This window comes from Rhinolophus ferrumequinum, chromosome 2 (assembly GCF_004115265.2).
Source record: "Rhinolophus ferrumequinum isolate MPI-CBG mRhiFer1 chromosome 2, mRhiFer1_v1.p, whole genome shotgun sequence".
Lineage (NCBI taxonomy): Eukaryota > Metazoa > Chordata > Mammalia > Chiroptera > Rhinolophidae > Rhinolophus > Rhinolophus ferrumequinum.
In genome coordinates, this window is record NC_046285.1 from 8,889,280 (window position 1) to 9,177,637 (window position 288,358).

Sequence of the window (288,358 nt, forward strand, 5' to 3'; positions counted from 1 at the left end):
AATACCTGCTAGATGGTAGGCAGTCAAGAAAATATAGTGAAATCAATATAAAGTCAGTAACTCAATTTGTGATCAGTATAATCAGGATCATTTCTTCAAATCTTTAAAATTGGTCTAAAATGGGGCAGCCGGTTGGGTCAGTGGTTGGAGCGCAGTGCTCATAACACCAAGGTCGCCACATGGGCCAGTGAGTTGCACCCTCCACAACTAGACTGAAAACAACAACTTGACTTGGAGCTGATGGGTCCTGGAAAAACATATTGTTCCCCAATTAAAAAAAAATAATTTGTCTAGGGCTGGCCAGGCGGTTCAGGCAGTTGGAGCTCCGTGCTCCTAACTCCGAAGGCTGCCTGTTCGATTCCCACTTGGGCCAATGGGCTCTCAACCACAAGGTTGCCGGTTTGACTCCCACAAGGGATGGTGGGCTGCGCCCCCTGCAACTAGCAATGGCAACTGGACCTAGAGCTGAGCTGCACTCTCCACAACTAAGACTGAAAGGACAACAACTTGACTTGGAAAAAAGTCCTGGAAGTACACACTGTTCCCCAATAAAGTCCTTTACCCCTTCCCCAATAAAATCTTTAAAAAAAAAAAAAAAAAGAGAATATTTACAGCGGTATGTTGTGCAGGTTGGTGTAAGCAGTTCCATAAAAAAAATAATAATAATTGGTCTAAAATGTTTATTTCTCATTTTGAACTCATGCAGGCCAATTTGAAATATGGGAAGATTAGTTTTGCTCTCTATACCCCCATTAACAAATTTGAGAGATATTTTTATGTGATGTGAGTAGAGCAACTGGAAAATAGTCAGGGGGGAATGTGGGCTTATGAGTAGATCACAAAACCTCGTTGTTCAACGTTAGTTGATAATGGATTAGCTAGAGGTAATTCTGATGCTCCTAAAAGATGTGCTCTGAGATTTCCAGGAATTACACAGACCTTGAGACAGAAAGCAGGAACCAGAGAGGAGAAAAATTACTTCAATAGAAAAACTGGCCTCTTATCATCAGCACTGCGCACGCCCAAATCTCTCCCATACCAGATAAAACCCTCCCTCCACATCTTCCCCTGCAGGGACTACCCTTCTCCTCCCCAACCCTCTCCTCCCAGTCATTTCTCAGCCCCCCGCAGTCTGCCTTCTAGGCCCGCCACTCCACTGAAACATCACTTGTTAAAGTCACCGACAGCTCCCTCATGGCTAAACCCAACAGACACCTTTGCATCCTTTTCTTACTTGGCCTTAGAGCAGATGTGGTTGGTATCTTTCTCTTGGAAATGCCGTCTTGACTAAACTTCCATAACTCAATAGTCTCGTGGTTTCCTCCTGTGTATATTCAATTGGAATACATAGTCTTGGATTTTACAAAGGCACACAAAACACAACACTCCCTGACTGAACTCACAATCTTTCTCTGCACTTTTCATCTGACGTCCTCCTTTAAAATGAATGCCTCCCACATACATGGGTGTCAAAGCTCAAGAATCTAGCACCATCTTTGAATTTCCCTCCCCCCCAGCCCACCTCCAACCAGTCATTCTGTGCTGGTTAGTACACTGCCTGAGTAGCATTCAAATATTTCTACTTTTCTGCATGCTTTCTAAAGCTGCCCAAGTCCAAGTAACCAACTAAATAACTGGATGATCTTAAAGACCTCACGCCTCTGAGCCTCAATTTCCTGGTTTGTCACATGAGACAGTTGGAATGAACACCAAGTTTCTTCTTCCCTATATTCTGTGATTATAAGAATTTAAACCCAAGCAGGGGCTCAGGGCAGAACCAATCCTATTGCTTTGGGCGATCATCTCACTGTCCCCATTGAGTCGCACACTGGGGTGACCGAGGTTGTGCTTCATGTCCTCCCATAGCACTGCTCCTAAGGACAATCTCAGGGTCTTCAGACAACTTATAATCAGGCCCTTTCTCTTCAATAGGACCTGATGCCACATTTCAGCTGTGGGAAATATTTTATAATGAGATTCTAACGTTGGTAACAGATGTATGTACCTTGTTTAAGTTCTCTGAAGATTCCTATTCTTAAAAATGGCCAAGGCAGATAAAACAGTCCCATATAAAGAATTAGTCCGTCTTTGTTGAATATCATTTAAGTACACACATACAAAAACCTGAATAACAGCAAAAGGTTGATACAGAATGAGGGACGGGGCAGTGATGAAATAATCTGGTTGATTTTCTGCAGAAGAAAATAAAAGCCTTATCAAAGAAGAGTAAAGGATTTAGATCAGGGTATTACATGAAAGAAAAAGCAAACAAACAAAAATATATGTAGGCAAAAAAAAGTTAAGAAACACAATAGGTTAGATTCCACTAACGAGTTCAATAGGCAGCCATCGTAATGGGAGAGAAGGTAGACTGTAAGTGAGAAACGGGGCCACTCAAAGAGGCAAGAGCCAAAAACATAAGGGGACCCTTCCTGCCCTGCAGATTCTTTGATTCTGAAGTGTGTTCATCCAGCTGAGTAAAGACCTGGTGAGGATATCACATATCCTCTAAAAGGGGCATCCATCAACTGGAGAAAGATGTGCTGTCTCTGTCCAAAGCTCATTAGCAGATTGAGAGTGTGACACTGCGTTACTCTGATTAAGGATTACTTTCTAATTTCAGGGGCAGAACTCTCCTCAGAATGAGTAGGACTTCACACAGAAACACAGACTCACATGGCACGGCTAAGACACAAATAGCTTTTACGGCTGCTTTCCATCTTCCCAACTAACAGCGGGAAAGAAAGGGGAGGGTCTCTAGCAAAGAGGGGAGTTAAGGGTTAGAGTTCTCTAGCTCCCCAAGCCCAGTACCTTTCCCGCTAATAGGGGAGAAGTGTGATGCCATCTCACTGGCAGAGGAAACCTTGGAAAACTGGATCCTCCCAGTCTCTTTAGGGAAAACACAGTACTTCCAACCTCCCACTCCAGCAGGACAACAGCAATATCTTAGACTAGATGAGGAACCCGCTACCTCAGACCCTCCCAGGGAGACAGCATTTGGGCTCCTACCATTTATTGGGATAACTGGGTTCAGGACCTTTGGAAAATGCCTAGACATTCCAGGGCTGGGTTTCTCAGGGAAAAGTCACCTGTCAGTCCCTTTAAAATATGTAACGAAAAGCAATCTGCACTTTTATATTTTGAATGTATTGTTGGGGCTTCATTTCAAACTGCAATATTGTAAAATTGCTTGAGGTAGCTTTAAATCCAAGGGAGTTGCTTTCAAACTTTTTTGACAGAGACTCACAAAAATATACATAAAATAATTTTTATCATCAAACAGTATACACACACATGCACAAAACTAATATAAAAGTTTTATGTAATATTACGGACCCTTATGATATGCAATACACTCTAATATTATCTATTGCATTTTGTTTCACTGTTTTATAAGTGTTTGTTGCAATCACCACAATTATTTCATAATTCACTAATGGCGCAGAATCTGCAATTTGAGAAACACTCTCTTAAAATTATAAGTTCCAGATAATCTACTCTGTAGTCTGGTGTCCAAATTTTAAAAAGGACTCTTACAATGCATTATCAGAAAGCAGTACTTGCTAAAGGAACCTCAATCCCCCAGCGAGCGTTGATTCTAAGACAGATGCAGGGAAAATACAAGATGGTCCTCACATGTGTTGCATGAGAAAGAAAGAAAATGTTAAAAAAAAAAAATGATGGAGACATGTCAAAAGGACCCAGCAGCCTATTTAAAGTGACTCCCACTGTCTAAACCTGTGACAATATGAACATCAAAATAAATATTGATTACAGACTACAATTAACGAAGTAAAATAGAAAACCATGTGCTCATCTGAATATAAATGAGTGAATGAATGAAAAAATATATACATATAGTCTTAAAGTACCACTATACAAAATAGTAATAACAAAGGAAAAAGAGAACTTTACAGTATAAAGCTCTGGCAGACAACACCTTAATCAAATGCTTAAATTGAGTAATGAGGTTAATGAAAATCATGCAGGATGAAATAAACAGCGTGCCTCACTTGTGTGCTAATCCTACCAAAGATAGATGACCTAAAACTAAGCATGAGTTTGTCAAACAAATCCAAATTTAAAGACATACCACAAAATAGCTAGTTTATACTACTTAACACTTAGGAAAATCAAGAATCAACTGAGGAACTGGTCCAGACTAAAAGACACTTTTTGCTACACAACCTTTTTTTTTAAAGAATTTTATTAAATCACAAGTTGCACACAAGCTGTCTATTTGTTTTCTTCACTGCGCAGCCAGGCTTTGGGATTGCTGACTGAAGGCCAACTGGGCTGCTCTTTCCACAATAGCTTTGCAGTTCTGAGCAATCTCAGCCCAGTGAGATTTGTTGCATATCAGCAGCATTTCAAGCTCCTTGACACTGTGTACCAGGAACTTCCAAAAGCCACTGGGCAGCATGTGCTTTGTTTTCTTGTTACTCCCATAACCAATGTTGGGCATCAAGATCTGGCCCTTGAATCTTCTGCGCACCCTGTTGTCAATGCCTCTGGGTTTCTGCCAGTTACGCTTAATTTTGAAATATCGGTCTGACTGGTACCGGATAAACTTCTTGGTCCACTTTTTGATGATCTTGGGCTTCCCGAGTGGTCTGAGCGCAGCCATGATATTGAGTAGGAGATGAATGCCACCTCCGCAGGCCGCGCAGAGGAAGAGCGACACAACTTTTCAATGATTTTTTTTCACCATGTGCATTTACTTCCTATTCAAAAAATGTATTCATTGAATGTTTTCCATAAGTAAATACCTGCTTTTAAAAATGTGGACTGTCTGACCCACAAGACTGTGATTCATTTTTTGGAACATACTCTAGAGAAGCACTTGAAAGTATGCACAGGGAGGCACGTAGAAAGATGGTCACGGCAGCATCATCTGTAATAATGAAAAGTAGGACCCAGACGTGCAGCAATCTGAGCGCGCTGACTATCCATTTAAAGAAATGCCACACAGCGGTTAAAAGGGATCAGAGGCGTCTATATGTGCTGCTATAGGTGGGTTGACAGGATATCTGTGGAATACAAGAAACATGCTGCAGACAATGCGCACAACATGATACTGTTTTATGTATAATCAATAAATGAACTATACATATTCCAGGTCAATGCGCAGCACAGAATGTATCCCGAACAGGTATTGTGATCATAGTGTTTACCTTCTAGGAAGGCATGATTGGTGGGAGTCTTTATTTTTATATTTCTTTTGCAATTGTCTTAATTTTTCAATTACAGTTGACATAGAGTATTATATTACCTTCAGGTGTATAACATAGTGATTAGACATTTATATACCTTGGGAAGTGATCACCCTGATAAGTCTAGTACCCATCTGACACCATTCATAGTTATTACCATATTATTGACTATATTCGCTACGCTGTACCTTACATCCCCACGACTAGTTTCATAATGGACAATTTGTACTTCTTAATCCCTTTCCCCTTTTTCCCCCACCCCATCCCCAAACCTCTCCCATCTGGCAACAAGTAATTTGTTCTCTGTATCTGAGTTTGTTTCTGTTTTGTTTGTTCATTTATTTGGTTTAGATTTCACATCTATGTGAAATCATGTGGTATTTGTCTTTCACTGTCTGACTTATTTCACTTAGCAGAATACCCTCTAGGTCCATCCATGTTGTTGCAAATGGAAAGATTTCATTCTATTTTAGGGGTGAGTAATATTCCATTATATATCTGTACCACTTCTTCCTTATCCATTCATCTAGCAATGGACACTTGGGTTGCTTTTATATCTTAGCTATTATAAATAATTGATTGATCCACTGCTTTTACTAATTGTTTGCCTTTGTCAGTGAGATGTTTTTCTTTCCTATATTTTCTTATTCCTGTTTTTGATCTTTTCTTTTTAAAGAAGTTCCTTTAAGATTTCTTGTGCTAGAGGTTTGGTGGTAATATACTCCTTTAGCTTTTTCTTGTCCAGGAAACTCTTTTTCCTTCGATTGTAAATAATGACAGCCCTGCTGAGTAATATTGGTTATAGATCTTTGTCTTTCATCACTTTGAATATTTCTTGCTGTTCTCCTCTGGCCTGCAAAGTGTCTGTTAAAAAATCAGCTGACAGTCTTATGAGAACTCCCTTGTATGTGACTAACTTCTCTCTTCCTATTTTTAAGCTTCTGTCTTTTCCTTTAAGTTTTGGCATTTTAATTATGATATATCTTGTTGTGGGACTCTTTGGATTCAGTTTGTTTGGGACTCTCTGTGCTACCTGGACCTATATATCTGTTTCCTTTATCAGGTTAGAGAAATTTTCAGTCATTATTTCTTCAAATAGGTTTTTAATCCCTTCTCTCATCTCTTTCTGGGGACCCTATGATATGAATGTTGATTTGCTTGATGTTGTCCAAAATTTCCCTTAAACTGTCTTCAATTTTTAAAATATTTTTTCTTTTTGCTGTTCTGATTGGATGTATTCTGCTACTTTCTCTGCCAGATTGCTGATTTGATTCCCTGCTTCCTCTAATCTATTGTTGATTGCCTCTAATCTATTCTTCAGTTGTTGTTTTCTTCAGTTGGTTCTTATTTATGTTTTCTATCCTTTGTCATGTTTTCTATATCCTTGTTGAGTTTCGCATTGAGTTCTTATATTTTGCTCCCAAGGTTCTTGAACATGCTTATAACCAGTGTTTTGAACTCTGCATTTGGTAGATTGCTTGTCTCCATTTCATTTAGTTCTTTTTCTGAGATTTTGTCTTGTTATTTCATTTGGGACATGTTTCTTTGTCTCCTCATTTGGGTTCACTCCCTGTATTTGTTTCTATGTATTAGGTAGATCTGCTACATCTCGACATAGTGACCTTATGTAGAAGGTGTCCTTTGGGGCCATGGCATAGTCTCTCTGGTTGCCTGAACTGGGTGCTCAAGGCATGTCCCTTGTGTGGGTTGTGTATGCCCTCCTATTCTAGTTGGGCCTTGATTGCTGCTGACACATCAGTGGTTGGGGTTGACCCTCAGGCTGACTGGCTATGAGGGCTGCCCACGATTACAGCACACGAGCTGTTGTGTGGGGCTCACCCCACAGAGAGGAAGTAGCTTTAACAGGATTCTGGAGCCAGCCAAGTCCACCCTTCCTTTGTGTTGGTTGTGGAGCTGGGTTGGTGGGGCTCTGCTCAGTTTCAAACTGGCCACTGGGTGTGTTGGGTCTCGAGCCTCTTGGAAGAGGCTCTGATTTAAACCAAATTTACCTGCTGCTTGTGCAGGGCATGGGTCTGTTTGGTAGGAGCTACCATGTTTCCCTGAAAATAAGACAGAGTCTTATATTAAGGTTTGCTCCAAAAGATGCATTAGGGCTTATGTTCAAGGGATGTCATCCTGAAAAATCATGCCAGAGCTCATTTTCTGGTTAGGTCTTATTTTCGGGGAAACAAGATATAACGTGATCTGTGGTTCTTTGTATCTTATGCTGAAGTTGTGGGCTAGGCTGTGATCTGAAGCTGGTTCCCACCTGTGTTGGGTTTGGGATCTGTTGGTGGGCACTGTGTTGTGAGCTGAAGTCAGCCACCACTTGTGCTGGGCTTACGACTCCTTAATGGGAACTATGTTGTATACCAAGACTGGCCACCGCTGTCACGTTTGGGGCTATCTGATGTGAATTACAACATAAGTTGAGATGAGTTGCAGCTTGTGCTGGTCTTAGGGCCACTTGGCAGGAGCCTGTCACTGGTATGTGGGGTTTGTCATCTTTTGAGAGAGTGTGTAGTACATGCCAAGGGCAGCCATCACTTGTGTGAAATTGGTGGAGCTTTGAGAGAGTCTGAAGTGCAAACCTAAGATAGCCACCACTTGCTTGGGGTTTGCAGTCCTTTGTGTGTGTATGCAGCACATGCCAAAGTAGGCTGCTCCTGTGGAAGAACCCCTGGAAGAGGCTCAGGCTGGGCAGGCAAGTTGCATGGGGTGGTGTCTCAGGAATTACCAGGGTGGGGCAAAATATTTTACCCAGTTTAATAGAAGCACAGATTTGGAACCAGCAGGGTTGGGGGAAAGGAGCTCAACAAAAGAACAAAGGTAACTGCTGGAGATAGCTGCCCTGACCATAGCCCCTCTAGCCCTTGCCCTGAAGTTAGTCAGTTTAGTTCCTCCCCATATGTCCCTGGTGCTTTTTGAGCTGCTGCCCCTGCACTGGAGCTTAGAGCGAGTGAGTTTGTGAGCAAGTGAGTTTGTGGGAAAGCCCTTTAAGATCAGTGCCTTGGTCTCTAGCAGCCCTTTGTCTCTCTGGGACACAATCCCTGCTAGTTTTCACAGCTAGATGTTATGGGGACTCCTATTCCTGGCACTGGTGCTCCAGGCTAAGGAGCCCAGTGTGGGGTTGGGACCCCTTGCTCCTCAGGGGGGATTGCCACAGATGAAATATCCCTCCAATTTCTTAATTGCCATACCGTGGGTGTGGGACATACATAGTTTTCATCTTTGCCGGTCCTTCCAGTCTCAACATGGTTTCTTCTTTAGATCCTTAGTTGTAGGAATTCTGTTATAGTTAGTCTTCAGGTGGTTCTCAGTTGTTGTTCTGTAATTTAACCATAATTTTGATGTGATCACAGGAAGAGGCAATCTCGGCGTTAACCTACTTCATCATCTTGACCAGAAATCTATGTTGTTGCATTTTTCTGGGTGTTCTTACTTGGCATTTTTTCTATCTTCTTTTGATAACATCATCCCAATTTCAACATCCAATGTTGTATGATCTGATGGGACAGTTATTTAAGGCACTCTGATCAAGAGATGAGCATGTGTCACAAGGTAAGCTAGTGGGAGGAGGTGATCTCAGAGTTAAGCTACTCCACCATAGTGTCTGGAAGTCCAGGTTGTTCAATTCTTTCTGAGTGACCTTACTCAGCATTTGTTCTATCTTTTTTAATAACATCATCCCAATTTCAACATCCAATGGTATATGATCTGATGGGACAGTTATTTAAGGCACTTTTATCAAGAGATGAACATGTGTCACAAGGTAAGCCAGTGGAAGTCTCTGTCCCTGGAATTTGAACTGTGAGCAGAGTGATAAAAATGGAGTGGTACTGCTGGGATGAGAATGTTGATTCTGTGGGAAAATTAGAGCTACTGGTTATTGGTCTTTCAAAGACTATACTTTAAGCATCCTTTTAATGCTGTGAGTATTGTCATATCCTTCAAATAAATTACCTTTTTTTTTTAACCTAAATTTGCCAGAGTTGGCTTCTGTGGCTCACAACCTAGGAACCCTCGTTCTTTATGTCTCAGTTTATGTCAGCTTTTCAGAGAGGTTTCTCGGAAAATCTTGTACAATATACGTCCTTCCTTAAATCCTCAAATGCTTTTTCTGCATATACAAAGGGTGCCAAAAAAATGTATACACATTTGAAGAAAGAAAAAAATCTATATTAAAATTGTAATATTCAATATATACCAATAACAAAAGATGAATACAAGTCACGATTGACTTTTGTAATTATAAGAGGTGCTCAAAGTGGTTACCATCAGTGTCATTTTAATACAGTTTTTTCCTTTCTTAAAATGTGTATCCAAAAAATGTGTGTTTTTTGTACCCTCTGCATTGAGATAATCTAATAGCTTTTCACTTTTAATGCATTAATGTGGTGAATCATATTAATACACTTCATAATATTATCTTACATTTAAGGAATAAACACTGGTCATTTTTTTAAAGCTTTGCCAGTTTTAGTTTATCAGTGTTTTATTTGGGATTTTTGCATATTCATTCAAAATGAGATTGGCCTATAATTTTTCTTACTTGTACTATCTCTTCAGTTTTGGTATCAAGAGTATACTACTTTCATGGAATTAGTTGAATAGCTTTCCCTTTTGATTCTATAAAATGGTTTTTAAAAATTTTATTATCTAATTATAATTATTTTGTTTTAGAATTTGAAGATGTTTTCATTGACTTCTAGTCTCTTTTGTTGTTATTGAGGAGTTTGTCTCTATTCCTTTATAGTATAGTATTTTATTTTTCTTTCCGCTTTCGTAAGTACTTTTGTTTTTCTTTGATCATCTTTAAATTTCACTATAATGTACCTAAATGTGAATTTATTTTGTGTTTCTTTAGGTTGTATTCCCTGCTTTGAAATTGCTGTGTCATAGAAAATCTTTTTTTTCCAGATAATGCCAATTTGTTTCCTAACATGACTGTATAGATCCATGCTCTAGAGTTATGAATTTTTTTTAAATTATTTTATTTATTTATTTATTTATTTTATTGGGGAAGGGGAACAGGAATTTATTGGGGAATAGTGTGTACTTCCAGGACTTTTTTCCAAGTCAAGTTGTTGTCCTTTCAGTCTTAGTTGTGCAGGGCGCAGCTCAGCTCCAGGTCCAGTTGCCGTTGCTAGTTGCAGGGGGCACAGCCCATCATCCCTTGCAGGAGTTGAACCAGCAACCTTGTGGTTGAGAAGACGTGCTGCAACTGACTGAGCCATCTGGGAGCTCAGTGGAAGCTCAGCTCAAGGTGCCGTGTTCAATCTTAGTTGCAGGGGTGCTGCCCATTATCCCTTGCGGGAGTCGAGGAATCGAACTGGCAACCTTGAGGGTGAGAGCCCACTGGACCAGGTGGGAATCGAACCGGCAGCCTTCAGAATTAGGAGCACGGAGCTCCAACCGCCTGAGCCACCGGGCTGGCCCCTAGAGTTATGAATTTTTGCATGCATATTTGGTAATACCTTAGTTAGAAAGTAGACTGCATCTCAGTGCCCCAAATAAGAAAGGAAAGGTTGAAAATGTGTGTCAGTTAGCTGTTCTGAAGTTTCTCAATTCCTCGAGAATAAATAAATCTTTTTTGAAAAATCCTTTTGATTGATACCTGACTTTTTGTGTTTTGAAACTTTCACGTACTATCTTACAAAATACGTAAACTTATTCATTAGCTTAGAACTTGGTAAAGAAACGGGAGTTTTTTTTCCTAATCTTTGGCCAAAAATTCCCTAAAACAGTTTTTAAAAGTTCTGTTTGGTAACTTTTTCAAATGTTCGTACTCCACGCATGTGTTGATGTAAGAAATGTCAAAACCTGTAGAGAATTTTATGAGTTTATTTGAGCTAAACTGAAGGCAACTGCTGGGAACCAAGATCTCAAAGGCTTTTGAGAATAATACTTTTGCAGTTTCTTTTATACATTTGAAATTAAGAAGGGAAGTAAGGAAGATCAGATGAAGGTGGGAGAAATCAAGGGGGGGATGGGATTACAGAATAGTTACAAGATTATGTGCCCTTCAAGGGGTATTATTACTGGAATTTCAAAGGTATGCTAACCTAGATGCACAAGAATAATAGACAGGTCTGGCTTAAAATCCTGTCACCAAAGAAGCTGTGTGCCTGGCTCATCATGACCAGTCCAGTTAGGAATTTATGACCAGATCACTCTAGGAAGTTACCTTTCATAGAATCCTTTTATCATCCACGTATATGGGTTCCTGTGGATCCTTTATAGATTCTTTTCCTTCTTTTATCACAGGAATAATTTTATTTTCTTCTTTTCAAAATAAAAATAGCTTTTTCTCTGATTCTAAAATTACCTTTTTTGCAAAATAAATTCTACATATAATAATGCCTAGAGACAAAAGTTTGATGTCTTTGGTTGAGCTCAGTGCTTAAAGAGATTGCCTACATTCTTTTCATATTCTAGGGAGAACTACGTCTAGACCATTTTAGACAATTAGCTAATTGGGTATCTTGTTTTTTTAGTTGTTATTGCTGTCTTAAAATATTTTGGAGGTAGGAAATTCTACCATGTTATATTCTGTTTGTTTGTACTTTTAGGAGGATTAAAAAAAACCCTGTCAAATGCAAAGTCCTAAATGCTCATTTTCTTTTGTTTTTATAAAGATATAATTAGTGGCTATTAGTAGCATGTGCCATGGTTAACCCCTATGTTCTTGAAAATCGTAATTATCTCCCAACCTTACCATCTAACCTACTTTGAAAACTTTAGTACGTTTTTCCAATCTATTTTCTTCCCATCTGCCTTCATTCAACACAGTGGGGAGAATAAATGCTTCTGCAGGGTGTAGCACAGTTAGTCTGCCTCTAATACCAATTGTGACCTGAAGATCAGAATAGTTGGATTAAAATGTTCTGTACTCAAGGTGCTTTTATTTACAGAATAAACAAAGTTCTTTGTTCTTTTTTTAACCTGTAATATGTGAACATTATTATTATTTTTTACTTTTTTCAATGTCATGTAAGAAATCTCTGAATATAAAACCAATTTGAGAATTTGATGAAGTGCTTATAAATATTGTAACTATGTTTACACTAATTCCACTAGCTTTCATAGTTAATATTCCCAATTCTGACTTTTATTTTTGACTATCTTAAAAACACGACTATGTAATAAGTATTGAATGTCTAAACAACTGGTGAAATTTAAAAATATATAGAATATATAATCATAGAAGAAAATACTTTTGATGGCCTTTATTTGTTATTTTATTGTAATTTGATTTTTAAATTTTTTGTATTTAAATTTTGAGTAGGTAATATTCACAAGATGCAAAATTCAAAGGCACAAAGGATACACAATACAGACAGAGTCTTTCTCCCATGCCTATGTTCCAGCCACTCAGGTCTCCTCAGAGCAATCGCGGTTACAAGTTACATCCAACGGTATTCTGTAGGGGTTCTATGTTACAGTCCTCTCTCGCCCTCCTTTGTTTGAAAGCTGAGGTTGAAGGATAGAAACTTGTAAAGGCCTTTTAAAGTCGTCTTATTTTGAAGCAGAAGCAGGACCAGAATCTAGGTCTCCTGGCATTCTAATTCAGGACTATGCATTCTTTGCACTAAACCCATTGCCTCTTAAAGTGGCTAGCCGGGTGGATGGTTCAATCCGGGCAATTTAAATTTCGAAGTAGCTTGGTTAGACGTTGGAACACCTGGGGCAGGGAAGGTTTATCAGAAGGGCAGTAGGGGAATAGATTTTTTGGTTCATCCAAAGGAGGCAAAGTTTTTAAAGGCTGTCCTAGGGCTTAATCACATGGGTTAGCTTTTGCTGAGTCTCTGGATGGCCAATGTCAGGCACAGAGTGCTGACGTCAGCACGGCTCCCAGCCAGGAGTGGGAGGACTCGCGTTCAGCCCTCTGGCTGCTCGCACCTCTAACAACACGACCCGGACTCTAAGGCGTTGACCTCGGTCCCATTCATCCCGAACTCAGCCTGGATACCTTGCAGAGGCAGTGAGGCGTCGTCCGTCCTCGCCTCTTCAGCGGGTCGGCTGAGTGTGGTGCAGGGAGATACGCGCTGGCACCAGAGTCAGGCCCGCCCAGGGGCAACCCGCTAGCTGGGTCTGGGGCTGCTATGGCTCAACAGCCAGAGCGGACCAGACCGGGGGGTCCTGGTCACTAGGTCTGGTCTCCTCCTGACTCCACGGCCTCCACTCTTGGGGGCACACAGCCCTCACAGCCAATACCCTTGGCCAACCTGTTCTTCCCCCGCCAGAAGCAGATCCTTCAGCTGCGCTCCAGAAGTCTGCCCCACCCTGCCCTTCCCTCCAGGGAAGATCGGTCACGCGGCCAAGAACGCGACTCTGCAAACTGGGCATTCCTCCGAGCCCAGCGCTAGCAGGCAGAGAGACCTGGCGTGAGAGTGGGAAGGAACCTTAACAAGCAGCTCTGTAGCCCAATGGCTTTCTTCAGCCTTCGGGTGCGGGCCAATGAGGCGCGCGGGGCGGGACTTCCGCCTCATTTCGGTGTTGTCCCCGCTCCGACTCCGGGTTGTGGGGGTAGGTGCGGATCTTCAGTCATGGAGTCGGGGTAGGGACTCCTCCCGCAGCGACGCAGCCGGCGACCCTGTTTATGTTGCGGGGTCAGGCTTCCAGGTAAGAACCTCTCGGACTCTCAGCGGCCGGGCGGCGGATTGTCTTCGCGGGGCCTGGCCGGGAGAACACACCCCCTCGCCGGCCCTGGAGCTCCGAGGCGGCCCCGCCGCTTAAGGTCTTTTTGCTACCCGTCCCCAGGCTGCGCGCGGAGGAAATCTGGCTTTTCTCAGAAGGTTAAAAAAATAAATAAATAAATAGAAATCCCTGCTCTGGGAAGGCCGCGTTCACCTATATTCCCATCCCGTGACTTTGTACGTAGCTAAAGTTGGTTTATCCGTTTGGCTTCTCACATTCCCCTGCTGAGGTGGCAGGAACCTGGGAAGATGTTTAGAAGATCGTCTCTTGGTCGAGTACTTGCCGCAAGTTCCGGGGCGAAATTGCTTGGCTGTAGTTGCGGAGACTTCTCAATCTTTGAGAAAAAGAGGGCTGTCACCTCCTTTCTTTCTAGTCTTCGCCCCCTCCTTCTACTCCCTCCCCGCCTCACTGGAAACTCAGCTGGAAGGTGGGACGGGACTCGGCTGGGACAGATTGCACATCCCTGCCCTCTTCGAGTCAGCAGCTCGGTCAGAACGCTTATTGAGTTGACCCGCACTGATGAAAGAACTCGACCGGAGAGGAAGTGGGCAGACACTGAAGCCCAGCGATTCCAGAAGTCACACAACTTTGGTGGTAGCCATTGAGTGCTCTCTGCCAGCTTTTGGTGAATTCCTCTGTTTTGTCCTGATTTGGCAATAGTTAATTCCCGAAACTATTGTTTCATTCTCAGTTTCAGCACCGTAGGCAGCCCCTCAAGTCCTCAGTTGTTGCCCCAAACCTGCCCGACTTTGAGTGATGCTGCGGGAACAGTGAAAACTAATGCGTTTCTTTCAACAATGATCTGTTGTTCTCCAAGGAGAACATCTGCAGTTTTTGATAACAATGTAAACAAGATGGGTGTGTGCCAAAGAGTTCTAGTAGAGAAACATGGATTCAAGATTTAAGGAAGGTCTTTGAAGGGTTTAATCTATTTAAGGACAATTTTTAAAGGATCGAGGAGATTAGCTCCACTTTAGAGTAACAAAACTGGACGGGGCTAGCAATAAAAAAGAACTTTAAAACAGGAGGTAAGTGTAGTGCAGTGCTCTAGTGCAGGGACATGGGAACGTATTAATGTATTACAGAATCAATTTAGTGGATTGACATTAACATTAGAATGAAAGAAAAGTACATCCTATGGGGTAAGAGTAAATATTTCATGAGGCTTTTGTTTCAGTTTTATAAAACAATGTGTGTGTGAAGAGGCAGGTGTAAATGTACACCATGTTATTGTGGATTATGGCACAGCACTGGATCCCAAATTTGGGAGTCTGGCTGGGTGCAGCCTTCAGTTCTGCCACTTACTAATTCGGTGGTATTATCTGTAAATAAGGGAAGAATTGTAGGAATTAATTGAAATGAAATGTTTGTTACGTAGTTGAGCTTCAAAATTTTTTTAAATGATTGGATAGCAGCCCAGTTATTTCTGTGTCAGGAAAGACAACTGTTTTATTAATATATTTTTCACCTCTGCCTTTATTTGAAAACCAGCCAGCTTGATGTCTCCATGTGTTATAGTAAATCATATGGACAGAATCTTGGTTTGTGAGATTTAATACCTGAAGGGTTTGGAGTCAATTTTTATCTATCCTTGTTTAAAGCTCATTTCTCTCAAGCATTTTGGAGGGGCCTAAACTGTTACTAGCATCCAGCGCCCTTCCTTTGGTATTCTTCTGTATTCCAAAATAACAGATTTATCAGAAGTTTTTTAGGCACGAATTTTAGCGAAGTAAGGGCAGGACTAAGGGTCTGATAGGTTTATGTCTTTGAGTTCAATTGGATAGGAACACATTTTATGTTTTATACTTCTTGCCATAGATATGTACGAAATGAAATGGGTTGGTCAAATATCGTGGTATGCTTCATGTTGGTATGACCTAAAAACGGTTGGTGTTTTAATAAAAAGTATGATTTTGGACATTTTAAAATCTGGGAATTAATAACGGTTAGCAGAAGGCAAAATGGGTTTGACTCAAAATAGTGTTTTGCACCATTTGACGTATTAGTACTACCATATGGCATTGCATATGGTAGTTTCACATGACAGAAAAGGGAAGAAAGTTGGTAAGCAGTGTTAGTTTTCTCAAAAGATGAAACAAAATTAATAGGCAAGTGAATTTCTTTTAATAAAGCATGATGGTTAATCATTGTTTAAAAATTCGTATATTCTGCAAATATTTATTTAGCATATAAAATACAGTATTAAGCTTTTGCAAAGCTTTTGCATTACACAAAAGTTGATTAGGGAACAATGAGAACATATAATTGGTATTATCAGAGTTTACATATCATAGCATATCAATAGCACCAACAGTAATAATAGCTACCATTGATGGTTTACTGTGGCCCAAATACAATTCTAAGCACTTTGTATTATCTCATGTAATTCTCACTTTATCAGTGTGGTAGATAGTAGTACCATTATCCCCTTTTCATAGCTGGGGGATGAAAGAAAGCATCACAAATACTATATAACTTGCTGAGTTCACACAGATTGTTAAGGGAGTAACTGGAATTTACAACTAGGCATTCTGACTATAAAGCCTTCTGTCATGTGTCATGTTTTATTAAAAAAGACAGAATGCTATGGCATTATTTTGAATTCTTTACTTGCAGGTTTGGATGACTTTGCATAAGCTCCTTTGGCCCCCAGTTTCCTCAAGTCCTTCCTCAGAAATAGAATATTAAGTCATTATGTTTTTGTGGGCATTAGGATAATTTATAAAGCTCTAGACAGATTATGAATCTGTCTGTTCAATAAATATATGCCTCAGCTGTTTTGCTTTTGTGGGGATGTGGACATTCGAAGTATTGTTAGCAGTTGGAGGAGGATGGGAGAATAAAGCTAGTTCCGCATAAGAACACTACCCCACAAAGGTACAGAGGTAGGAAAGCAGGACATTTGCCAAGGTTGTATGTTTAAGGAACAGGCTGGTAAGGATATGTGGATACAGATTATGGAGATCCTTAAATGCCAGATAAGGACTTTGTACATGATTCTTAGTTGAAAAGAACCCCTCTTTGTGGACATTAAACTGGAACAGAAGTCCAGTGAAGGAGTGGAAGCTGGGAGGTAGGAATACCATTGGAGTGTAATTACAGTAGTTCAGGCAAGAAAGATGATGGCAGGATTGTTATTATCCAGATTTGTTATTTTTGTCGTCCCCTTTGTTACCCTCAATTGATTAACAGCAAAATCTTTAAAATCGGAGAGGCTTTGTGCTTGGTATGGGGCCACAACAAAGAGGGAACCTAGAGAGATTGTGTTCTACTTACAGCTAAGACTGTGGGAGAAGAACCTCAAAGGATAAGAGGAAATGGTATTGGGGAGAGGGAGAATAGAGAGTCTGTGAATGAATTCCTGTGCCACCCATTCTCTGGCTTCAGTTTCCTCATTCTGTAAAATTATAATGGTAATACCAATTCAGATCTGTTGTACGAAAGAAAGAAAAACATTTGGAGACTCTTTACACTTGAAAAACGACTCAGGTCTAAGTAGCAGAAGGGCCTGTAGGTTTCCTCTCTTGGCAGATTTTCTAGGGTTTGGTGCATTTGGGTGGGGTCTGGTATTAAACCATATAATTTATCCATCTCTGAACTATGTTTTAGTTCTTTGTAATGCAAGGCAAGAGTAACTGGCCAAATCAAATGAAAAATTGAACATTAGGCCACAAGCAGTAGGACAAAGAAAGGTTTATATGTTGTCACACCATTGTTGGAAATATTACTTGGATCCTACTACTTATGGGTTTTTCTATAGCATGCATTCACTCAATAAATATTTATTAAGTATCCTCTATGTCAGGAACTGTTCTAGGTACTCAAGAGTACATCAGTGAAGTAGAGACAAAAATCCTTGACTTCATAGAGCTTGTCTTCTAGTGGGAGAAATAAGATATATTTTAATAATGGCAAGTAATCAGATTTCTTGTACTATGTTTTTATAAAATCACAATATTAAATGGATGCTAGGGGTAAGAGTACTATGCCAGATTGCACCTAATTTTGTAGAGCACTTTGAAGGAAGGGACTATGCCATTCTTACTCGTGTGTCTCCCCATTTCCTTTTCTTTTCAATGGAATGCCTTTCATGTAGTTAATACTCAGCAAATATAGGTACTCATTAAAAGTTTATGATGGGGAGAAGGAGGTTGTGTTAAGGGGGAGGCCAGATCTAAAAGAAATCAGTTTAATGTAGCAAGTGTTAAGGACCCATGTACTCACTAGATTGAAGGTAGGGAAAAAGAAAAGGGTGCTGTGACTTGCATTGCCTGGCTTGCCTGTGAGGTTGAAATGGAAATAAGGTTGTATTGTAGCTGAAAGCATCAACATTGAGGGAATCTGGGTGTTACCTACATGCCCACTAATTAGCTGGGTGACTTTGCATAATTACCTTGACCTCTCAGTTCACTTCCTCATTTGTAAAAAGAGGTAGTTGGAATTTTACAGTTTAAAAAAATCTGCTTTTAAGATTCTTTACAAAATGTCTGTTGCAGTAGTAATGTTTCACTTTACTAATATAGATAAAATAGATCTGATCATGAGCTTCCATTGAATAATAATCAGAGTAAATTTATACTCTTAGTTAATGAACTAGATGTTTAAAAAAGCTGCTTACAAAATTAATGTTATCTACTAAGAAGACTGCATTGTAATTTTAGAAAAATAAAGCGAAGTATAGCCTAATATGTAGTTTTCTCTATTGTTGTTATTAGGAAAAATAAACGATAGTATTTTACACTCTAAAATGGATCTTGATAGTTATTCATACTTTCATACTTTAATTTTACAACAGCCTTTGATTGTTGTGCTAGGTACTGAGTGTTTATATTGTGGTGGCACAGAGAAGGCACATAATGAGAGTCTGGGAGAAGAAAATGTTCACATGGTTAGAGAAGGCATGGCAAGAGGTAAAGCTGTGGTCATAGGCAGAGCCAGTGTATGAAGAACTTGCTGTGCTAAGTCACAATTTAGTTCTGAACTTTATTCTGAAAGTCATTTAATCTGTTAAGGAATTTTATGCAGGGAGTAACATGTTAAGGCATTTTTATATTTACTTTAACTCATATATTCCTCTTTTATCTAGTTCCAAACATTTTTATCACTCCAAAAGAACACCCTGTACCTATTTAAGCGGTTCTCCCCATTACCTGCTGCCTCCAGCCCCTGGCAACCACCAGTTTGCTTTTGTTTCATACGGATTTCCTGGGCATCTCATATTTATTCTGGAAATCTCATATAAATGGAGTCAAACAACTTGTGACCCTTTGTATCTGCTTTTTTCACTTAGCATTCTGTTTTTGAGGTTCTTCCATCTGTTGCAAGCTATATTGTTATATGTGTCAGTACTTTCCTTTTTACGGTTGTCATTTTATTGTATAGTATTCACCACACTTTATCCTCTCGTCTGTTGGTAGACATTTGAGTTTTTTCCACTCTTTGGTTAGTGTGAATATTGTTGCTGTGATTCAGGTACAAGAATTTGTTTGCGTGCCTGATTTTCATTTGTTTTGGATATTTACAAGGAGTATAATTGCTGGATCATATGGTAATCCTATGTTCAGCTGTTTGAGGACTCGCCAGACTATTTTCCACAGTGATCGAACCATTTTACGTTCCCACTGGCATTGTACGAGGGTTCCAGCTTCTCTGCATCGTTGTCACCAACACTGTTCTGTTTTTTTAATAAATTAATATTATTGCCATCATTATGGGTATAAAGTGGTATCTCACTGTGGTTTTGTTTTGGCATTCACTAATGGTGTTGAGCATCTTTTCATGTGCTTGTTGGTCATTTGTACTCGTATATCTTCTTTGGAGAAATGTCTATTCCAGTTCTTTGCACATTTTTAAATTGGCTTGTTTGCCTTTTGGGGTTGTGTTTTTATATATTCTGGATTCTAGACCCATTTCAGATATATGATTTGCAAATATTTTCTCCCATTCTGTGGGTTGTCTTTTCATTTTCTTAATAATGCCTTTCGATGCATAAAAGTTTTAAATTTTGATGAAGCCCAGTTTATTTTTGTTGCTCATGCTTGTGGTGTCACATGTCTAAGAATCCATTGTTGAATCCAAAGTCATGAAGATTTACCGCTATGTTTTCTTCTAACCCCTTATCTGATGTCATTGGTGAATACCTTCTCCCATTTAGTAGGTTTGTTTTGTTGATGGGTTCTTTTGCTGTGCAAAACTTCTTAATTTGATGTAGTCCCATTTGATTATTTTTTTCTTTTGTTGCCCCTTGCCCAAGGAGACATATCCAAAAAGATATTGCTAAGACTGATGTCAAAGAATTTACTGCTAATATGTTCTTGTAGGACTCTTATGGTTTCAGGCCTTACATTTAAGCCTTTAATCCATTTTTAGTTTATTTTTTATATGGTGTAAGAAACTGGTCCAATTTCATTTTTTTGCTTGTGTCTGTTTAGTTTTGCCAACATCACTTATTGAAGAGACTGTCTTTGTCCGATTGTATATCCTTGTTTTCTTTGTTATGGGTTAATTGACCACATAAGTGAGGATTTATTTTTAGCTTCTCTATTGTATTCCATTGTTATATACATCTGTTTTTATGCCATTATGATAACTGTTTTGATTATTGTAGCTTTGTAGTAAAATTTTAAATCTGGGAGTGTGATACCTCCCACTTTGTTCTTTCTCAAGGTTTGTTTTTTTTTTTTTTAACTATTTGGGGTCTTTTGTGGTTCCATGTAAATTTTAGGGTAAGTTGTTCGAGTTCTGAGAATAATGTCCTTGTTATTTTATTAGGAATTGCATTGAATCTGTATATTGCATTAGGTAGTAAAGACATTTTAACAGTATTACTCCTTTCAGTCCAGATGGTTTATTTTTCCATTTATTTGTATCCTCTTCAATTTCTTTTTTTAGTGTTGTATAAGTTTTCAGAGTACAGGTCTTTCACCACTTGGTTAAATTTTTCCTAGGTATTTTATACTTTTTGATGGAATTGTTCTCTTAATTTCTCCTTTTGATTATCCATTATTCATGTAAAGAAACACAAGAGATTTCTTTATATTGATTTTTGTGTCCTGCAACTTTACTGAATCGGTTTGTTAGGTATAAGAGTTTTGGTGGAGTCTTTAGGGTTTTCTATGCATAGAATCATGTCTACAAATAATGAAAGTTTTACTTCTTCCTTTTTGATTTGGATCTCTTTTATTTCTCTTTCTTGTCTGATCGCTGTGGCGAGGACTTACAATACTATGTTGAACTGAAGTGGTGATAGTGGGCAACCTTGTCTTGTTCCTGATCTTGAAGGAAAACCTTTCAGCTTTTCAGCATTGAGTATTACATCTGCTGTGGATTTGTCACTTACAGTTTTTATTATGCTGCGGTATGTTTCTTCTATACCCACGTTGTTGAGAGTATCATAAAAGAAGGTTGACTTTTGTCAAATGCTTTTTCTGCATCTATTGAGATGATTCTATGGTTTTTATCCTTTATTTTGTTAATGTGATATATCATGTTGATTTTATGGATGTTTGAATTATCCTTGCAATCCTGGGATAAATCTCACTTGGTCATGGTGTGTAATTCTTTTAATGTATTATTGAGTCCAGTTTGTTAATGTTTTGTTGAGATTTTTTGCATGTATGTTCATAAAGGATATTGGCCTGTAATTTTATTTATTTATTTATTTTGGTAATGTTTTTGGTTTTGGTATTAGGGTAATGATGACTTAATGAAATGAGTTTGGAAGCATTCCTTCATTTTGAAATAGTTTAAGGAGGATAGGTATTAATTTTTCTTTAGATGTTTGGTAGAATTCACCTATGAAGCCATGTGGTCCTGGACTGTTATTTGTTGGGAATTTTTGATTACTGCTTTTATTTTATTGGTCATAATTGGTATATTTAGATTTTCAGTTTTTCTTGGTTCAGTCTTGGAAGGTTATATGCTTCTAGAAGTTTATCCATTTATTCTAGATGGTCAAATTTTTGGCATATAATTGTAGTATTAATGATTCTTTATATTTGTGTGGTGTTGGTTGTAACTTCTATTTCATTTATGATTTTATTTGGGATCCTTTTTCTTGATGAGTTTGCTAAAGGGTTTTCAATTTTGTTTATTTTCAAAGAACCAGCTCTTAGTTTTCATTGATCTTTTCTATTGTTTTTTAAAATTTCTATTTAGTTTATTTCTGCTCTGATTTTAATTATTTCCTTGTTTTTGTTTGTTGTTGTTTTTTTGTTGTCCTTATTTTTCTAATTCAGTTAGGAGTAGAGTTAGATTGTTTATTTGGGATTTTTCTTGTTTCTTGAGGCAGGCCCATGTAGCTATAAACTTTCCTCTTCGAACTGCTTTTGCTGCATCCTATACGTTTTGAAATTGTGTTTTCATTTTTATTTGTCTGAAGGTAGTTTTTGATTTTCTGTTTGATTTCATCTTTGATCTATTGGTTGTTTTGTAACATGTTGTTTAGTCTACACACACACACACACACACACACACACACACACATATTATCCCACCCCTCCCCCCACTCCCAGAAAACCCCCCGTTTTCTTCCTGCAGTTGATTTCTAGTTTCATGCCATTGTGGTCAGGAAAGATTCTTGATATAGTTTCAGTCTTCTTGAATTTATTGAGGCTCATTTTGTGGCCTATTCTGTAATCTATTCTAGAGAATGTTCCGTGTGTACTTCAAAAAAATGTGTGTTCTGCAGTTTTTGGATGAAATATTCTATAAATATTTATTAAGTAAATCTCATCTAATGTGCCATTTATGGTCATTATTTCCTTATTAATTTTCTGTCTGGATGATCTGTCCACTGGTGTGAGTGGGATATTAAAACCTGTTCTATCAAATGTATGGTGATGGAAAGAGAACTGACGCTGGGTGGTGAACACACAATGTGATATATAGATGATGTATTACAGAATTGTACACCTGAAAGCTATGTAGCTTTACTAACAATTGTCACCCCAGTGAACTTTAATTAAAAAAAAAACACTATTCTATTGTATTATTGAGGATTTCTTCTTTTATGCTGATTAATATTTGCTTTATATATTTACGTGCTCCTATGTTGGGTGCATTGATATTTATGATTGTTATATCCTCTTCTTGGATTGACCCTTTTCTAATTATGTAATGTCCTTCACTTTTTTTTTTTTGCCACTTTTTTTTAAATGTTTGTTTTGTGTGAGTATTGCTGCCCTAGCTTTCTTTTTGTTTCTGTTTGCATGGAATATCTTTTCCCATCCCTTCACTTTCGGCACATATGTGTTTTTCGATTTGAAGTGGGTCTCTTGTAAGTAGCATATAGATGGGCCATGTTTTTAATCCAGTCAGTCACCCTATGTCTTTTTATTGGAGCATTTAATCCATTTACATTTAAAGTAATTATTGGTAAGTGTATATTTGGCGCCGTTTTATTAATTTCTTTTTGGTTGTTTTTATAGTTCTCCTCAGTTCTTTTCTTCTTCTCTTGTTCTCTTTCCTTGTGGTTTGCTGGTTTTCTTTAGTGTTTTGTTTGGGTTCCTTTCTCTTTATTCTTTGTACATCTCTTGTAGGTTTTTGGGTTGTGGTTACCATGTGGTTTATGTATATCATTCTGTAATTACAGTAGTTTATTTTAAGCCGATAGGTATTTAAGTTAGAATATATTCTAAAAGGATTACATTTTTACTCCCCCCTCCACATTTTATATTTTTGATGCCTTATTTTACCTCTTTTAGTCTTCTGTATCTCCTAATTACTTATTGTACTTTGAGTTGAGTTTGGTACTTTTTCCTTTTAACTTTTGTTATATCTTTTAAAATGTCTGATTCGTTGTATTTATTTTTCTTTCTCATATTTTCTTATTTCTGGTTATGGCCTTTACTTTTCTGCTTAAAGAAGATCCTTTAACATTTCTTATAAAGCTGGTTTAATGGTAATAGTTTTTGCTTGTTTGGGAAACTCTTTATCCTTCAATTTTGAATAATAACCTTGCTGAGTAAATTGTTCTAAGTTGTAGGTTTCTTTCCTTCAGCACTTTACAGATGTCCTGCCACTCCCTCTGGCCAGTAAAGTTGTGGCTGAAAAATCAGCTTATAGCCTTATGGGGCATCCTTTGTATAGAATTGTTTGTTTTCCTCTTCTTTCAAGATTGTTTGTTGTTTTAATGGTAGCAGCATGGTTTATTAAGCTGTGTGTTAGTACAAGCATTGGAGCTTGCCCCTCGTGCTCTAGTTGTATAAAGCCTGGATGTTCTGCCAGTTCTTTTTGAGCAATGACACAGGAAATTGAGAGTTAAGTAGATGTGGTACACAAGCTCCTCATTTATCATCTTCATGTGGCAGCTGCCACTGCCAGACATGGGGCCTTCTTCTGGGACTTGACTACGAATTTCACTCTCGACTTTGGCTACCATGTTCTCATTGTGGGTCAGCAAGGAAGGGAACTTGCCGGCCTTATTCAGGCCTGGGCCCAGAATGCGTGGGATCTGCTTGATCGGAGACTCTGAAGCCAAAAAGGCATCACACTTCTTGGCCAGCTTCTTGACCGGCTCCTCATTCTTGTTGAGTTTTTTTCAGGGCCTCAATGTCCATGTGGGGAATATCTACGGCCTTAGCCTCATTAAAGTGCTGCTGGTCCCCAGAACATAGACAGAGAACTGGGGGTGGAGAGTGAATTTAAGCCTGATGGTGCCCAAGAAGCATCTGTCCTTCATAGTTCTTCAAGCTGATCTGCAGCTCCATTGTCTCCAAAAACTGGCACTTTGCACTGGTTTTCATGCAGGACTTCCCGCACCGCCTTGTAGAAGGTATCACGGGAGACTTTGCTGCTCGTGGGGCCTTGTGCCGCAAAAACCAGAAAAGAATCAAGATTGTTCTTTAACTTTTGCCATTTGAATTACAAATGGTGTGGGTCTTGTTGGGTTCGTCTTGTTTGGATGCTTCATGGACCTGGATGTCTGTTTTCTGTCCCAGGTTAGAAATGTTTTCAGTCATTATTTTTTTAAATAAAGTTTCTGTTCCTTTCACTCTTTCTTCTCCTTCAGGGATCTCTATAATGTGAATATTTGTATGCTTGATGTTATCCCAGAAATCCCTTAATCTATCCTCATGTTTTTGAAATTCTTTTTTCTGTTCTGATTGGTTGATTTTTACTAGTCTGCGAAAATCTGTCTTCCAAACTAGTCTTCTTCTGTATTAGCTAATCTGATGAGCTCTAATGTATTTTTTATTGCAGTTATTGTATTCAGCTCTGCTTGGTTCTTTATTATACTTTCTAACTTGAAATTGTCCCTAAGTTTCTCTATTCCACTCTCAAGTTTGGTGAGCATTCTTATGACTATTTCTTTGAATTCTTTATATTTCTGCTTTCTTAGGGTTTTTCCTGGGGATTTTTCTTGTTCCTTCATTTGAAAGATATTCTATGTTTTCCTTTTTTTTGACTTTCCATGTTTACTTACATGAGTTAGACAAAATAGCTCTCTCTCCCAGTCCTGAAAACAATGGCCTTGTGTAGAAGTGGCCTTGGTGTGGGCTGTGTGTGCTGGGTGCGTTTGGCAGGGAGTTGGAGCTGAAGGTGCCTCTGCTGCCTAGGGTTGGAGTGGCCCGGGCGGGAGGCCAGGTGCATGGATAGAGCTCTGTTGATCCTGTTGCTCCGTTTGTTTAGGGCCATAACTGGCTGGGCGATATCACCAGGACTGTTCTGCCGGGCCCTTGCAGGTGGGCCAGAGCACCTGGGTAAAGTTCCCGCCTGCCCTATGGGGGTGGAGGGGGCCATAGGTCATGGCTCTCACTGGCACCTGTATGCCCAACAATCCCTGCTGTTCTTGGAGAGCTCCCACGCTCCCCTCCCCACCTTCTTTATACCGTCTCTCTTGTTTGTTTTATAGAGAGCGATCTTGTGTAGACGTGACCTGTGTGGGTTGTGTTGTATGTGCTGGGTAGTTCTGACAGGTTGGGTGAAGCTGGGCAGTGGCGTATGTCCCTGGGGCACTGGCTTGTTCGGCTGGAGTGCCTGTGGGCACGGAGGCCGGGGTGTGGTGACGCCCTGTTGCTTCTTCTTGCTCTTTTTGTTTGCAGTGGCGGGGAATGCCCTGTGGTGACCTTGCCCTGTGGAAGTGGAGCGGGATGTAAACAGTGGTATTCACTGGCATCCTCAGTCTGGAGAGTTCCCGCAGCTCACTGAGAACGCCCCAGTTTCCCAGCCTTCTTTGTTATCTTCTCTCGGGTGTCGAGAAGCAGTTCATTCGTACTTCAGTTGTCCCAGAGGAGTAATTGCTCTCTCTATGTGCATATTTCAGTGTGCTCACGGTGGCAGCGAGCTCAACAGCCTCCTGCTGCCACCGTCTAGGACATCTGTGATTCAATTTATTCCTGGGTATTTTGTTTTGGATACCTAAACATAAATATAATCGGTTTTTAAATTTCATTTTTGGATTGTTCATTGCTGATGTATAGAAACAACTGGTTTTTGTGTATAGCATTAATTGCTTTTAACAGTCATTTATTTAGGTAAATAAGAAAGTGGAACACTAAAGAATCTTGATCTCGATGATGTGTGATTATTCTGGATGTGAATAATATGGGGTGTCCTTTTAGCATGGTGTTAAATGATTATTTAATTATACTTATGCTATTGTATTCCAGGTAACATATTACATGTACTTTGCTATTAATATAGAAGATAGAACATTTTATTTTCTTTAAGCTTAGAGAAAAGTATGAATATAATAATTCACTTTAAAAGTTATTATTATTATTATTGACTTAATTCTGATGTTACAGTGAAAGCCTTAGAGATAAACCATATTTATCCCCAATCTGGTTTAGAGATCCATGAATGATAAAAATAAGATTGGAATGGAAGATGATTTGAATATATAAATTATGATTAATATACTTTAGTTTACTTTTCTTAGTTTTCCCTGAAAGAAGTTTTTAAATTTAGCCTTAAAATTTTATTATGAATAGACATGTGAACAATTTCAACCAGTAATTAAAGAAATGCAAATTTATACAATAACTGGATACCCTAGAAAGGCTGGCATTTCATGACACAGACCGGTATTTGAATCCTGGATCCACTATTTAAGAGGTGTCATTGGTTAAGTTACTTAAAAAATAAGAGCAGATATTTATAAAGTGCTTGATATAAGGACTTGATATAGGCACTACTATATGTTATTGATGTAACTGTCAGTTTCCTATGTTTGTGGAAAAATAGTAGAACCTACCTCAGTTAATAGTGTTGTGAGGATTAAAGGAAGTAATGCATGTTCAGTACTTTGCCAGAGTGTAGTAAGCATTCAAGGAACATTAGCTGTTTTTATCATTTGTGACTTCACCTAACACCAACAATGATGAGAAAAGGATAATGAGTGCAATGAAATGCACATTTATATGGAAATACAAAGAGGAGCATTTTTTCTAGACAGCATTTTGGCAATGTGTATAAAGTTTAAAAATGTTTCTTTGGCATTGTGATTCCACATCTAGGAATCAATCCTAAGAAAATAATGAGAGATGTGGAAAGAGATTTATATTTATCATAGAATTATTTGTTATTTATTACAGAATTTGTAGTTGGGTTCAATTTCATATTGAACAGTAGGGGAATAGACGAAGACATGATTTAGCCATATAATGTAACGTTAAGCAGCTGTTAACATAATGCTTATGAAGAGTTTTAATAACAAGGAAAATGATACAACTTTAAATAAAAGCATGCAAATCATAATACAGTGTGGTACAAATGATATAAAATATGCATGGGAAGAAGACTCACTCGTGGTTGGATCAGAGAATGAGAAGCACTGTGAGTGAGATGAGTGATACAGAAAATGAGATCAGACTGCAAGAACTTCTGACAGCTGATTAAGAAGTATATTACAAGGCTGTTGCCTTCGTGCCTTGTATGTTAGGTGAGGGGGGCCCATTATAGGCCAGCGGGGTGGCAGTGCGGGAGGAGAGCTGCCAGTGAGGCTGGGAGAGCAAGGTTATATCAGAACCTGTGAGAACAAACTGTAACACATGAGGACACATACTCATGTTACCTGTAAATGTTAACATTATGGGTAACCAATATTTCATCTATACCTTCCAATGAGCATTATTTTTAGTATTAGAAGAAAAGCCAGAAACGTTTTTAGATATCAACGTAATGAATAATGTATGAAGATTAGAGGCTAATTACAGTGGCATTAACTTAAGTCAGTAAATGATGGAGCCAGGATTAGACCTTTGATCTCTTATATTACGGTTCTCATTATAGTCTTTGCCATTACACTGTAAAAGCTAAATTCAGTTTGTCAGGTTCTGAGGGAAATCACAGTGATTTTTATAGCTGGTAAATTTTCAGTTATCTCCACTAGTAATGTTTAGACAAGCCTCAACTAATTTATTTTGAATTTTGGAAGACATTCTATTATTAAAATAAAATAATATTTTTTATTTTGATGGAATCACAAAGTACCAGAAAAGTTGTAAGATCAGTATAGAGACCTTCCCCCCACGCCCACCTTAATCATTTGATAGTAAGTTGACCTGATGCTCTATATTCACCAAATACTTGAGTGTAAGATTCCTACAAACAAGGATATTTTCCTTGGAGAAATGGCTCATTTCAGGGCTGGGTCAGGAAAAAGTACAGGATGGAACTGGAAAATCTTGTGCCGGAAAACAATAAGTGTTCCAGAATGATGGGAACATGTCAAAACCACACAGGGGCCTTTTGAATGGGCCTCCTCTGGCCAAACTGGGAAGAATTGGGCATCCAAATAATAACTACTATATTATAAAACATTGAGTAAAACAGCAATCCATACTGTATAAATGAATGAATTGAAATTTTGGTGAGAAATGGGATACTTACTGTAGTAGATAGAATAATGACCCCTGTTTCCCCGAAAAGATGTCCATATCCTAATACCTGGAACCTGTGAATATGTTACCTTATATTGCAAAAGGAACTTTGCAAGTGGTTAAGGACTTTTGGGTGAGATGATTATTCTGGATTGTCTGGTAGGCCCAGTGTAACCACTAGTGTCCTTAACAGTAGAGGAAGAGGCAGAAGAGGAGTTTGGAATAATGTGATGTGAAAAAGAATCCACCCGCCATCGCTGGCTTTGAAGATGGAGAAAGGGGTCATGAACCAAAGAATGTGGGCAGCCTCTAGAAGCTAATATACATAACAATCAATTATTGTACAATTTAAAACATTTTTATTTTAAAACACACGTGGATAATAGCCAAGACTAGAATAAGAAATTAGTGTGACTTAAAAATAAATGATACTTCAAAGAGACAATGGATGCCTTTTTCAGATATTGGATCTTGATAACACAGTAATGGCCATATATTCACTTACCTCTTTTCCCTGTTGTTAAGTGAGAAAAGCACTGCCTTATTTAAATACTGTTAAAAAAAAATAACTGTCAGTTATCAATTTGTTTTCTTTCTGCTCCAAGTTCACCCTTCAATACCTGTTCTGCATAATGTACTGGACTCTTAAGGATTTTTCCTTTACCAAGAGGCATGTTACGCTTTATCAGGTATTAGAGGGGGAAAGTTCTAGAGGGAACTTACAAGAAGAAGGAGTTTTTTCCTTCTTAGTTCCCATGAGCTGTTTTCCTTTTCCTTGCTCCTGCTGCGTGGTCTGTCAACAGTACACGTGGGAGGGGATATCTGGTGGTGCTCTGCCTCAGCCGTGGACCTAGAATACAAGGGGCTTCAGTGATCTTGTAGCCCCAGTGCAGACTGGTGACCACCTTGCCATAGGCCTTCTGAAGTAGATGCTGCCCACCTTAGCCTCATGCCTGCAGTGTCTGGATTACGTCTGCGTGCCTGCCGGCCCGCCTTGGCTTGCCTACACCCCGGGGAATGGTTCCCTGCAGTTCTCTTGACATGGATACTGTGAATTGTAGGCATTGTACCTGCAGCAGTGTCCTGACTGCCCACCAGCCTCCCCTTGCCTGTACTCCAGAGGATCGTTTCCTACTTGGCTGGTAAAATTGCACCAGCTCTGATTTTGGACAACCCAGTGAGATTCTCTGTTATCTAGTGTGCTGCACCCATACCTCCGCCGATGAGAAACCCTAGCCTTCCAGGGGACCCTTCTTCCAGGTTTATCCCTTTTGGATATTTTCCCTCAGCTTATTTTTTTTTTTTATCATAGTTTATTTTTCTTTAAAAAATTAAAAACAGCTTTATTGACTTATAATTGACATATAATAAAGTACATATTTAAAGTGTATGTTTGAAAAGCTTTGAGATATTTAGATATTTGAGTTATAACTGTGAAACCATCACCATAATGAAGTTAATGGACATAACCATCACTCTCAGAGTTTCCTCATGCCCTTTTGGGATCCCTCTTTCCTGCCCCTCACTGTCCTGTTATGTCTTTATAGTTACTACCGTGTTTCCCTGAAAATAAGACCTAGCCGGATAGTCAGCTCTAATGTGTCTTTTGGAGCAAACATTAATATAAGACCCGGTCTTATGTAAGACCCGGTTATACATAAGACCGGGTCTTATGTTATATTATTACATTACATTACATTATATTAGACCTGGTCTTATATTATAATAAAATAAGACCAGGTCTTATATTAATTTTTGCTCCAAAAGGTGCATTAGAGCTGATTGTCTGGCTAGGTCTTATGTTCAGGGAAACATGGTATCCTATCATAATTTAATAATTATTTATGTCAAACACTCTCTGTTTAATTTACTGTGTAGAGTCTCTCTGTTGATTGAACTCCTACTGGTACTGATTTGGTGCCTAGAGGGGTTCTAGGTGTTTGAGGTGTTGGTATTAGTTAGGTCATGCCTTTGGCCTGAGCACAGTGCTGACTGATCTCCTAGCCAGTGGACAAGGAATGCTGGTAATCCATGGCATCACAGTTCCCCAAGCTGTCATCTGTGATTGGTTGTGATGTATAGTCATGTGCTGCATAAAGATGTTTTGGTCAGTGACAGACCACATATATGACAGTAGTTCTGTAAGATTATAATGGAGCTGAAAAATTTCTGTCGCCTAGTGATGTTGTAGTATGTCGCGTTACTCATGCATTTGGGGTGATGCTTGTGTCAACAGCTCTACTATGGTGTCAGTAGTATAGCACATAAAACTGTGTACAGAATGTTTGATAATTATGACTACCAATTGATATTAATAATTAATAATTGATAATGATTATGTTACTGGTTTATGTATTTATTATACTATATTTTTTATTGTTTTAGAGTGTACTCTTTCTACTTTTAAAAACAAGTTTGCTATAAAACAGTATGTTATGTTATGCTGGTAGCAGCCTCAGACATCTCCTGTTTACCCCATCTCTTGGTTGCAGCATTTTATCTTGTGCTTGATTTAATCTCATAGTGTCTCTTAAGCATATAAAATCCACTGCTAATGTTGCGAGTAAGAAGCCACGTTGAGTGATTGACCTGGAAATGAATAGAAGTGATTAAGGACTACAAAAGTGGAAAATCAGTGATGGTTCTTGCTCTCCACTCGGGTCCCTTAAAAAGTAAGAAACCATGGACCCCAACACCAAAAGGTTGTCATAAATAGAGAGTAATGTTCATGATGCATTATCTGCTTCAAGCAAATCACCAGGGATATATTTCTAAAAAAGAGTGACACCTCCTCAAGAAAAGCTTCAGGCAGGTCCTTCAGGAGGCATTCTAGAAGAAGACATTGTTAGCAAAGCAGATGGCAACTCCATGCATGTTATTGCCCCTGAAGACCTTCCAGTGGGACAGGATGTGGAGGTGGGAGACAGTGATATTAATGATCCTGACCCTGTACGTGTGTGTGTGTGTGTGTGTGTGTGTGTGTGTGTGTGTGTATGTGTGTCTTAGTTTTTAACAAAAATGTTTAAAACGTTAAAAAGGATTTTAAAATAGAAAAAAGCTTATAGAATAAGATATAAAGAAAGGATATTTTTGTACGATTGTGTAATGTGTTTGTGTCTTAAGCTAAGTGTTATTATGGAAGAGTTGAGGTTAGAAACATGGCTGCATGAGGGGTTTCCCCTTGAAGTCACCACAAGTTGAACAGCTATAATTCAGAAGACTCCCTGCACAACACACAAACATGTCTGAGAGATCTGCACATCGAAACATCTGAAGGTGGGCGAATCAGGGCAAATCGGAGGAGGGAAGGGAAAAGAGCAGAGACAACTGCTGTGGACGCAGCCTGGAGCTCACTGTGGATCCCAGGAAAGGGGAGGATTGAGGCTGCAGGTGCACTTTCTGTGGCCCGGAGCATTCCTGTTTGAGTGATCAGCGTATAATATGGCTGAACTCAGCGATTGGGGCAGAGACTGAATACAGAAGTGCCACAGCTGTGGTCTAACAGCCCTCACTGCCAGGCAGAAAACAAGGCCACACAGCCTGACTGCTTCCCTCCTAGAACTTGCCTCCTTGCACTCTCCCAGGACAGCTAACAGCAGGCCCCAGAAAAAACTGTAGCAGTGTATGGCGGGTTAAAGAGCAGAGTATTTACAGCACTGGGAACTGGAGAGAGAGTTCCTGAGTGGCAGACACACACTGTGGCTAATCCCAGGACAAGGGACGAGATATAGGGGCGAAGCAACTATGGTCAGATAGTCACCATTACTGAGAGCAGAACAAAGCCATAAACACACCTGCAGACTCTCCCAGCCCACCCCGCCCCGACCCTTCACAGCTGATCCCAGCAGGGGCACGAGAGACAGCTCAGGCAGCAAAGCACTGTGTCTGGCTGTAGGGGCAGCACAGGTATTTCAGGGGCTCAGAACCTCATTACCCACCAAATTCTCCTACCAGGGTGGTGCCTTGAGAGCAAGGCAGTCTGGTCACAGAGAAAATGCCTACCTCCCCAGGGAATCTTCCACTGCGAGAAGCTGGAATAGCGCAAGAGGAAATAAAATGCTCCAGCGTTACCTACTGGAAAACAAAAGAAAGACCTCTTCGTATAAACCTGCTGCAGAACTCATTCCCATAAATGCCTAGGAGGAGAAATAATCTGTCAGTTGCACTGAACCACCAAGTTGATAAGGCAGCTCAGAGAATGAAAAAAATCTCCAGAAAATAAGCCTAAAGAAATGGGAATACATGATTTAAATGACAGAGAATTCAAGATTGCAGTTGTGAAAAAAAACTTAATGAGTTGCAAAGAAAATCAAATAGGCAGTTTAATGAACTCAGAAATAAAATTAATGAACAAAATGAACATCAAAGAGATTGACATTTTAAAAAAGAACCAAATAGAAATCTGGAGCTGAAGAACTCAATAAAAGAGATGAAGAATGAAATAGCGAGCTTAGGAAATAGAGATGACAAGTTGGAAGAAAGAATTAGTGATATTGAAAATAGAAATCTGGAAATAATTCAGATGGAAGAAGAGAGATTTGAGAGTTAAAAGAAATATAAGAACTCTACAAGAATTACTGTGTTTTCCCGAAAATAAGACCTAGCTGGACAATAAGCTCTAATGCATGTTTTAGACCTAGCGGGACAATCAGCTCTAATGCATGTTTTGGAGCAAAAATTAATATAAGACCCGGTATATCTTATCATATCATATCATATCATATCCTATATCCTATATCATCATATCATATTATATCACATCATATATCATATAATATATATCATTATATAACACCCGGTCTTATATTAAAATAAGACTGAGTCTTATATTAATTTTTGCTCCGAAAGATGCATTAGAACTGATTATCCAGCTAGGTCTTATTTTTGGGGAAACACGGTATGTGATTCCATCAGAAGGAGCAATGCAAGAATAATGAGTGTACCAGAAGAAGAGAGGTAGAAAGGAGGAGAGAGCCTATTCAAACAAATATAGTCGAAGAGAAAGTCCCACACCTATGGAAAGAACTGGATCCTCAAATCCAAGAAGCAAACAGAACATCTAATTATCTCAATGAAGAAAAGCCTTCTCCAAGGCACGTTATACTGAAACTGTCAAAAATTAATGACAAAGAATTTTCAAGGCAGCTAGGGAAAAGAAGACAGTAACCTATAAAGGAAAGCCCATTAGATTATTATCAGAGTTTTCAGCAGAAACCCTACAAGCTATGGGGAGTGGAATCAAATATTCAAACTTTTGAAAGAGAGAAACTACCAGCGAAGAACAATATATCCAGCAAAGTTATCCTTTAGCTATGAAGGAGTAATAAAGACCTTTCCAGACACAGAAGCTGAGGGACTTTCGAACCACAAGGCCTGCATTACAGGCAATACTGTGAAGGGGGTTATTCTACCTAAAACAAAAAGAAGGATGCAAAACTATGAGTAAGATGACTAACAGACAAACAAGCAGGAAATGGCAAACCCTACTCAGAATAGGGTACTATACACCTAAATATAATATAAAGGTTAAAGTATATAAAGGCATAAAAAAGAAAAAGAAGAGGACAGTTTGCTACTGTAACTCAGAAATGAATTCACAACATAAGTAGGGATAATTTGTGACAACAAAAGCATTAAAGAAGAGGGGCTAAATGCCTGAATTTGCAAAAGAGAATGGAGATAATATGCATGCTGAAAAAAAGGACTACTGTATATATGAAACTGTCTTTTACATACACTTAATGGCAACCGCTCTAAAAAAGAACTGAGACTCATAACATAAAAAAAGAGGAAACAGAGGAAAAAATTCTACTATGCCACCAAACTAAAATAACAGACAGAAACAAAGGCAAAGAAACAATGGAGACACTGAGCTACCAGAAAACAAAAGGTAAAATTGCTATAGGAAATCCTTACATATCAGTCACCCTAAATGTAAATGGACTGAACTCACCAATAAAAAGGCACAGAGTAATAGATTGGATCAAAAAACTAAACCTAACCATATGCTGACTTCAATAGACACATCTCAGTTACAAGGACAAATATAGACTCAAAATGAAAGGATGGAAAGCGATACTCCAAGCAAATGAAATCCAGAAAAAAAAACAGGTATAGCCATACTTATATCTGACGAAATAGACTTCAAAATAAAAAAGGTAACGAGACAAAGGTGGACATTTCATAAGATAAAATGGAAAATACGTCAAGAAGACATAACACTTACCAATATATGAGCTCCCAGTCAGGGAGCACCAAAATATATAAAGCAACTACTAACAGAACTAAAGAGAGAAATTGACAAAAACACAATTATGGTAGAGGACCTAAATACACCATTGACAGCTATGGATAGATCATCCAAGCAGAAAATCAATAAGGAACGAGCAGCCTTAAGTGACGTCTTAGACCAAGTGGACATAATCTACATTTACAGAGCCTTTCATCCCTGAACATCAGACTACATTCTTTTCTAGTGCACATGGAACAGTCTCAAGGATAGACCATAGGTTGGGACACAAAACTAACCTCAAAAAATTTAAAAAGATTAAAATCACATGAAGCATATTCTCCGACGAAGGCTTTGAAATTGGAGATGAACTACAAAAACAAAGTGGGAAAAGCCACACATATGTAGAGATTAAACAGCTTGCTACTAAAGAATGACTGGGTCAAAGATGAAATAAAAGGAGGAATCAAAAGCTACATAGAAATGAATGAAAATGAAAACACAACTTATAAAAATTTTTGGGATACAGCCAAAGCCGGAAGTTTATATCATTACAGGCCTATCTCAAGAAACAAAAAAAATCCCAAATAAATAACCTAGCATTACATCTTAAAGAACTAGAAAAAGAACAAATGAAGCCCAAAGTCAGCAGAAGGTAGGAAATAAAAATTAGAGCAGAATTAAATGAAATAGAGAACAGAAAGACAATAGAAAGAATTAATACAACAAAGAGCTGGTTCTTGGTAAAGATTAATAGAATTGACAATAGACTCACTAAAGAGAAAAGAGAAAAGACTAAAATAAACAAAATCAGAAATGAAAGAAGTTATGACGGATATCACAGAAATACAAAGGATCATACAAGTATACTATGAAAGACTTTATGCCACCAAATTTAATAACCTAGAAGAATGGACAAGTTCTTAGAAATACACAACCTTCCTAGACTAAGTCACAATGAACTGGAAAACCTAAATAGACTGATGAACAGCAAGGAAATTGAATCAATCATCAGAAACCTCTCAAAAAGCAAAAGTCTAGGACCACATGGCTTTACTAGTGAATTCTACCATTCAAAGATGATTTAATACCTGTCTTTCTCAAACTCTTCCAAAAAGTTAAAGAAGAGACAATACTTCCTCACTCATTTTATGAGGCCAACATTACCCTGATACCAACAGACCAGTATCTCTGGTGAATATAGATGCAAAAATCCTAAACAAAATACTAACAAAATGAATACAACAATACTTTAAAAAGATTATACATCACAACCAAGTGGTGTTCATTCCAGGAGCACGAGGATGGTTCAACATATGTAAATTGATCAGTGTCATACACCACATAAAATAAAGGATAAAAATCATGATCATATCAGTAGATGCAGAAAGAGCATTTGACAAGACACAATGTTCTCTTATGATTATATAGCTTAATAAAATGAGTGTAGAAGGAAAGTACTTAATAAAGGCCATATATGATAAAACCTCAGCTAATATCAAACTTAATGGTGAAAAACTGAAAGCTTTTCCTCTAAGATCAGGAACAAGACAAAGATGCCCACTCTCACCACTGTTATTCAAAATAATATTGGAAGTCCTTGACAGAGCAATCAGGCAAGAGAAAGAAATAAAAGGTACCCAAATTGAGAATGAAGAAGTCAAATTGTCACTTTCTGTAGATGACATGATTCTTTATAAGGAAAACCCTAAAGATCCCACCAAAAAACTATTAGAAACAATAAACAAGTACAGTAAAGTTGCAGGATGCAAAATCAGTGTACAAAAATCCATTATGTCCTATATACTAACAAAGAAATTTCAGAAAAGGAAATGAAAACAATTCCTTTTGAAATTGCAACTCAAAGAATAAAATACCTAGGCGTAAAGTTAACAAAGGATGTGAAGGATCTATACACTGAAAACTGATTGTCTGACGGCTTTATTATTAGAAATTGCAGAAGACACAAAGAAATGGAAAGATATTCCATGTTCATGGATTGAAAGAATCAACATAGTTAAAATGGCCATATTATCCAAAGCAATATACAGTTTTAATATAATCCCCATCAAAATCTCAATGGCATTTATTAAGGAAATAGAACAAAAAATTATCAGATTTGTATGGAATCAGAAAAGACCCTGAATAGCCCAAGCAATCTTAAGAAAAAAGAACAAGGTCAGAGATATCACACTTCCTGACTTCAAATTATGCTACACAGCAATAACAATCAAAACAGCGTCATATTGGCAGAAAAACACACACAGACTGATGGAACAGAATTGAGAACCCAGGAATAAATTCATATATATATGGGCAAATAATTTTTGACAAAGGAGCCAACAGCATTCAATGGAGAAAAGAAAGCATCTTCAATAAATGGTGCTGGGACAATTGGAAACCCACATGCAAAAGAAAGAAACTAGACTACTGTCATCATACACCAAAATTTACTCAAAATGGATCAAAAGTCTAAATATAAGACCTAAAACAATAAACGGCATAGAAGAATGCATACGTACTAAACTTATGGACCTTGGGTTCAAAGAGGATTTTCTGAATTTGACTTCAAAGGCAAGCGAAGTAAAAGGAAAAGTAAATGAATGGGACTATAGCAAACTAAAAAGCTTCTGCGCAGCAAAAGAAACCATCAGGAAAAGAAAGAGGCACCCAACTGAATGGGAGAAATGTGCAAACAACACTTCCGATAAGGGGCTAATATCCAAAATACATAAAGAACTCATACAACTCAACAACAATAAAAGAAACAATCCAATTAAAAATGGGCAGAGGACCTGAACAGACGTACAAATGGCCAACAGATGTAAGAAAAGACGATCAGCTTCACTAGGTGTTAGGGAAATGCAAATCAAAACCTCAATGAGATACCACCTCACACCAGTTAGAATGGCTGTTATCAACAAGACAAGTAATAAACAAGTGTTGGAGAAGTGGAGAAAAAGAAACCCTTTTACACTGTTGATGGGAATGTAAACTGGTACAGCAACTATGGAAAACTGACCGACTCACCCAGAACGACTTCCAGTCCTGCAAGCTCCTTTTATGGTAAGTGTCCTATACAGCTGTGCCATTTTTATCTCTTATACTGTACCTTTTCTATATTTAGATATGTTTAGATGTACAAATACATACCATTATGTTACAGTTGCCTACAGCGTTCAGTACAGTTTTGTGCTGCACAGGTTTGTAGTGTATGTGTGGTAGGCTATACCATGTAGCCCAAGTGTGTGGTGGGCTATGCATACCGTGTTTCCCCGAAGATAAGACCTAGCTGGACAGTCAGCTCTAATGCGTCTTTTGGAGCAAAAATTAATATAAGATCTGGTCTTATTTTACTATATATAAGACCGGGTCTAATATAATAATAATGTAATGTAATATAATATAATTTCACGTCTTATATGAATTTTTGCTCCAAAAGACGCATTAAGAGCTAATTGTCCAGGTAGATCTTATTTTCAGGGAAACATGGTACCATTTAGGTTTGTGTAAATATACTCTGTGATGTTCTCACAGCAATGAAATCACCTACCATCACATTTTTCAGAACATGTCTCTTTCATTAAGTGGTGCATGACTGTTGCCAACTGATGCACATGCCTTAGAGCCCAAATGGCTGCTACATTTGACGTTTATAGCAATAATCACTAAGGACTAGATTGTGAGAAGGAATCTTTTGAGTGTAATTCAGTGCTTTAAGAGAGAAAATGACAGCTTGGATTTGTTAACTTTCAACTCAAGATCTGCCCTTTTTTCACTCTTTTGATTGCATATTTCACTTCAGAATCAATCATTACTTCTCAAAATTGTGAATATACTTGTGAATTGTAAAACCTTGTTGCTTGCTCATTAAAAATTTTTTTTGGTATAAAAGCAGTGCACACTTAGAAAACTTGAACAAGCAAAACAGATTTCTGTTAAAATTTCTGTGTATTTTCTTTTAGGCTTTTTTTGGTATATGTTACATAAAATGAAATAGACTTTAGAAAGTTTTAATTTTTTATAGTGAAACATGCAGATAATTGAAAAATAAAAACCACATGGAGCTCACCTAGAGTTTACGTGTATTAAAAAATTGTTTTAGTTCATAGTATTTATGCATGTTTTTAATGTATACGTAAAATATTTTTAACATTAAGGTCTTAAATTTTTTTTAAACCATAGTTAAGAGGTGGGCACATTTCAGAAGCTCTGTGGTAATATTAAAAGAGGCCACATGTACCTTCATTCTAGAAACATTAAGTACCTAATATGTGCCAGACACTATTTAGGTACTTTGTAATATACCCATAATATAAAGATTCCTTTCTTGGAGGAGTTTATATTCTTGCAGCAGAGATGGACACTAACTGATAAACATAACATTTATGCAAATTATAGCATGATAGACAGTAATGACTATTATGATAAATAAAAAATGTAGAGGAGTTTAAGAGGCGTGAAGCATGGTGGGTATGCAGGCAGGTCACAGACATTTGTCAAGGGAGAATGTGGTGTATAGAAAAGAAGGCCAGGAACAGAGCTCTGGGGTAATATTTTAAAGAAATGATTTTTATAACCATTTGATCTGGTGCCCCATAACCCTCGACTGTTAACATAATAGGCCACATAGTACCAAACAGTGTGTGTGGGTCATTGGGCATGCTCAGCTTTTTGTTCAGAATCATGCATAAATTAAAGAAGGAGGAGACTGGTGTGGGGATAATGGGTAAGGGGATTGGTTCACTTATTCAGCCAGTTAGTCGCTCGTATACTTCACATCGGAAAGGAGTCTCTAAAATAGGGAAACTGGAATGATAATGAAGCTGCATTGTTTTTGTGTAGTCGACAAGGTTGTTTTGAGGGTTATATGGAAAAACATTCATGTCATATGCTTAACAGTGCCAGGCACAAAATTAAGTTCTGTGCTGATTTGTCTGTAGTGAGGATGGTGACATTTGTGTGACGCATCATAAAAAAACAGAATATTCTGGTTCAGGAGATTGATACTGTGAAGTACACTGGGCATGACATTTTTGATAACTTAGAAAACCAGAATTTCCTGCATGTTTCCCTAAATGGTGCTTACAATTCTGATATCCATGAAAGCAATTTTATTGTCATTTGTGTTTTTCTTGTTTGCTGAGTAGCATATTGCTGGGATTGGCGACAGCAGTGGTATTTGAGAGAATTATGAAGTGTATTTTTGCTACCATTCCTATTTTTCTCCCTTTTTTTCTTTTTCTAGTTGGACTCTGTGTACCGCCCACTTTTAACTTAAGAAGTTCACGAATAATGCCTTGGTATGCTATATGCCAATCTATGGTTAAGAACAGTACTTTCCAAATAGAGCTTGATCATAAGGATTCACTCAGTGATTTTTTTTTGAAAAAGCAAAATTATAGATTTTCTGTCTGAATCTCCAGTGGCGGGGCCTGGGAATGGTTATTTTTATCACAAGCCCCCAGGTGATATGTACTGTACTGGGCTAAAGCATATTTTCCAAACCTGGTTGGTGATGAGAATCCCTTGAAGTACCTGTTAATCATATGCATAGTACAGATTACCAGATCCCATCTCTTGTCCATTGACTAAGAAGTTGTAACTCGGGTTGAATCTGAGTCTGGTTTTTAATAGTTCCTTATTTGTTGACTCTCTTATTGTGTGTTTGTGATCTTGGTAGGCTTCTGCTTGCTAGCTTTCATATTTCCATGTAGTCAGAAAAACAAAACAAAACTTGTTTTGAATGGCAGGCTGCTTTATTCCTATTTTTTTCTTTAAAAAAATGGTTAGATAGCATAGATACAGGAGAGTGCATAAAGCATTTGTGTATGGTTTAAAGAGTAATTATAATGCAAACTCCCATTTCACCACAGTCCAGGTGTAGATGCAGAATATTGCTGGCATCGCAGAGGCACCTTTTGCCTGATCACACTCCTTTATTACCCTTCAGGTATCTACTATCTTGATTTTTATGATAACTTCCTCATTTTTCTTTACGTTTTCACCTCTTAAAGGTGAATCTCTATGTAATATCTGTTTTGACTTTTAAAGAACTTTGTATGAGAGGAATATGATGTTTGTGACTTCTTTTGCTCAGGGTTATTCTTGTGATATTCATCTGTGTTGTTCAAGTAGCTGTTATTCATTTTCATTGTTGTAGAGAATTACATTATATTCACGTACCACAATTTTATGTATAATGCTCAATAATGTTCAGTATCAAAAAAGGACAACTCATTGCCTATGTCTGTATAAGGATAAGGGAAGTGTATTTTAAGGAAGAACAGGACATGAGTTCTGTCACTTAACAGTATAAATATCCTTGATTCTATTATGGTTGATATCTTTTGGGAAATAGCCAAATACTGTTTCTGTTGGGGGAAAAAGTCAAATTGAGTACACACAAAACATTGGGAACAGTTTGTATGAGGCCATGAGGTTGGAAAGAATTGATATTTTGGAGAAACCTGTTTGCTAACCTTTCAAAATTAAAAATTTGTTCATTTTGTTTCGTTTTTGGAAGAAACAAATTGTGAAGCAATTGTCTTAGAATCTGAAAAACAATTGGCTTTGTTTGATGATAATAGTTAAAAATCTTAGATGAAGCCTACATTTAGTCTGGATGGCTTCATGTTAGAGAAATTAGCTGGGTAACCTTCAGTTTCCTTGCAAAGAACTATGGGGCATCTTATTATTGCTTTAAAAGTTAAGCCTTGTTTTTTCTGATGTAACACTTCTGTTCATGACAAACTTTCAACCACTTCTTTAAAAGCTTTAAAAAAATGTGCTTTATGGGAATTTAGTATATGTTAGTAGTTTTCCAGTTGTTAGAACTTTTGGAAGTCATGATGCTTTTTAAAAAAGGAACACTATAACGTTACTGATATATTTATTTGTATGAATTGAGAACACTATTTTGGAGGAAACGTTATAGTACCATATATATGTAATGTACATACGTGACCATGAGCACATTTGTAAGAGCAACCTATTTAATACAATGTGATTTAGCTATTATAAATTTTACACTAAAATAGTTAACTAGCTATTTACTTGTTTTTTTCTGTTAGTGATAGCTATAGTATATAGTCTTTTGATGTATATTGTAGTATACATTTATGGAGAAAAACAAATTGAAATTACTATCCATTTAACATTTATGCAAATTAGGAGAGATTACCATTATGTTAGCAGTGGAATATTTTGGACCAGTTTTTGAAACGCCAGTGATGCGCAGGAATATAGCTTGAGAACCAATGGAAGCTTATTCAGAGGCTTTCTAATGGAGATGATTAGCTGTTTCATGAGTTATTATATGGCACAGTACTAGTTAATTAGATGTGAATCATCTTCAGAATTAATAGTTATTTGTTAAGGAATTTCCTGAAAGTAATGTTGGTCTTAAACACTAAATGCATCCCATTTGTAAAATGAAGCTTTAGAATGTAATTTTGTATAGATGAGTTATATGGTATTCTCACAGATTTAAATGTGAGGTTAGAATAGGATTTACTGTGATGTTTGGGGAAGTTTTTAAATTTTGCCGTTACCGAATCATCATCAGATGAGTAACTGGCATCTGTGCTCTTAAGCCATACAGATAATCACATGTGTTGGCCAGCGTGCTCAAGTTCTCCAAAATGAGGCCGAGAAAAAAATCAATGAAATCAAGAGTTGCTTTTTTTTTTGAAAATATCAAAATTAATAAACCGTTAGCTAGATTTACTAAGAAAAAAGAAGACTCAACTAAAATTAGACATGAAAGGAGAAACATTACCGCTGATTTTACAGAAATAGAAAGGATCATGAATGCTATGAGCAATTGTAGAGCAAAAATTTGGATAACCTAGATGAAATGGCTAAATTCTAAGGAACACACATCTTACCAAAACTGAATCATGAATAAATAGAAAATATGAGTAGACTTACGACTAGTAAGGAGATTGAATCAATATCCTAAGAAAGAAAAACCTAGGACCAGATGGCTTCATTGTTGAAGTTTACCAAACACTTAAAGAACAATTAACACCAATCCTTCTTAAACCCTTCCAAAAAGTTGAAGAGGAGGGAACACTTCCAAGCTCATTCTACAAGGCAAGTGTTACCCTGATACCAAAACCAGAGAAAGACACTACAAGAAAACTACAGACCAATGCAGGCATACCTCATTTTATTGTATTTCGCTTTATTGCACTTAGCAGATACTGTGTTTTCATCAACATCAACGCAAGATGCTCCATCAGCAAAAATATTACAACTTGCTGAAGTCTCAGATGGTGATTAGTATGTTTTAGCAATGAATTATTTTTAAATTAAGGTATTTACTTATTTTTTAGATATATGCTATTGCACACTTAACAGACTACAGTATAAAGTAAACATAGCTTTTATATTCACTGGGAAACCAAAACAATTCATGTGACTTGTTTTATTGTAATATTCACTTTATACGGTGGTCTGGAACCAAAACTGCAACCTCTTTGAGGTATGCCTGTATTTCTTATTAATGTTGATGCAAAAATTCTCAACAAGTACTAGCAAACCAAATTCAACAGCACTGTAACCCTGTAACCAAGACAGACTGATTCTTAGAATGCAAGGGTGGTTCAACATATAAAAATAATCAGTGAATATACCACATTAACAGCATGAAAGGAAGAAACACATGACTATCTCTGTGCAGGCAAAAGCATTAGAAAGAATTCAGTACCCTTTCATGATTAAAAAAACACGCTACAAATGAAAAGTAAAAAGAAATTATATCATAGTAAAGGCCATATATGAAAAAAACCACAGTTAACATCATAATCAGTGATGAAAGACTGAAAGCTTTTCCTTTAAGGTCAGGAAGACAAGGATGCCTTATCTTGTCTTCACCACTGCTGTTCATTACAGTACTGGAAGTCCTGGCCAGAACAATTAAGCAAGAATTAAAAAATAAATGGCATCCAAATTGGAAAGGAAGAGATAAAATTATCTCTCTTTACAGACAACATGGTCTTATACGTATAAAACCATAAAGATTCTACTAAAAAAAACTATTAGAACTAATAAATGAATTTAGTAAAGTTCTAGGATACATAATCAGCATGCAAAAATCAGTTGCATTCTAAATGCTAACAGTTACCAATCCCAAAAAGGAAGTTAATAATTTTATTTATAGTAGCATCAAAAAGAATAAAATATTTAGGAGTAAATGTACCAAGGGTGGCAAAAACTCGTACCCTGAAAACAAAGTGTTGCTAAAAGAAATTAGACACAAATAAATGGATAGATGTCGCGTCCAGCACAAGAGCAGTGGGAAAGGCGGCACAAGGCTAAGAAAGACAATAGATGAGAGTAGAGTGCAGGTGGGGCCAAGGGACCTGCAGCTTCAAGGACTGAGCATCGAATCGGGCCAATGTATGCCTTTTATTAGTTAGATGTGGAAGTAAAAGAAGTAAAGCTTGTCAATCTCAAGATCTGTGAGTCCCATACATTACAATAGGAAACTGATTTAAGCCAATCACCCTTGCCTGCAGGATAAGCACCCAGGATAAGTCCCAAGATAAGTACTTCCCCAAGGGACAAAACCTTTATGCATATGAATAGATGGACAGCACATCATTGAGTCACTTCCCCTGCAGGTTTGTGGGAAGGAATGCAGCCACAGAGGCAGAGGCTCTCCTTAGCCGGAGGAAGGTGGGGGGCTGTGCCCACTTCTGTCGACCCCACGAGTTCCCCGGATGGTCCCCATGTGGCTGTGTCTGGCTTGGGTTATCTCCCCCTCTACCCCCACGTGGGGAATCTTACCCATCATTGACTAGCCAGCCATCTTTTTGGGGCCAAACGGGCAAACATAAGGTGTAAGCACAAAGGTGAAGCAAAGTCCCTGAAAGGATCTGTCTTACAGACTCTCCTTTCTTTAGGGGCAGATATGAGGAGACAGATAGTCTGCTGCGTGGCAACAGATAGACATCCCATGTTCATGGATTGATAAACTTAATATTGTGAAGATAACAGTATTATCTAAATCAATCTGTAGATTCAGTGTAATCCCTGTCAAACTCCCAATGACACTTTTTCCTGAAATAGAATAATCCATCTTAAAATTCATATGAAATCTCAAGGGACTGCAGCTAGCCAAAACAATATTGACAAAGGAGAACAAAGTTGGAGGTCTCATATTTCCTGATTTCAAAACCTACTACAAAGCTACAGTAATCAAAACAGTATGGTACTGGCATGGAGACAGACATATAGACCAGTTGCATAGAATGGAGAACCCATAAATAAATTCTCACATATAGTCAAATGATTTTTCACAAGTGTGCCAAGAACATTTAATGGGGAAAGGACAGGTATTGCAACAAAGTTTTGTGAAAAGTGGGTATCCACAAACAAAAGAATGAAATTGGACTCTTGTTATATACCATAAATAAAAATTAATTCAAAATGGATGAAAGAGCTAAACATAGGGCAATATATGAAACTCTTAGATGAAAACATAGGGAAAAACCTTCACGACATTGGATTTGGCAATAAGATGTTAGATATTAAAAGTCAGGCAACAAATGAAAAAAGTCGATGATTTGGACCTCATTAAAATTAAAAACTTGTGCATCAAAAGACATTACACAAAGTGAAAAGACAATCCATAGAATAGAAGAAAATGTTTTTCAATCATATATCTGATAAGGGAAAAATATACAGGATATATATAGAACTTTTATGTCTCAACAACAACCCAATTAAAAATGGGATGAGGACTTGAATAATCGTTCCTCCAATGAAGATATACAAATGCCTAATAAGCATATGAAAAGACACTCAGTCAGCATCACTAATCAGTAGGAAAATTCGAATCAAAGCCACAATGAGATACCACTTTATTCCCATTAGGATGACTGTTATCAAACAAACAATAATAAGTGTTGGTGAGGATGTGGAAGAAATGGAACCTTTGTGCATTGCTGATGGGAATGTAAAATGGTGGAGTTGTTGTGGAAATCAGACTGGCAATTCCTTAAAAAATAGAATTACCATATGATTCAACAATTCCACTTCTTGTTATATACCAAAGAAGTGAAAGCAGGGAATCAGATATTTGTATACCTATGTTCATAGCATTATTCACAATAGCCAACAGTTGCAAGCAACTAAAGTGTCCATCAGTGAATGAATGGATAAACAAAATGTGGTGTATACATGTAATGGAATATTATTCAGCCTTAAAAAAGAAGGAATTCTGATATATGCTACAACATGGATAAACGTGGAAGACATTGTGCTAAGTGAAATAAGCCAGAAATAAATGGACAAAAAGTGCTTCCAGTTACATGAGGTACCTAGAGTAGTCAGATTTATAGAGACAGTAGAGTGGTGATTGCCTGGGGCTAGGAGGAGAGGGGAATGGGGAATTAGCGTTTCAATTTGGGGAGACCAAAAAGTTCTGGAGATGGATGGTGGTGATGGTTGCACAATAATGTGAATGCACTTCATGTCACTGAAATTTATACTTAAAAATAATTAAAATGTGAAATTTTATATATTCTATACCACAATAAGAAAAGGAGGCCTTCCAAAAAGATCACTGAAAATTTAAAATGGTTTTTTTGCACTGCATTATAAAAAGCTTTTATACAAAGATCAAAAATATAGAAAAGCAGAATAGTATAATGAACCTCAATATAATCTTCACCAAGATTTAACATTTATTAGTCTTTGGTTTAATTTTTTTTGTTTGTTTTTGGCTGGAGTATTTTAAAGTAAATTACAGCTATCATGACATCTCATTGCTAAACACTGACTAGGCATCGCCAAAAGTAAGGACTTTCTCATCTGAGCACAAAACTGTGATCATGTTACCGAGCGAGGGCTTGCTGCCAACGCGCGTGGAAGGCAATACTATGGCACCGCCATTGGAGAAAAGAAAGCAAGCTTTTATTGTGAAGTTGACTGGCAAGGAGATAGGAGGCAAGGCTCAAATCTGTCTCCTCAATCCATAGTTTGGGGCGGAATTTAAGTGGTTAGAGAAGAACAGGCTGGTATGCGGAAGCGCTGGCGGGGCAGGTTCCAGCTGGAGCGCTTCAGCACTGGGTCATGTGGGACCTTTGCTTTTAAACGGATTCTGATGATAGATTTCCTGTCAAGTCTCAGCTCTTCATTCTGTGTGTGGGTGTGTGTGGGGGGACGTTGGGGGTGAAACTTTGGTTCCAGGGGTTATTGGAGGTCAAAGTTCTCTCCTGCACATGCTCCGGTTGCATAACTAATGGTTTTGTTCTGTTGTCCCTGAAAAACAACTCAGTGCCTTGTTAGGAACAGGATAAAGCCAGTTTGGGCTGGTTCTGTGGTTACAATCATACCTAAGAAAATTAACAATTATTTTAAAAATGTGTCTAACATCTAGAGTATATTCACATTGTCCCTCTTGTTCCTAAATTGTATTTTTGTTGGTTTGTTTGAACCTTGTGTTTTGAATTTGGATTTAATGTTTATCTCTTTAATGTATAACAGTCTCATGTTCTTCTCCCATTCCATCTCCCTACAGTTTTTCTTTATTCCATTTAATTTTATAGATATTGGTGCAGTGCCCTCAAATAACACCTTGTCTTATGGCTTATTTTTTTCTATTCCATGTATTTCGTATAAACTTGAAGTTAAAGCTAAAGGCTTATTAGAATCAAGTTAAACAATTTTGGCAAGAATACATCTTAAGTGATACAGATTGAACAGAAAGTAGAATGAGAATTTCCCAGCTGGGAAACCCTTTAGATAGAGTCAAGAAGCTAATTTCAGATAAAATGTCTGTTAATAATTGGTAGAATTCTGTCAAATAGTAGACAGAATTGGATGTATCAGAGATGGTGGTGATGGAAACATCTCTAGAAACCCACTTGGTACTTCTCAAGGATTTCTTGCATATTCTCTACTGTATACTTCCCTTGAAGCAGTGTAACCTTCTTATACCATTTTAGGCATACTCAGAATGAAGATAGGCTCATGTTCTGTCTTTGGTGAGAGAGAGACAGAGAGAGAGACAGAGACAGAGAGAGAGAAAAGAGAGAGAGGAAGGGAGAGAACAGGAAAAGAGGTGGATATTTGTAATTAGCAATACATTATTAGAAGATTTTTCTGTGTGTTCTCTTTTTCCAAACATAGTTCTAAAGAAATGTCAAGATGAGTGTGTTCTATTTGGGGGTTATTAGAGTTACAAAAAACAATTCATTGTATTCTATTATAGAGGCTGCAACATTTCAATACATTCAAGGATGAGAGGCTGACGAGAATTGTAATGGGGAAGAAAGGTCCAACAGCCACTCCGCGTGACCATGGTTAGAGGTTCTGGGTGACCTTCATAGTCTCAGTAACTGATTGGTCACAGTCTTGCACCAGGTTCACTGACTCTGTAGGACGATGGAGACTCGGAGCACAGCATAGCGACAACATAAGCTGTATCTTCACTGAGAACCTTCCATTCATCCAGGTGCAGCGTTTATACTGAGCGGGGAGTATACTGGGTTGTAACAGACAAGATCTGGTGTGTGGGTTGTGTTAGGTCAGCTCAGGAAAGTCTCCTATACGAAAGGACCCACTTCTTGTAACAGTCCAGCAGTAGCTTCCAGCTTGCCTCAAGGGTCATGCTCGGGGGAACAGAGATTGTTTTTGTTTTTGCTATAAGCTTTTATAGTTAACTTACAGTCTTTCCAGTTTTAATGCGGTTCACCAATTAGGAAGTCCTTTTTATAATAAGTAATGTTGCCTAGTAACGTAGTTGACAGTCTGTATTTATTTTTACCCACTAGTCTAAGTGCTAGGAGAAAGTATCAAGGACTTAAGCTTGTTAACCTTTCTCTCCAGAAGACTCCTTGAAGAAGAGAAGATTAACAACAATAACAACAACAAAACCTTTTGTGCTTTTTTGGAGAATGTGTTTACATCCATGGGCCTCTTTCACAGAAACTGCATATATTTATACAGACATAAGATTTTGCATATAATTTCATAGGATTCTTAGTTTTCCCCTCAGTTTCCCTTTGAAGGTAGAAGAGAGTGTCTTTTGTTTCTAGATAACACATGAATGAAGCTGTAGACTGGGCTGAAGTGGGGTGCATTCTTGGAAGTAATGAGTGGATCGAAGCAAGGGTACCTGTTAGATTACAGGGAAATAAAACTGTTTAGGTTGGATAGACTTGAAATGTGAAAATTTTCAACCTTTTTGCCTCTTCTCCAGCATTTACTTCTGTTGACTAACTGCTGTTCTTTCCCCTACATTCATCTCAAAGTTCTTTTCTTTCTTGACTTTTGTGAAATCAATGTCTTTTCTCTGCCTCCCCTTAAATTTAGATATTACTCAGTTTTCTCTAGCCCTCTTCTCTTTTTAATTTTTATTTTTATACTAAGATCACTTTAGTTACCACTTATTTATTGATGATTCTTAAATCTCTCTATGCCTTGGGTACAATTCCTGAGTTTTATTTATCACTGCTATTTTTAGTTCAGCTTTAGAGTGTAGACTTTGGAGGTGGACTGCCTGGGTTCGAATGCCTGAGTCGAATCCTCGCGTTAACTGTTATTCATTGTTTGACCTTGGGCCAGTTATTAATACTTAACAGTGCCTGTTTTCCCCAGCTGTGAAATGACACCTGCCTGATAGGGAGTTGTTAGGATTAAATGAGTTTAACTCAATACCATGTTTAGAACAATGCCTGGCATTTAGTAAGTTATCAGTTGTGGTTATTATTATTATTATTATTCTTAGAGTTATTTGCCCTTTAAACTCTCTCTCCCTTCCTAATCCCCAAAGTTCGCTGGCAGTTCCAGAACATTACAGGGAAGTGATAGTTCTTACTTAGATTAAGTTTGTCAAGCAGGTCAGTGGTCAGCATACTGAATATTTATTTTTCCTAGCAAACGTTAGTAGCAACTATGCCTTATTTTGTAAGGATTGTATGTTTTTATGGTATTTTTGGCCAGATATTGTCTAAATGGACCACCCCCACATTCAGTGATTCACTAGGATGATTTATGGGACTCAGAATATGGTTGTGCTCATGAATATGGATTTACTACAGTGAAAAGCTACAAAGCAAAATCAGCAAGGAGAAAAAGGCGCATGGGGTAAAGTACAGAGGAAACCAGGTGTAAACTTCTAAGCATCCTTTCCCAGTGGAGTCACACAGGATGTGCTTAATTCCTCAGCGGTGAGTTAGGACAGACTTGAGAAACGTCTACCAGGGAAGCTTATTAGAGATTCCGTGCTTGCGGTTTACACTGGGGTTGTTCATGTAGCCACCTCTGTCTAGAGTGTCCCCAAATTTCAGACCCTCAGAAAGAAAGTCCACGTTCAACATAAACTGCATTGTTTGCAGCGTTTAGGCACAATGAGCTGTTCTTATCAGGGATTGGTGGGGAGCCCTTCAGAAATCTAAGTTCCCGGATGCCAGTGAAAGGGCCAACCCTGGAGGGACACCTGTCTAAGGATAGCAGCCTTAGGCCTGTTCTGTTAGCTCTTTTCTGCAGAGGTATATTGTAAAATGTATTTTACCTAAGAAACCACTATCAACAAACATGCATTTTTTCAAACAGGTTTATTGAGATACAATTCACACACCATAAAATTTTGCATTTAAAGTGAACAGTGCAGTGATTTTTAGTAGGCTTGTAGACTTGTGCAGCCACCACCACAGTCTGATTTTAGAATATTTTCATCACCCAGGAACAAACCCCACGTTCATGAGCAGTCATCCCCCCTCCCTTAATTCTTACCCCCAGCCCCAGGCAACCACTCATCTACTTCCTGTCTCTGTGGAACAAATCGATTTATTCAACATGTTTTCACCTTTATTTCATCTCTGATATTAATGGGTTTGTAAGATGGTAGTTCAGTAACTGTTCAGAGGTATTTCTCTTTCGGTGCGTGTCAGAGAGTCCGAGTTTGAGTCAATGTAGTCTCCACACCTAGAGCTCACCAACAGTAATCACCGGCACAACTGGTGTTATATGAGTCAGTGGCATTTAATGAGATAATTCTCTATAAAGGCCCTTGTCTTTGCAAACTTCGGTCTCACCTTTTAAAAAGTATGTTCTATAGTTAGTTGAGGCTTACCAATGAGAACTTTGATACTTACCTGGTTAACATTTAGTCCTTTCATGGTATCTTTTTGCTGTAAGATAGGGACTCATGCAGAGAATTGGATGAGCCTGGGAGTAGCTGCACTATTGCTATTGGGATGTAGATAGGGAAAGAGGGATACATTGTCAGCAGGGAAAGGCAAAAGAATACTTTTATAGTAAGTGGCCATTATTATTCTTTTACATTCTCTAATATGGGTACAATATGCAAGAATAAATAAGTACATTTACATGCAAATTTCTAAATTATATTTGAAGAATTATAAAAGTTCTTTAAAGTTAAAAAATTTTTAAAGCAAAGATGTTGTGAGTCTTTAAATCATTATTTTGATTGAAATCTAGTTTCTCCCGTAACTGAATTAGTAGACAAGCGATACTGTAAACAGAGAACTGTGGGAGGATGTTTGTGGTTAAAACACAGAACTTGGTGTGTTACATAGATATTGACTAACCTTGGGTGTTTACCCAAATGTCTAAGTCTCTGTAAGTTCTTATGCTTTTGAAATAGTTTCATTTTAGTGTTATCACATGTTTATAGCTATTTTGGGGCATCAGGAACTAATGTATCAAATGACTTGCTATCAGGGACAAAGCACCACAGCTGACTTACCCACCTGCCTGCCTCCCAGGTGACCCGCGCCATGCTGCTCTCCATAGGGATGCTTATGCTGTCGGCAACACAGGTCTACACCATCCTCACCGTCCAGCTCTTCGCCTTCCTAAACCTGCTGCCCGTAGAAGCGGACATTTTAGCAGTAAGTACAGTAAAATGTATTCCTATCTAAAAAGATCCTTAAAGAAAACCTTTAAGAAGTTCCAAGTGATGGGCTCTTTCTTATAAGATGTTTCCCTACAAACACAGGCGCACACACATAGTTGTTACTTGAAAGTGAGGGAACCTTACTCATCTTTTTATTGCTTAATATCGGAGATTACATCTAATGTACAGTAAGTGCCTGATAAATGTTGTTGCTTTTGAGCGTGTGTGTGCACACTCGCGAGTGCTCATGCACACACTTAGATCTGCATGCTGTGCATTTTTGTAGAATCTTACTGATTTCCTTGCTAATTAGTGTATCTATAATGATTTTGATAATGATATTTTAAAAATACACAAGATGTCCATAGAAACTTTCAGCCTAAGATTAACGTGAATGGTCAGAAGAGAAGCACAATGGTCTTATCTTTGATGGTGGCTAGAAAAGATTTTAGAGAAGGTTACTCTTCAGAACCTTAGGTGTCTGTCCTTTCTGGGCTACTGTCTTACTGTCCTCTAAACTGGGAAGTGTGTGTGTTTCCTAGTTCTCATTTCTGTGAAACTAGAAAGAGAATTAACTGTGTGTGGTGTGTATGTTCCTGTATGTACCTGTGTATATCCGTCCTCCAGGTACTAGGCTAAGGATTTCTTGTTTTTATTGTCTGGGTACAAGTGATTTGCTTAATGACAGGTGAGAAATAGAAGGGCCAGAATTGTTGCTGACCAAAGCTTGATGTGGTCTTCCGCTGTGTTTCTGCATTCTGTGGCACTTGTGGAAGGGTCTAGAACATGAGAGAACCAGGCTGATTTTTATACCATAGCTTTTGAAGGCATAGCAGCTCTAATCCCTGAGATTTCTCACCCTCTGTCACACTCTTTAGTAGGGAACGGGTTGATTAGATTCTTTTCTATAGCCCTCTGAATCTTTCTGAGTTGGAATGAAGTAGAACTAAGAGTCTGTTGCTATTCAAATCTCTCCTCTAAATTGGTCCTTAAAGTCCTTGGGATATTCTTGAGATGACTTTTAAAACCAGGTAGAAGATTTATGGACTGATGAAGGAGTGAAGCTGTTGTCTGCCATTTCTCCTTTGATTTCTGCCATTTTCTCCCTCCCTCTCTCCTTCCCTCTTTCCTCTGTCGTTTCTAACATCTGCGTACCTTGTCTTTCCTTATTTACCTGAAGGGGATTGTTTTCCTGTGGTCCAGCTATGCGATGCATTAAATGCCTGTAAGTGGACTGCTCTGGGAACTTAGCCGCTGGAAGTGCCTCAGTTTCTTCATTTATAAGCTGGAGTGTGGTAGTGATAATTAAATGGGGTAAACTGCTTGGAACCGTTTCTGACACATAGTCAATGTTTTGTTATCTTTTTATCTTCATTATAATTATCATTCTCCTCATCCTGCAGTCAGTCCCTCGAGCACTATAAGACACTGCCCAAGGTGTATTCTTTTAAGAGACAAAACACAGTACTAGATAGAGAAGAAAAATCAGTCCTTGCCATCAGTGTTCCCTGTGCTTCGGGCAGGTGAGTGTGGGATGCATGTTGATGTTACCTAGTGAAGGAACCATCATTAGGGAGCTGCTCGTTCTGGTCTCTGTGCTGACGCTATGACAGAGGCTGACAGGAATGCAGAGGTAGGGGAGGGGCCGAGTTGTGAAGGCCTGTAACTGGTCAGAAGGGGAACTGCATGCTGGAGAACTGGATGTGGTAACACTGTCATTCAAAGGAAGTGAGTCAAGAGGCAGAAAATCGTAGCTCTTCCTTTTCAGTAAATACGGGCATCCCCGAAATCTGAGTTTGCAGTAATACAGATTTAAAAGTTGCTGTAAGATTGATTCTAGTTCCATTTTGGGCAGGTATTAGGGTGCTGCCTTTGAAAAGATAAAGTCAGTTTTAGTCCTGCTATTTGTTTGCCAGATGATTTTATTTTTGGCAGTTGAATTCTCCCATTTGACTGTTACTTTCCTGGCAACAGTATTTGTCCAACCAGTTGGTGAGTTCTAAGAGACCGTTCTAAGAGTTCTAAGAGGAGATGCTACTGTGGTGTGTTTCCCCGAAAGTAAGACCGGTCTTATATTAAGTTTTGCTCCAAAAGATGCATTAGGGCTTCTGTTCAGGGGATGTCACCCTGAAAAATCTGCTAGCGCTTATTTTCTGGTTAGGTCTTATTTTCGGGGCAACACGGTAGGTGTTGCTAACTAGTCAGTAAGCTCCTAAGATCCTGAGGAAGGCAGGGCTGTGTAACTAAATGTTATGTGTCTGGCGCCTAGTGAGAGTTACACAATAGGAATTCAGCACATGTTTGAACTGATTAATATAATAGCTTTTCATTGGAGACTTAGTTCCTTCATGTTTTAATAGCATTCGTTCCTTGGTACTTTAGATTATTGTTTCTGTTACAGTTCATTCTCTTTTCATCTCCTATCTCATCATTTCTCTTTTCCTTTGACCCAAAAGGAAGTGTGACATTATTAATTTCGTAGGTTTATATCTAGAAACCTGGGGCTTTAGAATTGTCGGGGGCATTACACTTTAGAAATAAGCAGCTCAGTGTTGCATATTCTGAGGCCCATAAGCTACACACTTAGCTGTGATCTGTGCCATGACGTTATTGAGAAGCAGTATCCATCTTTATCTTCCGTCTTGTAGTCTCAGAGTCAGACAATACAGTTTTCGTTTCCTCCCAGTCTTCCTGTCGATGCTGTTTTGGGGATTTGTCGGAGAGAAGTCTTTGTCCGGTAGGTGGTTGTGAGGGTCGGTGGGCAGAGTGGGAGTGAAGCACCCAGTGCGTGTGAATGGATTGGATTGTGTAGCATGGTAGTTACGAGCTCTAGCAATGGAGTTTGACTCTGAGTTGCATTCGTAGCTGCATGACCTTGGGCAAATGACATAACATTTCTTAAGTCTCACTTTACTTCCTCTGAGAATGAGACTATATGAGAGACAGTATAGGGTCATGGGGTTAGAGCCGGCGCTGGGCCCAGACTGCCTGGGGGAGAGTCCTGCTGCCCTCAGACACTAGAGCAAGTTATTTTCAACACCTGTGGTCCCTCTAAACTCAAATGAGGATGATGATAATAGTGGCTGACTTGATAGGATTGCTGTAAGAATGAAATAAGAGAATACCTGCCAGGTATTTGGCGTGGTGTCTTAAATACCCAATAATTGTTACTTTTTAAGTTAAATTAAACCTTCTGTTAAGGCTCCCGTAAAAGAGGAGAATTGGTTAAGGAAAAGACTTTTTTTCGAAATAAGTGCCTTAAAGCTGTTAATACGTGGTAATCACTGAGGATGGGATTCCAGAGAGGAGTGACTTTATTTTCTACTTCAAAAATTTTAACAGTGAGCATGCTTCAGTTTCATGAGTAGTAGCCCCCCTCCCCCCCATACTAAAAAAGTAAAGCACCTCTGTGCTAAAGATGTTTCCATTTCTCTTGTTCATGATGGGAACATTTTTTGTTTTAAACATTGTGGTTGTAAGAGGCAGTGTGAGACAATCCTTATTTTGCAAAGACAAAGCAATTTCAGAGTGGGTCTCACTCAATAGTAAAACTGATTCCAAGTCCTAGGGTTACGAATACTGTACTTCAAGCTAGATATTTTATTTCTGAAATCCTAGCCAAAAAAGTGTGAAACTCCTCAGTAATAGGAAATGATATAAGAATAATTTAGTACAGTTGTACATTTTCCATTTCCAGATTTTAAAAGTACCTTTTAAAAAAGAGTACTGCTTGCACACATTTGTGTTTTTCTTTGGTTTGTCTATATTGATCTAGATCAATTTACTTTATAGTAGTTTCTTTGGCCGTGGAGATGTTAAATGACTTTCTCAAGTTCAACACAAAGCTGATCATAATTGCATTAAATCAATTGAAGAAAAGTGTTTTAATTAAGAGATTAAATGATACATGTGATAATGGATATATAAAAGCACTTGTAATCATGGAGTGCTCTGCAAATCTGAGTTAGTGTTATAGTAGGAAATGACCCAGAAGCAGTGCTGGCCTCCAAGTATACTACCAGGCTGATTATTCCAGAGGTAACAGAATGCATAGGTTCACTGACTAAATTCAGATGGTTGAGTCACACAGTTTATTGCATTAATTACAAACATACAGTGAGAAACAGATGAAAGACCGATATGTTAAGATGCTTGGGACAGGGTGCGAGTGGAATGCAAGAACCATGCTACTACCCAGATCCTGGGTTACTGTTGTTAGTTTGTTACTGTTACCAGTTTGTCCCGTCTCTCTATGCTGCTCAGCTTTCCCTGTTGACAGTATGGTTACCAGGACGTGAGTTGAGGGTGAGCAAAGGGACTTGACAGATGGAAGATGTTTGGAGCCCACCTTTGTCTACTGTATTGGAAAGGTGTGAGGTATTTACATCTGAACACAGCTGTAACTTTCTGTTCTGCATGGCTGTTTATCTGAATGTCTTTGGCAGATGACACATGAGGCTCGAGTGGGGATCACCAAGAAGGGTTGGATTTAGAATGACATAGCCATCAGTCTGGATGTGAGACCTATTCTGTGCTCTGTGAATATTTAAGATTTGCTTGATCCTTCCATCCTTTGCTATTTATACAATGATAACTCCTGGCTTTGTTCCATCCTTTTTATTTATGTTAAAACAAATGTGTTCTATTTTTTGCCTACAGTTTATGGCAACTATCTTAACTTCTAACACATCATACCAATTTTGCCTATTTCAAAAGTTATTTGTTTACTATCTTTGCTTAGTTTCATCTATATTTGTTTCTCTTATTTTCTATATAGCAGATTGAACATTCTTAAACAATACATCAAGACCAATTCACAATTATTATTATCTTCTGAAAGCACAGAGAATGCTTGTTTTGTTCTGTTCAGGCAGAGGACTGATAAATATTGTAGCATAAGAAGGGGAAAGTTGTTAAAATAATTCAAATGCCTTCAGCTCTCTATATGTATGTGTTTCATTTAATTTAGTCCTGTCATTGTTCAGCCCTAGATAAAAATGTTCAGATTATTTAAAAAATGACAATGCTTTAAAAGTATGATTTGATGCTCTTTCTTGCTCTGGGGAAGAAGGCATTTTTCATAGCTAGAGCCAGAAATCCTGTAAATCTCGTCTATTAAATCAGACCCTTATGATACAGAGAAAATAAAAGGGAATTCTTCCTGGGAAATAATCTGTCTAGAAAATTCCTTGCTAGGGACTTAATAGTGGGAAAAACTCAGAAAATGGTAGGTGGTTTAGTGTTACAGAATTATTGCTGCTGTTTAACGATTATTGTATGACATCAGAATCCAATGTAAGTAGTTCTATATGTAGTGAATTGTATATTCCTTGCTATTTTAGTGGATGTGCATTTGCAAAATTGATTTCATTTCATTGTGATAGTAATTTCATTTCAGCTGTGATAGTAAATTAGAATTGTGGAAATGACAACTCAAATAATTTAATAAACTTTGTTTTTAATGGTATATGTAAATTGTTTGTAACTTGATTGTTTTTTAATTTTGTATTTAGTATAATTTTGAAAATGCGTCTCAGACATTTGATGATCTTCCAGCAAGATTTGGTTATAGACTTCCAGCTGAAGGTTTAAAGGTAAGAAAATAGTAATATATGATAAAGGCACAAGGTGTTTAGTATTAAGGTAATTTTATTGCTCTTTGTTTAAAAAATGAAAATATTTCTTACCATTTCTTATCATAAAACCCATACATATTCATTTGTAAAGGGCTCAGACTATTCAAAAGGTATGAAGAAGAAAGAAAATCACCTATGATTGTATTATTCTGAACTAGCGTCTGTTAACATTTCGGTATATATAATATTTCGGACCTGTTTTCTAGGCTGTGTGTCATGTGTGTTTATAGATATGTGTGCATATACATATTTATGTAAATTTTTACATATGTAATGAATCTATATTTAACATCGATGGAAACATACCACTTGGTTACCTACCTTTTTCACTTAATTGTATATCTAGAAAATCTTTTCATACTAATAGAGAAGGAGGTACATTTTTATTTGCAATGGCTGCATGATTTTGCAATATCATAAAATAGTATGGATTTTTGAACATTGGTTTGTTTAATTTTTCATGGCGGATATTTAAGTTGTCCAGTTCTTCATCCTGGTGTATCTGTCTATTTGCGTAAGATACATTCCCAAGTATAGAATTGCTTTGTTTATGGACCGCATGTTTAAAATGTGGTGTATTACATTAAATGATTTATGGTTGATGAATCAACCTTGCATTTCTGGGATAAGTCCCACTTGATAAGGTATGTAATCCTTTTTATATGTTGCTGGATTCAATTTGCTAGTATTTGTTTTGAAGATTTTTACTTCTATATTCATAAAGGGTACTGGTCTGTAGTTTTCTTGCATGGTCTTTGTCTAGTTTTGATATTGTGGTAATGCTGGCCTCATAGAATGAATTGGGAAGTGTTCCCTCTTCTTCTATTTCTTGGTAAGATTTTGTAGAACATGTGTGTTAAATGTTTCCTGAAATATACCAGTGAAGCGTTGGGGCCTGGCCATTCTTTGTGATAGTTTGTTGATTATTAATCCAATCTCTTTAGTTGTTATAAGTCTATTTAGATTTTCTGTTTCTTCTGGCATCAGTTTCAGTACTTTCTTTTTCTAGAAATTTGTCCATTTCATCCTGATTACCCAGTTTGTTGGCAAACATTTTTTCATAGTACTCCCTTATAATTATTTTTATTTCTGTAAGGATGCTAGTCATCACGTCCGCCCTTCTTGCATTGCTGATTTTATTTATTTAAGTCTTCTTTTTTGCTTGGTCAATCCAGCTAAAGATTTGTCAATTTTGTTTTTTGTTTCAAAGAACCATCTTTGGTTTTGTTGATTTTCTTCATTTTTCAGTTTTATTAATTTCTACTCTAGTCTTTGTTATTTTCTTCCTTCTACTTGCTTTAGATTTAGTTTGCTCTTCTTTTTCAAGTGTTTTAAAGTGGAAGGTTAGGTTGTTGAATTGACTTTTTTCTTCTTTTTTAATGTAGGTATTTATAAGTATACATTTCTCTCTAAGGATTGCTTTAGCTGCACTCCATTAGTTTTAGCATGTGTTTCTGTTTTTATTCATTTTAAAAGTATTTTGTAATTTCCCTTGTGAGTTCTTTGATTCATTGGTTATTTAAGAATGTGTTGTTTAATTGCCACATATTTGTGAATTTCCCAAAATCTTTGTTATTGGTTTCTAAGTTTACTCCATTGTGGTCATAGAACATACTTTGAATAATTCAATACTTTTAAAGTTACTGAGTATTGTTTTATGGTCTCATGTATGGCCTATTGTGGAGAATGTTCCATGTAGACTTGAGAACAATACATACTCTGCTGTTGGTGAGTGGTTCTATAGATGTCTGTTAGGTCTAGTTGGCTTATAGTGTTCAGATCTTCTTTTGTTGATCTTCTGACAAGTTCTATCCATTATTGAGGGTAAAGTACTGAGGTCTCCAACTATTATTGTTGAATTGTCTGTTTTCACTTTCAATTCTGTCAGTTTTTTACTTCATGTAATATGGAACTCTGTTGTTTGGTACATAATTGTTCATAATAGTTATATCTTTCTGATGAAGTGACCCTTTTGTCATTACAAAATGTTCCTATTTTTCTTTTTGTTTTAAAATCTAGTATGTTTGATATTAGTCTGGCCACTCCAGCTTTCTTACGGTGGCTGTTCTCATATCTTTTCATCCTTCTACTTTCATACTATTTGTGTTTCTATCTATTAATATATATGTTTCCTGTAGACAGTGTAGAGTTAGATCTTCATTTTTAAAATCCATTTTGATAATCTCTGCGTTTTGATTGAATTGTTTAATCCATTCACATTAACATTATTATTGACATTGTTGGATTTACATTTGCCATTTTACTTTATGTTTCATGTCTATTTTGTTCCTCTTTTACTGCTTTCTTTTGCATTAAGAGAATATTTTCTAGTGTATCATTTTAATTCCTTATTGGTTTTCTTCCACTAGATTTTTTTGCATTCTTAGTGGTTGCAAGGGCTTTCCATATGTATCTTTAATTGTCAGAATCTACTTCAGATGTTTCTAGTTCAATTCCAGTAAATATAGAAAAAAATATAGAAACATTATTCCTATATAGCTATATTTTTCTTCCTCCTTTATATTGTTTTTATATATATTACATCTATATATGTTATAAACCCAATGACACATTGTTTTAATTATTACTTTATATAATTTTGTATTTATTAATGAATCTGAGAAGAAAGGATAATAATTATATATTTATAATGTTGTTATATTAATCTTTGTGTTTATCATTTCTGGTTCTCTTCATTTGTTCCTATGAATTTGAGTTACCAACTGCTGCATTTCCTTACTTTAATACAGATCTTTGATCCATGCTAATTGGAAGCTTGACTTTCCGGCAGCAACTGGAAAGGTCAAGACATTATATATATATCGTCCAGCTCCTATCAGGGAGAAACTGGGAATTGGGTGTTTTGGTTACTCCCTCTGTGCTGAGCCAGAGGGAACAGCCACTGGAAGTGCTCATGTTCCCAAGTAGAATCATTTCTTTGTTTAGGTGGTTTGGGAGCCAGTTTTGCTTACACCCTCTGTGTTGAGCCCTGGGGGGTAATAGCTGGGGTGAGTGCTCCCACACCCGTTACAAACTGCTTCTTTGTTTAAGATGGTCCCGTGGGACTCGTGAATGCTGAGCCCCATTGGCTATCAGAACGAGGTATTCGTCCTGTCCTTCGTAGGACAGCCATAACACATTCGGGGTGCTAGACGTATGGACACACTCCTTTAATGGCTAAATTGGAAGCTTGATTTTATTGTATAGCAAGCAGAGAGAGAATTGAAGTACCCACCAGCTCTTTGGCTTCCAGGTGTAATCAAAGTCAGCACCGAGATACGTGCTGATTTAGAAGTTCGATCCTCAGACAGTAGCTTGTTTGTCAAGTCTAAAGTCAAAACCCCTTCCAGGAAAAGACTGGGAGATGGGTGTTCTGCCTGTTCTCTTTGTACTGAATCCTAGGTGATAGCTGTGGGGGGCGCTCTCGTGCCTGATAAGAACCGGTTCTTTGTCTGCTGTGGTCCTGTGGGACTCATGACGCAAGCCCTGTTGGCTTTCAGAGCTAGGTGATTTGGGGGGCTAGCCCTTGGGTAGGAGCCTTAAAAGTTGGAGTGCGAGATGTGTGGCTCCAACCCTTTGCTTCTCAGGGAGAAAAGCTGGGAGTTAGGGGTTGCCTCTTGATTGTATGGAGTTGAACTGGGGTAGAATTTGTGGCCTTTCCTACCTTTTACGTTGTCAGTATTTTCTCAGTTGCTCTATGTGTAGAAATCACTCAACGAGTTTCTGGATTTCTCTCAGAGCGAATTGCTGCACCTGTAGCTGTATATTCTCTGTGTTCATGAGAAGAGGGAACTTCAGGGGCCTATTTATCAATATCTTGGTCTGAAGTCCATATTCATATTGTTGTGTGACCGTCCACTATCCATCTGCAGAACTTTTCGATTTTTTCAAGCGGAAACTTTGTACTAAACAATAAGTCCCTACTTAACCTTTCTTCCTGCCCATTGGCAACCACCATTCTACTTTCTGTCACTATGCCTGTGATTACTTTAAGTATCTCATGTAAGTGGAGTCATAGTCCTTTTGTGTTTGGCTTGTTTCAGTTCACATATCTTCAGGGTTCATCCATGTTGTAACATACATCAAATTTCTTTGCTTTTAAGGCTGATATTCCATGGTATGTATACACCGCATTTTGTTTATCCACTCATTGTGGATGGGTACTTCAGTTGCTTCCACCTTTTGGCTATTGTGGATAATGCTGCTATGAATAATGTGTACAAATATCTCTTCAAGTTCTTGCTTTTACTTTTGAGTATTTCACCAGAAGTATAATTACTAGACCATGTGATAATTCTATATTTAATTTTTTGAGGCATCATTGTACTGATTTTCCACAATGGCTACTCCATTTTAAGTTCCCCCCTGCAATGCACAGAGTTCCAGTTACTCCACATTCTTGCTCACTCATTATTTTCTGTTTGTTTGACCGTAATCATCCTAATGGCTATGAGGTGATATCTCGTTGTGGTGTTGATTTGCATTTCCCTAGTGATTAGTGATGCTGAGCATCGTTTCATGTGCATATTGGCCATTGTTTCTCTTTTTTGGAGAAATGATTATCCAAGTCCTGTGTGCATTTTTAAATCAGGTTGCTTGTTTTGTGGTTGTTGAGTTGTAGGAGCTCTTTGTATATTCCAGATAACAATTTATTACCAGAGGTATGATTGAAAAATATTTTCCCCCTCTCCATGGATTGCCTTTAGTGATCTTTTGTACTTTGATGCACAGAAGTTTTCAATTTTGATGAAATACAACTTCCCTATTTTTCTTCTGTTGCCTTTGCTTTTAATGTCATATCCAAGAAATCATTGTCATATCCAATGTCATGAAGCTCCCACCTATGTTTTGGTCTAAGTTTTATATATTAGCTCTTTTGTTTAGGTCTTTGATCCATTTTGAGGTAATTTTTTTTTAATGCACTGTAAGATAAGGATCAACTTCATTCTTTTATGAGTGGGTATCCCGTTTTCCCAGTACCATTTATTGAAAGGACTGTCCTTCCCTGTTGAATGGTCTCGGAATCCTTGTCAAAATCATTTGACTATATGTTTCAGTGTTTCTTTCTGAGCTCTGTTCCACTGGTATTTATGTATCTGTCTTTATGCCAGCACTGTTTTGATTACTGTACCTTTTTAGTAATTTTTGAAATTAGGATGTATGAGACTTCTGAGTTTGTTCTTTATTAATTATTGTTTTGACTATTTGGGGTCTTTTGAGAGTCCATGTAAGTTTTAAGATGGATTTTTGTATTTCTTCAAAACACTTTGTTAGCCTTTTGATAGAGATTGCATTGAATCTGTAGATTGCTTTGGGCAGTACTGACATCTTAGTAATATTAAGTCTGTCAATCCATGAACATGGGATGGCTATCCATTTATTTGTGTGCAAAAAAATAATTTTACTTCTGCCTTTGTAATTTAGATGCCTTTTATTTGTTCTTCTTACCTACTTGCTCTGGCTAGGATTTCCAGTACTATGATGAATAAAAGTAGCAGTTGTCTTGTTCCTTATCGTGGAAGAAAAGCTTTCAGTCTTTCATTACAGAGTATGATAGTAGATGTGGGTTTTTTTATATATGGTCTTTATTATGGTGAGTTAGTTTCTTTCTGGGTTTTCTGTTTTTGTTTTTGTGGGTTTTTTTGTTGGGAGTTTTTATCATTAAATAGTGTTGAATTTTGTCAAATTCTTTCTCTATATGAATCGAGATGATTATGTATTTTTTCCCACTATACTCTGTTAATGTGGTGTATTACATTGATTAACTTTCATCTATTGAACCATTCTTGCATTCCAGGAATAAGTCCCATTTGGTTGTGGTGTATAATTTGCTTTTGAAGGTTTGCTAGTAGGTTTTTTTTTGGGGGAGGGGGAGGTTTAATATTTATAAGGGATATCAGTATGTAGTTTTCCTCTCTTGTGGTGTCTTGTGGTATTAGGGTAATGCTGCCATCACACAATGTTTCAGGAAGTGTTTCTTTCTCTTCAATTCTTTGGAAGAGTTTGGGAAAGATTAGTGTTAATTCTTCTTTAAATGTTTGGTAGACTTCACCAGTAAACCTGTCTAGTTCTAGGTTTTTCTTGAGAGGTTTTTGATTATTGATTCAATCTCCTTACTAGTTATAGGTCGTCAATTTTTTTTTATTTCTTCATGACTCAGTCTTGGGAGTTTGTGTGTTTCCAGTTATTTTTCCATTTCACCTAGGTTATCTAGTTTTTACTCTGTTAGTGTTTATAGTACACTCTTGTAAATCTTTTTTATTTCTGTAAAATAGGTAGTAATGTTACCTCTTTGTGATTTTAGTGATCTGAGTTCTCTTATTCAACCAAGCTAATGGTTTGTCAATTTTGTTGCTCTTTTTGAAGAATCCACTCTAGTTTTCGTTCATTTTCTCTATTTTTTTTTCTAATTGCTATTTTACTTATCTCTGCTCTAATAATTATTACTTTGAGTTTAGTTTGTTGTTCTTATCCTTGTTCCTTAAAGTGTAAATGTTGTTGATTTGCAGTAGTTCTTCTTTTCCAATGTGAGTATTCACAGATGTGAATTTCTTTCTTGCCCCTGCTTTTGCTGTGTCCTCGGTTTTGGTATGTGGTCTTCACTTACATTTGTCTCAAGACATTTCCCAATTTCCCTTTCTGTTTCTTCATTGCTTTTTAAAGGTCCTTCCTTAGGTTTGAACTTTTCCTCACTCTGTGTCAAATAAAGTCAGTTCTTTAGGAAGCGCTTTGGAGGTCTTTGTTCTTATGCATTGCCTCTCCCAGAGGACAGACTTTCTGAGCCATTTCTCTGGAATTGTCTTCATCGAAAATGTATCAGCCTCACTCATTTTCTTTCTAATCTAGGAAACTGCCTGTGCACTTCCTGTTTTCTGTGTTTGTTTTTTCATTATTAATATTTGTCTACTGGATGATTGCCCTAGTGTAAAAATATGTTTTCATTTTTCTGTGACACCTGCTTTGTGTGCAGTGTGCTGATTGGGGGTGGTCACCGGCGGTGTTCTTTTGCCTCTCCCAGCAGGACTCCTCTGCCCTGCAAGTGAGCTCGGGTCAGGGTGATCTGGGCCCCAGTGTCTGTGGCCTTGGGTACTTTGCCGCATTCATTAGCCTTTGCAGTTTGGAACTGGAGAGGATGGGGAGGGGTGGGGACCTTCCTCCTGCTGAGCTGCCGTGTTTCCCTGAAAATAAGACCTAGTCGGACCATCAGCTCTAATGTGTCTTTTGGAGCAAAAATTAATGTAAGACCCAGTATTATACTATACTCAGTCTAATATTGTATTATATTATATTATAATATTACATTATATTATATTAATTATTATATTATACCTGGTCTTATATTAAAATAAGACCGGGTCTTACATTAATTTTTGCTTCAGAAGACGCATTAGAGCTGATGGTCCGGCTAGGTCTTATCTTCAGGGAAACACGGTACCATGTTCCTTACCTGGGAGCTGAGGAGAGAAGGAACCCTGTCGTCTTTGCCGCTACAGTCCAGAGTGGAGCTTCCATCTTACTGAGCTAATGGGGTCGGGGCATGGGTTGTGGCTCGTGTTACAAACTTTTGATTTTCTTACCTCAGTTCTCCTTTAGCGTAAATTTCTCATCAACCTAATGACTGTCATTCTTGGTTTAACCTAGCAGTCGTTTCAAATGAATAGATTCTCCTAGTCCTTTGAAATAATCTCTTTGATGATAAGGATATTCTTCCCTATCCTCTTTCATAGAGGTCCTGTTTCAATATTAAGAGGATTTCTAACTTGAGACTTCTTTATATGATTTAGCTTATAAAATTTGAGTGATTACCAACTATATCAAATCCTGGGGAAGTAGTGCATTCAAAATGATGACAATATTCTGGGAGTATTTCTTTCAGTCCTGTATGAACAATTTTACCAATATGAGTAGATACAAGAGCTGTATTCAGTATTTATAAGTTGAAAATGTGATAAATGTAAAACCAGGAAGGGTAATATTACAGTGGAGGTGCCTACGAGCAGCAGGTACTTTATCTTACTCATTTCTGTTGTAGTGCAGCATCTGGCGTAGGATGTACATTTCTTGAAGGCAGAATATTTATCTCTGGCAGTACCTGGCTTGTAGGGATTCAGTAAATATTCAGTGAGTGAGTATATCAGTAAAATAAAAAATTAAAACTGCAGTTAATGCTTCAGGTTGACTTGTTGGGAATAAATTATGAAGTAGGAAATGACCAAAATGTCCTTAAATATATGGAAGTTTGCCGTCTCATGTGTTCTTTAGTAGGCATAAAAAGCCATGTTTAAGAACCTGGTAACCGGACCTTTGCTAATTTTAGGGTGACATCCCATCTATTTTCTGCTTAGCCTCCAACTTCAGGACTTATTTTGCTGGCTGATAATAGGAAGTAGATTGGAGATATACCAAGCCCTTTGTGCTAAGCTTCACACATTGATGACTAGCTCATCTTGTTTTATATGTCTCATTTAGGAGTATTTTTTATATTAAGTACCTCATATAGAACAGAGATGCAAAACTGTCAACATTTACTTGGCATCAAGGGGAGCATAAGTTGAACCACAACTGCCTATGATTATTTATAACTTCTTCAATCAGTGCACATTTTTGGCTTCACCACAATTTCCTAACCTTTCCTCTCCCAAATCGAACATATTTTACTTGGAACGCTTGGCATATGTAATGATACAGTAGTAGATGCTAAGAATTTGCTTTGTAATTATTAAATCTGAAAATGAATCCTTGTATTAAACAAGGAATCTTTTCTTAAATAATTGTATTGCTATCCGTTAGTTAGAATAAAAGTATTGACATCAGGTAAAAGTTTTACTGCTTGGTTCTGTGTATATAGAACTATCTTTGGTTTGATGCTACCAGTTCCCTTCTTGACACCGTGTAATTCCCTCTTTAAGCAGTTTGAGCTTTTTTCTTTTCCAAGTGTATTTGTTTAGTGCAAATATCATCATCATAATAATGGAAATACAGTATTAAAGAATAATCTTTAGTTTCATTAATCTCACTGAAATTATTTTCTTTTCATGTTTATATTAAATTTTGAAAGACTGTTTTGGAAAAAAGAAGCATCATTTGAGACAGCTCTGGGTTTGACTCACTGTACCATTCTTTAGCAGCTGAGTGTTCTTACCCTGTTTCCCCGAAAATAAGACCTCGCTGGACAATCAGCTCTAAAGAGTCTTTTGGAGCAAAAATTAATATAAGAACCTGTATTGTATTGTATAGTATCACATCGTATTGTATCACGTCATGCCACGTCACGTCACATCACATCACATCACACCTGGTCTTATATTATAGTAAAGTAAGACCGGGTCTTACATTAATTTTTGCTCCAAAAGACGCATTAGAGCTGATTGTCTGGCTAGGTCTTATTTTCGGGAAACACGGTAGGTACGTTATCTTCTTGGAAGCTGAAGTTTCTACTCTAGAACAGGGATGATAATGCCTTTGTGATCCTCAGTTGCGAGTATAACAATCTGTGTATCCTAGACTTCAGTTTAGTCATGAGACGTAACTTCAACAACAGCGAATAACTTGAAACACCAGTTGTCTGTAAACCACATTGCAGACTTTTACACAATCATTAGGTGTGTCTCCTTGTCTATAATAATACATATCCAAGGATTAGCATGAGGATAGTGGCTATTATTTATTGTTTCCTTCTTTCATTTTGAGTTTAATTTGCTCTTGTTTTTTTCTAGTTTCTTTAGATGAATGTTGAGATCATTGATATGAAACCTTTCCTCCTTTCTAATATAGGTATATAGTGCTATAAATTTCTCTCTAGGTACTGTTTGAGCTGTGTCCCAAAAATTTTGGTAACTTGTGTTTCTATTTTCATGTGCTTCAAGTGTTTTGGGCGAATTTGGCCCACTCTGAGTGGTAGTCTTCTTAGTTCTCTATTTGGTGCTGTCTGTTAGAAAGTTTTTCCGCTCTGACCGATGGGAACACGAACTGTTCCAGCCCTGTGTGAGCTCCAGAGGTTGTTCTCTTGACAACCTTTCTGATGGTTCCTTCTGAGTTTTGGTAGCTCCCCCACACACATGCAGATTACTGCTCAGCCAGGGTCTTGAGTGGACACCTCTACACATGTCTGGAGCCCTCTCTCTTTGCAGCCCCTTCCTCCTCTGTGTTGTGCCCCACAGAACTTAGCTGCTTTGGCCTCTCCAAACTCTGAACTCTTCAACTCATTGAGACCACCAGACTCTGTTGGGTTCCCCTGCCCTTTTCTGAGGCTGGGAATCTCTCCAGGGAGTGAACTGAGGTATTTGTAAGTGCTTGTCTTATTTGCTTCCCTCTTCTCAACAATCACTGTCCTGCACTATTCTCCATTGTTTGAAAGCTGATATTTCATATCTTTTGTTTGGTTTTCTAGTTATTTAAAGCAAGAGATTAAATTTAGCCCCTATTACTTCATCATGGCCGGGAAGTAGTTCAGCTTAGCATCCAGTAGATAATTGATAAATGCTAATTATCAAATTCTTTTTAAAACAAATCACTCAAAAATTATCATTGAGGAAATTATTAAGATGGGTGGTGTTAGAGCTATACATCAGCATTGTATAAATCTTTAGGCTTTTTTCTTTCCTTTTTTGTTTTTAATCTCAGTGTAATGAATAAACAAGTATAATAGTCTGGGACTTTTTTTATTAAAGCTTTGACAGTTTTAGAATATTAATATTATCCAAATTTTATTTCTAATGCTTTTTGAACTTTTTAGAAATAAGTTCTTGTTTTAAAAATTATATAGTTGGTCTAAACAGTATTATTGATGACTTAGTGATCACTTTTAAGTATTTTAATGTTTTCAGTTTTTAATGGGCTTATGTACTTTCATGACATCTTTTAGTCAGATTTTTATTAAAGTCTAAAATCTAACTCATTGATAAAATATAAAACCAAAAAAGTTTTTGGGGAGAATTCTAACAGAGTATACAAGGTGAGATGTAACTTTCAGGTGAAAGATAACTCAGTTACTACTCTGAATAATGCTACAAATGTAATATTTAATTTATGAGGTTTTTTGAAAACCTTTTCTTTTAATCCAGTTAAGGGCTTAATTTGTAATTAGACTAACCCTCACATTTCCATCTTATTCAGTGCTTTCCTCAGTGATATGTAGAAAGACATGGAAGGTATGGCCATCAGATTTGCAGATGGCGTTAAGCTTGGAATGGTTAATATACTAATGTTTTGCCTTTGAGTCCTAAAAGATAGGTACTGAAAAGCATAGAAATATAGCTTAGTAACATGTCAAAAAGTTGTTGAAACAACTGTGATGTGTTTGTCAGAAACCTAGTGTGGTTTTACAGTGCATCGGTAGAAGTATAATGTCTAGAACAGGTTAAAGAGTGATAGTTCCTATCCGTTATATTGGTCAGGTCATTTATGTTCACTTTTTGGTACCCGGCTGAAATACAGTCAAGTTTAAGAACCAAGTCAAACACCACTTCTTCTATTACTGCCTCCCATAGTTAGAATGATTTGCTCTGTTCTATGCAGTTATACTACATGTTGTTTATACCTTGTTTTATCTTATTGGATCTGTTAGTTCTTTTCAGATTAATTGCTTGAGTAGGGACTTAGTCTTATCATCCTCGTGTTTAAACAGAGCCCTCATGAAATGAGACAAATGTATTCAGAACATAGTGTTAAAGGTACTGAATATGATATGAATAATAGTTAAAGTATATTTTACTGCATAAGAGGAGAGTAATCTATAACTATTTGTGAAAAAGTATATGTTCTCTGTATGTGAAAGTTACTGGTAGATTTTGGAAGAATGATCTAATAAAGAATTAGAGAGAAGGGCAGTGGATATTTTTAACATTCTAAGAAGTTGATATAAATAAATTCATCTGTCTCACATTAGGAAAACATTAGTTGATAAAGTCTGATTGATCAGTATAACTCCTTGTGGACTATGTTGGAGTGTAAAAACGGGGGGAACGGTTGACATTGTCATCATTTTGAAGTATTTGAATCAATGTTGGAATCGGCCTTAATTGTTTCTTAGTCTAATATTTTTGTGTGTTCGTTGTCGTAAATGTTCATGCCTCTTCTTGTTGCCATTGGTTCTTCACTGGTCCGTCTTTGGAGACAGTGTCGCACTGTAGTTGAGAACACAGGCTGTGGAGTCCGACTCCCTGGGATTGCACGCCTGCTGTGTGAGCCCACTGAGACTCAGATTCCTCATCTTTAAAACAGGGATGATAAGAATAATAGTTATCTCATAGGGTCATTGCAAACGTCTTTGCAATGAATGAGGACATTTAAAGGGCAAGTGCGTGGCCCTGTGCTGAGTGCTGTGGCTCAGCATGTGGTGACTGCTTGCTGTCACTGCAGTTGCTAATTACTGATTCATAGCTTCAGGTATTCACTAACAAAACAACTTACCACATCTTCCCCCGGCTTCCTGCCTTTACTTTTATACTCTTACATTGGGAAAGATGGCCGCCTTGTTTTCAGCATTTTCATTGACATTATCATTGCAAATACTCTGCTTTATTTTGCTCATTATATAGTTTGCCATCCAGTGCAAGCTGAAGGGAAGGAAAGTCTGAGGCTCTTTTTAGCCTGAAATAATCATTTAAGCAAAACCACTTTATTGAATTATATATCTCTTTATGACTTTATTAACCAGTATGATTTATCAACAAGAATAATTTTTCCTAACATATACCCTGAAATATTGCAACACTGAATACCTTCTGAAGCATTAAAACAAAACTGTGTTTAGTAAGATTTTTATGTTTAGATTATTTGAATATTCTACTTAAAAAGTGGTAACCCAAACCACTTTAGAAAACTGGCGGTATTTACTAAAGCTTTATACCCTATGATGCAGCTTGATATCCTATGGTTCTACTTCAGTGTACGTACTTAACAGACTTATTATACATGTGTTCCTTCTTGTACTAGAATATTTATAGCAGCACTACTTGTAATAGCCCCTTCTTAGAAATTACCCAAATGCTCATCAACTGTAGAATGAATTTTGGCATATTCATATAATGCAATACTGCATGGAAATGAAAATGAAAGATCTACCAAGTATATCTCAACAGTAGGGTTGCTCCACAGTAGGGTTGAATGTGAGATACAGTACTGAGAAGAAGTCTGAAGGAGCATGTGCTATACTGTATGGTTCTGTTTATGTCAAGTGTGAGATTAGGCAGAAAGTCATCGAAGCTGTTGGAGGTTCCGATAGTGACACTGGGGGTGGGATTGGGGAGTAGTGACAGGCAGGGAGGGAGAAGGGGACTTCCGGAGTGCAGTTAATGCTCTGTTTCCTGATACAGGTGTGTTCAGTTTGTGAAAACTCATCAGGCTGAAGAATTATATTTTGTGTACTTTCTTTATGAATAGTCATCAAAGCTTTTTAAAAATCAACATTTATATACTGTAAACTTACTGTATTATATATTTGATGATAATTGAGGTGCTAGTCTGCATGCACTCTTTTTGTTCAGCATCCTTGTTTAACCATCAGAGAATCACAACAAAGAGAAGCTAGGGGGCATCCGGTTTCTTAGTCTACTGGGCACTGGTAGTTTTCCTGGGCTTCCTCCGTCCTGGCCCCAAGTGCCCCGGTCAGAAGATAGAGACGAGGATTCTTGAGTGCAGAGAGAGCATCCTTTCGATACGAAGATTAGCCCTGCAGAGTGATGCGCGGGGACCTGGCTTTAAGGCAGCACCTATTTAAGGGACCAGAGAGTTCTGCAAAACAAATGCGCAAAGCCCATTATGCTACCTCACAGACTGTGCATAAAACAAAGTAAATGTGCACTTACTCACATCTGAGTAATGTGACTCACATCTGAGGGAAGAAGACGAATTAGTAAGCTATTTGAGCCAGGTATTCTTTTTTTTTTAGCATAGTCCACAGGAAAGATTATATTTAATAATGTAAGACCTATTTTTTAAAAGGCTACAGTCAATTTCCATTATGCAAAAAGATTTGGTTTTTGGGCTTTTAGCTTAATGTGTATTTGATTTTTATAAATTTTAAGTTTAAAAATAATACACGCTTGTCATAACACATTCAACAATACAGAAATGATTAAAAAGCAAAACCTTTTTAAAGTTCTACTTGTAGACCCTTTTTTCTGTCTGTACATACCACAAATATATTGATTCTAAGATGCATTTTATTACCCCATGTTTTAATGTCTCTGAAATTGGGATTTGTCTTTCAATTGCTGTCCACCAGGTGGCAGGCATGGTGGAGCTGTCACCACCAGGAAATGGGAAACTTGTCCCTGGCTCTTCATGTTGTCTGCACTTCAGTTGAGTTACATGCCTTGTTAGTACTAGGTTGAATTTAATTGCTGTTATAAGTGTATTGAAAAGAGCTGTACTTTGTGATTTGGCATTAAAACAAAATACGTGTGTGCAGAAAGGTGCAGAAAAGGCAGCAGTGTGTAAATTTAACATGAGTGAAGTAAATATTCATTGTTGGAATGATAATCACAGTTCTGTTTCCCTGCAAAGTAAAAACCAAATGCTTTGTGGAATCAAGAAGGGGAACTATTTTAAGAGTAAATGAAGGAATGCTGCATTTTATTCCTGATACATATGCACAAGCATTCCCTGTCACAAGCTAAGCAATGCAACTTCAGCAGGAGAAATTGCCATATCCTGTGGAATAGGTGGTCGGTGTAACCAGTAGACCATATAGACTGTTGTTAAGGTACTGTGTCATAGCTTTAATTTCTCCTTTATTCTTATAAACGAATTTAATGAATTTGATCATCTTTTTTTGTGTTTATTCAGTGTTTTACATCTGTTGAGATAGTCGTTTGATTTGTATTTTAATCTATTAATATAGCACTTTATATCAATACATTTTCTGATGTCAAAACATCCTGCATTTCTGGGAAAGCAACTTGCTGTTTTCTTCTCAAATTAATAATTATCTTGTGGATGCCGTTTCAATTTAGTGCATATAGGTTTACCTCCTCCTTTTCAATGATTGCATTATTTTTCTATTGTGTAAATATACTATCCTCTTTTAAATGGCTGCCTTATTGGTGTGTATGGTTTCAAGTTTTTGCTATTAAAAACAATATATCAGGGGACATCTTTTACATATACCTTTATTTATTCAGGCTAGTGTTTCTATAGAATAAATTCCTAGAAATTCTGTGCATTTTCAGTTTGATAACATAACAGAAATTTAAAAATTAATTTTAAAAAAGTATTTGCTTGGTTTAGAAATGTCAATCGTTGCTGGAAAATATACCAGACTGCCAATAGTGGTTGTTTTTGGGGTGATGGGCTTATGTGTGATTTTTTTTTTCCTCCCAAAACTTGAATAGTAAAAACAGAACTTACTTTGAAAAACTACATGCTTATGAAACCAAATACTACCTTAGAAGTTCCGGGATGGTGAGCGGTTGGAGGGTAGGAACTGTTGAGTTGCCAGATAATTCACCTAGCATAAAGCAAAGCACATGAAACAGGTTCAATAGATGTTTATACAATAACTGATTTTGGGGTTTTACTAGAGGAAAAAACTGATTGCCAATTCTTTTTCAGGGTTTCTTGATTAACTCAAAACCAGAGAATGCCTGTGAACCGATAGTGCCCCCACCACTAAAAGACAATTCATCTGGGACTTTCATCGTGTTAATTAGAAGACTTGATTGTAATTTTGATATAAAGGTAATGTTTGCTTTTTAAATTTTTTGTTACTGTTTAAGTTAGTAACTTAAATACTCCCTTGTTTCAGAAAGGATTTAAGAAAGTTTACACAATTCATTCAGATTAAAAAAGGAAAGGACTGAAGTCAAAAAGAAACTAGGAGATGGTGAAAACAAAAAAAATAGAGGAGCAGGTTTACTTCAGTCTTAATCATGTGCTATAAAATGTTTTCTCAGCTTTTTGCAGCCAGTACAAAGGGGAAGATACCTTCAGTTTCATGACCGACAGTTTTAGTGAGATTGACAACAAGCAAATTGATTAGGTTGTAAACAATTGCTAGTCGTTCTAAGAATTTCCAGGTGGCTGTTGGGCATCTTTGAACTGTGGTTTGAATGGTGGCATCTTGCTTGATCTGATCTGGGAATGGAAATGTTAACCTTTAGTTTTATGCCTTCACCCTCCCAGCTTCTGCGCTACACCTATGTCTGTATCTCCCTTGATATTGGGATTTCTCTATTGTAATATGCTGAGCCTGTCACCTGTATAAATCTTGTCTCCCTGGCGTGCCTTAAGCTGGCATTTCAGACAGTAAAACGCAGTTTGGCCATAGGATCTCACTATAATCAGTGCTATTCTAAAGGTGGGTTTTTTTGATACTTTCAATACTGTCTTTACAAATCTGTTTTTGGATTGGCTGTGGCAGAAGAGAGCCACATTGTGGCCTGTATAAAATAAGCCTTGATGTTTCTTTTAGTTTATTACCTCAGCCGTGAGGGTCATGTAATTTCTTGCATGTATCTGAGAGAGTAGACATGGGATATTATTTCATGACTTTCCATAGCCTGATCTTAGATAATTTGTCTGCTTGGTAGGAGAGGCTGCCCTGACTCCTACTGTGCCTAAATTTTCTCTCTGCTCCTTTCATTTCATAAAAGAAATGACACCTCCACTATAAACTTATTAAAGAAATAAAGTAATAACTGTAAAGGGGTTTGAAATGTAGAGCACTTTGTAAATTATATTGTGTTTCCCCGAAAATAAGACCTAGCCGGACAATCAGCTCTAATGCGTCTTTTGGAGTAAAAATTAATATAAGGCCCGGTATCATATATCATATCATATCATATCATATCATATCATATCATTATTATATAAGACCCGATTTTATATTATATTAAAATAAGACCAGGTCTTATGTTAATTTTTGCTCCAAAAGATGCATTAGAGCTGATTGTCCAGCTAGGTCTTATTTTCGGGGAAACACAGTAGGTATTGTTACTGTTGTATATTAATTCCAAATCTAAACTCTCAGTTGCCTTTAAATTAGAACTTGAAGTCAAATGTAGATTTCCTATTCTTCAGAGATATGTTTATAATAGTTTGAATTTAAACCATTGTAAGATTTGATCCAGAACTAAGCTATAATAATTACAGATTGTTCCAACAAAATGAAATATTATTGTAATAATTTAATTAATTTCTTGCCTCTGAGAAATTAAAAACAAACGAAATTTGCTGATTTCAAGGTTTATTGCACTATTATGCTATGTAATTTTTGGCTCAATTCAGTCTTTGGTAACTGGAAACCAGAATACCTTTTAAAATTTTTAAAAACTTTTTTATAACTTTCTTTTTTAGGTGGGAATGGGAGGTTTCACTGCAAAATTTAGGAAAATATTGTCACATGAAATGAAAACACATTTCGGGAATGAATAGCGATGCTTGTTAGTCTTGGGCCCTCAGTGAATTGGACAATGCCCTCTCTCATTGGCGAGGGCGGATCTTATTTATTCAGTCTGCTGAATCAAATGCCAATCTCTTCCAGAAACCCCCTTATATATACCATCCCCAAATAATGTTATACCAGCTCTCTGGGCATTTCTTAGCTCAGTCCAGTTGGCACATAAAATTCACTATTTCCTTGACCTTTCAGAAACTAAATTATTGACTGATAATTCACATTGTGTCAGTTGATGTGTAAAATTTCTAATTTATCTTATAAAGGAAAGTTTAAGTCATGTCAATGTATAATATATAAAATACAAGTTTCATAAATACACAAGCATAAGAATTATGGATTACCTATCAAAATAGTGTGAATTGGTAAATGTAATTCATCATGGTTACTGGAAGAACAACTGGAATCTTGTCCCAGAGAGAATTTCCTTTCTGAGGGTGGTTACTGGTTACTGGTGGTAGATGGGCTATTAGCTTTATTAGCTATAATCTTCAGATCAGAAATCTATGCCTGTATTTTCTGGGCATCCAAATTGATGATTATATACAGTTTTGTATTAGGTATGTTATGGAACCTAATCATTTACAATGTATGTATAATACTTCTTTCCTGAATTGCAAATAAATAGCTCTTTGTAGATAATAAATAGTGGTTCATTCATATATATTTACAATTTTGTGTGAATGCAGCCACTTAAGAAAATAGTTGGAAAAATAACTCATTTCCTTATTCCTGATATAGCATACTGGGACAGAGTACTGAGAAAAGCTTAATTCTGTACCATACAGAATGCTGCAGCTGACGGTAGTTGCAAGGTTATTTTTTTTTGCCATGCTTCCTACCTGAAGTGACAAATTGTCTCAGACAAATGAGATTTGGCTCTGTCTTACAAACCTTTCCTTGGAGAAAGGAACCCTTTCCATTGTAGATAGCACAAAAGAGAAGAAAGAAGAAATAAAATTTTAACAAGATACTTCAAATGATTAATGGTGGTGGGTGTTTCAGGGTTTTACTTTTTGTAAACTCTAGATTTTTTTGGAAGATGAATATTGTAGTGTAGTTACAGAAACCTGGACATCTCTTATTTCTTCTGTAAAAGTAAATGAAGTGAAAATTGTGTGCTATAATAAAGAAAACGGCAGATTTTCTATATAAAAACTATCCCAAGTATTTTGTGACTCAGAGATAGCCAAATAAGATGGCAGACATGCAATTAATAATTTTTGGAGAGTAGGAAACTGAATTGTTTGTAGCATTCTGAAGTAAAGAGAGCACTGTTTTAATTTTTTAATCTTCTATTGGGAGAGGCACATTTGAGCTTTTTCATATATCTTGCCCTGAAGAGATGCAGGAAAACACATATTCAGAATCTGTATTTCGATATGTGGAATGTCCAGAAGGCCAGTAAGAAGAACTATTGATTACATGCCAGCTGTTGTTCTGAAAACAATCACTTTTTACTCACACTGACAAAAACTGTATCCTCTGAAAAATATAGCTCATTAGAGGAAAAACAAAACATTGTTTTGTTCATCTTTGTACAGTGCTGTTCTTTATTGGGACAAAATATAATTGTTTGAAAATATTAGCTTTCGGTGAGTGAAGTTAAAACACATTGCTGGCTCTTTGGTAAATAAATTAAGGCTATATTAAATCTTTTAATTGAAAAATGACTTTTTAGCATTCTGAGGCCAAGAGTTCTCGGACTTGTATTGGCATCCCAGTGGGAAATAGGACAGTTAAAAAAAATTCGTAAAAATATCTGTTATTTCAAAAATATTAAAATAATCACTTAAAAGGAAACTTTTCAGAACTGTACAAAAATGCCTGTGTTTATGACCAAATTAGATTAGTTCTCAGAAATCTGTTCCATTGTCATCACAGTCCAAGATATTTCCACCATGTAGTTTTAATGCTAAGTTAACAATATCTTCAAATAGTCAATTTATTTTAACTGAACTCTAAGGAAGCTTAGTAAACAGAAATGGTACAATGCATGTACTTTTGCTGAATTTTATTATCATGTTATGCTCTAATACCGTGTTTCCCTGAAAATAAGACCTGGCCGGACAATCACTTCTAATGCGTCTTTTGGAGCAAAAATTAATGTAAGACCCGGTATTATATTATATTATAGCAAAATATAGCAAAATATATTATATAGCAAAATATTATATTATATTATATTATATTAAAATAAGACCGGGTCTTATATTAATTTTTGCTCCAAAAGACGCATTAGAGTTGATGGTCCAGCTAGGTCTTATTTTTGGGGAAACACGGCAATTATTTTTAAAAAATGTGGCTTCACAACCATATAGGCCATTTATCAAGAGGCTGAAGAGACTTAGATATTATTTCCTCTGCTGGTTTTTTTTGGGGGGAATGGATGGAGTTACATTTGGATTGCAGATATAAGGAAGATGGATGTTGGTACGCATTTTCTGTTGGCATGTGACTTTTACAAAATTTTGTTGGGATGCAAGTCCCTGCCTTACCTGACTTCTGCCTCTCAAGTCACATCTGTACTTTGCCTGTCCTCTCTCAACCTTACCCTGCAGGAATGTACAGGTCCCCACATGTGCGGAGCGGTCTCTCTCTCTCTGTCTTCGTTTCTCTCCTGTCCTTCACCTGTAACATCCTCCCTCTTGTCTGTGTCGGGAATCTGACTGTGTCTTAGGTCTAAGATGAACTATCATCTCCTATATGAAACCTTTCCTGATTTTTCTCCAAGGCAGAATAGATCATTTCTTTCATATATTAGGTTGGTGCAAAAGTAGTTGTGGTTTAAAGGTTTAAAAAAAAAAATTGCAAAAACTGCAATTACTTTTGCACCAACCTAATAGTACTTATTTAATCCCATGTCAGTCTCTGTGAAAGAAAAGATAATGTTTTCGATTCTGTAGTTCTAATGCCTAATACATTTTATGGTACTTGGTAGCTGATTAATAAATTTTTGCTGAATGAACTAATGTGCAAAACTGTAAGGGCTTACAATTAAATTTAACTAGATTAGGGAATAAACAATATTATTGGAACCTTCTATTGGCTTCATGTTCATTTCACTTAATGCTCTTGGGTATTTCTAAATCTAGATATTCATTTGTCCCACAAACATTTTTCTCTAGATTCAAATGTTTTATGAGAATTTTAAAAAGTTACCATAAACCTTTTTTGGGGATTATTTGGGTGGTAAGGTCATAAAAATAAATAATAAATTTTTTTTGCAAAATTTTGTTATCTTACAAAATAGTCTCCTGTTCTACTTACTAGGATTACCTTTCATTCTTCTCTCTCAGGCTTCCATTTTCTGTCTTGTGTCTGAAAAAACTTGTGATGGGAAAGATTATTTGCTAAGGCCAGAGCAAACCCCAGCAGTCCAGTGTGTTTCCTGTTTCTTTACTGTAAACTCTTTCTTTTTGCTCCATTGTATTATTTTCTTTCCCTCTCTTGATTCTAGCCTAGAAAACTCACGGGTATATCTTTTCTCACTTCAACTGCTTTGGAGTAGAGCTTATGTTTTCTGCAGTTCTGTGTACTGAGCTTTTAGTACAGTGCCTAGAACCCCAAAATTAAAGGGCAGTAAAGGGAGGAGTATAATCAGAGATCTGTCACTGGGTGGCACTGAGCACCAAAATTCTCATTGTAATTCCTCCATCAGTTATTTTCACGTGCAGTATAGTCCCTGCCATCACTTGGAAATTCCTAGTAGGCTGATAGCAAGTTCAGAGAGATATCCTGAAGTTGCATACAAAGTTCTTCCAACAAGCCTTATTTACAGTGCTAAATGGGTTCAAATGGGGGGGGGGGGGGTCCTGCTGTGTTAGGATGAGAAATAATTAAGATTTGATTGGATATGAATCCTGTTAGTATCCAAAAAATAAGAACTCAGATCAGATCCTTCATTTTAATATGCACTTTTATACGTGGGTAACTAGAGGATATTACGTGGATAGCTTTGTTAACATTAAATTGCAATTCTGAAAGTTAAGTATTTTGGCTGCTTTTAACTCATGTAGTTTATTTTAACTGGTATAGTTCATTGCAAAGTAAAAGTTTTTTTTTTAAAGCATCTTTACTTCAGACTATAATAAGCATCTGAAATAGCTGCAGATAAAGTTTTATTTAGGTTTTCTTAATGTTGCTGAGAATAAAAAGGATTATTTTTAGTTTTAATCTTTTGTACAAATCATGTGCCAGTGCAGTATTAAAACTACTTTGGAAACAGCCACATTCAAAGACCTATGAGCTAATGACTTTGATTTTGTGATGGTGTGTTGCAGAATATTCTTGTTACAGTGAGTGGAAAAGCACAAATCTCTTCTGATTGCAGGCAACCTACAGAACATTAAGAACTCACTATATGAGTGGGTTTCAAACTCTTTTGACTGCAACCCACAGTAAGAAATTTATTTTTACTCATGCCCTAGTACATATACAATACAGCCTATAATCAAGTTTCATGAAGCAGTACTTTCTTATACTACTTACAGATTTTCTTTTTACTTAAAAAAATAGTTCACTCAGGTCCACTAAGTTATTTTACTGCCCACAATTTTCACTACCCTTATATTTACAAATTACTTTCCCATGTACCAAAAATTGACTTTTAAATGCTGCCACTGGAACATAACATAATGTCTTAGTTAATTTTTAAAGTTCCAGGGATTCTGGCTTCTGTTTTCAGCCATATTTGAAACAACTAACCATGGCTTTGCATATAAACAGATTTTGCCAGCCCTACCAAAAATTTTTCTAATGAAACAAATAAACTCAACTTATCTCTAAGTCTCAATAAGCATACACAGTTGTAAATGCCATTTGTTAAAAGGTCAATGCCCTCAGAACATAACCCAAAATAAGAAAAGGAAACATACCTTTATATCTTTATATCTCCATAATAAGTGTCACAAAGCTTCAGCTTTTAAACCATATACTTTTCCTCACAATTTTTCTTGGAACTATTGTATACTTAATTTTTTTAAAGATTAGAATTCTTAAGTTTACTTCTCTGTTTACTAAGGATGGAGCGAAGATGGAATGACTATTTAGTGGTCTGCTAGTAGTAAGCACAGAGAGAAAGGAAGTGATATTTGACACGTAACACTAAGGAGAAAAACCACGTAAGGTCTGGTGAAGCACGTTCATGATCCCCAAGTCGCTGGCAAAGGTCAAATTACATTTGGTGCCTTTTACTTGAGAAAGCGGGGAAAGTGCAAAGTATTTCAGTAAAATTTTTATCCACAATGACTGAAGTAAAATTTTTGGCATTTTTAAAAAAAGAACTAAGGACATTTTATTTTTGTGGTATATCTTTCTGGGTAGGGCTGAATAGACAGTTATCTTAGTTGTGATTTAGTTTGACTAAACAGGTATTTATGTAAGAGATTCTTCTATGCTTGAGATATATACAAATAAACAAGATAGTTCCTTTCCTTAAGGAACATAAAGCTTGGCATTCACAATGCTTTAAATGTTATTTTATCAGATCTCTGTTTTTCAAGGTGACGATAGTCTTAGTTTTCTGATAATTAATGTTTTTACCAAAAAGCATGAAAAAATTATCTTTTGTTAATTTTTAGGGTAATACTTTCTAAATCATCACAAATTTAGTTTTCTAGTATTGTGATTTCCATTTATCTTTAACTGAAGCAGGATTTTGCTTTTATCTTTCTGAGAAATGGTGCGATTAGTTAACATTTATGTTATGTGATTAATGAACCATGGCAGTTGAAAATTATTCTATTTAAAGATAATTATGTGATGTTGGCTTGATTAAAATGTATCAGGTTGTCAAAATACCCATATGAGTATTAAAAATATAATGCCCTCAAGACAAAAACTTGTGGTTTACATGACAAAGATGAAAACATAGGTATCCTGTTGAAGTTACCACTGTTAGTAATTCTCAAGTGTTTTGTCTTAAACTATTTTAAAATAGCCCCATCTTTTATGTCTTAGGATTTTATTTTTCCCACAGCTTCATTCTTCTATATGTCTACAAAATACAGTGATCATATTTAGGACATTTAATATTGATAAATACTATAAATAATATAGGATATCAGTGTGTATATATGTCATATATTTTTCAATAGTATATTCTCTCTAATAATGTACAGCACATGTTTACCTTTCCTAATTGTCTTCAAAATATCCTGTGAAACTGTTTTGTATTTAACCATTTCGGGATCCAATCATGGATCACATATTGAATTAGTTGTCATGTCTCCTTTAATCTGCAACAGTTCTTGAACCTTTTTCTTCCACCTTTCTACTTGTGTTTCAGTTTAGATAATTTTTATTGCTGTGTCTTCAGATTCACTGATCTTTTCTTCTACACTATCTTCTGTTAAGCCCATCCACTGAACTTTTCATTTAGATGTAGAATATTTCTTTTCTAGACATTTCATTTGGGTCTTTTAAAATATATACTTGTGTGTGTGTGTGTGTGTGTGTGTGTGTAGATCCAGTTCTCTCATGTTATGTTCACGTTTTCTTTAAAATCTTTGACTATAATTTGTAATTTTATGTAACTTATATATGTTATTGTAAATAAATACATAATTGTAATAAATTATTATCTATAATAAGTGTTCTAAAGTCCTTATCTGCTAATTCCATATCCCTGTCATTTCTGGGCCTGTTATTTTTTTGACTGATTTTTTTACTGGTTATAGATCATATTTTCCTGCTTCTTTTGCATGTCTAGTAATTTTTCCTTGGATGCTGACCCTCATGTTATGTTGTTGAGTGACTGGGCTTTGTTATCTTTCTTTAAAGAACATTTAATTTTGTTTTGCTGTAAGTTACTTGCTGATGGGCTTGGTTCTTTTGAGGCTTGTTTTTAAAGGTAAGTTGAATAAGAGCAGCCTTTACTTGGTTTCTGGTCAAGATGGTGGAATAGGTAAATGCTATGCTGGCCCCCTCCCAGGACCACATCAAAATTACAGAACAACCATCATTGAGAATCACCTGAAGTCTAGCTGAACAGAAGTCCTATAACTAAAGACATACAGGAGAAGCAATATCGAGACTGGTAGGAGGGCAGAGATGCTGTTCTAATGCCCGCATGTGGTAGTTAAAAATCAGGAGGGCTCTCTTGGCTGTGGAGGTCCCCATGAGGATCAAGGGGTCCCAGCTCCACACCAGACTCCTCAGCCCAGGGTTCCAGTGCCAGGAAGAGAAGTCCCCATAACTTCTGGTCGTGAAAACCAGCAGAGATTGTGGCCGAGTGAGAGGATGGCTGGAGTTCTAGAAAGTCCTCTTAAAGGGCCCATGCACAGACTCACTGGTTCTGAGCTCCATTGCTGGGGCAGCAGCTTGAAAGGTACCAGGGATACACCGGGAGAAACTGAATTGTCTGGCTATAGGGTAAGGGCTGGAGGGGTAGCTTTCTCCCAAATAGAAATGCTGGTGGAAGCCATTGTTCTTTGTTGAGCCCACCCTCCTCCCATGTGCAGAAGCAGGCAGGTGCCATATGTGAGTCTCCATCAACCTGGTTAACACCGGTCACCCTGCCCTGGCGTTTCCCTGAGGCCTCACCCAACCCAACTTCCAGTCCCACCCAAGCCTCTTCCAGTGGCTTTTCCAGTGGCCTTCTTTTCTCATGCTATGGGCTTGCCTAAAATTTCTCAAAGGTTCACAAACCTCAAATAAGCAGCATCGGCTTTGGTGAGACTTGTACCACTTGCTGAGCAGCTCCAACCTCAGCATTGGTGGCAGCCAGCCTCAGTTTGAGGGCTTGACCTCTCCCAGACACCTAGTCCCATGAGGGTGGCAGCCACATGTGGATTGCTTGCTGGCGCATTCCAGTTTGCCCCTGGCAATGCACAGGCTGCAATTGAACTTGGCCTGTGGCAGGGCCCCTTCCAGGAGGTCTTGGGGCCAGCATGCCCAGTGGCCAGCTTAGGACCAAGCTGGAGCACCATTTGGCTGCCTCCAAAGATGACACACCCAAAGGCCAGAGTCAACAGGCACCGAGCCCTGATAAAGCGGACCCTGCTCGTTAAGGTCAGCCTCTGTACAACAGCTCCTCCACTATAGTCATGACCAGCCTTCAATCATTTAGACTGACGGTCAGTCCCTGCCAACAGCATTCAAGGCTCAACTAAAAGAGGAGGGCACACGCAACCCACACAAGGCACATACCTGGAGCACTTGGCTCAAGTGACCAGGGAGACTGTGCCATTGGAACCCACAGGGCACCTATTACATAAGGCCACTTTACCAAGACTGAGAGACATAGCACCTCTACCTAACACTTAGAAACAAACACAAGGAAGCAGCCAAAATAAGGAAACAAAGAAATATGTTCCAAATGAAAGAATAGAACAAAGCTCCAGAAAAAAGACTATAAACAAATGGAGACAAGCAAGCTACTAGATGCAGAGTTCAAAACACTTGTTATAAGGATGTTCAGTGATCTCTGGGAGAACTTCCAATAAAGAGACAGGAGACATAAAAATGGAGATAGAAAACATAAAAAAGAAGCATTTAGAAATGAAGAATATGATAACTAAAATGAAAACATTAAAGGGAATCAACAATAGATTAGATGAAGCAGAGGACTGAATTAACAATTTGGAAGATAAGATAGCAGAAAACATCCGATGAGAACAGCACAAAGAATCCAAAAGAATGAGGATAGTTTCAGGGGCTTCTGGGACACCATATCAAGTGTACCAACATTATAAAGGTACTAGAAAATGAAGAGAGAGCGCAAGGAATTGAAAACATATTTGAAGAAATAATGACAGAAAACTTCCTTAACCTGGTGAAGGAAATAGACATACAAGTCCAGAAGCTCAAAGAGTCCCAAACAAGATGAACCCAAAGACACCCACACCAAGAAACATCATAATTAAAATGCCAAAGACATTAGCAAAATGTTAAAGACAGAGAGAATCTTAAAAGCAGCAAGAAAAAAATCAAAGCAGTTAATTACCTGTAAGGCAAACCCCATACGACAGTCAGCTGATTTCTCAACAGAAACTTTGCAGGCCAGGAGGGACTGGCAGAAAATATTTAAAGTGCTGAAAAGCAAGCGTCTATTAATACAACCAAGATTACTCTACCCAGCAAAGCTATTGTTAAGAATCAAAGAACAGATAAAGAGCTTCCCAGACAAGAATAAGCTAAAGGAGTTCAGCACCACCAAACCAGTATTACAAGAAATGTTAAAGGGACGTTTTTAAGAAGAAAAAAAAAGATTAAAAAATATATGAATAATAAAATGGCAATACCTATGTATCTTATCAACAGTTACCTCAGATGTAAGTGGATTATATGCTACAATCAAAAGACATAGGGTGGCTGAATGGATGAGGAAACAAGACCCTTACATATGCTGCCTACAAGAGAATCACTTCAGATTGAAAGAGACACACAGACTGAAAGTAAAGGAATGGAAAAATTTATTTCATGAAAGTGAGAAAACAACAACAAAAAAAGCTGAGGTAGTAATACTGGTACCAGGCAAAATAGACTTTAAACCAAGGCTCTAACAAGAGACAAAGAAGGACCCAGTAATTCCACTTCTGGGTATTTTTCTGAAGAAATTCAAAACACTAGTTTAAAAGGATGTTTGCATCTATATGTTTCATTACATCATTATTTAAAATAGCAAAGAAGTGGAAGCAACCTAAAAGTGTCCAGTAACAGATGAATGGATAAGGAAGAAGTGGTACATATGAGTATATACAACAGAATATTACTCAGACATAAAAAAAATCATGAAATATTTTTTCCTAAGTCAGAATAGTTGAATTTCCCTAACAATTTATTATATCTTCCTCTATTTCTATTCCTATTACTTTACTTGTTTTAGTAAATAAAATCGTAACTTGTCACTGAAATTTTCCTGTCTGTCACATATTTTTATTCTATATGGATTACTCACAACCTGACATTTCAGTCTATTCTTTTAGCTTCCCAATTATAATAACTGACCTTTTTACACTTCTAATAAAAATGTTGAAATAAGAACTAAATTTAAGGTTGTATTGTCATTAAAATTAGAAGAGAATATATTTAAGATGACTTCTATTCTGAATCAAACATCTTGTGCCCATCACCTGAAGATAGACATTCTCAGAAACACGGTGCATCTGCAGGAGCTGCGAGTACCAGCATCACCTGTCTGTCTGAGCCAATCCTGGTTCTGAGGTTGCCTTTTCACTGTTGTTCAAACATTTCAGTTGTTCTTCATGCAAGGGAAAAGCACCACTGTAATTCAGTGAAAGGCTTTAGGACTTGAAATGCATTTCAAATAAAAAATGTTCGTGTTCCAAGTGTGTCTATTTACATGAGCATCCAGACTGCTGTCTGATACAAAATTGGGTTCTTTTCAAGGTTCTTTTCCATCAAGGAGTCACCTCTGTTGCATTTTACCATTCTTGCAGGCATATAACCCAGAAATATACACAGGTCTTCTTATTTGTAGTGTCTCTGCCCAGAGGAAAAAACAAAGTACACTTAACTTAGTTCACATATAGATGTTAAAGGAGGTTGAAGACTATAGGAAATATAAAAAAATATGAATGGTTTATGATTTATTAGAAGTTCATTGTCAACAACCAGGAGGCTTTATTTTTTTCAGATATGTGCTGAATGAATAAATGATTTAATTTGCTGAAAATCTCTAAATTTTCATCTCAAGTCCTACTTAGGAAATCTATGTATAGAAACCTTGTTACCTCTTAAATGTAGTGTGCTCAAAGCCATTCCCTTTTTCTTCCTTCTTAAAGTAAGTTCTGTTTCTCAGCTTTCCTATTTTTGGATAAATACATTTCCCAAGTTTCTCAGGTTCAAAAATTGGTTGTGGAGAAGAATAAAAGAGGGTGTTCTTTCACATATTGCCATCATCCTGCTTTGTCACAACACCTTCCAAATCTTCAGTCTCTCCTCTCTCTATCAATCCAAGCATTACCAGATTGTTCTAAAACATTGCTTTCGTGATGTCAAGTGCCTACTGGGAACTGTCCACAGAGGAGAGCCCCACATCTGCTTTTCTGGATGGCCTTCAACATTGTGCACAATCTGTCCCTTTTTCCTACCTCCTCACTTCTGACTCTCCAATAGCAGCAGCACAAACCAGTAACAATGACAATAATAACTACACTTATTTAATATGTGCCAGGCACTGCCAAAGCGCTATTTTAAGTGCTTTAGATAAGTCATTTAATTTTCGGAATAACTCTTTAAGTTGGTATATATTAATCATGCTCATTTTACAGAAGTTAAGTTACTTGCCTATATACGGTTTGTATATGAAGAGTCAGAATTTAAATACAGAAAATCTAGTTCCAAGTTTCTATATTTTTAACTCCTCTGCTGTTCTTCCTTTTTGGTAACACACTTATTTACTAAGGTCGCTGTTTGTGTTTTCTTGTTTGTTTTGTTTTGAATATGCTTGCTAGATTTTGCCTTTTTTCTTGTTCTTTCTCTCTAACACCCATATGAGAAATTTCCCCCAAATCTTTCCACTGTTAACCCAAAGTTTCTCTCTGTTGAAGTATAATTTGGTCCCATAAAATCTGCCATAGGTATTTTAGTCCACAGCCTTTTCTCTGCGAAGTTTCTGTAACCTCTACAACAATATTTTATCATTTTCCTTCTTGGCTTATACTCTGTTTTGTATACGGTTGTCCCCAGTTGTCTTCACGGGTACATTCCAAGACCCCCAGTGGATGTCTGAAACCATGGGTGTACCGAACCCTACACACACACACACACACACACACACACACACTATTTTTTCCTATACATACCTATGATAAGCTTTAATTTATAAATTAGGCACAGTTAAGAGATCGAGAGCAACAATAATAAAGTAGAATAATTATAACAATATACTGTGATAAAAATTATGTGACTGTGGTCTCTCTCTTAGATAACGGATCTGGTAGCCCAGATGGCTACTAATGGGTGGGTAGCGTATATAGCCTGGATGTGCAGGACCAACAGGTCCTGGTGGGATGGAGCGGGATTCGGGAGATTTAATCACGCTACTCAGAATGGCACACAATTTCAAAGTTATGAATTGTTTCTGGAATTTTCCATTTAATATTTTCTAACTGTGGTTGAGCACAGGTAACTGAAACTGGAAAGTGAAATAGCGGATAAGGCGGGGACAACGACGACTAACTGTAGGTTTTATTTTGCCCACAAGATTTTAATAATGTTTTCTGAGTCTTGATGTTTTTTCATTTCAATTCCTCTTCCCAGACATTTGTAAAATGTTAAATAAGGTTAGTAATCCTGGTTCTCATCCGAATTCACTGAGAAGACCCCATGCTTTTCTACCTAATCAAATAAAGTTGTGTTCAAATCTCAGCTCTGCCTAAGCGTAACCTTAGGGCAATTTCATTTACCCATCTTTCCTCATTTCTAAAATGTAGAAAAGAATATCTGCATTTTAGAGTTGTGTTAGTTTTTAGAGATAATATACATGTATGCAAATCATTAGCACATAATGGCTTTTTTTATTCGTGTAGCCTTTGGTCTGGAGCCTTGTTAAATATATTCTATCAACAGTTTCCCCCCAACTCCTCATGCCTACATGTCCCTTAAAAGATCTCTACTTATGATCATCTTGACTGCATAATCAAGCCTGTTTTATTTGTGTTAGTATTAACAGTCTGTCCAGTCTGGAAGTAAGATGTGCTGTTGTGTCATTTCCAGAGTTCCTTTTAGGACTTGTTTTATTGAAAGCTCTTCTGTTAGCAGTCTGCTGCCTTCTGACGGACGAGCTCTGGATAATAATAAACGGCAGTCCCATATTTCTTGTAAATTCTTGGTTAGGTGTCTGCCACGTGGTCTACATTATTTAGTTGCAGGTAATTTGTTGATTAGATGTAAAATATGTAAAACATGGAGTGCCTTTACCACAGTCGGAGCTGATATCTCTGATCAGTCTCCTTATAAAGGCAGTTTGGCAATATGATTCAGAAGGCTTTTTCATGCAATTTTCAGTTTTGGTGCCTTTAGAATTCAGATTTGTTCACTGTGCATGCTTTTTATTCAAGAATCTTTGAGTTCTTTGCTTCCATCCGGCATCATGTGTTTGAGGTTGCATTTTATGAATGTGAAACCTTTCACATGCTTACTAAATGATTTATGTTTTATTTCTGACTCATGTGTTCTTAAACGTACCAGCTGCTGCTTAGTTAAAAATGTAATTTAATTTGACTGACACATGAGGTTTATAGTTCATAAACATGGATATATTTTCCTTGTTTGTATTCATACGCCTGTTGGTCCATATGTTAATGTATTTCTTGATTTAATTTCATTATTTTAGAAACCAATAAAAACAACAACAAAAGCCTTGTGAAAGACTTGTTATTTTTTTGAAAGCATGTTTCTATTTTTTGGAATTCACACTTGTGCTTACACAATTTCTTTCTATATCAGTGTTTTCTAGGTTCTCTATTTTAGGAATTTTATTTTATTTTATTTTTTAGCAGAGAACAGCTTTTGATACTGATATAATTTTATTTTGTATTTATGGAAACAATGGTATTTTGAATGTGTGAAAGAAACATTTCTCCTCAGTTGCTTGGTGTCATGTTAAGAATTGAATGGCCAGATTTAATTACATACATAGTAGATTGTTGTGAATCCATTAATTTATATTGGTGGTTCTTAACAATTTGGGGGTCAGAAAGCCTCCTGTAAAATTGATGTTTACTTTGTTCCTTCTTACCAATGACTATGCATTAGTTGGCTTTAAAAAGAAACATAAACTTGTTTTACTTTAGCAGAGAACAGCTTTTGATATCAATTTTATATTTATTAAATTATATCTCTGGGAACAGTTGTTTTTGGGTGTGTGATAGAAACATTTCTCCTCAGTTAACTTTTTGAAACAGTTAAAATGGTCACTAAAGCATCAGATAAACTAATAGCAACCCCAACCAAGTATGCTTTTGTTTACATAAAAGCTAAGTGACGTCTGTATGGCTATGTAATAGATTAATATATAAGTAAGAAATAAGGTTTAGAAATTATAATATCCTTGTAGGAAGATTTCCCTTCTCCCCTTGAAAAGCAGTAATATACGTGTATAGGGGGAAGGGGCTGTGCGGCTGGCATTTTCTCAATTTTAGTTGGATAACAAAATCCACCTAAAAATAAAAATAAAAATGTGCACATTGGCAAAACCCAGTAAATTTACATTCTGCAGTGTTGTCCTTTTCTTGCATGACTGCAAAACATTGCTTACAACAGTTTTGTTGGCTGGTTGATTATCTTGCTGTTATTCCTAACATTACAGCAGTTGGTCCTGTGTTGGTCAACTATTTATCCTATTTTAATTAGTTCTTTAAAAATCTCTGCCTAATTTTCTCTCTTGTATTTGTAATATTATAATGTGAGCTATTAACTTAAGCACATCTTACATATTTATTCATTCAGGTAATATTTAATGAGTGTCTACTATTGTGTTAGGCTGTTTCATAGATGCTATGGAGGCTGTAGAAATAAACAAAATATTAATTCTTTTAGGCACTCTTCTCTCTGACAGTTCAGTTTTTTTAAGTGACAGAATAAAATTATTCTGATCCACATTATCGTCTCTGAGAAACCCAAGTTGCATTTGTGGGATAGTTTTAGAAAAATCAAGGGTAATGTAAAAGAGAATTTTACTCTATGCAAAGCCAGCTTCCCTGATTGGGGTTGAACATAAAAGCCTCATTTCTTTTTCCTAGCATTCACTATGTAGTGATCATAAGGTGATATATTTCAAGAGTTTCTTACATATTAAGTATTCAAAACTGCGTGTGTGTACGTATTTTATATATATGTATGTGTGTGTATATATATATATATATAAAATACATATATATGTATATATATACATATATATACACATATATATATACACATATATATATACACATATATATATATGTATGTATCCTACCCAATTTTCATTTTATTTAACCAATATGCGAGTAATGATCTGATCCTTTGTTTTTCCCGGTGGTCCAAAGGTTATATAATAAGTAGCTTAGGTCTGGGTTTATTATTTAAAACAGATTGTTATTTTTAAAGTGAGGTGTGGTAACATGTTTGCTTATTTTTAGATTCCTCATGTAAGGAAATTCTGTCACATATCTAGCCATATTCTTATGATGCAAAGGTTACTATTGTGTAGACTAGCTTTAGGAAAGGTTAAATAGCTAGGTAGAACCAAAGTGAGCAGCTTTAGGCCAGAGATATTTTTAATCCTTTCAAAGCTTTAGAAAGGAATTTTAAAGAACATGGTTGATGATGAAAATAAAAATAAAAAAAAAGCTTTTGACTCACTTGTACATGTTAGGCATGGTATAAAGCATTTTAAACCATTTTTTACATATGAGAAAAATACTGTTGTCATTCTCATTTTAAAATTGGAGAAACTGAGAAATAAGGAAGAAAAGTAATTTGCCCAAATTATCCCACTAATAAGTAGTGGAGGTAGGTTTGAGTTTTCAAGGTCTGAAGACTCCAGCTTGATCACATCAGTTCTCTATCTCTTTAGAGCTAGGCAGGTTTATTGCTTATGTCCCTGTCTTTATTTGTTTCTCATTTCACTTAGTTCTGTGAAAGAAATCAAGAGATGTCTAAAGAAGTCCATGATAATCAATTGTAAGACATCTATTTATGATTGAAGAACACATGAGATCTGTTCTTACATATATATAATCTAGTCCTAGATGTGTGGTATAGACTTGTTGATTTATGTTTGTTGAAGTTGAGGGTCTTTATGACAGAGCACTTTCTTCCTCATATCACGACCGTTTTCTGTCCTACAGGTTTTGAATGCGCAGAGAGCAGGATACAAAGCAGCCATAGTTCACAATGTTGATTCTGATGACCTCATTAGCATGGGATCCAACGACAGTAAGTACAGGTATCACTTCTCTTCTCTCCTGTTTGGCAGATCTTTTAGAACTGAAACTTAGCAGGATTTCTCTTCTCTCGTTTTCTGTTTAAAAAGCAAAATTTCTTCTCTGTTGGAAAGATATTCCCAAATTTTAACCCCCTTGGGACAACTTTATTCACAATAAAAGTAGAATTGACTTGTTCTTCTTTGAACAGTTAGCGTTTTTTTGTTTGTTTTTTTTTTGTTTACGTGTTTCATTTTAGAAGATGTATTGATATTTTGGTGAAAACCAAAGCTTTAAATAGAGATAAACATATGGAGTTCAGGATGCCATAGTAGAATTTTTATGATTTAGTTAAATATTCACAAGATTAAATTTTAGGATATGAGGGTATACTAAATAGCTACAGTATTCTTGTGGAATTTCAAAGCCACATGCTTGTTAATTTCTTTATATTTTAATGTTCTAGCTGGTTAAACCATCATAATTGTAAAATGCCTAAGTACCGTTATGAGGTTCTAGCATTTCACAAAAGTTTGACAACCACTGCTTGGAAATTAGATGAGTTGATGAAAGGATTTTACTTACCAAATAAACTGGTAATGTTGGAATTGCAGGTTTGACATATTTTTCTTCTCCTTTAACTATCTCCCTTAAAAAAATTTATTATCCTACATGATATGTCTCAAGTCAGTAACTTTTGTCACCTGTATACATTACTGTCAAAATGGAAACTTTTGTCACCTGTATACATTACTGGCAAAATTTCTAGAGTATACACACTCTAGAAATAGGCCGGAATACAAATTCAAGCTCCCACTTGTATTAACTATATAGCTTTGAGCAAGTTACTTAAACTTTGTGTGTTTTGCTGAAGGCTGAGCCCAGGGGTTAGCTCCCCTCAACACCTTCTCAAGGGTTTTGGGTTGCACAAACTTTAGTATTTGTAAACTATTTATGCTTTTGGCATGTTTTTTCCCGATAAAAATTTTGCAAGCTGGAAGTGTCAGTTCCCTTTAACTCCTATGTCTGTTTGTAAGACTATAAAATCTTTTTGTGATAATCGTATCAGTTCCTAAGAAAATGTGCTAAATATTAACAGTAGCACCTAACCATATAATCCTATTGCCATGGAAATGTTCCAACTCAATTGTACATATCAGAAATTGCTCAGAATTTTGGTTCTTGATGTAATTGCTTGGATTACTTTCTGTGATATTTTGCTCCATCCTTGCACATGTGTGTGTTTGAACATTTCATATTTCCAAAGAGAAACATAAAGATCTGTATCATTTTTCATCTCTGCTGTTGCTGGTAGAGAAGAGTAAAACATGGATTGATTATTAAAAGAGGCATGTAGGTATTCCTCTTTTCCAGGCTTAGTCCATACCCACAGGAAATAACTGCACGTGTTCCTCTCTAAGAGTAGAGGTCCTAATATCTGGGAACAAAAGGAAGTTTTAAAGCCCCTTGCTGCCAACATTTCATACAAGGAAGGTGTCTGCTTTTGTTTCAGCTAGGACGTAGGATGGGTTGACTTAGTGAGCCAATAACATTTGTCTTCTTTAGGAGGCAGCAGAATGTTATGGGGAAAACAACTTCAGAACCAGGAAATGTGGGTTTATTCCAGATTGTTTGATATATGAATTCGTCTGTGCCCTTGGGAAAGATATTTAACCTTTCTAGGCCCTTTGTTTTCACCTGTAAAAGTGTGAATAATTTTAATTTTTGTCTGGCCTGACAAGACTATGAAGATCATGAGAGCAGGTACATGAGAAAAGTATACACTGCCACGTAGTATTATCATGATATCATAGACAAATTGTAATTTAAATGGCCAGTCCTGACCTCTCCAGATTCATACATCCGATTGCCTGTTTGATATCTCCACTTGATGGCCTAACAGGTGTTTCAAATTTAATGTTTTAGTTATTGTATTCTTCACTTCTGACTAGTTCTTTTTCATGGTTTCTGTGTCCTGTTTTATGCTTGCTATCTCTTTGTTGAAGTTCTACGTTCCTTGAACATCCTTATAACCATTGTTTTGAACATTGTATCTGGTAGTTTGTTTGCCTCCATTTCATTTAGTTATTTCTCTGGAGTTTTCTCCTGTTCTTTTGTTTGGGATGTGTTTCTTTGTTTCCTCTTTTTGGCTGCCTCTCTGTGTTTGTTTCTAGGTAGATGTGCTACATCTCCCAGTCTTGTCCAGGTGGCCTTATGTAGTAGGTGTCCTGTGGGACCCTGGTACAGTCTCCCTGGTCGCCTGTGCTGGGTGCTCCAGGAGTGTCCCTTGTGTGGGTTGTATGTGCCCTCCTGTTATAGTTGAGCCTTGATTGCTATTGGCACATGAATGGGTGGGATTGACCCTCGGGCTGATTGTCTGTGGGATTTGGCCACATCCACAGGTTACTGTCTGATGTGCTAGGGCTTACCCCATGGAGCAGGGTTAGCCCCAGTGGGCTCCAGTGCCTGCTGAGACCACCCTTTCCGTGTGTCACTTGTGGGGCTAATTTGGTGGTGGTCTGCTGTGGGCTGAATCCAACCTCCAGGTATGTTGGTTCTGGGGCCTCTTGGGAGGTACTCTGGTTCAGGCACTGGTCACCCACTGTCTGTGACAGGCTGAAGACCACCTGGTAGGAGCTACAAAACGATCTGCAGTGGGTTGCTCCCTGTACTAAACCTAGAGGCACATGGGAATGGCCACACTGAGAACTGCAGACTGTTGCCACTAGTACCAGGCTTGGTGTAATTCTGCAAAAAGCCAAGACACCCTGAGTCCTGCTGCCACTTGGCAGGTCCTGTAAGGCTCGTCTGCTGATAAAGCCTCGTGTGGTATGTGAGTTGGGTGAGGCAGGGTCTCGGAGTTACCAGGGTGGGACAAATGATGTTCACCAGGTTAATGTAGATTCTGGTTTGGTGCCAAAGCTGAGCCTGGAGCGACTCAGCAAAAGTCTCAGAGCACACCAATGCCAGCTGCCACCCACCTAGGGCCCACGGACCCCCTGATAGTTGTCCAAGAAAGAATGCAGTGCTGGCGGACCTGGCTGCTCACAGAGAAAGTGCTTCTGGTGTTGGGCAAGTTGGATGGGGTGGGGTCTCAGGGAGTCATAAGGGTGGAGTGAGCAGACCACCAGGCCAATGCAGATTCAAATTTGGCTGTGTAGGGGAAGGTTCAACCCAGGAAAGACGGCGCCTGCCTGCCTGGTAGTAGTACCCCACACAGGGAAAATGGCAACTGTCCCTTTGGTCCTTGCTCTAAAGCCACACAACTCAGTCTTTTTCCATATGTCTCTGAAGCCCCCTGAGTCACTGCCTTCACTGGTGCCCAGGGTGAGTATCTGTGAGTGAGTGAGTCTGTGCGTGCGCAGTTTAAGAGGACATCTGGGTTTCCTGCAGCCTTCCATCCCACCCAGACAGTTGGAATCGCCACCATTTTTCACAGCCAGATATTGTAGGGGTTCCTCTTCCTAGCACAAGTACTGCAGTAAGGGTGCTAGGGAGCCTGGTGTGGGGCTGGGGTCCCTCGCTCCTCAGAGGGAAACCTGTGGCTGAGGTATTTCTCCCAATTTTCATCTGCTACATGGAGCTTCAGGGCCAGCCCGTTCTGCGTCTCCATCTCTCCTACCACTCTTGATGTGGCTGCTTCTTTATATCCTTAACTATAAAATTTCTGTTCCACTAGACTTCAGATAGTTCTCCAGGTTGATAGTGCAATAATTTAGTTGTAATTTTAATGTGGTCACCAGAGGAGGCAAGCACAATGTTTACCTACTCCACCATCTTGGATCTCAAAATTTAGTGTTTTTAAAGTGTTTTGTGAACTAGAACATGTTTGGTTTTTGTTTTCAGTAGTTAAATAATATTTCAGAGTCTCCAGTATGGCTACTCATATTTGCATATATCATTTCCCCCCTTTTTCATAATCTTCTGACTAAAGTGAGGATATCATAAGTCAAAGAAGTTATGTTACCTCCAATAATCATAAGCAACCCCAAAATTTCTCCTCGAGTTTATCAGAATATCTTCATGAAAGAGTAAAACATTCATTTTACAAAGGGTATATAATTTCAAGTTTTAATTATCAAGTAAATTAAATTTTAAACTATGTCGTAGAGTAACATCTCTTAGCAAGACAGAAAATATCTTTTTAAGATAAATGATTATATCAATACCTCTGCAGCTATTAAAAATGATGAGATGGGTCTTTACTGATATGACAGATTATCTGAAGTGTATATTGAGTGGAAAAAAAGCTTACACTTTTTTTTCATTACTGTATGGTCCCATTGATATAAAAATAAATTTTTTATTGATCCCATTGATATAAAAGTAGTTGTTAAATATTACTTTACTAGCCATTTTGGTTCCTGCCCTTCTGCGACTTATATGACCTCTGTGTGTGTGTGTGTGTGTGTGTAGAGGGGGAGAGAATATGAGTGGGAATGAATGATTGATTATATTTGCATAAAACAAAACCATCTGGAAGTAAAAAAAATGTATTCTACAAAGGATATCAAGATTTTAAAACATTAAAACTTGTCTTTATAAGATTAAAGAAATACACATCAGCGGTTGCTGAGGTGGGGCAGTAGTTGACTATAAAGGGGCAGGAGGAAATTTTGGGGGGTGAGTGATAGAACATTCTGTATATTGATTGTGGAGGTGGTTACATAATAACATGTATTTGTTGAAACTTACAGAACTGTTTATTCAAATAAAACCTTTGTCTTTGGATGGGAAAGATTATGATTGTTCTGTTGTCTTATAGCCCCTTCCCTTTTGAATAAATAATGAATATGCATGTTTTTAAAGAAATTTAGAACAAAGTTATTGTGAAAAATATAACAAAAAAGTCTTTCTTTTAAGCCAAATCTGTTAAATTAACTCACATTGAAAATGAGGCTACTTTTTCTATCGCAACATTAGAGGATCATTTTTTCTCTTCCTGAGTAATAGGTAATTTTTACAGAGGGTTTTTTTTTTTTTCCGTTTATTTTTTTCTTCCTTTCTTTTTTTTTTTTGACATTTGGTTTTGGTTTTGTAATATAGGTAAGAGTCAAGTTTCTTAAGATACCAGTCAAAACACAAAACTTTACCATGAACTCCAGGCTTAGGAGGAAGTAGAAATTTACCCAGCTTTCCTAGCCTATGCCCTTTCTCACTTGCCATCGGCCCTTTCACTCTGGAAAGCTTTAGATGTGTGGTGTCATTTTTCAGACTGTTGTAAAGTGGTCTTTTCTTGCATTCTTTGGCTTACACCTCTCCTGAGAATGGGTATGTACAAAAAGCTTTTTCACTTTTTCATTTAGGAATTAAGTGTAGAAAGAAAACTTTAAATTTCTTTCTCTTCTTCCTTTTCTGATAGTTAATTGTGTCTATAGAGGAATAAATCAAATGGAAATATTAAGAATAATTACTCTCAAGGGACTGTTGAGATAGTATAATAATGTATATATGTAGAATATTAGCTGTCATTATAAATATAATGTTTCTCAGCCCCTTTGAGGACTGTATAAATCTGCAATCGGGAAAATCATAAACTATGAATTCAAGTTGATTGTAATTGTTTCCAGTTGTGTTTGTTGCTATTATGAAGAAAAAATGCATATTCAATATTTATTTAAAAGGGGGATATAAGAAGAAAACAGAACAATCATAATCCTTCCCATCCAAAGACAAAGGTTTTATTTGAATAAATAATTCTATAAGTTTCAACAAATACATGTTATTATGTAACCACCTCCACAATCAATATACAGAATGTTCTATCACCCACCCCTAAAATTTCCTCCTGCCCCTTTATAGTCAACTACTGCCCCACCTCAGCAACCGCTGATGTGTATTTCTTTAATCTTATAAGGACAAGTTGTAGTGTTTTAAAATCTTGGTATCCTTTGTAGAGTACATTTTTTTTTTTTTTACTTCCAGAAGGGCAGGAATCAAAATGGCTAGTAAAGGAATATTTAACAACTACTTTTATATCAATGGGATCAATAAAAAATTTATTTTTATATCAATGGGATCATACAGTAATGAAAAAAAGTAAGCTTTTTTTCCACTCAGTGATACACTTCAGATAGTCTGTCATATCAGTAAAGACCCATCTCATCATTTTTAATAGCTGCAGAGGTATTGATATAGTCATGTATCTTAAAAAGATATTTTCTGTCTTGCTAAGAGATGTTACTCTATGACATAGTTTAAAATTTAATTTACTTGATAATTAAAACTTGAAATTATATACCCTTTGTAAAATGAATGTTTTACTCTTTCATGAAAATATTCTGATAAACTCGAGAAACTTTTGGGTTGTTAACTACTGGCTTATGATTATTGGAAGTAACATAACTTCTTTGACTTATGATATCCTCACTTTAGTCAGAAGATTAAGAAAAAGGGGGGAAATGATATATGCAAATATGAGTAGCCATACTGGAGACTCTGAAACATTATTTAACTACTGAAAACCATCAATTTAGAACAGTTATTGTGAAAAATATAACAAAAAAAAGTCTTTCTCTAAAGCCAAATCTGTTAAATTAATTCACAGCTGAAAATGAGGCTACTTTTTATGTTGATTGTACATAAAGTATAGGCTTTTTGAATAATTTCATTATTGTTTTATACAGTTGATGTGCTAAAGAAAATTGACATACCCTCTGTCTTTATTGGTGAATCATCAGCTAATTCCCTGAAAGATGAATTCACATACGAAAAAGGGTAAGTAATGGAAATAATCATGTAGATTAAAATTTTCTTTATAGTAGGTTACAATTAGATAATATTAGTTGTAATTAAAGTTCTGTTTTAGAATGAACTCTGTTGTGCTGATTTATCTCTTAAGTCATTATGATTTTAAGATTTACTATATTGTACTGTTTCCTCTGTGTATGATTGCATGTTAAAAATGTATTCATGCTAAAGAGCTTAAGGCACCAATGTTACTAAAAAGATACAACTTTTTCTTTTATAGTTTAATCAAACTATTGGTATTTAGAAACAATGTGGTTTATATTTATACGACACTTCATTAAGACATTGGTATTTTATTAAAAAGAAATTTGTTATTTTATAAATCCAAAACATAGTGTGTTAAATGACTAACTTTTAGAGACAAAAAGTTTGCTTGCAAGTTGAAAACGATTGATTTGGAATGAAAACTTCTATATGGAATTTCTCTCCAGAATCTCATTATCAAGGTAACATATAGACTGATACCAACTTAAGGAGCAGCTCTCTCATCTAATATATAAAACACTGCAAGCAACACTTCAGAGCTTCTTCCATGAAACAGATCGCCCAAATGTAGCGAGCAGGAACAAAGAACAACAATAAAAACAATAATAAAAGCAGTAATATTTATCGAGTATTTGCAAATGCCAGGCACTCATGAAACCAAGACTTTTACATTTGTTATCCATTTAATTCTCACAACAACACTACTCTAGAGGTTATTATAATCTCTTGTTATCAACATTTGCCGAAAGAGGAAGCTAGCACAATGAAATTTAATTCTAATTATTTAGGGGGAATAAATCCATGAATATTTGAGTTTAAAATGCATAAAAAGAGGGAAAGGTTTTCTGTCTCCTGTTTTTGCCATTTTCCTTTTTCAGTTTTGATATTTAAAATACCACTCATATATTATATGCTCAGCACATCTTTAAGTTAGGGGACATAATTTTGGATGTTGTATTAAAAGTAGTCAAGAAGCTGTTTTGTCAGCCATGTTTGCATAGTTGATAGAGGGGGGAGAAATCATATTTGCTATTACCTCAGTATTGTTCCCTCATTTAGAAAAATTCTGTATATCTTAATACGTATTTTAAATACTCTTTTGTTTTTAATTATAAAATCGTACACTTTTAATTAAAAAGTAATACAGAACATGCTGGTAAAATATGGAACAATTCAGAAATATAAAGCATTTAAATGAAAGCTTCTATGATGCTGTTCTATAACAACAGCTACTGTTTTAAGAAAGTTTTTAATGTTTTCCCCATATTTGAATACTCGCATTAATTAATGATAATGTGCTCATAAAATAGAACCATAAAATATATAGTATTTTGTAACATGCTTTATTTACTTAATATTTACACCCTTTCCATGTTAGTACAAGTCCACAAATTTCCTTATCCCAGCTTTTGGGACAGATGTATTGTGGATTTGAAAATTTTTCAGATTTTTAAAAGTTAAGTAACATTCCAAATAGGATTTGAGGGAGCATCTCATAATCAAACAAATTATATATATCTGCAATGAATGTATGAGTATGTTATGTCAGTTCAGTTTAGATTGACTGTCAAATGAATTGCAAACATTATTTTAAAAGTTTTTAGGTTTCAAAATTAGGCATAAGGGACTGTAGACCTCTACATACAGATCTGCCTCATACATCTGATGGCCGGCCAGCCTGCCTGCCTACCTACCTACCTACCTACCCACCTACCCACTCATTAATTTATTCTACTTTTTGTTATGGAAACTTTCAAACATACTTAAAACCAGAGAGATGAGTGTAATGAATCTTATTCAGTTTCAAAATTATCAACCCATGACCAGTTTTGTTTGGACTGTCTACCCTCTAGCCCTGCCTCACCTCCCTTTCTTCCCCACACCATGATTAGTTTGAAGCAAGTCCCAGATATCCCATCATTTCAATGTAAATATCTTAGAATATATCACTAGAAAATAAGATTATGTAAAATATAACTACATTATTCTTATTATACCTTTTCTTGAAAAAAGTAAACATTAATTGAATATCAAAACATATTGCAGTGGTTAGATTTTCCCAACTGTCTGAAATCCTTTTTTTTTTTATTATATTTTTTTAAGTATTCCAGATGTGCATACATTGCAATGGTTTTTATATCTTAAGTTTTAATTTGTCCTGTAAATTTTACCACAGTCTGGACTTTTCGATTGAGTCCTTGGGGTATTGTCTAGAATATTCCTTTGTTACTTATTTTCCCTGTAAATTGCTAATTAGATCTCGAGGTTTGTTCCAATTCAAGTGTTATTTGGGGGTTGGGAGGCACAATATTTGGTTCTCTCTTCGTGATGTTAGCACTCATTGGTAATCATTGCCTAGATCCATTAGTTCTTTAGGATTTACAAGTAATTTAATTTTATAATTCCTTCTTTATTTCTTAGCTAAAATCCTTCTATAAAGAAAAATTGCACCTTATCAGTTATTTGATTACGTTGATGTACAGTCTGTTTAGGAAAAACAGGATAAACACTTGATTCTTTCCATTTCTTTACTGTTTTTCAAAATGATTTGGATCACTAGTATCTTCCAAAGATAATTTAATGTATGTATTTAAAGTATCATAGCAAACTCATGAGTTAAAGCCTATTTAATATGCTTCAGTTGTTGCAGTTATTGTCTTTATTGGTGTTCACGTTGTACCATTTCAGACTTCTTCAAGTTTAATTTTGATTTCTTTTGATAGGAATCTTAGGAGCTTTTGATTGCTCCTTTTTTGTGTGTATGACAAGATGTTCCAGGCCCATCTTGTTCTTTTCCTCCCCCTCACCCGGAACTAGTCATTTCTTCAAGGAGCTCTGGTTCCTTTTAATTGGATATGGTATTTAGAGACCAGGGATGATCATTGCTCCTGGCTTTGTCATTATTTCTAGGGCTTTTCAGTGGACAGAGCTGTGAAATACACATGTTTTTAAAGATACAATAAATCATGAGTGTGCATACTGTTATTTCCAATTTAAATTCAGGACTATAGGATTTTTACTTTACTCAGTTGATCTTACATCTGTGTTTTATTTTTCTGCGTGTGAAGACACAAATATAATTATTTATTTATTTTTAAATTACACAACAGACTCAGAAGAACAATACCAACACTACTACGAACACTTTTAAAAAACAGGTCTTTCTCTGCTTAAGATATATCATACTATATCATGTTTTAAAGATGTGAAATAATTCTTGCATGTGCTGATTCTGTCAATTGGAAACACAAGTCTGTTTGATGATACGTTTTGCATTTCGATTTTGGGGGTTACTTTTTACTCCCATTGTGACTTTTATAATTATATGTAAACTTAAAGTCAAAAATCAACAGAACAACGCATATACAGACAAGTTCAGCTTCTATTTAAGTATTATCCACCTTGGCCCTCCTGTTCCATTCTCATCTTATAGGTAACAATTTTTAAAAGTTTTAGTTTAGTTTATTCTCTATTTTAAAAAAAGTTATAAGCAAATACCTATCTATCTCTTCTCTGCCAACTTCTGTCCTCAGTACTAAATATTATTACCCATCTTTTTTTTTTAATTAAAGTTTATTGGGGTGACAATAGTTAGTAAAGTTACATAGGTTTCAAGTGTGCAATTCTATAATACATCGTCTGTATATCACATTGTGTGTTCACCACCCAGAGTCAGTTCTCCTTCCATCAACATATATTTGACCCCATTTACCCTCTTCTACCATCCACCTCCCCACTTACCCTCTGGTAACCAATAAACTGTTGTCTGTGTCTGTGAGTTTTTGTTTCTTTTTTTGTCTTGTTCCTTTGAGATGTCTTTTTTTTTTCCTTAACAGTATATCCTGGAGATCACACAATATGAGTAGATAGATAGTCTTTATTACTTTTTACCTCCTGCATAGAACTCCATTTTGTACATGGGCCACAGTTCAATCAGCCAGTCCCCTATTACTGAACGTTGGAATTACTTACAGCCTTTTGCTGTTATGAGTAGTGCTATAGTGAATAACTTTATGTAGAAGTCTTTTCGTGTTTTTGCTACTATACCTTTGGAATAGATTCCTAGAAGTGTGATTGCTAGGTCAGAGGTTAAATTATATGTATTTTTGCTAGATGTTGCCAAATTCCTATCCATAGGCTATGTCAACAGTATATGAAAGTATCTCTTTTCCCACAGGCTCATCAACAAGGTATGTTGTCAGATTTTCGCATTTTTACTGATCAGATAGGTGAGAAATGGTATCCTCTTGTAGTTTTAATGTGTTTCTGTTATTCTGAGCAAATTTGAGCATCTAATGCATAAGAGCTATTTGCATGTCATTTTCTATGAACAGTTTATCTTTAGCCCATTTTTCTTATTACTACCTTGTTGATAATTTTCTCTATTTTAGAAGCTCTTTATTGATTAGGTATGTTAACCATTTGTTTGTGATATATTACAAGTACTTTTTCATAACTTGTTACTTTAATTTTACTTACCTGTTACTGTTTTAGTATAATCAAATGTATTAATGGTTTCCTTTGGGCTGCTTAGGAGTTTCCACTTCTAAGTTACAAAGGAATTTATCCACATTTACACTTGTATGTTTTCATTTTTAACATTAAACCTATGGCTCATTTGTATTTATCTTTTATATGGCTTGGGGAAATAGCTCATTGTATCTTTTTCCAAATAACCATCGAGTTATTCAGACACTACTCCTTAAAATATTCATCCCTTTACCCTATTTGAGATGCTGCCATATTTCCATACATAACTAAATTTCCTATTCTTTATCTCATGTCTGCTAATACCACACTGGTTTTCATTACACACTGGTTTTATAATATGCATTAGTATCGGATAGGGCTGGTCCCCCTCCTCCCACTCCTCTTTTTTAGTTTTTTCCAAGCTATTCTTGCTTGTTTGTTCTTTCAGAAATTTTTTACAACTTTATTGAGCTATATTTCACATACTATAAAATTTACTTATTTAAAGTATGCAATTCAGTGATTTAAATATATTTACAGAGTTGTACAGCCATCATCACATTATAATTCTTCCAACACCTCAAAAAGAAACCATGTATATATTTGTGGTCATCTGCTATTCCCCACATCCTCTTCCCCCAAGCCAGCCCTAGGCAACTACAAATCTACTTTTCATCTCTATGGGTTTATCTCTTCTGATCATTGCATGTAAATGGAATCATACAATATATGGTCTTTTATGATTGAAATTGTTTCACTTTGCATAATGTTTTCAAGATTCAGCCATGTTGTAGCTTTATTCTTTTTCTTTTTTCCTTTTTTTTTTTGCTGTATGGACAACATACCACATTTTGATTATCCATTTGCCAGCCAATGGATATTTAGCTTTTTTCCACATTTTGGCTATTATGAATAATGCTGCTGTGAACATTTGTGTTCCAAGTTTTGTGTGTACATATGTTTTCATTTCTCTTAGGTTTATACTTAGAATGGAATTGTAGGTTTATATGGTAACTCTGTGTTTAGCTTTTTGAGGAACTGCCAGACTGCTTTCCAGAAAGAGTGCCTGTACCATTTTATATTCCCACCAGTAATGTATAAGTATTCTAATTTCTTCTTCCAAAGGAATTTAATAATCAACTTGTCTGGCTCCAGAAAAACCTGATTTTATTTTTATTGGAATTACATTATATTTATAAATTAGGAAGAATTGACATTTTTATAATGTTAAATGTCCTTATCTGAAAACATGGTATGCCCTTCCATTTGTTCAATTCTTTTATGTACTCAGGAGGCATATTTTTAGTCTAAAGCCTATGTGAGAAAAAACATTGCTTGTATTTATTTATGACTAGATATTTTATTCTTTGCTATTGTAAGTGGGATTGATGCTTTTATTGTATCTATTAACTGGATTTTATTTGTAAATATGAAAGTTTATTTTCATATACTGATTTTATAACCTACAGTTTGACTAAATTCTCTCTTACTGTTGGTAATTTTTCTGTTGCCAGTAGGAATAGTTTTATCTTTTCCGTTCTAATCCTTATGCATCTAATTTGTTTTTGTTATTTAGCCATACTGGCCAGTACCTTCAACTGGCCAGTACCTTCAACACCATGTTAAATAGTAATGGAGACAGTAGGCATCTTTGTCTTGTTCCTCACTTTGGTGAGAAAGCTTCTTCTTTTCTCTGTTTTTTTTTTGTCATATTAAACTATCCATCAATTTCTGTCTTATTGTACTTAATTCTTTTTAACTGCTGTTCATTCTTTTAACTACTGTTTAAAAGATAGTATAGTAGTCCATTGTTCAGCTACACCTTCATTTACATAACCAGGAAAGCCACATGCTTATGGGCTCTGGAATCAGACTTGTGTGGATTCTAATCCTGGCTTCCATCAGTTCTTAGGTGTGTGACCATCAACAAAAAAAATGATCATATCTGGGCCTTAGCCTCCCTCATCTTTAAAAAACATGCAGCATTGCTATGAGGATTAAACACCTTAATCCAATTCCTAAGGACTACCTGGTACATATTAAATGGTTCATAAATGTGAGCTCTTACTCCCTTCCCCATTTTTGTCTCCTTCAGAGAGTGCTATGACAATATCCTTGAGCACACATCATATGCAGTTGTACAAATGTTTCTTTATCAAAAAGCACTTGCAAGTGGAATTGCGGGAGTAGAACAGTTTTAAACTTCAGTAAACAATTATCATATTGCCCTCCAAAAAGTGTGAACCAATTATATTTCCACCAACATATTAGGAAAGCCAATGTTTTTCTCTACTCTTGCCAATAATATATGTATATAATCTGTCTTTTTGATTACTTACCACTCTGATAAGAAGAAAACTCATTGGTTAAATTAGCATTTCTTTATTCAGAGAGAACATTTTTGTAAACTCTTTGGTGTCCTTTGCTTATTTTGGCCTTTTTAAAAATTGAACTCTACAAGCATTTCACTTTTTAGTAGGAAAGATAACATATTGGATGACATACAGCTTTTGACAATTGTAGGCAGAGGGGAGGATTGTTTTTGATCATTATGAGTAGCGAGGTGCACTGGAGATATTGCTGGGCTGTGGCCTGTAAGGGGTCATTTAATCTTCAGGGACCTATTTTCTCTTTTGAAAATGAGGAGCTGGAACAAAGAATCCTTGAAGTTCCTTTCAACTCTACACTCTCCATCTTCTCTCTCACATTAAGGACTCTAATTTTTCATATTTTGTCCCTTGCGCCGGGCACAGTGGCTGCATCCAAACACCAGTAAGTGCTGGGGAGCTTAAACTGCTGTTGTGCCACCTCAGGACTCCTCAGCAAGACAGGGCACTGTGCTGGCAGCAAAACAGGGTGTGCTGCAAATGGGGACACAGGACTGAGCAAATGGGCCTGTCTGGGAGGCGACGTAGAATGTTTGGTGAGGTAGCTTTGAGCTTTGTCTGAAAGGGGCAGATTCAGGCAAGTGGTCCTCGGAAATAGTGAGGGCGTCCAGCAGGTGGGCTCATCACAGGTCATTGCCTGGAAGTTTGGTTTATGGGAAGGAGGGCTTACGGGAATAGTGTATATTCGTTGGGGCTCGGTAGTTGGCTACAGCTCTTTGATCCAGATGGTGGGGGTTGGATATCAAAACAGACACCAAGGCAAGATCTCATGTGTCAACAGAGAGATTGGGAAATTAGGTTACTGTTACAAAGTTTAGGCCTAGACACCTGGTTTGAAATTAGCCTGGGAACTCATGGGAAGGAGAGTAAGACACTATATCCTGGGTTGCCTAGGTCTCTACTTCAGTTATCAAATCTTAGCTGCAGAGCTCATGGACTGTACGGTATGGAGGGTGGACATAGAGGGCGTGTGTAAGATACTAAGGCTGTTCAAGTAGCTCCTTTTTCAAATACAGATTGATGTGGGATTAGGACCGGGATGAATCTGCATCATCAGCTGTGGGAGCCTGGACAGACAGAGGGAGTGGAAACACAGCTAGAGGCCGGGTGGTCTGTTGTAGTTCTCAGCCTGCATCATCACTGTCACCCTGTCATCATTACCAGTTTGGTTAAGACGCAGCAGTATATTGAACGCATTTGGCTTTTGATTTACTATGCTCAAAACCTTCTTAATAGTAGACCCTTTAAAAATCCTCATAATACATCTCGACTGTAAACTAAAATGGCTTGAGAAATAACAAGCAAGCATTAATAGGACACACAGAACATTGGATTTAGAACCTAGGCCTCTGAATCCTAACATGCTTACTAGAAAACTCTGAAATTGATTCCATTGCTGTGGTTACACACACAGGCAGTTTCCAATAAAGTCTCTTAATTCTAGTTCACTGAGTCTTCCTGCTTTGTTCTTTTAGCTTACTTCTCTCACTGAGCGGTTCGGAGCAAGCCTGGGACCTGTATCCTAGAACAGTGTTTATTTATCTCATTCAGGCCAAATGTGCCTTAGGAAGTCATTAACATCAAAGGAGAAGAAAAACAATATAAGACATGTGAGCTTTGCTGTTCCTGAGGTATTTAGGTGCTACAATGGGTTGAATTTCGGATATGCAGTCGTCTGGTTTCTGCCCCCACCAGCCTTAACGTACAGCAGGTTAGTGGGGGTGGTGTACGGAGGCTGCCGAGGACCAGCGCCTCGAGGAAAGGCTGCCATGTACAGTGGCCCCACCCTTACCATTACGTCTCTCAACCCTGGCGGGGGGTGGGGGGGGCGCTTTCAGAGGCTTTGTGCCAAGAGCAAGGACAGTGCAGACCAGGTCCTGCTTTTTCCTTTTTACACTGGTGACGTATCACTTTAGTATTTTGTGTAAAGATACAAAAATGCATGTAATTCTTTTATCGTCCCTTATTCTGCTGGAAAGTGATTGAAATAAAAAGCTACTTTTATTCTAGCAATCTTAGCCGTTTTGGAGGATATTTAAATTATTGGGGGAAAATTCCTGGTATGTATTTTGGTTTTGTTTCTAGAGAAGCTTGAGTTTCTTGGTTGTGAAATAATAAATAATAGCATGAAGACTTAAAAAGCGCTTTGGAGTAGAAGTCATTGTAGAAGTCCATAAGCTTTCATGTATTATGGTGTCCTAAGCATGTCTATATGGGAAGGGAGTTAACCAATTTTTATTTTCTTCTATAAAATTGAGAATTTTTGTTTTGCATTTAATCCTGTGTTCTGAAGTACCTGGCTTTGCTACCTAAAAAACCACCCAGCAGTGGGTAGCAGACTAGTGTCGCTGGCACCGTGTGAGTCATGTAGCTTAGTCATACAATGGAGAAATCAGTCATATTACTGACCAGTATACAGAACCTTCTGTAGACTTAGGACGTTTTCTAATGCAGGATTTTGCTGCCATGTAAAATTTGCTCACGCAACACAAATAGCGTGCCTATTCTGATCCCAGTTTCATTTCACGAGTCCCTCTCAGTATTTATAATAGTAATACCACAGTAACAATAGCATGGTTAATAACAAAGGGAAATGAGGCAGGTAGCATTCTCTACCCCTCCCCTGACAACATGCATATTTTTATAGGGTTTTTTTTTCCAGTTAAGTAATGGAGAAGATGGAGAACAGAGAGGAAGCTACAACTGTGAATTCCTTACCAGTTTTCCATTCCATATCTCACCGATAATGTATAGTCCAGAGGCTGTGTCCGTCATATCTGGTACAATGAGTTCATGTAAAGCATATAGGGAGGAGGGAGTATATTTTCCTCAGTGATGCCTCCAGCGTTGAAGGAGGAGCTGGTGAACAGTAATTTGGTTGTGGTGGAGGTTCTTGTTCACATACTACCCAAGGTATTGGCATTTCTTAATGCTGATTTTGCATGTAAAATATGCATACTTTGCCCAAGTTGCTAAATTAAGTAAATAGCAGGTTTCCGGGATGGACATTGTAAGTATTCATTGGCTGATTTCCACTACCCAGTCTAAAAGCTTCTTTTAATTATATAGGCAAGTTATTTTGGCAAATATGTAAAATAGACTTAAATAAAGATGGAAAAATCATCCCTTAAGTTGTTAGCAATCATGTTAGAAAATGAGATGTGTCTAGTGGATTGAATTGTAATGTCTAAATGCTTTTTAAAAAAATATCTTCTTTTATTTTGATTAGCATCATAATTTGGCAACTGTTAATATTGCTCATTTACTAATTTTTGTTTTCTTCCAGGGGCCACCTTATCTTAGTTCCAGAATTTAGCCTTCCTCTGGAATACTACCTAATCCCCTTCCTTATCATAGTTGGCATCTGTCTCATCTTGATAGTCATTTTCATGGTAGGTAAATTAATTTAAGTACTTTAAAAACATAGTATGGATGGCTCTAAAAAACAATGTATTGAATGAGAGAAGCCTTACGTAGAAGTACATATTGTATGAGTCCATTTGTAGAGCTGGTTCTGGAAGAGACAAAGATAATCTGTGTAAAGAAGAAAAAAATCAGACCAGTGATTGCTTCCTGGGGGCTAGCATTTACTGAGCAGAGTATGAGGGAACTTTCTGGGGTTCTAGTCACGTTCTGTATCTTGAGAGAGGTTTGGGTTGTACTAATGCCTGAATCACCAAATTGTATATTTAAATTTTGTGCATTTCATTGCATGTAAATTTTACCTAAAAAGAAAGAATTTTTAAAAAATACTAAACTGTAAGTAATGACATACATGCCGAAGTGTTTTGGGAGAAGTATACTGACACCTGCAAGTTTGTAAATAATTAAAATGAAAAAAGATATATTGATGGGCAAGATTGAGGGATGGATAGATATGTGATAAAAAGTAGTATAGTAGTAAAATGTTAATTGTAGAATCTAGGTAGTGGATATATGGGTATTTTTTATAAAATTGTTTCAACTCTTCTCTATGTTTGAAAATTTTCCTATTAAAATGTCAATAAAAGATCGTATGAGGGCTTGAGTCTAAGGGGACAAAACAGTGGTTACCACAGTATGGCCCCGGGCCTCGAGGCAGGTCTGCGAGGTCAAAATTATTTTCATCATAATACCAAGATATTATGTGCCTTTGTCACTGTCTTTCTCCCGGGGTTTATCGTGGCGGTTACTAGAGGCTATTATATAGTATGCGATATCAAAACAAATTGAAGGCAGAAGCAGATATGAGAATCCTTCTGTATTCCATTAAGATAGATACTAAGAGATTTCCAAAGATGTACAACAATCCCCCAATTCTCACTAACTTTTTTTGTTTTTTATAAAGAATATTTATAGTAACATCCAATGAGTTTATTATTATATTGAATTTATAGATTAATTTAAAAATTAAATGCCAAATCTTTGAAATGTTCAGTCTTCCTATGATGCTGTGGTATTTCTTTTCATTTATTTAGGTCTTTCATGTCTCTCAGTTTAATAATTTTTTTTCTGTAAACATTTTACATGCCTTTGTTAGATGTTTTTGAAATTACATTTTCTAGTTGGCTATCACTAGGCTATGAGAACATTACTGATTTTTTTCTACAAATTTTAATTTTGGAATAACATTACAATTTACAGAAAAATCACAAAGAAGAGAGTTCCTGTACATTTCTCATCTAGCTTTCCCATTGTTAACATTGTAAATGACCAGGGTCCATTTGTGAAAACTAATACGCTGACATTGGTACATTATCAGTAACTAAACCCCTGACTTTGTATGGATCTCACCATTTTTCCATTAATGAACCCCGTCCAGAGTACCCCACTGTAGTCAGTTAGCACGTCTTCCCAGTCTCCTCTGATTTATGACAGTTTCTCAGTCTCTTCTTATTTTTCATGACCTTGACAGTCTTAAGGAATCCTGGTCAGGTATCCTGTAGAATGTCCCTCAGTCTGATGTTTTTCTTATGATTAGACTGGGTCACAGGATTAAAAGAATATGAGAGGTGAAATGCCCTTTTCGTTATGTCATGTCAGGGTACGTTATCTCTGCAAAACATCACTAATGATGTTAACCTTCCTCCTTGGTTAAGCTAATGTTTGCCAGGTTTTTCGCGTTCTCTATTCTGTTCTTCCTTTGGAAGTGAGATATTAAGTGTAGCCCACCCTAAAGATGGAGAGGGGCAGGAATTAAGCCCTACTTCCTGGGAGTGGGAGTGAGTAGCTACATATATTATTTAGAATATACGGATTCTTTTGTAGGGAAGATTGATCTCGTCTTGGCATTTATTCAATCATTTGTTTGTATTAATAGGTACTCACGTATGTTTATACTTTGGGTTATAATCCAGTACTACATTATTTTTCTTGTTTAAATTGTTTGAGCTTTGGCCATCTGGAACTGTTAGGCTTGCTCCTATGTCCGTTTAATTTGATTTATCCTTTTGTTTTAAGCACTTATTTAGTGTTTGGTACCATAAGAAGCTTCAGGCTCATCTTATATTTTTCTTGCCCCAGCCCTAGAGTCAGACATTTCTCCAAAGAACCCTGGTTTCTTTTATTGAAGAGTTTTACTTAGCAATCATGATTTGGACATTATTGATTTTTATGTATTAATTTTATATCTATAAACTTGCTGAATTACCTGTTCTGGTAATTTGAATTAGTTGATTCTCTTGGGTTTTCAGTGTAGAAGGAAGGGAGTATAGAAAGTTGGAACAACAAACAAACAAAAAATACTCCTGGCAGACTGGGAATAGATGTAAATACCCTTAAGCTAATAAATATTATTGACTAAAAACTTAAACATCATTAAATGGTGAATTACTAGAAATTCCTTGAAATTCAGGAATGAAAAAAGGATGCCTATTGCTGTACCTTCTATCTGCATTGTATTATATTTTCTGGTAAAACCAGCAAAAAAGCAGTATAAGGATTAGAAATAAAGAAACCAAAATTTTATTTTATTTATTTATTTATTTTTAAATAATGAATGAGTGCTGAATTATGTGTTTCTTCTATCTGTTGTAACGGTCATTGGTTTTTCTCTCTTTTACTCTATTCTTATGTTGGATTACATTAATATGTTTTATAAATTTGTATTTTTGTGATAAACGATTTGATTATGATGTATCAATTTTATCTTTGCATTTTGAATTATTAGGGTTTCTAATATGGGTCAGTCAGTTTTACACACTTGGATATAAATGCAAACATCCTAAATAAAATACTAGAAATCTGAATGTGCAGGTAAAAGAAGGGTTTTAATTTTATTGAGCTAGAATAATCTTGACATCAGAACTAGAGCACTGTTGGTAGGATGTTAAATGGAACAGCTACTCTAACAATTCTTCAAAAATTTAAACATAAATTACCATATGATCTATCAATTCCACTTCTGAGTATATATATACCCCAAAGAATTGAAAATAGGGAGTTGAAACTATGTTCATAGCAGCACTATTTGCTATAGCCAAAGGTGGAAGCAACCCAGTTGTCTATTGACGTATGAGTCGATAAACAAAATGTGGTACACACATACAATGGGATATTATTCAGCCTTAAAAAGGAAGTTCCGACACATACTATAACGTGGATGAACCTTGAGGATGTTCTGCTAAGGGAATAAGCCAGTCACAAAAGGACAAATAACTGTATGAGTCCATTTATATGTGGTACCTAGCATAGTTAGATTCAGAGACAGAAAGTAGAATGATAGTCCTTAGGGGCTTTATGGAAGGGAGAATGGGGAATTATTGTTTAACAGGTACAGACTTTCAGTTATGCAAGATGAAAAGAGTTTTATGGATGGATGGTGGTGATCATAGCACAACAGTTGGAAAGTACTTAATGCCACAGAACTGTACACTTAAAAATGGTTAAGACAGTAAATTCTGTTGTTCGTATTTTACTATATTTTAAATAACATAAAAATAAGTAGACAGGATAAAACTAGCCCCATAAAAACTGAAGCTTTTCCTTATTTTCTATTTTCTAAAACAGTTTTTTACAAAATTGGAATTATCTGTTACTTGACTTTTTTTGGTGAAGGTTGCCTTTAAAATCATATAGCTCTACTGACCTTTGTTACAGTTATGTGGACATTCAGATGGTTGGCTACTTTTTAAAATTAATTTGTATTTCTAAGAAATTGTCTGTTTTCAAATATAGTGGCATAAAGTGATTTATAATATTTATATACTTATATAACAATGTAAAGAGAATTTTACTGTATCTGTGGAATTAGTGCTCTTTATTCATATCCATCTGTGCCTTGCACAGTGTTGTCAGAAGTTGAACTGTTTTTGCCTTTCAAAGAAGTAGACTTTGAGGGTTTTTTCTCCTTTCATTCAACAAATATTTCTTCTGCACCTTGGATGAACTAGGCACTGCTCTAGGGTCTGAAGTTTCATCATTAACAAAAAGGTAAAAAATCCCTGATGTCAAGCAGCTTACATTCCAGTGGAATTGATATTCTAAATCTTCACTTTTGTTTTTATCTATCTCAGGAATTTCTGCTGTTAGCATTATTATTTCTTTTCTTCTACTTTTGTTTGGATGTATTGCTTTTCATTTTTCTAGCTTGTTCAGCTGAAAGCTTATTAATTTTTTTTCTTTCTAGTAATAAACATTTAGGTTATAAATTTCTCTTTAACAATCACTTTAGCTGTAACTCATACATTTTGATAAGGAGTATTTTTATTTAGTTTAAGTTAAAAATTGTTTTATTGTTTTATATGTGTTTCTTTACCACTCTTGATGTCTCCACGCCTGTGAAGGGGGAACTCAGTTACTGTAACTCCTCGCCCTTCCCTCCCCTTTCACTCATTTGGTCTTAGGGGAGGTGAAGTATCTTACTGGTGTGGTACATTTGGGAAGAATAAATTACAGCGTGCTTGACTCAGCTCCACCTCTTTCTCGGGACCAGCCTGTCTTCCACTCCTCCAGAACTGTTTCTGCAATTCTGGGGGAGTGTGAAGGGAAGGCCTACTTCATTCCAGACTTGTCTTTATCTGTATCTGGGGAAGTCAGGCACTCTAAGTCTGTGGTTCAGTAAAAGGTTCTATTTCTTTCTCCACTGAATTAGGTACTCCACTTGCCTCCATCTGCCAGTTCATCTTCTTATTTCTCAAGTTAATTAGAATACAGGTGGCAAAGAGGCATGCTTTTTATAAGGGCCCCTCAGAAACTGAAATATCCATTATGATTTCTTCTGTGACTTGTTGACTACTTTAAAAGTTTTAAATGTTCAAAGTATGTATTTTTTCTGTATCTTTTTTTCCTATTGATTTCTAATTCAATTGCATTGTTAGAAAAAATTGTATGTTATGGATTGTTTGGTTATTTCCAAATAACTTGCTTTTTGGTTATATGTTATAAACGTTCCCCATGTGTAAAAAAGAATTGTGGCTTTCAAAGTTCCATATATGTCCATCTGTTTGAGTTTGTACATTTGTTTCGTCTAGTCTTTTTTTTTTTTTAACGTTTTTGGATATTTAAGTGTGTTTTTCTAGGACCCATCAGCTCCAAGTCAAGTAGTTGTTTCAATTTAATTGTGGAGGTGCAGGACACAGTGGCCCATGTAGGTATCGAACCAGCAACATTGAATTAAGAGCGCACCGCGCTCTAACCAACTAAGCTAACTGGCCTCCCCCTAGTCTTTTTTTTTTTTTCACTATGTTTAAAATAGCTTTATTGAAATATCCACACAACATAAAATTGATTCATTTTAAGTGTACAGTTTGATGGGTTTTTTTGTATGTTCACAGAATTGTGCATTCATCACAATTGTCTATAGTTTTTTGCACTCTTCTATTTTCTAAAGCAGTGCTAGGCAATAAAACAACATTGTGAGTCACTTTTATTATAATTTAAAATTTTCAACTAGCCAAATTTAAAAAGGTATAAAAAACAGGTAAGATTAATTTAAATACTATATTTAACCTAATAAATCTAAAATGTATTTCAACATTCAATGAGTATAAATAATTATAAAATATTTTTACATTCTTTTTGTACTAAGTCTTTGCAATCTGGTGTTTATTTTATACCTTTATAGCAAATCTCAGTTGAGACTAGTCACACTTCAAATGCTCAGAGACACATGTACCAGGTGGCCACCCTATTAGACAGCATGCGTCTATAGTCTTTAAATTTTTTGTCTGCTTGAACTATAAATTACTGAGCTTGAACGTTTGTATATTTCTCTCCTAATTTTGTCATTTTCTAGGTGAAATGTCCTTTTTATCATTGTCATGACTATCTCCTAATGATGATTTTTGTCTTAAATTCCATTTTACTTGGTACACTATTTTTCTTTTGCTTAGTATTGGCATAGTGTCTTTGTCACTTAATTTTTTACCTTTATGTCTTAATATGTTATTAAATTTTAATCTTGTGTCTTATAAATAGCATATGGTTGAAATTTTTCTTTATCCAATATAATTCACTCTTTTAAAATGGTGAATTTAATCCATTTACATTTTTATGATTACACATATATTTGGACTAATTTCTATTGTTTACATTATTGTTAATTCTGTTTGTTTTTCTTCTGTACAAATTTGGGTTACTCAACTTTTATGTTTTCTCATTCTCTCTCTCTCTTCCCCCTGGTGTGACACCTTACATGGTGTTTTATTGGTCACTGTTAATTTATTTAAAAACATTTATTGATGTGTGATTAGCATATAATAAACTGCATATATTTAAATTGTATAATTCGGCAAGTTTTGACATGTATCTGTGAAACCACCACCATAATCAACAAAATATCGATCAGCTCAAAAAGTTTCCTCATCGTCCTTGGTAATACCTCTCTCTAACCCCTTCCAATTTCCCCTTCGTGTCCCACTCAACTTTATCCCTAGGCAGCCGCAGATCTGCTTTTGGTACCTATTGCATTTCTACAACTTTATATATTATACACAGAATCATAATTTATGTACTCTCTTGTGTCTGCCTTCTTTCTCTCAGAATAATTATTGTGAGATGCATATACGTCATTGAATACATTGATTATTTCTCTTTTTTGAGAGAAAAATGCTCGTTATATTTATTAGATAAAGAGGTCATATGAGTAAATAAGAACATTGAAACCATGATAGCCAAATGCAAAAGAGCACAGGTAGGTAATATATGGTCAGGGAAATAGAATCAATGATCAAAATACGGTAAAAAAGAAACCCAAAACACAGTGATTCTCACTTGTAAGTGAAGTTAGGTAAATGAAAACAACAAATTGGCCACATTTTTCACTTTTTAAATTGAATTTAAAAATAGGTATTACTCTATTCTCTTTTTTCAATTATAGTTGACATTCAGTATTATTTTATGTTAGTTTCAGGTGTACAGTGTAGCAGTTAGACATTTATATATTTATGAAGTGATGCCCCCTGGTAAGTGGAGTCCCCACCTGGCACTATACATAGTTATTACATTATTATTGACTATATTCCCTCTATTGTACTTTACATCCCCGTGACTATTTTGTAACTACCAACTTGTACTTATTAATCCCTTCACCTTTTTCACACACACCCTTTACCCCCTGCCCCATCTGGTAACCATGAGTTTTTTTCTCTGTGAGTCTTTCTGTGTTTTGTTTTTTATTTATTTTGTTGTTTAAATTCTACATATAAGTGAAATCATATGGTATTTGTCTCTCTCTGTCTGACTTATTTCACTTAACGTAATATCCATGAGGTCCATCCATGTTGTTGCATATTCATTTCTTTTTATAGCTGAGTTATAGTCTATTGTGTGAATATACCACAGTTTTATTTGTCCATTTATATGTTGATGGACATTTGGGTTGTATCTGGTTTTTGGCTATTACAAATAAAGATGACATGTACATTTGGGCATGGACGTTTGTGTACAAGTTGTTATATGGATATATGCTTTCATTTCTATTGGGTAAATATATGTAGGAGTGGGATGATTGGGTCATATGGTAAATGTATGTTTAAATTTATAAGAAACCACTCAACTGTTTTTCAATGTTGTGGTACCATTTTACAATCCTACCATTATTGTATCAGAGTACCAGTTTCTCCATTTCCTTGACAATACTTGGTATAGTCAGTCTTTTTAATTTTAGTCATTCTAATAAGTGTATAGTGGTATTTGTAATTTGAACTTTTGTTTTACTATGAACTAATTTGTTGAGCATTTCTTCAAATGTTTATTTGCCATCCGTATATCTTCTATGGTGAAATATTTATTCAAATATTTTGCCCATTTTTTTGTATTGGGTTGTTTGTTTTCTTATTATTGAGTTTTGAGTTCTTTTTCTATTCCGGATACAAATCCCTTACCAGATACGCAGTTTACAAATATTTGTAACTGTGACTTGTCATTTATTGCTTAGCAGTGTCATTTGAGGATAGAAATCCTTAACATTTGTCAAGATTTTCTTTTATAGATGTTGCTTTTGGCATTTGGTTCTGGCTTTTTGGGCTTCCTTTTTATTCTTGCAAGCATAGTAATTTATAGTTGAAAACATTTGTAGTAGAGGTGCTCTGTAGTTTGTTGTTGGAACTGAAAGTGCAGTGACTAATAAGTGTGTGTTTGAAAATTTTTTTAGTTTACAACTTACAGGAATTTCAACCCTCTCTATCTTCTTGAACCAGTGGAGTCTTAGAACCTATAGTTTACCATTTGTATTTTTGCAAACAATTATGTTATTTATAATGTTTCTGTCAGTAAATTAAAGATAATTTAGGTCAATGAATAAAAATTCAAAGACCGTGTTTCTCCGAAAATAAGACCTAGCCAGACAATCAACTCTAATGCATCTTTTGGCCCAAAAATTAATATAAGACCCGGTATAATTTTATGTTATGTTATGTTATGTTATGTTATGTTATGTTATGTTGTTATGTTGGACCCAGTCTTACAGTAAAATAAGACCTGGTCTCATAATTAATTTTTGGTCCAAAAGGCGCATTAGAGCTGATTGTCCGGCTAGGTCTTATTTTCAGGGAAACACGGGCATAATTTAATGGGGGAAATTAATCATAAGTGCGATTTAATACTTTAATAATATTGCCATTAGGATTTAAGTAAATTGAATTGATTTGCAGCAGTTATCCAGAAACTTAAAAGATATTTGTTATTTTAATGGCTATTTTCTGTTTGCATGTTTAATATCTGATTCCTTTTTTTCCTTTTACTTTTAGATCACAAAATTTGTCCAAGATAGACATAGAGCTAGAAGAAATAGGCTTCGTAAAGATCAACTTAAGAAACTCCCTGTACATAAATTCAAAAAAGGTAAGTGAATACTTATAGTTTCTAAATGGTCACTTTTGTTTATTAAATAATACATGGGGACCATACTCTTCAGACTACCTGTTGAGTCCTTGCCATGCGCTGTGCCTAAGGATAATGACTGAGTGCGTATGGGAGGTGCGCTTTGCTGTGGCACAGCCTGGTGAGGGCAAACAGAGCACGTGGGCTGCAGAGAATTTAAAAACAGTAATGAAACTGACCAAAGTGCTATTTATTATAAATTATGGTATATTTACGTATACCAGTGTGGCTTTTCTTTTTATTTTCTAGCAATGTCTTTCTCAGAGCAGAAGTTTTTAATTTTAATGAAGTCCCTCTTACCAGTTTTTTCTTTCATGGATCATTCTTTTGGTTGTGTGCCTAAAAACTCATTGTCAAACCCAAGGTCACCTAGATTATCTGTGTTATCTTCTAGAAGTTTTATAGTTTGCCTTTTATGTTTAGGTGTATAATCCATTGTTAGTTATTTTTTGGGAATGGTGAAAGGTCTGTGTCCATATTTTTTTTTTTTAATATTTCTTTTTATTCTGGTAAAGTATGTATATAACATAAAATTTGTCATTTTAACCATTTTAACTCAGTGGTATTAATTACATTCACAATGTTTTTGCAACATTACCACTGTCTATTTCTAAAACTTTTTCATCACTCTAGAAACTCTGTACCCCTTAAACAATAACTTCCTATTTCCGCCTCCTGCCAGTCTCTGGTAATTTACCTCTAATCTACCCCTTCTGTCATTAAGAATTTGCCTGTTCTAGGTATTTCATATAAGTGGAATAATATAATATTTGTCCTTTTGTGTCTGGTTTATTTTACTTAGCATTATGCTTTCATGGGTTATCCATGTTGTAACATGTTTCAGAATTTAATTGCTTTTTATGGCTGGATAGAATTCCATCCTAGGTTTTTGCCACTTTCTGTTTATCCATTTATCTGTTGATGGACACTTGGGTGGCTTCTACCTTTTGGTTACTGTGAATAATGTTGCAATGAAAATTGGTATAAAAGTGTATGTTTCAGTTCTTGGATACAGTTCTTTTGAGTACATACCTAAGAATGGTATGACTGGGTCCTATGGTAACCCTATGTTTAACTTTTCGAGAAACTGCCATACTGCCTTCCACAGCCACTGCACTATTTTACATTCCCAGCAGGAATGCACAGGGGATCTTATTTCTCCACATCCTTGTCAATGCCCTTGGAAGCACAAAAGTTTTTAATAAAGATGCAGTTCAATTTCTCTGTTCTGTTTTTTGTTAACGCTTTTTGTGTCATAATTAAGAATGCATTGCCAAGTCCTAGGAAATGAAGATTTACCTTTATTTTTCTTCTAAGAGTTTTATAGTTTTAGCTTATACTAGGTCTTTAATCAGTTGTGAGTTAATTTTTATATATAGTGTGGGGTAAGGCTCCAGCTTTATTCTTTTGCATATGGAAATGCAATTGTCCCAGCACCATTTGTTAAAGAGACTATTATTGAATTATCTTTTACCCTTGTCAAAAATACTGGCCATCGATGTATGGGTTTAGTTTTAGACTCTCACATCTGTTCCAGTGGTCTGTATGTCTGCTTATGCCAGTACCACTCACTTTTGATTACTCTAGATTTGCAGTACATTTTAAAATTAGGAAGTGTGAGTCCTCCAACTTTGTTCTTTTTCCCCCAAGATTTTTTGGCTATTCAGAATCCTTTGCAATTCCATTTGAATTTGAGGATCAAATTCTCCATTTCTGTAAAAAAAAAAAAGGGTATTAGAATTTTAATAGTGATTATGATGAATTTGCAGATTGCTTATGGAAATATTGACATCTTAACAATAGTAAGTCTTCCAATCCATGAACATGGAATGTCTTTCCATTTATTTAGGTCTTCTTTAATTTCTTTCATCAATGTCTTATAGTTTTCAGTGTACAAATCTTTCGCCTCCTTTGTTAGATGTTTTCCGAGGGTGTGTTTTTTTAGATGCTACTGCAAATGGAATTGATTTCTTAATTTCCTTTTTGGATTGTTCATTGCTGGTGTCTAGAGAATCCGAACTGATTTTTATATGTGGATCTTGTAACCTGCAACTTGGCTGAATTTACTAGCTCTAGCATCTTTCTTGTAGGTTCTTTGAGATTTTCTATGTGTAGGATCATGTCATCTGTGAATAAACATAGTTTGGATTACTTTTATTTTTTTTTCTTGTCCAGCTTCTCTGGGTAGAACCTCCAGTACAATGTTAAATAGCAGTGGTAAAAGTTTGCACGTTTGTTTTGTTCCTAAAAGCTTTCAGTCTTTCACCATTGAGTAGGATATTAGCTATGTGATTTTCAAAGTACCCTTTATTATGCTGATATTATGCTCTCTTTTTTAAAGATTCATTTTTTGGCGTGTTCACCTGTTGTGACACCATTTGTTAAAAAGACTGTCATTTCTCCCTTGCTCCCTTGCTGTCAAAGAGTTGACTGTATTTGTGTGGATCTATTTCTTGGCCTTCTATTTTGTCCCATTTATCTGTCTGTCTGTTCTTTCAGCAATTCCATACTGATTTGATTATTGTAGCCGTTAGTAAGTTTTGAAGTAGAGTAGTGTCAGTCTTTCAACTTTCTTATTCATCTTCAGTATTGTATTGGCTGTTCTGGCCTTTTGCCTTTCCATATAAACTTTTGAATCAGTTTGTCAATATCCAAAAAAGAAAAAAAATTCTGGTATTTGGACTGGGATTACCTTGCATCTCTGCTCATTGTGTATAATTTTAATATACACTATTGGATTCAATTTACTAAAATTCTATTGAGGATTTATCTATGTTCATGAGAAATATTAGTCAGTACTTTTCCTTTCTTGTAATGTTTTTGTCTGGTTTTTGTATTAGGGCATGAATTAGAAGTATTCCCTCCGCTTCTGTTTTCTAGAACAGGTTGTAAAGAATTGGTATCAGTTTCTCCTTGTGTGAGTTTTGTTAGATTATGTCTTTCATGGAATTAGTCCACTTCATCTGTTATCAAATTTGTAGGCCTACAGTTATTCATGTTATTTCTTTATTGTCATTTTAATATACATGGAATCAGTAGTGGTGACCCCTTTTTCATTTCTGATATTGGTATTTTGTTTTCTTTTAGCCTGACTAGAGGCATAGATATTACTGGTCTTTTCAAGGAACCACCATTTTTTTAAAATGATTTTTTTTTCAATTACAGTTGATGTACAACATTTTATTAATTTCAGGTGTACAACACAGTGATTAGACATTTATATAATTTACAAAGTGATCACCCCAATAAATCTAGCACTCATCTGACACCATACATAGTTATTATATTATTATTGATTATATATTCTTTATGCTATACTTTACATCCCCATGACTGTTTTGTAACTACCAGTTTGAACTTCTTAATCCCCTCCCCTTTTTCAAAGCTGGCAATTGTCAAAATGTTCTCTGTAGCTATGAATCTATTTCTGTTTCATTTGTTTGTTTATTCTGTTCTTTATTTTCCACATATAAGTGAAATCATTTGTCTTTGTCTGACTTACTCCATTCAGTACAGTACCTTCTAGGTCCTTCAATGTTGTTGCAAATGGGAAGATTTCATTCTTTTTTTAATGGCCAAGTAATATTCCACTGTATATATTAATATGTATCACCACCTCTTTATCCATTCATCCATTGATGGACATCCAGGTTGCCTCCACATCTTAGCTATTGTAAACAATGCTACAATGAACATATGGATGCACGTGTCTCTCCAAAGTAGTGTTTTGGGTTTCTTTGGGTAGATACCCAGAAGTGGAATGGCTGGCTTCCTTGTCTCTTGTTATAGCCTTTGTTTTAAAGTCTGATTTGTCTGGTATAAGTGTTGCTACCCCAGCTTTATTTTTAAGTTCCATTTTCATGAAATAGTTTCTTTCCATTCCTTTACTTTTAGTCTGTGTTTCTTTTACTGTGAAGTGAGTCTCTTGTAGGCAGCATATATAAGGGTCTTGTTTTCTTATTCATTTGGCTACCCTGTGTCTTTTGATTGGAGCATTAATCCATTTACATTTAAAGTAATTGTTGATAGATACGTAGTTATTGCCATTTTATTATTCAAATTTTTTAAAATCTTCTCTTCCTCCTCTTCGTCCTCCAGGAAGTCCCTCTAAGATTCCTTTAAATACTGGTTTGGTGGTGGTGAACTCCTTTAGCTTTTTCTTGTCTGTGAAACTCTTTGTCCTTCGATTCTAAATGATAGCTTTGCTTGGTGGAGTAATCTTCGTTGTAGGTCATTGCTTTTCATCACTTTGAATATTTTGTTGCAGTCCCTTCTGGCCTGCAAAGTTTCTGTTAAGAAATCAGCTGACTGTCTTATGGGGAGCTCCTTTGTAGATAACTAACTGCTTTTCTCTTGCTGCTTTTAAGATTCTCTCTTTGTCTTTGACCTTTGGCATTTTAATTATGATGTGTCTTAGTGTGGGCCTCTTTGGGTTCTCTTGTTTGGGACTCTCTGCACTTCCTGGGCTTGTATGTCTATTTCCTTCACCAGGTCAGGGAAGTTTTCTGTTATTATTTCTTCAAATACATTTTCAATTCCTTGTTCTCTCTCTTCTCCTTCCCGTACCCCAATGATGCGAATGTTGGTATGCTTGATTTTGTCCCAGAGGCCTTTTAAACTATCCTAATATTTTTGGATTCTTTCTTTTTGTTGTTGTTCTCTTTGGGTGTTTTCTGCTACCTTATCTTCTAAATCGCTGATTCAGTCCTCTCCTCCATCTAATCTACTGTTGATTCCTTCTAATATATTCTTTATTTCAGTTATTGTATTCTTCATTTCTGAATGGTTCTTTATGTTTCCTATCTCTTTGTTGAAATTCTCCCTGTGATCATTGAGCATCTTCATAACAAGTGTTTTGAACTCTGCATCTCATAGGTTGCTTGTCTGGTTGTTTAGTTCTTTTTCTGGGGCTTTGTTCTATTCTTTTATTTGGGTCATGTTTCTTTCTCTCTCCATTTTGGCTGCCTCCCTGTGTTTGTTTCTATGTATTAGGTATGGCTGCTATGTCTCCTGTCTTAGTGGAGTGGCCTTATATATATAGTAGGTTTCCTGTGGATTCCAGTGTGTGCAGTGTCCCTGGTCACCTGAGCCAGGTGCTCCAGGTGTGACCCTTGTGTGGGTTGTGTGCCCTCCCATTGTAGTTGAGCCTTGGTTGCTGTTTGCATGTTAGTGGGAGGGATTGACCTTAGGCTGATTGGTTGTGAGCACTGGCTGTGACTATAGTGGAGGAGCTGTTGTGCAGGGGCTGAACCTATGGAGCAGGATTTGCTTTAGTGGGACTCTGGTCTCTGCCCAGTCTGCCCTTTTTGTCTTTTTGTGGAGGTGCTTGTGTGGTGCTCTGGTGTGGTCTGAAGCTGGCCATTAGGTGTATTGGTTCTAGGGCCTCTTGGCAAAAGCTCTGTTTCAGGCCAAGTTCAACCACAGCCTGTGCCCTGCCTGGGGCCACCTGTCATGAGCCACAAAGCAATCTACAGATGGCAGCCACCCACGCTGGTCTTGGAGGTGCCTCTAGAGGACAAGCTGCGAACAGGGTGGCTGCCACTAGTGCTTGTCTGGGGGCTGCTCAGCAAGATGTGTGGTGCATGTGAACCTTTGAGAGATTTTAAGTAAGTGCTCAGCATGAGCCAAGACAGGCCATACAGAGTTTTCCATCTGTATGGAAAACTCACTCTGGAAGTGTCTTGGGTGGGTCTTCAAGTCGGGTGAGGCAGGGTCTCAGGGAAACACCAGGGTAGAGCGAACGGTGTTAGCTAGGTTGATGGAGACTAAGATATGATGCCCACCTGCATGTGCAGGCAGGGTGAGGGAGGGTTCAACAAAGGAACAATGGCTCCTGTCAGCACTTCTGTCTGGGAGAAAGTTGCCCCTCCAGCTCTCACTTGAAGCCAGACAATTCACTTCCTCCCTATATGTCCCTAGCACCTTTCAAGCTGCTGGCCCACCGCTGGACCTCAGAGCAAGTGAGTCCATCAGCGAGTGAATCTGTGCACAGGCCCTTTAAGAGGAGTGTCTGGGACTCTAGCAGCCCTCCATCTCACTCAGCCACAATCTCTGCTGGTTTCCACAGCTGGAAGTTCTGGAGACTTCTCTTCCTGGCACTGGGACCCCTCACTCCTCTGGGGGTCCTCCACAGCTGAGATATCCCTCCCGATTTTTAACTGCCACACGTAGGTGTGGGACTAGCTCATTCCATATCTTTGCCTCTTACCAGTCCTGAGGTGGCTTCTCCTGTGTATGCTTAGTTGTAGTGTTTCTGTTCAGCTGGACTTCAGGCGTTTCTTAATGATGGTTGTTCCATAGTTTAGTTGTAATTTTGATGTGGTCGTGAGAAGAAGCAGGCACCTTGTTTACCTACTCCACCATCTTGACCAGAAATCTCAAGAACCAGCTTTTTGTTTCATTGATTTTTCTCTGTTGATTTCCTATTTTCATTGATTTCTCTTCTAATTTTTATTTCTTGTAATGTTTTGGATATATTTTGCTCTTCATTTTCTAGTTTCCTAAGGATAAATGATTTAGCTCTTCTTTACACACACACACACACACACACACACACACACACACACACACATCCATTGCTATAAATTCCCCCCTAAGCATTGCTTTCATTGCATTCCACAAATTTTGATAAAATTTGTTGTTTTCATTTCGTTACAATAGTTTAAAATTTCTTTTGAGGTTTCTCCTTTTTGATCCATGTGTTATTTAGAAGTGTGTGTTCAATCTCTAAGTATTTGGGGATTTTCCAGCCCTCTTTTTGATACTGATTTTTAGTTTCTCCATTGTGGTCTGAGAGCAGATATTGTATCATTTCTTTTAAATTTGTTCAGATGTGCTTTATGGCCCAGAATGTTCATCTATCTTTGTGAATGTTCCATGTGAACTTGAAAAAAATACATATAGAATTTCCTCGAGTAATGTCATTTGTTTCAATGCTGTTTCATTAGTGTTGATGAAATACCTTAGGAACTTATATCTTATTTATATCTATTAGCCTATGGTAAAACTGGTTTTGTTATATGTCATTTCACTTAAAGTTGTTGCATCTATCAATATTAAGTGAAGACTTCCTGTATTCTGCTTCTGATTGGATGAAATTATACCCAGTTGATTTCTGTTGCTGTTGAGTTAAACTATATCCTTACTCATCATAGTTTCTAGGTTTCTTGTATCTTTGTCTGGTTTTGGTATCACGGTAATGATGGCCCCATAAAATGGGTTTGTGAGTATTTCCTCCTCTTTGCTTTTTTGGAAGAGATTGAGATGGATTGGTGTTAATTCTTTTTTAAATATTTGGTAGAATTCATCAGGCAAGTCATCTGGTCCTGGGATTTTCTTTATTGGGAGATTTTTGATTACTACTTCAATCTCTTCACTAATTATATGTCTGTTCAGATTTTTTACTTCTTCATGATTCAGTCTTGGTATGTTTTACAATTCTAGGAATTTATCCATATTTTCTCAGTTATTTAATTTGTTGGCATATATAATTGTTCATAGAAGTCTCTTAATCCTCTTTATTTTTGTGACATCAGTTGTAATATCTCCTCTTTCATGTATAATTTTAGCTATGAGTCTTCTCTTTTTCTTAGTTATTCTAGTTAGTGGTTTGTCAATATTGTTGGTCTTTTCAGTGAACCAACTTTTGGTTTCATTGATATTTTCCCATTTTTTATGCTCTATTTCATTTATTTCTGCTCTAATCTTTCATATTTCCCTCCTTCCGCTAACTTAGGGCTTAGTTTCTTCTTCATTTTCTAGTTCCTTGAGGTGTTAGGTTACATTATTGATTTGAGATCTTTCTTCTTTTGCTGTATCTCGTAAGTTTGGTATGTTTTCATTTTTCTTTGTCTCTAGATATTTTCTAAATTTTCTTGTGATTCCTTTTCTGAACCATTAGTTATTTAAGAATATGTTATCCATTATTTGTGGATTTAATTTTAAATTTGTTAATATTTGTTTTGTGGCCTAATATGTGGTTTACCTTGGAGAATAGAATGTTCCATGTGCTCTTGAATGAATGTATATTCTGCTATTGTTGGGTGGAGTGTTCTGTATATGTGTTTGGTACAATTGGCCTATATTGTTCACATCGCCCGTGTCCTTACTTAACTTCTGTGTGGTTGTTCTACCATATCTGATACTGGGGTTTTGAAATTTTCTACTACTATTGTGTTGCTGTCTCTATTTCTGGCTTTAGTCTGTCAATGTTTGCTCAATATATTTGGGTGCTCTAATGTTAGGTTGTATATATATTTATAATTGTTACAGCTTCCTTGTGAACTGATGTTTTATTATTATATAACATCTTAGTATCCTGTGATAAGAATTTATCTTAAACTCTATTTTGTCTGATATATATGTGGCCACCCCTGCTCTCTTTAGGCTCCCATTGGCATGGAATGTCTTTTTCCAGCCTTTCATTTCTACCCTACATGTGTACTTAGATCTAAAATAAATCTCTTGTAAACAACATATAGTTGGATCTTGTTTTTTTGTTTATTCATCCAATCTGTGTCTTTTAATTGGTTCATTTAATCCATTTACATTTAAAGTAATTACTACTAGGGAAGGACTTACTACTGGCATGTTTTTAATTATTTTCTGTCTTGTAGCTTTTTTGTTTCTTTTTTCTCCTCTTGCTATCTTCCTTTGTGTTTTCTTGATCTTTTTTGTACTGACATGTTTTGATTTCCTTCTCATTTGCCTTTGTGTATATTCTTTCAATATTTTCTTTGTGGTTGCTTCTGTAATTACATAAAATGTCTTCAAGTTATAAAATATATTTTAAACTAATAAGAATTTAACTTTAGTAATATACAAAAATTACTTCTTTACACCTCTGCTTCGTCCCATGTTGTTATTGATTACACAAATTATATTGCACATATCTATTTACATTGACTTATAATTACTTTTTATGCTTTAAAATTTTTTTATATCAGATTTATATGTAATTTACTTACCTAAGTTTCAAGTTGTACATATATTTACTTTTACCAGGGAATTTTATATTTTCATATGTTTTTGTATGGGTATTTATTGTCCTTTTGCTTCAACTTGTAGGGCTCTTTTGAACATTGCTAGTAGCATAGGACTCATGGTGATGAACTTCCTGTTTTATTTTTTTCTAATCTGTCAAAGTCTTAATTTCTCCTTTATTTTAGAAAGAAATGTTTTACTGGATATAATATTCTTGTTTGGCAGTTATTTTCATTCAGTGCTTCAAAATATATCTTCCTACTTCCTTCTCCTTGAAAAGTTTCTGCAGACAAATCTGATAATCTTAAAGGAATTCCTTTGTATGTGATGAGGTGCTTTTCTCTTGCTACTTTCAATATTTGTTATTTACAACATTAGACAGTTGGATTATACTGTGTCTTGAGGTCTCTTGAAACTTATCCTAGTAGAGCTCTATGGGTTTCTTGAATTTGTAAGTCCATTTCTCTCCTTAGGTTTGGGAAATTTCCTGCCATTATTTCTTCAAATAAGTTCTCTGCTCCTTTCTCTTCCTTCTTCTTGTAGGACTCCGGTAATGCATATGTTGTTCAGCTTGATGGTGTCCCATAAGTAAGTCCCTTAGGCGCTCTTCGTTTTTTTCACTTTAAAAAAATTTTTGCTCTACTTCCTTGGTAATTTCAAAGTACTGTCTTCAAGTTCGCTGATTCGTTCTTCTGCTTGGTAAAGGCTGCTGTTGAATCCCTCTGTAAAATTTTTCAATTCAGGTATTGTATTTATTTTTCAGTTCCAGAACTTGGTTCTTCATAGTTTCTCTCTCTTTGTTGACATTTTTTTTTTCATGCATCATTTTCCTGACTTTTATCTATTTGTCTGTCTGTGCTCCATTTTAATTCATTGAGGATTCTTTTGACAGTGCTTTTTTTTTTTTCTTCCCCATCTGCCCTCCCTTTGGCAACCATCAGCTTTTTCTCTATATCTGTGGATCTGTTTCTGTTTTGTTTTGTTTATTCATTTATTTTGTGGGTTTTTTTATTTTATTCCACAGATAAGTGAAATCGTACAGTATTTGTCCTTCTCTGTCCGATTTATTTCACTTAGCATAATGTCCTCTAGATCCATCCATGTTATCACAAATGGCTAGAATTCATTCTTTTTTATTGCAGAGTGAAATGTATGTATATATAGTTTTGTGTTTTAATCTTGCAAAGTCTTAATTTCTCCCTTGTTTTAGGAAGAAATTTTTTTACTGGATATGATATTCTTCTTTGGCAGTTATTCTCATTTGGTACTTCAAATATACCGGAGGTGCCAAAAAAATGTATACAAGTGGACACTTGGGTCAGCATTGCTCAAGCAGTACTTTGTCAAAATCAAAAGTGTCTGGATGCTGATGGTGACCACTTTGAGCACCTCTTGTAATAAGTCAAATGAGACTTGTATTCATCTTTTGTTATCAGTATATATTGAGTATTACAATTTTAATACAGTTTTCCTTTCTTAAAATATGTGTACAGTTTCTTGGCATCCTCTGTATACACACACACACACACACACACACACATGCCACATCTTTATCCATTCATCTATTTATGGACATCTAGGTTGCTTCCATATCTTGGCTATTACTAATAATGCTGCAATGAACATAGGAGTACATATATCTTTTCAAATTAGTGTTTTTGTTTTCTTCTGATGAATACCCAGAAGTGGAATTGCTGGCCCATATGGCAGCTCTAGTTTTCAATTTTTGAGGAATATCCCTACTGTTTTTCATAGTGGCTGTACCAATTTACATTCCCACCAACAGTGTACAAGGGTTCTCTTTTCCCCACATCCTTGCCAGTACTTGTTATTTGTTGATTTTTTGATGAAAGCTATTCTGACAGATGTAAGGTGATAGCTTATTGTTGTTTTAATTTGTATTTCCTGATAATTAGTAATTTTGAGCACCTTTTCATATGTCAGTTAGCCATCTTTATGTCCTCTTTGGAGAAATGTCTATTCAGGTCCACTGCCCATTTCTTTAATTGGATTGTTTGGGGTTTTTGGTGTTAAGTTGTATGAGTTCCATATACATTTTGGGTATTAACCCCTTACTGGATGTATCATTTGTGAACAACTTCTCTCATTCTGTTTTTTGCACTTCACAATGCAAAAAATTTTTTATTTCATGTAGTCCCATTTATTTATTTTTTTTCTTGTGTTATCCTTGCTCAAGGAGACATACCATATTTTGCTGTGTATAATGTGCTCCAATGTATAACGTGCACCCACATTTTTGGCCCAAACTTTCAGGGAAAAAATCTTTCATTTTAATTTTTTAATTTAAATTTTTATTTGTTTACATTTAGGTACTTTTTTTTGTATTATAAAGGAATTTTAGCACTTATTTTTTAACATGTTATGGTACAAGAACTTTTATGTAACACATAATTACAAAACACAAGAAGAGACACAAGGTACAAGAAATTTTATATACCGGTAACAAATTTATGATATTTACACATCATAGAAGGCCAAGAACTCTTCTTCGCTGCAAGTTGGTCGTAAGTTCAACAAAATTGATTATTGTATTCCAGGGTATTGTTTTGCATGTGTATATTGTTATTGATTTCTAGAGCTACATTTTTAACTCAGAAGCATAAATAAAAGAATTAAAAACATTTATATAGATACGGAATTTGTACTACCCATGTATAATGGTCATCCTTATTTTTCCCTCACAAATTTGGGCAAAAAAAGTAATCATTATACACAGCAAAATACAACATTCAGAAAGATATTGCTAAGAGTGATGTCACAGAGTTTACTGCCTACATTTTCTTCTAGGAGTTTTATGGTTTCCATTCTTGAATCTATTTTGAGTTAATTTTTGTATATGGCGTAAGAAATTGGTCCAGTTTCATCTTTTTGCATGTATCTGTCCAATTTTCTTATTGAACACCACTTATTGAAGGGACTGTCTTTACCCTATTGTACATCCTTGGCTCTTTGGTTGTAGATTAATTGGCCATATAAGCAAGAATTTATTTCTGGGCTCCATTCTTCTACATATCTGTTTTTATACCAGTACCACACTGTTCTGATTATTGTAGTTTTGTAATACAGTTTGAAATCTGGGAATATGATACCTCTAACTTTGTTCTTTCTCAAGTTTTCTTTGGCTAGTCATGGTCTTTCATGGTTCCATGTAAATTTTAGGGTTGGTGCTAGTTCTGAGAAGAATGCCATTGGTATTTAATAAGAATTGCAGTCAATCTGTAGATTGCTTCAGGTAGTAAGGACATTTTAACAATATCAATCCTTCCAATCCATGAGCACAGTATATTCTTCCCTTTATTTGTATCCTCTTCAATTTTTTTAATGTCTTATTGTTTTCAGAGTACAGGTCTTTTGCCTCTTTGGATAAATTTATTGACAGTACTTTTTAATTTTTTGGCAATTCATACATTTTCATTTCTTTAGATTTGGTTTCTGGAGATTTAATTTGTTATTTAAAGTGCCATGGTTCTGTTTCTGTATATATCTTGTATTCTTTTCTTATCGGAATTTTGGCATTTCAAGAATCATTTACCTCTCCAGACTTTGCAATCTGGTTTCAAACATGTAGGACTTTCTCCACTCGACACATTCTGGATATGCGTCCTCTTGTGCTTGTGCATGTAATCTACTTGAAGAGCTTTCCCTGTCTCTATTCAGGAGCTTCCCCCGATGTCTGTGTGTGATTTTGCAGCCTCTCTGTGCTGTAGTAAATTGTGATACTGGAGCTCTACCCAGTGTGTGTCTGTAGTACTGCAGACTCTTGTGCATGGTTGATCCTCTTTGCTCTCAGACCCCCAGTCTGGCGTCATTCTTGTAAATACTTGGATATATCAAGGCGTACATTCTGTACCTTTCCCTCCCCAGGTAGAAAGCAGGACTTGAGGGTTTCCTCCCAAAGGTGTCTGCCAGGGGGGAAAGGCTCTGGTGCAAGAGAGTGGACAATGTTATGAATGTTCTTCTTGGGCTTTTATGCTGTTGGTGTCACCCTTGCCTGGGGTGCAAGGACCTTTTAACTGTTTGTTTGGGTTTCTGCCAGAGGCATTTCATCTGTTTGTTATTGTCAAGTCTGTGTCTCCATGGCGGAAGGTGGCCCTAGACTTCCTGTTCTGCCATCTTGCTTATACCACTCCTCTCCTTCACTTTTGAAGTGAAGAGTACAGATTTCTGTGTTCGTGGTTTTTATTTCCCTTAACACTAAATATTTCACTCCACTCTCTTCTTGCTTGCATGCTTTCTGAAGAGAACTGAATGTTATTATCTTTGTCCTGTATAGGTATGATGTTTTTTAACTCTGGGTTCTTTCAAGATTATTTTTTTGTCTTCAGTTTTTTGCAGTTTGAACATGATGTGCCTAGGTGCATTTTGGCATTACCCTGCTTGGTGTTCTATGATTTTTCTGGATCTCTTACATTTTCTGGATGTCTTACATTAACATGGGGAAATTCTCAGTCATTATTGCTTCAAATGTTGCTTCTGTTCTCTTTCTTCTCCTTCTGGTATTCTTATTATGAATATGATGCACCCTGTTTTAGTTGTCCTACAGTTCTTTGATTCGCCCCCTCTCTTATTACCTATGTCTAGTCCCCAAATCGAATGAGTTTTCAAAATGATGATTGGATCTGATCATTTCTGTCCATTCTTGTTGTCACTGTGTCGTGCGAGCCCACATCAGTTTATTACTGGAATCGGGAGCGCCAAGCAGGTCTGTCTTCCTGTCTCCAGGTTCGCTTCTGCATCTTAGGCCCAGGGCCCCTCAACATGTTGGTGAAGAATTTGTAAGATGTATTTTCACACGTCAGTCAGTCATTCCCTGCTTGAAAGGTTTCAATGGCCTTTCCTGCCTAAGAGATCACATCAGCCCTCATCTTGGTATTCAGAGCTTTTTATATGGCTCCCCCATACTCATCCAACCTCAGTTCCCACTACTCCTTATTTCTAACCTTGCATAACTTTGACATCGCCGTGTTCATTTCTTCTCTGCAATGCTTTTAACTGTTTACTCTTCCAGTAGTGCCTTTTCCTCTTTAGTTTTCCTAAGTCCCTTTTATCTTGAAGGCCTGACCCAAGTCCTTCTCTAAGAACTCTTCTCCAGTATCTCCTGGTACAATGAGCACATCTTTCTATGTTCTGAGTATCAATAGACACAGTATTTACTATTTCCTCTGTGCAAACATTATATTTCTTATTGTACTTTGTTGCATATTTTCTTGTTTTCTTGAGAGTTGGCTAGCACATTCAATATTGAATTAAGATGGTAAAATCTGAGGCCAGTCTTACTCCATCAGTTATAAATATGTAGAATTCGTCTATGTTACATAAAAGTATTTAGCTTTATGTGATTAGGTCCTCCACTTAGCAGTTGGAGGCCGGAATCAGGATTTCCTGGGACTAACTTGTATAGTTATTCACATTCCTTCAGTAAATATTGACAGAGTACTTTGACTATGTGTCAGGCACTGTTCTAGGTCTCAGGGAAACAGCAATAAACATAACAGAAAAACAAAAACTGCCTTTGTGGGGACAACCAGACAAATAAGTAAAGAAATAAAGTCACAAAGCAGTAAGTGGGCTGAGTGATGGAGGAGGGGATGGGATGCTATTTTAGGTAAGACGGGAAGACCTCTCTGAGGGGGACGCTTGGAACTGAGATCTAAATGAAGTGAGAAAATAGACAGTTGGGGGAGGGGATGACTTTGCAGGCCGAGGAATAGCCAGTGCAGAGGCCCTGAGGCAACAGTGTGTTTGATCTATTCAGGGCACAGTAAAGAGAACGCGGCTAGAGCGTGTAGTGGTCCAGGGGGGGCGTGGTTAGAGATGAGATCAGCAAGACAGATGGGGTGGCAGATCCCGCCATGGCAAGGACTTGTGACTTTATTGTGCGACATGGGTTTTGAGCAGAAGAATGACATGCTCAGATAACTGTGGAAAAGGGTCCCTCACACTGAGGACTGGAACAGACTAGGTGTTGACAGGGAGAGTCCATGTGGCAGGATCCAGGTAAGAGGCAGATGGTTCCTTGGTAACCATCCACCGGGAAAGGAACAAATGTTGTGGCATCTGTTATTCTGCATGTATTTATTGGGAGTGTCCTCTATACCAGGCACGAGAGTCAACACTTACGGATATAATGGTGAGTAAAAGCCATAGTCCATCTACTCAGAAAGCTAAGAATCTATAACCAGAGTTCAGTCCAAGCAGTGGTAGTTGATATTTGTTCTGTGTTGAACTTTTCAAGGGAAAGCTGTTCTGAATTTACTCTTCAAAAGTAAATAAGAAAAGGGAATATTTCTCAGTTCCTCTAAAGCAGTACTTTTCATAATGGCCACAAAACAGTAACGTAATGTGGTTCCAAACTGGGTAGGAGTTATTGTTGTGGCTGTGGCTCCAGAAAGAACGCTACATTCTTGACTTACTTGAAGATGAACTATTTTATCATTTCATGTGCAAAAATAGAGATCGCAAGGTCTGCACTGTAGGTTTGAGGGGTTGAGGGGACTGAGAGCTGGATCCATAGGTTAGTTTGCGTCACGACCCTCTCGACCTTTATCATCGGCCTGCAGCTGTGATTGCTATTGAGAACTGTGCCTTCAATCCACTGACTTCTAACTGAAGAAGTCAGTGTAACTTATACCACATAACTTAATCAGGATTACATTGGATTGGGATGGGCATTGCGTCCAATAAAAATCTGATAACCCTCCCTTTTAGATTTTGTAAGTATGTAACACCTGTTATGTAGCGTAAGAGCAAACCACGTATTCTGCATTCGTGATCTCATTTAGTTCTCAGAGCAGCACAATTAGAAAAGTGTTGTCATGACCATTTTAAAAAGAAGATGAGACTCAGAAAAGTCGATTATCTGAGGTTGCATAGCTAGCTGAAGGGAAGAGGCAGGGCTGCAGTTCCCATTCTTGACTCCAAACACTATACGTGTAAATACTACCCTTCCCTGTCTTTCCTCTTCAGTTACTACCATTTCAAAATAAAATAAATTGCCTCCTGGCTTTAATCCTTCCCATTGCCCTTCTCTCATCCTCTTCCCACACCCACCTGCACTTACCCTTCTCCACAGCTCACTGTCAAAGAGAAAGAACATTTTTGAGACAAAACTAATTTCCTAAAGCTTCATGTCTACCAGCAGTATGAGAATATTCTTTTCATCATATTTTACATTAACAAGGTAAATTATTTATAGTTCTGCTTTTGTAACCTGTCTTATCCTTTGCTCACATTTCTATTGGGATATTAGTGTTTTCTTATCAATTTGTATGCATTTTTTAGAAGGAAATTTTATGTCTGATTTTTACAGTCACCGTTGCTACATTAAGAATTGTAATAATATTACCCCAATCTAGTCAACAGGCAGAAGTCATCTAGAAAAATTTCTGCAAAAGTAACGTAGACCCTATGCCTCCTCCACTTAAATCCCAAATGTACCTGAGGCTGCTTAAGTTTTTTGTTTAATTTCCTTTATATGAAGGAAAATTAAAATAATTATTGGATTAGAACACACAAGTATTTAAGCATGTACACAAATTTGAGGTTGTTGAAGTTGGCTCTGGAAGGGTATTGTACACCGATTTTCTAGGAGCCTAAAAAGGAATAATGAAAAAGAATATGAAACCTTTGGTACTAAGTACAAGGAAATGCTTTTTAAGTACTTGAGGTCTGACAATAGTATTTACCATTCTAAAATCCCTTTATTTTTCACTTCAGGATAATGACAAATCTTTGAATCTATTTGCTTCTTTATTCAGAAAGATATTGGGTGAAATTGTAGTTTACCTGCATAATGCATCCAAGTCAGAACCAATGAAGAGTAATATAGGATGGCTGTTTAGAATATAGGGAAAAGTTAGTTTTTTTAAAAAAATTACCCAAAATGGAATTTGGCCAATGCTGAATATCAGTGCTTCTGCCTGAATTTTAAGTTTGTTATATGGATTTATTTATGGTCCCTAAGGTAATCATTTTTATTCTTATTCTCAATGAAGGAATTACCATATTTCAAAAAAAAAAGTTGCTAACATAATGCTCTTTCAGTGGGGTCTGTTTCCTGACTGTGCATGTGTGCACTAGCATTTCATCGTAGGAATGTATAAGAAATGTTTGACCCTTAATTAAAGTTCTAAAATATAGCTGTTATGATGTAGCATCCTAAAAAGGTTTGTAAAAATATGAAACCATGGGAGATAAGAATAAAAAAACGATCTTTGTTCCTTCTCCATGTGTGACAGTTTTAAGACCAAGAGTATTCTCGTTTATGAGTTGGAAACATTTTAATTTCTAAAAAGTGGCTGCTTAAGAGTATTTCTTAAGCTCTTACCCTTTATACACTATGAATCAAAGGGGGGTTATTTAAATGTGAAATTCTAATACATGTGCTAGAAGACAGTACAGTATAATGGTTAAAACCATGCATGGACTTGGGAGTCTGACAGACCTGGGCTGGATTCTGGATCACCGATTTGTTGGCTGTGTGACATTGTGCAGGTTTCTTAAGCTCTGTGTACATCCCTTCATGTGTAAAGCGTGACTAACCATAGCTACCTCATAAGTGGGCGGGAGATTTAGATCAATATATGAAAAATGCTTATACAGTGCCTGGCACACAGCAGCAGCTCAACAAATGGCAGCAATTATTATTACAAAAAGAACCCCGTAAATAAAAATTGTAACTAACATTAGTGTCATCAAAATTCAGTCATTAAACATGATTGCCACAATCATGAAGCAGCATAAAAATATGTAACTATAAATATTACACTTGTAATTTCTTTCCAGTAACCATAGTTTAAGCTAGTTATATTTTTGTTATAGAATGTTTTGGTTATGGTTGGATTTGGCATTTAAAGTAAAAGAAAGAGGTATTTTGTCATGTGTATTCTAGTGTACTCTAATGGTTTTAGCAAAGATACATAGATATTAGAAAGAAAAAAATGCCAATTGTTGCAATTTTCCTATAGTTGTAGATGCATTAGATGGTTGAAAACATGAAGGGAAGAGTAAAACCTTCTGGTTCTCATCGCTCCAGTGGGTCATAGCACCGAACTATGGAAGCCTTAAAAGAATTCCTGTAGGCTTGGGATGTAATGGAAATGCTAATGTTAACGAAAATATTTGCCAACAAACCAAAAAAATTTTTGACTTTTGGGAATCTTCCGTACGCACAGCCTGTCATCAAACCCATAGAAACCACCAGCTTGAGGTGCTGGCGCAAGAAGCGTATCTGTAAAGGTTGGTCAGCGCTCATGTTTCCCACACTTTGGGGGACATGAGCATCTTAAATCTTCCAAATTATCTCATTGACTTTCACCTTTGCAGCTCTTTCAGAAATGTTTGCGCTGATTAATAAATGATTTAAATATTGACTTAGCCATTTCTAGCACATATAAAATAATAGGCTTTTAGTTGTCTTCTTGCTTCTGATGCAGCCAACTTCCTTATAAATTTCTTCATTACTCATTATTCTCCTCAAAATTGCGATTTCTTGAGTTTCCTGGGCCATTCAATTAAAGTTTCCCGGGCCATTCAATTAAAGCACTTCTCTGACTCTGTAACCGTAAGGACTGGTTACCACATGCCATGTTTCAAAGCAGATGAAAACCCCTGACGTCTATGTGGGAGCTGTCTCACCTGCGCCATCAGTATGTGAACGAGCCAGGTCCCTGAGATAAAAATGGTAAAAAATGGGTTTCATATTCGAAATGTTAAGGTTCCAGGCATTTTTCTTTTATAGTTTAATCATTACGATTTTCCAAGACAGTATGTATAAAAGGGGAAAGATTTTATTTCAGAGATGGGGAAAAAAACACAATACAGCATTTTATAGCAGATTACCTAAAAAGGGAGCAATACTTAACTTGTATAGTTTTTTTATGTCTTTGCCTATTAAGGCATGCTTAGTTTTTCTAACTACATTTAACTGCCTTAAATCTGACCTGAAAAGTAAATATTAGTTCCTTTGCTCAGGGCTCAAAAATAATCAGGAAGAATTCTCAGGCAACTCTGGCTTTAAAAATACTTTAACCCGTTGTCTTTTGTTCAAATTTCTTGGCAAATGTTATACAGGAGGGGAGAACAGAAGATAAGATTCGTTTAGTTTTATTTGCTGGAAAGAGCTGCCATTGTGTTCTTTACTGGAAAAGCGGGGAGTGAGTGGCAAGGCACACACTTTCTCTGCAAGAACAGTTTTTGCTGTGAAGCGCGTGAGTCCAGTGCTACATCTTCCGTGGGCACATTATGTAAAATGTGTGAGAAGCCGTTACTTCTCATGAAAGCTGTATGTGTTCAGCTCTGTTGTGTTTTACGCAGAGGAAGCGCAGCCTGGCTGCCGTATGGCCGGAGGAGTGTGTGATGAAGTAGGACAATTAGGCTGTGCACGTGCCACGCGCACGGTGGCTGGGTTGTCTCAGATCAGCTCCTGTTTGAGTCGTCTCTAGAAACGGTGACTCCTCTTTATGCCTCACTTCATGTCCAAATGTTGTTGTTATAACTTGGCTAAATGCAGGTACCCCTCTCCTCCCAACTTCCGTATTAGTTGGTTCTAGACTGAAAGGCCAGTGTGGATAAAGCAGGAGTGAGCGGGGAGACAGGCGTGAGGTGAGGCGGCAGCGGGAGGCCGGGGTCGGATCCTCGGTGGCGTGGGAAGGCCACCGTACGCAGCTCAGATTTTATTCTCAGTGGGATGGGGAATCAGTTAAATGGAATTGACGTGATGTGATTGCCATTTAAAAACAATCACCCTGGCTGCCACGGAGAAAAACCATATGGGGCAGGAAGAGAAGGGAGACTCTCAGGAATCCAGACTCTTACAGTAATCCAGCTACTGGACCACGGTAATTGAGGAAACCGAAGGGGAGAGATTACAGATGAGTTTTACTTATAAAAGTTGACAGGACTTGGTGCCAGAATGAGTGTGGGCTGTGAGGGAAGTGGCATCGGGGCTATGCCCAGTTAATCAGTTCCTGCCCCTGCAGTGGCTGCCTTAAGTCTGTGAGATCCCTAGTCTGATGGGTCAGTGTTCTTGTGGTGCCTGATGACCCAAGATTTTGTGGGTAAACTGGGGAGGACTAGGCTTAGAGGGGAAAATCAAAGTTTTGTCCACCGACATAGTGTAACTTTAAAAGTGACTTCCAGAAATTTTTCTGAAACATTAGCCAAATAACAATGCCAGAAATGTTCCAGACAGAAGCATTTCCATATTGTTTCACACAACAAACATGAATCTCACCTCTCCTACCACTTCTGAACGTCTACCCACTAGAAAATTAGCAAAGTCTTTGTTTGATAAAGTCTGGAGGGGTTTTCTATCAGGGTTCTCAACCTCGGCACGACTGACATTTCAGAGGGGATGATTCTGCTTGGGGGGAACATGGAGAACATTGCAGGCTGTTCAGCAGCAGCCCTGGCCGACTACCTGCCAGTAGCACCCCCAGTTCTGAAAACCAAAAATGTCTCCAGGTATCAGCCAAATGTCCCCGGGAGGCAAAATCGTCCCCAGCTGAGAACTACTGGTTTATATTAAGCAACAGAACTTTCTAGCATGGTGCTGATAGTAACAAAACTAACATTTATTAGCACTTCTTAGAGCCTTTTATGTTACCAGAACCAGAGGACAAATTGGTTATTTTAAAAAATCTGCTAAAGTTGTACATCATAAAGAAATAAATGCCTTAAATTTAAGGTAAAAGTAAATATAAATCCACTCAACAGCTGTGGTCTTGAGTATGAATCCACTGACTGAATTTCCAAGTTGTCATGGTACGTGGTGCATTTTCTACTATTTTTAGTTTCAGGTATTTTTAAATGGGACAAAAATTAGATTCGGCTTTCATTTTTGCTTTTTATTAATATATGTTTGCCCGATTTTTTTAGATTGCGCACCCATACCCTCATTTAGTCAAATTTTGGCTGGAGCTGGGTCAGGAGCAACTGGCTTTTATTAAGTGTTCCTAATACAGCCAACCTGACTTGCAAATAAAACCAGATGTCTTTTACAGTCACAGTTCAAGGGCTGTGAATATTTAATGAAATGACACAATCATTCTGAGTACAATCGACAGGTTCAGTGCCCACTGCGGCTAGTTCTTTGTCAGCTCATCTGATGGGACAGAAGCGAATGGGGGCTGGGGAGCAGCCTCGGAGCCACAGCCTTCAGTGTGTCGGCCCTAAGGCATCGGGCCTGTTGGGCCAGTTTCCTCTGGGGCAGGTTGAGAGGCGCTGTGTGCACCAAACACTATGTAAAGTATCACGTGCATCATTACTTTTAATCCACAACAATCGTAAAATAGATAAGTTAATATTTGCTTTTCTTTGAGACTACTGAAACATAGAGATGCTGAGTGTCTTGCACAAGGTCACACAGGTAATAAAATGATCAGGATGAGAACCCCAGACATTCTAACATGTGCTTTACGATTTCATCACAAGTCCAAGGCCATGGGGGTTGATTCTCTACAGAGCACCGGGCTCCAGTCTGGTCCATGATCACAAACTACCCATTTGAATCTTGACCTGTCACCATCAGAGTAAGTGCTCTGGCGAGAAAATAAGGGAGATCAATATAAATCCATCACTTGGAAAAATTAAAAGGATTGAGAGGAAAGCTCAGTGACTCTGAAGCAGCGATTCCATACATTTAAGGCTAACCCACATATTACCTGTATTTATTTCCTGTTGATGTGGTAGCAAATTACCACAAACTTAGTGGCTTAGAACAACACAGATTTATTCTCTTACTGTTCTGTAGGTTAGAAGTCCCACACAGGTCTCACTGGGCTAAAAATCAAGACGCTAGCAGGGCTGCTGCATTCTTTCCTGGGGACTCTACAGGAGAATCTGTTTCCTTGCCATTTCCAGCTGCTAGAGGCCACCAGATTCTTTGGTTTGACACTCCTCCCCTCCACCCGCAAGTAACATTGCATCTCCTTGGCTATTCATCCATAGTCACGGCTCCCTCTGACTTTTGCCTCCGTCCTGTACTTTTAAAGGCCTCTGTGATTACATTGGGCCCGCCTGGGTAATGCAGGAGAACCTGTCCACCTTAACAGAATGAGGCTTAGTCTTGGCAGGCACACCTTGGATCAGTCTGTTCCTGTTCAGTTATTGTAACTATCTGCTTTTAATGGACATCGTCACAGAGTTGTAAGACTGAAAGTTTGATTTGTATGAGAAATCAGTCATGATTGAGTTGCTTAATATATTAAAACCGTCCTCAAAGCCCACGTAAATGGATCAGCTGTATAATTACAGTAATTGTAGGTATATTGTAGTCCTTTAGTCTCTTTAGTAGTTTGAGATGGGGATAATCAGTCTCACCAAATTCCAGACGAGGTTCTAACACAGAACCTTGTCTTTGTTATAGAACGTATGTGATAGGTGATGGATACCACAGTAACCAAATTCAAGATACTGAACAAAAATTAGTAATTTTCATTAAGCTTTCTATTTAGGACTCCTACTAAATGTGCTATTTTAAATGATTAAAGGATGTTGAAGATTGTTTCGATAGAACTGTCATATCATTCCGTTGTGTGTCATGTTCATCCAGCCTTTCTATCCAGACACTGGCTTGCTTTCTGACATGCCTCCCAAGGTTGTTACCTGTGTGGGTTGGGCAATGAATTTAACTGTCGTTTGCTTCCTGAGATTTTTGCAAGTTTTTACCTAACATATTCATTTAATGAAAAACACTGAATTGAAAGTGGTCCCAGTGGTCACTGCCACTATATAAAAAGCCAGTAGTGACTCAAAAAGACTATGTGCCATATGATGTAAGACGGCCAGTTCCTTAAAAAACTTGTAACTACACTTAATTCCGGAAAGAGCTATGATTTAGTAAACTTCCGTGATTTAAAGGTAGTAAGTTCAATAAAAAATTAAAAGGGCAGTGATTATGATTAATAAATAGCCATTAGTGAATATCTGTGTGCCTGGCCCTTTGCCCACATCACCCCACTTCATCCTCACAGCCCTGCACAGTAGGTAGAATCTTTTCAGACAAAAGAGCTGGATGTCAGAAGTAACTTGCCAGGCAGGCACCACAGAACTGGCAAATGTTGGAACGGAAATTTGAAGCTCACTGTCTCATTCTAAATGTGTTTTTATCACTAATATAGTTTTAAAAAATTATGTTCTAACGTTTCCATTTTTATTTTAAAAATGCTCCAGAGACTTTAAGAAATCTAAATAGTGAAAATTTGTCTTTTGCATAAAATATTTCAAAACTAGTATTTGAATAAATAAAACACTTAAGGAATTTTGATTATTTTTATAAAAATCTTTTGCAAAGGTAATCAAGGTAAACAATTTTGGAATCCACTTATTTATTCATTTTAGGTAAAAGGTTAATTTAAACTTCAGGTTCCTGAAGTTGAACTTGAAGCAGGTAGGTCCCTGATCTGACCGAAAACAAACAAAAGCTATCGTTTAAAGACAGATAAATCAAAAGGCATTTAAACTCACTGACTGAAGAAGACCTAATTTGAAAAGTTGGAAAAGTTAAGAATACTTCTCTTTATAATGAATTTTATTTACTGTCTTCTGTCATAGGAGATGAGTATGATGTATGTGCCATTTGTTTGGATGAATATGAAGATGGCGATAAGCTCAGAATTCTTCCCTGTTCCCATGGTATGATTAATTACATTTGTTTGGAATTGACATAGTCAATTTTTATTTTTCAGTGTTAGAAGGGGAGACAGAAAATAGTTATTAGCACAGCATACACCAGGCCCTGTACTAATTAATAGTCTCATTAGAAGGAGGGAGGTGTATTTATGAAAATTTAGTTTTCTTCTCTTGTCCCTACATGATGCATGTAGATCAGAAGAACATGAACATGGTCAGAGATTAATGTTCTCAGCCACATGTACCACCTACAGATGTGTACTTTTGCTTCCACAGCTTATCACTGCAAGTGTGTAGACCCCTGGTTAACGAAAACCAAGAAAACCTGTCCTGTCTGCAAGCAGAAAGTTGTTTCTTCTCAAGGGGACTCAGACTCTGAAACAGACAGCAGTCAAGAGGAAAACGAAGTGTCGGAACACACCCCGTTACTTAGACCTTTGGCTTCTGCCAGCACCCCGTCATTCGGGGCTTTGTCGGAGTCCCGCTCACATCAGAACGTGACCGAGTCTTCCGACTACGAGGATGATGACAACGAGGACACTGACAGCAGCGACGCGGAGGACGAAATGGGAGAGCACAGCGTCGTGGTCCAGCTGCAGGCGGACGGTGAACGCCGTCACGACATGGCAAATACCGTTTGACCTTCAGAGGGCGATGGGGTGGTTTCCCTGTAAAATGTTTATTTAGGTATATAATTTGACTTTTTTGCTCCCTTCAGAGATTTGTGTAGAAATAACTTATTTTTTAGTATTCTACAGTTTAACCAGATAACTGAAACAGGTGTTTTTGATCTGGTATTTATCTACGGGAGTGTACTTCATTTCACTAATAACTAATAATAGACTGGTACTATAACTCAAGCATCAAATCAACTTATTTTGGAATGAAACATAGCCAAAACATTTAAAAAAAATTCTTCAGTATAGCTTGCAGTTAGGACCTAGATCAGAGTATGCCAATTTGGGTGTTACCCACGAGGCCAGTGCTGTGGCCCCCCTAGCATGAGCCAAGCTGACTTCCGCCTCCATCAAGTTACCTCCAGTTGTTGAGCTGGAATGTTTGTTCTGGTGTCACCCCAGAGGGCAGTGTCAGGGAGAGGCCACAGGGGAATTTAGCACTTTTCCTCCTATCGGCACCACAGAGAAACTCAAAGCTTTTTCCCTTTTTATTCCCAAGTAGCCTTGTCTTGATAGGAACAGTCTGTACTAGTGCAAATTTCGGGTTTTAAGGGTTTTAATACTATAGTGTTATGTATGAATTTGATTCACCAACTAATGTCTCTGAACTTACCGAATTTCAGTATCCTTAAGGGTTTTGTGTTGTGATCAAAGCAAAAAGGAAATGCTATACAAAAACACCAAACTTCAGCAACTGTTAATACACAGATCATATACCTCTTAATAAAGAGCATCTTATGCTAATTAGCCCTGCTAAACTGTGTACAGAGGAAATTCTTCAAGTATTGGATTTGAAAATTGCTTATGTTTAATAGAATAATATAGTTAAACAATGTATTATGAAAAGCTATATTATACATCATTGTAACTATGTAGAAAATGTAGACATGTATAATCAAAATGCTAAGAATTTTTATATGGCCTTGTATGAAGGGAGTTTGAATGTTAATAAACACATTTTCCACTTTAAGAACTGGCAAATATTTGTTGTACTGTAGGATTACCATATTAGCCTTATCTTTAGATGCACAGTGCTGTAAAGGTATAATATGATTAAGGTAACAGGTCAGATTAAACACGTATCACCTTAGAATTTTATACAAGGTAACTGCTCACAAGCAATTAGGTAATTCCCCAAAAAGTTACAATTGCAGCCAGTCATTTGAACAATAGTGTACATTATGGTGCCGTTGTAATTCCAGTACATCCTACAGTAGGCTGCCTTGAAAGGATAAATATCTAGAGGTATCTGCATTGACATGGGAAATTGTTAGTGAACAAAAGCATATTGGAGAATATACAGGAGCTTTTTGTTGTAAAAAGAAAAATACATTTTAAAAGAAATGTAACACTAGTAGGGGGAATTTCACTTTCTGAATTGCTTCTTAGGAAAATTCTTATAATGGACAACAAAAAAAGGTATGTCCACTTAGGAAAATAAAAGTTTAAATTCAGTATCTACTGTCTGATACCACCTCATTTCCATCCCCCTTCCCCAGTCCCATTTCAAAAATAAAACACAGGCCTGAGAAACAGAACATTTATTGTAGTTAGCAAAGCTTTGGAATTTGACATACTTGTATGGCCCTAGCCTTTCCAAACCTGTTTAGTCATTTGTATGATTTCATTTAAACCAAGGTAGGGTGTGAGGATAAAACACTGAACTCACAGCCTGGCACATAAATACACAATAATAGCTTTAATAATTATTAAAGCAAATAATAAAAACATGTACCTAAAACAATTTTTTTTTTAAGAAAAGGAAAAAGTTAAAAGTTACTGTAATGTACGTGTATTAGATGGTCCCTCAGTTCTTAATCCACAATTCAGATCAAGGATCTGGTTCCTTTAAATCTAAGGAATTTTAATGAGGCAAAAATTGTTTTTTTTTGTAAACTTCAAACTGTTACTTTGAGTTGAAAAATTAATGAAGTGTCTTAAATAGTACTACCTAGGATTGTTACTAGTTGTAATACTCGAATTCTTCTGTTTTGGTGGTGTAAGTATACAACCTCTTAAACAGGACATTAAATAAAATCCAGTATCTATTAAATACCTTCATAATTTAAATTTTTTTATTGTAAAAATATGGTCACTTGGAAATTTACCCCAGAAATAAATTTATCTTGATATTTTGCCTTTAGAAACACATACCTAAAATACATGTAATATTACATACTCTATTACACTGTATGTATGTTTATATCCCGTTATTTAACATTCATTGGTGAGCATTTTCTCATGTCATTCTTCAATGACTTTCATCCTCTGGACAATCATTCATACAACCCATAACCTTGAAAGGTAAATTTTGTAGTTTTTTTTAGATCAGTTATTGTTAAGTAATGCGGTGTGATGGATGTTCAGGTATATTAATTTGTGTAACTCCATTTCCTTAGGTTAAATTCCTAGAACTAAGTACAAAGATATATGCGTATGTTCGCATCAGTGTTTTTCTAATGAAATTGTGGACAGAGGGCCAATGACTAGTTTCACTGTTCACTATTTTAGTGATACATTGTCCTCTACCTTCTGCTCACCTACTCACATCCCCGACACACATCCCCTCTCCTACTTACAGGTTCATTGCTTAAGGGTTTCACAGTTCTGTTTGCTGCTTTCTACTTACTTACCCTAACAGTTCTTTACAACTGAAGTGTGAATATATATTAATGTACATTACCATAAAATCTCAAATCATCGCAACCCAACCACCAAATTTTCATTTGACCAACCTTGTGTTCCTAAAAAGGATCTTTACAGGTCAAGAAGTTGAGGTTTTTGTTGTTGTTTTACGATTTCTACAGTATGCCCAACTACAAAGTAGCCCCAAATCCCCATTTCCATACTTGTACATCTCTGTACATACAGTCAAATTCAGAACTACTGCCTGACAACACTCTCAAAGGAAAAAATTGATTTATGCACAGTATGTTTTCAGTAAGGCAGAGAGATTAATTCCCATTCTCCAATCCACTGGTTTTCAAACGGTAGCATACAGGCCTCTAAAGTGAATCCGAATGACCTGGCAATTGTTTCTAAAGGAGCTTCTGGGGCTTATGGAATCACCATCTCCAGGATGGAACTCTGGAGCCCAGAATTTGCATTATAACCAGCTCTCCAGTTTTACTTAGACCCACCAACTTCTGAGCACCCCTGCTCTGAGCTTCTGCTCCACAGTTCCTGGTAATGATTTAATTTAATATTAAACTAATATATTTACTAAATTGCAGTACATCTCAGGGAACTTACGACCTCTGGGACTAAACTTGACTTACATAATAGCCCTTGTTAGTATGTCACTCCAAAGCCAGTAACTGCAAGAACACCCCAATGATCTTGTATGCTGCCTAAGGAATGGATGAGATTACACGAGGGTCCCAGCTGGCTGACTTCAGCCTGCCAACACAGCCTCCAAATCTAGAGAAGTCATATGCCATTTCAGCACAGAAGAACCCACAATGCAGAAACCCTTTTTGGTACTGGGGCCCTTACTGTTCACTGGATTTCACATTGAGAGACCAGCAACAAGAGAAAATATTTAATTTCTAGTAGATACAGCAATTTTCCACTCAAGCCTGAAGATGAGACTGAGGTGACTAAAAGCCATTTTTAAAAGATCAAAACCCATTAAAAAGATATTCCCAGGCACTCATTTTATTTATAATAAATACTACAGGAAATGGAATAGGCTATCAATTCAATTTTTTAAAAGATTTTATGCTTGCAGCACAGTTGGCCTGTTCTGTATATTCCCATTATGTCAAAAACCAACTATAACAGTAAGCCAACAATTTATATAAACAACAGGAGTCTAGAATATTTGGTTGGAATAAATTTATTTCATCTGTCTGTAAACAAGGTGTTTAATAGTTATGGCATTTTTTTAAATGCATATTAAATCAGATGAGTTAGACTGTATCCCAGATGTAACAAAGTGCAGGGAAAGAAATGGACAAATCAGCAACAAGATTTGTTTTTAAACCTGTACATTATCCACAAGGCCCAAACAATAGAAGCAAATACTAGAATGTCCCTAAAGTAGTGCCATTCAAAAGAAACCTTTTATAGGTCAGTTAAAATCCATCTCACAATAGCAACAGTTCATTTTAACAATAGTATGGCACAGAATACATATGAAAAAAAATTCATCACAAGACAGCCAAGTCCACAATAATGCAACTTCATATAAAAACTCAAGCTGCAAATAAAAATTGGTCCTATGAAGAACAAACTGGACACACTCCAGATGGTTACGTTGGGATACCTAATGTCCATAATGGCAGCCTTTTACAATTTTACTAAAGAGTAGAGCTGGTGTGCAAAGAAAAAGACAGGAACAAAAATCTGAGCTATTGCAGTGATGGAATGTCCCTGGGGTTCGATCAGTATGGTCACCGTAAGGTCATGGGAGGAAGTGCCTTTTGCTCTTGTTTTGCAGTTGCACTCTTTGTATGTCCTGTAGACACTATGAAAAAAGATTTGTCTACTCAAGTGCAACAACAATACTAAAAGCAAACTACTGCAGCTCTCAATAGCTCGTCAACAAAAGGGATTATTAATTGGTTAAATAAACCAGGCACTGCATAAAATAAGATGGAAGCAAACCAAATACCTTATGTGCGAAGGGAGGGGGGTGAGAAAAGAGGTGAAGAAAGATGCATGCACTACCTCCCAACCATGCGCTACAAAAGGAAGACTAAATGAGCTAAGTAAATGCTCAAAGTGCTGAAAAGACATTGATCAAATTAGAGATTGTACAACCGGCACCTTGCTTAATAGTAACTTATTTTAGTAATCAATATCCCATTAATTGCTAAGACAAAGTGATGCCCAACTTGGCATGCCCCCTCCCCCCAAATTTCAAGGTATCATGCAAATCATTATTGTGCTGCAATTATGTTGCCAGATAAGGGTTGATTACATACAGTGGTTAACATACAAATGATCTACAGGGCAAACAGGAATCATGACATTAGAAAATAGGTGAAGAAAAATTAGCCACCATATAGTCTGGTAGCATTGTGACCATGTTGGGGTGGTGATGAAGACAGTTGCTAGGTAGATGGGGAGAGGCTGCTTACACATCAGACCGCCTCAGGTATAAAGCGAGTTCATATGCTTTCTTGTTAAGTGTGCCTCCGTGGACACCTTCCTTTCCCATCACTATAACCAATGCTGGAGTACACAAGGAAACAAAACAAAAGTGAACAGAATTATTTAAGGGGGGGAGGGCAGAAAGAAAGACCTTTCCCCACCAACAGAGGGATACAAAGGAGACACAGGTTCATACCCCATCACCCTGCATTGCTAATAAAATTTCCAGAATTAAGACTCAAGCTTACAGCTAGGAAAGTTTAAGAGCAATTTTCCCCTAATACTTAACAGTCTGCCTAGCAGCTAGAACCCAGAGTCTCTCAAGTATTTTGCCATTGAGTATGCCTTCTTATTCAATCCGCCTCCATGGACCCCTTCTTTTCCCATTACAAAGACCAAGACTGAAAGAGAAAGAAGAAAAGTGTTTCAAAAGAAGTGTTAATCAAGAAAGTCACATAAGTTTTAGCAGACAGAACCCCGATTAATAAGTTAACATTAAGTCAGTTTCCATGAACTGTCAAGCACTGAAATCAACTAGGTCTCCAAAATGAGAACTTTCAAACTAGTTATATGCTAAAACCATTATAACTATTAATTGCATCTTGGAAGTCCAATCAATGCAGCTGCAGCTCTGTATAAAAATATCTTTAGCTAGGAGAAAAAATAAGTGTGCTCATTTATCTTCTAGGGCAAAAAAATTTCTGGTTAGTATGACAAATACATATTAATTAGAATGGCTCCCAATATATAAACTTAACACTTAGGTGATTATTATTTACAAAATTCTTCCAATTTAACAAGCTTAAGTATTAAGTCTTACTTATGAGGCTAAATGTGCCTATTAACTTCTGGAGGAAAACCAAGGCCAAATTCTAGGAGCATTTTCAGTGCTATTGAAAAAAGGCCAAATTAAAAGGCTTGTGCTTACTTACTGATATCCTCACTGTTCTAGCTTTGTTTTTAATTGAATCTAAAATCCTGAAATAGATTTTCTATTTCCAACAACAGGTTCTTCTATGATGCAGTTCAAAGGTCTATCCCCAAAATACATGTGTATGTCAGATTTTATATTCACTGCCACTAGATGTCAGCAGTGCTATATGGTATGAAAATCTCATTCTGGTTTTGTCACATGGTTGATGCTTTTTAACATTTACCTGAGCTCAGCTAATATTTAAAGAGATTTATCTATTATTTCAGTCACCTATTTTCCTACAGAGAAATATTCATACACATCAACTCACATCAGAATAAGAAGAACCTTTAAAACAGCCACAGGGAGTTGGTAGGACCAATAAAGTAAATTACAGCTCAGAGTAGCTTCAAGTTCTTCATATGGTAGATTTGGTATTAGATATGCCAAGTCTGCTATATGAAACAACACAAGCCCTCTTTATTTACAAAATATTTACACAGGTTAACACATTTAAATATATTTGTAAATTAATTAGATACCATAATAAACCTCAATTTTGAAAGTTCAAAGAAGTAGTGAGACTTATTTAGTGTGGTAAGAATTTCTGCAATGTTGACAACAGTCAGGAAACACCAGAATTTCTGGATCAAATGAAACAGAATTTCCTACTTTTCAAATCTAAATCACAAACACACTCAGTCTTTGAGAATATTTTAGTAAAAGAACAACTTACTCCAAAACCCTAGTTCTAATTATTTCTCTCTTCCCTAGCAATGTTTCCAATAGAAAAATGAGCCAATGTTAATTTTTCCTTATTTTATGCTGAGCAATGAATGATCGAAATGTAAGCAAGAAAGAAAAAGATGAGATCCAAAAGTCAGACTCAAGAGGACTAAAGTAACCAAACAATGTGAACAATTTAACAATCTGGATACACCGTAAGATTATCATTTGATGTGGCAAGCACTTTAAGAAACAAATTTAGGTTTTCAGTTTACTAAAGCTGAAACTGGAGAGTTGATATGAATAAAGTCGTATCTTTAGAATAACGTCAGGATCTCAGAGACTAGGCTGTGTATGCAGTAAATCTAACGCAGTACCTCACTTCAGTGCTGGGCAGTTCACGAAAACCACCTTAATCGCCATTATGGACTAACACTTTTATTCCAAATGTTAAAGAAACCGCTTAATGAGTTGTAATGTAGCATGCAACTTTGAACCAAAAAAGTACCTTGCTTACCTCTACCAGCTCTGCCCACAGCAACGTTGTATGTTGGCTCCCCACCTTGACTCTTTGTCCGGATGTCCATTGTGCAGTCCCCATCGACGTATAGGCTATCTCTGATCACGGAGCACTTCTTTGCGCCAAGAGTCAAACCGTTGGTAAAGAAACCTTCTCGGTCTTTTCCTACAATCATATCTATTTCTACTGGCTGCCCCCCCACAAAAAAAAAAAAAAAAAAGAAAAGGGGAAAAAACATGAAGGTATAGTTAATTCCTTTCAGGCCTTGATATAACAGGAAAGACTGTATGCCAAGTTTGTACTACCAGTACGAGACATCCACATTTCACTAATGTAAAATCAAGTTTCAGTCTTTTAAAGAATTACTTAATCCTACATGATTACATGTTTTATATTAATTAGATTTCAGTTAACCGTGTAGTCTACTAATTAAAGACTAGTCTATGAAAAGAATCTATGAACAGTTGGTAGCTGACACTAGATAAACTACAAACTTATTTATAAACTGTATCAAGTCAGGTGGGACCTGAAGTACTTATGTAATGGTAAAGATTCACCTATAAACTTTCAGCAACAGCTTGTCTATCATATTCAGTTACATTACAGTCAGTCACGTTGCATCAAACTTAAACTTGCTTGAAAGTCTCCTGAAATAAAGCCCAAGCTTAGCCGGTCTGTTCACTTCGACTCTGCTTCAAATAGCTTGACATCTCCCCTCCCCCACAGTACGAACTTCAAACTCGAGACCTCAGCGCATTCCCACATTCATATTTCCCTCCTATTTTTGTAGCCACTACTCCTTTTTCTCTCCCACTTATCTTCCCCTCCCACCTCAGTAATCAGTTTTCCTTCTGGGCAAATGAAAAGAGGATTCTGTCTGTAGCACTGCATTAGGCAATGGTAAAAGAACAGAGAAAATGGAGGGGGATTTGGAAAGAAACTGAGGTAGCCACCAGAACCGGAAAGGAGAAAACGTGCATGCTAACATTCCATGAATAAGAAGGAAGGCGTCGCCCCCATCAGAACTGCAGAGTCATAGCAGGCCCCAGCCATTTCCAAGCACACTCCCGCAATCTTCCCAGCCAGACAGCGGGAACTCACACACAAAGACAGGAGGACTGCAGAGAAGAAAGTTGATCGCCAGATACCAATTCCCGGGAAGAATTGTAGTCCACTGCGGTGAAGGGAGCCCTTCACGTGCGAGCATCAAGGACTGAGTTCTACCCGGTTAGATCTTAAACCATGTCAAGTAGTACAAGAATAATTAGTAGCACCCGTAATAGGGGGCCTGATTTTAGCGTTTGATGGGAAGGGGGCATGAGACTAAAAAATTAAGAGACTGGCCCTAGATGTGATACAATTGTCACAATTTTAGAAAGAGCCTTGTGCAGAAAGAAGCAAAACAATAAAGCAGCACCGGAGGCTCAGTGACAATTATTCTCCACATGTGGCAACCGAGTCAAAACCATCAAGTCACAAAATCAGGCACTGGGAAGCACAAATCTGCACTAGTTCCTTACTATCATCACTAAAGAGCTCCCTCTTCAAGGGACTCCAAGAGACTTGGAGAAGAAGTGAGGTGTCCCCTCGGTCCTCAAGATTACTGAAAGCCCCATAAAAGCACCCCCTTTTTTGGAGCTATGTTGCGTAATTGGGGATAACGGTATATCGATGAATCTCCATAGGAGGAGAGAAATCAATGGCAGTTCGCCATCTTGGAGAATTAAAAAAAAAAAATCCTATGGAGGCAGAGCTGAAGTCCAGATTCACGAATCCACCTACGTTGTGGGCGTACATTTCCCTCAAGCCCCAGAGGCCTGGCCACCGGCAAACCTACGCAAAGTCGCCGCGAGGATCCCGGGGGCCGGGCAGCCGCCACCTCCCACAGCCCGCGGCGCGGGCGGCGCGCTGTCCGCGGCGCGAAGGGTGGCCCGGCCGCGAGAGGACCCTCGCCCCGGCCCCGTGCGCCCCGGCCCGGCCCCCCAGGCCCCCGCTTCCACCCCGGGACGTGCAAAGCAAACCGCAGGCTTCCCGGGTACCTGAGGGAGACGCACGAGGGCAAAAAAGGCGACCCCCACCCCCGCTCCGGCCGGTGCGCGCTCCCTCCCCCAGCTTCACCCGCACCCGCACTGGGAACGCGGGGAGCCGGGCCGCCGCCCCCGCCTGTCAGTGCAGCCCCTGGCGAGGGGGCGTCCCCGGGCCTCGGCCTCCCCGCCCGCCCGGCAGCCGCATCCTCGGCGCCGGCCGCCTCGCACACCTGCCCGCGCGGCCCTCCGTGCCCCGGGCCCGCGCTGCGGCGCCCCCACGGCCGGCCGGCACCACTCAGGTCGGGGCTCCGGTACCCGCGCCGCGGCCGGTCCTCACCGTAATGCTCTGGAAGACGCCCCCGGCCGTGGCTGCCCACACGTATTTGGCGTCGCAGTAGCCGACAATGGCGGCCTCCTGGCAGCAGCCATCGCACATCAGGTTATCCACGTAGCTCTGCCAACCGGCCATCTTCGAGCCCTTCGCACTGCAGCGGGTACGGCGAGGAGCAGCAGGCGCAGCGGCGGCGGCGGGAGCGGGTGGCGGCGGCGCGGGGGGAGGCGGGGCGGGGGCGGGGAGGAGGCGGCTCTGCGCAGGCACCGACCGCCCCCCTCCCCGAGGAGCTGCGGTGGGAGGACGCGGAGCCGGCGGCGAGGAAGACGCTGTGGAGGGCGCCCGGCCCGGCTGCCCGCCCGCAGCCACCGGGCTGACTAACCAGCGGCGAGAGGCTGCGGAGTGGCCGTGCTGGCGGCGGCGGTGGCGGCGGCTGCTCCTCAGCGCGGCGCTCCCCGTTCTCCGCGGTCACGGCGGAACGTACGCGCGCGTGCGTGCGATCCTTCCGCGGTGCCCCGACTCGGAGGGTCCCGGGAAGGCAGAAGGAGGCTGAGGCGGGGGCGCGGAGGGATACCGCTCCGGTAGTCACGGCCGCCACGTGCGGGAAACCGGCCCCGGCGCGGCCGAGTAGTTGCCGGTGGCGGAGCCTCGGACCCGGGCCGGTGGAGAGGACGTGTCCCCCATCGCATTAGGCCCCCCAGGGACGGCGCTGTCTGTCCCCGCGGACGGCCTGCGATGCGCCTCTTCTGCGTGGCTCGGGATGCGGAATCTTGAGCCTGGGTGTCGGATTGCAGCGTTGCCCCAGTGACGGGATGCGGAGCGTTTACTCCCGTTTGTGGTGGGGGTGGCTGGTGATAGAGTCGCTCACGCTCGTCCCGGCGTCCCCAGTGGGACCCTCTTCCCTAGATCCCTCTGTCCCTCGGCTATAAAGGCAGCCGAGCGGGCGCGCTCCGGTATCCTGAAATCAGAGCAGGCGTTGGTGGCTCGTAGGAACGTTTCTGAGTTTTGCGGACCTTTCATTGTTGCCTCATTTGGGTACCAGGGGCCTCTCGTTCTGTGTATTCTTTGATTGGAAGAAAGCCTCTCCCCGTAATGTTGCTAATCACGTGTGGCTAAATTGCTCGTAAATTCCGAACAAATAGCGAGCTATGGAAACTAATTTTTGTTAACTGGGAAAGTTATTGGTGGGTTGAAGAAATCGCTGAAAATATATTAAAAAAAAAATCTAAGAAAAGGTTCACTGAATGAACATAGCAATATTTCTGCTCTTGAAGAGTAAAATAATTTCGGAACCCAGATCTGAAAATGGCTTGTATTTACAAAGTAAACGATGGGTAGAGTCCTGTGAATCTCGCATCATCTGTAGTAACCTCTGAGCGCTATGACTAGACAAGGAATTAGAAGACGTCCTACAACAATTTCAATTTTAAGTGAACAAAGATGATCTGCCAATCGAAGGAAACGAAAGCATTTAAAACGTCGAAAAGCTCATTTTCAACTTTTAAGTTACTGTGTAAAGTCACAGTTGGTGACAGGAGGATTACAACGGAGGTAGCTCAGGAAAGAAGACAAAAACGTTGCTAAGCAATCTAATTGGTTCAGAAGTTTTATATTTTTTCTGCTGTTTGTTTGAAATGTACATCTACTGCCAAGAGGTGGGGAAAAGCACAGTAGAAAGGCCCAAGTCAGAAACCTATCAGATTAGCACTTTATGCCAATGATCCAATGATTTGGAATACCTATGCAGAATAAAATGTGTGCAAAAAATTGTTTACATTTTGCAAGTGTGCCTCCTACCTGGTTTACTTACACTTGTTCTTTACTACACCGCCTTTTTGTAGTGGTTATTAATGGTTTTAATGCTTTAATTTTAGCAGATTGTCACCTTAAAAGTTCATGTTACAGTGTGCTGATAACATGGATATGGTCACTTTGTGAGGATTCATCAAGCTGTACAATTATGATTTGTGCTTTTGGTATGCATGCTATAATTCAATTAATTTGAACAGTAAACAGATAATGAGAGGAAAGAGAAATAATAAAATACTGACAGTTTAAAGTATATTGAAATCTAGTTTTATTTATTCTGAAATTTTTAAGATTTCCTTTCTAGACTTTTAATATCAAAGAGGTGGAAATAACTGCATTCTATTATTATTTTATTGTCTTTAAACAGAAAAAAGATTAGACTAACTGAATATTCTGGATATTCAAATCTCAAAAGATTCTAAAATACATCTGTTGGGTAAGACATAAGAGTTTAGAATTTCTGTCATTTTTCTATATTTTTCAAAATGTAATGATACATTTTACAATTATGGTTTTACTTTTCCAACATAGTGTTATTTCCTAGAACTGCATATAGTGAAATTTAAACAACTATGAAAAATATATTCTGTGTATTGATTAACTAGGTTGTATAGTTTAGATTTTTAGATGATATGTTCAAAGAGAATCTCCGTTTTCAATAGTATGATAAAAAATCCTGTGCTGATTTTCTTTAGAACCAGCTTCCTAGAATGCTGCTTTGTTTTTTATTTGTATACAAAGATCTGTTCCTATTTTATATAACTACTGCTTACCACAAGATGTTTCAAAAAGTATAAGTAGAGGTAGAAAACACTGAGTTTAAGGAATAGCAGTATAAATTAAGTCCAAGGGAGTATCAGTATGAGAAAAAGAATTACCAGTTTTTATCTTTCTTACTTTTTTAAGGGTAACTGATCTCTACAGTGATAATAGCAACCTCTGTACAGAAGCAGATACAGATATCTAGAATGATTTAGCTTTTAACAATCAGTAATAGCATATTTAAATTTGGAGTTCATCATTATGCATTCTTTAAAAAATTTTTTTATCTAGGAAAACACCAACTGTGGTAAATTAGATTCTTTAATGTATCAGTCAAGGATGCTTGAGCCATTTAAGTCCCAAGAATAAATCATTTGACATTTTAGCAAAATACAAAGAAACAAGAAGTTGTAGTTGTTAAAATGTATTCAAACTGATAAACATTGGTGTAAGAACTAAACCATTGAATATAATCATATTCACCATAATTAACTAACAGCATAATTAACTGAGCCCACCCTAAGCCCTCAATTACCTAAATTTTTCACCTCCATACTTCATTTTTCGAAAAAAGTGTTTTAATTGTAAAAGTAATTGTCACATTAAGAAAGTTTAGAAATGGATAAATTTTCCCCTTAATCCCACAAGCAATACAAATATGATCTTTGGGGTGTATTCGCTTATTGTTGATGGTGTTTACACTGAAGGACAAGTACCACCTACAACTCTCGTCCATTTTACCCTGAAACTCTGAATTTTTGCTTTTTATAATTTGAGATTTTGTCATTAGGTACATACAAGTTAAAATTGTTTTATTTTCTTTCTCATGATTTTAACCTTTAAGTAGTGGCCCTCTTTATCACCAATACTGCTTTTTGTCTTATAATCTATTTGTCAGAAATTAAGGTAACTATGACAGCTCTCTTTTTATTGATATTTATCAGCTATATCTTTTCTCCCTCTCCCTTTCCCCTCTCCTTCCACTCCTATCCCTCTTCCTCCTCCTCTTTTCTCTCCCCACCATTCTTCCCTGTTCTTAATTTTATTTTTTTAAGATTTTTATTAAAAATATAGTTAGCATGCAGTATTATATAAGCTTTAGGTGTACACAATAGTCATTCAACATTTATATACCTAAAGAGGTGATCACCATGATAAGTCCAGCAACCATCTGACACTGCCACGCTATCACAATATTATTGACTATGTTCCCCATGCTGTACATTACATCCCTGTAACTTATATTTTATACCTGGAAATTTGGACCTCTTATTGCCCTTCACCTTACCCCCTTTTTAAGTTTTCAGTTACAGTTGGCATTCAATATTATTTTATGTTAATTTCATGTGAACACCATATGGTTAGACATTTATATAATTTAAGAAGGGATCCCACTGACTACTGGTAGTCTAGTATCCACCTGGCACTATACATAGTTGTTACCATATTATTGTCTGTATTCCTTATGCTTTACCTCCCCATGATTATTTTGTAACCAATTTATACTTTTTAGTCCCTTCACCTTTTTCACCCTGCCCCCAAACCCCTCCCATCTATCACCCCAATAAATCCAGGACACATCTGAAACCATACATAGTTATCACAATATTATTGACTATAATCCTTACGCTATACCCTATATCCCCCTGATTACTATGCAACAACCAATTTGTACTTCTTAATCCCTTCCCTTTTTTCACGCATCACCCCAAGCCCCATCTGGCAACCATCAAAATGTTCTCTGCATCTATGAGTCTGTTTCTGTTTTGTTTGTTAATTTTGTTCTTCAGATTCCACATATAAGCAAAATCACATTGCATCTGTCTTTCACTGTCTGACATACTCCACTCAGCACAATACCCTCCAGGTCCATCCATGATGCTGCAGATGGTTAAGAACCCATTCCCTTCCCTGGCCGATGAATATTCCATTGTATGTATGTACCACCTCCTCTTTATCCATTCTTCCATCGACAGACACCCAGGCTGCCTCCACATCTTGGCCATTGTAAACAATGCTGCAATGAACATACGGATGCATATGTCCCCTCAAAATACCATTTTGGGTTTTGGAAAAATACCAGGAAGTGGGATTACTGGGTCCTTCTTTGTTTCTTGTTATAGCCTTTGTTTTAAACTCTATTTTGTCTGGTGTAACTATTAATACCTCCGGTTTTTGTTTGTTTGTTTTCATTTTCATGAAATAACTTTTTCCATCCTTTTATTTTCAGTCTATGTGTGTCTTTTGATATGAAGTAAATCTCTTGTAGAGATCATATGTAAGGGTTTTGTTTTCTTGTCATTTAGCCCTCCTATGTTTTTTGATTGGAGCATTTAATCCACTTACATTGAAAGCAATTCTTGATATATAGGTAGTTATTGCCATTTTGTTCTTTTTTTTTTTTTTTTAATAGAATGCCCTCAGTTTTGGGTTTCTCATGGGTGTTCCCTCATGATTACATTGAGCTTACCCATTTCGGCAAACATCATACTTTTTATTATTTTTTTTTTATTGGGGAAGGGGAACAGGACTTTAATGGGGAACAGTGTGTACTTCCATGACTTTTTTCCAAGTCGAGTTGTTGTCCCTTCAATCTTAGTTGTGGAGGGTGCTGTTCAGCTTCAAGTTGTTGTTCTTTCAGTCTTAGTTGTGGAGGGCACAGCTCATCTCCAGGTCCAGTTGCTGTTGCTAGTTGTAGGGGGCGTAGCCCACCATCCCTTGTGGGACTCAAGGAATTGAACTGGCAACCTTGTCATTAAGAGGATGGCTCCAACCAACTGAGCCATCTGGGAGCTCAGCGGCAGCTCAGCTCAAGATGCCGTGTTCAATCTTAGTTGCAGGGGGCACTGCCCACCATGCCTTGGGGGACTCGAGGAATTGAACCGGCAACCTTGTGGTTGAGAGCCCACTGGCCCATGTGGGAATCGAACCGGCAGCTTTCGGAGTTAGAAGCATGGAGCCCTAACGGCCTGAGTGACCAGGCCGGCCCTTATTCATATTTTTGATCTTTTTTTTTTCCATCTTAAAGAAGTCCCTCTAACATTCCTTGTAATACTGGTTTGGTGGTGGTGAACTCCTTTAGCTTTTTCTTATCTGGGAAGCTCTTTGTCTCTCCTTCAATTTTAAATGATAGCCTTGCTGGGTAGAGTACCCTTGGTTGTAGATCCTTGTTTTTCATCACTTCGAATATTTTGTGCCAATCCCTTCTGGCCTGCAAAGTTTCTGTTGAGAAATCAGCTGACAGTCTTATGGGAGCTCCCTTGTAGGTAACTAAATGCTTTTCTCTTGCTGCTTTTAGGATTCTCTCTTTGTCTTTAACCTTTTCATTCTAATTATAATGTGTCTTGGTTGGGCCTGTTTGGGTTCATATTTTGGGGGGCTCTCTGCCCTTCCTGGGCTTGTATATCTATTTCCTTTGCCAGGTTAGGAAAGTTTTCGGTCATTATTTCTTCCACTAGATTCTCAATTCCTTGCTTTCTCTCTTTTCCTCTGGTATCCTATGATGCGAATGTTGTTATGCTTGATGTTGTCTCCGAGGTCTCCTAAACTCTCATTTTTTTTTTTTTGGATTTTTTCTTTTTGTTTCAATTGGGTGTTTTCTGCTACCTTGTCTTCCAAATCACTGATTTGATTCTCTGCTTCATCTAGTCTGCTGGTGATTCTATTGCATTCTTCATTTTAGTTACTATATTCTTCACTCTGCCTGGTTCTTTTTAATGGTTTCTATGTCCTTTTTTTATGCTTACTATCTCTTTGTTGAAATTTTCACTAAGTTCCTTGAGCATCCTTATAACCAGTGTTTTAAACTCTGTCTCTGGTAGGTTACTTGCCTCCATTTCGTTTAGTTCTTTTTCTGGAGTTTTCTCCTGTTCTTCCATTTGGGACATATTTCTTTGTTTCCTGGTTTTAGCTGCCTCTCTGTATTTGTTTCTATGTATTAAGTAGATCTGCTGTGTCTCCCAGTCTTGGCCTGTGGCCTTATGTAGTAGGTGCCCTGTGGGGTCCTTGCACTGTCTCCCTGGTCACTTGTTCCAGGTGCTTCAGGAGTGTCCCTTCTGTGGACTTTCCATGTCCTCCTGTGATATTTGAGCCTTGATTGCTATTGGCATGTCAGTAAGTGGGGTTTGCCCTCGAGCTGACTGGTTGTGGGGTTTGGCCACTGTCATGCAGGGCGTCATTCGGGGTCTCAGCTCCCGCTCCCCACATAAGAATGCAGGACATGGTGAAGCCAAAAAGGAACACACACAGAGCCACAGATAGGGGAGTCATATCACTATATTCTCGCTGGCCAGGGGAGACACATGCAGTAAGATCCACACAATCCGCAGTCCGCCATTCACTTTTTCTGCCTGCCAACCAACCAATCGATGCAGTCCTGGCAGTTACATCAGTAGCCAATTGGCTAACCAGTTACAGGTGACGGCCAACCAATCACAGTTAATGGTCATTCACTACCTGAGCCAGCACCTCCCCACTCAAGGCTGAGAGCCTGGAAACTGCTCTCTGGGACTCTGTCCCCACACCACATACATAGCTTATGGGCTGCTCTGTGGGAAGGCTTATCCGATGGAGTGGGATTTGTCCCAGTGGGCTTAGGTGCCTGTTAAGACTGCCCTTTGTGTGCCACTTGTGGGACTAATTGGGTGGTGCTCTGTGGGGTCTGAAACTAACCTCTAAATATGTTGGTTCTGGGGCCTCTTGAGAGGGGCTCTTGTGCAGGCCCAGGTGAGCCATTGCCTGTGACTGCCCAGGGACTACCTGGTAGGAGCTACAAAGCGATCCATGGTTGGTCGCTGCCTGTGCTGTACCTGGAGGTGCGTGGGAGAGACCATGCTGTGAAACAAGGATGATTACTACCAGGTCTGGGGCAGCTCTGCAAAAAGCCAGGACACTCTGAGGCCTGCTGCCACCTGCCGGCTCCTATAAGTTTCAGCCACTGATAGAGCCTCCTATGGTATGCAGATTGGGTCAGGAAAGGTCTTAGTGAGTCAGCAGGGCGAAGCAGCGGAGCTCACCAGGTCAATCAGATTCAGACTTGGCCTGTGGGGGGCAAGCTCAACATAGGAAAGATGGCGCCCGCCTGCTGGCTGCCCGGGAGTAGGGCCTTACACAGGGAAAATGGGGACTGCCCTCCAGTCCTCATACCGAAGTTACCTAACTCGGTCTCTCCCTATATGTCTTCAACACCCCCATAGTCACCATTCCTCCACTGGAGCTCAAGGTGAGTGCCGGTGAGTCTGCACAGGTCCTTCAAGAGGATGTCTGGGTTTCTTGCAGCCTTCTGTCCCACCCAGATGGTCACTGTTTTTCACAGTCAGATATTATGGGAGCTCCTCTCTCGGCATCAGGCTGGGGAGCCTGGTGTGGGGCCTGGGGTCCTTTGCTCCTCCATGGGGAACCTCTGTGGCTGAGCTATCCCTCCCAATTTTCATCCACCACATGGAGGTTTGAGGTCAGCCTGTTTCATGTCTTCAGCCCTCCTACCAGTTTCCATGTGGCTTCTTCTTTATATCCTTAGTTATAAAACTACTGTTCAGCTAAACTTCAGATGATTCTCCAGGTTGATTGTTCTATAATCAGTTGTAATTTTGATGTGTTTACGGGATGAGGCAAGAAGCACAGTGTTTATCTACTTCACCATCTTGGATCTCCTCCCTGTTGTTAAATTTCAGATGTCTGTTGTAAACTTCACATAGCTGAATTTTTGCTCTTCAATTAATAGGCAGTCTAGCTTTTAATTTTTCATTCGTGTGAAATTTGTATGTTCAATTTCTATTCTTTTAGTGTTACCCATGAAATTTTACCATACATATGTAATAGAACAAAGCTTTAAATTAAATATCTTAAACCCTCTTTTCAGACAATCCAAAGATCTTAGAACACTTTACATCTGGTCACCCCTCTCCATATTATTATTTTACACAGATGTTTGTTTATACGTAGTATATATATTCATACATATACATTTGCTATTTTATTTACTCATTCCTTCTCATACCTCAGACTATCGTTCTATGACCCTTTTCTTTTTCCTAAAGTAAATCTTCAGAAGTTATTTTAGTGGAGGTCTCTTGGTGGTAAGTTCTCTACTTTTGTTTGTCTGAAAATGCTTTATATTACTTTCATTCTTAAAAAAAATAGATTGGGTCCACATAGCAAGACTTTGAAGATATTATTTCATTCATTTTGTTTTTCATCATTGCTGTTGCACCTTAATGGATGATCTGTTCTTTTTCTCTGGCTACTTTTGGAATCTTTTTGTCTTTCTTGTTCTATAGTTTCACTATGTTTTATCTATACCTAGGTTTCTTTTACTTTACTTGGAAAATTAGATTTATATCTGTGATCATTTCTGAAAAATTTTCAATCATTATCTCTTCAATTATTTCTTTTCCTCAGTTCTCTCCACTCTCTTCTTTTAGGGTTCAGAATAAGTATTTCCTTTTCCTCTTCTGTTCACCATATCTCTTAGTTTCTTTCATATTTTCCATCTTCTTACCTCTCTGTTGCATTCTGTTTAATTTCTTCAGCCAGTTTCCAGTTCACTTTTCAACTGTGTTAAACCCGTACATTGAGTTTTTCTTTTTTATTTCTAAAAATCTAGTTTTAAAATTTTTTCAAAGTGCCTTTTTATTGTTATGCAGATCTTTCTCATTATTCCTGATAGTCCCTTATTTCTCACCCACTTTTGTGGTTCTATACTTTTTTTTTTTTTTTACAGACATACATCATTTTATTGTGCTTTGATTTATGGTGCTTCTCAGTATTACATGTTTTACAAACAAAGGGAAGACCCTCCACCAGCAAAAAGACAGTGATTCACTTTATTGTCATACTCAGTTTATTAGGGGGGTTCTGGAATAAACATTTCTTACCTAGTTGTTCTATACATTGTATCTGACAATCCCAATGTCTAAATAAGTTGGGTTATTTTTTATCTCTCTCGCCGATGGCGGCTTACCTCCTTATGTACTTGGTAATCTTGGATTGTGAATTCATATTTTCTTGATTGAAATATATGGGAATTCAAATGGCTTAAATTGAGGACACTTTCCTTCAAAGATGAATTATATCTGCTTCTGCTATGTGCTCAGGAGTGCTAGCAACCTGGGGCCACCTTAACCCTTTCAAAGGTGTCCCCAAAATGCAGGAGTATCTGAATCACCTCTTCAGATAGAGCTGCACTCAAACCAACCATCTCTTCAGCTTGCATACAGACCCTTGCTCTAGTTTCTGCAAAAGATTTATTTCTCTTTATTTGGTGAAAAGAGGAGTCTTTGAAGATTTTTCTAATTTCTGAGAGCTAAGCAAAACATCAAAAAAATATTTTGATCCAGTCTAGTTGTTTTGCAGCAGGATGATTCCCTCACAATATCTAGTCCACCATGATGCCAGAAACAGATGCTATACCCACCATGTTGCATCTTCTGTGTTTCATTCAGAATTATGAATTGAACATGGGTTTCAGACTTGTGTGGTATTGGTGCTATTTACTGAGATAAGGAGTATGGGAAGATGAACAACATTAAGGGGGGAGATGTTAAGCTTCATTGACTTTTTAGTACTTGTGAGACATCTAAGTGAAGATGTTGCATGGCAGTTAGACATACAGCTCTAGTTCTGAAGAGACATCTGGACTGGAGGTAACATTTCAAAAATGAGTAGAAGAAATGCAGTTCATAATGAAAACAGAATGAGTGGTCAGAGAAGGTTGGTGGGAAATCAGGAGCCAGTAGATCATAAATGCCCAAAGATGAGAGTTTTTCCAAATGGCAGGAATAGTCAAGAGGAGCAATTAATGCTGAGAAGCTAAATAAGAGGAGGACTGAAGGTATTCGTTGGATTAGCAATAGAGAGGCTATTTTAGAAATTTGGCAGAGATTTAGATGAATGGTGGGGATAAAACCAATTTGCAATGGATAAAGGAAAAAGTGGAAGGTGGGAGCTGAGCCTTTCTTCATTCAAGAATTCTGATAGCGTAAGGTGAGACTAGAGAATAATAGCCAAAGGAAACATATGGGTAAAGGAGGGGGTGGGTGCTGGTGGTGGTGGTGGTTTTAATTGGGGAATCTCGACCATCATTAAATGCTGATGGGGTGCCACTAGTGGAGAAGGAGATGTTAAAAATATAAGCGAAAAGGAAGATAAATACTATCTCAGGGCTCTGGAACAGTAAAAAAACAAAATCTTAGCATCCAAAGCACAGTTGGGTAGAACTGGCCTTAGACAAAATATGGGACACCTTCATTATAACAGCAATATACAATTTTAACTTTTTCTTTCTACTGCAGAATAGCATACATATAGAAAAGTGAACCAATCATAAGTACTCATATATACTTCGATTAATTTTCATAAAGTGAATTTGTCAGTTCACCAGCATCCAGACCAAGAAACAGGACAATATCAGGAGCCCAGGTGACCTCTTCTTGCCCATTTTAAGTCACTACTCTCTTCTCAGAATTTGAACTACTTTTCTTAGAAGTCGTTGGATAATTTTGTCTATTTTTGAACTTTATGCCAATGGAGTCACACAGTAGGACTTTTCTTATGATTGTATCTGGGTTCTTTTGCTTGGCTGTGTTTGTGAGAGTCATTCAAATTGTTGCATGTAATTGTAGTTTGTTCTTTCTCATTGCTGTACAGTATTCCTACCATAAATGTATTTATCTGTTCTACTGTTGGTGCATATTTAGTTAGTTTCTAGGTTTTTGCCATTATGCATATAAACACGTTCGTGCATGTATTTTGGTGAGCAGAGGTAAGCATATACCTAGGAGTGGGATTGCTAGCTCATAGGTTCAGGTTTGATAGATACAACCAAACAACATTCCAAAGAGAGTCTACCATTTTACCCTGGCACCAGCAACGTATGACACTTTCATTTACTTCACATCCTCCCAAACATGTGGTATTATTTCTCTGTTTAATTTTAACATTTTGCTGGGTATATAATAGTCATTTCTTATGCTTTAATTTGCATATTCCCAATGATAAAGGTGCACATCTTTGTCATATATTTGTTAGTCACTTTTTTTGTGAAGTACTTGTGCAAATTTTTTGTCATACGTTTGTTACTTGTAATGACCATGCAGTAGTCTATCAATCATAAGTTGTCCATTCTAATTAAAAAATCCAGTAAGTTGAGAAACAATAATCAAAAGAAAATTTAGTTATGATTTGTATAGTGGTGAACTTTCAAAAGCATGGAAATGGACACATGTTTCTGGAAAAACGTCTAACAGCAAGAGTTAAAATATAAAGTATGGCAATTAATCAAATGTGTTGGACACTGCTGGTCTTCCTGGCTAACCATCATAAATTTGCTTGGGGGGAGGGGTAACACATCCAATTTAAAATGTCTCCAAAAATGCCCTCCCAGCTAGGGTGATCATCTAATCCATTGGCCAATGAGCTGGAACAGAAGTTATTTCATGGAAACCTACTTATTTCCTGAGCTTTTAAAAAAGGACAGCTCAGCAGGCATAAGCTTCCTGCCTTTAATCTGTCCTGCCTGGTCCAGGTGGTGGTGATGCATCGTTGAAATGGAGCTGCCATTTGTGACTATGCTAAGGATGATAGAGCAGGACGGAAGAAGGGACCTACTTTTTCAAATGGCTTCATCAGCCTTGCACTGCCTACCCCAGACTCTCGTTACTTTGAATAAATAAAGTCCTTTTTTGGTTAAGCTACTATAATCAGCTTCTGTTAAGTGCAACCAAACCTTGTACTAACCAGAACATCCATTTTCCTACCCACCTCAGGTCCCTAAGCATTCTGGTTTACTCAGTGTTGTTTTTCCAAAATGAGGCAAGCACTTGAGGAAATGCTTTGTATTTATTTCATCCCTATAGTAATGACTGGATTGGCTGTATTATGGAAAATTGTCCCTCCGATTTTGTTGCATCACAGTCAAGTAATACATTAAATCATGCCCTAGAAGCTGCAAGGATTTCATATACCTCCCTAAGTATCTTACTAGCTGATCAATAATGTCCTATGACATTTTCTCTGACTTACCAGATGTGAAAGAGGATTCTGGAATCACATGTGGAGCATTTCATTCCAGGAAAGTTACACTTTAAGTATGAGAGATGTTTGTTGTAGAATTCCAAGGGGAAGGGCACAAAGCCTGTAAAAACACTGGTTATCTGATATATGAGAGAAATGCAGGCACTCCATCAGAACACTCCCCCAAAGAGATAACACATCTAAGTTTTATTTTATTTCAGTTCCAGAAGGGCAAGCAATGAATTTAATTTTATTAAGTAGATAGTCTTTAAAAGTATTAGACTTTAAGTATTTTGTCATTGTTTTTGTTTTCCTCTCATAAAGCTCAGATTTGACTTCCAGGGAAAATTGTTTCTGAGTCCACAAACATAATGATGATTAGAAAACTAAAAGAGTAAATCAAACCCAACAGGTTGCATTTAAAAGCAATTTTAAGGTGAATATTAAAATATAGATTTTTTAAACTATCACTTGATATTTGAAGAACATTAACACAACCGCTACCGGCAGCACCATCCCCTTTCTTCCCAGGGCCATCTCCTCTCCTCTCTGTGTCTCTCCTCTGTGTGTCTCTTCTAAGGACACTTATCATTGGATTAGGGACCACCCAGATAATCCAGGATAAGGATTTTGAAATCTTTAAATTAATCATATCTGCAAAGACCCTTTTTCAAATAAGGTTAATTTCACAGCTTCCACTGGTTAGAACATGGACACATTTTTCTGAGGGTTCCAATCAACCCAACATATATGTACATCAAAACTGAATAAGAAAATATATTGTAAAGCCAGATTTCTCACTGTCAGAGAAAGAAATTACAAATAAGCAAGAGGGAAAGGCTAGAAAGAACCCTGTGGTAATAGATTAGAGTCACAGGTATCAGCATGAACTTATATTTATATTAATATGTAAACAAAGAACAGAATTATAGGTATGTGTGTATACATGGGTTAGAATACATACTTGTATTTCCTACCTCTGCCCACTGAGAGAATCTGGAAGCCATAACACTCAGATAGCAACAACTACACTTAGCTCCCAGATCTTGGTTTCAAAATACCATTCTCCAGCAAAACCATTGCTCCTTGAAGATATGATTGTTTCTAGTGCTAGGGCTGGGAAAATACAATATGAGCCTAGAGCACCCTACAGTGCCAGAAAGTAAGGAAGTATTCAGAAAAGACAAATCTATAGAGACAAAAGAGTATATTAGTGGTTGTCTAGACCTGAGTGTAGGAATGGGGAAGTATTGCAATTGGGCATGAGGTTTCTTTTGGGGATGATAGAAATATTTGAAAATTATATTGCCCTAATGGTTGCACAACTCTGTGAATATACTAAAAATCATACTAATAGTATGTACCCCAATAGGGTGTGATGAGCACGAAATCTCCTAAAGTTGAACATGCAAATAAACTTAAAACAGGATCATTTTGTGGCATATAAATTACACATCAATAAAGCTGTTTAAGAAGAAAGAAAGAAGTGCTAAAATTAAAAAACAAGAAAAGGATGAAGTATGTCAAAGGCACATAGGAACTGATCAAAAGAGCTCCCAATGGTCAAAGTTGGAACAATTTGAGCAACAAAATAAATAATGATATCAATAATATTGGATTATAATCCCCCAAATAAAATATTCATGCCTCTACACTGCTATAAATAAACAAATGGACAAATCTTCCATATAGGAAGAATGAAGAAAATGGAAAATCACCATTAAAACACCACAATAATAAATAACTACTGCAAGCAAGATCCATTGATGCATGCTAAAATTAGTGGATGTAACTTTTAGGAAAAACAAAGTATTAGCATAGCCTCAAAGTATGTCCCCTCAAATATTTATTAATTCCTGTGGTGGTTTTAAGGCTATAAAGTTGTTCATACTCTTTCCTCCAGGAAACAGAGCTTAATTACCTGTTCCTTGAGTGTGGGCTAGGCTTAGTGACTCACTTCTGAACAGAGTATGGAAAGGGAAAAATAGGGACTTCACAGTAGAGGAAAATGGCAGACATGACCTTAGAAACTGGTCAAGGTTAATATCACCAATAATAAGTCGTGTTATTATTATGTACTCGCTGATAGGATGTGGTGCACGTGATATCTCCTAAAGCTGAACATGCCCATATCCTTGGATGTGTCCATTCCATCCACAGATATATATCCAACAAAAGCATGTTCATATTTTTGCACCAAAAGACCTTCACAAGAGTGTCCATAGCAGCATTTTTATAATAGTCTATATGCCCATCAATGGTAGAATAAATACATTGTGTTATATCACACCATGGAATACTAAACAGTTATGTAATAAATGAAATATTGCTCAAAACAACATCAGGAAAAAAAGCTCAACATAACGTTTAATAAAAAATCTAAGCCCAAAGAGCTCATGCTATGTGACTCGATTTATATATAAAGGTAAAAAATAGGCAAAACTAATCGATGGTGTTAGAAGTCACAGTAGTGGCTAAGCTTTGGGGAAGATTGGCTAGTGAGCAAGAGGGGCCGTGAGGAAACGTTCTGTGATGCTGGTCGTGTTCTATTTCCCTGACGTATAGTGGTTATTTATACCACGTTAGTCACTGTGCAATAATTCATCAATCGTAGGCTTATGATAACACTTTTCAATATGTGTATTTTACTTCAATGACAAAAAATTAAAAAAAATTTAGCAGTTAGATCAAATCCCTGCCTACTACTTGTTGGATATTACCTAGTCTCACCAAGCTGTAGTTTCCTGATCTATACAATAAAGATAGTAGCTTAAAAGATTATTTGAGGACTATTAAATGAGATTATATATATATATATATATATATATATATATATACATATATATATATATGAAGTAAGAGCACAGGGTCTGGCACAAGTAAATACGTAATGAAAGGCTGTCATCATCCTCATCATTACCATGGCCAAGGGGAGCCTTCCTCCCAATTCTGGGCTGTGCTTTGTTGCATGAGCCCCCAGAGCAGCTCAGCTCCGGTCATCAACTACCACCTGACTTCCTGTATTTGCTTTTTGTCTCTCTGGAGGTGTTTTAAATCAGCCAAGGGGGAAGAGACGCCATCCTTTCTCTTTCTGTTCGCCTGCTCATCACAAAAGATCCCGTGCTGAGTGGCTGAGACTGCCCTTCTCCCTGCCTCCCATCCCTGGAGTGAGAAGGGAAGAAGCCCAGGAGTGGCTGGAACCTTTGAACAAGGCACTTCCAAGGTTAACTAATGAGTAGATACTTTCCATGTGACTCAAGTTCGGGTACTGGTCACGGTGTGATGATTTCAGCATGAAAATACAATATTAAGGTTAATTGAAACAAGTGGAGTCTATGAAGGGAAATCAGTTTCAAATTAATGAGTTAACAAAGTGTCGAATATAGAATAATGGGATGGAAAGGGGCCCAACAGTTAATCAGCACCAGGGGTCACTCACAATAGCCAAATAAAAAGAGGGCTTGGTGGTGTATTCATTCCAAGGTGATAAATTTCCTAAATATCCTGCAGAGGGTTGCCAAGCACATGGAGTCAACTCCTAGGGAATGAAATCCCAGTGGTTCCACTAATGGTAATAAAATACCACTAAAGATACATATGTTGCTTATAATCCCAATAGACCAGATCAGTCTGTCCCAATATAGGGGAATGCATTACATAATCTTAGCCCAGTGAGACTTAAAATACATTATTTTCAGAGGCAAACATCAAGTTCTGGTGAAAAACTGAAATGTAGAAAAAGGAGTAACCTAACAACTAAGTAAACTAACAACTAAGGTTTACAATAAGAAAAGGAGGCTCAGCCTTGTAACTATTGGCTTGGATTTAAATCACCTGGGGAGAAAAAAACACCTGAATTTTGTGCCCCAACCAAGAAGTTTTTAAAAGTCCAGAACCTCAGTGAGTTTTACAGCCTGGTAAGAATTGTGACCTAGAAGGTATTAAACTAATATTACTGAAACATTAGAAGATGTCAAAATAAGTTCATCCACAGTCCTAGGGAGGTATAACACAACTTTAAAAAATAAATTGAACAGATGATATTTAGAAATAGTTTAAAGTTAATTGTTGTAATAAATTTTATCATATTCGTGCATTTCATCTGCTATTTAAGGTGTTGAAGTGTTTAAGAGAGTAAACCATTTTGGGTTTGCAATTTCAGTTTAAATTAACGGAATTTAATCAAGTTTTCGATTAATACCAAAGGGCTCAATCCACTGAGCATTAAGCAAAGCTCATATTACTGTGGGTGTTCCTTTCTGTTCAAAAAGCCCTCTCAGATGTTAAAGATGAATCCATAGGCCCAGCAGAATCACCTTCTGAGGAGAGGAGACCCACGCCTGCTGAGGCACCCTGTGTACTGGGAAGATTTCTGTGTCAGCTCCAGCTGCCTTAACGCGTACCACAGACTGGGGGCCTTAAACAACAAACACTTGTTTCCTCACAGTTCTGGAGGCCAGAAGTCTGAGATAAAGGTGTCAGCGGGGTTGGTTTCTTCTGAGGGCCTCTCTCCTTGGCTTGTAGATGACATTCTTCTGCTGTCTCATGCCTATCTGTGGCCTAATTGCCTCTTTTTATAAATTCACCACATTGGATCTAGTTCCACCCATATGAACTCATTTGACTTTAATTACCTCTTTAAAGGTCCTGTCTCCAAATACAGCCACATTCTGAGGTACTGGATGTTATGACTTCAACATATGACTGTTGGAGAGACACAATTCAGCCCCTCACAGGTTCTAAAACCCAGGATACTGCTTGAGGGCGTATTCACTGCAGGCAGAAGGACTCAGCCTTGGAAAGTTGCTGAGGTGACAATTCTGGGGAGGGAGAGAAGGAATGGAAAGATCAGAGCAGAGGACCTGGAATAGGGTGGGGGGAGGGAGGCGTGTCTTGAGGAAAGGAGAGGGGAGTGAGTCGTAAGGGCTGTGTCAACAGAGACGCCCTGACTGCACATTGGTCACCAGGGCCACCTGAAAGCATCTCAGTGCCCAGGTCATGGCTCAGAACAATTAATCAGAATGTCTGGGGTGAAACTTGGGCATCGGTAAATTTAAAAGCTCCCCACGTGATTATAATTGTGCAGTTGGGGTTGAAAGCTTAAAGGTTGGATCACAAGTTCTTGAGCTCCGCACAAGGAAAGTGAGATTGGAGGGTGTAACTTTCAGACCCCTCATTCTGCAAAAGGTGGGGCCCTTGGTCATCTTCACTCTGGGCCAGGGGATCCTATGAAACATCCACTGGTGGTAATCACCCCTGCTTAGTAATAACAAGGTTGCTACTTCCGTCTCCCTTGACTCTTCCCAGCAGTTCACCTCTGATATTGAGTGCCTAGGGTGTTTCCACAGCTGTGTCCAACCCCACCCACAGGCTCTCCATCCTCTATCCCCAAAAAGAAAGAGAAAGAGGAAGTGAGAAAGCAAGTTTTGTATATTTGCAGATACACGAGGTCGGACAATTAAGTTCACGAATCCATCCTACAAAAAGTGCTGCATACCTCATTGCTGAATATCACTATGGTCACCTTCAAAGTACTCCCCTTGGGAAGTTATGCACCGATGCCAGCACCTAGTCCACCCTTCAAAGCAATTTTGGAACTCTTTCTGGAATGGCCATCAGAGCTGTTGTCCTATTACCCTTGATGTGCTGAATGTCATCAAAATGTCTTCCTTTCAATATTTCCTTTATCTTCAGGTAAAGAAAGAAGTCATTGGGGCCAGATCAAGTGAGTAGGGAGGGTGTTCCAATACAGTGATTTGTTTATTGGCTAAAAACTCCCTCACAGACAGTGTCGTGTGAGCTGGTGCATTGTCATGATGCAGGAGCCATGAATTGTTGGCGAAAAGTTCAGGTCGTCCAACTTTTTCACGGAGCCTTTTCAGTACTTCCAAATAGTCAACTTGGTGAACTGTCCAGTTGGTACAAATTCATAATGAATAATCCCTCTGGTATCAAAAAAAGGTTACCAACATCGTTGCAACAAGTTTGTGAGCTTGATTGTCAAACCTCGTACATATTTCCAAATATGTTGAGAATGTTTGAACTATGTTAACGGGGTGAATACTTTTACCTAATCCTTCAGGAATACTACATCATGGAAATACTGTACTTAGAATAACACGATATCACCACGGGCCTCCCTGCCCTGTGCAAATATTAGTCTTTAACTGAAATGACCAAAAACAGATGTTTTATATCTAGAATGTTTTCTCACAGAGAGTTTCAATAGAAATATTTTAGCTCTTCAGATACATCCAAATAAAATATTTAGTCTTGAAACATTCTATTTTAAAAGTCAGTGAGTTGTGATTTCGTTAGAACAGAAGCAGCATGAATCAGGGACCTGTTTTCGGCTTTCATTTCTCATCTTCAGAGTGAGCAAGGGTGAACTGTGAAAATTGATGAAATTCTGAGTTCTAGTGATTCAGAGATGATTTTTAAAAAACATGCAACCCTCATGTAATGAAATTGAGAAATGCCAGTGACATATACTATAAAACCTGCTTGTTGATTCCTCTCATAGTGATTTGCATTATATATAAAACTACAAGTGGCTTTTGATTAGAAAAAATTGTCCTCAGGATATAATAAAATCATGCATACAGCCAAATTTTAAAGTTGTATCTTCAGAGAAAAATGTATCACTCTAAAAAGGCATATTATTACCCAAATCTCAATATTATTAATATGATATTTTCAAAATAAACTCCAGGGGAAAGCACAGGAAGTGGAAGTCTTCTACAACAATGCTTCTCAAATTTTAATTTGTGTAAGAATCAATTGGGCACTTAGTTAACTCTGATTCTGGTGGGCCCAAGGTGGTGCATTTCTGACAGACTCTCAGGGGAAGCTATTGCGGCCAGTCTGGGGACCAAGGTCTTTGAAAGCTTGCTTGCTTTCCTCCTCCATTAGTTATAACCACTTGTTACCATTGTCTTCTGGCCTCTGTTTTTCTCCTCTGGTGAGAAGTCAGCTGTCATTTGTGTTATTTTTCTTGTGTATGCAATGTCTTTTTTTCTGTAGCTGATTTCAAAATTTTCTGTCTTCAGTTTTTAGTAGTTTGATTGTAACTTTGCTAGGTGTGGTTTTCCTTGTATCTATCCGCTTGGAGTTTGCTGAGACTCTTGGATCTATGTTGATGTTTTTCACCATTATTTCTTTAAATATATTTTTTATTCCCCATTTTCTATCTCTCTTTTTCTGATACTCCAACTACTATATGTTAGACACCTTGATATTTTCCTATAAGCAACGGAGGTTCTGTTTATTTTTTCAATCTTTTTTTCTCTGTGATCTTTAGATTTGATACTTTCTATTGATCTGTCTTGAAGTTTATCGATCCTTTCTTCTCCTCTTTAATATGCTGTTAAGTAACTTGTATTTCTGATATTTCATTTCCAGATCTAGAATTTCCATTATTATTTTTTAAACAACATCCATTTCTTTGCTGACATTTCTCATCTATTCAATCACTATGACATCTTTTACTTTACATCCTGGAACACATTTATAATAGCTGCTGCAAAGTCCTTGTCTGCGGGGGTTGATTTAGACCGAAGGCTTTTCCTCTTGGCTTCAAATAACATTTTCTTGTTTCTTTGCAAGTGTGCGTGTTATCAATGTATTTATTGCCTCTTAATTCCAAATTCAACCTTTAGTACCTGCTCTGTAAAAATGGATTGACTCTTTAACCATTTCTTCTATACAGTGAGGCTGATGTTAAGTTTTATTATTAGTAGAGGAGGCTGGAAACACATTGCAGGAGGAAGGGCACTTCCCTTCCCGTTTCTGATACACTTGATTATTTTCATTTACTCCTGCTGCGTGTTGATCAGTATGTGTGTGGGGGGATGTGGAAGGGATCCAGTGGTGCACGGCCTCAAGTGTGTGACCTGTCAGTCCTATCTCATTGTCTTTTGGTGACCTGTCAGTCCTATCTCATTGTCTTTTGGTGACCTGTCAGTCCTATCTCATTGTCTTTTGGTGACCTGTCAGTCCTAACTCAGGCATGGTGACCTTCACACTGCAGCCTTCCTGATGTGGACTAGGTGTCCCCAGTTACCTTTGTGCAGCTGCCCCCAGCCTCATTTGCCTACATCCCAGAGAATTGTTTCCTTTTGTCTTTCTGATTCAGTCACCACTACCGAACTTGTGCTGGCAATGGTGCTCTGACTCTGCCTTAGCTTGCCTGCACCCCAGAGAATTGTTTTCTAAGATCCTCCACACATGGACACTGCACACTGCAGGCTGCATCCCTCTGCCAGCAAGCAGGTTCTGAACACCCTGACTCCCTCTGTGTACCCACTTGCCAGTCTTGGCTCATCTGTGCACTGGAAGATTGTTTCCTGCTGCCTTGTGATGTGGACAGCTGTGGACTGAGGAACCCAGTGTATTTCTCTGACATCCATTTCATCACAACTACACCTTCTCTGATGAGAAGAAGTCTTGGGAAGGCAACCCCCTTCCAAGTTTGTTCTTCCTTGAGTACTCTCTCAGCCTCAAAGTATTTCTTTTTGCAACCCCCTTTTAGAGGTCTCTTTACCACTTTATAATTACTCCTCTATCATCATATAATAATTCTTTATATTAAACTTTTTGTGTTTAAATTACTGTATGGTTTCTGTCCCCTGATTAGTCTCGTACTGATACAGCCTATCTAGTCATTTGAAAGCTGCATAGTGGGCATTATGATTGATATATTATAGAGACTATGGATTGTGTTATCTTCCTCTGAGTAGTATTGATTTTTCTTGTAGCCACCAGTTTAATTATTGACTGATCACCTTGAATTTCTGTAGACTTTGTTTAATATTTGTGAGGGCAGGTCTGTTTCAGTTTTGCCCTTATTCCTAGGGCACATCCCTCAGTCCTGACACAGTAATTTTCTTCTAAAGTATGACTATTCTGGAATGTCAATGGAAAGTGTGAGGTATTTACCAAGCCATTCTAATTTTGCAGGACTCAAAATTTTAAATTCATTCTCCCTATGCTCTGCAGCAAATGAAATATCTGCTTAGCTCTATGGCCTTCTATCTGTTACTTTCCACTGGTTCCTTGAAGTCTCTCTGACACGTCCACAATTCAGAAGTCAGCCAAGGATTTGACAGGAGCTTATCCACAGATTTTAGGGCTCCCTTCTGAGTCTCCCTCTTTTCTGGGACTTCTTCTCTTAATTTCCAAGTGTTTTAGCAGCCTGAATTTCATCCTTTGACATTTCAAGCCAACCAAATTCCAGTTTTTCTGCATAGTTAAAACTGGGGTCTACACTTTCAGGGCCAAAAGTGTGTCTACGTGAATCTCATCCTTCCTTATTCTCTTCAATTTCTGCTAGAGTTTGATTGCTCTCTTGTGCTTTATAATAGTAGTTTTAAAATATTTTGTCTAAAGTTTGTAATTGTTATCTATAGTCTGATAGAAGCTTGTCTGCCATTACCAGGACCAGAACTCTAAGCTGCATTTTATGAAGACATTATCCAAATAAGCCACTGATAGATGTATTAGCAATATTAATATTGGAAAGGATTTTGCTAAAGAAAAATCGGAGAAACCATATCTCTGAGTCAATTTCTGATGTTAAAGTGGCAAGTTAATTTTTTGATTGAAGTTATTTTTTAGAGAAAATAACTAATTTTTATTTTGTTATAGAACACTCAAGTCTGCATATTGAGTTTGCCCTCAAAGTGCTCCACTGAACAATCAACAGATTGTGTGAAATATGTTATGTATTAGATGTTTTAAAAATAAGATTTAAACTAGGAAAAAAAGGGTTGCTGCAAGATGACAAAAACATTTGTCTTTCCAAAACTGAGCAGATTATGACATATGATTGTACATTTTGATGAACATAGTATATAAAAATATGATCCTTCAGACCGGGTTTTTAGGTACAAATGTTCCATATTTGTGACGATATTTTCTTGTCTGCATACAATAACATTATCGATAATGAGGTTGATCTAGGGAATAAATGAGAATATAAAAACAAAAACTTTTAATAAGAAATAGAAATTTTGAAAATGTGTAAGAAGCATTGGTAATTTTCAAATTATTTCTTATCCAATTGTTTGTAGAAACCAGAATGACTACATGACAAAACACAGGGTTGCATTTTTACCTTCTTCTTTCTATCTTTTTTATTGTGGTATTTTGTGGTTGAGAATTTTTTAAAACAGATATGAGTTAAAACATATGCCAACATTGGTTGTAGAAATCCTTTGTTTCAAGAGCTATCTGTAAACTGCTTTGTTAATGTAAGATTAACTCTGCTTACTTGAATTCCTTGTATGTTACAAAACACCCCATCCAGAGTGGCCTCTCTAGTGGTAGCCTACGTTCTGTGATTCTTAAAAGGGACAGGATGGTCTCCTCTAAAAGATGCAACCCTGGGATTTATAACCTTTCATCCTTTCTTGCCTCTCACAGACATCTCATTGCACATTCTGCATGCACAGAAAGCTCAAGGCCACATACTATTATTTCCCAGTTCCAGATAATTTTATTCAGTATAGGTTAATACAAGATTAGAGACTCACATTACTCAATTATTTTTGACATGGCTAAAAGTATTAATTTGTCGTTTTCAGCTTGGCCAGGTGAGTGGTTTTTTTTTACCCTGTCTCAAGATTCAAACATGGCTGGTTACTCCTACTTTCACCAAGCTTTAGTCCAATATCAGGCTATCTCCAGCAGCACCCATTTGAGCCCAGGAATAGCAAACCTCTTTTCTTTTCTTTTTTTTCCCCATTTTTTAAATGAGTTTCAGGTGTACAAAACAATGTAATAGTTGTACATTACACCCCTCACAAAGTGATTAACCCCCCAATCTATTACCTCTCTGACATTGTATATATCTGTTACAATTCCATCGACTATATTCCCTATGCTGTACTCCACATCCTGCGACATATATATTTTATACACACACACATACACACACACACACACACACACACGTGTGCCAAAAATATGTATACACATTTTAAGAAAGGAAAAAACTGTATTAAAATTACCCTGATGGTAACCACTTTGAGCACCTCTTGTAATTGCAGACAAACGTGACTCGTATTCATCTTTTGTTGTCAGCATATATTAAAATATTATAATTTTAATACAGTTTTTTTCTTTCTTAAAATGTGTATACATTTTTTTGGCTATATATATATGTGTATATATTATATAATAATTGACATTCCATATTATTCAACTTCAGCTTCAGGTGTATAGCAAAAGCAGTTCTAAGAGGGAAATTCATAGCAATGCAGGCCTACCTAAAGAAACAAGAAAAATCTCAAATCAGCAGTCTCTCTTTACACCTAAGGGAACTGGAAAAAGAACAGTAAAATAAGCCTAAAAGGAGTAAAAAGGAAGGAAATAATAAAGATCAGAGTAGAAAAAAATGAAATAGAGACCAAAAAAAAATACAAAAGATCAACGAAACCAAGAACCGGTTTTTTGAAAAGATAAACAAAATAGACAAAACTTTAGCCAGACTCATCAAGAAAAAGAGGGAGGATCCAAATTAATAAAATCAGAAATGAAAGCCTCTTTTCAGTTTGGCTTCCCAGTCAGCTCTATGTGCTTTAGGTTGAATCTGGCCTCAAGGTCACCTTCATCCACTGTCACCAGACTTTGATTGTCAAGAAATGCTTTTGGAGCCTCCGCTGAAGTTGTTGGCTGGTTCTGTGACACAATATCAACACCAAGTTTGAATAAATTGGTTGCCAATATATGATATTTTATTGATAAAATGGTATCAGTTCTAAAAAGCTGGGTAAAACATTCCCTTTTTGTGGAATTCTGGCCACCTGAGAAGAGTGTGGGATGGTCCTCAGCAAGTCCAGGTTTTAATTGTGTATATTAGCTAATGTAATCCAGGTGCCTTTTATATGTGAATGATAAGCATAAATACCTGATCATAATTTTCATCCTTCTGTCTTATCTAATAAAGAGTAAGAAATATGAATTAATAATTTCCACATTAGTTAAACTCTTGTGGATAGGGTGGGATGGGAATCTCCACTCACAAAGCACAGGAGAAGCTTGCTGAACTGGTAGAGTTAAGCCTAAAGGCAGCAAAAGGAATATAGGAACCAGCCTAGGAATATAGCCTCATCAGTGGCTGTCCTTACGGGTAGGAGAGGCTACAGGAAGAAATGTCAAAGAAAGCTGCTTCTCCAGGTCTGTGCTCAGTCCTATCTCAGACCATGGATGAGATGTGGAGATGACTAAGTGAGAGGGCTGGCCAATCTTAGAAAATCATATGGAGAGCAAGAAAATAAAGGGATTAGAGATACTTATCGTTTGTGTTGGTTATTATCTTGAGACATTTGAAATATTATGCTTAAAGTAATTTACCTTTGAACTTTGTGGGCATCATTTTGGCCTTTGTGAAGGTTGACCCTCCAACATGGAAGGAGATCTGAACAGGCCTGCATCATATCAGAGACTTTGGTGTCTACCAATGGCCATCTTTTATTACTGCTACTACTACTACTATTATAATTATTATTACTCAGAGGAAATGAGATATAGTGGAGTCATATTATATATGCATTTTGTAAGTTCAATTCAACTATCTCCTCATGGAATCAAAATACTGTAAATGTATTTGGGTTATGTATTCTTTATTATCTTCTGTACATCCCTGCACACATTGCAAAGAGCTGTGGACACAAAGCTACATATACTGTGTAATTTATGGGATATATACTTTATTTTCAAGAGAACATTAGATTATATGTGGGGTGTTTTTTATTACACATTGATTTTAGGTCTTTGTTCTGAGTGAAACAATATACTACTCTATAGGGCTCTTGATAAGCAAATAAATGTATTCTGTTTGTATTTTGTTTATTTTCACACATGCATTTATTATGCTCATTTATTACAATAGTTATAGAAATAAATCCTATGGCACCATCCTAATTATTAGTTTTTCATAATTTGTGTTTATTACACGGGGGCAGAAGGGGACTGCTCTTCTTTATTAGATGCCTTCAGGTGTTGGGAACCTGGGAGAGCTCAGGACATTGTGATGCTGACCTTGTGAGGAAGGCTGCTGAGTACAGTGGACGAGGACACCACATGCTTGGGGGTGCTTATCATCAAAGCACTTCCTTGACTTTGATTTTATGTATTCTTGGTTTTCTGAAAAACAAAACAAAAGAAAATGCAAAAACAAATACAGGATTGGAAATGTGTTGAACAGTGAGGATGGATGAAATTTTTGTTGGGTTTTCCAAAAGAAAACAGAGAGAAGTTAGTAGATGAGGAACTAGATGATGAGACAGAATAAGCATTGAGAAGTATTTAATAAAAAAACATTTAAGCCAACTTTGAAAAAGTTGCATGAAGGTACAGAAAGAATCTTTCATTCTGGAGATAAATTGCTAGGCAGGACTTACAAGACTTTCTTGTCCAGCTTGATGAATGACATCATCTCAGATCACGCAGCCTGTGAAATTGATGACCACAGAGAATCTAGAAATGCCCTGTCAGGAGCTGTGTCAGGGTTGACCCCCTTCTACCAGCTGGCAATTATGCTGAGGCAATTGAAAAAATGCTTACATGAAAATTTACCTAGAAACCTGGCAGAAATACGTTTTGGAAAATACATTTAAGAAGACAGGAATAAAATATATCTAAGTCAAAATGTTGTTTCTAGTCTTTGGAATAAATGGGAGCCTTTAAAAAGGATCTGCTTTATCCACACTGCTCAAGTGAGAGATACTCCATCCCTGTGAAGTGAAGCCTTGATTGTTAAAAGATGTATCTAGAGTCATGAGTCATGAGAACAGTCTGCTGCCTTCCAATTCAGAGATTAGATCGTGTCTGGTATTCACCGGGAAATGTTGGGAAGCTCTAGTGCCTGTAAAGGAAAGTAGGCCTTCCACCACACTGGGCAGCCCTCCTTAATGCGCGCACACACACACACACACACACACACACACACACACACTACGTGTGCTGTGACTCTCCCTTTAGAATGAGAACAAAATATTTGAACTATACAGGAAAATGATATTCAAACTATTCCAAGAAAACTAAGTGAGCAATATAATAGGATCCTTAGCTTTTAGCAAATAATGATCTAGGAATGTGATTAAAGAGTCAGTACCAGCTGAAAACATTGCTCTATTTTGCTTCTGTGGCCCCAAGAAGATGAAACAAAGTAACAATGAAATGCTAAGAATCATTAAGAAGGACATGGGCAATGAAAATAAACACTGTTCTGCCAGTTTATTGAACCTGGAAATATCATTGCATTTAGAGAAATTGCATTGATAAATAAATTGACCATTGCATTTAGAGACACAAAACAAAACAAAACAAAACCACAGCAAGCTTGAAGAAGAATAGAGCAGACTGTCATATGCAGAGTTCAGCGACAACCCTTTCCTCCCAAAAAGGCTTAGAGGCAGATGGGACTCAGATACCTACAATAGAAAAGGCTATGGTTGGATTAACAGACTCACCAAGAACAAGCTTACCAGATCCAGAGCAACCTTGTGAAGTTAGAAAAAGTGCACCTTAGGACAAATAAAGGGAAGCCTTAACTTGTACAGTGGTTAGTAAGTTTTATGCAAATTTTTACTACGGAGTAGGTACTGGTGGCTACCAACACCAAGAAAAGCTTGGGGAATGAGGATCAATGACACCATAGTTGGTGGGTATGAACTTTGGCATTAGATGATCTTGATTAGAACGTTTGCTGAGTGACTTTAGGCAAATCAATTAATCTCTTTGAACTTCATATTTCTCATGTATAAAATGAGGTCATGACATTGTCTACTCACTGGGTTGTTGTGAGGATTAAATCACATAATGGATAAAAGCACCTAACATGGGATCCAGCACAAAGTAAGAGGTCAACAGAAGTTGACTAGCAATATTATTCATGAATAAGAGTTCCTGTAATGTGACTACGAGAAGAAACTTTGTGGCTCTGATCTCGTGTCGGAATTCTTATGCTCTAAGACAAGGGTCAACAAACATTTTCTGTAAAGAGCCAGATAGCAAAAATTTTAGGCTTTGTGGGACATATGGCCAAAAATACTCACCTCTGGGGTAGCCTGTTAGCTCAGTTGGTTAGAGCACGGTGCTCTGAATGACAAGATTGCCGGTTCGATCCCCACATGGGCCACTGTGAGCTGCGCCCTCCTCAACTAGATTGAAACAACTTGGAGCTGATAAGTCCTGGAAAAACACACTTAAAATAAATAAAAGTTAAAAAAACAGCAACTCAACCCTGCCCTTTAGCATGAAAGCAGCCACAGATCATCTGTAAATGAATTGGCATGGTTATGAGCCAATTAAGCTTTATTTATGGACACTGGAACTTGAATTTAACACAATTTTCCCATGTCACTAAATATTCTCTCTTCTTCTTCTCCTTCTTCTTCTCCTTCTCCTCCTTCTCCTCCTCCTCCTCCTCCTCCTCCTCCTCCTCCTCCTCCTCTTCCTCCTCCTCCTCCTTTTTCTTCTTTGGTATTTTTTCAGTCATATAAAAGTATAAAAAACATTTTTATCTCCCGGGCTATGTGAAAACAGCTGGTGGGCTGGATTTGGCCCACAGGTTGTAGTTCGCCTCTTTTTGCTAAAATAACAGGGAGTTCTGAATAAGCCACCCCAGAAAGTGCCAGTTTGGCATGTGGAGTATTGAGCTGAAAGCAATCAAGACCTAGCTGACTCAGCAAAAGCTTTTTACCTCCCCCTTAAATGCCTAAAAGAATTTAGAAAGGGGGCCTATCGCAGGAAGAGAGCTATTACTGGTGATAACTTTTTCATCTGAATGACACCTGCTTGGCAGGGCAAATATTTGTTTACCAAACATTTGCTTTTCTCACCTTCCTATGAATTGCCTTCCTCCCCTTTGAAGTCCTAGGCCCTTGTTCCACTCCTTAGCTCTGGATGGTGTATAGGCTTCAATCACCTGTCTGCCTTTGAGTCTCATACTTTGTGGAGTTCCCATACATAGATAGTTAAATTTGTTTCTCTTCTGTTAATCTTTTTATCATAGGGGGTCTCAGCCAAGAACCTGGAAGGGTAGAGAGAAAATTACTTTTTCCTCCCCAACAATAATTCAGTTCACTTAGTTTTAAGAATATGAAGAGCATTCTCAAGCTCTCTAGTTTTATAACACTCCATCCTTGTTGGAGGACACACTCACTGCTAAATGTGCTGCCTGGCATCTCTGTTTAGTTAAAGAATAGGAAATTTCAGGATTTCATCTTAGGTTCTGACCATCCGTAAACCTGTAGAAAGAGGTAGGGAACAGTGAATTAGAACTACACTGACAAAGGAAATTATGGAAAGTTGTCTCTTGGTGATAAATTCTGAAAATGACAAATGTGAAATATTGTAGGAGCCGTTGCCAATCTTATGTCTTTCTATTTGTGACTCAGTGGATCATAAGACTGGATACTCAATTAATCAACAGCTGAAAAATATTATGATAACAAAGCCCAAGATTCTGAAGGTAGCTTTGTAAACATCTTTTAAAATGGTCTTTCTCATGACTAATGCTAGGACATCTGCAGGGATGCTTACAGTAAAGGACAAAATTTATTCTTGATATATTTCTGTTAGCACGCTTAAATAAATTTTCCGTTAAAATTAGAAACTGAAATCCTCTCCTACTACAGTATTGTGGTGACTCATGTGTGGGAAACGACACTTCGCCTCACATATGCTCTTCCACTCTTCTAAGTGAATTGGAGATTCAGCAGTCATCACAGCTGAGATCTGGAAGCTGGAGGCATTGTGGACAGATGGAAGGAAACGCAGCGAAGGATTTTCTGAAAATCTCTGTCTCCTGAATATTATGTTCTTGCCCTTAATCTACCCACTTATCTCCAGGTACTTAATGGATTAACTAGGACCCACAATATTTTTAGGGGTCCATAAAAACATTTACTTTCTTTTAAAACCAGAAGAAAATTAATAACTCTTAGGTTGAAGAAAAACATTTTTTTAAATTAAAGTTATTGGAGTGACAATGATTAGTCAAGTTAGATAGGTTTCAGGTATAAAAATGTTTTAATATATAATGCTAACATATTTGTTCTTTATAGAAATGCAACAGTAAAATGTACATTTTAATATTTTTATGGAGGAACAGGTCCATGAAGATAAAATTCCTAGGGCCCTCAAAAGTCAGAATGTAGCCCTTAGGTCCTCAACTCTCCGAAATGAGCTGCAAAGGAAAAGGAGAAACTTAAGCTACATTCTCCGAGCCTTACTCTTTTGATTTAGCCACTCTATGTGGTCAACCCAGCAAAACAGGGAGTAGGTATCCTGGACCTTGGCCCTGAGGTCCCAGCAAGCCACTGAATTAAATATTCCCCCCCAGCTGAGCTTCAAGGGCACCTTCACCAAGAGTGTCTGTGGATGGACTCAGGATACAAAGTAGATGGTGTGGACAAAATGCAGCAGCCTCTCTCTGTGGAGCGGCACCTCAGAATCCTAGGAAAATGTGGAAGCCATTCTGGATCCATGGAGCCAGTCTTTGGGAGGATGTCTAACCCAAGGCTCGGTGCACTGAGAAAGGGCCTCCAGAGACTGTTCCGGGTTGACAGGGTCCACTCCCTCATCTGCTCACAGGCTGGATGCAGATTTTTAAACCTGAGCCTCCATGGACACAGTTTCTTGCCTGGAATGAATGTGAATCCATTCCAGACAACGAAAGAAGTCAGATGTGGACATCAGGGATGGGTAGTGTGAGTCGTATACACAGCACAGAGGATCCCTATGCCCACAGAGAGCTCATCCCACTGTGTGGGGCCATCTGGCAACGCCACTGGGCAGGTGTCCATTGCGTGATGGACGATGCGGAGAGCAGGGATGTCTGAAGCCGAGGGACTGGACCATAACCTGGTCCCAGACCAGACCAGCACCCCTGCCTCTGGGGCTAGAGAACCTAGAGCTGTGACCTGACCCCAGCAAGGCTGGACTAATGTTCATTTATGAGCAACAGTAGCAGCCATGTCACAGCCTGTGGAAGCAGCTTGCTGAGGGTATGATTTTTAATTAATTAATTAATTAATTTCATTTATTTATTTTTTGGACCAGGATGCGGAGTCTTAATCCTGAGTCACCATGGGCAGATGAGTGCTTCTTCTCTTAGTCAACGGGAGGAACTGGTGCTCCCTGAGGGTTCTGCAAGTGGGGTGTCTCCCTTCTCCAAGGGAGCTGGTGGTGGCGGCTCGATGACAGGCAAGGGGATAGGTTCCCAAAGGGGGTCACAATAAATCAAATGCGAGGGCTCACGGTGGTCCCACCATGGTGGATCGCCAAGATGGGGAAGCAGGTTCCCACTGGAAGGACGAGAGCAAGCGTTTTGAAGTCCGCTGTGTGAGAAAGGCAATGGCTGGTGAGTTCTTCCAGGACGTAGTCTCTATGTTTCTGTACTCTTGTTTACATAAACTCAGAATAACTCAATAGTGTATGTAGGAGCCTCTTTTTCTGTGTACCTGCTTGGGATTTGGAGGATTGGGCTTAAATCTTTGGCTGATGTTTTCCAGAAATGAGGATGCAGTCGCACACCAGTCCCGCTCAGCAGATCTAACCGGTCAAGGGGCACTGCAGGTACATGGGCAGAGCCACACGGCCAGGGCCCTCCTGCGGCAGACCTGTCACTGCCCAGTCAGTGCCACCCAGGAGAGCTGGGCTGGCAGGGTCAGCCTCAGATCAAGTGATCCAGCCACCTGGTCTAGATAGGACCTGGGACCACACCTTCCACGTTACAGGCAATAGGCACCACCCCCATTCCTACAACCTGGAGCTTGCCGTGTTTCATAAGGGTAGTGAACGCTACAATGGCAGCCAGGCCCAAGTGGCTGACAACTTGACATCAAATATAACCTGTAAAGCTTTCCCAGAGGATCGATTGTCGAACACGATTGGCAATATTTCTGGTACAGTTCACTGCCACATCTAGATTGGGTGTGAAAATCACCTGCTTGTTTTGAAACATACCACACAGGGCTGCCTTGGCTGTTTTAAATACCTTATTGGTGCGTTTTCCCAGCCCCTCCCACATTAGTTTTTTGTCCTTACAGGTATTATAATAGCATCTGGCACCACGGGGAGTTGGGCTGCTGCGGTGGTTTGAGTGACAGGACCTCGGCCGCCACTAGTAGGGCTTCTTGGTGGTCAGAAACTGCAGAAACATGGGCGGGACGGGAGAGGAGAGCTCTGAGGTGTGGAGATGAGTGGCTCCTGACAGGAGGCGTGCGGGTCTGCAGGGTCAGCGCTGTGAACTCAAAACCTACAAGCCTCTGGTTTTTCACGGTGGAATTGCTTCAGCTATGAAAGGTTTTGTACTGAAGTGAGGTTTTTATGTGGAGTTCACAGCTGCTTCCTAATGAGAACAAAGAATTGGTCCACATGTGCTTTCGGACACAAGGAGTGCCTGCCACATGCCCTGGGCCCCGGGCGACGAGAGCTTAGAGAAGGAGCGTCAAAGCGGCTTCAGAGCAGCTTGTGACAAAGACACTGAACAACCTTCACAAACCAAAGGGCTGCCTGGACTCTCACGTCAGTACACTAATCACAAGGGACGAAGAGGATGGAGTGACCACAGAGGTCCTCAGAGGCCACTAGGGAGGGACCACAGTGCACCTGCGAAGCTGGAGGTGTGCCCAGCTGGCTGTGGAGGAGGAACGAGCAGGTTTTTGTGCCCCGTCCTGGGCCTTCTCAGAGTCTCTGCAGGGCTTTGGTCACAGTGTCCCCTAATTTGCTGCCAGTATGACTGGACTAATCACAGGCACGATTGCTGCGGCCTTAGGCACAAGTCCTCTGATATCTAGGAGATCTTAGTTTAGGACAGACTGACCTGAATCTTGGTAGGTGGACAGAACTGCTTTGTAGATTGGTTTGGGCAAAGAGGGACATCTGATAAGCACCTGTTGCCTGAGGGAAACAGAACTCAGCCAGCATCCCACCTCCCAATGCTGGACGAAGAAATAGAACTTGTTTTGGGGTGTGGGGGAGCATGTGTATTAGATTAAATTTAGATGCTGATGTGTTTCCCTGCTATCTAGTTTCCAAACTCCTAGATTTTCTAGACGGTATTTTACAAACTGTAGTTCTTGGCCTTTTAGTGGATTATAAAACCAATTTAGTGGGGCATGACCAATATTTGTGTTTTGTTTCAAATGTTTTATTATGGAAGACATTAAATATATAGATTATTAGAAAGAATAGTATAATGAGCCTGTGACCCAGTTTTAACAATTATCAACTCCTGGTCCATCTTGTTTCATCTATAGCCCAGCCCTCTGTCTCAATTATTTTCATGCAAGTTCCAGACCTCATATCATTTCATCTGTCAATACTTTGGTATATGTCGCTAAAAGATGATGGCTATTACCATTAGAGAGTGAAGGTTAAGTAATGTTTTATCAAGCTTTTATTTCAGTCTTGTGTGTACTTGGCTGCCATGTAAAATGTACTTCTTACAGTAAGTCTCAAGAAAAGTTCAAAAGTCATTGTTCTAGAAGAAACTCTGAAGGACCCAGTCCTCACAGGCAGGCTCTGCGTCCTTCACTCCCACCTACACCCCTGGGGGACATCAGAGGAGAATCTGGCTCAACCAAACGGGAGAGAGGGTTGGGAGAACTATGCTGGGTGGGTTATGAGTTTGGAAGTTGATCTGCAAAGCTTTCGCTCGGGAGAATATGTGGAAAAGTATAGAATAATACGTTTGCAGTCTCCTTCCTTTCTAAGGCGGCCTTGGAGCCTGGCTTTGTGTTGCTGCTGAGAATAAAAGGTGAATTGAAAGAGGCCTAGAAACAGCAAATGGGTCTCCTTAGTGAAGAGCTGAGAACAAGTGAGGAGGGAGGGAAGCAGCCAAGCCTGGAGGAGTTCAGGAGGATTGTTTGCGAAGAGAGTGGGGCAGGGAGCCAGGAGAGATGTCTGAGTGGCTGCTGTGGAGACGGCATGGATAGCTGAGGAGGGATTTTAGGATAATTTGCAGAGAGTCATGCAGTGTATCTTGCTTTAGGCCTGTTTTAAACACTTCTGGAGAGTTTAAACATTTTTTCCTTGCCTTTTTGAAGTCAAGTTAGTGCTTCCATTGAATGTCGCCCTAGGAGGAAGAGTCCAGTGAATGGCTAAGCGTCTCCGCCACCCCCTACAGTATAGACCTGAACCTGCTCTTCTTTCAGGCTGCAGCTCAGGCAGCCTTGCTTCCAGAAAGCCAGTCCTTGGTGCTTCCACAACCCGTGCCTGTCTTGTTATCACACTCCTGTTCCCCACGGTATTGAATGACGGCTGCAAGCTGGTCTCTTTCCACGAGCCCACGAGCAACTCAGCAACTCGCGGGTGAGGATCCTGTCTGCCTCACAGCAGCCTTCCTCGGGCTGCTCGCACAAAACACAACCTTTGTTGTTCCTCCACCTTCAAGGAAATGGGAATCCAACTGGGGGTTTCAGGAAACAATAGGGACAAATACAATTTGAAATGAAAGTAAGTATTACATTCATGGTATGGACTATCCTATAAGCTTTATGGGTTTAGAACAGAAAAGATGGAGTCATAACAACAACAGTGCTAAACCCTTCCTAGTGCTTTCAATGTACTAGGTAGGCACTGTCCTAAGTACTTTACATATATTAACTCACCTAACCCTCAAAGAGCCCTATGACTTGGATACTATCATTGTTCCCATTTTGTGGATGAGGAAAACAAAGTATAGAGAAGCTAAGTGACTTGCCCACCCTCCCACCGCAGGTGAAGGGGGGAACTGTGCAATCTTGTTCCAGACTCTGAGCTCTTAAACTGAGTGATGGGCAGATGTTTTATGAAGAAGGAGGACTCAAGTCGTTGAGAGGAGAAAGGAAACCATTCTGGCCCAAGTGTGAAAACGTGGGAGGGAATGATTTTGGTGTCTTTACTGCCTTTTGAAGTAGCACCCTTCAGAAGAAGTGCTGGGAAATCAGGTTAGAAGGGAAGTGTGGAGCCTGGTGATGGGGTGTAGAGAGGATGTTGTTGGAACTAAGAAGCCACTCAAGTCTTTGGTTGTAGAAGTGCTGTGATGAAGGCCACTTCCCAGGAAGATTTAGTGTGGGGCCGCAGGCTGGCAGGACGGGTGTGTGTGTGTGTGTGTGTGTGTGGTGAAGAGGATCAGGGGAGGATGGGAGTCAGGGGGTCAGACAAGCGGATGTCAGAGTTCTGAGACAAAGGCCTAAGCATCTCCATGAGGCAGAGGTGCTCCTCTGTGCCACATGGGTGGTGGGAATGGGGATCACAGAGCAGATAAGAGAGAGACTTGAGAGAAGTGATCAACTACCATGTTTCCCCAAAAGTAAGACCTCGCTGGACCATCAGCTCTAATGCGTCTTTTGGAGCAAAAATTAATATACTATTATACTTATTTTACTATAAGACCTGGTTTTATAATAATAATATAATATAATATAATGGAATATAATATAATAATATAATATAATAATGGGTCTTATATTAATTTTTGCTCCAAAAGATGCATTAGAGCTGATTGTCTGGCTGGGTCTTATTTTCGGGGAAACACGGTAGACAGTGACTCCCAGGCCCATAAAGTTTCAACCGAGAGGAAGCAGAAGTGTCCTCAGGGTTCCAAGACCTTGTGGTAGAATGTGGGAGCTCTGGAAAAGGCACATTCACGAATCTGAGAAGGTACAATCCAAATTGGCAAAAAGGTGAGCAAGGTCTAGGGAAGATGAAAATGAGTGGCCTGTATGCCCACGACTCCTCCCAGGGTCTGCTTTCTTCTCAGGGTCTGGCCCTGGCCGAACCTGCCAGGCTCCCTCCCTGAGAACTTGTCTCAGATGCCAAAGGGGCCAGGCATTTTCTGACCTGGGGGTTTTCCTGCATGCCCTTCTGCTCTCCTCCCCACACCCTGATTTTCTGGCTTCCTCCTTTTTATCCTTTGATCTTTGTTAATTGCTACCTTCTCAAGGAAATGGTTCCCCTCACACACCTCTGAAACTAGGTTAGTCCACTCATTATTTGCTCCCATAGCACTTGGCACTCTTCATAATTCTCATTGCACTGGTGACTGTTTCATTTAGTTGGCTGACAAATATTTATTGAGCACATACTATGGGCCAGGCACTGTGCTAAGGAGGCAGCAGTGAGCAAGACACTATTGCAGAAGACAGACGGAGGACAGATAAGTTTAAAAATATATGCACATGAACGATGGAAGAGAGTGATCTGTGCTATGCAGAGAATTCTGTCATGCTAGGTTGGGTAGTCTGAGAAAGAAACATTGGCGCTAAAGGCTAAATAGCAAGACTCATCCAAGCCAAGACTAGGGCAACCGCTGGTACAAAGGTCCTGACGTGGAAATGAACTTGGCCTGTCGCAGGAGTGAAAGAAGACCTCATGGCTAGAATGTGGTGGTAAAGGTGAGAGTTAGGCGAAATAAAGTCTGAGTGGCCAAATCATGGAAACAAGGACATAGAGTTTAGAAAGGAGGATACAAAGATACAAGTTTTCTAAGTGCAATGGCAGCGATGAGTAAGCTATTAAATGGAGGAGTCACATGATACAATTCACGTGTCTAAAAGATACTGTGGATGCTCTAAGGAAAATGGATGGAGGAGGGACAAGAGTAGAAATGAGGAGGCTTGAAATTTCAGCAATCTGGTGAGAGAGGATGGTGGCTTGGACCAGGATGGAGATGCTGAAGCTACAAGGAGTGGATCGGTTTTGGAGGTGGAGTCAATAGGGCTGCCTGCTGGATTGGATGTGGGAGTGAGAGAAAGAGGATTCAAGGATAACTTGTTTATCCTTGTAATGGGATGGTGAGGAAGTCATTTACTGAGACAGGGAAGGATGTGGGAGGGGGTAGGCGGCAGCCAAACATCTAGAGTTCTGTTGGGTCACGTTAAATTTCAGATGTCTATTAACATACTAACCTGAGGGCCCACGCAGGTAGCTCGAGATGTAACAGTCTGTGGTTTTGGGACGGGATCAAGGCTGGACATACGGATTCCTAGGCCAGCAGCCTAAAGATGGGATTTCAAGCCAAGAGCCTGTTGAAATCATCTGTAGCTTGTTTGCTTTCTGATGAAGTGATGGAGAAGTCATTGTGACGGAGACTCACAATGTGGCTCTCAAGTGGGTGGGGTGACGTCCGGGGACACTTATCCAAAGAAACAAGAGAGAAGGTGGTAAATTCCACATAGATGCTGGTAGGTTAGGAGTTCACATGTTACGTCGGGGGAGGAGTTCCCCCTGATTATTTCTGGTACCGTGATGAAAAAGGAGAACAGACACCAACCGAGCGTGAGAGTAGAGGAGGGAGTATTTGAAGTCTGAAGTGGTTGATCCTTTTTTGTTCAATGTCTTTCTTTCTAAAAGATTGTCAGGGGGTGGACAGGTGGCTCAGTTGGTTAGAGCGCGAGCTCTGGGCAACGGGGCTGCCGGTTCGATTCCCACATGGGCCAGCGAGCTGCGCCCTCCGCAACTAGAATGAAGTCAATGAGCTGCCACTCAGCTCCAGGGTGGCCAGATGGCTCAATTGGTTGGAGCGCAGACTCTCAACCACGAGGTTGCCGGTTCAACTCCTCAACTCCCGCAAGGGATGGTGGGCTGCGCCCCCTGCAACTAACAATGGCAACTGGACCTGGAACTGAGCTTCGCCCTTCACAACTAGGATTGAAAGGACAACAACTTGACTTGGAAAAGTCCCAGAAGTACACACTGTTCCCCAATAAAGTCCTGTTCCCCTTCCCCAAATCTCTATGGAAGCAAGAATTGGGGCCTGCCATGTTCATCTCTTATTCGTAGTGCCTTGCAAGTTGCTGCACATATAGTAGGTCTCCTGTAAACAGTCGTTGAATGAAAGAACAAGTTATTAAATGAGCATTCAATATCTCTTCCAGTTATTTTATGACTGCATAACAAACCACCCTGAACTTTATAGTGTAAGCAACCATTTATTAGTATCTCTCACCATTCTGCAGTCTTGATAAACACAACTGGGTGATTCTCACTTGGGATTTCTCATGGGGATGGCAGCTGCAGCGGTAGTTATGTTACAGTTTTTTTATTTGTGTGTCTGGTGCTTGGGCTGTGATATGTGGGCCCTTTGGAGACTGGCTGGGCGTCTCTCTCTCCCTTTGGCTTTTCCCTGTTGCTAGCTGAGGTTTCCTTAAATCACAGTAGTCTTGGGGTCGTTGTACTCATTCACGGAGACTGGTTTCCTCCAGAACGAGTGTTTCAAGAGACACAGGTGGAAGTTGCATGGCTTCTTATAATCCAGTCTTAGAAGTATCACTGTGTCACATCCACTATATTCCGTTAGTCAAAGAAGTCACAGTCCCCCCACCGCCCCAGATTCAAGGGGGTGAAGGAATAGGCTCCACCTCTCAATGGGAAAAAGAATTGATGCAGCTTTTTCAGAGAAAAGATACAACATCCACATGAATGTGTCCTGTAGATCGTGAATTTAGATGAGAGGAAAGAACTAGACAGGAAGTGGAAATCATAGACCGAGACAGGGAGTTGAATTCATGAGAATGGATTGGATCTCTTAAGGGAGAAATTGTAAGAAAGCTGAGGCTTGGAGGGTGTCCTCACCCTTCCCCTTCCCCAATCAAAGGTTAAAAAAATACACACAGAAGAGAAGAGGGAAGAGGGCGAGGACCTGGTAGGAGAGAGGAACAGAGGAAGGGAGGAAGAGAGAGAGGGAGAGAGAGAGAGATTAGAAGATTTGGTATCTAACTAGTTTGTGGCATAAATAAGAACCTACTTATCTGAAGGATAAAATCAAATTCTCAAATGTTTATTTTTAGAGACTACTAACTCTATTTGACAAAATTAATGACAGTTGCTTTAGTCTTACATGGAGCAGAATTGTAAAATTTCCTGCTTGGGTTTTAGTTTCTAGTTACACCCAAGGTTCTTCCAGTTTGGTTTAGGTTGAAGCCAGTGACAGAGCCGGTCGTTTCAACTGATTCTCGTAAATATCACCATTCACATACCCCACTGCAATGCTTGATTAAATTTCACAAAACCTTCAAAAAGTAGTGATTTGGGTTCAGTTATGAATTTGAAAAAAGATAATAATTGTGCCAGATTTAAAGTTGGGTTTGAACTGGAGTAATTTATCTGGCTTAGTCAAACATTTCCTTTTTTCCTTGCCAATTAAGCTAATTCCCAGATATACTTTGTATCTGAGTCTCAATTTTCATTTAGAAGTGAGATTTTTATCTCTGCAGAGTCAGAAAAGGGAAAATATAAAGCAGTAGGGCCTGTCAAAAGGAAAGGTGACTTCAATGTCAAATGATGAAACTGCAAAATTAGATAGCCAGAGGCTCTAATGAGGAGAAACTGAAAATAGAGAAAAAAAGGCGGCAGAAAATTATGGAAGGGACAGGAAGTCAAATTGTCTCTGTTGATCTGATATGTTTTCTCTTAGAAATAGGATGTAGCAGTACTGCATCCTTGCATCCAAGGAAAATATTTCATGTATGGCTTGATTTATTGTAGAAGCACACAGTGTGTATGATGTATTAAAAAAATGATAGCAAAATTAAAGTGTAGTTACCATCCTTTTATATTAGCTGGTAACTATAAATATGCCCTCATTCTTACACAGACTCTTCAGGCCTTCTGCTCGAGGCTCAGAGTTCAGACTGGGGTCGGGGGCTCAGATGTGGTCTTGAGTCTGTGAACTGTTCATGAAAAACAATTACTCTTAGTTTACATTAAATTTCCGCATGTTGAGTGGCTACAACGTGGAGAAATTCAATGCTGATGCCTCCTGTTGATGCTGGAAGATACTGCCAACCTCTTTAGTCCCTATCTTTTGTTTAACATATGAGAACACACAGGCACCAGGATCTGAGTGATGAACGTAATCATTTTATTTAAAAGACAGTGAATTTCACAAGAGATTTTGTAGATAAAATTGTATCGATCCCTTCAAAAAGATCATTACTAGTCCATCTATTATTCCCCTCTGCGAAACTCATCCTTGTCATAAATGTTTTGAACTAAGCCACACCAAAGTGTGAGACGTCTTTTGAACCTTACTTCCAATGTCTTTGAAGTCACTATTCTGGGCTTTGTAAACTTCTTGACAAATTAGTCCTATAAGTCTGAATAGAAAATATCAACATAGTGACACTGTATTAGTTAGGCTAACTTCATTGCTGTAACAAATAAAACTTCTAATCAGTGGTTTATAACAATATTTGTGCTGTTGGGAAGTTATTTAATGTCTTTGTGTGTCAGTTTCCTCATCTGTAAAATGGGGATAATATTAGTACATACCTTATAATGTTGCTTTGTGTATTAGATGAGTTATATTTAGAAGGCCTTAGACCAGTATCCAGCATACATAGTACCGTATTTTGCTGTGTATAATGCACACTTTTTTTGCCCAAATTTGTGAGGGGAAAAACATGGGTAGTACTAATTCCATATATATATAAATGTTTTTAATTCTTTTATTTATGCTTATGAGTTAAAAGAGTAAGTCTAGAAATCAATAACAATATCCATATTCAAAATAATACCCTGGAATACGATAATCGGTTTTCTTGAACTTACCACAAACTTGCAGTGATGAAGACTTCTTGGCGTATGATGTGTAAATATTGTAAATTTGTTATTGGTACATAAAATTTCTTGTACCTTGTATTGGTACTTGTGTTTTGTAATTTTTGTTACATAAAATTTCTTTTACCATAATATGTTAAAAAATAAATACTAAAAGTCCTTTATAATGCAAAAGTCAAGTACCTAAATGTAAACAAATAAAAATTTGAATTAAAAAATTTTAAATGAAAGATATTTTTCCCTGAAAGTTTGGGCCAAAACATGTGTGCGCATTATATACGGCAAAATACGGTAAACCTATATGTGGTTTTTGAATAAATGAATGAATGAGTAAAAGTTTGCTTTTTGCTCACTCACAGTCCAGTATGGGTGTTCCTGGTCTGTCGGTTTTCCCTGGGCTCCTTTAGGGGGCCCAGTCTCCTCCTTGGGGCGCCACTCTTTTAGAGGTTTTCAGGGTCCCCCCCTCTCCCCAATAGCATCTAGCCTCAGGCACCTGGTATGCCCTCCTCTCGCTGACATCAACATTGGAAATGATCTGAAGTTGGCTGAGTGGGGCAAGATCCTGATTCAGCTGCCACTACAGAACACAGACCTTTCTCTGAGAGAGGTAGGTTGTGACCCCATGTCCCCGGGCTCTTTTGAGGATTGTAAAATAGCACAAACAAAGTACCTGGCACAGTACCAACACAGGGCAGCCACTGCTCATCTGTCATTGCTTGTTTACATTTGTTTTCTGTGGTTTAGCTGTTCTGTTTTTTCCTCTTCCTTCCCCCAGCCTTTCCTAATACCGTGTTTCCCTGAAAATAAGACTTATATTAAGTTTTTGCTCCAAAAGACAGCATCAGAGCTTATGTTCAGGGGATGTCCTCCTGAAAAATCATGCTAGGGCTTATTTTCCGGTTAGCTCTTATTTTCGGGGGAGCACGGTCGGTGCATGTATTTGACATGATTGTTGAGGGTATTTAATAACATTGTCGATAGCCTTAGATCTTATTCCTCAGAACATCCCTCCGCCTCATCTGTGCCTTCTCGATTGTTCTGGCCTCTGGAAGAAACTTTCTGGATAAGGATGAGTGTCCATCTTAAAAAAGGTGGCCTCTTCTTTAACAGGTGCTGATGCCCTTCGGCTTTCAGGTCGAATTCTCCTTCGTTCCTTTCCAAGCCTTTCTAAGCCACGATTCCTGGTGAAGGATGAGAAGCTGTGATGCGGAGTGAAAGAGGGTGTAGAAACGGAACACTTTGTGTTCTTATCACATGTGACTTTTTTCAAAGTAATTTATTTTTAGAAGCATTTGACTATTCCAATAATAAAAGTATTTTGTAAAAAATAAAACTTCATCATCACTTGTTTACAATTTCTTGGTGGTAATTATATCCATTTTGTGTGGATTTTATTAGTTTCAGCCTCAGGTGAAATATTATTCCTCTTATTTCCACGTACTTGGAGAAGTCTCACCTCAAGTACAGGCTTCACAGGTCACCTACATCAGACCTTTTGCAGCATCAAAAACAGTTTTAATACATTCACATTGTAAAGTACAGAGAATTGAAACTACTGTCCTTGAAGATTTGCAATGCTCCTAAAATGACTAGAGACACTTACGGTGTTTCTGGAATGGTTGAAGGAGTTGATAGCCACCAACTGCCCAGTTACCTCAAAGACAGTGCAGCAAAGGTGGCTTTTCCCCCTAATAACATAGTGTAATATTAAAAACACTTTGTTCAGGTCCCGCCCCAGACGCATTACAACAGACTCTCTGGACATGAGGCCCAGGCTGTCGCAGACATGTTTTCATTCACGCTCCCAATTCTCATGTGCTGCCAGGGTTGAGAACCACTGGGGTCGACGTTCATAATTCTTCCCAAATCCATAGAAGAGGCACCTGATTATTTTATTGAGTCGAATATTCCAGAAAATGGAGACAATGCGGAGGCTGCTCTGAAACATGAACTCAACATGCAAAGTATAGTCAATGAAAGCCAGAAAGAGTATTTCTTCTAATCAGCAGCAGTGGTTTTACGTACTGCTGTGATGATGTGACTGTCTTGTTAAGCCAGGAGCTCCCAGTGGGTGAAGCCCCCACCTCCTGGGACAGGTGTCCTCCTGGGACAGGTGGTGGGGGTGCCGTGCCCTCAGCTTACTCACACCTGGTCCCAGAAGGCTCTGCACAGGGCTCCTCCATGACCTACGGACGTAACATGACTTAGGTGCACTCATCAGTCACTGTTTGCCAGTTTCTGATGGTTCTGACCTGACCTTCTAAAACTGAAGTGTATTTTGCGTAGTGACCTTGGGTTTTAAGTGAGAATAAAGACTTGAGCTCTACATTTTTAAGAGAGTGGCCCTACTCTCTTAAAACTGTGACATACAACATGACACATGAAGATGGGATGCCCTAAGATAGTAGGAGCTGAACACTTAGTCCCCTCCCCGGGCTGGAAGCCCCCATAGTGTTGGCGAGACCAGCTTTGATTCTCTTCTCTGAAGCCTAAGATTGCCTAAGAGAGGGTCCACTTGGCTTTCGGGGTATGCGGTCAGGCAATGAGGCTGGTGTTACCCTATTGCTGAGAGTCCTGACATGGGGGGTATCTGGGCGGGGGATTGGAGCACCCCGACCACCATGGGTGGCTTAGTGTGAAATCCTAACTGACCGTATTTTCCTGTTATTGGTGAGCCCTTTCTCATCTCCCTTCCCCCTCTCATTAACTTCTTATTTAACCAGTCATTGTGATAAGCAAGGTTTCTTAACTGTGTCCCCACCCAAATTAGAACCTCTGTATTACTGCAGGTAAGTTGTGAAAATAAAGGATAGGCATTGGAGGGAGGTAGCATAACAAGTAAGACATGTCATTTGCTCACACGGGTGGATGTTCACACCAACATTTTCTAAGCACCTGTGTTTTCCCAGTCCAGGCGTTGTTCTCAGGACTAAGACCGGCAGCATCTGCCAGAAATTCCAAATTTTCAGGCTCCTCCCTGGACCTACTGGATCCTCAGCTGGTTTGGATGTACATTAAAGTTTGAGAAACATAGAATTAAGATTCAAAGATGACTGTCTGCAAGGGGCGCCTGGCTTCTGGTAAAGAATACCTTTTGTGTATGTGTGCAAAGAATACTTTTTAAAAAGGTAAAAACATGATCTCAGAAAAATATATAGTGAGTGTGTGTCAATGATGTATTTAATTCATTAATGAGGGGATCAACAAAATGGCAAAACTGGTTCAAAAGAGGACAGGAAAAATGGCTAAATTTAGTCAGTGGAAAAAGGAAGGGCTGGAATAAGATTGTAAATTTCAGTACAAAACCGGTTAATGTCCTACAGGAACATAAACACCTTAACTTTTGTCTTTATTTTTTTCATTGGCATTTTCCTCTTTACGGGATAAAAATCATTTGCAATTTATTAATCTTCTACCAATTAACATCTAACTGTCCAGAATCTGGCCTCTACACAATAGAAAATAACAAGTTAAAGTTACTTTCCTCTTAGACCTGCGTGTTAGATTATGCTTGAATATGACTTGAAAGGCAACGATTATGTTGTTTTTGGATACTTTTTCTTAATTCGGAGAGGAGACAGATCTAAAAATAAATAATTGCAATAAAATATCATAGGTAACGATAGAAATAGTTAACGTGGATGGAGTGCTGGGCACTGTTCTGAGTGTTTCCTGTGTGACAATGCTAGGAGGCAGGCCTGTTACTGTCCTCATCTTACAGAGGAGGAAACTGAGGCAATCTGGTTCCCGAGCCTGTGTGCATACTGCTTTCCATGAACAAAATAGCTATGGGTACAGTAGGGTACGTGCATGTGTATGTGTGAGTGTGTGTGAGTGTGTGTGTGTGTGAATTTGACTGAAATAGAAACACAGGCTGATGGTGGACTTAGATACACTCTTATTTTTCATTTCTAATCTAAAATCTGAATCAGGCAACAAGGTATAATATGACAATTGTCTGTTACGTGGGCTGCCTGGAATTGCTGAGATGGTTTGTATAGAATGCTATGTAGATATATGTGGCCCAACTGTGGCCACTGCTCCTGGTAATCAGACCTCGTGTGTCAGCCCATTGAGCCATCATTCCCAATCCTCAGGCTGAAGCAGTTATACTGGCATGTCTAGTAGCGAGAGAGCAAGATCTGTGTGTGCATTTTAACTCAGTGGGGTGGATGTGTCAGTTTTCTTCATGAAAAAAAATGCAGAATTTCATTAGAATCTGCCTTTATCTAATTAGAAGGCTCTTTTGGTATCTGGAAACTATTTTAGCAAAAGGCCAATGAGTAGCGAAGAAAAGTTGTTCTTTTTCTAATTAAAAAATCCAGATCCTAATTCTCTAAATATACATTACTAAAGAGTGGAAGGAATGCTGCAGCCCATGGCGCCCTGACGAGGTGTTAGTACCCTGCCATGCTGTTCTGCCACCTCGTAGCTGGCACGTGTTTGAAGTTGGAGTTATAACTTGATGAGCCAAATTGTCCTCCCAGCCTCCTTTTGATTTGTCACCCTCAGCTGCACGTGTAGAACTGTTTTCACATGTAATTGCTCCTATGAGGGGTAATTGCACCCAAAAGGGGTTGGTTGCGCCAATGGCAGGAGTAATTAGTAACAAAAATGCAAATAATTGCAGGCATTGAAATTGCAGTTTTAAAAAGGGGATATTCAGTAGAAGCTTGGCTAAAGATTTGGCCTGTTCTCTTTTTCCCACTGTGTATTTATTATTTGAAACCAAATTTTGTAATCTCTGGACCTACTTTGACTTTAGACACCTCCAAGGTCCTCTTGGAAATGGTGTATATTACAGGACCAGTGAAAAACTGGACTGACCCCAAATGTCAGCTCATTTAGGAAGTAGAAAATGGAATAACTCAGAGTCAAAATTACATATATATATATATACATATATATATATATATATATATATATATACACACATATATTTTTTTGGGGGGGTGGTGGGGAGAAGCACAGAGGATTTTATCGTAACTGTGAATCTCACATTTCCCTGCACCAAACGCAGGGGAAACAGAGTCACAGAAATAATAATAATGTTAGTTTTTCTTGACTCAGCCTCTACTCACAGAATTACTGCAGCTGTAGCTACACATCCTTCCCATTACCAAGTTATGCGCAGATGGTGCAGGATGATGGCAGCTGGAGAGACGTGTGAGCATCACATATCCCCATGGCTGTGCACACGTCCCTGTGATGGCCCCCCGAGCTCTCCATCCAGACAGCGCTGGGCTGTGGCTCTTCTGCTCTGGACGGCATGTCGGGCTCCCAGGCTGCCCCGTGAAATGGGGAAATACACTGCTGTCCATTTGTGTTACACTGTAACACAGGCCACAGGGTAGCATGTCTTTCTGCTCTCAGTGCTTTCCAGAGGTTTTACTGAAACACCCCTCCTTTATTTTGTATTTCAACATCCCCAAGTCTAGCCAGAGACATGGGGGAGAGGAGTACAGGGGAAAACTAAGGGTGGGGGGGAAACAGGGAGGCCAATCAGAGGACACTGTGAGCCCCGCACTCTGCATTGTACTCAGAATCACACCCGTCCACTCACACTTGCATACACACACACACACACACACACACACACACCAATTCTCCTTTTTAAAGGAGTCTTCTCTCATTAGCTTGTTGAACCTTCATGCAAAGGGACCTGCAAATGGGCTCCTCTTATTGGTCCACCGTCTTCCACCAGTACCTGGACCTGCCTGAATTTCCCTGGAAACAGCCTAAGCTGTCCCTGGGACCCCAGCTACAATGGGACGGTTGACAGAGAAACATTGCTCTAAGGAATACAGGAAGAGGAGGCAATATTTTATAGCAAAGTGTTTTCCAGCAAGGAAATGGCAAACTCCTATTGATTATGAGCCCATAGGGACCAACATCACCAACAGAATGAAGAAAATAAACTCTGGTGTTATATGTATTATTTAGCATTCTTATATTAGCAAAGCCTTTTCCTTGGGGAATAAGTTTGCTGCATGAATCAATGCCAATCTAACTAGAAGAATGTGGAAGAAATAAAGGAACATGTAATGGATTTTCTTCCGCTAAAAATACACTTTTGTTTTGCTTGCAGGGTAGAGGTGGAACTTGCAACATTTTGGGGTGAAAAGTGGAGGGTGAGGGGTGGTCTCATTTATTGACAAGAAATAATGTGGAGAAAACATTGGACCACCTGTGGGCAGAATGTATTTAAAAACCAAAGTTCGGCCCACGGTGGGATCTCACAGGCTGCTTGCTGCTTCAGGCATGAGGTCTTAGTCAATTTAATAATAGCCACCTCCACCCAGTGCCGAGGAAGAAATGTAGTGTTCCATTTACTCCTGCTGTTTGCAGCATCTGGGGGTGCTGCTCCATCACCTGCCAATATAAATTCTCCCTCCTTTATTGCAGACAAATCCATCATCCAAAAGATTTACTTTGCAGATAAATGGAAAGGCATTAAGTGGTCAAAAATCTAAGGTGAGGGGTTATAAAATGTTTTTGCTACTACAGAGAAAGGCAGTATAAAGAAAGAGAAATTGCGCAAGAATATTTAAGAGGGCTGCTCAGACATGATGGCATCGGAAGAAGTCTGGTTGGGCCAACTATTTAGTTTGTGTAACCAGAGAAGGTACGATCATTCTGAGTCCTAGAGTAGATCCGTTGAGGACAAGTGGCTGCCCGAGTGCCTCAGAGCTAAAAGAAACCTGGTGACTGTTCGTGGAAGGAATTCTGTGTACAGGCTACGGTCAGATTCTGATTTTTCTACCTTGATGATCTGCTGTGTGATCAGTGGAGGGGTTTGACATCTGTGGCTCTGTGTGACGATGGCTTGCATGGACTTTTCGTGTGTTGCAGAGAAGCGTTCCGTCTCTGATTGTCTATGTTAACATTAATTTAAGCTGGGACTAAAGGCTTTAATTGCTTGCTTAGACTTTAGATCCAAATATTACTGGGAGGCAGTGCATTAGCCTAAAAAAATCACATTAAAGTGTCAACGACTGACGTGTACTTCTAAGTCAGAAGGAAGCCGTAGAATAGGGGAGTAGCAAAGCACAAGTGTAATCTCCTGAGACCTCTGGGTAGACTGATGCAGGCCTGTTGGGTTGTGAGATGGTAGTTTCTGAATAGCATGACCGAGAAGGAGTTCTGGGTCAGCAGAACATTTCAGGATGTCACGGGCATCTGTTGGTTTCCTCTGATTGGTCTTCTTTCTTCTTTGTCAGATAATGGCATTCTCCTCTTCCTTTTGGGCACTCTGCTTCTCATACTCCATGTGCTCATGGAAGGATTGAGTTCCTCCATGACCTTTCCCACCTCCCTAGGGCCCTATATCAGAGGTCTCCATTCTTCAGGGCAGTGGCCTTCCCTGTCACATGATGTAAGCATACTAGAAAAGAGAAGGTGTCTACTTTACTCTGGGATTTCTTATTGTAGAGAGTGTAGGAGACTGGTTCTGCCCGAGGCAGTTTTCCCCAGGAGTATGAGAGAAACTGTAGAACAAAGCCACCACACAGAGGAACGCAGAGCCAAGAGGTGGAGAGAGTTACACACGCTCAGCTTTGATAGCATCACTAAGGGTACAGTCCAGTCATACCTGAAGGAAAAACACTACTAGTTACAGGAGCCTCAACAAAATCTCTTCGGCTTGAGAAAGTTTGAGTTGGATTTTTGCCATATGAAACCAAATGCACAGGGAATTAAAGAGTAGGAGAGGCCAATGGATTTTAATAAGAGCAGATACGAACTCTGTGTTTTTCAAGGACTCTTAAGTTTTTCAAAGGTCCTACCAAGAAAAACATAACATTTTTCGTGTTTCTTTGAATGTGACTGCTCTAGGATGGAAATATGTAGGTTTTGGCTTTACCTGGGAAAGTTATTTAATCTTTTTGTTTCCTCTTTTGTAATATATGAATAGCAGTAGCACCTGCCTCAGCTTGGTTAATACACGCAGAACCCTTAGAATGTGTCTGGCACGTGGTGAGTGCTCAGTACATCCACTCTCGCATTCTCATACTCTCCCTGGTCTCCCTTCTCTCTTCCTGACGCTCCCTTTCCCACCCCAAGTCTCCACCAAAAGGTGGAAGAACTAGTCTGATAAAGGCAGAAGTGAGGGCTGGGAAGTAACTGAACTAGCGATGGTAGAAGCCTCTTAAGTGAATGGGGATAGAAGAGTGTCTGGCACGAACTCATATTCATTCAAAAGCGTCAAGTCTGTCACTCGTGGACTAAACACAAATGAATCATTTTATTCACACAAGCCCTTAATGTGTTTTAACCAGGGAAAATTCAATGCCTGCATATGTCTCCTGGTATAAAATTTTAAAGAAAATTTGCGAGGTGTGGAGAAGTCCTTCAACTGAATTGCCCATGTTAATAACTTGGATCAATGAACTGAATGAGCCTAACATGATACACAATATTAGGTAACCCGAAAAGTCATATTTAGGTTGGTGTTACATTATTTAGCCCAGAGTTGAAGTCGCTTGATTACAGAATACTTGAGATTTAAAGTAAAAAGAAAATTATTTTCCTCACGATGATTTATTATTTTTATGCTAAAATAATGCTATGGTCAAAGGTGGAGTCAATTTCCCATGAAGCTTAATGCAGCTTAAATCTCAGGGACCCTTTTGTGCGTGGCCCTTATAAGCCCCTGGAGGAATAGAAATCACATATTCTTATGTTCATAAATTTTTGTAAGATTTGCAAAAGTAAAATATTTTTGCATTTTTTAAAAAAGAGAGACCCCAATGGTACATAAACTACAGTACCCATAAAATTTTGACCCAACCTCTTTAAAGGCCTTGACACTCTTACAATAGGTTTCCTAGTGTGTTATTAAGAACAATAATCAATTAAAAGTTGGAAATGAGACTAAGAGAGTACACACAGCCTTTTAACATCATATTAGGCATTGCTTAACAAACCCACCAATGAGTATGTAATCGTGTACGGGAATATGTTTTCATTTGACTCCTTTTTTACTAATGCTTAATGGTCCCAGACTTTGTGAAATTACATGTTAACTTGTAGGTTTTTTTTTTTGTCTGGTAGAGATGCAAATGATTTCTGTCTGGTACAAAAAATAACCTCAAAGATAATGGTTTTATGACCAGTTTTGTGTCTAATGTCGCAATCTCTTCTATTTTTTTATAGCCTGTCAATACCCAGTTCCTCCTATGCTCTTTGCATCAGCTTTACCATCTTACTAGTTTCCTCACTGATGATTGGAATAAAATCTTTGACATGTTTTCATCGTATATTTATCCAAGTGCTAGGTTTTTAAGTTTTTAAAAATTATTCTGTGACAGTATGTTAAACTCTTCAAAGAAAATCATTCTGTTTATAATTTACTATGACATATACAATACATGTCACACATCTATGTGATTACCTCATAGGGGTCAGGCTTCTAATTTGGCCTGAGTTCTCACCACAAAATGGGATCTCTTCCATTTTATGGCACAGAGCCCCAACTTTAAGGCGTGCATGTAACTGTTCTGAGCCTTAGTTTCCTCATCTGTAAAATGATGGTTGTTGTTAAGATTATACAAAATGAGGTCTTTAAGGTACGGCATAGCACCTTACATTGTAACCCTCAAAAAATGTCAGTACTGTTTCTTTCCTGCCTTAGCCAGTGTCTTTCTGGTTACCCACAGCAGCCCCAGGTCTCCTCAAAAACACAAAGTGGAAGTCAAAAAAATTATACCCAGAAAGCAATCTTCAAGAGGGTTCAAATGATTCAATGTGTGCACCAGAACACAATACAACGCTATTTAAAGGAATATAACAAAATCCAGCATGTAAACTTCACAATGTCTGGCATCCAGTTACAACAAGGAATATTGCCAGGAGTAAAGAGGGACATTACATACTACTATAATAAAAAGGTTAATTTACCAAGAAGCTATAACAACCCTAAATGTGTATGCATCTAACACAGAGCTTCAAAATACATGAAGTAAAACTGGGAGAACTGAAATGAGATATAGACAAATCCACAATTACAGTTGGAATCTTCAACATTTCTCTTAGTGATCAACAGAATATATAGACAGAAAATCAGAAAGGATACAGAGACACAAAAACAGGTACATAAATATTCATGGGTGGGCGGCTGATTGACTCAGTGGTTAGAGCACACTGCTCACAACACCAAGGTCGCCAGTTCGATTCCCACATGGGCCAGTGAGCTGCTGTAGATTGAAAACAATGACTTGACATGAAGCTGATGGGTCCTGGAAAAACACACTGTTCCCCAATTAAAAAAACAATTTAATTCCCCAATTAAAAAATATATATATGTATATGTATATTCATAGTGACATTGTTCATGGTGCCAAAAGTGGAAAAACCTAAATGTCCACCAACTGATGAATGGGTAAACAAATGTAATACAGTTGATAAAGTCACCATGAGCACTGAGGTAGCTAATATTGAACCATTACGTCTAGGGGAAATGCAAGGTTAGGGTCCCGTGAGCCTCTAGTCAGAACATTTTTTTGTCAATACATAATCTTGTTTGATGTTTGGTTATGTTTAAAATCGTCTTCTTTATTTAAAGACACTTACTTCACTAACGTTGAATCATGGCCAGAAGCACTATAACTCACGCTTTACCAAAGCTTACTTAACACACCCATTTTCTCTATAAGGCATATCACAGCCATCTTGTACTTAGGAACATTAGAAAACACGTCAGCACTATTCTTGGGGAGCCGTTTTAAACAGCAAAATCATCAACTAAAAGCACAAAAAAATGCAAAAAACTCCCCCAAACATGGCACTAAAGAGACTGCAAAAAGGACACTTGTATGTAGTATGAGAGCTGAAACAAAAAGGCTGAGCATTGCCTCATTTGACATGTGCATTGGGTGACCAATTTTTTGAGTCTGTGCATGTCTGCAAATGACCACAAAAACTCTGTGAGTATTGGTTTTGGGGTAACAAATAAATTTAGCAAGTACAGAATCAGTGACTAATGAGGATTGACTATATATCATGCAATGGAATATTATTTGGCCATAAAAGAGAACAAAGTTCTGATACTTGCTACAATATGAATGAACCTTGAAAACATTATGCTAAGTGAAAGAAGTTAACACAAAAGGCCACATATTGTATGATTCCATTTATGTGAAATGTCCAGAGTAGGCAAAGTCCTAGAGGCAGAAAATAGATTAGTGGTTGCCAGGGCTGAGGGTTGGGAAAACAAGGAGTACTGCTACAGGTGAGGGGTTTCTTTTGGGGTAGATTAAAATGTACTGGATTAGATAGTGGTGATTGTTGAATATACTAAAAACCACTGAATTGTACACATTGGAAGGGTGAATTTTATGGTATTAAATTATATTTTAATTAATAAAAGATTTTAAAATAAATAATATAAAGGGCCTGAACAACAATATCAACAAATTTGACCTAATTGATATTTATATACCATTCCACACAACAGCAAAATACACATTTTTGTCAATTAGACATGGAACATTCACTAATATAGAGAATATTCTGGGCCATGAAACAAACTTTAACAAATTTAAAAATATTAAAATCATACAAAATAAATTCTCTGTTTATAATTGAATTGAGTAATAAATAATTTAATTAGACTAAAACTCAATAACAGAATAACAAAAAGATAGATCTAAAAAATCCCCAAATATTTGAAAATTAAACAGCACAGTGCTAAATAACCCACAAGTCAAACTGGAAATCACAAGATAAATTAGAACTTTTTGTAACTAAATGCAAATGAAAACAATGTATCAACTAAAATTGTGCTTATAGGAAAATTTATAGGATTAAAGACATATTAAGAAAGAAGAAATGTCTCTAAGTTTTCACCTTAAGAAACTAGAAAAATAAGAACAAATTAAATCCAAAACAAGCATAAAGAAGAAAATATTTACAAGAAGAGCAGAAATCAATGAAATTTAAAATGGAAAAATGAGAGAAAATCAATGAAACCAAAACAAAAAAAAATGGTTATTTGAAAAATCTCAATGGAAAAACCTAAATGTCCACTAACTGATGAATGGGTAAACAAATGTAATACAGTTGATAAAGTCACCATAAATACTGAGGTAGCTAATATTGAACCATTACATCTAGGGGAAATGCAAGGTTAAGGTCCCGTGAGCCTCTAGTCACATTTTTTTGTCAATACATAATCTTGAACTTTTTGTTACTAAATGCAAATGAAAACAATGTATCAACTAAAATTGTGCTTATAGGAAAATTTATAGGATTAAAGACATATTAAGAAAGAAGAAATCTCTCTAAGTTTTGAGACATTTTGTCTCTAAGTTTTGAGACAGCAAGATTGACAAAGAAAAAAAGAGACAAGAGACAAATCATATCAATAATGAAACAGAAGTTATCACTACAAACTACAGACATAAGAAGGAAAATAAGGAAATGCTATGAACAATTCCACATGCATACATATGACAACTTAGATAAAATGGGCCACATCCTTGAAAAACTCAAACTACCAGAACTCATTCAATATGGCATAGATCATTTGAATAGCTCTATAACTATTAAAGAAATTGAATTCATGGTTACAAGCCATTCAATAAAGATTACTTTGATCCCAGAGGTTTGAATTCTACCAAACCTTAACGGAGGAAATAAGACATCCTACATAATGTGTTCCAGAAAATAGAAAAGGGAGGGATAATTCCAAACTCATTTTATAAGGACAGTATTATTCTGATACTATAACCAGACAAAGATATTACAAGAAAACTACAGATCAATATTCCTAGACACAAATATCTTCAACAAAATGCTAGCAAATGGTATCCAGTAATATACAAAGATAATACATTGTGACTAAGTGCAGTTTATCATAGAAATGCAAGGCCGGTTCAACATTTGAAAATCAATCAATATAATTCACCATATTAAAAGACAAAAGAAAAAGCGCATGATCATTTCAACAGATACAACAAAAGCATTTGGAAAATCAGCATAGGGTCATAATGCAAACTCTCAGCAAACTGAAAATAGAAGGAAAAGTCCTCAACTTGATGAAAGGCATCTTTGTCCTTTTAACTTAACTAACATTTCTAGAACATTCCACCTTACATCAGAATACACATTCTTGTCAAGTACACATGTAGCATTCACTATAACTACTACATAGCTACAGCTACCATCATATTTAATGGTGAAAGACTGAATGCTTTCTTCAGTAACAGGGCAAGAAAGTCCCTCTTACTACTTCTATTCAGTTTTGTAGTAGAGTTGCAGCTGGTATAACAAGGCAAGAAAAAACAAACAAACATGCGTATAGATTAGAAAGAAAACATAAAATTGTCTCTATTTATAGATGTCACGATTGTCTACATAAAAAATGTCAAAGTATCTCCAAAATCTACTCAACTAAAAAATTAGCAACTTTGCAAGATTCAATGTCAATATGAAAAAATAAGTTCTATTTGTATATATGCCATCAATAAATAATTAGAAATTGGAAAAAAAATAACATTTGCATTGGTAAAGAAAATCAGGAAACAGGTATAAAGTGAACAAAAATATATGGAATATCTGAATAAAAGAATTAACAACTGATACACCTAACAACATAGACCAATCTCAAAAGCATTATGCTAAGTGAAAAAAGCTGGACACAAAAGGCTACATACAATATAATTTAATTTATATACAATTTTAGAAAAGGCCAAACTGTAGTAACAGAAAACAGATTAGTGATTGCCAGGGTCCAGGTATGGGAGGAGGAGATTGCTTGCAAAAGAGCACAAGGAAAAATTTTGGTGTGATAAAAATGTCTATAATCTGACAGAGGAAGTGGTTATATAACTATATACATTTTCAAAACACATACAACTGTAGACACAAAATTGGTGAAGTTTATTATACATAAAATATACGTAAATAAAATTGATTTTAAGAAAAGAGAGAGAGCCCCCTGATTGTCAAAAAGAGGATAGATTGATGAGGATGATCAAGACTAAAGACTTAGATATTAATTATTTAGAGACAAAAGCTAGGATTTTCCAAAATAAACTTGAGTGCTAGATAAGAGGAAAGCCCAAGAAGACCAAAGGAAATAAAAAACCCAGAAACAGATGAGCTCCTCCAGCACAGATTTTGTGCCCTAAGATAATTTAACCCTTTCACTGCATTAATTGATTTCAAGTTTTTTTCAAAAACGTGTCAAAAATCCACAAAAAATAAAAAGTTGATATTTTGACTATTTTATGCTTATACACTTGAACTCCGCAGTAGAGGGAAAGGTTTTTTGAGCTCGTGGGGTAAACTTGAATGCCACAGTCAGTGGATGGAAATATTCCTTCGGATCTATCCGAACATCGCAGCAAATGAGTTAAAGACAAGCCACAGACTGGCATGACAGACTCAGCAATCTGGGTACCCAGTCCCCTTCTTCCTTTTTGTGTCCCACCTTGCTCCCACTTGGGTGCTGTGCCAAGCTTTTGAGATGAATTCCAAGGTACGTACACTCATGTAAGTATAACTGTTTCAATTTGCCAGTTGCATTTTTAGGTTCCCTTGAGGACCTGTTCTACTGTTGGTAGAATTTGGTTCTCAGCTACTTTTTGAGGCTAGAATGCCCAGACTCAAGTGGACCCAGTGGCCCATTTGGTTACTTTTTTGGTTGGTGAGCCCATATTCCCATTGAGCACTCATGCAGTGGCCATATTTTGTCTTCACATGATTCCACCTGGGTAGTGTTGTCCCACGCAAGATTTGGCGCTTACTTCTAGTAGTCATCTGAAAATTAAATTTAACTGGGCATTCTGCATTTTTACTTGCTAAGTTTGGCAACTCTTACCCCAGCCACTTCCCCCAGGATTCTGTCTATTGTCTTTCTTAGAACATCCCTCCAAAACTGCTTTCCTGAATCTTATTACTTAGAGTTGATAGTGACAATATGTTTACACATCCAGGGACAAACACAGACTCCTGCCCACAAACTGGAAGAGGAGTTTGCCCTCTCAAGGTTGGGGTATTTTTTTCTCTAAACAGCTGTCTTGTCCCTTCCACACAGGTAATCAAAAACTGCCGTATCCCATCTCTTTACCTATGGGAGGGATATTTCCCTTTGCATGTTTAGAGAGAAATAAATTTCTTGGCTTAGAGTAGTAGCAGTAAGTTTAAAATGTGACCAATTGCTTCCCCCCCGCCCCCCGCCAACAATTCCTTTTACATACAGCCTGTATAAAAAGATCTCATGTGACCTGACTTTTTTCCAAGTGTGTCCGAATCTAGCTTGAAGGCAATTTCATACCAAGAAAAACATCCTGAATCATGGCATTTAGTACATGAACTAGAAATTCTTCATTGTCTGATTAGTGTTCGAAAGTGTCGTATTCCTGAATAAGCCCATATTTAAACTTCAATCTCAGGAACTGAGAGTGGTGAGATCTGCACCCCCTCTCCCCCTCCAATTGCTCTACGACTGGGAGACACCAGAACCAGAGCACCCTGGAATCCCCTCATCTATGCTGGAGTGCTGGGGTCAGGGCCAAGCAGCCTCACAGACGTCGGTGCCCTGGGCAGCAGGGGAGCCCGCGAATGGCCTCAGAGAGCAGAACTCCATGGACAGTGGGAGACCAGACAGGAATGAAGATGTCACATTCATTGGATGGATAATGACCCACAACAGATACCCTCTCCAACTCCAGGCCTGGGTACACGGTTACCCCCCAGCAACTTGGAAGGAAGAAACCCACCTTGACTAAGATTGTTCCCACATAAGACACACTAGTTTTGGTTATTAGGAAACTGTATAAAGTTATATATTTTATACCGCTAAGTTTGTGGTCTGAAACACATAGCCATGATAGATAGATAGATAGATAGATAGATAGATAGACCGATAGATAGATAGATAGATGATAGATATCAAGTATTATATTTTATATATTTAAATTATGTGCATTCTTTGTTTTATGTTTCTGGTTTGGAAATTTGCTGGAGAAGTAGACAATTAGGAGAGTGGGCTTTTCTTTTCTATTTATGATGGAGACTCAAGAGGATAAAGAGAAAATTAAACAGAAACTTACTATAGTGGTTTTCATTAAGGGAAATAAAAATGAATTGTGTGTGTGTGTGTGTGTGCGTGTGTGTGCGTGTGTGTAGCATATATGTGTGGATAGAAAGATGGATTTTAAGCTACCACTTCTCTGCCCAGAGCAGTTATTTAATGATGCAGAATAGCCATCTTCCATATAAACCTGAATAATACATCTCCTACATCTCCTGGGTTCTCCAATCCACTTGGCCAGCCTTAGCTACAGCAGTTAATCCTATGGCCTCTTATGCTCTCACAGTGGATGGGCAGAATTCCTGCTGTAATTCCAGGGCTGATCTCGCTTTCTGAAACAATTAGATGGTGAGTAGCAGAACATTGGCTTCGTTTGGCCCCGCAAGGTTTTTTTTTTCCATTAGTGATGCAGCATAAATAAATCAAAGGCCTTTTCTGAAAGTTTTGGAATAAAGCACTGATCTTGGGTTTCCATTTTCAGGAAGAAGGAGATGATTACATTTATTTATTAAATAATGAAAGAGAAAAACTGTTTCTGATTTCTCTTCATTAATCACTTAAACCAAACAAGAGGTAAATTTGTGAATAGCAAAAAAATGTAGAGATTTTAATTATGAGAGAAGTAAAATGGTGAAGTGGCTGAAAGCGTGGACCCTGGAGTCAGGTGGCATGGGTTCAAGTTCCAGCTCTGTCTCAGTTTAGTCTCCATAGGACATATACCTAATGTCCCTACTCGTGGAGTGGGGGGTTATAGCGGTCCTTATCTCATTGTGAGAATTGTTGTGAGGATTAAATGAATAATCTGTCAAGATATTAGATTAGTAAGTACTATGTGTTCTGCTTGTTTGTGTTATTTATGTACTCTTCACCACACAGGCAGAATTGTAAGGAATGACCTGGAAAGCAATATAAGGGACTTAGGTTAGGAATAACGAAGAACTTGGATAGTCGTTGTTGTTTAAATTCTGAAATAGTATACCAAAGAAGTTACTTGGGATTGAAAAACAGATGCCTTTGAAAGCAAGATTACTATCTCATGTGACCAGGACAGTTTTGGTGGAAATCTTTTTAAACTAGAGCCATCTCATGATGAGTGCCAGACTTCTTGATCTGGATAAATTGGAATCATTTAGTTGTCACACTGTCTTCTGACTTTAAATTAGCAATGTCACTGGTGACAATGGTGGATGGTTTGTTATTTCCTAAATGCACGTTTGTCTTGGGGGTAGACCATTTGCATATGAAACCCCTAGAGAAGAGACTGGTAGAGTCAAAAGTTTTTTAATGTTCTAGATAATGATTTACAAGGAGCATTTGATATTCATTTAGACTATTTGGGATGATTCTTCATGTTGATTTAATGCTTTTGAACAAAATAGAAGGTGTCTTAATGTTTGCCTAAACCTAGTTGTGTGATTTGATACATGCTTCTCAGTTGTTTGAACAAATGTCAAGAAGACACAATATAGAACAATTAAAATAAAAATTTTAAACTAGGTTCTGTGAGCTGCTAGTGGCTTGCTAACAGGAACCAAAAACAATCTGTGGTCAGCTAATCTTTTGACCACAACTAATTCAAAGGATGATTTGAGATAAGGGACATAAAGTGTTCCACATCTTGGAGCCTGATTGGTTTTATGGGTAACTCTTTCCTAAAGATCAATATACTTACAAACAAACAAAAACAGACAATCTGTAAGAGTTGTATTTGACTCCAGTATTTTCATCACAGAGAGAGTAATGCAGCATTCAATCTATATTCTATTCAAGTCATGGAGTTGAAAGGACCTAAACAATATCCAGGTCAATCCACTTCCCCATTTTCCAGATGGCAAAACTGAGGCTCAAATAACTTAAGAGCTTTATCCAAAGAGAAACAGCTAGCTGGTGGCAGAGCTAAGAACGCAGAACAACTGCCCAGCCCTCCAGGGGCATCTCACTCCTCTCTCCCTCTCCCTCACCACACTGCAGCAACAGTTGTCTTCATTCTGTTCTCCTGACAGCCCGGGCTTGGTCCCACTTCAGGACTTGGGACCTGCTGTTTTCTCTACCTTCCTCCCCATGTATTCCTGTAGCTCCTCCTTCTGTCAGGTGTCACCTCAATTATGATCTTTTTAGATCATAATAATCCTTAATAACTCACCAGTTATGGTCTATTGTGTCACCCTGTTTAATATTCTTCCCAACACATAAATATTTGAAGTTGTTTTCTTTAACTATTTCCTATTCTATTGCTGGCTGCCTGCCATTCGCAGGTGAACTGCAGGAGAGCTGGGGCCTCACCTGTCTTGCTCCTTGCTGTATGTCCTGCTTCTAGAATGGTGTCGGGTACAGTGTAGGTGCTCAGTGAATATTGTTGACTGCACTAGGAAGCAAAAGCTTTTTAAGAGTCGCTCTGTTAATCTGGAATTTATGATTACATTATGCGGCAACTTTAATGTAGCGTGATAATAATAGCTACTATGTATTAAGAACGTGCTGTATTTTCAAATGTTATGTTAGACCCTTTTCAAATCGCTTCCTTTAATCTTCACAACTACCCTAGGTGGTAGGTATAAATATCCTTATTTCTGTGGTGCAAAAGCTGAGGCTCTGAGAATTTAAGTGGCTCAAACAAGAGGCAAAGCCCCATTCACACCCATGATTGTCCGACTTAAAAGTAATCATATCCACGACTTGCACTATCCTTTATTTATTATGTCTGTTCCCAAGCGTTCAATATCAGGGCAATATAAGTAAATACAATTACAGAATCCTTACCAGCCTGTGAGAGCTCAGAACGGGTTTTAATTTTACATTAATAATGAAGCAGTCAGTCGAAAGTACAAAGATATTTGTAATTGCATTGATCTTTGAATGTTCCAGCAAGCTTTGGCTTCCTCGTTTGTTTAGGTTTGGATTTGTTTGTTGTGTCTGCGAGGGCTTGTGAGAGGAAAGGAGAAATGGAGTGTCTGTGAGGAGAGAGCTGTTGACTGTCTTCATGGGCCAGGAGGACCTGCTGCAAAGTTTGGGGTTCAGCCCTGCAATTGTGCAGGAGGCCACGACCTGAAGGAAATGGGGCTTATTCATTCAGGCGGTGAATCAGGACTTAAAGAAGAATGGAAAACAGGACCCACGGCTTAGTCTTGTTCACTGTTCCGACGGCTAATTACTCACTGCCCTCAGCTCTCCAACCTGTAAATGTAGAGATCTGTGTAAATGTTGATTGACAAACAGGTTGGGAGATAATTGAACAGCACTTTGGGCTGGAGACTTTTTTTTTTTTACTCTTTTCAAGGCAAGTATAACTTTCTGCCATGATTCTTTCTTTTTTTAAAAAAAGATTTTTCTTAAAATATAACTAATATACAATATTATATTAATTTCAGGTGTACACCATAGTTATTCAACATTTATATACCAAAGGAAGTGATCACCATGATAAGTTCAGCAACCATCTGACACTGTACCATGCTATCACAATATTATTGACTATGTTCCCCATGCTGTACAGTACATCCCCGTGACTTATTTGTTTTATACCTGGAAATTTGGACCTCTTATTCCATTTCAACTTTTCTGCCCCCTTTTAAAATTTTCCAATACAGTTGACATTCAACATTATTTTATATTAATTTCATGTGTACAGTATAGTAGTGAGATATTTATATAAGTTCAGAACTGACCCCCTCTGACTATTCTAGTAACCACCTGGCTCTACACATAATTGTTACAACATTACTGACTATATCCTCTATGCTGTACTTTACATCCCTGTGACTATTTTGTAGCACCAATTTGTACTTCTGAATCCCTTCTCCTTCTTCACCCGGCCCCCTGACCCCTCCCATCTATCACCCAAACAATTGTGATACCCATCTGACACCGTACATAGTTATTACAATAATATTGACTATATTCCTTATGCTATAACCTACATCCCCATGATTACTTTGTAACAACCATTTGCATTTCTTTTTCGTTTTTTCGTTTTTTTCTTTTTTTCTGTTTTAAGGAGGACACAGGTCACAGTGGCCCAAGTGGGGATTGAACTGGCAACCTTAGTGTTATCAGCACCACTCTCTAACCAACTGAGCTAACTGGCCACCCCCCATTTGTATCTGTTAATCCTTCACCTTTTCACCTCTAAACCCATTCACATCTGGGAACCATCAAAATGTTCTCTGTATCTATGAGTTTTCTATTTTGTTTATTTTATTCTTTAGCTTCCACATATAAGTGAAATCACATTGCATCTTTCTTTGTCTGACATACTCCACTCAGCACAATACCCTCTAGGTCCATTTATGCTGCTGCAGATGACAAGCACCCATCCCCTTCCATGGCTGAGCAGTATTCCATTGTATGTATGTACCACCTCTTCTTTATCCATTCTTCCAGCGATGGACACCCAGGCTGCTTCCATGTCTTGGCCATTGTAAACAATGCTGCAATGAACATATGCCCCTCAAAGTAACGTTTTGCGTTCCTTTTGAATAAATACCCAGAAGTGGGATTACTGGATCCTTCTTTGTCTCTTATTATAGCCTTTGTTTTAAGGTCTGTTTTGTCTGAGATAGAAGGTCCAAGATGGCATATAAGTAAACGCTATGCCTACTGCCTCCCAGGATCACACCAAAATTACAAATAAATTATGGAATAATCAACCTCAACAATCATCTGAAGATTAGCTGAACAGAACCCCTATAACTAAGGATATAAAGAAGGGGTCACGTCGAGACTGGTAGGAAGGGCAGAGACATGAAATGGGCTGATCCCAAACCACAGATAGTGGTTGAACACCAGGAAGGACACCTCAGTGACAGAGGTCCCCTGAAAGAGAGAGGGGTCCCAGCCCAACACTCATTACACTGAATGAAGGCTTATTCATTCAGGTGGTGAATCAGTGGTCCTGTGCTGGGAAAAGGAGTTCCCACAACATCTGGCAGTGAAATTCAGCGAGGAGTCTGTCTGTCCCAGTGAGATGAAAGGTGGCTGGAAACACAGACACCCTCTTAAAGGGCTTGCACACAGACTCACTCGCAAACACTCACAGTGGAGAGGTGGCAACTTGAGAGGCACCAGAGACATGCAAGGAAATACTGAGTTGTGTGGCTGCGGGATGAGGGCTGGAGGGAGCCATTGTCCCTGTGTGAAGCCTGCTTCATGTGTAGCCCACAGGAGGACGCCATCCTTTCTATGTTGAACCTTCCCCTAAAGGGCAAAATTTGAGACCACATTGATTTGGTAAAATCCACACATGCACACTACCGTGGTGATGTGCTAGGTCCCTGCCCTGCACTGACAGTACTACATTGCTGGGGGTTCTCCCGGCTCCTGGGCACTGGCCCTATCCCACAAACTGTGGAAAACTTTTAGAGCAATGGATGGCCCACGACTATCTGGGGAGCTTTCGTTGGTGGGCAGTGAGGCACAACTTGAGCTGCAACTTTTCGTGCATGGCTCTTGGGGATCTCTGGGCCTGAGGCAAGCAGTAGTTGGCTGTGGTATTCTCAGGGCATTTTGTGAAGTGGTCACAGGCCAGGCAATGGCACAAGAACTGAATATTCATTAACCTTGTAAAAACCACTGGCCATGGCTCTGGACTCCCTGGGACCCCACCTCACCCAGCCAGTGTTGCATCGCCAGAGGCACTCTCAACACTGGGTCAACCAGCCTGGCCTCTGTACATAAGGAGGCTCTTTCAATGGCTGAGTCTTACAGGCAGCCATTGCCACCTGGCAGGTGGCAACAGGCCTAGGGGACCCTGGGCATTTTCTAAACTGCCCCAGGCCCAATACTGGTGGCATCCAGCCTTGGTTCACAGCAAGGCCACCTCCACATGCCTCCAGGTCTGGCACAGGCAGCAACCAAACGCATAGAGCTTTGTGGTTTTTACCAGGTAGTCCTGGGCCAGTCACAGGCCAGGATGAAATTAGCCTACATGGGAGCCCTTCTCAAGAGACACCAGAAATAACACACCCAGAGGCTGGCCTCAGACCACATTGGAGGGCTACCTGGCTAGTCCCACAAGCAGCACACCGAAAAGGTGGACTCAACAGGCACAAGAGCCCACAGGGCCAAAGTCTCCTTTGAGGGGTCATACCCCACACAGCAGCTCATACACTGTGGGCATTGCCAATCCTCACAGTCAGTTAACCTGGGAATCAATTCCACCCACTGACGTGCCAAAAGCAATCAAGGCTCAACTACAACAGGAGAATACACACAAGGGACACTCCAGGAACACATGCACAAATGATTGAGGAGACTGTGCCACTGGACCACACAGGACACATACTACATATGGCCACCCAGCAAAGACTGAGAGACATAGGAGATCTACCTAATGCATAGAAGCAAACACAGAGAGGCAGCCAGAATGAGGAAACAAAGAAACATGTCCCAAATAAAAGAACAGGAGAAACCTCCAGGAAGAGAACTAAATGAAACCAATCAGAGACAGAGTTTAAAACTCTGGTTATAAGAATGCTTAAGGAACTTAGTGACAATTTCACCAAAGAGATAGCAAGCATAAAGAAGGACATAGGAACCATAAAAAAGAACTAGTCAGAAATAAAGAACACAATAACTGAAATGCATACACTAGAAGGAATCAATAGCAGATTAGATAACGCAGAGGATTGAATCAACAATTTAGAAGACAAGGTAGCAGAAAAAACTCAATTGAAATAACAAAAAGAAAAAAACCACAAAAATAGTTTAAGGGATCTTTGGGACAACATCAAGTGTAACAACATTCGCATCAGAGGAGTACCAGAAAGAGAAGAGAGGAAGCAAGGTATCAAGAACTTATTTGAAGAAACAGAGACTGAAAATTTCCCTAACCTGGTGAAGGAAAAAGACATACAAGCCCAAGGAGTACAGAGAGTCCCAAACAAGATGAGCCCAAACAGGCCCACACCAAGACACATTAGAATGGCAAAGTTTAAAGACAAAGAAAGAATCCTAAAAACAGCAAACGAAAGATAGCTAGTAACTTATAAGGGAGCTCCCATAACACCATCGGCTGATTTCTCAACAGAAACTTTGCAGGCCAGAAGGGAGTGGCAGGAAATATTCAAAGTGACGAAAAACAAGGGTCTACCACCAAGACTATCACTGAAAATTGAAGGACAGAAAAAGACTTTCCCAGACAAGAAAAAGCTAAAGGAATTCGTTACCATCAATCCAGTATTACAATAGATGTTAAAAGGGCTTTTTTAAGAAGAAGAAAAAAAGATTAAAAATATGAATATAAAAAATAACAATAACTACATATGTATCAACAATAACTTTAAGTATAAATAGATTAAATGCTCCAATCAAAAAAAAAAGGGAAGGGATTAAGAAGTACAAATTGATTGTTACAAAGTAGTCATGGGGATGTAGAGTATAGCATAAGGAATATGGTCAATAATATTGTAATAACTATGTGTGGTGTCAGATGGTGTGGGGACAGAGCACCAAAAAGCAGTTTCCAGGCTCTCGGCCTCACATAGAAAGGTGCTGGCTCAGGTAGTAAATGGCCATCAACTGTGATCAAATGGCCATCAGCTGTGGCTAGTTGGCCGTCAGCTGTAACCAGTGAGCCATTGGCCACTAATATAACTGCTGTGGTTACGCTAGCAGAAAAAAAGGGGGAGCTAGCAAGAAAATGGTGGCTGAGTCTGCAAGGGGCACAGTGAGGGTTGAGAATTGTGTTGCTCCTGGTTCCTGTGTCTCCAACCCAGCCGCCAGTGAGAGTATAGTGGTATGACTCCCCTACTTATGGCTCCGTGGGTGTTCCTGTTTGGCCTCACCATGTCCTGCGTTCTTATGTGGGGAGTGGGACCAGAGACCCCGCCTGACACCCCGCACGACACTTGGCGTAGTCGGCAGGATCCCCTGCATTACAGATGGGTACTAGATTTATCAGGGTGATAGATAGGAGGGGCATTAGGGGGCAGGGTGAAAAAGGAGAAGGGATTCATAAGTACAAATTGGTAGTTAAAAAATAGTCATGGGGATGTAAAGTAAACATAGGGAATACTGTCAATAATATGGTAATAACTATATATAGTGCCAGGTGGGTACAAGACTAGTCAGGGGGATCACTTCTTAAATTATATAAAGGTCTATCCACTAGGCTGTACACCTGAAATTAATATAAAATAATTTTGAATGTCAACTGTAACTGAAAAATTAGAAAAGGGTGTGGAAAAGATGAAGTGGAATAAGAGGTCCAAATTTTCAGGTATAAAACGAATAAGTCACGGGGATGTAATGTACAGCATGGGGAATATAGTCAGTGATATTGTGATAACGTGGTACAGTGTCGGATGGTTGCTGGAGTTAGGGTGATCACTTCTTTAGGTATGTAAATGTTGAACAACTATGGTGTACTCCTGAAACTGATATAATATTGTATATTATCTATATTTTAATAAAAATCTTTAAAAAAGAAAGAAACACTGAAGGTCAAACTTTATTTAACCTAGAGTTTTCCAAATGTACTTATTTGCTTTTGTTCAACATCTGTTAGCATTACCGTAAAACCTTTCGGAATAGTGTTATTGTCCGCCTTCTGCAGATAAAGAAATTGAGGTTAAATCACTTGCCGTAGGCCCGGGGTCTACAAAGTCTGTCCGTAAAGGCTCTGATAGTAAAAGTTTTAATCTCTGAGAGACTACAGTCTCTGGGTGACTACTCCACTCTGCTGTTGAGTGCAAACGCAGCCGCAGACAACTCATCAATGAATGAGCATGGCTGTAGTTTCCAATAAAATGCTCGTTACCAAATCAAGTGGGGGCTGGATTTGGCTGGGAGGTTATATATAGTTTGACGACTCCCACACTAGGCTGTATATCTATGGAAAGGGATGAAAAGCCAGGTCTGATGACTTCACAGTGTCGACCTTGTCCCCACATCACTCTGCTGACCTGGCCCAGAAGGACCCCGAGCGGGAGGCCCTTTGCAGCTTAGCTGGTTCTGAGGCCAACATGAGTCTCTTCCTCAGCAGGTCACCTGCCGTCACCTGCCGACACCTCTGTTCACCTTTAATGAGCAATCAATATGGATCTCAAGGCCCAAAGAGAAGGCACCCCCCACAGGCCTCAGCTGCCAAGTACAAAGCTAAGTGCACTGTAACCTTTTAGGACAAACCAACACCCTGGCAGTTCTGGGCTCAATTAGGCCCATGTGGATTTCTTTCTTTTGTTGTTTAATAGGCTTGTCCTTGAGTCAAGAACTTCTGAATAGTGCTGGTAATTGGATAGGCTATTTCTATTTTAGTTCTTCAAGGCTTTCATAATGCTAAAAAGTATTCACAAACCTTTGTCTGCAGCCAAGGAAAAGTTATTTACCTGGGAAAGGAATGCCATATGTGACCTGCCCTGATCTAAAGCCACACTCCCTCGTTGGACTGTCCTTGGGAAGAGCCTAAGAAATTTCAGTTTTGGACAGAACCAAATGACTGTCCTTATTTCTGGGCAGAGATTGCTCCCTGGAAGCAGGAGTCCTCTGCAGCAGCTGCAAAATGCTTAAGAGTGTTCAGCAAGCCCTAATCAGTTTCTTAGCAAGGCCTCCATTACATTGTTAACCTATGCAACAACAGAAAGAACCACTTTTATTTTTCTGAAAATGATAGAAAGAGGTCACATCATGCTGTGATGCTAAGGAAGTCAGATAGGATGCCGCTGAGATCTGCTAAAGAAGGAGTGATTTGCTTAAATATTCATTAAGAGAGACCCTTCACGCAACTGGGTGAATGGGAGCGAGGTGGGAGTTTCTTGTTCAGTAGTCTAGGAGAGAGATGACGGTGGCCTGCTTTCAGGATGTGACTGAGGGGGGTGGAGAAGAGAGGGTGTATTCCAAAGAGAGGCGGCAAGGGTAACTCAAGGATAACATTGCTATTGAAATTGTAGGTTGAAATAAACATATTGACCATCAGCTGAGAAATTGGTCTGAGGGTCAAATGCTAACAGCAAACAAACCTTTCCTTGGGAAGAATGGGGAAAGAGTGCAGATCCTGATAAGCTAAGCAGTGAGGGTTCAGGGGTAGGGAGGTGGGAGTTGCCGTTAGAAGGACTTCGGTCTCCTCCTACTTTCTGGTAGGGACAAGTGACATCTGCTCAGTTTTATGAACGCTGCCATGCAGACGCAGCCTCCAGCCTTCTCTTCTATTTTCAAACATATCAGCACCCTGAGCCCCTTCGGTGTAGAAATTTGGGGGCCGCCCTCACCATTAAGCATTCTATAAAATGCATGGTTTTTGCAACAAGCATGCTAGTCTTCGAAATAAAGATCAGTGACCCTGGTTTTTTGCTTAACTATAAATTAAACAATTTTTCTGCTTTATAATCATTACCACACTCGCGGAGTAATATCTGGATGAATCACTTCCTGAAACAAAGAACAAAAAAAGTGTCTTACAACATAGAGTGTCAACTATCAAGTAGCAACATCATAGAAAAAAGCACTCATGGTTCAGTTGTGACAGTTTCCAAAATAGCAGCTGAGACAACCATCTTAAATATGGAATTCTCCATGCAAAAGGCAAATGTCTTTTCTGCTCTCTCAAAGCCTGCCAGGGCTCAGACTGTGTCATAGATCAGTGCCACCAGAACCAAAGGGCCGAGGACTTTTGGAACTTGGTGCAACGTCACAGATTGTTTCCAAGGCCTATCAGGGGCGGCAGGTATGACTCATTGTTTTCTTTGAACCTTCTCTCCTTTCTCTCTGGCCAGTTCATTAGCTGCCAAAGGGCTGCAGCCTTGCCTGCCACCTGACACTGCTTTGGGCTTTGTTCCCGCACCACTGGAACACGGTGGCAAAATCAGATCCAAGTCAGCGCAGTCACGGGGACTGCAGAAGCAGCCGGGCTCGGGTTTTAGGTGTTCCTCCCCGTTTGGCTTCTTTCTCCTGCCTCCATCCTAACTCTCTCCCAGACCTGCTCTCTGGGCTCTAATTTCTAACCTGTGCTCTGGCTGCCCACCATAGAGGAGACTACGTGAGGGCTCTCAAATGCACAGGGTGTGGTCAGTACCCTCAGGGTCTAGACAGATCAGCTGGAGAGAGAGTGATGTGAACATATAACAACACTCTCTTAAAAGCATGCAATTGTGTGCTCTAGTCTCACAGAGACCAATGCACAGATGCTCCCAATCAATGGGAGAAAATAAAGTATTTTTTCTTAGTGGTCGTAGAGAGACTTCTGTTGCGTTTATGTGCAAGTGTAGACAAATGTGTATCTGGCTGGTGTGTAGGGAATAGGAAACCTTCATACACTGGGACAGAATACCTTTCAGTGAGGTCGATCAGACTCGTTTTTATGTCACATAAGTGTTAAATGTGGGTTTTTTGGAATGTTTAAATTTTGGGGTGTAGCTAGACTCTAGGATCATAAAAGTAATCTCCAGGAAACTAGGAAAAGGTAGGTGAGGGATGGAACAAAAATCTTATATCACTGTCAACCTGAATGATATGGTCCCAACAAATCCTATTCGTTTTCAGTTTCTCGTCCCTCCCCTGCAAGGTGACACAGGAGTGAAACCAGCAGAAATGATGAACAGAACTCCCAAGGGAGCTTGCACTTCTTTTGTTTTTCTTCATCCATTGATCACTCCACATTGAAGAAATTATATTTTAAGATCCTGGTGAAACTTGTCCACAAAACATTCCATTCAGACTTTTGTCCTGTAAGGGAGAAAAAAAGTGCTTCCAAAGAGCTGGTCTTACTGTTATTGTTGGAAGCTTCTGAGTCCTGTTGCACAAAAGCATCCCCTAATTAGTCAGCCAGCCAGCGAGTTGGGGCTGCTTGGCTTTTGAGGGAATAGGCATGGTACAAAGTGTATCTCTGACAGCTGGGATTTCTGCTCTCGGTTTGCTAACACTGAGCTCCTCTCTGTCGTGATGAAACGAGTCAAGCCCTTCTGTGGTTCCTAGCAGCAGTGAGCATTTAAACACAGGCTTATGGGATGGGAGAGGAAACCGTTAGGAGACAGGTTTGGGCTAAACTGCAGGGCTGAGTAGTGGGAGAATGGACTTATGCTTATAGATATCAAAGAGTGAACCAGAACTTCTTAGCTCATTCACTCCAGTCATTTGGGCTGGGTTAGCTCATTGCCCTTGGTCATCTTTAACTTTTTCCTTTGTTCTCATGTGACTTGTCCTAACCAGTGAACTGTAGCTTAGAGCTTCAGCACCAAACAGACATGAGTTCCAATCTGAATCTCCTTGCCTACTTTGGGTGACATTTCTAACTCCTTAAGTCTCAGTTTCTTCTTCTGTAAAATGGGGGTAATAATAGCACCTAGTGTTACTGGGAGGTTCACCACAGTAAAGTACAGTGAGTGCCTGGCCCATTGTCTAATCCACAGTGGGTGCTCAGGAGTTTGTTTTCCTCCCTGGTCCTGACTTTGCTGCTTAATAGCTTCAAGACTTTTAGCAAGTTATTTAAGTGTTCCTGGCCTCCGTTTTCCTCACCTTAGGAGGAGAACACAATAACACCTGCTCACCGGGATGTTCTGAGGTGCGTCTGGTTAGACGTTCCTGTAGCTCTGGGTGATGAGCACCACTGTGACACCTGCCTGATGTCTCAGTGGTCAACGTCACAGCCATTGCCCTTGTGGGATGGAAGAGCATCAGGATTGTGTCTGCGAGGTCAGGGGTGTGTCTTCCTGGAGCTGGGAAAAACTTGGGAGCATATTCCTTGCTTGTGGAGATGCTGAATGCAAATAGTAAAAACGTTTTTCTTTTGGAAAGTGTGATGGTTAATTATTAAGTGTCAACTTGACTTGGCCACCGGGTGACCAGACATTTGGTCAAACATTATTCTAGGTGTGTCTGTCAGGGTGCTTCTGGGTGAGATTAACATTTGAATCAATAGGCTAATGAAAGCAGATTGCCCCACCCACTGTGGCGGGCCCCATCCAATCAGTTGAAGGCCTGAATAGAACAAAAAGGCTGACTCTCCCAGGAATAAGAAGGAACTCCGCCTGCCTGATTGTCTTCACCTGGGGACCTCAGTCTTTTCCTGCCTTTGGACTTGAACTGAAATACTGGCTTTTCCTGGGTCTTGATCCTGCTCACCTTCAGACTGGAACTTACACCACTGGCTCTCCTGGGTCTGCAGTCTGCTGAGCCTGGGACCTGTCACCTGCCATAGCTGTGTGAGCCAATTCCTTATAATAAATCTCTCTCTCTCACACATATATATGTGTGTGTGTGTGTGTGTGTGTGTGTGTGTGTGTGTGTGTGTATATATCTATCTATCTATATATCTATATCTCTATATATATTCTATTGATTCCATTTCTCTGGAGAACCCTGATTAAATACAGAAGGACTCTCATTTGTCATTTTTCCTCTCTTGCTGCTTCTGTCTTAATCCAGACTCTTCTCATCCCAGTTATAAACAACAGCAGTAAAACTGATCTTTTGCTTTTAGCCCTCAGATGATTCTTTCTAAAATTTCAGTTATCTCTCATCTTTTTGCTACTCAAAACACCCAATGTTTCCATCACCTCCTAGAGAAACTGAGGACCCCTCAGTCTGATATTTAAGACCCTCTACTCTGGCCCAGTGGTATTTCTCACCATTCCCCTCACAGATTTTTCCCTCATCCACTAAGTGGCTCATCACTGTTTTCCAAAGACAATGTGCATCTTCTCAAATACTAGCTTTTGTCCATGCCATTCCTCCTGCCTGGTGCACCTTTTCCCTCAGCCTATCCTAAACATCACCTCATTTTGCCATGAGGCTGTTATAGCTATTGCAGCCCATTGGTTTGGGAAACAAGTGCCTGAGTTTCTGGGCTCAAGAATTATCACAAAAAGTGAAGCAGGTTTGATGGCGGAAATGATATGGCAAATCTTGGAGATATCAAACTTGTGGTAATAGCATTTGTTTCTTCTTTCAAAATCACATTGGATGGATGTCAGTGAAAGACGTGTTGTTCAGGGGAAATGTTTCTTAAGACTTTTTGTCTGATGGGCATCTGACAATTGTCTTCAACTCTAATTTAAAAAGTAGAAATAGCGTGATTGTTTTCTTCTAGTTAGAAAAAAAATAAAGAATGAAAGGATAAAGCTGAAAAAAGTAAGGCTAGAAACAAAGATATAGAGAAGTAACAATTACCTAAGTACCTATACTTCCAACAATCAAAAAAATTATTGCTGGTATTTTAAGGTGTATCCATCCTGGATTTAAAAAGAGCATTCAAAATTTTTTGAAAGGAATTATGTCATATATATTCTTTTCTACATTTTTGTACATTATATTCAACAATGTATTGTGAATGTTTTCCACATCAATAAATATAGATTTAAATAATAATTTTTAATAGTCATTTAAGGGTAGACTAAAATGTATTTAATCAATTTTGTATTGACTAATATTTAGCTTGTTTCCATTTTTCAGTTTCGTTAAAAAAAACCTATCGTGTACCTCTAATTATTTTCTTGAAAAAAATTTCTTAGTGTGTGACCTTGTAATTTGTACAGGTGGGTTTGGAAAATTGTATTAATTTTTAGAGAGAAAATTTGCATGTGCATTGTAAAAACAGAAGCAAATAGAAAGATAAGCAGAAAGATGATAAAATCACTCACAATTCCATTCCCTAGAGATAAACTATAGCTCCATCTTGAAGTTGATAGAGCACTTATTACAGTGTTCTGATGATCTTCTATTTTCCTGTTTGCCCAAGTGATCACAATTTTACCTGTATCTTCATGTTGTAAAACCCGTTGATGTGTTCACATTTTACACATTAACATTTTTCTTTCTTAGATATGAGGTATTTCAGCAAAATCAAGATTAATTCTGACACGATACAATACAAACACCAAGAAGGAAAATCATACTTCTACTGTTCTATGTCTTATCATCAATATATTTACAGAAAACTTTTTTTTTTTTTAAGCTTTGGGCTCCTGACTTGGAAAATTATATGATGCCACAATGCTGTCACCATCCTCCAGACACACGGAGTTCATCATACTGGGATCATATATTAGGAACTTCCCATCTACTCACATCATTAGTTTTTTGAGGAAACAGTACTTCTCTCTGGATTATTCCACATCTTTGTGTTTTCCTTCACTGCCCCTTCATTATCCGGTACTATCTATGCCTGGTGAGCACCCAACTTCAGGGAGCCCCCTCAGTCTTCTTCAGATTTCACGCTGTGTAACAGTGTCTGGCTTATAGTAATTTGAGTCAAATTATCCATTGGAATAATAATAGTAGAACAATAAGAGAACCAGAGACACATGGACCCTAGGTGTTTTTGTATTCATGATGCCTTTCCTCCGCTTAAAAAAAAAAAAAAGAGATTTATAATCATATTTTATAATAAAGATTATTTTATTTCATTTTCTTCTGATTTTAAAATAAGTTAAGACCTTTTCATACACACTGTGTCTATTGGATAAGGTGCCCATCTGTGTTTTGAAAGCTAAGGGCAAAGAAATGCCATTCTAGAGGGAAATTCTCCTTCTGGGATTGGCCAGGGCTTTTTACTTTTGCACCATAAGAGCTTGATATCTTATAGTTCACTATAAGTTCAAGCTGTCTGCTTATGTGTATTATTCTCATGTAATGATCTCACCATCCCCGTGTTAATTGGTACTATTATTTCTCATTATACATAAAAATAACCAAGGAATACAGGCACAAAATTAAAACTGAAGTCATACGGTTAGTAAATGGTGGGACTGGGGCTTCATTCAATGTTCTCCTTGCCCTGGAGTCTGTATTTATCCTGAGGGTGTGAGGAGACAGTAAAGCGTTGTTAGCAGGGATATGGGAATGACAGCAAAGCTGGGGCAGGAACTGAGGCGAGACATTATGGGTGGGGAGATGGAGAGAAGTGGGCAGGTTGAAGAGATGGCGAAGTAGAATGTGCAGAGCTTGGCGTCCTGGTGAATGTTGGGGGCGAGGAGAGTTCAGGGTTCGTGCCCTGGTGTCTGCAACACACCTGAGCTCTCTTTCCCGCGGGTCTTTGCTTCTGACTGGACCCTCCCCCCTTCTCACGCCAATTACTCTGCTCGCCATTCCACACTCGCCTCAGGCATCACTTAACCTACATAAGGGTAAATAAGTCCGAGATTAGGTTAGCGTGGAGAGACAGACAAACATAATCGCAAATATGATTTATAAAATTTTAGATAGTGATAAGGGCTAAAAAACGTAAAATAGGGTAAGGGAATGGAGAGGGTCTAGGAGAGAAGGGCTACTTACCTAGAGTAGCACAGAAAGGCCATTCTGAAGAGGTGACATCTGGCCTAACACCATAATGAGAATGAGGCGGCTGCACAAACATATGGGAAAGAACGTTCTAGATGGGGAACAGTAAATGCAAAGGGCCCCAAATGGCAAAGAGTTTAAACAGGATGGAACCTAGTGGACAAGAGGAGGGTAGGAAGAGAGGAGGTCAGGGAAATGAGGCATAAAGGAGTTTAGACTTTATCCTCAGGGCACTGAGAAGTCATTATAGAATTTGTGGCAGGGAATTTGTAAGGGTCACTATCCTAACAGAAATCAGATTAAACCACGAAATGGGTTAACTGAGGGGAATGGAATGAAAGGACTATAAACAGAGGAGTGGGCAGGGTTAGGGAACCAAACAAGGGTGGAGATGGAGTCCGATTAGGGCATATTCCAAGCCATACATGAGAGGATGGATGGCACAGGACGTCTGGGCTTCCAGGGGCAACAGACCACTGAGCCACCTGCACATCTCATACGAAGTAAAGAGGCTGAGAAGAAGGAATTCCATCTTCCAAGGACTACCCTCAGTGCCGATATTTGCCAGCAAACTAACAGTTTTCATAAATGTAACACCTTCAGGATTCAGTCAGGAAACTGAGAGGTTCGGGGGGGGGGTTGTGGGGGGAAGACGGTAACAGACAGTGGGGACTGGTAAAGGGGGGACGCCAGCCTGTGAGAGGACATTCCTTTGAAGTGTTACACACCTGAATTCAGGAGGGTTGGCTGGTATCTGCAGCCAAAGCACAGCGTCACAGATGATTTATTCAGTCAGCTTCCCAGGCTTGCAAACTTTCCCAAGTCCTTTTATTGCCATGCTCCTATTGCTGACTGGGGGCCAGGAAAGCCATCAGGTGTAGTTTGAGCTGACTGAAGGCCCTGCTGCCTTGCACCTGCTCAAACAAGGGGCGTCCTTTAGCTGGCCGGCTCAGGCTGGAAAAGAGAGGTGGCTTTCAAACCTTTGCTCTTAAATATTGAGAGCACAGAGTTCTCATTACACCTAAACGCTAGGGAGAGAACACACTTAGCGGGTTACTCAGGAAAAATAAATATATATAGTCTTGTTTCCCTCTGCTGGATTTTGTCTTGTAGTAAGATACATCTGAAAAAACAGCAACAAAGAGTGTTGCGCTCTTAAGAAACCTCAGCTGCACCCCCACTCACGTTAATCTCATCCGGTGGTTTCCAAATGTTTTTAGCAGTAGAACTCTTCTTACAATCGAAATCTGCCACCGAATCTTAATTAATAACCCCACCAACATCCCAGCGCCATCTCATCTGACTCCAGCCAGTTTCGTAGGACCTGAGTGTGTGTGAAGGTATGTAAGTGAGGCTTATCAAGGTATAATTTGCATACAGTAAAATTCACCCTATCTAGGTATACAGGTAGAAGAGTGTTGACACAGCTTTGTGATATAACCACAATCAAAACGCAGAATAGCTCCACCCCCCCCCCCAATTCCCTCATGCTCCTTTGTAGTCAATTCCCCCTCCCCCATTCCCTGCAACCACTGATCTGTCTGTCTCTGAAGTTTTGCGCTTCCAGAATGTCATATAAATGGAGTCACGCGGTACATAACCTTTTGTGTCGGGCTTTTCCCACTTAGTGTAATGCTTCTGAGGGTCATCCACCGTTTTGCATATATCAGTAATTTGTTCCTTTTTGTTGCAGTGTGGAAATCTCCTGTTCTTGTGTGGTTTTCAAAGTTGTCCTTTAGCTTCTGATTCTTTTCTGCATAGAATATAAAACCTTCATTCAAATAATTTTCTTTCTTCCTTAAAATCACCGAGATTGAAGCCCTGGTAACACCATCGAAAGAACACATGACGAGAGAGGGTGTTGACCTCAGAAGTGTCATCGCTGAGTCACACTGTCACTTCAGAGCTGGCTCCCCTAGCCTCTAAAGTACCTCTGTCTCTTCCCAAGGACTAGAATTCCTTGGAATTTTCTAATCAGAACACGAGAGTACGGCTTGCTTTTCCTTTTTCTTTTTAAAATTATAATTAACAGACTAATTCTTAAGCAGGAGAAAGAATACAAGGGAATGCATTTGTTCAAAAATAAATCTCGGCTGGTAATGGTCTTCCAAGGACAGACATGTGGCTCAAACACAAATTCCACACAAAAACTTCAATCAAAAACTTCAGCTTTGGCCACTGTTCATTTGACCACAGTTACAAGAATCTTTTGGATTCTTAATTCTGCCATCTGACAAATAGCTTTTGTTCCCCTCTCAAAGGCCACACCGCCTGCTGACCATCTCACTAAGTTGGAACCTGTGCGTGGAAAATTGAGGTGGGGGAGGACGTGGAGTGGGGAGGTGCTCAGGGCCAAGTCACAGAGTCTTGGTGCTCTGCTGCGGAGTTTGAACATTACCCTGGAGCCAGTGGGAATGAGCAAAGGGCTCAGGTGGGGAGGGTCAGTAGGTCTCTCTACTGTCTAAAGTACTAGGGAAACCTTTTGGAAGTTCCCGCCATGATTCAAGTGAGAGACGATGCATCAGAGGACGATGGAGCGAAGATAATCCATTTCAGAGACACATGGGATGCAGAATTGATGAGCCTGGATGAAAGGTGAGAGAAAGGAAGGTGCAAACAACTTCATTTAGCTACCCCCAAAACACTGCGATGGAGGTGTCATTGTGTCCATTTCACAGATGACAAAACTGAGCTTCATAAGGTGAAATAACTTCCATGTATTCACACAGCCAGTAAGGTAGAAACCATAGCACAGTATTGAAGCACTGCACTCAGGGATTACTCAGTCCTGTGAGATGGAGAGGAACACATTTAATGAATTATGGAAAATTACCTTAAAAAAACCGAAAGCTATGCTTTGGGAGGAGTATCCTTGACTACTTGGAGAGCAATACTACGGGTGGCATGAGCAGATTTTAGAAAGGTTTGCCCTGTTCTCAGTCTCCTCTATCACTCTCTTTCACTTTGTCCTTCCTCCAGCATCTGCGGAAGAGAAATTTGTATAATAATGTGTTAGTATTTGAGGGCATTTCAGTAAAGCCTGCCACCAGCTGCCTTTTCTGACACAGACACATCCCCCATCATTATTTTGTTCCTTTTGGGTAAGTGGCCTCCTCCCCACTTCCCAACTGCTTTGGAGATAAAAGAAGGCAGTGAGGGATTTACCCCTTTTTCTAGAATACTGTGGCTGTAATTTAAAGCTGCTATAACTCATGTATAGAACTGTGACCATTATATCATGGAAAAGACCATCATTCAAACTCCAAAGGAAGAAATGTGGAGCCTTGTTTCTTCCAGCTGTAAATTGCCTCAAAATCGGCAGACAGCTGCTGGCATAACCAGACAATGGAAACTAAGGTTTGGAAAGTTACCCGTGATGAATTGTTTTTCTTTTCTCTCTTTTTCCATATCTTCACCAGAGTCAAACTAGTTTTCTGTATTGGAAAGTGACCAGAACTAGATTATTGATCCTAACTGGACTAGGACATGACTCACCAAATCTGGGGGATGTCCTAGAAGACTGAGTTGGATTTAATTTGCATTTAATAGAACCTGGTCAAGTGGGTTGGGTTAGGAGACTAGTTCTGTGCAGACGCCCGTCTTGAGTCTGCCAGGGACCATGGTCTGTTTTTCTGTTGTTCTAGGGTGATGTTCCAGACCAGTAATTTCTCCCACCTTGTTCTCGTCCCTGCTTCCCAGATGTGGGCAGCCATACAGTGGAAATTCACTGCTCTAATCATGCTCCAGTGAGCTCATGTAGGAGTTCACGAATCCCCTAAAATCTCCTCCCCACATCCTACCACAGTTAGCGCTGACCAGTATGCGTATTTATACGTGGGTATCAAGAACTTTCTAGATACTTTATTCTCTAAAATAAACTATTTTTATCTCCTTTAATCCTTACCACAACCCTGCAAGTTAGATATTATTATCATTCCCATTTATAGTTGAGGAAATAAAGTCATCGAGTGACTCAATAAATAAGGAGAAGAAAAATTCTAACCTCTCTTGATTCACAATTCTTTCAGGACGTAACATGTATATGATCTCTATTAGAAAAAAGGAGAACAAAATTCTCATAAATATTATGGAATGTGTAAACCTTTAAATCAAATATTACCAAAAGATTTCTGAGATATTATTTACTTTTAGAAGTGGATAATTTCCTATTCTTGTGCTCAGGCCTTCAGACTTGTGAGTTCAGGCTCTAGGGTTACATGGCTTGAATTCAATCCCAGCTCTGTCACTTTTTACCAGTGTGACTTTGGGCAATAAACTTCTTTGTGCTTAGGTTTTCTCATTTCGGAATGAAGACTCTAAGTAGTATCCACATATAGGGTTGTTTTGGTTTTTAAAAAGGGTAAATCGATGTAAAATGTCCAACACAGGCACAGTACAGAGGCTGTGTGGCTGACTGTGACACTGGTGGCTCCACATGAATCATGCCTCCCAGGATGGCCGTCCTCACGTGGTGCCCTCCCACACTGACTCTGGACTTGGCTGGATAGATTGCTTTGGCCAGTGATATTCTAGCAAGTGTTAAGGAAGCCGAGTTTTAATAAGTGTTTGCACATAGGGGTTTAGGGGTTTATCCTCCTGGGATACTTGTTCTTGGAGCCTTGAGCCATCATATAAAAATGTTATGCTATCCTATTGGCGAGACCTCCTGAAGAGAGACAGAAATACCTGGTCACACCCTAGCTGTTCCAGCCATCCCAGCTGAGGCTCTACACAGCCATCTTGGCCATGCCAGCCCCAGCAGATGTCATGTGGAGCAGAAGAGCCACCCAGTTGAGCCCAATCAACCCATAAAATCCTAAAATATTGTTTTAAGCCATGACATTAGGTAGTGGTTTGTGACACAGCAATAGATAACTGAGATAAAATGCACTCAATAAATGCCAGCTATTTTTAAAAGTTATCATCATTATCCATTTATTTTTTTCCAAAATAATTAACATTAAGGCATGGAAAGCTGTGTTGCTCAATAACTCCTTCACGGAACAGAAATGTGTGGTGTTCCTATGGGCAACAATGATTTGTCTCCCGCCGCCTTTTTTTTAAATTAAAGTTTATTGGGGTGACAATTGTTAGTGAAATTACATAGATTTCAGGTGTACAATTCTGTAATACATCATCTATAAATCATATTGTGTGTTCACCACGCAGAGTCAGTTCTCCTTCCGTCATCATATATTTGATCCCCTTTACCCTCATCTCCCACCCCTCTACCCCCTTATCCTCTGGTAACCATCTTTTTTTCAACGGCATTTTTTCCTCAAGTGTTTCTTATAGGGATTTTGAACTCCTAGAGTTGCAAAGTCGAAAATTTTAATTTCTCATCTTGTTGGAATTATTATTTATTGAGCAACTACAATGTTAATCCATTTTTTAAAAAAATTTAGAAAAACGCATGAGGGAATTAGTAAAGAACCATACCTTTTTTCTCATATACTCACTGACTCTCTTGATAGGAAGTTGAAAAATACTCAACACTACATCAAAAACATAGACTCTCAAGGATAAAAGGGCCTCTGAAAGGTCAGCCAGTCTGCTCTGCTCAAGGTAAGCTTTCATCTCAGCTCCCCGGAGAGTTGCCAGGGATCATGCTTTTAAAGTTCCGCAAGCAGTGTTTCCTGGGAAGCAACCGCAATCCCTTCATAAGCAGCACTAGTGTGTTTCCAGGGGAAAACCACGGACAGTGTTGACATTGTATCCTTCTCAGGCTCCTACAGTATGGGCTGCTGTAACTTAGGGTCAGGTTTGTAGCTGTGAAGTACCATTTGGTCGAAAACCATCCATTCCTTGCTGGTCTTACACACAGCTTCTACCGGGCACACACACAAGATGAGCTGAAACAAAACTGAAGTAGAGGAAGCTTGCTTTTTCTCCCTGCAGTTCTCTCTTTGCCAGGACCTGCTGGCCTTCATCTCCTGGAAGACTGGTCTGACTCCAGTTGTTAAGAGGACAAATGAGTTTTAGTCTTGCGTTATTCTCCCTCTACATTTGCATCTCTAGCGATATATGTATATGTAAGCATACATAAATCACCTAATTATAGAATTAAAGGCCTAGGGCCCTGTTAATCTAATTTTGAAATCAGAGAGACAGGAAGTGGAGGCTATTCTGACTCCCCACATTTATTTGCTTTAGTCATTTTAAGTTATGAATGGGGGTGGGAGTGGGGGTCAGAAAGGGACCAGGAAAAGCATTTGGCCTGGAGACAAACATTCACAAAGGAACTCAAATTAGACTTTTGACATTGTTTCCAAATGAGGTTATAAATAAAGTCACAGACACAGATGCTTCTCATTCAACTCTAAACTTATGTCCCCCGATTGAACCATATTACCGCTTGGCTGCTAGGAATTAATTAAAGGAAAACAAACTCTTGTAGTAATTACCTGTGAACAGCACAGTTACACGCTATGGTGTTTTTTGAATTAAAATTACAATTTGTTAATGTAAATTTTAAAATGTGCCACGATTTTATGATCTTGTTTTGCTAGCTCTTTAAAATAATAATAGCTAAGCATTTAGAAGTCCTTATCATATGCTAGATACTTTGCGGGAAACTTCACAACAGCCTAGTGAAGTAGGAACTATCATCTCAGTTTACAACTGAGGAAACTGAGGCACTAGCATGTTAAGAAGGTGATGAAGCACAGAGCTGGGAGTTGAGTCCAAGCTGTCTGGCTCCAGAGCTAACGAGTCCTGCTGTCTCAGTTTCAAAAGCCTCCACATGTGGAGAGGGCTCCTTGTGTCTCTGAGAGAAGGGAAAAGAAAGTGGGGAGGACAAGCCTGGGAACGCTGCCAGGACGAACGGGCCGTGTGACCTGCGTGGCTGCTGAAACACCACCTGCAGAACCTGCTGGAGCAGAGGTGGATGATTTGTCTAGACTGCCAGGTACGGGCCTGTTTCCCAGCAGCTGTCTCACCTTGGCCCTTCACTATGCTCCTGCTCCCTCCACTTTCTCCCCCTGTTCTGAGCTCTGTCCCCATATTTTGGCCCCAAGATTCCTATATGTGGGAGTCCTGGCTCCCTCCTCTTTCTCTGGACTGTTCTGCTCTCCACTCTCCATTCCCGTGTCTGGCCTTGGGCTCCTCAGCGGAAACCATGCCGTCACCCCAGGGTTAGCTGTGGAGAAAACCCAGGGCCCAGAATTCCTGCGACCTCAAGATCTGAGGTCTGAGGTCCACGGAGTGGAGGGAAGCCTGCAAGTAGGAGGAAGGCAGGGCACAGGAAGCTCGGTCTGCACTCTCGGGGCCTTGTACGGAGGGGAGTGTCGAGAAATGTGTACGTAGTTACACTGTGGGCTGTGCCGTGGAAACCTGCTGACGCTGCAGTACTGACATTACTTCTGTGTGCATGTGCGGTGACATGGAGACAACGTCATTCACCAGAATGCCAGCGATCCTGGGCCACACAGACAGACCTGGTCACAGCCATTTGAATTATGAAGCTCCACAGGCACAGAGGACGTAAGCTTTGCAATGGCCTACGACATGTTAAGGCCTGAAAAACATTGATTAGGCAACAGAAAAGTAAATTATAAAATAAATGTCTAATTAAATGCCTGCAAACCATAACAACATATCACCTAGTCAGCCACAAGTCAACTCACATGTAAACAGTATTTAATATGGAATGTGGATGGTTTCCATATGATTTAATACATTTGCAATGATCTTAAGCTGGCACTGATGCAAAGGGGCCTGCCCTCTCCAATGAAACCGCCAGTGGAGGCAGGATGGCATGCGTTGGAAGATTTGCATACACAGGTGGTCACAGGTTTGCATAAACAGGTCACAGGAGGCACCATGGGTCCTGAAGAGGGGCAGAGTGAGACAAAGGGGCCCTTATCGAAGATGCCCACATGTTCCCCAAGTAAGCCCTTCCCTCTGACCCCACAAATCTTAAGTAAAATTCCGATAATCACAATCCTGGTACAATTGAATTTCTTGTGAGGGAAATAGGTGGAGGACTGAGGATGGAAGTTGCCTCTCTCTCAGCAGCTCTAAAACTGAACCCACCTCCACCTATTTCTACCTGTGTGTCTAACACCTCGTCGTAGTTCCAGAAGCCACTCTCTGTCCCCTAGACAACCGCAAGAGCCTTCCAGAGTCTCCTGTTTCTGCCCAGTGTTCTCTCCGCAAAACAGAAACAGTGGTCTTTAAAACTTCAGACCCCACAAAGAATAAACTCCCATCTCTTTCTTTTGGTTTGGACAAAGCCCTTTGTGACCTGGCCCCTGACAGCTGCTCATTGCGCCTCACCAGCCCTTCTCTCCGAGTGGAACTAACCCCAGCCACACTAGTCCTCTCTGCGTTTTCTTCACCTTGTCCAGCTCAGCCTAGCCTCGGAGCCTTGGCCCTGGTGATTTCCTTCACCCAGACCCCTTCCCTCAGATCTACAGGCCACCAACCTGGCCATTCAGGTCCCAGGCAGTCGTCACCTTTCAGGGAGGACTTCTTGACGTCCCAGGGGAAACTTGCTGTCCCTTTTCTGCATTGCAGGACCTCACACTATGCTGCTTCATTTTCTCCATCAAACTTTTCACTATCTGAAGCTATCTTCTCATACACAGTATCTTGTTTGTTTGTTTGCCTGTTTGCCACCTAACAGGATGTAAGTTTCCCCAGGACAGGGACCTGCCTGAGGTTTTCACCACTGTGTGGCTATTGCCTATAATAAGGCCTGGATATAGTAGGTGGTCGATAAATACTTGTTGAAAGCTTGAGGAAAAAAATAAATAAATGAGCCTGAAACGACACGGCCCACATGAGTGTGGATATCATGGGGATCCTTGGAGGTCTTTGGATTGGGGGTAAACTAATTTTAACAAAATCTCCAAGGGGTCTTCAAGGAGCATCTGGTGTATGTATGTGTTTAATTACCTTACCTCACTGCAAAAGAATTTGCGGTCATTTTCAAAGCTACATATAGTGTAATAAAATTTTTAAAAAGGAAATAGTGGGTATGAAGAGGAAATAAGCATTGAAAAAAATAAGATAAAATGAGGGCAAGATTAGTGATTAAAACACATATTACAAAGTTCTTGCTATGTTGCCAGAAATGGACTGCAAATGTAACTTTGAACTTCTTAATAGCCAGTGACAGCTCATCTACACTAAAATCCTTAAAAAGAAAAGAGAAAAAGTGTAAAACTTTACTTATTGAATTTTTACCTATTAGCCATGAATTATAGCAACTATTAAATGTGTTTCCAATTAATTTTACTAATCTTAATCATAGCACTAAATATGATGTGCTGTCAATCAATGTTTATTGACCATCTGCACTCCAAGGGCTTACACATTCCAGCAGACTCACATGCCCTTCTCATGCGCGGCCCTAATAACCTGACAGGATTCTGACTGGTTAAAACATTTATGAGGAGCACAGCCTGCAGTGAGGATAGTTGACAAGCCCGTTGGGTGATGTGCATCTGACATGGTTTACTTCTAATCAGTAGAAAAGTCTTACTTGAGTTTAATTTATAGGCTCCTTAATAATATGGAGGTTCATTTTCTTCATACCACCTTCTCAACCCTCTTTTACAAAATAAAGCCCTTCAATTCGTCTAATTGTTTTTCTAAAATTTACATGTTTTCCAAAACTTTTCTCGTCTTTATTTCTCTCTTTGGTAACGTCTGTGTTCTCTGTGTTCTCTCTCTCTCTTCCCCACCCCCACACTTTTGAAAGGCAGTACAGGGAAGTGTTGAAAGCTCCTGGAAATTCCACAGGCCATGGAATACTGGCCAAGTTGCTTAATATTTTTGTGCTTCAGTTATCTGTTTGCAAAACTGGGGATGATAATTACACCTACCTCCCAGGGAGGTTATGAGGATTAAGTGCGTTTGTAGATGTCAGGTGCTTAGAACAGAGCCTGGCACATGGCAAGCACTATGTGAACTGTAGCTGTCATTGTGGTTACATGCCATTCACCCTTAAAATGATCCCCTCCCCCTTTCCTGCATCCCTCAGCAGAAAAGATATTGCTTCTATTGTCTTATATCTCCATTTCTCTGAAAATTACTAGAATTTCTTTCCCCTTTTCTTTGCTTGGAGAACTCCTATTCATCCTTCAAAACTAATCTCAACTGTTTCCTTTGAACCATTTAGATGGACACACCCAACTAGGAATTGACACGTCCAGCTCCGCCTCTGGCCTTTTCAAGCAGCTGTGCATACCTGCCTATGACAGCATTTAAAATATGGTGAGGTATCATCTGTTCACTTGTCTGTCTCCACAAAGGACGGTCGGGACAGGGCTGGAACTTGTTCCTGCTTGTCTTCAGGGTCGAGCACATTGCTTGTTACAATTGTTGCTCAGTTCAGCGTTAATTGAACTAAGATGAGTACAGAACTGATCCCACGGGGAAAAACCAACCAACAACATGACAGCATTACCTTTCTTATATATTTTATACTTAAGCAATCCTATATCGGGCTTGCTTTTCTAGCTGGGACTAAAAGAAATGACTTATTTTTATTCTTTATTATTTAAGGATTTCACTCATCATGATAGGCGACAAAACCTTATTTCCCTTGCAAAACACATTTCAGGAAAGTGGCATGCAGTTTTGGGCAGTACGTTTTACTGGGCACTGGGTTTGAGCTCCACTTCTTCCTCTCCGAGTTGTGCGACTTGGGGCAAATTAGTTCATCTTCCTGGACTTTTGGTGTCCACATCTGTAAAACGGGCATTGTGATAATTGCCTTGTCACCTTCTGTCACTGTGAAGATCAGACATGATGGTATATGTGAATGTGCTTTTAGAATGGCACATCACCCCCCTGCAGAGGTGAGATAATATGTTCCTTGGGGAGAACTCTTTTTATCTAGATTATGCACTTATTCAACTAAATGGTGGAAAACTATCCTGGCTGCAAGTTTAACTGGAGACAATATTCCTTTTGACTCCAGATTCAACTGTAAAGCATTTTGCCCATTTATATTTTCAGTTACGCCATTTCATTAGCTGTTAGGAGATGTTGTAGTATAGTTTACAGAAATGGGGCTGCTTTGGGATGCAGGGTGTTAGTGCATCCCAGAGCCATAGTATCTCTGTGGGGCCCGTTGAGTCTTCCCAGGGCCGAGAATGACTATGGAGTTTCACCAAAGGACGGTGGGGACAGGGCTGTGACAGTGGGCGCAAAGGCCAGTTTGCACACTCCAAATACAGGGCTGTGTGAATTATGACTATTTTTACATGGCAACTGAACCATGACAACTTACACACATAATGATTTGTCGGCTAGAAGATGTCCACATGCCAGGCCTTTAATTTTTCTTTGCTGCTTTCTAATTTTACCGTGATGACAACAAACGAAACCACAGCGCTTCCATCAGAAACCGGAGCATGTCCATGAATAACTAGCAGACTGCATACAGTTTTCCCAGTGAATTTTCAAAGCCAAACGTGGGTTGGCTTTTGTATATAAATTGCCAGTGCGCCTTTTTCCATTCCGGTGGGAGCTCTCTGAAGGGAACATTACAGCTGTGATGAATAACAGTCCCTCTAAAGAAGCTGGCACGAGGCGTGCATTTCATCCCACTGAGGGGAACCCCGTGCCTGTCGCCAAATGTGCCGGGTCTCCCACCATTAAATAAATATATACGTATGTCACTTGGCTTTGTTTCCAAGTTCTAAGCGCTCTAGAAACCAAGCACTTTATTACTATTAATAACGCTGTAGTTATAATAGATGCAAAGCCAATGGTGCTTTGCCGGAGAGGGTGCCTTTGATCAAACTCCCGTTATTCGTTACTTATTGCTTACAGCTTTTAACTCCTTATGTATAATCAACTACAGTAAATGACAGTCTTCTTTCCAATATATTTATGCAGCCACTATTTTAATTAACGAATCTATGAAAACAATAACATCTACCTCACAGGATAATAATAGTGAACATATATTATGTGATAGGTATTTTTCTAATTGTTCCTATCCCCATTTCATAGGAAGGAACTGAGGTTAAAAGAGGTTGAATGACTTCTCTAATACAGCATAGCTAGAATTTGAACCCAGACCATTATATTCTAATGCTTTTTTATGTAAGTAAAGCATTAAGGCACTGTTCAATAATATAAATTATAAATATAATATAAATTATAAATTATAAATAATAATATAAATCTTATTATTCTTTTTTTCCTAAGCAGTGACAGAATCATAAATATTCCTGTGTATAAGAAGTTTTTTTTGTTGTTTTTTTTTTAGAAAAAATCAACTATCGTTGAAGCATGGACTTAATAAGTATTGACTAGAATGGTGGCTCATTAACACCGAAGATTAAAATAAAAAACAGAAGTTTTTTAGAGACAACACTTATTAATGATCTCTCAGTAATTATTGTGAAGATGCTTTCTTTCTTTTTGAAATGCCATTAAAAAAGTAACTCAGGGTATTGGTTAGAATCAAATAAGAGACTATAGAGGCCAACATCCAGTCTTCTGTTTGTTTCGAAAATTGTATTAGACTTCAATTTTTGTTTTAAGATCACATCAGCTGGCCCCTGGATCATTCCTATAAACTTCAATAGACCTGTCTGACTCCACTCGTCCCACCCCACTGTTAGCGTGAGGGAGCTTACTGAAACTGCAGTTTGATGTTCCAGCTGCCAACCTCAGATCCACCCCTTCTCCTCACCCCCAGCCTCAGTGGACCTGCTGGCTATGGAATCAACTCCAGAATCCTCATGTCAAAACACTCATCAGTGTAGCTCCATCTTACTTACTCACTCTTATTTTCCACAGCCCATCAACATTTTTCAATCTAGAGTGACTCCTCTGTCGTTCAGACACAGCTGCGTATTCCTGAGTCCTCACCTTTGACTGTGTAGTCCCCACCCTGGGGAACACTCACCCCCATCTTGTGAAGACGCTTCAAGATCCATTTCTTTCTTGAAGCCAACTTTTCTAGCCCACTCCTTGTTGTTGTCCCATGACCTTCTTCTTATTCCACGTATAGTTATTAACAGTTAAGCTATGAATTATTCCTTAATTGTTAACAGGTGAAGTTTGGGCCACCAAACGTAATGTCAGCTCCTTAGGGACAGGCCTCACCTTATGTTTTCTCTTTGTATCCTCTAGAATATTCAGCGCAATGCTGAAGAAACATTAGGTACTCCATATACACTCATTGGGGAATGAAATTTGGAATTAATCAAACTTCGATTTAAAAATCTTGGGTTTCAAATTTGTAATACAATAATTAACTTTATAGTTTTATTTAAATAATGTTCTAAAACAATCTGAATGTACAAGAGTTAAGTGCCAAGTTACGTAAGGAATGACATATACATACAATGCAATACTATGCAGCCATTTTAAATAGTGTTCTTGAAGAAATATTATGATATCAAATGCTTTGCAATATATTGGTAAGTTGCAAAATCATGGATGAAGCTAGAGGGTATTATACTAAATGAAATAAGTCAGACAGAAAAAGACAAATTCTGTATGGTTTCACCTCTATGTGGAATCTAAACAAACAAAACAAATGATGCAACAGCAACAACAAAAAACCCAAAAAATACACTCATAGAAACAGAGACCAAAGGAATAGTTGCCAGAGGGGAAGGGAGTAGGGGATGGGTGGAAAAGGTGAAGGGGAATATAGTGAATAATATTGTGATAAGTTTGCATGGTGACAGATGATTACTGGAATTAGTGAGGTGATCACATTGTAAGGTATAAAAATGTCAAATCACTATATTATATACCTGAAGCTAATATAACAAACATAATATTGCATAGCAACTACATTTAAATAAAACATTTTTTTAAATGTTATCAAAAGAATATATGGAATAATCCCAATTGGGAATGAAAGCAACATTAACAAGATATTAAAAACTACTAACCAGAAAGGAAAATATTTATAAATTCGACTTGACAAATAGCTTCTATTCATCAAAAGATACTTTTAACAGAGTATTAAGGCAGGCCTGACAGAGAACTCAATATAGAATATATAAAAGAATTCCCATTAAAAAAGAAACCACCACTTAAAAAATGGACAAAAGTTCAAGCAGGCAAAAAGAAGATATCCAAATGGTCAATAAACAAATGGAAAGGTGCCCAACATCACTGGTTACCAAAGAAATGCAAATAAAAACCATAATGAGATACCAGTACACACACACCTGATGGCCAAAATTAAAAACAAAAACAAAAACAAATAATATTAAGTATTGACAAAGATACGGAGAAGCTGGAACTCTCAAACATTACTAAAGGTAATGTAAATTGGAACCATCATCTTGGAGATTCCTTTTTTTAAGTTTTTTTTCTGGAAAACTTACAGAGATCTCTGACTTTTTCCAGTCTGGCCACAGATGCTGACTGTGGCCTTCCCTTTCTCTTCTATCTAGAACTTCCCACCGTTCTCTGATGATGGATCCTTTGTTTCTTTGATTCAATGACTGATTATTTCTTAGTTAATTTCCTATTTTTGCTGGTATATATATTCTTCATTACTTTCCTAAGAAAGGGTGGATAAGAGTTACATTTTTGAGGCCTATTAGAATTTTGATGGCATTTCTCCATTGTCTTCTAGTATCTACCATTATTGTTGATAAAGCTGGAGGCATCTTGATTCTTCTTCTACTGAATGTGGACTTGAAAGGAATAATTATCAGAAACTTCAAGATATTTTCTTATCCTTGGTGTTCCAGAATGTTTAAATGATTTGCTTTATTTGGATTCCCTCCACCCCCACCCACCCCTGTCCTCACTATGACTGACTTCCTGGGGCCAATCCCTTTCCATCTAAAACTCACACCCTTCGGTTCTGGAAAATTTCTGTATATTTCCTCCTTCTTCCACCATGCACCCTTTGTTTGTCTTTTCTGGATTACTGGTGGCTGTTGAACTTCCTGGCTTATTTCTTATCATTTTTTTTCCTTTAATTTCTCATTTGTGTGCTTTTTCTTTTTTTTTCCCCCATTTGTAGTAGATTTCCTTGACTTTATCATCCCACCCTTTCTGAAATTTTTATTTTGGCTATTATATTTTTAATTTCTATGAGCTCTTCCTTGTTATTTGATTGGATTCTTTTCCCCAGGTTTGATTTTGTTTTTTTTGTGTTAATGGATGCAATAGCTTTTCTTTTCTCCCAGAATATATGAATGTTTCAGTGTTTTCTTCTGTCTTCTTCATTATCTCTCAATGATTTACATTCCTTCAGTCTGTATACGGGTATTCCCTGCTTTTTGAAAGTTTGCTTTATACCACTTGCTTTTATGAAAGAATTACATTAGTACAGTTGACGCTTGAACAACATGGGTTTGAAATGTGACCCTTGAACAACATGGGTTTGAACAACATGGGTTTGAAATGTCCTCTTATATTTGGAGTTTTTTCAATAAATATAGTGGGCCCTTGTTATTCGTTGGTTTTGCGTCTGTGGATTCAACCAACTGCAGATCAAAAACAGTAGTTTTGAATTCCCAACTGCGGATTCCCAACTGGTGATTCCCAACTGTGAATCAAAAATACTGTTTCAATCTGAGGTTGTTTGAATCCACCGATGTGAAGGGCCAACTGTAGAGTCAAAAGTTAAGAGTATATACGGATTTTCGACTGCATGCGGTGTTGGCGCCCATAATCCCCACATTGTTCAAGGGTCAACTGCACCTGTTTTCGCTAACTGAAAGAAATCATCAGAGGATTTTAACTTTTACAAAAAAAGGCAAAAAGTGGGGCAGCCAGTTGGCTCAGCTGGTTAGAGCGCAGTGCTCATAACACTAAGGTCGCCTGTTCCATTTCCACATGGGCCATTGAGCTGCTCCTCCACAACTAGAGTGGAAACAACGGCATGACTTGGAGCTGATGGGTCCTGGAAAAACACACTGTTCCCCAATATTCACCAATTAAAAAAAAAAGGCAACGTCTGTTTTGCAGTGAGCTGTCATAGAGGCAGTGCACGTTGGTCAATGAAACTGCTCTGTACATACGTTATTTCTACTTTATAGAGGCCGTGTATTTATCTCATCATTCCTATTTTTACTATATGTTGCTGTTATTTTAGGTTTTATGTGTTATTTGGTATTATTTTTAGGTTATTTTGGGGGTCTTAGAAAGCTCAAACATTTTCCATATAAATCAATGGTAATTGCTTCTTCACTTTATGCCATTTTGGCTTGGGAAATCTTTCAGAGGAATGCTGTGTTTTTGGAGAGTGGGGGAAACGTGTATTTGTTTTTGGGTCACTTTCTTTCATATTGTAGCATTTTCTCAATGCTGGTGATCCTTGGTCTCTGTTCCTATTTTAGAGGGAGGGATTAAAATGTGTGAAACTCATGGCGTATGAGTAGTGTGTGTCACATAGTGGGCTTCTCTGTAGAAGAAAAGTGGCAAATTTTAATCAAAACCATGTCCTGAAATGATTTCCAAAATAGCGAGCCATTCAATACCAAAGATTCATGAATAATGAAAATTTTGTTCATGAAAAGAATGATTGGGTAGATGCAGAAGGCAATTATTATACTCTAGAATCTAGTTTAACTGTGCACTGCAGAGAAATAGTTGAAATAACAGATCCTTAGTAAAGCAGCCCCACAATTTATAACAACATACAATAACTCTCTTGGTTCTCAACAGGTACACAGAGCTCTTTTTAAAGCAATTGTTAAGAAAATGAATCTGACAAAATATTTGAAAACGTATTGGTACCTGATGGAAATTTTTGAAAAACATACTTTAGAGACAATTCCATTAATATACCGTGTTTCCCGAAAATAAGACCCGGTCTTATATTGATTTTTGCTCCAAAAGATGCATTAGGGCTTCTGTTCAGGGGATTTCATCCTGAAAAATCATGCTCGGGCTTATTTCTAGTTAGGTCTTATTTTCAGGGAAACAGGGTAGTGTACACTTCCTTGTGGTTAACTTTTCTTCTTTGTTTTAACCATTTTACAAAAATTTACATTTAAAAGCACCATGTCTGCTTAAGAGCTCTATGGCTTTTTACTGCATGCTTTCATTTCACCAGTAATTAAAACTGCAATAAACCAAACAGAGGTGAATGAGAAAAATATTCCTTAACGCTGTTTTTCCTGTCTTGTTAGCAGAAAGTCTTCAAAATAGAATATTCTTAAAAGTTTCCAGGAGATATTGAATTCACTGAGATACTCAAGGGAAATGCAACTTGTAAATACCATGAAAGCCCCATTCATTTGGTTTCATGTACTTGCCATTAAACCATTTTGTCATAATTGCCTCATTAATTCGTCATCCTCATTTCCCCCCCTTTTCTTATTCTCTTATCATTACTTATTGGTGACTCCAATACGTAAAAGTACCTGTGGTCTTTGTTATTTGCTAGCTCTTTGTCTGAGTTACTAGGGGGAAGAGAGTAGAATGTCACGAATGGTGACTGGGCTTCATGCAGGTGCGTGGAGGACAGCTCATTGATTAATGACATTCTCATTTTGAAAGGAATTACTCAACTGGTTTTTTACAGCTTGACTCTCTGCCCAATGAGGTAATGGCAGAAAACTTTCACTTGCCTAAAGACAATTCCTTGTATGTTATATCAGAAAGGAGCTGAGGGTTGCAATTTAAGTTGTAAGATATAATATAAAGTATTAAAATGGAGAAAGGGCAGCCAGAAGACAAATTGAAGTGGCTTAGGGAATTAAGATAGTCATCTTGATTCATATAATACAGTGGCCATTGCTCTTAACTGCATATTAGAATCACCGGGGAGCTTTTAAACAAATACCCAGAGGTGGGCTGCATTCCAGACCACTGGAAACACAGTCTCTGGGAGTAGGGCCTGAGAATCTGCGTATTTTAAAGTTCCTCAGGTGATTCTGATGCACTGTAGTCGTTGAGGACCACTGATATAATAGGATAAGATGCATTGCACAGTGACAGAAATTATTAAGCTCCCTCTGTCTTTCCAACTCTGGGTCGGACACACCACGGGAGAAGGTGCAAAGACAGAGAGCACGGCTCTCAGGAAGGTGAGAACACCTGTTACCTGACATCAGACAGGGAGGGTTTGCAGGGTCTAGATGGAGAAGCAGGAGCAAAGTGGCCTTGAATGCGAGAGAACCTGAGGCCCTGGTCAGGAACCCAGGGGAAGGTGAAGAGGCTCAGATGTCAGGGCCCCCAGGACAAGGGCAGAAGATCAGAATGGACCCGATGCAGCATTGGAGATTATGGCCCTGCCTACAGCTGGGCAGGCTTGTGTGTGAAGCAGGAAGTTCTGAAATGGCCGTCTGGGTGCCACAGATATTTTGTAACCTAGAAAAAAATTAACATGCAGAAGTTAGCAATAAATATTATTATGGCAACATATAGTATGATTTTTAAGCAACATGCACGTCAGCCTGTCTCACCCCATACCTGACCCCCAGAGCTATAAGGAGGCATTTTAGCAACTGGGGCAAACAGCAGGAGATGTTCTCCAAATCAATTTTAGAATTCATGATATGGCTTACAGATGGGCATTCTTAACAGTGCACACCATCTGGCAGCTTCCCACTTTAAACGATCACTCTTCCTAAGTAGATGTTAAGCTTTCAGAGTCATTATTTACAGTTTTTGTGTCCTCTAAGTCTTAGTGCCTTACGTCTAAGCCCTTCCTCCTGCTTGAACCCAGGGCCACCCCTACCCCAGCCATAGGGGTGTGGCTTGGGCACGGGCTAAGGGTATTGTGCACATATATTGGAAGGAAAATAGCTAAGAGTTTAACGGTCTGCTTCTTAGGCTCATGATGGAATGTGAAAGTTCCAATGTTTACTACAATATTTTCCAAGTGACAAAACAAGCCTCAACAAATTTAAAAGGTTTTAATTCACACAAAATGTTTTTTCCTGACCACAACACAATTAAATTAGAAATCAAAACCAGAAAGATTTCTGGAAAATCCAAAAATATTTTTAAGTTTAATAACATACCCTCAGTAATAACCCAGGGGCCAAAGGAAAAAATCAAAAGGGAAATTAGAAAGTATTTTGAACTGAACAAAAAATAAAATACAAAAAAATACTTGTGAGAGGACAATTTATAGCACTAAATGCCTATATTTGAAAGAAGGTCTCAAATCAATGGATGGACCACATGGATGGATCTCCAAGTAATTATGCTAAGCGAAAGAAGCTAGACAAAAAAGTATATATACTATATGATTCAACTTTTAGAAAATTCTAGAAAGTACAAACTGTAGTGACAGAAAGCAGATCAAAAGTTGCTGAGAACTGTGCGGCAGGCAGTAGGGATTAGTCACAATGAAGATCAGGAAACTTTTGGGAGTGACAGACAAGTTCATTACCTTAATTGTGGTGATAGGTTCACAGGTGTATGTATGCTACAATTTATCAGCTTTTACCCTTTATACATGTGCAAGTTTATTGTTTGTGAATTACACTTTAATAAAGCTGCATTTTACACTTAAAAAAAAAAGAATGTAAAAGTATTTGTCTTCATGGCACCCAAGAGGCAAGGTCCCAATAGTACAAAGCCTTCACGTGATGTGATGAGTCCCCATAAGGGACCCAGGAGGGACAGAAAGCTCATGGAATCAAAGCAAGCAAGTGGCACAGATGTGATTTGAATGTAGTGTGTGTGACTCTAAAGCTGAAAATTCCTTTCCACCCCATTATACCCTGGCTCCCCAGACACTGTGTGCACTGATGTTTGCATCAGCTATAGTTCTTGTTCTCCAGGAGTTTTCACCGTAGCTGTACTTGCAGGGCTGGAATATAAGAAGATAAATAATAATTCCTTGTTGGCATCGGATTAAAGCCAAACAAGATGAGGGGACATTAGGTGCTGAAGTAGACCAATTCTCCAGTGATTCTCTTTGGAACTTACTGATCTAGATTATTCAACATTGAATTTTCATTTCTGTGATTTATTTTTTAACATATGCATTTTTGAACAGATATTACAGGTACATAGCAAAATATTTACATGATATGAAAGGATATACAGTAAATAGCCAGTTTTTCACCTTTCTTAGTCAGGATCCTGGCAGAAAACAAAATTTACCTCCAGAAGGTTCTTTATGAAGTTATAAAGGTTTCTTTATAACTTCAGAGACGTTGATGAAGGGGCCGCTTACAGAGGTGCGGGCAGGGCCAAAGGAAGACAAGGGGTGTGGACGTCCCAGACACTCGCAAAGCTGACGAAGGAAACGGTGTGAGTGGAGCCCACTGAGAGCTGAGGCTAGCTGTGGACAGACGCAGCTGTTCCACACACTGTACCAAAGTGGGGAAAGAGCGTGGAAGAGATCTCTCAGTCTTTCTCTTCCCTTCCTCAGATCTCCTGCAGGTGCCTCCCATTGGCCAAACCCAAGAGGAAGTCAACCATTAAGGGAAATGGGGTGATGGAGGTTGTGGAGGACAGACTCTTTCTAGGGAGCAGAGAAGGAAAAATGATCTGGGGTGGTGTTGGGGTTGAGGAGGCACCCAGAAAACCATCAACATAGCACCCCTGGCCCTTAGCTCCCTGCCATAAAAACTGTTTGCATTTTCTTTATAACCATCCAGAAATAGTCTATGCGTATACAAGCTACAAGTGCATATGTCAACTGATTTTCTACATAAATGGTCGTGAACTCTTCCTCTGCTTCCCCCACCTTTGCTTTTTACTCACTCAACAGTATATTTTAGACTTGGGGCCCTTCTAACATCCGTGGAACTACCTTATTGTTGGAGACTACAAGTTCTAAATGTGTGGTCCCCAGGCAGCCAACAGCAGCGTCATTGGGAACTTGTTAGTTATGCAAATAAGTTAGCAGCTCTGGGAAGAAGGCCCAGCAATGTGTGTCTCATCAAGCTCTCTGAATCATTCTGATGCACCCGCACTCCAAACTTTCAAGAACCAGCATTCCAAACTTTCTGAATGAGGCTGGGTCCCCACCTGCTCAAGGCTGCTGGCTCCTCGTACGCCAAAGGACCGAGGAATTGGTGGACAGAGAAACATGTTTTCAGGCTCTCACAGCATGTCTTTCCACTGTACCTACTCGTAAAAAAAACAAAAATCACTAAGTATTAATTCGGTATCTAATATCAGCTCTCAGTGCAAACCAGAACCTCGAAACAGCATGGAAAGGAGAGGCTCACTCTCTTCCTCCTGACACATCCCCCTTTCTCTCTGTCTTTTTGTATATTTAGTTCTTTGGATGCAGACACTGTGTTTTAATATGTTTGGTTGAGTACTTGACGCAATACAAGCTAAATATAATCATGAAGACGCACAGCCACCACATGCTGAGGGTTGGCATCTGCTTGGAACCCACAACTATGAGATTCGCTACCCTCCCTGGGCCCTTAGAGCTCAGACTGCCTCAGGAGGGCCCCACCAGACATTGCTCAGGGGTTGTTTCATGTGGCCATAAGCACATGGCCTAACAGAAGCTAGACTCCTTGTCCTTTAGAAGCTTGCAAGACAGCCTGAGTCTCGGGAGGCACTTACTGGCTTTGCGACTCTAAGATCCTCTATATGCCTTGGGTCCTCCATCTGTAAAATGGCTGTGATAGAAATGGCAGGGCCACCGGTTTGCACAGCTCCCGGGAGCACCATTCAGGCAGAATGAGTAACACCCCCTGGAGGGTGAGGGCTGAAGAAGTGGTTAAACATGAGCCCCTTCTCCTGGTGCCTGACACTGGGCTGAGCAGTTCTGCTGAGTGGCAATAAGTGCACGTGGAGTCACAGCCTGAAGCTGAGCCCAGGCTCCCTTTCTTACTTAAAATTTTGTGACTCGAGCAAGCTTATTCACCTAGAGGTGTCACTTTGATATGTCACCCAGATCAGCGGCTGGCACATAATATTTATGGTATGCAATACATGTTTATTGAAAAAAAAATGAATGTACATTTATGAGTCTCAGTTTCTTATCTGTATAAAGGGGACAATAATATAATTTATCTCAAAGGGAAAAATGAAGATTGAGATTTCAATATTTTAACAAATGTCTTAAAAGGCCTGGTGGAACGGAAGGAGTCCGGACAGCTACGGTCAACATGTCCCAGGGGATAATTGGAATGTATTATAATGTTTTTGGAGCTGGGGTGGCGTTTCCTGAGTCAGACGCCAGGCATGGAGTCAGTTTAGGAACAGAATGGTTCTAGGTTATGCAAGATTGACTTTCATCCCCAGTAGGAACTGTTACGGCAGGGAAGAGAGGGAGAAGCACTGACAGCCGTGGGGGCGTGACCCTGGCTCTATGTTAGGTTCACACGGGGCACTTTTAAAACTGACCATTAGTTTCAAATCCCTGGGTCCTGGGTCCTGGGTCCTGGGTCCTGAGCATGGGTATTTTTGAAAACTGCCCTCGGTAATTCTAAGGTGTAAGCAAGAGTGAGAACTCTGATTTATGGGCACCTGTACACGCCAAGTGTTGTGTCAGACACATGACATTTGCTTTAGTCCTCAGAACAGCTCTACCTATTAGATATTTTATCTCCATTTCACTGGTGGGGAAGTCAAGGGTCAGAGGGCAGAGAAACATCTCCAGGGTCACAAACCGTAGCTAACCGGTAACCTAGCACGGTAACCTCATCTAGGGCCATTTGACTTTGAAGTCGGTGCTCTTTTCACTGCCTCACACCACATCCCGAAAGATCTCGGAAGAAGAGCATCAGAGGCGGTCATTACACCCAGGGGACGGAGCCAGGGGAAGGCTCGTGGAACCAGCCGAAGTCCGATCCCTGGGACAAGCACGCAGCAGTGCCAGAACAATTGAGGTAACATCCCGAGCGCCCTGCGTTATTTCTGATTCGTCTCCCAGTGGGCTGAGGATGGGCTGAGGGGTTCACTGGCCTCCGTCGTGCGGGCAGGACCCAGCAGGACGGGACAGTGTGTGACGGTGCTTCCTTAGCGACAACGGGTCACTTATAGCAGAAAGGCATGGGAGTTGTTTTTCTTTCCAAATAAGTGACATTTCCGGGTAAAATAGCAAGGAAATTCCCGAAAGTGTCAGAAGTGGAATGTCTCAGTCTATTTCTAGCTAAGAAAGATTGGTTTTGTGGCAGTAATTAACAGCTTCCAACGTGAATCAAATCCAAAATGCTTTCAAAATGTCAGAGTTTGTATCTGAGGCAAACCGGCTCTCTTGCACATCTGTAATTGTCACATTATTGTGACTCAATTCTCTTCCGGTCTAGACACCAAATTTTTCACTTGTTAATACCATTCCATAAAAACTATAAAAGTGGAAAACCCAAAGCTTGGATTGAGACAAACCCAGTGTTTTTGTTGGTCTTTGAAAGAATAATATCTTTCCCCCTTAAAACTGCCGTCAGAAGCAATTTCAGGGAGCGGGGAGATGGAGCTGATACCATTTCTTTTGGTTATATATTCACTTGTTTGGCTTTCCTGGGCCCAAGCCATACATTTGAATTGGTTGGCCAGGGCATAGTTCAACAATTGGATAGGCAAACATCAAGACCTCTGGGAATAAAATCTGTGCACAACTAACTCAGTAATCATATAAGCAGTTTGGACTACCCACCGTTTTTACAAATTACCATTGAATTATTGGGAAGAGATCTAATCTCTCTGAGAGTTTCCTCATCTGTAAATGGAGGAGGATGAGGGCAGGACTTGGTGATATCCCGAGACCATTCCTGTACAGAAATTCCATGCTTCTCTGAAACTCTAGTTATAGAATTAACCCCTTAGGTCAGATCTGAAATAATGTGTCTTAAACTAAGGACTGGGCTCCAAAGTAGGGTTCAGAATATAATATTGTGTATCAGAAACTTCAGAGACAGCCAGACAAGTGTTCAAATCCTAGGATGTTCTACTACTTCTATATGAGCCATCCCTTTGAGCCTCAGTTTCCTCCTCAGTAAAATGGGAATAAGTGACTATTATATCATAGAATTATTAGGAAGATCAAAGGAGAAACTATGTAAATAGTATAGTAGCACATAGTAGGTACCATTATTGTTACTATGATGAATGAGATGGTCTGACTTCTTCAACCACCTAGGTTCTCCCTCTATTATGCACTACTTGGATCTTGAAGATAAGAAATTATATTGAGAGAGTGACACTGGAATTAGTATGTATCAGAGGTTTCTCAAATTGGTGGCAGCATGGGGAATTGATAACTGGAAAAAGGCTGAGGATGACTGATCATAAAGAATTAATTTCGAATAACTTATATCTAGGTTGAATGTACACTTCAACCTAGATTCCGCGGGTGGGTGGGTAATAATACCCCTTCCTCCTTCTTCCAAATTTGGAACCAATTGAGAGGTAGACACAAAGTCACAGAGATGGAAATCAGAATGACACTTTGCTACTGATTAAGCTGGCTTAGACGACATACCACCGTGTTTCCCCAAAAATAAGACCAGATCTTGTATTAAGTTTCCCTCCAAAAGACGCATTAGGGCTTATATTCAGGGGATGACAGGGATGTCATCCGGAAAAATCATGCTAGGGCTTATTTTCCAGTTAGGCCTTATTTTCAGGGAAACACTGTAGCTGAAGCATGTGGCACATGGATCTTAACACCCCCTTAATTTAAGACTGCACAGCTTGGAAGGCCAGCACCACGGCAGCGACCTGCTTCTCTAAGCTCAGTATGGAGTTGCAGAGTCAGCCTCTCCTCCGGCCCAGTAGCTAGGATGTGCAGTTCCTTCTCCCAAACGCACCTTTCAGGTAAGTCTGCTGCCCCAGCAAAGTGAGAGTGAGCAGCCATAAAGAAGCTCTGGAAGGGAAATGCTCAGGCTCTTTTTTTCTCTCCTGGGAAATGGAGTGGTTAATCCATTCCATCTACAGAAACCTAAGAGGAGGCTGGGAGGAAGTGTGCCCTTTGCTGACATTTCTTATCTTGGATCTGCATACTTGTCTGGAATTGTTGGAATGCTTTATCAAATGAAAGTGAGAGATTTTATTCTTTTCTCTTTATTTCTTTCTGTTGATCTTAGATAGGAGAATTTTATTGGGAAAGGCTATACAAACACACACACACACACACACACACACACACACACACACACACACACACACACACACTTGGCTACTATAGTGTATCTATTAGTTACCATTATTGCATAACAAGTTACCCCAAATGCAGTGACTTAAAACAACAATACATATTTTCTACCTCACATAGTTTCTGCAGGTCAGGAATGGCTTAGCTGGGTGGTTCTGGCTCAGGACTTCCTCATGAGGTTGTACGAGGTCAGACAATTAAGTTCACAAACTCATCCTTGAAAAAATGCTACATACCTCATTGCTGAATATCACTATGGTCACCTTTGAAGTACTTCTCTTTGGAAGCTATGCCAGTACCTAGTCCACCCTTCAAAGCAATTTTGGAACTCTTTTTCTGGAATGGCCATCAGAGCTGTCATTGTATTAACCTCAATGTCCTGAATGTCATCAAAATGTCTTCCTCTCAATATTTCCTTTATATTCAGGTAAAGAAAGAAGTCACTGGGGGCCAGATCAGGTGAGTAGGGAGGGTGTTCAAATACAGTTATTTGTTTACTGGCTAAAAACTCCCTCGCGGACAGTGCCATGTGAGCTGGTGCATTGTCCTGATGCAAGAGCCATGAATTGTTGGTGAAAAGTTCAGGTCGTTTAACTTTTTCACGCAGCCTTTTCAGCACTTCCAAATAGTAAACTTGGTTAACTGTTTGTCCAGTCTGTACAAATTCATAATGAATAATCCTTCTGATATCAAAAAAAGTTAGTAACATTGTTGCAACAAGTTCACGAACTTAATTATCAGAACTTCGTAGTTAAAATGCTACCTGTGGCAGCAGGCCTGTGGCCATTTGGGGCTTGACCAAGGCAGACCCACTTCCAAGATAACTCACTACATAGTTGCAGGTAGGAGGCCAAATTCCTTGCTGTGTGTACCCATCCTTAGGACTGCTTGTGTGTCCCCAGGATACGGCAGCTGGCTTCCCGAAAGTGGGTGATCCAAGAGAAAGCGAAGCAGAATCTGCAATGTCTTTTATGACCTACCTTTGGAAGTCACATTTTGTCATTTCTGCAATGTCTTATTCATTACACAGGCCAGCCCTTTGCAAGTGCGAGGGGCCTGCACAGATATATGAAGTCTAAGAGGTTTGGATAATTGGGGCCATCTTGGAGGCTGGCTACCACAGGGTGTGACTTGCTGAAGACTGAATTTTGTTTTCTTCACTTATAGCAAAAGAACAGTCAGTGAATCCCACTGGTGGTCTTTAAGATGTTGTTGGGAGAGAGCCAGGAGTGCAGTTTCCAGGCTCTCGCCCTTACGTGGAAAGGTGCTCACTCGGGTAGTAAATGGCCATCAACTGTGATTGGATGGCCATCAGCTGTGGCTAGTTGGTCGTCAGCTGTAACCAGTGAGCCATTGGCCACTAATATAACTGTCGTGGCTGCGCTAGCAGAAAATGGGGGCTAGCAAGAAGATGGGGGCTGAGCTAGCAAGCACGGATTGCAGTTGGCGCGGCAGATTGTAGCTAGCAAGTGAGACTGATTGGCAGAGAAGAGGCCGGCAGGTTGCAGATAGTGTGGTTCCTGCTTCCTGTGTCTCCAACCCAGACGCCAGCAAGACTATAGTGGTATGACTCCCCTATCTATGGCTCCGTGGGTGTTCCTTTCTGGCCTCCCTGTGTCCTGCGTTCTTATGTGGGGAGCGGGACCAGAGACCCCGCATGACACCCCTCATGACTGATGTATCAAAGCTACCTATCACTGTCATCCCCAGGTCAGGTATTAGTAATCAGCCTTCTGTACATATAGGCTGAGAAAAGCCGCCATTTAATAATAGATGTAGCAATGCAGGATTTCTGGGGGGCAGGGGCATATGACACATTATTCTTACTGAGCATTTACTTTGTGCTATAGTTTACACTCAGGTGCACACTTCTTCTTTGCAACAGACTGTGAGGTGGGACTTGTTTTTGTTTCCATTTTACAGATGCAGAAACTCAGGCTCAGAGAAGTGAGGTGACTTGTTTTAAATGGTAGAGCTGACTAGTTTAAATTATCTCAGACTAGTTGACTTTAGATCAGTGCTGCTCAAACTGACAAAGCCAAATCACCTGGGGGTGGGGGTGAGGTAAGATACAGAATCTGCTTCAGCAGGCGCTGGTTCTGCATATAGGACAAACCTCCCGGTGATGCTTCCCTGCTGATGTGAGACCTCAGTCTGAGTGAGGAAGCTGTAAAAGCCCCGCTTCACAGCTGGCCTAGAGGGTGAGGACTTCTAAGCAGCACGGTACCTGGCACAACTAATTGTCAACCCAATGGCAAAGCTTCTCTGAAGCCTGGTACCCACAGTCCCTTCTGGAAGCACCTTACAGTTGTGAAGGAAAAGGGTCAGGATTGGTTTGAGGGGCTCCACTGTGAGGCCAGGAGTCCCAACTACGCTCTTTCTGAGGCTGCTGCCTTTTTTCGGGGGCCACACTGTCTCGTGGAGCCACCATCCAGAGGTCCCTGAAGGACATCTGCTTTTGGCGGTGCGTTTGGGACAAGGCAGGAAGCGTTATTTCCCAGCCTCACTACCCAGCTTTCTCAGTGAAGGCTTCCAAGTTGGGGAATGGAGTCGGGGTGACGAGGTTTGTGTGTGGGTGTGAGGGAGCTGAAAAGGCAGCCCCAGCTGGGCGGGGGCACTCTGGTGCTCCCCTCCTACAACTGTGGCAAGAACACAAAGCCTTGAAGTGTGTGGAGTACCTCCCAGAGAGACAAGATAATGAGTATTTTTCTGCATGCACTCATGAAGTTAATGTCTAATACATTCTTAATTGCATTTAGGAGTATTTATTCAACTGAGTGTAACTAGTAATTTCAGAAAATGCCCACTAACACTGATACTGTAGCACACTTGGAGTGCTGTGCTCCGAAAGCTCCATTTGGCTTTGGGGACAACGCTGTAACTCTGCTCCAGAAGCCAATTTCCCAAATTCCTGTGGGCTCTGTGCTCAGCCTTCATTGCCCTTTGCTTCTCTCGGGCGAGGACCTGTTAGTTTACTCACCTTTGTCTTCAGAGCACAGCATCGCCCACCAGCCTGATTTCTAAAAGCCTTGAGAAGCATGTGTGAACCACTCTCCACCTCACAGCAAACCTCCCTTCTCTTCACTCTCACAAAGCCAGAGCCAGGGACAAAGGGAACCCAGAGTGGATCTCACCTTCCCCAGGACTTCCCAGCAAGTGCAGAGGAGTCATGCCTGCAAGCATCTGCTGCTCTCTCGGGAGGTGGAAATGCTGCACTCCTCACACTTGCAAGGGGCTGTGAGACTCTCCCTCCACAGAGCAAGACCCCAGCATCTTAAGCGTTTTGAGAAATAAGATGAGTGAGGCTAGAGAAGTGAATCAGAAATGCCCAGCAGCAAATGTGAAAATGCAAGTCAAGCATGGTTCCGAGGAACTGAAAGGCTTTAAGGCAGAAGGGTCCAAACTTTTTTGATTGTGTCGCCTTAACACATATATACGAGAATATCCATTCAGAAATGTCGTTGTGTACTACTCTACTAATATATTCGTATACATTATAGAGGATGCATACGAAGGGAAAGATAAAGGATGAGAGTTTTAAGACATCCTCGATGAAAGTTCTGCTCTTTCCCCCCTGCACTCCAACTACTGGTATGGGGTCACCTCCTGGAGTGTCTGCAGCCCATTTGGAGTCTCCTGTTGAGAATTAGGACTGGTCAGACAAATCAGAGCCCTGTGTGGGTTTTCCCACTTGATCAGCCATGTAACCCTGGGGAAATTGTGTAACTTTCTACACCTTGGATTGCTCATCCATAAAATGCAGGCATGATAGTTCCTCCTTGTAGGGTTACTGTGAGAATTAAGTGAGACTTTGCATGTAAAGTGTTTAGCACAGGCCTGACCCATGGTACACATTCAATACTTGTCAGTAATAATTATTCAGTGACTTGAGGCTCCCAGTTTAGAAAAATGATCAAACCTTTGGAAATAAGGCAAGAGGATGGATGACTGCATGCCTTCCAATGTCATATTAGACAATAGTCCAATAGGCCTCTACTGGTCATGTGACCCTGTAGAGAAGGAACTTTGGCCCCCAATGGAGTATTGATTAGGGGCCAGGTTCCTAAAAGATTGATGTTACTTAATTAAGTTGCATATGATTTTTGTTTAATAGAAATACAAATCATTTTTGTCCAGTGGAATGGATATTCATGGAGGCTATCACTTTGGTGTTTCGCATCTAATTTAGGAATTTGATTCTAGCATCCTGTCTTTTGCTGACTATGTGTATATCAGTCTCATGTCTCCTCCTTTGAACTAGCTTTACCATCCTGCTGCTTCCCTCATTAATTAGTTAAATAAATCTTTGAAACATATACACTATATCATTGGGTAGAGGAGTCATGTTTTAGCTTTTTAAAAATTATACTTTGACATCAATTAATTCATCTTTTTGCCTTAGTTGCCAGAGCTGGGTTCTTCTGACTGCAACCAAAACAATATTAAGTAAAGAGCTATATTTGTATTGTAGTTATAATTGCTCTTTTATCACAACTTTCCTATCAAGCTCTTGGCAACCAGGTGCCTCAACCTACCCTGAAATATTCTCAAGGAAAACAATTCCTAAATTTACTTGAATATTAAATTCTTAATTTTCAGGCAGTTAGCATTTTATTTTCACTCTGTTTATTTCAGGAAATAGTTACTATAAAAACATTAACTGTGATTTCTTTTACTGCCTTTGATGCAAAGTATAAAGGTGTGAGCATAGGTGTGGAACAGGACAGAAGACAAGTGCAGATGGAGGCGGAACGTACTGTGTTTGTGGGAAAAAGGCTGAGGAGGGGGAGGTAGGAGAAAAAACTAGCATTTGATAACCCACCCAAATGGCTGGGTACTTAATGTCCATTTGTTACATGTCGAGCACCCTCCCAAATTCTTCATAGGCATCTCATTTAAGCCTTTTCATTTTTTTTATTGTGTTAAAAAAAAAACATGAGCTATACCATCTTAAACTTTTTAAATGTACAGTTCAGTTGTGTTAAATCTATTCCCATTGTTGTGAAACGATCTCCAAGAACCTTTTCACCTTGCAAATTTAAAACACTATACCTGTTAAATAACAGCTCCTTTTTTCCCACTCCTTCCAGTAATCACTAGTTTACTTTATTTCTATGAATTTGACTGCTTTAGATATTTCATACAAGTGGAATTATGTAATATTTGTGTTTTTGTGACTGGCTTATTTCACTGAGCATACTATCCTCAAAGTTTATCCATTTTGTAGCATGTGACAGGATTTACTTCTTATTTAAGGTGGAATAATATTCCAGTGTATGTCTATACCACATTTTTGTGTGTATTTATCTGTCAGTGGATCTTTGGGTTGCTTCCACCTCTTGGCTATTGTGAATAATGCTGCCATAAACACGGGTGTGCAAATATCTCTTCAAGACCCTGCTTTCAGTTCTTTTGGATATATACCCAGAGGTAGGATTGCTAGTTCATATGATAGTTCTATTTAATTTTTTGGAAACCTCCATACAGTTTTCCCTAGTGGTTGCACCATTTTACAATCTTACCAACAGTGCACAAGGGTTCCAATTTCTCTACATCCTCGTCAATACTTACTTTCTCTCTTTCTTTCTTTTTGATAGCAGCTATCCTAATGGGTGTGAGGTGCTCATTGTGGTTTTGATTTCAATTTCTCTGATAATTGATGATGCTGAGCCTGTATGCTTGTTGACCTATGTTATCTTTGGAGAAATGTCTACTCAAGTTTTTTGCACATTTTAAAGTCAGGTTATCTAATATTTTGTTGTTGAGCTGTAGGAGTTCTTTACATAGTCTGGATGTTAACTCCTTATCAGACATATGACTTGCAAATATTTTCTCCCATTCTGCAGGTTGTCTTTTTGCTATGTTGATTGTGTCCTCTGATACACAAAAGTTGTTTTTTTTTAATTTGACATACTCCCATCTGTCTGTTTTTGCTTTTGTTTCCTGTGCTTTTGATGTCATAGCCAAGAAACCATGGCTAACCCAATGTCATGATGATTTCCCCCTATGTTTTCTTCTCAGAGTTTTATATTTTGGCCTTCTCATATTTTGGCCTTTAATCTATTTTTAGTTCATTTTTGTATACGGTACAAGGATCTAACTTTATTCTTTTACGTGTGGATATTCAGTTTTCCCAGCACTATTTATTGAAGAGACTATCCTTCTCCATTGAGAAAAGGACACCTCTTGGCACCCTTGTCAAATGTTGTTTGACCATAAATGCAAATGTTTATTTCTGAGCTCTCTATTCTATTCCATTAGTCTATTCGTTTTTATGCCAGTACAAGACTGTTTTGATTAATGCAGCTTCCTAATATGTTTTACAAACAGGAAGTGTGAGTCCCTCAAATTTGTTCTTTTTCAAAATTGTTTTGGCTATTTGGGTTTCCTTGAGATTCCATATGATTTTAAGATGAATTTATCAATTTCTGCCAAATATGCCATTGGGATTTTGCTAGGCATTGGGTTGAATCTGTAGGTTGCTTTGGGTAGTATGGGCATCTTAACATTAAGTCTTTCAATTCATAAACATCATATGCCTTTCCATTTATTTGTGTCTTTAATTTTTTTTCAGAAGTATTTTGTAGTTTTCAGTATACAAGTCTTTCCCTTCCTTGGTTAGGTTTATTCTTAAGTATTTTATTCTTTTTGTGCTATTGTAAATGGAATTGTTTCCTTATTTCCTTTTTCAGTTGTTTGTTGTGAGTGTACAGAAACGCAAATAATTTTTGTCTGTTGATTTTATATCCTGCAACTCTGACAAATTTGTTTATTAGTTCTAACATTTTGAAAGAGAATCTTTAGTGTGTTATACAGATAAAAGCATGTCATCTGTGAAGAGATAATTTTATTTCTTCCTTAATTTAGGTGCCTTTTATTTCTTTTTCTTGCCTTATTACACTGGCTTTAACACTCTTCATTTTATGACTTAGGAAATTGAGGAATTAGAAAGTATCTTACTACTGAAGACATTTAAAAGCTTCATGCCCTAAGATTCTTGTTTGTCATATTTTATGCACACACTTAATCCCAATGGAACCAACAGGAAAGCTGTCTTTTCTCCAATGTGGCACAGAGCCCTCCCCAATACAGTCTTTAATGGGGGACTTAGGCCAAGAAAACAGTAAAGCCCTGGAGAGAACCAAGTTTGTTCATGTTGAAAACCAAAAATTTGTATTATTTTCTGAGGACTTATCTTCTTATCTTCTTTTTTGGAGTAACTCTTCTTTTAAAATCATTATTTAAAATTCATTTAAAATCTTCTTTTAAAATCATTCATTTAAAATCATCTCTATATGATACCCTTCCATATTTCTTCACACACACGGCCCCCCGTCACCAATTTATGGTAATAAAAAATCAAGTCTTGGGTAGCTGGTTAGCTCAGTAGATTAGAGTGTGGTGCTGGAAACACCAACGTTGCCAGTTTGATCCCTGCATGGGCTACTATGAGCTGAGCCCTCCTTAAAAATAAAATAAAATAAAATAAAATAAAGTCTTAACTATTTCATAATTATAATAATGCCAGGCACAATGCTAAGAATTTTTTTATGGATTATCTAATGTATAGACATCTCTACCATGTATACAGTATGTAACATTGTACAGCAAGCACTGTATGCTGTTATTATTTTACAGATGAGGAAACTGAGTCTTTGGGAATTTTTGTATCTCACCCCAAATCACAGAGTTTGTGAGTGATGGTGGCAGATTTTGAATCTAGGCTGTCCTGGTCTTGAGCTCCTGCTTACCAGCACAGCCCCATATCCAGCTTCAGCCTTGCTCCTACATTGTAAATAATCCTAAAATAATGAATTCCCAGGAGACCTCAGAATGGGGGTGTGTATGTTTAAATTGCTGGGATTTCCTTCTATCTGGTTCTTTAGAGAGGCATATTCAGTTTCTGGAAGTCAATCAGTTTTGAAACAAGAACAAACCCCTTGATGTCCATATGGAGATTTGCTATCCTGCCTACACTTTAACTTAAGCTTATTGATCGATTTCCTGCCATGCTTAGTTTCATTCATTATTCATATTCCTTTTGGTAGGTGGAAAAAAATATGTGAGAATTATCCACTAAATAAAGCAATATATAAGCAAGGCTCATAAATTTTCTAAAGTTTATTTTTATTTGCCATACTCTTCTGTACTTTTTTTGGGGATAAATGTTTATTTAATAAAAAGAAACGCAATATCTTGAAATAAAGATATTTGAGTAGTAAACAACCAGGAGTGGATCTTTTTTCTCTTTTATTCGTCATTGTCATCTGAAGATATTCCCAGCCGGCAGCTAGGGGTGAAATTTGTGGTATCAAGATGGGTGAACCACTTCACTGTTTCATCCTGAGCTTAAAGAAATTTCAGACTGAAACCCCACCCTTTCTGGATTCTAAAATGTGACCTCAGGTGAATGTATTACAATAGTTGGGCCTAAGATCAGGATCCAAAATCAGGATCATTATTTATTGCAAGTGATGTGGGGAATGGATACCCCAGGGAGGGTGGGGGGGTTCTCATTTTAGGATGAAAAATATGAATCGAGGAAAGGGGAATTAGGGAACGTGCCTTCATTTGATCTTTTTTGGCATTACCTAAGATAGCCAGACAATGCAGTCTGTCTGAAATACTCTTGGCTTTTGATGATCTGGGGGGAAATTTGGGTCAGTGGTACTGATAAATGGCTACTTTGTCCCATTGAAACCAAGTTGGAGTGGGGGGGAAGGAGAGTGGTTCCCAAAACTGTTCACAGCTTAGTGGATGCTTTAAACAGCTCGGAGCTCTAAAACTTTGTGTCTGACTGGGAAAAATAATGACCTAGTTGATCAGTTACATATGTGGACTTGTTCAGAGAGTTTCTGATAAAATCTGTGATTGCAACACTTTTAGACCCCATGCTCCCTTTTATAACAAATATTTGAATACCTTTTTTACTATCCTGAAATGAAAATAAATATAAATATAAATTTATTATCCACGTTAAAAAATAAATATAAGATCCTGTTATAAAATGAGAACTAAAAGGAGTTTTCAGTAAGATACACATCTCAATTTGCAAATACTCAGACGAGGCCACTGTTAAAAGATAATTAAAAAAAACACACACAAAAAAAAACAGACCGGTAAAAATCATGACTCTCATCCAGATATAAAAATGAACACATGTATATCTTAATTAACTTAGAACTGAGCAACTAAGCAAATGTTATAACCTGTTCAAGAGAGAAACCAAAAAATGGACACATTTATAGATCAGGAATAATGAAACGATGAAAATGTAGGCAAAACTAGTTTCTTCAACAGTAGGGAAGAGAGGTCAATTGAACTTCTCCAGACACAAAGAATTTGGATGTCTGCGGACAAAAATTATTTTGCATTGTTATCAGTTAGCTACGTTTTACAGAGTTGTAGCATAGCTCCCATTGGACCAGAATCAGATAACCCAGAGGGGTGTGCTATCAGGAGTGCACAGGTTTCTACGATTGTACAAATCTTTCCTTACATTATTCTCAATGAAGTAATCAGACATTTACACCATAGATGAAACCCCCTGAACGAAGCGTCTACACAGGCAGACTGACTCAGTCGGTTGAATTGTCGCCCCACATGCACTGAACAGTGACGCCTTCAGGTAGTTTCTGACGTGGAGACCAATTCTTGGTACATTTCCAAACAAAGGAAGTACACTCTTCCCTCAGTTTACACAGTGCCTGGATGCCTAGAAAATTCAGTGCCTATTAAAACAATTTGAGAACGTTGCATTTTTACGTACAATGGAGGTGGGTTCTAGGCTCAGATAATTACAAATAAGTTTTCACTGATATGAATAACTGATGGGCCACTCAAAACCTGTGGGGGATATGGCAAATCCTCTACTGTGGGGGATTTTCCTGCACATTGCAGGCAATGTGTCACCCTGGCCTGACCCACTGAATGCATGCAAGTGGTACACTCCAGTCATTGTGACAACCAAAACAAGAAGGCAGTGCGTTATCGACACTCTCCCTAAGGCTGGGGTTGCCCTGATGGAGAGCACTGTGATGGCTGAACCATGCCCCTTGTTTCCTCCCCATCTCCAGCAACACCACCCGCTCAGCCAGGCAATCGTGGAGAAAGGCAGAGGAGAGGGCCTGTTCCACAGGCTTAGGCCAGAAATAATTGTTAATTTAAAGAATTGACTCATCGCCTCTGAATCCCTCTCTTCCAAGTTTAACTACCCAACCAGCTGAGAGACAAAGGAGATTCCTCGTTGAAAACTAATACCCACCCCAGTCTACTTCAGCTGGAGTTTGCTCTTGTCTTTCTGAAGAGTTCTTATCACAAGACCTCTGGTATGGGGTTGATATGGGAGAGCCCCCTCACTGTGGAAATTGTAAGTCTCCTTTTCCCGAGTTTCTTAGCTCCTTAGCCCCGGCTTTGATTACTCTTCTAATCAGTTTCTGAATCCTAGACTAAAGATTGTTCCTAGCCTGAATCCTAGAATGTCTCTCACCCCTGCTTCAAATAACTAAGGTAGTTAGGCCCAGGAATAATAGTGACTACACCTTAGGTCCCTCCTTCGAATCAGAATGAAAACTAAGGGATGGGTATTTTACCCCCATTGCAGAGATGAGGGAAAGGGGCCTTAGAGAAGTGAAGCAATTTGCCTAGATTTAATCAGAGCTGCTCTGCTCCTGACACAGGATTGTTGCCCAGTCTGTGAAGAGACCACAGGACGTTGTTCTTGTCATCGACTCCAAGACAAAAACAAGCAACAGGAATAATTTCTGCTGGAGTTTGCGTTTATGCATGCATTTAAGTAAAACCAACATCTATGCATTTCTCTGAATAAAACCAACATTTCTTAAAACTTCTTGACTGGCTCCCTGTCAGTAGCATAGGGCGCTGTCTGCAGAAGGAAGAGTATCTGAGTTTTGAGTGTCTGTAGCGAGTTGAGTGAGTCATTTGTGTGTGAGCCTGCCATCCATCAAAGCTGGTGATGACAATGACTGAATCCCTGGGGGTTGCTTGTGGAAAATGTTAAAAGCCTTAATTGAAAGGATCTCCAACACAGGCCACAAGTAACTCCTCATTGTAAATTCCTGTCTTGCCCCCAGCTGCCCTGGGCCCTGCCAAACGCCAGGTCCAGGTCATTCTGTTGTTCAGAAGCCTTCAGCCCCTGGCTAGCCTTTGATGATGCTCAGCTTGGAGTCCTGCACAGCCCTCAGAGGGGAGGGACGCACTGGGAGCAATGTCAGTGTGAAGTCTAACCTCTCTTCTGGGTATGTCTGCAAGATGTATGGAAAATGGAGACATTTACTATTTAAAATGTCCCAATTGCGATGCTCATATGATGAAAAAGAAAGGTTTAGAACTACCTAAAATGGTATTTGTTGTAACAAAGCAGCAGGTATTCCATCAGAAGCTTTTCATGAGCTTCTTTTACCAGTTTCCTTTCCTTTGTCTGCTCATTCATTCATTCATTCATTCATTGCTCTCACCCAGTTCAGGGTGTTACCCAGGCTTACAAGTCTATTCAAATAGCAAGCATTTCTTATTCCAGATCTACTTCCGGGAAGGTGTTTATAGGCTACCCCAGACTGTCAAAGAGGATCATAAACAAAAGTAGTTAAGAGCAAAAGTAGTTAAGCATTCCTGAGTGAACTCTCTCATCCAGAGCTTTTCAAACAAACAACCGAACATCCTGCCCCCAAAAGTTTTCATTGCATCCATAATGCGTGCTTATTAAAAACAAAGATTTGTTTAATTGGTTAGAGCACGTGCTCTTAACACGGTTGCCAGTTCGATTCCCAGTGAGCCGCGCCCTCCGCAACTAGATTGATGACAACTTGAGCTGAGCTGCCACTGAGCTGCCACTGAGCTGCCAGTGGGCAGCCAGATGGCTCAGTTGGTTAGAGCTCATGCTCTTAACAGGGTTGCTGGTTCAATTCCCGCATGGGATGGTGGGCTGCGCCCCTTGCAAGTAGATTGGAAACGGCGACTGGACTTGGGGCTGAGCTGTGCCCTCCACAACTAGATTGAAGGGCAACTACTTGACTTGGAGCTGATGGGTCATGGAAAAAACACACTGTTACCCAATAAAATTTCAAAAAAGAAAAATAAAGAAAGACGTAGGAAGAAAAACAAGATAAACAGGAACAAAGTTCTTGCTGATTGCACTTAAAAAAAAAAGTGTGTTATTTAGGGTGAGTTGCAGGAGAAGGCATCAGTAGTTACCTCTGAAATGTTCCCTGAGTCTAAGGAGAAATTAGGTGAGAGCTGGCCTCCAAATTTGTTCCATTCTCTTCTTCTTACCAAGTCTGGCACAAGGAGTCTGGCACTAGGTGGTCATTCCGTTGCCTAATCTTCCTGTGGATAAAATGCTCTTGTTGATAGATAAGACTGCTAAAACAGTTATTATCTGTATTTAGAATAATATATAAATAGTTTAACGATTACACACCATTGGATACTCTGAACTTCAACTCCAAAGCGATTTAGGACCGTACTCAATATGTATATTGCAAATCATGTACCATTACGTGGAGCCCTTGCCATGCTCAGGAAGGAGGCAGAGAATACAAATGTGGGAATGAAATCTAGACTGTTTCTGGGAACATAATTTCATGAATAAAGATGATCTAGCATCTCTGAACTATGTATTTTAAGATTAATATTTCTCAATAGTACTTGTCAAAGTGAGTGGCAGTAGAATCCATAATAAGTACTTTATTGAATTACATTTAGTTTAAATATAAATGTAAAAATGCACCATGAATTCTCATGTCAAATTATGTCAACCTAAAGTTAATTGGTTTTACCACGATTCAAAACAAATTTCTTTTTAATTTGGCAAAATACAGGTTTCTGTTTCTAACAATTCAATCATTACTTAATTGATAAAATTTATTTTTAGAGCAATTTCAGGTTCACAGTAAAATTGAGCAGACGGTACATATACTCCCTGTCCTCACACACGCACACCCTTCCCTGCTAACAACATGCTTGCTGTTTAAGGTTCCTCCATGTTGTTTCATGATTTGATAGCTCATTTCATTGTAGTGCTGAACAATATTCCATTGTCTGGATGCACCACAGTTTTATATCCATCACCTACTGACGGACATCTGGGTGGCTTCCAAGTTTTGGGAATTATGAATAAAGCCGCTACAAACATCTGTGTGCAGGTTTTTGTGTGGACACAAGTTTTCAGTTCGTTTGGGTAAATACCAAGCTCCTTGTAGCCAGTCTGGAAACTGAAGTCCTCAAAGGCGCTATTTTTTAAACTTCTAGAAAACTAAATTAAAGTACTGTGGTCAACTGTTTTGTTGGTTATATTGCTTAGCCTCTTCATCTCAAATTGAAATCAGAACAGACAGGCCCAATTTAGAGAGTTTTTTTCTCTGAGCTTCTTTTTAGTATTCACTGAATGTTATTTGCCAGGGAAGGCAAGAAAATATACTTTTGCCTCTGGTTTCATGAATCAAGAATCTACTTAGCTTTTTTAACAAATCATTTTTCAAGGAAAAAATGGGAAGAAATCAGCAAGTTGTGTTTCTACATTTCCATGTATCATTTCCTTTCATGTCTATTTCAAATCCAAGTCCATCAACCCAGAATATGAAATGACACCTCCACCACCAAAAAAAAAAAAATCATCAAAGTAATTCTTTGTCCCTACACTCTATAGGAAAAATAACCCCCACCCTCTTTCTTAGAAGATAAAAATCTAATCTGCTGAGAACCACATGGTAGGTTTTGTACGAGGGGGTGATAGAGGTGGTGCCAAAGCGTGATAAGTACATCCATGATGTAGGTCCCTGGGCTCTTCACCCTCACTGTCATTGTTTGTTTATTGCCAGTCTTTTCTGCGAGACTATAGGCTCCCCAAGGTCAGAGGCAAGGCCTGTCTGATTACTCTCTAGCACATAGTATTTTAATATATATACTTGTTTAGTATATCTTTGATTCATCAGATATATTAAATATTAATCAACCTCATTTGTTTAATAGTGAGTAAGCACCTACTAGGTACAAGGCTGCATGTTGGGTACTTGGGGTACATAAAGATGAGGAAAGTTCATTCCTTTCCTTCGAAGAGCATACACTACAGTCATTGTAGCAAGCAGTTGTCAAGTCCTTATCCCCTCAACCCCTCCCCCACCCCGTCCACTCTGGATAGTTCCCCTAGAGACTATGGCTCCCAGCATCTGTCCACAGGAAGGCATTCTTTAGCCTTGGAGCAGCTGAGCAGTTGGAGGCAGACCAGAAATGTCAGAGAATTAAAATCTCCACAACAACTCACATCCAATGAGGGTGGCAGATTTTTGCCCTGCGGCGGGACACATTTGAGCGTGTGCCACTCAGAGCTCGGGGAGTCTCCAATGGCGTTGAACTCCAGTTACTCACAGCAGTGACCTGCTCACTAAAATACCATTATTGGCTTTTCTTCTTTCTTGGTCTCACTTCCTACTCCCTCAAGTGCTTCTTGGGATCTCTTTCCAAACAATCAAAATCCCCTACTCTGGGTCTGATTTTAGAGGAAGTATGGGCAGGAGTGTGATAAGGAAGAGAGGCATGGGAATGCAAAGGGGGAAGGGATTAATTCCAGCGGGGAGAAGACTTGGCATTCTTTGAATGGGGCCTGGCTGAGGGCAGAGAGTGCACCTGTAGGAAGAGATGCTTCCGGCAGAGAAAACAAAGGTACAGAGATGCTGAAGAACCGAGTCTCAAGGAGCTGTAGGCAATCGAGTCTGGAGGGAATGCGGGTCGAAGAGCTTCTCAGACATTCCCGCAAAGTATCCCAGAGCCTCTCACACCAGCCAGGAGGCAGGTCAGCCTAAACTTTAGCTCCAGCTACTCACCCTTCTTATATTGGTACTTTTAAATGTGCACATTTTATTTTTTTGGTAGAAAGATCCAAATATAGAAACAGACATGGTCACACATAATCTGTGAAAGTAACCCTATGGTAGCCACTGAAAACGCATTGTCTTTTCTAAGCATGGCTCTTTCTGCCTATAGATTTCAATTCATGTTTTCTGAGTTCTCATGACATGTTAAACGTTCATATTTTGCTTTTTCTGAGTGTTTACAGTCTAAATACAGTGTCCATGCCTCAACCTATGCAGGAAAATTTTCTGCCTTCTGTTAGAGGCTAATATTAAACTTTTAAAAAAAGGAATCGTGTGTCATGGAGTCAAAGAAAATGACCCAACCTAACCCTACTTTGGAGTCTGCTCTATTAGTTTCCAAGCAAGTACAATGAGTATGTATGGTCCTGCTCATTCTCTCTCCCCGTGTCCTGAAAATGCTTTCCCTCTAATGAAATATTCTGACAAGTCTTTCCATCTTCAGTACTGACTCGATTATAGCCTCTTGCTGTGATCAACAACTGCTACTTTGGTTATAAAACCCAGAATGGGAGCTGAAAACCAAAAAAAACCAGAGGTGTGGCAGGAGGACGGGAACAAAATAATTTGGTCATTTTCCCAGCATAGGAAAAGCCAGTTCAGAAAAGACAAAATGAGTACTTATGGAACAGGTGTACAATACTGGAAAATAACAGAGAAATTAAAGAAGTTATTAAAGCTCACAAGAGAATTTGGTGAGAGAACACTACTCATTTCAGCTCAGTGTGAGCTAGTTTGCATTATTATGTTTTGCTCTATACTTAGCTTTGAAGAAAGTCACAAATTACAATGGCTAAATAGAGCTTCTGAAAATTTCCATTTTCAGGAACATTGCAAGTACAGAACAGTACCAGGGTACAGCACCCTCCCAACCGTCCCCCAACTGGGATGGCTGTGGAGAGCTTCTGGAATTCCTCTCTCCCTCACCCACCTCTGAGAATTTCAGCCATGTCCTTCATGAATCCCCATTGCTATAATATTATTTGTGTAATAAATACAGCTTTGTTTTGTTTTTCAACCCAGAGTTTCCACCAAAAGCTGGGATAGAAAGAATGTTTCTGGGGAACTTCAACCAAGTTGAATATTTTGAGAAGAGATTAATTTAAGATGATAATCACATTTATTCAGCTCTTTGTATGGCTAAGGCACTGATTCATAGCCATTACATGTATTAATTAATTTATTCTCATAATAACCTTATTAAATAAATACTGTTCCTAAGCCATTTTATACATAGGGGGACTGGGGCATAAGAAGGCTAAGTAATTTGCCCAAGGTCACATGGCTGGTAAGTGGCAGAACCAAGATTGAGTCTGATCTCAGAGCCTGTGTTCTTGACAACTGCGCTGTACTGCCTCAGAGATCATGCCGTGGCCTGAATGTTTGTGTCTTCCCCAAGTTCATATGTTGAAGCCCTAACTCCCAATGTGATGATAATTGAAGATGGGACCATGGAGAGGTAATTAGGTTTAGATGTGGTAATGAGCGTGGAACCCCATGACGGAATTTTTACCCTTATAAGAAGAGGAAGACATAAGTTTCCTCTCTCCACAATGTAAGGATGGTACAGTAAGAAGGCAGCTGTCTGCAGGCTGGGAAGAGAGCCCTCACCAGGAACTAAATCTTCTAGGTAGCACCTTGGTCTTGGACTTCCAGCCTCCAGAACTGTGAGAAACAAATGTCTGTTGTTTAATCCAGCCAGACTTTGGTATTTTTTTAATACCGTGTTTCCCCAAAAATAAGACCGGGTCTTATATTAAGTTTTGCTCCAAAAGACACATTAGGGCATATTTTCAGGGAATATCGTTCTGAAAAAGCATGCAGACTTATTTTTCGGTTAGGTCTTATTTTCGGGGAAACACAGTAGCCGCCCAAGAAGACTGAGAAATCGCTTTCCAGGGAGTCAGAAGAGTTTCTGTTCATACCAGGAATTTGTTTCAGGTGCTTCTCTGGATGGACCAGGCTTCCTGCAGGACAGGGTTGAGTCACAGATCCTGCTCGGCCCCAGGGTAATGTAGGGTGGGGTAAAGACCAGGAGTGAGAATTCTGTAGGAAGCTGGGTAAACTAAAGTTTGATACCTTTCTAATGATCAATGGTAACTTCATTCCTGAGTGAAGCAGCAGTTAAGAAAGAAATATGCAGGAATTTCGATCTGGAATAAGAAGGAGGAGCAAGCCAGTGGTAAAACCCCTCCCCTTCTCATCCCCTAGGAGACGGTACAAATCAAGATCTGTGTTAAATATGAAGATAGTTATTTGAGGTGTCCCAGCATGTCCCTCTCAGCCTTTCAGAGAGTCCCAGTCCCAACAGACTTGAGTCTAACTCAGTTCTTCTTATTGACTGTATATTTAAGGGCACAAATTGAGTAACTCTCAGACAGTGACTGAGAAGTAAAAGACATGCATTTTGTTACCAAATATTTGCCACAAAGAATAATGCTACTATAATGTCTCTATGCATATGTACTCTTATGTACGGGTAATTTTACTTCTGTGGAACAGACGCTGAGAAGTGGGATTATTGAGCAAGAGTTTTTAATTTGAAAGGTATTTTCAGGTTTGCTCTCTAGGCTTTAACAAATCACTTTCCATTGGTACTGTAGGACATACTTGTATTTATCTGTCTTTCTTAAACATCATTGCTCTGTTTAGGGTGTTCTTAACACAGATACTTTCCCAACATCCCTTGCAATTTGAGTGTAGACTTGTGATGTATGCCCTGCCAGTCGGATACCACAAAGTCTTCATCCTAATGAGACAAAAACACAGGCGCTGCATAGGAGTAGAACCCAATCTGGTGAGGTGTCTGCAGATACTTCCAGCTTCTAGACATCGCAGAGGTTGTCCTGCCTCATTCTGGAAACTTTGCTGCTCTAAGAAAAGTTTCTGGTCAACCCCTCAGTAACAGGATCTGATTGATCTTCTCTGAAGTGCATTTACTTCTGTCCACCCCATTGCCTCCACCCCAGTTGAGGACACCATGACCTCTTGCTGGAACAGCAGCAGTGAACCTCCATCTGCTCTCTCAGTCCCTAGAGTGATTAGAATCCATTCTTTTCCCCTGCAGCTTGAATGATCTTTCTAAAACTCAAATCTGATCAGGGCACCCATTGCTTGTAAAACCTTTCCCCTTTCCCATTGTGCTCCAGGCGGAAGTTTCTATTCTGTAGCCCAGTCCACAACCCCTCCAAGAGCTGACCTCAGTTTCCCTCTAAGGGACTCCTCTTAGTCCTCACCTTGCATTCTACAATCTAATCATACTGCACATTTTTCAGTCCCTTGATTGTCCCATGCTCTTTCGCAATTCTGGGCGTTTGCAGACACCGTACCCTCCACTTTCTTCACTTCTCCTTTGCCTGCCTAATTTCTTAATAGTCAGTTTCGATGTTGCTTCTCTAACTGCCCAGGAGAAGATTATGTGTCCCTTCTCTGGATTACCAGAGCATCTCATAGCTCTTTTTGTCTTATTTCTGTTTCCCACTAAGTTACTTGAAGGCAGGAACAATGCCTACTTTGTTCCCTGTTGCATAATTAGTGTCTAACACAGTGCCTGGCACATGGTAGGTAATAAATAAAAATGTGATGAATTAGTAAATAAATAGGTAAGACAGACACTATTATCATTTAGTGTTTGACATATTACTCAGAGGTAACTGAGGTTTAGAGCATCTATTTCCATAATGTTATGAGGCTACTTAACAGAAAACCTGGGACTAGGACACAGATTTTTGGCTCGATACATTTTCAACTATCTCTTCTTGCCTCCTTCAAATGCAATCTATCACTCTTCTAGGCTTCATAAACACCATTATGATATGCAAACACTCAATAAGGCAGGTTTCTCCACCTCAGCACTATTGACATTTTGGGCCAGATAATTCTTTGCTGGGGGGTTGTCCTGTGCATTGGAAGGTGAGTAGCAGGATCCCTGGCCTCTACTCACTAGATTTTCGTAGTGTCTCCCTCCCTCTAGTTGTCTCCAGACATTGTCAAACATCCTCTAAAGGACAAAATAGCCTTCCAATATGAACTGGTGCTCTCAGACACCAGTCATCATTTGTCCAATCTCTTGAGAGTATAAGTTTCAGCATAGAGACATCTCCAGGTGGAAAGATGGGAGGCAAGAGTAAGCTTATGTCTCAATAGTGGCCTTGTGTCTTTTAAGCCACAGGTCTTAACCTATTATTCCTGCAAAACAGGAATAATAATGCTCAAAAGCGCAGCGAGGATTGGAGAGAATGTACATAAAATGCTCAATGAGTTGCATTAACTGACCCAGGCAACTGCTTTCCTTTGTCCAGTAACTAGTGAGTTAGCTCATCAGAGCATGCATAAAGAAAAACACGATGAAAGACAGGAGCTGGAGATTCAGGATGAAATGGGACAGATTGACAGCAGAAAGCTTTTGCATTCTGGGAGGACAAAAAGGAGCCCCAGACTTCAGGGATAAGAACAAATACGATATTTGAACTGACAAGCTTATGGGCATGCTGCCTCTTATTTATTCTCTCATAATTACATGGTTTTATGAAGAAAAGAAGAAAGAAAAAGTCATGCTTAAGTATTAGCTACGATTTTCTAAAATGATTCCACACCCAATATTGGATTTGGTAGGAGGAGGGCTGTGACTTTCGATATCTATCAACAGTGGAATCAGGTGAACTGGCAATTGCTCACACTCTTCTTCTTCCTTATGAATTTTAATGCATTTTCATTTAGTGTTTGACATATTGTGTTTGTCAACAAGACTCCTTCAGTTGAGAATAGCAAGTCTAGACAAAATACTTTCCTGCTAAGCATCTACCATTCTTTGTGCTGACTTCCTACTTTGATACAACAATACTGCTCCAGAAAACGCTTCTTAGGGAATTCCACAAGGTGTCATTGCCTGGGGGTTCAAGGATTCAACTGAACAGACAAGGGCATTCCTGCTGGCAATGGGAGAGCTCAGCAGCGCTCCTGCAGCTCCTCAGAGACTCTGACCCTTTCTTCCTTCCCCTCCTCCCCCACCCTCCGTTCATCTCTCCCTCCCTCTTTCTTTCTCTCCCTCCCTGCGACTGTAGAACTGCTTGCTCCCTTCCATCCCTAGGGAGATGCTGCAAAATGCAACCTTTTGTCACAGAGTTAGATCCTCTTGCTTAGGTCTAAGGATATCTACCTCCTGAAACTTAAACCTGAAAATGTAAGGAAATAATATCAGCCAAAAGACATGAATGAAGATGCCCACTATTAATAATAGCCCAAACCTAGAAACATCCCTCACAGTGGAACGGATGATTCATACCGTAGAATACCACAGAGCCAGGGGAATGAACAAACTGCCACTTGATGCAAAGACACGGATGAACCTACTAGTAAACTAAAGAGGGAAGGCACAAATATCCGATACTCTTAAATGAAGTTAAAAAGCAGAAAAATGAATTTCTGCTGTTAGAAGTCAGCCTAGTGGAGGAGGGGATGGAGGTAACCCTGTGCCAGCGGTTGTGACAGGGAGAGTTTCTGGGTGCAGGTTACAAGGGTGTTCACTTTGGGAAAGAAAATTCACCCAGCTCTTCACTGAGGACTTGTGCATTTTTCATATGCAGGTTATACTTCAATCAAACTTTCACTTTAAAAAAAAGAACAAGAAATAAAAACAAATAAACCTCCAAATTTGCAATACTTTAATTTCTTTGAAAATCCTCTTTCTTTCACTTCAGGCCTCTCTCTCTGTTACAAGAAGATGTATTCTTGTAACAAAATTTCTTTAAGATGTAATAACACTTTTCAGGAACTATAATAGAAGAAGAGCTGGGTTCCACTTAATTTTCCCTATTGATTTCTGTGAACTAGGCATTAAGCACAGAATATTATTGCTTTAACTTCTTCCTGCTTTAGTTCCTTTGTTCTCCATAGTAAGGAAAAGTGAAGTGACTTACTCAAGGCCACATGTTCTTTAGTAATAAAAGTGGAATTAAAAAAAAAAAACCTAAAAATGAAAGTAGCAATGACAGTTTGTGACCCCAAAGCTCCCATGATTTCTCCTATTTAATAATGAACATATTTGTAAGAGAAAGAAGCAACTGGGTCAATCATTATAGCAATACAGGAATTTAATTAATTTGCTCCACTTAGATAAGAGATAATGCTTTCATTTGGTTATTAGGACTCCTAAAAAGTGTCCCTTTTGATTGGCACTTATAAGATAGTTTCTCCTTGAGTCTTAAAAAAAAAAAAAAAGGTGTAAAATGAAAGTGTAGGTTATGCTCCTATAACAAACAGCCCCAAATCTTGATAGTTTAAAACAGCTAAGGTTTATAATTATGCCGGGTATCTAACAAATATTAGTAGGAGCTTAGTGTCACTTTTGTCTGTCTCTCTGTCTGTCTGCGACCTAGGCTGAAGGAAAAGCCATTCTGTGGGTCATGGCTTGTCATGATGGCAGTGGAAAAAGAGCTTGTGTAAAACACCCATTGGCTGTTAAACCTTCTGTGTAGAAGTGACACCACGACTGCCACATCCATCTCGACATCAGAGCCAGTCTCATGACCACTCCTAACCGCGACTTGGCAGGGACGTACAATGCTACCTTGTCTGGAAGGAAGGAGAGATGGAACATAGTAAGTCATCATGTAAGTCGTCAGTATGGTCTGCGACTTGAAGCGAAATGACATCCAACAAAACCAAATTTACTGTAGGCTAATTGATATAAACAAGAATTAACTTTCTACAGCATGTCATCCATGTTATAACAAAATTACATTATTCGAGGACCTGCTGTATTTGGGAACAGCTGTATTTGGGAATATCTCAAAAAAGAACTGAAACGGTCTCCCATGGGAGTCCGCATTTCCTCAGGAGTTTTACCGTAATCACTGTGACCTACATTATTTAAAGATACGATGGAGTGAAAACACACTGTGCAGAAGGTAAGACAGACATAAAAGGCAGCACTGGCAGGTGTAAATAAAACTCTTTCAACTATAATTGAAAGGATTTTTATGAAAGACACAAGTGGTTTCATCTGCCTTTCTGCAAATGGTTTCGTGGGCTGAATGATCAATATTCCTCTAAAGTGCCCAGGAACCATTCTGACCAAAGGCAACTACGTAAATGAATTGCCCTCCAGGGCTATGACATTGAACCCTTTCAATGAAGGCGGCTTACATGGATGCAAACAAAACATGTCCCTTGTGGTCATTGTAACCAGGAAACATCAATTAGGAGAGAGTGCTTTTAAGTTAGAAGGGGAAAGAAATCCATTTTGTTGGGGCTATAATCTCTGTTAAATTAAAAAGAAAAGGAAAAATAATTTAACAGGTAATAGTTTGTTTTTGCCTGACTTTCTCTTTTATTTTCTCTGCACACAAACCTAACCATAAAATCACCAGTACTGTCACTTTCTGTGCAGGTTTCAAGGGACATTGTCTGGTGAGGAGCAACTAAATATTTTATAAAATAACATTTAGTTAAGACATGCATTTAAATGGACACTGGTCAAAAAACAAAACTGGAATAAGGTAACAGTCTATTAAACACACACACACAATGCAACTTGTCTCGTTAGCAGGTGCCAATGCACCTTTTTTTCCTGAAATTAAGTATCCTGTTCATGTGCTTTCACACTTCAAATAATGCCAGGCTCAGAGATTTGCTTTACAGCTTGAAATTATGTTCATACATATAAATATATCCTACTGGTATCTCTGAAGGAATATAGCAGATGCTCAACTATCATATTGTTAGTGTCATTGTCCTAGTGTTGTTGTGTATTATGGTATAAGACCATATACGGACTTATGGCGTCAAGGAATACAATTGATCTAAGTTGGGAGTTATTTTCCTACTATTTTTAATTCTTAAAATAAAACATTTTAAATGACACTTTCAATTTCAGTGCGGAATGTAAAAGTAAAAAGTGACATTCGAATATGATTCGGGAATATTAATTAAAGTTTCAATGTTAATGGCTTGCAATAAAGACACAAATTTTGAGGTCCACACCAAGGATGTGGGTTCCCGGAACAGAGGTCCAGGTAGGGTGACAGTCAGGTGCAGGCAGTGATTCAGTGAGGCTAGGCAAACGCTGGGCCAGGGGAGGGCATGAGGAGTGGTGGTGGTAAGGAGGGCAAGGAGAGGACACAAAATGTGAGACCATCTTGCCTGTGAGAGGCAGTCCAGATACATGAGAGCACTCCAGGAGGGAAATTACTCTGACACCCTCTGCAGGACTTGGAGCCTTCCAGTTGAAGGTGTTTTTGTTTTCTGTTTTTTTAAAGATTTTATTGGGGAAGGGGAACAGGATTTTATTGGGGAATAGTGTGTACTTCCGGGACTTTTCCAAGTCAAGTTGTTGTCCTTTCGATCTTCGTTGTGGACGGTGCAGCTCAGCTCTAGGTCCAGTTGCCATTGTTAGTTGCAGGGGGCGCTGCCCACCATCCCTTGCGGGAGTCGAACTAGCAACTTTGTGGTTGAGAGCCCGCGCTCCAACCAACGGAGCCATCTGGCCACCTGGGAGCTGAGCGGCCAACTGCAGGTTTACTTGCCTGCTATGGTCTCCAATAGAAGTTTAGTCCTTCTGGAAGCAAATGGCAGCCTCATTCTCCTAAGAGCTCTTTAGTTGGAGATGAAGGTCTTGCTTTCTGGCCTGACTTGGGCCTCTCAGGGGGAATCTCTACATCCACATCTGTTACCTCAGTGCTTGAGCTTGGCGCATATAGGTGCTTGATAAATATTTGTTGAATAAATGAATGTTGAAGGAGAAATGTGAGTGGAATGGAAAGTGGAGCAAATACTGGTGACACATTCTCTTCCATCTGATGGTCCATCTTCAACAAATCATTCATTCGTGGTCCAGCACCAGGGCTATTATGGGAACCTCTTTCAGAGATGCAGAAGTTTCATTCAACCCTTTGCCTGGGTTTCTTCCAGGTTGTGGGCCTTCGCTGACATTTTACATTTAGTTCTTTGAAATAATTTTCTCAGCCCACGATGGAGCTGCTTCTGCTGGGGTTGCCAACATCAGCAACCCAAAACTCACCGTGTTTCCCCAAATATAAGACCGGGTCTTATATTAATTCTTGCTCCAAAAGATGCGTTAGGGCTTATGTTCAGGGAATGTCATCCTGAAAAATCATGCTAGGGCTTATTTTCCGGTTAGGTCTTATTTTCGGGGAAACACGATAGGTAACTTTCATGTCCCTATAAATGCTCTGCTTGACCAGAAATGCAGTCAGCCAATCCCCAAGCCAACTCTGGGCCTTGTCAGTCCAAACAAGGCTGACTAGCTGGCCGCAGCCAATCAGATATTTTCTATTTTTGTCTTTCTTGTTCTTTATTCTTTATCATCCTATAAAGCTTCCTACCTTCCTCCCCATTTAGCGGTTCTACAAAGGAGACGTGTCTGTTTCATGAAGTGTTAAAGTTTGTATCACCTACATTGCCTTCTTTAATCATTTTTAAACAGATCTTGCATAGGAACACAACGCACCTTTGTGAACATTCATTTATGCTACAAGATAGTTGAATTAAAATTGTCAACACTCTCATGACACAGAAGGGAGACAAAAGGTACAGGTATAATTTCATGGGGAGGGAATGTGGGAGTAGAAACTACATCGAGTTCACTATCGACCTGTGAGGAGTGAGGGACCTAATTTTGTAAATGCCATACCAGCAGAAAAGCACCCACGTATAACCTTTCAAATGAATTTGACCATGATTAACACGTTGAAGCCGTAATAACTCTGGTCTATCAGTGACTACGCTCGTCTTCAAACTCTTAGCTAAAATCTGGAACAGAAGCACTGCTGTTTAAAGCCGAACACCCTTAGGTTAATATTTTATATTACCAAGAATATGCATATAATTACAAAAGGGACATTGATTTTTAAAAATAGTTTTCAAATACTCCAGGCCCTAATATACATTTTTCCCCCCAATCCACACATTAGAGACATCACAATTCTGATATTCTGAAAGAATATCTTCTTGCACTTATAACTATCCCTGAAAGTTTGTTTTGAGAACACTACTGCAGAAGCAGTGTTTTCCAAAGGTGTTGTGTTCACCTCTTGTAAAGCTCTTGCCCTCTTGGCTCCCTGGACAACAGTGCACATCTTTAAGTTCTTCGTGACTGGATTGATAGTGGATTCAAACATAAGACAATTTTGGGATGGAGACGGCCTCGCAGTGGGGCTGAGCCAAACTCATGTGCCTCTAAACTTCCAGTTTCAAAAGGATTCTCTGAAGTTCTCAGCATTTGTTCTCACTTTTGTATGTTAGAATAACCTGAGATGTTTTTTAAGAAAATGGATATCCAGACCTCCCGGGAGACCATTTGTAATCTTTAGAGGATGAGACCCTGGCACTTGCTTTATCCAAACTCCCACATGATTCTAATCCAGTGTTGTGGTCTGAATGTTTGTGTCCCTCCCAAATTCATACGTGGAAGTCCTAGTGCCCAATGTGATGGTATTAGTTGGTGAGGGACTCTGGGAGGTGATTGGGTCATGAGGGCAGAACACGCGTGAATGGGACGAATGTCATCAGATGGGCCCTACAGATGTCCCTTGTCTCTTCCACCAAGAGTCTGCCTGGGAGAGGGAGCTGACCAGCCATGCCGGCACACTGACCTTGCACTTCCAGCCCCCAGAACTGTGAGAAATAAATTTCTGTTGTTCATAAGCCACCCAGTCTGTGGTATTTTGTTACAGAAACCCAACCAGACTAAGACATCTTGGGTTGAGAACCCATCAGGTTACAACCACAGGAACTGAACAGCTGATGATGTCTCTTAAATCTAACCTTCTTTATCTAGAAGGCCCAAATATTTGTTGGCCAGGAAGTAATAGCTTAATGATATTTCTCAAAATTCTCATGTTCTTATCACCTGCATAATTTCTGCCTCTTTCATGTATCGTGTATTCTACTCTTTAATTTTTTCCTCTAAATTAAATTACATCTTAGTACTGAAATGTAAATAATTAAAAACAAAATTTGTTATTTGGTGAATAGGAAACCAGTACTATTTGAGTCAAAAGAAGGCAACTGGGGGGAAAAAAAAGCAAAAACAAACACCCCTCATATTATTCAAATCAAGCCAGACATTGTTATTTGCCCAAAGGCATCCAGCCAGAAGCCTTCTCTCTTTTTAACAAAGGAATGGAGAGTCTTCCAGCACACAGCCTCCTTGTAGGGACCTGGGCCTAAGGCTTAGAGCTACTCTTGGCCATCGGGGTTGCTCAGAGAAGGTCATGTGAGCTGATTTGTGCAGATGAAACATGAAAGGGAAATTTCCTGGAGGCTTCTGGGAAAAAAAAAGGATTTTCTCTCTTTTGGGAGCCCCTGAAAGAGAATACATCTCTTCCTCTGGATGTTGGCTGGGGCCAAGGTTGGGTACAAATGCAAGGCCTGGAGCCGGCCCAGCCGTCAGAAGAGCGGCTGCCAGCCGAAGAGTGAGGCCAGCATACTAGAGGCCTCAGAGCCAGCTGAACAGACCAGCTGGGGGTCCTCCCTCCCACCCTCTAGGCTGTTTGAGTTACTGAGAACATTGTGAGTCGGCTTTCTGTTGTTAGCCACCGATCACATCCTAATAAAGGGAAGAAGCAAGTGTTCAAAGACATACAAGCGCCCTACAGAGACTTTCTCCTTGATATAGTCAGGGAGTAATATCCTTATTGATTCAAGGTCATTTAATGCCATATCTATCCATCAGACGAAATCATGTTAGTGGCACACAACCCTCACTTGGGAAATATTTTTCTTACGTTGGGAGAAATGGTGGCTTAACAGAAACAAAGTTGCAGAAGGCAATGATTAGCTTGTGTTTACTTCTTGATAACTTTTCTCAATAAGAAAATCTAAAGTGCAGATTGCCAGCTGCAATTGAATTCCCACAAGAATCTTTGAAAGTGTGGGCTGGGCATGGGTGAGAATAAATTACAGAAATGGTGTCTGTGACTCTGGCAGAAAGCATGGAGCAATCTGAGCATTTCCTAAGTCATTAGGACCCAAAGTGTGGCCCATAATCCAGCGGCCTCCATGACGTCACCGAGGAGCTTGCGTAGTCTCAGGTCCAACCCCAAACTACGGAATCAGAATCTGCATTTTAACAAGGTGCCCTTTGATGTATGTGCACATTGTACTTTGAGAAGCACTTCCCAGATGCACATCACCAGCATAGTGCTGCTTAGACCGTAAACAGCTGATGTGTGCAGAGCTTGGACTCCAAAAGGTCTGTCTCCATCTGTGGAGTGCCAGCTCCGACTTCCAGCCCATGACTGTCTGCTTTGTTTTCCTCTGGTCTCCGGAGGAAACTGATAGGTCATCTCCACAAAAGAGCCAGTTTTCATCAATTCCTTGGGATTTCACTTAATACGAGCATATCTCAGTCCATCGCCAGCACTCTCGCATTAGAGTTGTAGAAATCGTAGATACTGAGCTAGATGAACACCGTGAGGGTGTTTTTCTTTGTGATTAAATCCCCTATATCTTATAATTCATTCATTCATTAACTCAGACCCAGACAAGACTCCTTCTTTAGGTCATTTGTAAACCCCATCACCCAGATTCTTTTCTGTCACAGTCATGATGATGACTGGCAAGTCCCTAAGGCCTTTCAAATTCTAAGCTGCCCTGAAGGAATATTCAATCAAGATCTTTCCTGCCTCTGTGAAGTTTTAGAAATCAATTTTTTCTTAATATAACAGTCAACAGTCACGTAAGTTACAAACCAATGGCCCCTAGTGGGTAAGTGAATGCAGGCAAAAGGAAAAAATTCATAGCCCCTTCCTTCTAGCTGGGAACTGTCTGTACTTCATTTTGCACTTGCTCTTTAGGAATGATCCATGTAGTACTTTAGTGACCTAGAGTTTAACTCTTTGCATTTATAAAATAGGCATGGTGGTCCTGCAGATTCCATGTGAGAGGACATTTTGTACCTAGCACGTGACCAGCACGCAGTGATGCTCCATGAAGTGAGGGCCCTGGAGGAGTACAAGCAGGGACCCTATCCCTTAGAAAGGGAAGACGATGCCAAGTCCATTTCTTACCCAAGGGAAATATAAGCAACCAGTGGTAAGGAAGGGAGAATTGGAAGGAAGTCACTAGGATTTAGCTGCTGCTGATTTCTGAGAAAGGGGAAGGGGCCCAGGGCCAAAAATTCTGGGGAGGAGGGGTTTTGTGCCGGTTTGGTCCTTAGGATGGAGTTAGGAGTGCATGGGGGGAGGGGACTGGGGACCGGCAGTGCCTATGAAATACTGAAGGGAAAGACTGGGCACGCAGACTGGGAGGAGGATGAGGCAGCAGGGGACAAAGTCTCTGCCAGCCCAACGGGATCTCTGCAGCAAAGATTGCCCCTTAGGAGAGTCCCGTGTTGGGCAGAAATGGCAAGGAGTCCCACTGTGCTCTGTTGTTGGCTGGGCCCTGTTCGGAAGGAAGAGGGTAGCCTCAGCTCAAAAGCTGAGAAAGAGCCTGAAGGAGCAAAAAGTTGGGCCTGCAAGCTAATGACATTCTTGCATCTGAGTGGCAAGGGGGATCCAAGATGCACACTCTGTGGCTGGGCAGCTGGAATAATGGAAATCCCCCCAGATAAACCTAGAAGGATCCCAGAGCAGAGGTACCATTGATTGACTTCTCAGGAGAGGCTGTGCCTAAGACATGGACATTAGAATAGCGATGTCTGTGAGGTGTTGAGGCAGATGAAACTGTGGGCAGCTTCATAGCATCCCACACTTCCTGCCTGCTTCAGGGGAAACAACTGAATGTTTCTGAGCTCCTGGGAGGGAGACAGAAGAGCAGAGAAAGAAGGAAAACTGGGAGAGACTTCCTGGTTGGGCAAGGAGGAGACAGAGCACACAGACCCTGGTTGGGCAGTGGATGCAGCAGGGACAGAGTGATGCCCAAGAGCTGCTGACAGCAATTATACCCCAGAGGATGTCAGCAAAGCCAGCGGACATCTGTGGACCAAATTTGTACCTCTCTGGGGAACTCACCTGCACTCAGATGCCACTCAGGGAGAGCCACAGGGAGGAGCAAGAATCCTAAATTGATGTAGTTTAAATGGAATTTTAAACTAGTGGGACTAACTTACCTTGAAATGGTGTAATTACGTTTTCAACTTATGAGGAGAAACAGGGAAGTGGGGGCTAGTTAACTTGAGTTACAGAACGTAATTTACAAACTACATTTCTGAGTTTTGGAGTCTATTAAATTTCATCTCTGCTACATATGAAAATGTGCATATCCTTTAATATAATCATTTCACTTTTGGGAATGTAATCTTAAAAGTAAAAAAAAAAAAAAACTATGCAATTTTTTAAATTTCTGTATTATTTATAATAAAGTCACCTAAATGCCCAAGAGTAGGAGAAGAGTTAGGTAAATTATAGTACATCCACTTGATGGCCTGTTAGATTACTAATTAACAGTGACATTTCCACTAATATGCAATAGCATATAACCATTTTTCTATTAAATTGGTCAATGGAACAAGCAGAAAAGAAATATTGTACAGTATTTTTGAAACCTTTTGACCACAACGCACTGTGAACAGTTCAATTTGCATCTCGACCCGAGACACCCGTACATATTGTTACTACTGACACAAAGGTTGCATAGAACAGAGCTTGCCTACACTGGGTGCAATGCATTTGGGATTTTTATATCCTCTTCCATTAGGTCTTTTTCATAGCTAGTTAGATCCACTACATGGGTTACATCCCAGTGATGGAAAAGAACAAATGACAAAACCGTATGTCTATAAATGTGCTTGAGGGGAACATGCCAAAATATTCAACAGAGCTGGAACTTTCGAAGATTCATTTGTTTTCCAATTTGTCTCTAGTATACGAGGTAGGACAATTAAGCTCATGAACTCATCCTAGAAAAGGTGCTACATACCTCATTGCTGAATATCACTACAGTAACCTTGGAGGTACTCCCCTTTGGAAGCTATGCACTGACACCAGTGCCTAGTCCACCCTTCAAAGCAGTTTTGGAACTTTTTCTGGAATGGCTATCAAAACTGTCATTAAATTACAATTGATGTCCTGAATGTCATCAAAATGTCTTCTTTTCAATATTTCCTTTATCTTCAGGTAAAGAAAGAAGTCATTGGGGGGCCAGATCAGGTGAGTAGGGAAGGTGTTCCAACACAGTTATTTGTTTACTGGCTAAAAACTCCCTCACAGACAGTGCCGTGTGAGCTGGTGCATTGTTGTGATGCAAGAGCCATGAATTGTTGGCGAAAAGTTCAGGTCGCCTAACTTTTTCGCACAGCGTTTTCAGCACTTCCAAGTAGTAAACTTGGTTAACTGTCCAGTTGGTACAAATTCATAATGAATAATCCCTCTGATATCAAAAAATGTTAGCAACATCGGTGCAAGAAGTTCGTGAACTTAATTGTCAGACCTCATACATATACTACTGTTTATAATAGAAATAATATTGCCATGCTAATTTTTAAGTTGTTTCCAAGGCTTCCCTTCTCCAGGATGAGTCATTTCAGTTCCTCTCTATTGGGTGAATTCACTTTACACTCCGGTAAACTCCTGAGACCAAAGGCAGAGGTGCAGCCGGAGCCTCAGGTAGCCTGTGAGCCTGAGCCCCTCGGGAACAGCTCTGTGGCTTCAGCTCCTCCTGACTCATGGCCCCACGTGGCCACTGCTGAATTATGTACATTTTAATGAGGAGAATGATATCACAGCTATCCGTATGCTTGACTTCTTTTTTCCTCCCTTCTTCCCTCTCAACACAATTTTATTGAGTGCCTGTTATGTTCCAAATACGATTCTAAAGGCTATATAAAAAATCTTTTTATATTTACCAATTTTTCTATAATGCACATGTATTTCTTTCACAATCAGAAAAAAAAAATATTGTTTTAAAAGAGGACCTTAAGATGAAGATCTTGCCTTCAAGATGCCCACAACCTCAGAAAGAAGCCCTCATATAAAAAGATAACGTCAGTGTGGGACTTACCTTCAGTCCCTTACCCACTTCCTGCCCTGCCACCAAGTGGCTCCTCCAAGCAGCTTTTCACTGTTAGGGGCTGAGGTGTTTGTCTCTCTCCTTTCCTAGTAGGACACCGTGAAATTTGTCAGACTCTCATTTCTGCCCCCACTTCTTAAATCTGCATGTCCCTTTGCTGGTTGAGAGAAAGAGAGAGAGAGCGAGAACAGAAAGGAGAGAGAGAGGGAAGGAGGGAGGGAATGGAGGAAGGATGGAGAGAAACTGAATGGTGTCTAGTCCAGTGGGGCTCAGAGGGCCTGGCCGTACGGTGGGTAAGTCCATACCTGGCCATTGATATTTGACTGAGATTAGTGTTGGGGCATCCTGTGGTGCTCAGAACCCCTTGTAACCATCTTTCTAATCTTGAGCTGTATAACACTTGATCAGGTGTTCGACTCAGAGTTTATTTTCCTGGTTTCCTAAGCTTGTCATGAACAGCCTGGCCCGTGACCTCTGGAGGAGTGAGACAGTAGGCTCCATATTTGTCTGGCATCCATGGCTGCAGGCAGATCTTTCTGATTATTTTCAGGCTTTCTCAGTTAATGAGTAATGTCTGAGAGTAGCTTCTATTCAGGACATTAACTTCTGATTCTGGTATTTCCCCAAAACCGTTCAGAAAAACAAGCTGGCCGACAGCAAGCTGGGTCAGTCACTAGAGAAAACTGCATGCTACTCCCAAGTCTATGCTTCAGTGGCAGCTGCTCCTGGAGAACAATTGATTTATCACCATCTTGTTGAAGAGCGTGTCTATTTGTTTTCCAGGCATGGGCAGCCGGTAAAATTTCATATAATGCTAGGGGCAACTACAACCAGTCCGGGGTATTTTAACTCAGTTCCTTGGTCTCTTGGACTCTTGTCTCCTGCTATAATTGGAAAAATTTCCCCTCAGCATATTCTTTTAATAATCCCTTGGACGCAGTTTGGCAGAGTCTGACATGCCTCACCATCGTACACTTTCACTCAGCGTGTGTCTGCCTTCCAGGGCCCCTAATCTGCCCAAACATGCTCTGCTGATATTTGTGGGGCTCCACAGGTAGCAGGGTGTGTTAGCCAGGCCTGGGAGGCCAGTTTCAGGGTTCTGACAAACATGGTGAAAATCATTCCTCTCCAGTGCCTCTTTTGTTTGCACCTCATGATAAATGTTCCTTTGGCAGTTTTATAAACAGACTGCTAAAATGTCACCTTTTTAGAAGTGTGAGCAGCTTGTTGGAGAGGAATGCTGGGCGTCAGGCGGACCAGGTGCAGTGGCAGCCTGGGCCTGAGCTGGCGATTTGACAAGAAGCAGGTCATTTGTCTCAGAGTTGGCCCGTTCTGGAAAATTTCAAGGTACCATCCTTCATGCAGACGAAAAAAAAAAAAAAAAAAAAAAGAAAAAAAAAAAAGGCATTGCTGACCTTCTGAAAGTCGCCCAGGGTTTCTGTGTGCGTTTCAGGCTCTGTGAATGTCTCTCAGTCTTATTTGTGAATAGTAGGGAAGATGGCTCAACACAGGATGCTAAGATTGTCTTAGAACTTGGAACAGGAGGAGCCAGCTGGTCTAGAGTGGGAACAAGCCTCACCCTCCTGCCTCCAGCCATGTCTCTGTTAGGAGCAACGAGCTCTGGCTCATGGAATGAAGCAGACTCAGATAAAATTGGGTATCTACCAACCAGAACAGCCAGTCTGCAGAGCGAGAATGAATTAGGTCATCTCAGTCATGCATTTGGGATCCCAAGAAGCCTAATGTTTTGTGGATCAAAGCAATATATTATTGGAATCCATGCTTGTTCAATGAATGCAGAAATCAGCTGCAACCAGTTTCAGGTCCATCTATCCCAGAGAGCAGATGGAGCCTGTTCTGCTTTGCTCATCATCGCACCATGGATGTAATTCCATCTGAATTCCAGAAATTCCCGGGGCTCATAAATACATCTTAGTTGCCACATAGCACACATTGGAAAACAGGAAAATTAAAGTCTTAATTTGTAAAGAGAGGAAAAACCCCAGAAGCCTAGGGAAAGGAAAATGCCTAGGTCTCACAGCTAATGGGAGCTGGTCTTTCTGGCAGAAAGTCTCTTTCCATTCAATAGCCCCCAAGGCCTCTGTCCAGCAACCCCAAAGTTTTCTCAGCTGAAAGGAGACATTCTCGTTGGCAAATTGGCAAACCAACCCACTTTGCATTTGAGTGATTTAGGTAGACCAATGTGTGACCTGAAGCTTACAGCTTCCAGTCTCCACCCTTTGGTAACGAAAGATTTCAGAGCTGTGCTGTCCAATACAGTAGCCACTGGCCACATTAAGCACTTGAAATAAGACTAGTCCCAATTGGCATGTGCTGGGCGAATACAATATATACAAGGTCTGACAATTAAGTTGGCGAACTCATCCTAGAAAAAGTGCTCCATACCTCATCGCCGAATATCACTATGGTCACCTTCGAAGTACTCCCCTTGGGAAGCTGTGCACTGACACCAGCGTCTAGTCCACTCTTCAAAGTAATTTTGGAACTCTTTTTCTGGAATGGCCATCAGAGCTGTCGTCGTACTACACTTGATGTCCTGAATGTCATCAAAATGTCTTCCTTTCAATATTTCCTTTATCTTCAGGTAAAGAAAGAAGTGATTGGGGGCCAGATCAGGTGAGTAGGGAGGGTGTTCCAATACAGTTATTTGTTTACTAGCTAAAAACTCCCTCACAGATGGTGCCTTGTGAGATGGTACATTGTCGTGATGCAAGAGCCATGACTCGCTGGCAAAAAGTTCACATCGTCTAATTTTTTCAAGCAGCCTTTTCAGCACTTCCAATAGTAAACTTGGTTAACTGTTTGTCCAGTTGGTACAAATTCCTAATGGATAATCCCTCTGATATGAAAACTGGTTAGCAACATTGTTGCAACAAGTTCACAAACCTAATTGTCAGACCTCGTACTGCCCAGATAAATTTATTTCTATGCTCCTTACATATTAGACATAATTGTGATTGATATTAGGTTTCTCTGGCACTGACTCTCTGCTACTTTGGTTCATTAATACTCCTCCACTGTAGTATCATTGCTTATTCTCAGCTACACTAAAGTACAAATGACTGATATTGGATCCTTTCTGGAGATCAGGTTTTATCCCTCCTCTTTCATTATTGTTTGACTTATGTATATAATCAAAACATTATAAAAATATTAAATTAATGTTTTTTAAATAATATCACCACCACCCTAAGATAGCTGTTAATTTCTTTGTTTCTTTTGCCAAGATTATATCCAGTATAAGTCACCAGGCAGAAGGCTACCACTTGCTGAGGCAGAGAACAGTGGAAAATAAGGAAATACAGGGGGTGGGAAAGCAGCAGTTTGTTTAAGGTGCTGTGGGCCATGCAGGTAGAGATGCCGAGCAGGCGGGAATATACTGGGGACACGGGGCTGGAGTTCAGGAGAGAGGACTAAGTTGAGGACATCTAACTGGGAGGTGGTGTGGGTATTAGACTGAAATGACACTGCTGAAGTGACCCACGGAGGGGCTGTAATCTGAGAAGAGAACAGGGCCTAGGAACAATTCCTGAGGAATGACAGAACAAAACATCATGTTGAGGGAAGGGGACTGTGTCTGGCAAAGGAGATTGGGGAGGACAGGTTGGAGAGGTAGAAAGAGAATTGAAAGAGAGTGAGAGTGTGGCCTCGTGGAAACCAGAAGCATTCCTGACCCATGTGCCACTTCCTGATACGAGGGCAGATCCCCCACGTGATGAAAATTAGTTCTCCCTTTTTTCCTTCCCCCACCCTTTTTCATGTTGTACTTTTCTTCATACGCTATCATGAGATAAGTACATATGTAATTAATTAATATCTTCATTGAATAAATATTTACTGAGCACCCTCCATGTGCCAGGGTACTCTACGAGGATGCAGCTACAAGACAAACAAGGGCTCTGTTTCATGAAGTTTCTCTTCCATTGGGGATTAACAGGTGGGGAGAATGAGGCAGGAGGGGGAAGAAGGAGTGGCTACGTGTGTCAGATGCTTCTGAGAAGTTAGTGACAATGAACGGAAGAGCTTCCACTGCACTTAACCTCATGGAGCTCATTGGAGATATTAATGCAGTGGGACAGAAATCAGATCAGAAAGGGCTAAGGAACAAATGGTGAAACGATTGAGAAAGGAAATGTAGACAACTCGCATGGGAAGAATGAGCAGGAAGGGTGGGAATAGAGAACAATGATTATACGTATCTTCGTCCATAGAAAAATTCAGTTAAAAATGATCGGAACACATTGCACAGATGATAGGAAATATTCAGTTGCTAAAATAAGGCTGAAAAAGCAAAAGTGAATAAGGACAGATGCTGAGTAGCGTGAGGTTTCTCAGAAGAAGGGTAGAGGCAGGAGCCAGAACGCGTTTGAGGAGATTTGCCTTGGAGAGCAGAAGAGACTTCATTCATTGTATTAGGCGGCAGGGATTTTAGGGGAATGATGAAATTTAAATAACAGTGACAGGAAGTGTGCTTTGAGATATGAAATGTGCATTTTTTTTTTTTAATTCCCTGTCACTGACTCAGGGACATTCATTGTCTCAGGAGGAGCAACAGAGGAAGAAAGTGAGGAGTCCGGTGAGAGGGCCAGGTGAGACCAAAGAAGAGCATCAAGCAAAGACACTGGAAGGAGAGGAGGCTGAGGACCAGATAGGGATGATTGGATCAGTGACTTTGAAAGATTTGTGAACAGGAATGGATACGGTGGAGCATAGGGGAAGGCCACTGGAGATGAAGACGATCAGGAAGTGCACGGCCGAGGAGCTGGGTGGCACTCCAGGTTCATGCTTGTGTGGCCAGGAAGATGAAAAGGAGATGGAATGGAGACGAAGGCGGGGGGCGAGGTCGTCAGGGGCAAAGCCTTTGGGTGATTGGCCTGGCTCCTGGGCTCCACCCAGGGACTAAAAGGAGGAGAGGTGGCTCCCTGAGCAAAAATCTTGGTAGTCAGAAGAAGGTGCAAAGTGTGCTGGGAGGCAAACTGCAAATGTTGGCTATGGGTCATTAACAGTGGTCCTGAGTAGATGCTCTAAGACCAGCCTGCCTCATGGGGCCAGCCCTGGAGTTGGGGCCACGGACTTCTGTTGTCCCCTTCTACCTGAAAGCTTCCCAGTTGATATTTACATGGTACTTCACAGCCCACCTTAAAGCCAGAAGTCTGGATGTTGGGTCAATAGTGATTTCTGTCTTTCGACAAAAGTCACGTGTCCCAAGCAGTGTTTGGGGCAGGGCAGGCTTGTGTTCCCTTTGGCTGCAGGTGGAGGGATATGGCTCTTTTATTAAGAGCAGTGTTTCTCAATACTGCTGCAGCATATACCAGAATTACCTGGAGAGCTTGTGCAAGCACAGACTAGGTCCTACCCCCAGAATTTCTGACTCAGAGGGGCTTGGATGGGGTTGGAAAATTTGCATTTCTAAGAACTTCCCAGGTGATGGTGACACAGCTCCTCTGGGATCACACTCTGAGAACCACGGACTTAGAGCACTGTTCCTAAATTCTAGCTGCACGTTGTGATCACTTGGGGAATTAGAAAAAACCCATGTTGTCTTGGGTGAGTGCGGCTTGAAGATCAGGAATTGTATTGTGATGTGATTGAATGTACAGTGAGGGCTGAGAGCCTCTAATTTAGAGTATAGTCCCCAATTGAGAAAAGCACATGGGACAACTGATTTTTTTTTTCTATTCTTCCAGCAGCAGTGGATATTTACTCAACCTATTTGGACATTCAGTTTCCAAGCGATCGTTCATTACATAGCGATAGTTCTACCCATGCTACCCAGAATACAGAAGGTGCCAAAAAAATGTAAAGAGCATACACTTTGGTCGCTCAAGCAGTAGTTCACCGTAAAGAAATTGTGGCATTTGGTTGTCTGAAAAGACCCATTTAGGAAAATTTGCAATTTAAAGGGGCATTTGGAAATGAGGTATATTTCATGTCGTTAATGGAAATGACACGGCTCATTAAGTCCCACCAGTAAGTTTCCACTTGAAAAGCTATATAACTTCCTGGTCAGGCTTGGTGGGGGCCTTGTGTACTTGAAAAACACATTTAACTCTGTAAGAGTTTATATTTTGGAACCCACAGAACTTGCTTCTACATTGTCCGCATTAAGCAGATAATAGTAACCAAGACAAAAGTGCTACGCAGCGCTCTTTGCACTCAGGAAGCCATTGTTTATTTCTTATATCTCAGTTGATTTATACTTTGCTAATTACAGCTCTACTGTTCACCAGTTATAGCTCCTTCTCTGTAACTTCTCTGTAGTTACAGCACTTAATTTTGCACTTTTTAAAAAAAGCCTCCCTTATAACATAATAAAATCAGTTTGTGGTACTATTTAACATTTTTGCGTCAGAATACCAGGGTTTAATCCCTAGCTAAAGCACTGTACTTTAGGACAAATTATGTAACTTCCCTGGGTTTTCTTTTTCTTATCTGTGAAACGAGATTATTAAATTGCCTGGCTTAACTACTTCAGAAGTTGTATGAAAAGACACAATGTGTGTGACTGCTTTCTATAAACTGTTAAAGAAAGTACAAATGTTAATTGATTTCTACCACAGTGCTTACGGAAAGTAAAATTCTAGAAAGTGGCTTTTTATAGATATTTGAGTCTTCGGTACAAATATTTTCATTTCAATTAGAATGGAAACAAACATATTTTTCTCTTGTGTTTAACAATCCTGGGACCAGACTAAATAATTGACCTATTTGTTCCAGGAAATACTTGCTCCTAGAGGGTATGGCTGAGAATCAGTTAAAATGACTTACCAAGAGTAACAGCTTGCCATCAAGACTAGCTGTGAGAACCTCTCCTCCCTGTACCCAACAACCCACAGCTATTGTGTTGGAATCTCTGCCCAATCCATCCCTTGCCTTATAGTTATTCATCCCAGACTCTAAAATCGTCTGAATATCCTCCCTCAATTTCCCCCTTTTGAGACACAATCTAGATGCCAAGGTGATATTTTCTCTCACTACAACAAGACTAAGAAGCTGAGTTTTTCTTAATGAACAGGTTTTTCTGGCCGTCTTTTGGGAAGTCGACACAGTCCTGTGAAAAAATCTTTCCAAAATATAGTATTCCAACTTTCTTCCATGGCTGGGATGGCTTGCCATGAAAAACATGAAGGAATCTTATCTATTTCCAGATATTATTCAATGCCTTAGGTGATCTTTTAGGTACTTAGAAAAATACTTTATTGAGTTTTCATCCAAATGTATAGTCTACTGAACAATGCAGGGCTGATAGATGCTGGTCCCTGCACAGTGGACAATTCAAGTATAACTTTTGACTCTCCCAAAACTTCAGTCATCTCTCAGTATCCCCAGGGGATTGGTTCCAAGATCCCACCCCCATACCAAAATCCACAGATGCTTGAGTCCTTTATATGAAATGGCGTAGAAAAATGCATACAGTTGGCGTTTCACATCTAAAGATTCCTAACTGTGGATTGAAAATGCATACTGTTTTCCACCGTGGTTGGTTGAATCCGTGGATGTGAAACCTGTGGATATGCAGGGCTGACTGTATGTTTATTGAAAAAATCCACATATAAGTGGACCCATGCAGTTCAAAACTGTGTTGGTCAAGGGTCAGCTGTATTCCGAACCTCTGGATAGTTGAGTTTTCATTGAGAATAGAATGGAGTAATCTTCAAAGCTGACTGCCTCAGCATCTCTGCGCGGGGCCCAGAAATAGGGTAATTCAAGTTCCAAGGGGGCTTCTGATGCTTAGCCAGAGCTGAGATGCTCTGGTTTAATGTATCATTAATTATGGAGAGTTGAGGTTCTCAAACTCCAAAGTGCATAAAAAACCTGAGGAGCTTATTAAAAATGCAGATTCCAGAGATTCTAATTCATAGGCCTAGGGTGGGGCCTTGGGATCCATATGTTAGTTAATCAAGCATCTGTAGTCTTCTGTAGACCACATTTTGAGAAGTGTTGATTAATGTAGGGGAAGGAAGATCCTCATAACTGCAGGAAACTGGTTATGATTAAAATCTTTAGATAGTATCAAATAATGAGGTACCATTTCCTGAAATAATACCTCTTATTCTGGGCTTTAGTTTCCTCATTTGCAAAACGGGATTACTAATATTAATTAACCATGAAGAGATGCCCCATTTTTTTTTTCTGTGTCAGGACCCTGACTAAAATCTGCGTAATGAAAGAACAACTGACAACTTTATTAATTCAGATCCTGTTTTCAATTCTATTGTTAACATTGTTAAACGTCTTTAAATTCAATGTGTTGACTTGAATAGAATATCCGTTCTCTAGGAATAAGTCAAAGTCGGTATAGGTTTCTCAAATATAGTATTTGATTTTTGCTCATCTTGGAATTTGAACTCAGCCAATATTTTCATATGTTTACAAATATAATCAGCACACCAAGTCTTAAGTTAACAAATAAACAATTGAGCTCCTTAAAGTTCCAGGTTCTCTAGGATATGAGTAAAGGAGATGTGACAGGTACATAATAATTATAAAACAAGGTCAATGGTAATAAGTAAGCAAATAAGTCATGGGCCCAAAGTATAGGGGACAAATTTCTGAGAAGATAGCGGTTTTACAGGGAGAAATTTATGGTATGTGAATTATATCTCCATCAATCTGTTATTAAAAATGCACATTTGGACAGCAACCCCACTTCTGGATAGGTATCTAAGAGAACTGAAATCCGAATCTCAAAGAGATACTTGCATGTCCCATGTTTATTGCAACACTATTCACAAGATACAAAAATAACCCAAATGTCTTCAACAGATGAATGGATAAAGAAAAAAATGATGCACTTACACAACAGAATATTCTATAGGCTTTTAAACAAAGAAGGACATCCTGTCACATGTGACAACATAGATAAACCTGGGGGATATTATGCCACGTGGTATAAGCCAGAAGGATGAATACTACATGATTCCGCTTACATGAGGTATCTAAAGTAATCAAACTCACAGAAGCAGAGAATAGAATGGTGGTTGCCAGGGGCTGGACGGGAGGGAATAATGGGAAATTGTTCAATTGGGGTGAAGTTTCACTTATGCAAGATGAGTATGTTGCAGAGATCCACTGCACGTTGCGCCGGTGGTTAACGGCACCGTGTTCCTAAAATTCGTTGAGGATAGATCTCATGTTCAGTGTTCTTACAACAATAACAAGTCGCAAGGAGACTTTTGGAGATGATGGAAATGTCTATTACCTTGATTGCAGTTTTCATCATGTGAAGGGGATCCAAATATGCCACCCCAAGTATGTCGCGTTGGCAATAGGATAGTTTTGAGCTGAGGATAATTAAGAAGGAGCAAACATACAGTGCTCTGCCCTCCCCCGTCTGCCTAAAAGCAGGATATAAATTTTCCTTTGTGAAGGAGTTCTCCCCTCTGCTGGATCAGGAGGAGGACAGCCCTTATCACTGGAGACAGAAAGGGGCACTGAGATAAGTCTGCACAAACGAATCTTACTGAAATAACTATTCCATTAGTTTTCCCATATATTTACCTTCCCATGATTTACCACCCCCAGAAGCCCAAACCTCTTTTCCTTTGTCTTGTTC

The 288,358-nt window shown here is 38.9% G+C and overlaps 3 protein-coding genes and 1 pseudogene across 6 annotated transcripts; 1 reads left to right on the forward strand and 3 right to left on the reverse strand.

Moving 5' to 3' along the window:
- Nucleotides 1–4,249: 4,249 nt before the first annotated feature.
- On the reverse strand, nucleotides 4,250–4,627 carry LOC117011711 (60S ribosomal protein L32-like). Its single transcript, XM_033087251.1, has one exon. The coding sequence runs from the start codon at nucleotides 4,625–4,627 to the stop codon at nucleotides 4,250–4,252; it is 378 nt and encodes a 125-aa protein (XP_032943142.1).
- Nucleotides 4,628–13,695: 9,068 nt separating this feature from the next.
- Nucleotides 13,696–142,412, forward strand: RNF13 (ring finger protein 13). Of its 3 annotated transcripts, none has more exons than XM_033122312.1 (10): nucleotides 13,696–13,838; nucleotides 51,713–51,838; nucleotides 57,357–57,437; nucleotides 73,035–73,160; nucleotides 90,678–90,765; nucleotides 97,379–97,469; nucleotides 107,631–107,736; nucleotides 116,512–116,605; nucleotides 140,201–140,281; nucleotides 140,555–142,412. In XM_033122312.1, the coding sequence occupies exons 2-10, from the start codon at nucleotides 51,725–51,727 to the stop codon at nucleotides 140,917–140,919; spliced, it is 1,146 nt and encodes a 381-aa protein (XP_032978203.1). In that variant the 5' UTR covers nucleotides 13,696–13,838; nucleotides 51,713–51,724; the 3' UTR covers nucleotides 140,920–142,412. The 3 variants fall into 3 exon arrangements, with proteins under 3 accessions (XP_032978203.1, XP_032978213.1, XP_032978223.1); XM_033122322.1 differs by having other exon boundaries at nucleotides 13,724–13,838; nucleotides 51,669–51,838; XM_033122332.1 differs by lacking the exon at nucleotides 13,696–13,838 and having other exon boundaries at nucleotides 51,721–51,838; nucleotides 90,678–90,775.
- Nucleotides 24,077–26,031, reverse strand: LOC117037850 (60S ribosomal protein L10a-like; annotated as a pseudogene).
- A 2,365-nt stretch (nucleotides 142,413–144,777) lies between the features above and the next one.
- Nucleotides 144,778–151,625, reverse strand: PFN2 (profilin 2). Of its 2 annotated transcripts, none has more exons than XM_033122353.1 (3): nucleotides 150,576–151,625; nucleotides 148,209–148,401; nucleotides 144,778–146,133 (listed from the first exon to the last, which is right to left on the reverse strand). In XM_033122353.1, the coding sequence occupies exons 1-3, from the start codon at nucleotides 150,705–150,707 to the stop codon at nucleotides 146,036–146,038; spliced, it is 423 nt and encodes a 140-aa protein (XP_032978244.1). In that variant the 5' UTR covers nucleotides 150,708–151,625; the 3' UTR covers nucleotides 144,778–146,035. The 2 variants fall into 2 exon arrangements, with proteins under 2 accessions (XP_032978244.1, XP_032978236.1); XM_033122345.1 differs by having other exon boundaries at nucleotides 144,778–146,453; nucleotides 150,576–151,591.
- Between the last annotated feature and the right edge of the window lie 136,733 nt (nucleotides 151,626–288,358).

Excerpts from the sequence above, each read along its gene's own strand:
- LOC117011711 (XM_033087251.1), bottom strand. The coding sequence starts at position 4,627 with ATGGCTGCGCTCAGACCACTCGGGAAGCCCAAGATCATCAAAAAGTGG.
- RNF13 (XM_033122312.1), top strand. The coding sequence starts at position 51,725 with ATGCTGCTCTCCATAGGGATGCTTATGCTGTCGGCAACACAGGTCTAC. Across the intron at positions 51,839-57,356 it reads TAGAAGCGGACATTTTAGCA|TATAATTTTGAAAATGCGTC; the intron begins GTAAGTACAGTA and ends TTTTGTATTTAG. Across the intron at positions 107,737-116,511 it reads TCTTGATAGTCATTTTCATG|ATCACAAAATTTGTCCAAGA; the intron begins GTAGGTAAATTA and ends TTTTACTTTTAG.
- PFN2 (XM_033122353.1), bottom strand. The coding sequence starts at position 150,707 with ATGGCCGGTTGGCAGAGCTACGTGGATAACCTGATGTGCGATGGCTGC. Across the intron at positions 148,402-150,575 it reads GCGTCTTCCAGAGCATTACG|CCAGTAGAAATAGATATGAT; the intron begins GTGAGGACCGGC and ends GTGGGGGGGCAG. Across the intron at positions 146,134-148,208 it reads TGTGGGCAGAGCTGGTAGAG|CATTGGTTATAGTGATGGGA; the intron begins GTAAGCAAGGTA and ends TGTGTACTCCAG.